At 43.2% G+C, this 288358-nt stretch overlaps 4 protein-coding genes and 1 long non-coding RNA gene across 13 annotated transcripts in view; 1 reads left to right on the top strand and 4 right to left on the bottom strand.

The window, feature by feature from the left end:
* Positions 1 to 21563, bottom strand: part of ext1b (exostosin glycosyltransferase 1b) — a 110274-nt gene extending 88711 nt beyond the window's left edge. The window contains exon 1 of the mRNA XM_031793768.1: positions 19728 to 21563. Within this exon, the coding sequence (XP_031649628.1) occupies positions 19728 to 20671 (944 nt within the window). The 5' untranslated portion in view covers positions 20672 to 21563. The remainder of the gene's footprint in view (positions 1 to 19727) is intronic.
* Positions 21564 to 48677: 27114 nt separating this feature from the next.
* On the bottom strand, positions 48678 to 166634 carry samd12 (sterile alpha motif domain containing 12). Of its 6 annotated transcripts, none has more exons than XM_031793767.1 (5): positions 166405 to 166634; positions 134053 to 134249; positions 125810 to 125939; positions 115410 to 115550; positions 48678 to 53430 (listed from the first exon to the last, which is right to left on the bottom strand). In XM_031793767.1, the coding sequence occupies exons 2-5, from the start codon at positions 134218 to 134220 to the stop codon at positions 53408 to 53410; spliced, it is 462 nt and encodes a 153-aa protein (XP_031649627.1). In that variant the 5' UTR covers positions 134221 to 134249; positions 166405 to 166634; the 3' UTR covers positions 48678 to 53407. The 6 variants fall into 6 exon arrangements, with proteins under 6 accessions (XP_031649627.1, XP_020362724.1, XP_020362725.1 ...); XM_020507135.2 differs by lacking the exon at positions 166405 to 166634 and adding an exon at positions 157473 to 158232; XM_020507136.2 differs by lacking the exon at positions 48678 to 53430 and adding an exon at positions 85365 to 87565 and having other exon boundaries at positions 166405 to 166624.
* A 3154-nt stretch (positions 166635 to 169788) lies between these two features.
* LOC109906935 (actin-binding Rho-activating protein) lies at positions 169789 to 171206 on the bottom strand. The gene is given in 4 exon segments (XM_074933763.1): positions 169789 to 169867; positions 169869 to 170071; positions 170073 to 170250; positions 171064 to 171206. Coding segments are annotated over 4 exon segments (603 nt in total).
* A 33049-nt stretch (positions 171207 to 204255) lies between these two features.
* Positions 204256 to 263439, bottom strand: angpt1 (angiopoietin 1). 2 transcript variants are annotated; one of them, XM_020505674.2, is made up of 9 exons: positions 262304 to 263439; positions 238739 to 238894; positions 237438 to 237559; positions 235973 to 236205; positions 231193 to 231320; positions 230141 to 230242; positions 227707 to 227873; positions 210392 to 210522; positions 204256 to 206742 (listed from the first exon to the last, which is right to left on the bottom strand). In XM_020505674.2, the coding sequence occupies exons 1-9, from the start codon at positions 262721 to 262723 to the stop codon at positions 206579 to 206581; spliced, it is 1623 nt and encodes a 540-aa protein (XP_020361263.1). In that variant the 5' UTR covers positions 262724 to 263439; the 3' UTR covers positions 204256 to 206578. The 2 variants fall into 2 exon arrangements, with proteins under 2 accessions (XP_020361263.1, XP_020361264.1); XM_020505675.2 differs by having other exon boundaries at positions 231193 to 231317; positions 262304 to 263341.
* LOC109907607 (uncharacterized) lies at positions 213516 to 248167 on the top strand. Of its 3 annotated transcripts, none has more exons than XR_004203614.1 (3): positions 213516 to 213840; positions 235904 to 236235; positions 247120 to 248167. It is a non-coding gene; the product is annotated as an uncharacterized LOC109907607 (long non-coding RNA). The 3 variants fall into 3 exon arrangements; XR_004203615.1 differs by having other exon boundaries at positions 213519 to 213840; positions 247836 to 248167; XR_004203616.1 differs by lacking the exon at positions 213516 to 213840 and adding an exon at positions 221529 to 222838.
* Positions 263440 to 288358: the final 24919 nt, after the last annotated feature.

The following is a 288358-nucleotide window of genomic DNA, read 5'->3' as shown; positions in this document are numbered from 1 at the left end:
GTGTGAATCACTATCTGAGAGGAGAGAATTCCGCCTGCCAATGGGGAGACAATAGCCCCAATATATTTCCATCTGCTTATTTCAAAACCGGTACAACGCTAGAACACCACGATCCAGCAATAGACATACAGCACCTATTCATTTGCAATGGTGACTAGTCACTTCATAATAGTGTCGGAGCTGTGTGTAGTCGGCCTCGACAAGGCGCTGGAGTGACAGCGGAACAAGGACAGCTATGATAAGGAAATGTAGAGCCCTGTCAATCATTAACCAGCAGGGTGACGGTGGCAATCTGCCCCAGGGCAGAACTCATTCACTCCAAACGCCTATTCTCCCCCCACACACGCTATTCACCACCACTACACATCCAGACGGCACGTCATAACTATATTTTACAACAGGGGTGGGCAACTGGCGGGCCCGTAGCTACAGGAGCAACACTTGCATGTCGGCTAGGCCTACATTCACGACTATATCGCCTCTATGAATTAACGTAATCCAACAATATGTTAGGTTGGACGACGTTGCCCCAGCCAGTGGGGACATTTAGGCAATCCAGTGAGAGAGATAAAGTGCTCCCTTAATCCAGAGAGGACAGGAGAGCTGGGCAACATTGAAGTGATTAGTTAGCAAGAGGCAGTGCTGCTCCTAACCCTCCTCTTACGCCGGGATTAGGAGGGAAGGTGTAGCGCTGCTGATGCTGAACGGACAAGGGCCCTTTATAACTGGCTTTAGAATCGCAGAATGAGTGACCATAAGCATAAGCTTCCTCAAGAGACCTTAACCAGCCTCCTTACAGAACAAGGGGAGTTCACCGGGGCCACATTCAGTAGCCGAATGTTGCAGATAGAAACGCCATGAAAAGAGCAGACGTGATTCCCTATTCTACATGTGAGAGACGCATATTTTGTTCTACATTACGATCTAAACGTTCAAAAACATTGCGACTTGCTGAACTCACCCCTGCTCCCACAAAAAGGTTCATGCGACCTCAACAACTCTTACATAGGATAGGTTGGCCTCACCTGGGCGATAATTCGGGGAATATGGCAAGGCATTAGATATGTAGCAGGATTTTAAGAAAGTAAAGTAAGAAAGTGGTTTAAATTAGTCAAATGATCTTTATGCAAATCAAGCCAACATGCCTTTGTAAAGAATGCACCACCACCAACCCAATAGACAGGCTGTGAGAAATACAGAACACATCTTTTTTTAGATTTATTCTGTAGTCTGAAACTTTGTGGCTTTTAAAACATTTTTTTTTTAAGGTTATCGGCGTCCCAAGATGCCAGTGGCTTAGAGACCATGCAGCCTCAGTCCATATTCAGCTTTAAAACGCAATCGAATAATGTATTCCTGAATTTTTAGACCATTAAAACTCAGCAAATGTACTCTCCACAAAATAGGGCTTTAAGGTTAGTTTCTTATCCAAGATGAAATTCTAATGAAAAGGTCTTAAGTCTGAGATAATACAAGGACCCACAGCTTTCATGGCGCTGAATAAAAATGAAAATCCCGAGGCTACCTGCAAAAAGGGATGAACAGTAGCGCTTGTATGTGTAGACACACTACAAAAATGACCGAGTAAATATACATGAATAAAAATCCTGCTGATAAATTATTCATACGTGTAGCTTCCGGGGTTCCGCATGAGTGGTCACAGTTAAAGGGGCTCCAGCACTCGTCCAAACAAGATGCACCGGGGAAGCAAAGTGCCAAAGGACTAAAGAATAACCCACAGGGGGAAGAGGAGTCTGGAACGCACTACTAATTCAGTACAACTTAGACTAGAGGATACACACTGTACTGTACACATACTGCCCAGACTACAGGGCAAACCTAGTACATGCTTGCTTAGGCTGCTAAAACAGCATACTCTCTCCTCTAACTACGCAATGGACAGACTCGGCCAGAGAGAGTGCAAACCCAACCATCTGAAATGAAACAAACACTAACAGCACATGCTTTCTGACTACACCACACACCCATCAGCACACGGTCTCAGACTACGGCTCATATAGGCTAGCCGAATGACAGTGCACTCTCAGGCTCTGTTTAAGTCTACTCCTCTCAGGCCTTCCGGGTGGCGCAGTGGTAGAAGGCTGTGCCACCAGAGATTCTGGGTTCGAGCCCAGGCTCTGTCGCAGCCGTCCGGGTTAGAGAGGGTTTGGCAGGGATGTTCTGGTCACTAGCGACTCCTGTGGCGGGCCGGGCGCAGTGCACGCTGACCAGGTCGCCAGGTGTACGGTGTTTCCTCCGACACATTGGTGCGGCTGGCTTTCGGGTTGGATGTGTGTTGTGTCAAGAAGCAGTGCAGCTAGGTTGGGTTGTGTTTCGGAGGACGCATGGCTCTCGACCTTCGCCTCTCCCGAGTCTGTAAGGGAGTTGCAGCGATGAGACAAGACTGTAACTACTACCAATTGGATACCACGAAATTGGAGGAAAAAAGGGGGTTCGTTTTTAAAAAATAAATTAAAAAGTCTACTCCTCTCAGTGTGTGTTTACTGGTGCAAATATGTGGCCTGGTCACAAGATACCCCAAGAACCACAGACCTGCCCATTTGGGGGGGGGGGATAAAATATGCTTCCTTCTCTGCACACATACAGTGCCTACATTACAACCTTATTCTAAAATTGATTTTTTTTAAATGCAAACTACACAAAATACCCCATGATAAAGTGAAAACGGGTGTTTAGACATTTTTGCCAATGTTTTAAAAATTAAAAAACAAACACCTTATTAAAAAAGTATTCAGACCCTTTGCTATGAGATTCGAAATTGAGCTCAGGTGCATCCTGTTTCCATTGATCATGTGTGAGAGTCCCCCTGTGGTAAATTCAATTGATTGGACATGATTTGAAAAGGCACACCTGTCTATATAAAAGGTCCCACAGTTGACAGTGCATGCCAGAACAAAAACCAAGCCACAAGGTCAAGGGAATGTTCCATAGCACTCCGAGGCAGGATTGAGTCGAGGCACAGATCTGGGGATGGATATCAAAGAAATCTGCAGCATTGAAGGTACCCAAGAACACTGTGACCTCCATCATTCATAAAATGGAAGAAGTTTGGAAACACCGAGCTGGCCGTCGGCCAAACTGAGCAATCAGGGGAGAAGGGCCTTGGTGAGCGAAGTGACCAAGAACCCGGTTGTCACTGAAGGAGCTCTAGAGTTCCTCTGTGGAGATGGGAGATCCTTCCAGGACAACCATCTCTGCAGCACTCCACCAATTAGGCCTTTATGGCAGTGGCCAGACAGAAGCCACTCCTCAGTAAAAGGCACATGACAGCCCACTTGGAGTTCACCAAAAGGCACCCAAAGACTTTCAGACCATGAGAAACAAGATCCCCTGATCTGATGAGACCAAGATTTAACTCCTTGGCCTGAATGCCAAGCATTCTGTCTGGACTGGAGGACATCTGGCACCATCCCTACGCTGAAGCATGGTAGTGGCAGCATCATGCTGTGGGGATGTTTTTCAGCGGCAGGGACTGGGAGACTAGTCAGGATTGAGACGAAGATGAACAGAGAAAAGTACAGAGAGATCCTTGATGAAAACCTGCTCCAGAGCACTCAGGACCTCAGACTGGGGGCGAAGGTTCTCCTTCCAACAGGACAACGACCCTAAGCACACAGCCAAGACAACACAGGGGTGGCTTTGGGACAAGTCTCAATGTCCTTGAGTGGCCCAGCCAGAGCACGGAATTGAACCTGATCGAACATCTCTGGAGAGACCTGAAAATAGCTGTGTAGCGACGCTCCCAATGAACCCAGACATACCTTGAGAGGATCTGCAGAGAATAAATGGGAGAAACTCCCCAAATACAGGTGTGCCAAGCTTGTAGCGTCATACCAAAGACCAGAGGCTATAATCACTGCTTCAAAGTACTGAGTCTGAATACTTATGTAAATGTTACATTTCAGTTTTTTATTTCTATAAAATGTGAAAAATACTAAAAACATGTTTTTGCTTTGTCATTATGTGATATCGTTTGTAGATGGATGAGGGGGGATAAACGATGTCATACATTTTAGAATAAAAACAGAAAGGGGGATACCTAGTCAGTTATCCAACTGAGTGCATTCAACTGAAATTTGTGTTCCACATTTAACCCACCCCCTCAGAATAAAAGTTGTAAAGTAACAAAATGTGGAAAAAGTCAAGGGACCTGAATACTTTTTGAATGCACTGTACCTAATCCGAGACAGGATAATTTACTCTCACCTCAGTAACACATTGACATTAAATATACCTTGATAAATATATATTAAACGCAACCATAGGTCAAGAGCCAAAACAGGATACATCAAACACGCCTATAAAACGCCAGTGAAAACTCGAGATACACAAACACTCCACACTCTCCTACGCGTGATTGTGTGTCAAATACTAACACACACCCATGAACATAAAAAGCAAGTGGAGGGGTGACAAACATGCATGAAAAACGTTGGGATTGGATTCAAATGGCATCAAAAGAAGTGAGACACCGACTCAGGGAATGAACGCTGTTTGAAAGGTGGGAGGTTAGTCACAGTTTTGCTACGAGTCTAAATGGCATTAAAAAAAAAAAGGTGCACTGTTGCATTAAAAGGCTTCTCTAATCCCCAGCCCTGGCAACCCCCAGATAAACCGGGCAGCTTCTTCAGAAGATAGCTCGTCACATTCCGGTGTCACTGTGCCAATGGCCCTACCACATTGCTCCCCCCCCCCCCCCTCTCACCTTGAGGGAACATTATGTCTAAGCAAGCGAACTGCGCGACAAGAAAGCAGACGCTTTGAAAACAAAGAGCTGTCCTGTAAAAACATAAACATTTCAACCTTAGAATAAACACCCCTGTCAAGCAGCTAACGGGAGTAAGACCCGCAAACTCCAATTTCCCAGCACGGGGCTCTCCTCGGCGCTTTTAAGTCGCTTTGATGCCGAGGATGCGGTTGGCTAGACACCGCAAACCAGGATGCAGGTTCAAAACACCGTACAGCGACTGCAGAAAAAGAATCATGGCCTTCCGCCTCCTGACAGATGACGAACCACAACAACCAAAAACTGAGCTTAGCTTGTAGGAAACTGTCCTCTCAGGCTGTGGACCACCATTGACTCACAGGTCAGAAATGCAACCTTGAAATGACTTTCACAAAGAATCCTAAACGGAAGAAATGGCTTCATTCCGTACCTATGTAGGCTTATAGCCTACTACTGCGTTTGCACTAACTGGCAAATGGCCAAGCCAGACTCATTCAACTTGGCAGGCAAAGGTTTCATCGAATTTTCACCCATTCCATTTGTATAGCACATTTAGCTTGCGGAGCTATAGCATAATTTAAAATGCCCTTTTCTTATTTATTCCCATTTTAGTTCCGGGGGGGGGGGGGGGCATTTGCTGAGTACAACAGTACCACCAGCTGCACCTTGTCCTACCTTCTCCACAACCAAACATGCACCCCTTTCCCTTATCTGAAAGGGAGGCCCTTTAGGAAATCATGAATAAATAGACGAGAGACAGCAGAAAAAAACTAACTGCAAATGAAAAACTGCCCTGATAAACAAATGAATGAAATGTTCTCCCCATCCATGCTTTGGCATACAGTCTCCTCGCTAGGACCAGATTCCTACCCCTACCTCCACCCCAGCCCTTCACCCCCTCAGTGTTGGCTTGGCCGGTGATCCGTGAAGTGCAATGGAATCCGCCAAATTAGGGGTCTCTGAACTGCCTCAGCAGCCATTGTTGCCAGCATCTAGGGTTCAAAAGCAACAACAAAACAAAAGAGACGAGACAGCAGCCTTGGGTAATGATTGGCTAAGAGGAGAGATTGGGGGGGGGGGGTTCACACTTCAGAGCCTTGGGGGAAGAGGTTGTTTGGGGGCTGTGGTGTCAAGGCACCAGGCAGCGGCTAAAGAGCCAGGGAAAACATTAACACAAAAGGGCCCCTCTGAGTGCCTAGGGCAGCCGAGCCTTTACACCCACAGAGGGGAAGTCCAACTAACGCATACAGCATGAACGAGGTGTGCAAGCCATCCAATCCTCTGCCGCCACTTCAATAAAACACTGATGGCCAGGCCCCTACTGTCTCCCAAGCACGTTGACACGCTTGAAAAAGGCGTCGTCAGTCGCTGAAGTAACACCCCTTTCGCCCTGTTGCAAATTACTATTTGAATATCAATACAGTGGACAGAAGTGTTTGTTTTTGCTCTCGTGGTGGTGAGACGTAAATGAGGTCAGTGTATTGAGGACAGCATGTGACGTAAACAACCTGCCGTTCCATTGAAGTACAGGCCTGAGGAGTTGTTCAATTGTTCCTGGGGCCATAAAATCTGCCATTTGGGTTTGGCCGGGGTAGGCCACCATTGTAAATAAGAATTTGTTCTTAACTGACTTGCCTAGTTAAATAAAAGGTTAAAAAAAAAATTTAAAAAGTCCTCCATGACCCACTCCAGGACAGTCTTGTCAAGGTGCTAGCTAGATTAGCATAACTTTATAAACCTCGACTACCATAAAGAAAAACACTCAAGCTAAGAGCAGTGAAGTGAGTGACACAGCCGTATGGCATGCTAACTTCTAGACAGCCAAATGAATCAGCTTCCCAGTCATACCTCGTAGCTCCCCCAAGCACTTTCTCCTAGCATACCATCCCCCTGTCACGTGTAAGCCTGAATATTTTAGAAATGCCCAGATAACAAGGGTCCCTCCTGCCAAGATACGTATTCACTGTGATAGCTTTATCCAATGCAATCTTTTCAATTTGTCCTCCACCATTTCTTTCTCGCGGTTTTCCACAGCAAGCAGATGGAGGCAATTTTTGTGTTACATTTAGGGTTCTGCACAGAACTCGGTAGAGCCATTGAGTCCATGTACAGTGCCTTCAGAAAGCATTCATACCCTTCGACTTATAACACAATTGTTGTGTTACAACCCGATTTCTAAATGGATTAAATAGATCTCTCACCAATCTACACACAATACCTCATAATACGTATTCACACCCCTGAGTCAAGATATGATAGAATCACCTTTAGAATCACCGTTTTAAAATTCTTCAAGCTCTGTCGAGTTGGTTGTTGATCATTTTTAGACAGCCATTTAAGACTCACCATAGATTTTCAAGCTGATTTAAGTCAAAACTGTAACTAGGCCACTCAGGAACATGTTGTCTTGGTAAGCAACTCCAGTGTATATTTGGCCTTGTGTTTTAGGTTAGTGTCCTGCTGAAAGGTGAATTTGTCTCCCAGTGTCTGTTGGAAAGCAGTCTGAACCAGGTTTTACTCTAGGATTTTCCCTGTGCTTAGCTCTTTTCATAAACTCCCTAGTCCTTGCCGATGACAACCATACCCATAACATGATGCAGCCACCACCATGCCTGATAATATGAAGAGTGGTACTCAGCGATGTGTGTTGGAGTTGTTGCCCATCCTCAGTTCGCTCCCATCACATGCATTAAACTCTGTTTTAAAGTCACCGTTGGCCTCATGGTGAAATCCCTGAGTGATTTTCTTCCTCTCCGGCAAACAAGTTAGGAAGGGCGCCTGTATTGATACACCACCCAAAGTGTAATGAATAACTTCACCATTCTCAAAGAGATATTCAATGTCTGCTTAAGTTTTTACCCATCTACCAATTGGTGCCCTTCTATGTGAGGCATTGGAAAACCTCCTTGGTCTTTGCGGTTGAATCTGTATTTGAAATGCATTGCTCGACTGAGGGACCTTACAGAGGAACTCTGTAGTATTTGTTTTTCCTCAATCTACACACAATTCCCCATAACCGACAAAGCAAACAGTTGAGACATTTTTGTAAAGTTATTAAAAATAAAAACAGGAATATCTTACTTAAGTATTCAGACCCTTTGCTATGAGACTCGAAATTGAGCTCAGGTGCATCCTGTTTCCATTGATCATCCTTGAGATGTTTCTAAAACTTGGAGTCCACCTGTGGTAAATTAAATTGATTGAACTTGATTTGGAAAGGCACACACACCTGTCTACATAAGGTCCAACAGTTGACAGTGCATGTCAGAGCAAAAACCAAGCCATGAGGTTGAAGGAACTGTCCGTAGAGCTCCGAGACATGATTGTGTTGAGGCACAGATCTGAGGAATTGAAGGTCCCCAAGAACACAGTGGACTCCATCCTTCTTAAATGGAAGAAGTTTGGAACCACCAAGACTCTTCCTAGAGCTGGCCGCCCGACCAAACTGAGCATTCGGGGAGAAGGGGCTTGATCAGGGAGGTGACCAAGAACCCGATGGTCCCTCTGACAGAGCTCTAGTGGAGATGGGAGAAACTTCCAGAAGGACAACCATCTCTGCATCACTCCACCAATCAGGCCTTTATGGTAGTGGCCAGTTGGAAGCCACGCCTTAGTAAAAGGCACATGACAGCCCGCTTGGAGTTTGCCAAAAGGCATCTAAAAGATGCTCAGACCATGAGAAACAACATTCTCTGGTCTGATGAAACCAGGATTGAACTTTGTCATTTGCGTTGTCATTTTGGGGTATTGTAAAAAATTGCAAAAAACATAATTCCACTTTGACATTATGGGGTAGTATGTGTAGGCCAGTGACACAAAATCTCCATTTAATCCGTTTTAAAATTCAGGCTGTAACAACAAAATATTGTCTGGAGGCGGGAACAGGATAACAAGCATGCAACCACAGCATATTCACAGTGACCGTAAAGCCTGTGCCAACTGGGCTACTTTGAGCAGCCTAACAGTGGGAGCTCCCCAGAAGACAATAAAACAACAGATTACAGGAAGTGCCTTATGGGAGAGAAAAAATGACACCGATGACCCACAGGCTTCATCAGTTGTGAATGGATTCGTAAAGTAAGCTAAATCTAATTCCAAGCAATTACAGTCAACAGACACCCAGAGAAACAAACAAAAAAGTGGGCTGTGTTTTAGAATGTTGGCTATGTAGGCTACAAACCGAGATTAACAGCCCGAGGTGGTGAAAGATTTGAGGAAAATATGACCCCAGAAGAATGAGAATTAAAAGTAAATAGTCCGTGCCACATAGTAGAGAATACCAAGACGTAAGGCTTTCATCCACTAAACGAGACAGATGTCAGAACAAACCAAAAAAATGATTCTGCTTCCATAATGTAGATGCAATGTCTTCCTACCGCCTCCGAGCAAAATTGTAATGGGCAACCAATCACACGCCTGTCTCATTCATTTTTTACATGGAACCAGTCAGCTACCCGTCTCACTCAATTGACTTCAAAGAGCCAACCAGCTGTCTCACTTGCTTCCGTAGTACCTTCTAAACTGAGCATGTGAACTTACCTGCCTAACTCATCACTTTAAGAGCGAGAGAGACAGAGAGAGAGAGAGAGAGGCTTTTACCAACTGTACCCTTCCCACTTACTCATTCATGCCTCAAGCATTCCATGACAGTCCAGGATGAAAATACTTTCGTTTTTTCACCTTGCAGCGATCAATTTTTCATTCTGGGTGAAACACTCCCAACTGATCAATCCCTCTCCACCAATAGCCAAGCGGAGATTGCTGTACTGGGACTGAGCTAGTAAAGCCTCAGGTCGGTCAGTCTCGTCCAGCTTGGTCTCTCAGCTACCACAGACCAGCCAGCAGCCACGTCATCATGGCAATCCCTCTGGTGACTGTGGGTCACTAAGAGCAGCCTCACCTTCATCACTCAGCCAGGCACACACACAGAGAGGTCATGACCCATCCTCTCGCCGGTGCACACACCCCACCCAACCCCCAAAAGGAGATAGCTAAAAACACAGACCTATCAGCATGATCAGGAGCAAGCGCCACACTGAAACTGGAGCAAGCGCCACACTGAAACTGAAGCAAGCACCAAGCATTATGACCACGACCTCGACATCTGCGACTGCTAGGAAGGAAGAGAAGGCCATGTTGCTCTCACAATCAGAAAGTGCACCAATGCTACACCATGTCTCCTCGTCTCAGAAGGTCACAGCTGTCTCACTAGCATCCGACAAGACAAGCACTCTGCATGAGGTGCGAATAACTAGAACACAATTCCACGGACTTAAAAAGGTACATAAACGCAGCGAGAAAGAGGCGAGATTGACAGAAGATAAAAACAACCATGCCAGTGTAGGCTAGACTACTACATCTTCCCCAGAAACAATCAAACCGTGCTAATTGAGGCAAACTAGCATTCCACGATAATTTCCTACAGATCATTCGCATATTTTGGCGCGATCATGGCCCAGCGCTTTATTTAAGTGAGAGGACGACGAAATATTCATGACGTATTAATATGACAAGAGAAAACAAAAACGGCGACCCAGGAAGCATGACCCCCCCCCCCCCCCCCCTCCGGAGTATGGATGGGAGCCGCATCACACAACAAATTACACGTCTGTTTAACCTCCAGTGCCGCATCCACTCTAATATCAAGCCACTATCTGCCCAGGGAATAAATCGCCATTGACATTTCCGAAAATGGAACTCATAATGCTATTTTAACACAAGACAGGGATGTGGTCTTTGCTTTGCCAGGTTTCTAGTCAATCTTTGGCACTGTGTCAACAAAATGCCGAGCTCCACATCATAAAGGAGGAAAGGAAAATATGGCATTTCTGTGTTTCCATATCATTCATGCTGATGTCAGTTATGAAAATGCACCATTTCTCCTATCCAGCGGCCCGGTATTGCAGCCTCGGGCTTTGCAAAGTCATAGACAGCAGCTACTTATCCTGGTGTTCGGCAAAATTAAGGCAGTTATACCATTTTTTAAAACATTACATTCAAAAAGTGTACCCTCAGGCCCCTAGTCCACTACCACATATCTACAACACAAAATCCATGTGTACGTGTGTGTATAGTGCGTATGTTATGTCTGTGTTTGCATTTGCCTGTTCCTGTTTGTGTTGCATCACTGTCCCCGCTGTTCCATAAAATGTATTTCATATATATATATTTTTTATTCTACTGCTTGCATCAGTAACCTGATGTGGAATAGAGTTCCATGTAGTCATGGCTCTATGTAGTACTGTGCGCCTCCCATAGTCTGTTCTGGACTTGGGGACTGTGAACAGACCTCTGGTGGCACGTCTTGTGGGGTATGCATGGGTGTCTGAGCTGTGTGCTAGTCGTTTAAAAACAGACAGCTCGGTGCTGTCGACATGTCAATACCTCTCACAAACGCAAGTAGTGACGAAGTCAATCTCTCCTCCACTTTGACCCAGGAGAGATTGACATGCATATTAACATTTACTCTCTCTGTGGATATCCAAGGGTCAGCCGTGCTGCCCTGTTCTGAGCCAATCGCAAGTCCCTCTTTGTGGCACCTGACCACACGACTGAACAGTAGTCAAGGTGCAACAAAACTAGAGCCTGTAGGACCTGCTTTGTTGATAGTGGTGTCAGGAAGGCAGAGTAGCGCTTTATTATGGACAGACTTCTCACCATCTTAGCTACTGTTGTACCAATATGTTTTGACCATGGCAGTTCACAATCCAGCGTCACTCCAAGCAATTTAGTCACCTCAACTTTCTCAATTTCCACATTATTTATTACAAGATTTAGGGTTTAGTGAATGATTTGTCCCAAATACAATGCCTTTAGTTTGAAATATTTAGGACTAACTTATTCCTTGCCACCCATTCTGAAACAAACTACAGCTCTTCGTTAAGTGTTGCAGTCATTTCAGTCACTGTAGTAGCTGAGGTGTATAGTGTTGAGTCATCCGCATACATAGACACACTGGCTTTACAGACTGATTTACTGGCTCAAATAGCCAACCAAGGGGGCTTTACTATTCTTAGGTAGCGGAATGACTTTTGCTTCCCTCCAGGCCCGAGGGCACACACTTTCTAGTAGGCTGAAATTAAAGATATGACAAATAGGAGTGGGCAATATCATCCGCTATTATCCTCAGTAAATTTTCCATCCAAGCTGTCAGACCCCGGTAGCTTGTCATTGTTGATAGACAATGTGTAATGTCAGCTTTTGTTTCTAATCTTGCCAATGAAAGTTTGCTAATCTTGCCAATGAAAAAAAAAATCATTAAAAGTAGTTGGCAATATCAGTTGCTTGTGATGAAAGAGCCATCTGATTCAATGAATGATAGAGCGGAGTTTGCCTTCTCCCAAAATTTCATTAAAAAGGTGCTCCAGAGCTTTTTACTATCAATCCTTATGTAATTTATCTTTGTTTCATAGTGTAGTTTTTTCTTTTTATTCAGTTTAGTCACATGATTTCTCAATTTGCAGTACTTTTGCCAGGTTGTTCAGCTAGACTTATTTGCCATTCCTTTTGCCTCATCCCTCTCAACCATACAATTCTTAAATTCCTCATCAATCCACGAGGATTTAGTAGTTTTTACAGTCATTTTCTTAATGGGTGCATGCTTGTTAGTAGCTGGGATAAGCAATTTCATAAGTGTCAAGTGCAGTGTCTGGTTGCTCCACATTACACACCACGGACCAACAAATATTCTTTACATCAACATAGGAGTCACTACAAAACGTATTGTATGACCTCTTATGTACTATATTAGGCCCAGCCTTTGGAACTTAGGTTTTCCTAGATATGGCTACTATATTGCAATCGCTACATCCAATGGATACTGCTTTCAAGCACATTTCTGCAGCATTAGTAATCATTAGTGATCAATACATGTTCATGATTTCATTCCTATGCTGTTGATTTTGCACTACAGGAAATGGAGGACCGAGCACGCCCTCATTCTCATCGACGGGGCTGTAGTGGAGCAGGTTGAGAGCTTCAAGTTCCTTGGTGTCTACATCACCAACAAGTTGTGAAGAGGGCACGACAAAGCCTATTCCCCCTCAGGAGACTGAAAAGATTTAGCATGGGTCCTCAGATCCTCAAAAGGTTCTACAGCTGCACCATCGAGAGCATGGTTGCATCACTGCCTGGTACGGCAACGGCCCGGCCTCCGACCGCAAGGCACTACAGAGGGTAGTGCGTACGACCCAGTCCATCACCGGGGCCAAGCTTCCTGCCATCTAGGACCTCTATACTAGGCGGTGTTAGAGGAAGGCCCTAAAAATTGGCAAAGATACCAGCCACCCTAGTCATAGACTGTTCTCTCTGCTACCGCACGGCAAGTGGTACCGGAGCACCAATTATAGGTCCAAGAGGCTTCAAAGGAGCTTCTACGCCCAAGCCATAAGGCTACTGAACAGCTAATCAAATGGCTAGCCAGACTATTTGCATTGTCCCCCCAACCTCTTTTACACTGCTGCTACTCTATTATTAGCTATGCATAACTCTACCCCACATGCATATATTAACTCGACTCAATTACGCTGCTACTCTCTGTTCATCATATATGCATAGTCACTTTAACCATATCTACATGTACATACTACCTCAATCAGCCCGACTAACCGGTGTCTGTATGTAGCCTCGCTACTTTCAAAGCCTCGCTACTGTATATAGCCTGTCTTTTTACTGTTGTTTTATTTCTTTACTTACCTATTGTTCACCTCACACCTTTTTTTGCACGGTTGGTTAGAGCCTGTAAGTAAGCATTTCACTGTATTCGGCGCACGTGACAAATAAACTTTTGATGTGATTTAACCGGTGCCCCAGCACCAGTACGTACACCTTGTATATAGCCTCGATATTGTTATTTTACTGCTGCTCTTTAATTATTTGATACTTTTATTTCTTTTCTGCAGGGTATTTTTCTTAAAACCGCATTGTTGGTTAAGGGCTCGTAAGTAAGCATTTCACTGTAAGGTTGTATTCGGCTGTACCGGTTGTATGCAGCGCATGTGATATCTGTTGCGATCGCATAAATTATCAAGCATTTCACATGTTATCCAGATACTGACTGTTAGCACTTAGTAGTCTATAGCAGCTTCCCACAAGAATGGGCTTTAGGTGAGGCAGATGAACCGTAGTCATTTTACTTCAACAGTATTTAACATGAGATACTCTCTAAGCTTTACAGGAATGTGGTTCTGAATATAAACAGCAACACCTCCACCACTGGCATTTCTGTAAATGTTAAAACCTTGTATTGCTACCACTACATCAAAAAGGTATTGTCTTAAGTGAGTTTCAGCAAGTCAGAATATGAATGCCATCTATTACTAGAAAGTTATTTCATGAACCTTGTTTCTTAAGCTCTTATGTTAACGTGGGCTATTTTGAGCACTTTTCTGGGATTGGTTGTTTTCATTGCTTTACTGGAAAGCTTAGAAGAAGTAGATATTCTCATATTATTTATGTTAGTGCAGGGTGAGCTGAACCTAGGACTTCCTATTAGGTCACACCGCTTCAGTGCTAACAGCATAAATCTGGTTCATAGGGACATGATTGCTGCATACAATAACTGTAGGCTCAGCAGAGGTATTCAGGGCAGTTAGTGGGACATAAATTAGGTTACTTACATTGTGTCTACCAATGCCACTGGTATAATGTACATTTGCTAAAGCATGATGATGACTCAATGGCAGAAATGGTAGGGATTAACTGAGCTGGGCTTGGGTCATTGATAAGTCATTGTCTCAACGCAGCCTTATAATCCAGTGAAAGGATCCAGAAACACAAACGATTTGGGTGGATCACATCCTCTTTATAAAACATGTCGTTTCCAAAAGGTATCAAAATTGTCAACAAAACGTTATACCCATTGAGCTGCAATAATCATGTAGCCAGTTGTGAAGACAAAGAATCATGATAAAGTGTTCAATGCCACGATTAAGAGGACACTGGGCCAGATATGGTATTTTATTAGTGTCTAGCAAAGTCAATCAGCTCTTTGAAATCCAGTTAACTGTTCAGAGCTGCCCGTAACGTCATTAAAGCCCACATTGACTACGATAGAATCGATGTCCATGTCCTGGCATAGAACATTCGGGTGCAGCTAAGTAAGGTCATTTACTCAAGCTCCAGGATGGGCCATTGTTTTAGCACCAGGAACAGTCACATTTCTAACCATGGGACTGCCCAAAATCACAGCTGGCGAGAAGGACGAGGAAATCCGCCTACTCCCACGCTTCACAGGATGGTGCATGCCTCCGACAGATGGAGAAGCCCCGCTCGATCCAGAGCAGGGACGGAAGGTTTCCGGCGTCGACTTCGAAAACGAAGAGGAAGGAGTAGGCACAGCAGCTGCAGACACAGTTACCCCCGTAGAAGGTGCAGGAAGATCAGGCTCCAGGGCGGCAAAACTATTTGTTGTTTGTATCCTCTCTCTGCCTCTCACGGCTCATGACATGCGACAATCGTTGATTGCCATGCTACTGTTGCTGTGCTCCTTCGACTCAGCTATCAGAGGAGGGGCCGGAGAAGGCTCCCCTGGCGAACAAACTCCGGACAGTCGAATAATGGCAAACGACAAGACGGAGATGCATCCAATATGCACGAACGCCGGCTAGCCATTGGCGTAGAAAAAGTAAACATTCCACTCTGCGTTTTCCCCCATTAATTACGTAGGCTGGCAACCTGCGTGATCAAGGAAGCCACCTCAAGCCTACAGTGCCTTGCAAAAGTATTCATCCCCCTTTGCATTTTTCCTATTTTGTTGCATTAAAACCTGTAATTTAAATGGATTTTTATTTGGATTTCATGTAATGGACATACAAAATGTGCCAAATTGGTGAAGTGCAACAAAATGACTTGTTTCAAAAAATTCTAAACGGAAAAGTGGTGCGTGCATATGTATTCACCCCTTTGCTGTGAAGCCCCGAAATCAAATCTGGTGCAAACAATTACCTTCAGAAGTCACTGAATTAGTTAAATAAAGTATGCCTGTGTGCAATCTAAGTGTCACATGATCTCAGTATATATATATATATATATATATATGCATGCGTGCACTTGTTTTGTCGGCCCTGCATCAAAGACCAAAAATCAGATTTTGTTCAAAAAATGTGCACAGATTCGTTTACATCCATGTTAGTAAGCAATTCTTCTTTGCCAAGATAATCCATCCACCTGACAGGTGTGGCATATCAAGAAGCTAATTAAACCGTATGATCATTACAATCATTATTGTTGGGGACAATAAAAAGGCCACTCTAAAATGTGCAATTTTGTCAGAACACAATCCCACAGATGTCTGAAGTTGAGGGAGCATGCAATTTGCACGCTGACCGCAGGAATGTCCACCAGAGCGGTTGCCAGATAATAAGCCGCCTTCAGCATCATTTTTGTGAATTTGGCAGCATGTCCAAATCGGCCTCATACCACAGACCACGTGTATGGCGTCGTGTGGGCGAGCGGTTTGCTGATGTCAACGTTGTGAACAGAGTGCCTCATGGTGGCGTTGGGGTTATGGTATGGGTAGGCATAAGCTAGACACAATTGCATTTTATCAATGGCAACTTGAATGCACACAGATACTGTGACGGGATTCATTTATTTCATTTGATCGATTTCCTCATATGAACTGTAACTTAGTCAAATCTTTGAAATTGTTGCGTTTATTTTTGTTCAGTATGACAATAGAAAGGTTCATAATTTGTGCGAAACCTCACAGCAGAGTGGAAAAATAAGGCAAATAGGAATCAAAACTGGATGGTCTTCAAAGATGGGATGTACTGTGTCTGTAAAATGTATATTCTATGTATACTGGGCATTTACTCCAATTGGTGGAAGCTTTAGGGGGAAATAAGGAAAATATATAAGAATAAAAACAATATACATATTCACCCAAAAATATATGGGGGATTGGAATTGATGGAAGCTACAATCTACCCCCCCCCCCCCCCCCCCCCAAAAAAGTTAATACACACACACTGGCCAACTCTTACAACGTACAGTGCAATCCCACATACACACAGACTCCCCATTCAACTGAGTGGAGGAGTCCCTGGAGTGACCTTGAGAAGTGGCGGCCTGTAGTGAAGAGGCTAAAGTACAAAGTCAATACTGGCTGACAGAGCTGGTTAACTATTAAATGGGGTGGGGTGGGGGGTCCCTGATCCAGCCGTCTGCTGGGTAACTCATGGAGGAGGAGCAAACAAGCAATACACAGACGTCGCCAAAACACACAGAGAGGAGACGGTTTGGAAAGTTGGGACAGATGAACTAGTTTAATGATAGAGTCCTCGGATATAGCCCATGGCATGCTATAACTAACAGCACATAAACACATGGGCAGCAGATAGGATTGTGATGAACCAAAGTATTGAATCCCTTGTAATTTGTCATTGAATAGTCCCCCCCCCCCCCACCCACCGACTGTCCCAGACTCTATAGTCAGCAGCTCATAAAGCTCATTGGATAATGGATCAATGAATGGCATCTATTATTGATGCTTGCCCATGGATGGAAGTGGAACCAGTGATTCAGAATGGAAGTGATTGCAAATCTCAGAAAATTAATTGTGCGCGTGTGTCTGTGTGTCGAAGCTTTAGTGTCCAGGGCTACCAGGCACTGCCTGTGTTTAACAGCCTTCCAATATCCGCTGCTCCTGCCACATTCCTCTTAGAGGCGGAAAGGTCATGATGGGAAAGGGGAGTGGGGGGGGGGGCACCATGTGGAAACAGTTCCATGGACAGAATTGAGAATATAAATAAAACATGCCATTTACCAGGCGCTTTTATCCAGAGTGACTTAAATTATAATGAGTGCATAGGCTACATTTTAGTATGCGTGACCCCATAGGGGAATCGAACCCACAACCCCGGCGTTGCTAGCACCACGCTCTTAGAAACTGAGCCCCACAGGACCAAGGAGAGGGTCGCAGTTGATACTGTTGCCATCCCGAAGCCAAAGTGCAGTGAAATGCATCCAGGTATGCTGCAGTGTTTTCACCTTGGCACCGTTCCCTCATTACCCCAAACAGCTGTTCCAACACGTGTGTGCATTCCAGCATTCTCACCATCGTTTCTGACTGTGAGAGACTCCCTGGCTGTGAACGCAGCGCATAGAGTACGCACTGGCCCAGGCCAAGCCATGTCGGTGCTAACCTGGGCCAAGCCATGTCGGTGCTAACCTGGGCCAAGCAATGTCGGTGCTAACCTGGGCCAAGCCATGTCGGTGCTAACCTGGGCCAAGCCATGTCGGTGCTAACCTGGGCCAAGCCATGTCGGTGCTAACCGGGCCAAGCCATGTCGGTGCTAACCTGGGCCAAGCCATGTCGGTGCTAACCTGGGCCAAGCCATGTCGGTGGAAACCTGGGCCAAGCCATGTCGGTGGAAACCTGGGCCAAGCCATGTCGGTGCTAACCTGGGCCAAGCCATGTCGGTGCTAACCTGGGCCAAGCCATGTCGGTGCTAACCTGGGCCAAGCCATGTCGGTGCTAACCGGGCCAAGCCATGTCGGTGCTAACCGGGCCAAGCCATGTCGGTGCTAACCGGGCCAAGCCATGTCGGTGCTAACCGGGCCAAGCCATGTCGGTGCTAACTGGGCCAAAGGAAAGGTGAGCAGTCAAGGGAGGGATGCCTGGAATCCAGATAACGGATGACACATTTCTCCAGGTGACACGAGCCAAAGACATCTCTCTGGGAGAAGAGCAGATCGCACTGGGAGATAGAGAGGAGAGGGATGACAAATGGACAAGCACTTACTTGTGGGGATGGTGTTGCAGCATATTTGGAAATGGCGCTGTGTCATAGGGCAGTGTGTTCTGGTCTCAAGTGAGTTTCAGTCAGTCAATGAAAAGTTATGTTCAAGTTAGACTTCCCTTTGACCAAACTAAGCCCATAGAGCTAGTGTCCCCCAAATGGCACCCCATTCCCCATTTTGAGCATTACTTTTGGTCCGGGTCAAAACAAAGTAGTGCACTATATAGGGAATAGGGTGCCATTTGGGATGTAGTACTAGCCTGCTTTTACAAGTAACTGGAAATATTTAGTCTTCAACGTAGTACTGTGGGAGCCAATATGTCCCTTCACTAAACATTTTAACTAACATCGGGCCAGAAGTATAAGTTGAGTTCACATATCCCAAGTTTACCGAGGATTTAGAGAGATATTCAATCAGGAGGCAACTCGGCCTAAAATAAACCAGTCTCACTCTCGGAGAAGTAGACTCGGCAATGCTCGGTGCAAACTTCAATGAAAGTTTCCTACCATGGTTACAATGTGACTTGACTTACTCTGGCATCATTGGAACCAAAGGCAGTTGTGGTATCCACAATCAGTGATAACAAACTTAGCCTACTATCAAACCTAATATGGACACTCTGAGGAAAATGATTGTGGATGTAGCACTACTTGATATAGGCTGGGCCTTATTGAATTAACAGCATTACACAAAATTATTCCAACTAAACATGATTTGGCGGTTAAGTAAGTGTTGTACTTATTCATTATAATGTGGAGTTTATAGCAGTGTGATAGCAAGGTCACACTCCCACATAACACTTTTACAGTGCACATTGCTTTATTCCCTTAAAGTATAGAGCAAATAAAACGTGTCAGTGCATATCCTCGTTTGGCTGCAATATCAGTGAAGTTGGTGGAGGGTGATTTATTCAAACCGGAAAGGTAATTGACTGGCTGGCGAGCTTTCCGTTCACGCTAGAACAGTAAGAGAACCATATAAGCCATTTCAGTCCCCGAGAACGGCAGTCAATGGCATTGTATGCCAATAAAATATGAGTTCACAATCTGCTCGCAAAACACACCAGGCCGAGCGCAACCGAGAACCTCGCGATGCGCGCGATGGTGCCTGTTTTGGAATGGTACAGAAGGACAAAGGTGACCACTTTTCTTTTACAGTGGTAATATGACCCACATAAGACATTTATAACAGCTTTCATGTACAGTCCTTTTTAATCTGTCAACACGTCATAACTTACTTGTCATATTCTGCATTGTCCTTGTCGCAGCGTGCGTCCTTGTGTTTCTGCCAATCCTTGCCGTGTTTGCAGGTGGTGAGGAGCACCACGTCCTCCTGATTATGGACATGATATAAGGCATTCCTCGTGTCTGACCCTATACCTGTAAGGTATCGTTTCCCCTTAAACACAAGCATGTATTTCCTGAAAGGTGGAATGGAGTTGTACTTTAGGTACCCCCTGTCCCCTCCGGTCCTAGGGTGCTCCTTGGAGAACAGCGGGATGGACACGTCAAAGTTGGGCCTGAAATTCTCGGTACTGATGCTGGCCTTGGCCAACATGGCCTGGCCTATGTCGAAACCTAGGTCTTCCGTGTAGTCCGGCCATGTCCCAGAGTACAAGTTAAATATGAGATGGTTCCTGCCGTTGTTCCAGAGATGAAGGTTCTGGACCTTGGTTTTGAGATTGTGCACGTACTGTGGCGAGAGCGAGTCCCGGTCCAGGGTGTCCAAGCTCAGGATGAATAGACAAGCTTGTCCCGGGTCAGTGGTGTAGAACCTGGATCCCTCAATGGTCGATAAAATATTCTGGTAACTTTCTGAGATTTTCTCCCCCTTCTGCTGGGGGTAGACATACACTTTGAAATCGTTCTTTTTACATGCAGAGAAATCAAAGCACGAATCCATGCGACATCTTTTGCCTTTGTACACGCTTGTATTAACGTCCCTCTTCTGCCTCGGTGATATGTGAATGTTGTACTCCTCAGTGTCCAGTTGATCCCAAGGTAGGAACTGTTGTAAAGGGTCAGAGAAGTGTGGCCACGGCTGGTCGGGGCGATATCCATTGTGGCTACGGTCATGCCGGTTTCTGCCCGACGCTGGAAGTTGTACCCCTCCAAAGTAGAACAGTAGAACTAGACATGCACCGGCGGAGAGCAGGAATAAATATCGTTTTTTGGCCTGCATGTGTCCTACGAATAGGGGCAAGTTTTTTTACAAATAAAATTGAAGTGTCCCGAAGTTAGGCTCTCACCACCTCCAACTACACCGCTCCGCCATCTTCCAGCCTGCAAAGATTTCAAACTCGCGTCTTCCCCCTTCTTCGTATTCCGTTCCCCAATCCAGCGATTGATCCAGCGCATGTGGGCGATTTTAAATGCGTTCTCTCTCTTTATCTAGTTTGTCCATTTCACAATATAGTGTCTCTGGGCAACAAAAATCCCCCTCGACCAAGTAAAAGCATTCATATACTCCCTTTGCCCCTCTCTCCCTCTCTCTCCTTCATTCAGCCAGTCTGTATTCAAATGTAAAACTGCGCCCGGTTAGAGATGCCCGAAGCGTTTTACCAACTCTTTCCCCTGTAGAGTAGCGGCAGGGGTTCATGTGGTTTCCTGCCTTGGCCAACACAGAAAATGTATCCCACGGTTAAGATTTGTTAACACGCTGTCTGTGGTTTAAAGCCTTCGGTGAGGTCGGCTTTTAGATCCAGATGCCTCGGGAGTATAATTCGGCGATATTTCACTCCATGGTTCAATGACCGAACGAGGAAACCGTCGTAGAACAAGAGCAGTTCATCAGTGCAACTGTAGCCTCACGAATCCCTGCATTTCTCTTATGTTTTAATCTCCCGACAGACCTCATATACACGCAAAAATAATCTCATCGGAGATAGGCGTATGCCTAAACGAATAAATTGACGCAACGACCTCAAACAGTATTTCCAGTTACCATGTGACTTTGCAAATACATTGAAATTGTTATAAAAACGGGATTCCTTGATTCTAGTGTCCAATTACCAAATGCTCAAATGTTTCGATTGTTACTCTGTAACATTCCAATCCCGACACGATGGCAGCTGACGTAACGTCCCATCACTGTGCATACGCGTTTCTCATTGGTCTATTATTGGTCACCGGAAAAGGCGGTGCTTCAAATGCACCCATTCACAACCGGAGCCCTCTCAGCGAATAATTTAAAGCACGAGTAAAATACCGAAAAATGTAGAATACCTATGTGTAAGTATTTATACAGATTGTATTGCACGTAATGATTATACACTGTCACCACTGTCTTGAAATAACTCGTTTAATGTAATTTCCTTTATTAGTAGAGGTGACACTGTGGCCAAAAACCAGAGTTGCTCTCTAGTGTGCAAACAAAATCACAGCAACCAAAGTTGAATGCCCTACGGTAACATTTACACCGCACGAATTGATGTTGATGGTTCATCAGGAGTGAGTGGAAGTTTAGGCCTATAGGCTGTGTGTTACTGCATATATTCAATTAAGATTTTCACAAATATAAAAATAATTTATTTTAAACTATAAAGGTGGAGATCTGAAAAAGTTTAGTCTTTCACACAAACCAAAGTGAAGTGCCCTGTATGACTAATGACAGAGAATAATAGCACCCACCATGCGAGAAGAAGTCCCACCATGCCTCATATAATCCACACAGCTGCCATTTTCTGCACAATGCTCAGGCTGGGTGAAGGGGCCATCCTTGTTTTTTTATCGACCAATTAGTATAGGGAGGTGGGAGGGTAATTATAGATGTCCCCACTGAGAGGGACCGACTGGGAGCTGAGACAGAATGATGGGGGTTAGCCAGCCTCGCTATTACCATTGTCACACTATCGTACCCGAGTCTGACCTGAACCGTACCATGCTGGCTCTGATATGTTATTTGCCTGAGTCACACTATCGGGCCAACCTGAACCATACTGTGCTGGCTTGGATATTTCCTCATCTTCATTCCAGCTTGGAAGTGTGGATCTGTACCTAGGCCAGGTGCGCTTGGTTCGACTCAGCTCAAATAAAATAAAAGGGTATTTGTCACATGCGCCGAATACAGGCGTAGTAGACCTTACATTGAAATGCTTACTTACAAGCCCTTAACCAACAATGCACTTTTAAGAAAATGTAGTTTAAAAAAATATTTACTAAATAAACTAAAGTGTAAAAAAAATATTATAAAAAAGTAACAATAATGAGGCTATATACAGGGGGTACCGGTACTGAGTCAATATGTGTGGGGGTACAGGTTAGTAGAGGTCATTTGTACATGTAGGTAGGCGTAAAGTGAATATGCAAAGATAATAAACAGCGAGTAGCAGCAGTGTAAAAACAAGTGGGGAGGGGTGTCAATGCAAATAGTCCAGGTGGCCATTTCATTAATTGTCCAACAGGCTTATGGCTTGTGGGTAGAAGCTGTTAAGGAGCCTTTTGGACCTAGACTTGGCGCTCCGGTACCGCTGGCCATGCAGCAGCAGAGAGAACAGTTCATGACTTGGGGGACAGGAGTCTTTGGCAATTTTTTGGCCACTTCGTCTGACACCACACAGTATATAGGTCCTGGATGGCAGGAAGTTTGGCACCAGTGATGTACTGGACCGTACGTACTACCCTCTGTAGCACCTTACGGTCGTATGCTGAGCAGTTGCCCTACCAGGCAGTGATGAAATTGGTCAGGATGCTCTTGATGGTGCAGCTTTAGAACTTTTTGAGGACGTGGGGACCCATGACAAATATAGTGTGAATAGGGTATTAGTGTGCTGTTGAGACAAAGCCTCCTTTAGGCCCCCAACACCAGCCACCTTTAGGTCCACAGGGACCCCGTCATTCACTTTTGAAACCAATTGTGCCCCTCATTCAGATATGTGCATAGGAGATACCTACACTGCTGTTCATGGCAATTGTTCGCTGGCAATGGCAGAGATATCCCATTTAATTTAATCACCAATTAATTGCGGTTATATTTTATACCTAATTAGACCCACTTTTCTTGCACAGTGTTACATGAGTTAAACGAACCAACTCAAAAACAGGGCACCTCTGGTTGGTTGAGAATAGCTGGATTATCTGAAGGATTGCTATTGTTGCCCTGGTATACAGATACACTGTGTGTGAAGCAGAACTTCCTCCCCATGTCAGCAGGCAACCATGATAAAGGCCACGGTAAATTCGGGCTGTGGTAAACAAATAGCCACGGCTGGGAAGGTAATCCCAGGGTTTAGAGGGTTCCTGGCAGACGGAAGACAAAACAGGCTTTGAGAGTCCTCTAGCCGCTGCAGATCGGGCACAGATAACTCCCCTTAGGATGATGTAATGATCTTGAGCGCTCCTGGAGGCTGGAGAAGCAGCTAGGCCTGGCTAAAAGATGTGTGTGTGTGGTGGGAGCACAGAGTGTGTGTGTGGGAGCACGGAGTGTGTGGGAGCACGGAGAGTGTGTGTGGGAGCACGGAGAGTGTGTGTGGGAGTATGGAGTGTGTGTGTGTGTGGGAGTACGGAGTGTGTGTGTGTGTGAGTACGGAGTGTGTGTGTGTGTGTGTGTGTGAGAGCACGGAGTATGTGTGTGTGAGCACGGAGTGTGTGTGTGTGTGTGTATGTGTAGGAGAAGCTCAGAGGAGAAGCCACACACACACACACACATAACAGGGTCGTGTAACCCAACCACAAAGCCCCAAGACACCCTCATGGGAAACCAAAACACAGCAGGCCAGGATTTGTTATGGGGTGACAATAAAGGGTTTGCAAACCTAATAGAGGTCACTTTGTACTCACAGGGAGACGGAGAGGCTCATAAAAACATGGAATTGAGTTAAATTGATGTAATCTCCTGTTCATGGTCTCCTTGGGAGTGTGTTCTACTGTACACAATTTTTATCTGTGACATTGTGATGGATTTAGGACACATTACACCTGTTAAAATATTCACTCCATATCCATTGTCTTGTCACCGACGTGTTCTTATTCATTCTCAAGGATGATATCTGCAAACTCTGAGAGGTGAAATGTTTTTGGAGGATAAGTATAAAATGTATCTAATAGAATTCAAATCCTTGAGGGCTCAACATCCCAATGCAATAAACATTTGTGGTAGACTTTCCCAAAGACAAAATAAATCTGACAATGACTAAAAAGGCCATAGGTATTTACACAAGTACAATAGTAATGTATAGGCACAAGTACAGCAGTATTGTACAGTACAGGCACAATGTGACTAATGTAGATATGGCTACTGAGTGGGAGTTAGTGTGGTCTTGGAAGTTCTGTTCTTCTACTCGCACACTCACGGAATACCCCCAGGCGAATGAATGTTAAGTTGGGGTTTCTAGCCTTTTCAAATGCTGCTCAGAGCTTGGTGTGTGGGATGCTATTGCAATCTTCCTTCCTTTATTTATTTACTTCAAATGACCTTTACACTGCAGGAGCAGGGATTGCTTTAGGCAAAGTGAGGGTTTAAATGTTCTGGGATGTGGGAGGAGGACGGCCATCGTTTGCAGGGCTCAAAGCGAGCTAGAGCCAAAACTCCGGATTTTCAACGAGAATTCTATTGGGACGCCAAGGCAGCAAATGAACTGGAGGTTAGATATGGTGATAGGTTTTTGTCCTCATTAAAAATCCCTGCCGCTGACTCCGGAACCACTCATTTGTATTCCACTGCAATTCATCTAAGGTGGATTTTGATTTGGTATTTGGATGATGTTGAAGCCGGGAGAATAAATAAAAAATCCAATTCTCGCAGAGTTTCTCGTCAAAAAGCCTGCAGGAGGTACTTTACATATGGCATTGTTTTAAACTTCATGATTAAAGAAAGAATCTCTTCTGTTTGGTTGAGTGTTGTTTGGCAAAGAAGAAACAACCAACACTCAAAGAGTTTGGAGATCCTTAGATGAAGAGTGTCAAATAACAACCTAAATTAGACTTAACCACATTAAATATGACTGTCACACAAGTAACTGCAGAACTGAAACATAACAAGTGTCGGTATCATTAAAACTCTCTCTACTATTTATTAACGTGAACAACAGCACGGATTTCAACACTTTAAAATAGGCTGATGTTGCAGAAGTGGATGGGTACTACAGTGCATGATTATTTGATTTATGTGCATTCAAAGCAAAGTAGCTAATTCCCATTAGGGATTCCCACTGCATGCTAATCCACTTAATGTACAATTATCCACGCAAACCACACTCATATAGAATAATAAATGGACCGTAGGAATCCTATTGATACTGGAAGGAAATCATATCGATCACAGATTATGTCTGCACACTATTCATAGTGAACGCAATGACACGCACACACACAAGCCCTTGCGTTTACACACACACACACACACACACACACACACACACACACACACACACACACACACACACACACACACACACACACACACACACACACACACACACACTGTATTTACCATCTACATACACACACACACACACACACACACACACACACACACACACACACACACACACACACATTACACACACTGTATTTACCATCTACACACACACACACACACACACACACACACACACACACACACACACACACACACACACACACACACACACACACACACACACATTACACACACTGTATTTACCATCTACATACACACAATCTCTACCTCTCTTTTTCTTTGAAGAGATGATGGGGAAAAGCCCTCCATTGCAGGGTGAATATTAATGCATTAACTCCACTGCCAAAGATCCGAGTGGCTTTCCTCACCCCTTTGAACTCCCTCTTGCCCGATCCTCCATTACCCTCTTCCAATCTGCTTGGATGGGAGCAGAGAGCTGGATGCAGTCCTTACCATGATTCTTTGCTGGAGAGATGCTCCGAACATTGTGAGGGAAAAAGTCCCTCTTTCTCTGTCTCTCACCCTTTTCCTTGTTTACCCATTTTAATTACTTCTCGTTCTAATTTTAGACTTAGCTTCAGAGAGAACAAGGTATAGTGTCAAAGAGAAGTGAGAAAGGTGGAGTCAATGAGTAAGAGAGAATTTATATTATGTGCTTTGATGCCATCAGCATATAGCAGATACCTCAATCAACCCACAATCAAACAGACATGGCTCAATTTCTCACCACGGTTGTAAAATGATTCAATTAATCAGAAATCCCCTTTAACAAAGCATATACAGTACATAAATACATTTCCAAAACGGAGTAAGAGAACCATTTTCTCCCCAAGTCTTTGAGACTTTGTGAAACACTGCGAGGATAGATCAATGACCCACCCGTCATAGGGGAACGAGGGATGCAAGGCAGCTGGCTTGATGGAGGAGAAAATGACACACGCAAAAGGTCAAAATGACAAGTGAGGACATGTCAGACCATTCACATGACTTGACAGCAGTGGGCTTAATTATGAACGTCCTATTGTGTTAGTCTTTTCGCTACACAAAGTAACACGGACTACTGAGGACTGGGAGACGGTTATAGCACTGTGCAATATAGAGCAGTAATGCATTCTTATCCAGTGTTACTACCAGGCATTTTCCCGGACAGCGGGAGTTCTACCGTGTAGGGATTTACAGTTATATGATGGTGTTGAAGTAGAAAACAGTTAAAAACAGTGTTCAAAATGAATTGTACTTTGTTCCACCAATCGCAACAAACCAATCTAACCACGGATAAGTTTTATATCGTGACTGAACTATAATGAATTGGTCAACAATATATCATCGAGCTACCTTGTATGGTAAAAACACAAATTGCTCTCCATATTCCATGTAGTAGAAAACACTTAAAAGGACACTAGACACTCAATCCACTTTGACTGCTGTTCCCCCAAATATAATAGATTAGTCAACAAAATTACTTGTCTATCTACCTTGCATGGTAAAAACATAATATTTTCTCAATATTCCATGTTTACCATTCATTTTGACTATTGATTGAAAGTCCCCGAGCAAACATTTACTATCTGCTGACAGCTTGTATTGTATTGACCTCTCATTCTTCAAACTGTCTTTCTTTGCTGTCCTGGATTTACCACAGAACATTCTGTGCCTTTGCTGCTCTCGCATGTTGTTGCTGCTGCTGATTCATGTACATTTTTATTGTCTGGATGCTGCAATTAACTTGGTCAGGCAAACAATGCTGGAGGATGTCTTTGGAGGAACACTGTTTAGAGGTACGGATTGGAATGTAGACTGAAGACTGATGAAACAAAGCAGAAATCTCCCATCGATACAGTCGTGACATGTCGATCTATGAAGACCCGTCAATATGAATGTACATTGTTTGCCTGGTTATTTGGAACATCATGACATATGATTATGGCCAAGAGTATTTTCTGGTCATGTGGTCAGGGAAAAACTCCTGGCTTTACCTACAGTAGGACGAAAAAAGGCCAACACATTCCGGTTCCATTTTCAGCCCTTGTTTTCTGAGACACATTTCTTGACCATTCATAGGCCTAATCTCTCTCCTACTCTTCTGCTTGTCATCTGTTGGCTCTCCCTCTCCCTTCCTCTCCTCTTCCTCCCCTTCCCTCTGTTATGCCTCATCACCCATCTCTCCTCCCTCCTCATTTGCCTCCTAATTTGTTTAGTCCGGAGGAAAAAATATGGATGAAAATGAAAGTCAGCTATGCGTGGGTGCCGAGAAGGAAGTGTAGGTGGGGATGAGGAGGCAGGCCGGGTATTTATTCTTGAAAATCAGGTTTGTTTTAAATAAGTTTGTCGGTTATGGGGAGTTCCTTTATTTGTTTTAATGTTGAAGCGGGTGTGGTGACTGAGGCAGGGACAGAATGCCGGAGGCGAACATGAAGATTATAGAACAACATTTGCTATTCTGTATTATTAGGCAAAGTCCCTTCAAAGGATTTTCCAGAATGGCAAATTACTGAGTTCCCACAAGAGTTTCAGTAATTTCATACAGCTTGTTTGTTTCAGTTTGTTTTAGGATCAATACAAACCCAGTCTAAAGCAATATCTAAGTCATAAGGATATAGTGAGCTTGGATGACAGACTGAATGGACTTCAGTGTATCTGCTCTTTACATTATGACTGGTGATATGTACACCAAACGAAATATGTGTAAGCCATTAGGTTTATATGACTCTAGTGATTCTGTCAAGGGGACCACATTAAATCTGTTTGTTATTGTACCCCTCTAACATATATTTCTCCCCAAATGTACAGATGTACACACACACACACACACACACACACACACACACACACACACACACACACACACACACACACACACACACACACACACACACACATACACTGCGTGTACGAAACAAGAACACATTTCTAATATTGCGCTGCACCCACTTTTGCCCTCAGAACAGCCTCAACTTGTCGGGGCATGGACTCTACAAGGTCTCGATAGTGTTCCACGGGGATGCTGGCCCATGTTGACTCCAGTGCTTCCCACAGTTGTGTCAAGTTACCTGGATGTTCTTTGGGTGGTGGACCATTCTTGATACACACGGGAAACTGTTGGGCCTCAAAGGCACTTCGATATTTATTCTTGTCCATTCACCCTCTGAATGGCACACATAAACAAGCCATGTCTCAAGGCTTAAAAATCCTTCTTTAACCTGTCTCCTCCCCTTCATCTACACCGATTGAAGTGGATTTAACAAGGGACATCAATAAGGGATCATAGCTTTCACCTGGATTCACCTGGTCAGTCTGTCATGGAAAGAGCAAGTGTTCCTAATGTTTTGTACACTCAGTGTACATGTGCATGCATAACCAAGCACACATATGCACGCACGCACGCACGCACACACAAACACAAACCCTTTCATTGACAAAGACCAGTCAGGCTGGCCATCATTAGTAACACAACTTCAGATGTGTGTCATTACAGTAACACAGTATTTACACACAAAAAAGACCACAGGAGAGACCAGAACTCTCTCTCTCTCATGTCATTATGCTCTCATGAAAAGGCCCTAAAATCAGCAGTGTTGAAACGAGCATCGCCACCTCCAACTGCTTCTTCCACACCTCTACAAGAGGGGGGTCTTTGTCATAAATAACCTCTCCTAGATATAAATCATCTCTCCTGTATCCACCCTAAACCCTGTGAAATTGGGGAATTTCTAAACCTGAACTTTTGGCTTCGCCTTGTGTCAACAACCCAGACGCTGGGAGGGAAATAGAGCAGAGGGAGAGCATCGCTCCAATGGCGCACACGGCACACCGAAGACGAAGATTCATATCCTGTAAGTCAGGCCTCAACCGGCACCGGACATGATGGGCTTGGCTGTAAACAAAGGAGGCTACCCAGGCAGAGAATGGAGAGACATGAGAGAACCAAGAGGGCCTTGGACGTTGCGATAATATAGGGCCACAGTGAGTTCAGACAGGAGTTGATAGGTTTGTACAGCCGCCGTTACACACTGAGTACACACTGAGTACACACTGACAGCTGGTTCGGAGCTTGAGAAGACACAGTTCAACGCTCTGCCATTTCTGAGAAATACAGTCCAAGTGTCAAGACTGTGTCAGGGCCGGCTCTTGGAAAGGTGCTCTCTGTTTCTCTCTCTCTCTCCCTGTTTCTCTCTCTCCCTGTTTCTCTCTCTCTCTCTCTCTCTCTCTCTCTCTCTCTCTGTTTCTCTCTCTCTCTCTCTCTCTCTGTTTCTCTCTCTCTCTCTGTTTCTCTCACTCTCTCTCTGTTTCTCTCTCTGTTTCTCTCTCTCTCTCTCTCTCTCTCTCTCTCTCTGTTTCTCTCTCTCTCTCTCTCTGTTTCTCTCTCTCTCTCTCTCTCTCTCTCTCTCTCTGTTTCTCTCTCTCTCTCTCTCTCTGTTTCTCTCTCTCTCTCTCTCTGTTTCTCTCTCTCTCTCTCTCTCTCTCTGTTTCTCTCTCTCTCTCTCTCTGTTTCTCTCTCTCACTCTCTCTCTGTTTCTCTCTCTCTATGTTTCTCTCTCTCTCTCTCTCCCTCTCTGTTTCTCTGGCGCTGCAACCTGTTTTTCTCTCCGTGTGTCTCTCTCTGCCTCTCATCTTTCTGTAAGATTATTTAATGGTTGTCTGCTGTATTTAAATGTGCCAATTCAGGCCAGATAAAATGTATCTTTCTGTCTATTTCTCTCTCTCGTCTGGGATTGGGATTGCCTGTACAGCTTGGAGTGTCACTATCAGACATTCCATTCACTGTACTATAGCTAAAAACCTAGAGGACTCATATAAGTATAAAATGTGGAACAAATTCTTTATCTCTGCAGAGAGAAACATCATACTGTAAAACTGCATAAGGTAAAATAGAGCCTCCAGGTGAACTGAGAGAAATGAGGGTTAGTGTGTCCCAAGACAGTCTGGGCTGTATCTGTATCTGCTAGTAAATAGACTATGCATAAAATTCTACTATTTCACTAGGGGATGGATGGGGGAAGGTGGGTTTATCATGTGAATTGGAGGTGGTTCAGTGAACTGGACTTGCGTAATGACCCACTAGGCACACATTTCAATGAAATTACGTTGAACCAACGTTGAATATATTGACGTCTGTGCCCAGTGGGGAGCAACCATGGCTGAGACTTGAAGGCTTGCTTTGGCTTTAGCTTAGAGGGATAATGTGGGCTTGAGATGCATAGACAACCTTCACAGAATACTCCCTTCACAGAACAGCGCAAACTGGCTCTAACCAGAATAGAAAGAGGAATGGGAGGCCCCGGTGCACAACGTCAGCAGTGAAGAGGCGACTCCGGGATGCTGGCCTTCTAGGCAAAGTTGCAAAGAAAAAGCCATATCTCAGACTGGCCAATAAAAAGCTAAGATTAGGATGGGCAAAAGAACAGACACTGGACAGAGGAACTCTGCCTAGAAGGCCAGAATCCCGTAGTTGCCTCTTCACTGTTGACGTTGTCACAAATGCTGACGCTCCAGATACTCAACTAGTCTAAAGAAGGCCAGTTTTATTGCTTCTTTAATCAGGGCAACAGTTTTCAGCTGTGCTAACATAATTGCAAATGGCTTTTCTAATGATCAATTAGCCTTTTAAAATGATCAACTTGGATTAGCGAACACAACGTGCCATTGGAACACAGGAGTGATGGTTGCTGATAATGGGCCTCTGTACGCCTATGTAGATATTCCATTAAAAAATCATCCATTTCCAGCTACAATAGTCATTTACAACATTAACAATGTCTACACTGTATTTCTGACCAGTTTGATGTTATTTTAATGGACAAAAAAATGTGCTTTTCTTTCAAAAACAAGGACATTTCTAAGTGACCCCAAACTTTTGAATGATAGTGTCTTTGCTTTAATTTTTGGCATATCAGAGTTCATTGTCAACACACAGTACAACCTGACCCACATGCAAGAAATAGACCACTCCAGCAACGTTACTCATGCAATTAATCACGATGAGGCCTTACAAAGTGCTGCCATCCCACGTAGTTAGTGGGGGAAGGCATGGGCACAATTATGACAGGAGGCGGGGGGGGGGGGGGGGGGGGGGGGTTGGCTGCATCCCGTTCCCTTTTCAATGCATCAGCACACAGTGGGAAGATAAAGAGGCTTTGAGTGTCTGGGCCCCTCCTGTGGGCCAGATCATAAACGCCGGGTCCGTCGGATTGAAAAGGCTTATTATGAGAGACCAGTAATTCATTCACAGACAGAGGTGTTTGTGTGTGTAGTGAATTCACAGACAGACGTGTGTGTTTGTGAATATTATTATGTGATTGCATGTGTGTGTGTGTGTGTTGTGTGTGTGTGTATATTTGAGCGTATGGGTGTTTCTCAATATGCATAATACCGTGCTCCTCACTCTCATGCCCCGAGTGCATTCTCCAACGGCATTCTCTTGAGTACGAGTGTGGAGAATGCATAAAACAATACATTTGAGAAGCACTCACGCTCCCCGTACTGCATTAACTCACCTCCCTATTCACTGAACAGTCTTCCAGCCAGGACAATGGCAATAGAGACCAAACAAGATATACACAAAGCAACCGTTTTACCTCATTTTATGTAGCTAACCAGATAGTTTAACAGGCAAAATTACCTAAAACTAATATTATGCAAGATAGATGTCCATTCCTTGTGGGTAGCTAGCCAGTTAGCCCTATTGGCTTATTATGGTCTTGTGATCTATGGTACGTAGGCAGGTAAACATGACAAAATGAACACAGCATGTATTTATTAACATATCAAGATAACATATTCAGGCAACATATGAGATGCGAATAGGCAACATTTCATTCCAAGGGACTCCCAAGTGGGGCAGTGGTCTAAGGCACTGCATTGCAGTGCTATCTGTGCCACTAGAGATTCTGGGTTGGAGTCCAGACACTGTCGCAGCCAGCCACGACCGGGAGATCCTTGGGGCAGCGCACAATTGGCCCAGTGCCGTCTGGGTTAGGGGAGGGTTTGGCTGACAGGGATGTCCTTGTCCCGTCTCGCACTAGCGACTCCTGTGGCAGGCCGGGCGTAGTGCACGCTGACACGGTCGCCAGGTGCACAGTGTTTCCTCCGACACATTGGTGCAGCTGGTTTCCGGGTTAAGTGGGCATTGTTTCAAGAAGCAGTGAGGCTTGGTTGGGTTGTGTTTCGAAGGACGCACAGCTCTCGACCTTCGCCTCTCCCGAGTCCGTACGGGAGTTGCAGCGATAAGACAAGACTGTAACTACCAATTGGATACCATGAAATTGGGGAGAAAAAGGTGTAAAAGTAAAAAATTAACAAATAAAATGTTTTAACTAAAATGTCATTCCAAATTAGGAGTGTATTTTCTCTCGCTTCAGCTCAAATAATGGCCCCCACTGAATTCAAAAAAGTTGCATTGTTTTTCACGTGGTTGCGTCATATTTCTTGCATACTTTCCGTTGAAGCTTGCATTGACGCGTGCTTTAAAAACTTTACAAACGGAGTACGCATTCAAGAATTGCCCACCTTGCTCCGTTTTGCATACTTTGATTTGGATATACTCCGACCCTTCCGTGCTCGGAGCACGGTAGTATGCATTCTGAGAAACACCCTATGTGTGCATGTATGTCTGCATGTATGTCTGTGGCAGAGCAATCACTAAAGCCATGTGATTGTGTATTTTATCTCTGCGTATGTGGGAATGGGGATTTTATGCAAGTGGGAGTGAATGCCATGCCATATGCATGAATACAATTGCAGGTCTGTCTTTTCACCACACACTTGGAGCACATACTTGGAGCTGACTGCGATCTGACCTAGCGTTTCATTCCATACTCAAAGGCGTTTAATATTGAGGCAGTTGGAATTGTCAAAGCACATCAGAGTGATAATGCACATTTCAGTGAGCTTGGCTAGCTGGGTGGGATATTCAACCCACTTTATGAGACACATATCTCAGTGACAGTGAAGATATCCACTTTCATGCATAGATTTGCCCATATCCGGGTATGGTCTATAAAATAAAGTGCATAATGAAACTGATCTCAGTGCGGTATGGGGCAAATCCTAACTCGACTTAAGTTGAATTTTCTCTTAGTCATTCATTGATGTCAATGGGAAACTAAGTGAAATGTTGACTTTAGTGAAAATTAGGATTCACCCCTAACTTGTGACATTTTTCTAGGTGCACAGTTCAGTGAATAGCATGCAACACATTCAGTTGATCTTTATCTTTAGTCAATTCTATTTTTTGAAACCCTTTCTGCCGTAGTCTTTTGAGCTGAACAGGCAAACAGAGGGAAACCACAGTTTCTACTGTACCTGTACTTCTGCTCTTCTGCTATTGGCCCCCAATTAACCCTTCCTTCCCCCTTCCCGTGCTCCTATTGGATCTCATTGACCCCCAAATTCCCTTATGCCGCCATACTATTGGCTCTCGTCAACTTTCACTGCCTCTCTTCCCCACTGACTCTTTGAGTTGGCACAGGGGAGACCTGTGCCGCTGTCTTGGTTGGCACCATGGTCTCAGATGTCGCAATGCGTGGCTGTACCAAGCCGGATGCCCACGGAGCCCAGCCGAGCCAGAGGCTGCCCTCGTGCCAGCTGGCCTGCTAGGCTGAGTCCCCCACCCCCAACTAACCCCCACCCTCCCCTCTCCTCCCACCACACAGATACACAGTCGATGGGCACGCGCCCCAGCCCTCACATGTTGGAGTGTCAACATCATCACACGGCCACGACATAATCCTTATCCCTCGGGTCTAGTTTGATCAATAAATCAATCCTCTTATTCAATGTAATGTCTTAAGCTGGTGAGGGGTCACGATTAATTGCACAGGGGGGAGGTGAAATAATCCTTAATTCGTGACAATTTAAATGCAGAGACAATTTAAGAACCAGGACAATTGGCTGATTTGATAGAGATACACAATCGTCCCAAACTATCCATCCCAAGAGTGCAACAACAGATCATTGACATAACAAACATTGACAAACAAGTCATTTTTGAGATGACTTGTTTGTCTGGGATATACAGTGAGGGAAAAAAGTATTTGATCCCCTGCTGATTTTGTACGTTTGCCGCCCACTGACAAAGAAATGATCAGTCTATCATTTTAATGGTAGGTTTATTTGAACAGTGAGAGACAGAATAACAACAAAAATCCAGAAAAATGCACGTCAAAAATGTTATAAATTGCAAAACATGACTTAGTACTTGGTGGCAAAACCCTTGTTGGCAATCACAGAGGTCAGACGTTTCTCGTAGTCGGCCACCAGGTTTGCACACATCTCAGGAGGGATTTTGTCCCACTCCCCTTTGCAGATCTTCTCCAAGTCATTAAGGTTTCGAGGCTGACGTTTGGCAACTCAAACCTTCAGCTCCCTCCACAGATTTTCCATGGGATTAAGGTCTGGAGACTGGCTAGGCCACTCCAGGACCTTAATGTGATTCTTCTTGAGCCACTCCTTTGTTGCCTTGGCCGTGTGTTTTGGGTCATTGTCATGCTGGAATACCCATCCACGACCCATTTTCAATGCCCTGGCTGAGGGAAGGAGGTTCTCACCCAAGATTTGACGGTACATGGCCCCGTCCATTGTCCCTTTGATGCGGTGAAGTTGTCCTGTCCCCTTAGCAGAAAAACACCACCAAAGCATAATGTTTCCACCTCCATGTTTGATGGTGGGGATGGTGTTCTTGGGGTCATAGGCAGCATTCCTCCTCCTCCAAACACGGCGAGTTGAGTTGATGCCAAAGAGCTCCATTTTGTTCTCATCTGACCACAACACTTTCACCCAGTTGTCCTCTGAATCATTCAGATGTTCATAGGCAAACTTCAGATGGGCATGTATATGTGCTTTCTTGAGCAGGGGGACCTTGTGGGCGCTGCAGGATTTCAGTCCTTCAAGGCGCAGTGTGTTACCAATTGTTTTCTTGGTGACTATGGTCCCAGCTGCCTTGAGATCATTGACAAGATCCTCCCATGTAGTTCTGGGCTGATTCCTCACCGTTCTCATGATCATTGCAACTCCACAAGGTGAGATCTTGCATGGAGCCCCAGGCCGAGGGAGATTGACAGTTCTTTTGTGTTTCTTCCATTTGCAAATAATCGTGCCAACTGTTGTCACCTTCTCACCAAGCTGCTTGGCGATGGTCTTGTAGCCCATTCCAGCCTTGTGTAGGTCTACAATCTTGTCCCTTACATCCTTGGAGAGCTCTTTGGTCTTGGCCATGGTGGAGAGTTTGGAATCTGATTGATTGATTGCTTCTGTGGACAGGTGTCTTTTATACAGGTAACAAGCTGAGATTAGGAGAACTCCCAATAAGTGTGCTCCTAATCTCAGCTCGTTACCTGTATAAAAGACACCTGGGGGCCAGAAATCTTTCTGATTGAGAGGGGGTCAAATACTTATTTCCCTCATTAAAATGCAAATCAATTTATAACATTTCTGACATGCGTTTTTCTGGATTTTGTTTTTTGTTATTCTGTCTCTCACTGTTCAAATAAACCATTAAAATTATAGACTGATCATTTCTTTGTCAGTGGGCAAACATACAAAATCAGCAGGGGATCAAATACTTTTTTCCCTCACTGTTCCTAGGCCGTCATTGAAAATAAGAATTTGTTCTTAACTGACTTGCCTAGTAAAATAAAGGTAAAATAAAAAATAAAATATCCTCTGAGTTTTCTGAGGTGTAGAGAGAGGAGACCGTGAACTGTGCCCTCTCCATTGTTCAGAGGCTGTGAGAAAGGGGTACGTGTCATTTACACACACACACACACACACACACACACACACACACACACACACACACACACACACACACACACACACACACACAAACACAAACACACACGAACAAAAGATGTTAGTAACTCACCTGATCCTTGTGGTAGTACACACCTACACACCTACACTCCACACCCTTTCAAGTAAACTACAGCATAAGAAGAAGCCATGATTCACACCACTTCCTGTAAATGACATCACAGACCACTAATATGACTGTTGGTACAGGGGAAAAACCTGACTGCACAATGATCAATGGTACACTGGAAAGGTTACACAGCAGTTAATGGAAAAGCAAGTTTGGAAAATTAAAGGCATAGAAACCGTAAATGACTTGGTAACAGGAAATACATTCATTTCCATGACAGAATTAAATAGCCATTTTGGACTGACCAATGTAGATAGTTTCAAATATATGCAACTTAAATGTTACATATCATGAAATGTTGAATTGAAATCTTTCAGACATCAGAGCAACCTTGAGGGAACCTTATTTTTATTGATGTATTTTATTTTATTTAACCTTTATTTAACTAGGCAAGTCAATTAAGAACAAATTCTTATTTACAATGACAGCCTACCCCGGCCAAACCCGGACGGCGCTGGGTCAATTGTGCGCCGCCCTATGGGACTCCCAATCATGGCCGGATGTGATACAGCCTGGATTTGAGTCAGAAAAGGATGTTTATGTGATAGGTAAGACAAACAAAACCTTTCAGAGAGCATATCCAACTAACAATCTCTTAGAAAAATGTTTAACTATTGGAACCAAGATTGAAAAAGAACGGATGTTGGCACAAGATGCAGGGAAAGTTGGAGCATAAGTAACAAAATTACAGTTAACGAAAATGTACTCTTAATCAAATCAAATTGTATTGGTCACACACGTATTTAATAGATGTTATTGCGGATGTAGCGAAATGCTTGTAAGAACTAGAAGCGAGGCAGCCATCTCTGTTGGCACCATCTCGCCAATCCAGTATAAACTAATGTATAGAATTTATTATACAAGAGACAAAATAAATTCTAAATTCATAAATTCTACAGCACATTGGCAGTCATGTCTTAAGTGTAAAACTAATAATGATTCAATAATCCATGTTTTCTAGGAATGCTATAAAGTCCAAAGGTTTATGGACGGAGCTAGAAAGTTGGCTGTCAGTATTCCAATGTAAACTTAACTTTAATCCGTCTGTCTGGATATTTCAAGACATGGCCTATGGGGATGTAGTGAGATACTCAATGGGCTGGACGATTCTCTTCTCATATCAACTCCTGTAGAAATGCCACTCGTTATTGTGAGTAACCTAATTTATGTACCTTTAACTCTGCCTTCTAGCGGGTTTATACAAACTGTAATCTCCTACCATTCTGATAGATTGGAGACTGTCAGAAAATGCAGTTGTAACATTAATAATTTGGTTGTTATTCCATTGGTGGAGATGTGGCCAGTGGCCTCGAGGCTGTGGCAGTGGCCCACACTCATTGAATATGACACTTTTAAATGTTAGAGCAATCACAAGTAAAGCCTTTCTCGTGAATGACCTCATTACTGAGCAGAAAGTTGATTGCATGTTTCTCACTGAAACATGGCTGTCAGAGTGTAGTGCAGCTATTATTGATGCCTCCCCCCGGACTACAGCTTTCCATGCTCTATCAGAAAAGGGAAAAGTGCGGGCCATATCCCTGTATAGGCCACCAAAGCACTGTTCCACTTTCTTTACAGATTTATCTGAACTATTGTCTATTGTCCTTGAGAACTATGATAAAATCATTGTGTTGGGTGATTTTAATATTCATGTTGACAAAGAGACTGACTCCAAGGTCATTGAATTTATTCATCTTAATCCAACATGTTACTGGGCCCACCAATAACCGCGGCCATACTCTGGACCTGGTTATTGCCAAGGGGCTTTCTATTGGCATACCCTCTATTGTTGATATTGCTTTATCTGATCACCACTGTGTATTGTTTACTACCTTGCTGTCCTTAGCATAGGGTAATACATAACACATTATTAAGAAATGCTATTCTGCCTTCCTAGGCCGTCATTGAAAATAAGAATTTGTTCTTAACTGACTTGCCTAGTTAAATAAAGGTAAAATTTAAAATTTTAAAAAATTATGATTTAGTTGATAACTTTAATAGCAAATGAAGGGCGACCATTGATACCATAGCTCCAGTAAAATTGAAAAAGGCCACATTCAAATGGAGGGCCCCTTGGATTAGTGAGGAGACTAATCAACTAAAGAGCAATTGCAGAAAGGCAGAGCGGAAGTGGAGAAAGTCAAAGTTGCAAATCCATTATGATATTCTGAGGGAGCAACTTGGCATATATAACAAGGAAATTAGAAATGCCAGATGGGCTCAGTTTTCTAACGTGATTACTATTAATCAGAATAATTTGAGAGTGCTCTTCTCGACCATTGACGGCCTGATAAATCCTACCCCGCAAACCTAAACCTATGTGAACTTAATGTGATGAGTTTGAGGCATATTTCAGAGGTGAGATAAGCAACATTAGGCTGGGTATCAGTCAAGCAAGACCTGATGAGAAGTATGATGATATGTGCCCTAGCCTACCACGCAAAGGCCCTATGGATTTATTTTCCCTGGTTGACACAGATATGATCAGGAAAGTGATTTCACAACTTCTGCCTTCTACCTGCCTTCTCGATCCTATCCCCACTACCTTCTTCAAAACAGTTTTTAATTGCATATCTGAAGAAGTGCAAGTTACTGTTAATCACTCCCTGCTCACAGGCACTTTCCCCACTGCACTAAAAACTGCTATGGTGAAACCCCTTCTGAAGAAAAGTAATCTAGATTCTTCTTTAGCAATTTTTGGCCAATCTCAAACTTTCCATTCTTAAGCAACATTCTGGAGAAATTGGTTTTCAAACAGCTAAATCAATTTTTAAGTTCCAACTAAATTTAAAAAAAATTCCAATGTGGTTTTCGTGCCCGGCACAGCCCAGACACGGCCTTAGTTAAAATGTTAAATGATCTTAGAGCCAAAACAGATGCCAAACAGCTCTCTGTACTCTCTGTCTTAGACTTAAGTGCCTCATTTGACACTGGTGACCATGATGTCCTTCTGGACAGACTGGAGAAGTGGTTGGCCTCTCCGGTCCAGTTCTAAATTGGGTAAGGATCTATTGAACTGGTCAAAAGTTTGTCACCCTTGGTGAACATAACTCAGAGAAAATACATATCACCTGTGGCGTTCCACAAGGTTCGATTTTGGGTCAGGTACTGTTCATTTTACAGTGCATTCGGAAAGTATTCAGACCCCTTGACCTTTGTAACATAATAAAATGTGGAAACTTTATTATAAAATGGCTTAAAATGTTTTGTTATTATTAAACATAAACTGAAATATCACACTTGTTACTCGTTTGTCACGGGTCACTACTTCACAGGAGAGCCATTTGAACGTAAACATAAAACAATAATGCGTTTTCTGGCAGAATTGCCTTCTGGAACATGTGAACTTGTATGTGCCTTAACAACAGACTTGTATACCATCTGTAAATAGAAATACAAATGTTAAATTACGAGCCTAGATGGTTCAGATTCAGAAAAAGTCAGCAACCTTCCTGCTATCCATGATTGGCTGATATATTGAGTGGGCTGGACATGCAGAGATGAGTTCAGATTGGTCTGCCATATAGCACGGTCATTAATTGAGCTGGTCAGTATCTACGGGTAATCCTGTCTAACACTGCTTTAATTTTTTTATTGCGTAGTAGAACTGGATGTGTTGCTCTCCACTTTCTCGAGGATAGCGTTTTGAAATAATTGCAATTAGAGTTTGATTGCTAAGGAGATGGAGAAAACATGCCATGGTTTTCCTTAGTTAGAATGACATCTTCAAACTAAGGTAAACCAAGGTAAACCATGGCATCCGTAACAGCGGGAGGCGACCATCCATGATGTATTTGGGTAAGATAGTCTAACTAGCTACATTTTCAGATATTATACATTTTATTTGACATTTTCACAGAAAGTGGTTAAAGTTCAAGTGGTACTGTTAGCTAGCTAATGTTAGCTGGCTGGATCGCTAGCTAACGTTACGTGTATGATCTTATTATTCGTATCTCAGAGCCATTTGCTTTGCTAGTTATAGCCTAATGTCAGCTAGAAAACATTGAACGTGGTTAGTCATTTATCTGCAGTGTGCCAGAACGAACACTCAACACCCGTTGAATATGGCCGGTGTCAGTAAACATTGGCAACTAAGCGTAAATTGTTGCCAGCAGCACAGTTGCAGTCACCAACGCTCTGGATAACATAAAAACAGCCTAACCAGCTCTGCCATAGTGAGTAAAATGGTCAGTGAACGGTTCTCTCATGTTAGCTTGAGTGCTTGATTGTTGTTTTTAGGACAGAATGCTTGGATCAGCCCTTGAAAAGTTGGGTGGGCTTAAGAGGGTGCTGAATGGGTGTAGACAAAGAAGAGCTCTCCAGTATGTACCAAAACATTCAAAGGCCATTTTCTCAAAAGTGAAGTTACAAGTTTTTCAACTTTCAAAGCATAATTACTTTCTCATTGTCCTTCAAATGCAGTGTATTATATACAATTTGTAGCTCTGTATCTCTGCTTTTATCCAATGTAAAAAACACAATTTCCAATTTTGCTACATCCAAATCAGGGCGGTCTGTCACATTTACATAGGTATGGAGACCCTTTACTCAGTACTTTGTTGAAGCACCTTCGGCAGCGATTACAGCCTCGAGTCTTCTTGGGTATGACGCTACAAGCTTGGCACACTGGTATTTGGGGAGTTTCTCCCATTCTTCTGTGCAGATCCTCTCAAGCTCAGTCAGGTTGGATGGGGAGTTTGTTCATCAATCGGGTTCAAGTCCGGGCTCTGGCTGGACCAATCAATGACATTTAGAGATTTGTCCCGAAGCCACTGCTGCGTTGTTTTGGCTGTGTGATTAGGGTCATTGTCCTGTTGGAAAGTAAACCTTCGCCCCAGTCTGAGGTCCTGAGCACTCTGGAGCAGGTTTTCATCAAGGATCTCTCTGTACTTTGCTCTGTTCATCTTTGCCTCGATCCTGACTAGTCTCCCTGGGACAGCCCCTGAAAAACATCCCCACAGCATGATGTTGCCACCAACATGCTCCACCGTAGGGATAGTGCCAGGTTTCCTCCAGAAGTGATTCTTGGCATTCAGGCCAAAGAGTTCAATCTTGGTTTTATCAGACCAGAGAATCTTGTTTCTCATGTTCTGAGAGTCGTTTCGGTGCCTTTTGGCAAACTTAAAGCGTGCTATCATGTGCCTTTTACTGTAGAGGCTTCCGTCTGGCCACTTTACCATAAAGGCCTGATTGGTGGAAAGGGAAAGGGAAAGGGGGATACCTAGTTATTTAACCCAACCCCTCTGAATCAGAGCGGTGCGAGGGGCTGCCTTAATCGACATCCACATCTTCGGGGCCTGGGGAACAATGGGTTAACTGCCTTGAGTGCTGCAGATCAATCAATCAAATGTATTTATAAAGCCCTCCTTACATCAGCTGATGTCACAAAGTGCTGTACAGAAACCCAGCCTAAAACCGTCTGGTGAACAGGTCAGGGTTTCATAGCCAAACAGTTGAAACTGGAGCAGCAGCACGACCAGGTGGACTGGGGACAGCAAGGAGTCATCAGGCCAGGTAGTCCTGAGGCATGGTCCTAAGGCTCAGGTCCCCCCGAGAGAGAGAAAGAAAGAAATAAAGAGAGAAAAAGAAAGAGAGATAATTAAAGAGAGCATACTTAAATTCACACAGGACACCGGATAAGACAGAAGAAATACTCCAGATATAACCGACTGACCCTAGCCCCCCGACACATAAACTATTGCAGCATAAATATTGGAGGCTGAGACAGGAGCGGTAGGGAGACACTGTGTCCCCGTCCGATGATACCCCTGGACAGGGCCAAAAAGGCAGGATATAACCCCACCCACTTTGCCAAAGCACAGCCCCCACAACACTAGAGGGATATCTTCAACCACCAACCATCCTGAGACAAGGCCGAGTATAGCCCACGAAGATCTCCGCCACAGCACAACCCAGGGGGGGGCGCCAACCCGGACAGGAAGATCACATAAGTGACTCAACACACTCAAGTGACGCACCCCTCCCAATGATGGCATGGAAGAGCACCAGTAAGCCAGTGACTCAGCCCCTGTAATAGGGTTAGAGGGGTTAGAGGCAGAGAGTCCCAGTGCAGAGAGGGGAACTGGCCAGGCAGAGACAGTAAGTGCGGTTCGTTGCTCCATTGCCTTTCCGTTCACCTTCACACTCCTGGGCCAGACTACACTCAATCATATGACCTACTGAAGAGATTAGTCTTCAATAACGACTTAAAGGTTGACACAGAGTCTGCGTCTCTCACATGGATAGGCAGACCATTCCATGAAAATTGAGTTCTATAGGAGAAAACCCTGCCTCCAGCTGTTTGCTTAGAAATTCTAGGGACAGTAAGGAGGCCTGCGTCTTGTGACCGTAGTGTACGTGTAGGTATGTATGGCAGGACCACATCGGAAAGATAGGTAGGAGCAAGCCCCTGTAATATTTTGTAGGTTAGCAGTAAAACCTTGAAATCAGCCCTTGCCTTAACAGGAAGCCAGTGTAGAGAGACTAGCACTGGAGTAATATGATCACATTTTTTGGTTCTAGTCAAGATTCTAGCAGCCGTGTTTAGCACTAACTGAAGTTAATTTAATGCTTTATCCGGGTAGCTGGAAAGTAGAGCATTGCAGTAGTCTAACCTAGAAGTGACAAATGCATGGATTCATATTTCTGCATCATTTTTGGACAGAAAGTTTCTGATTTTTGAAAAGTTACATAGATGGAAAAAAGCTGTCCTTGAAACAGTCTTGATATGTTCGTCAAAAGAGACATCGGGGTCCAGGGTAATGCCGAGGTCTTTCACAGTTTTATTTGAGATGACTGTACAACCATTAAGATTAATTGTCAGATTCAACAGAAGATCTCTTTGTTTCTTGGGACCTAAAACTAGCATCTCTGTTTTGTCCAAGTTTAAAAGTAGAAACATTTCCACCATCCACTTCCTTATGTCTGAAACACAGGCTTCCAGGGAGGGCAATTTTGGGGCTTCACCATGTTTCATCGAAATGTACAGCTGTGTGAAAGTTAACCTTATGCTTCCGGCTGACATCACCAAGAGGTAAAATATATAGTGAAAACAATAGAGGTCCTAAAACGGAGCCTTGAGGAACACCGACGTTTAAGAATGATGGATGCCACTGTGATCTTGGGGACCTTCAATGCTGCAGAAATGTTTTGGTATCCTTCCCCAGGTCTGTGCGGCAACACAATCCTGTCTCGGAGCTCTACGGACAATCCCTTCGACCTCATTGCTTGGTTTTTGCTCTGACATGCACTGTCAACTGTGGGACCTTATATAGACAGGTGTGCCCCTTTCCAAATCATGTCCAATCAATTGACTTTAGCATAGGGGACTCCAATGAAGTTGTCGAAACACCTCAAGTATGATCAATGGAATTCAGGATGCACTTGAGCTCAATTTAAAGTCTTAAAGCAAAGGGTCTGACTACTTATGTAAATAAGGTATTTGTTTTTTATTCGTAATACGTTTCTAAAAATCTGTTTTCGCTTTGTCATTATGGGGTATTGTGTGTAGATTGATGAGGAACATTTTTCATTTAATCCATTTTAGAATAAGATTGTAATGTAACATTAGGGGTCTGAATACTTTCCGAATGCACTGTATATATGTTACCCCTTGGCAGAGTTATCAGAAAGCACAGTATTGACTTTCACTGCTACGCAAACGATACACAACTTTGAATTCCTGTGTCACCAGAGGATTTTAGCTCCACGGATAAATGATTAAACTGTAATAGTGATTTCAATACTTGGATGGCTCACAACTTCCTCCAGCTAAATCAAAACAAGATAGAGTTACTTATTGTTGGAGCCAAAACACAGAGAGAGAATCTAGCTGCACATTTTAATTAACAGGCAATGAAGACTACACCTATTTTTTTTACCTGGTGTTTTATTTTAGATTCTGAACTCAATTTCGAATCACACATTAGGAATGTAACCAAAATAGCTTTTTTACCACCTGAGGAACATTGCCAATTGTGGCCGTTTTTCTTTCAGTCTGATACAGAGAGACTCCTCCATGTAATGCTCATCCTGTAATGCTCTCCTGTTTGGTCTACCCAAGAAAGCCATTGGTCAACTGCAAAACATACAGAATGCTGCAGCATGGGTATTGACCAAGGCCAGATGGAGAGCACACATTACACCGGATTTAAAGCACTGTCTGCTTGTGAGTTTTAGAATACATTTTAAGATTCTTCTATTGGTTTTGAAACCAATCCATGATTGTGCACCCCAATACATGTCGGACATTCTTTTAAGTTATGTACCCAGTAGGTCCCTCAGGTTCTCTGGCACGGGCCTTTTAACTATCCCAAAGCCCAGGACCAAGAGTCATGGAGAAGCAGCCTTTAGTTATTATGCTCCCAGCCTCTGGAATAGCCTGCCAGAGAACCTGAAGGGTCCCGGGAACTGTGGACATATTTAAAAGAGATCTTTTTAGTTTTGATTTTCCTTGGGGTGCTTGTTAGTCATTCAGTAAAGAAGTCATTCTTTAGTTTAAAAAAATATTTTGTCTGTTGTGTGGTAAATATTTCAGCTTTTATTTTCACAGTTTAAATTTTTTTTTTTTTTTTACCCCCATGTCTGAAATGTGCTGTATCAATAAAGCTTTATTTGTTTTGATCACTTATCTTGAAAAAACTCATACTAAAAACGTGGAAATCAATGAATCCACCGTCATCAACACAATGGAAAAATCAAATGATTTATTGTTTATATATTGAAATAGCATGGGCGGCCGAGATAAATTGTGCCAATTTGTTTAGGGCCAAGTGGCAACCAATAATGCAGTCACTAGGGATGGGGGTGTGGTTATGTGGGTCTGGGCATATGAGATATAGTCATTGTTTGTGTGTCTGTAAGTTGTTTTTCGTATATGTATTTGGAGTAAAAAAATAAAAAAATAAAAACAAACAAAAAATAAGGAAAAGCAAGCTTGCCCATTTGTACAAAATTACCAGGACCCAACATATTACACAACAAGACGATTATGGTTTCATATTCCCCAGTTGCTTAGTGCCCAAGGGGAAGTTTTGTTGGTGTCCTCTATTGGCCTTGGACCTGGAAGAACAAATAATGAACATGATTTTCCTGAACCAATGAAAATTTGGGGGAATTTTATCACTGGAAGAGGACTGTGAAGGTAAACGATTAATGTGGAAAAACACTGACATAAAATAACACTCATCCAGGTGGGAAATGGGACTCAAATGCAGTTTAAATTAATATTGACTCATACATAGTAGATGAAAGGGGTCATCAAAGCTCAATGTTTTGCCCCCTCAGGGTCCTGTACTTTCCAAGGGAAATGAAATGCGAGAAGATTGAGGATTACCCACCAAAGGCTACATGTTACATCATCTCACAACTCCGCCTTTAAACATCATCAGGGAGTAAGTATTGCCAGTCCCCTAGTTCCCTGAACTCGACCCAGTAGTGGGAAGTGTGAGGGAAATTGAGAGCCCATTTTGTGCCAAGCTCTGTGCCTCATTAGGAGGTAGTGACAGAGACTCCAGGGTCCAGGACTCTTCACCGAGGGACGGGGACGGGGACGGGGACGGGGGGGGGGGGGGGAGAAAGTGCCGGCGGATATCATTAGGGCTGAGCATGCTCACGGCACCTCTTCATCCTCAGTGGCACCTGCAGGCTGGATGCCCCCAGGTTCCCGTTCCCCACTGTGCTGGATTTGGCCTGTTCCACTAGCTATTGAAGGTGGGGGGAGGAGAGAGGTGTTGTTGGTAGGGGGAATGATTGTTTCTGGCATACTCCAGCACATTAACAGTGGCGTGGGACACATTCACACACACACACACACATACGCACACATACGCGCTCTCAGAATCACATGAACATACAAACACAGCCTCTAGGAAGAAAGAAAGCTTTTACCGTGCTGCTCTCTTTTTTTTCTTCTCCCTCCTTGTCATTGACATAATTGACTCTCCCTGACACTCAAACGCAGCGGTAGGCTAATAACACTGACTCTCCCCTTGATGTCGAAAGGTGGCAGGCAGGACGCAGCTGCGAGAGACAATGGGAAAGTCGCCTGGGCTTTACCGTTACACCCGTCAATCGTTCGGCTTTCAGAACGCCCCCTGAAACGGGAAGCTGACCAGAAAAACCTTTCCCGCTGCCGCGGACGTTGAAAAAGGGCCACGCTCTGTCGGAATCCATCAGTGTGGAATCCATCAAGTCAGTCTAGGGTTTCCTATCAGAAAAGTTACTTGTAATTCCCCAGGCACAGGGAAGCCTGTCAGTGATAAAGAGAGAGCGAGAAGAGAGAGAGGCTCGACACAGTCAGTACTGATTCATTAGGAGCAATGTTGTGGTTCCTCTGAAGTGCTCACACAGGCCCTGAGCAGAGGAGATAAACACGAGAAGTGGTTTAAAGTGAGCTCAACCAGGTGAAGGGTGTGTGTGTGTGTGTGTGAGTGGATTGGTGCAAATTTGATCAAGATCCTGCTGTAATAACTGATGGTGGAAAGAGGCTTAACCCTTGGCTGCTGAAGTGGGTCATTTGACACACACCACCTGGAGTGATGATTGGACTGAAACTGAGACTAGCAGCCATGGATGGATAGGATAGATATTTCTCTACCTACATGTACATATTACCTCAATTACCTCGACTAACCTCTGTACCGGTCCCCCCTGTATATAGGCAAGCTACTGTTATTTTATTGTTGCTCTTTAATTGTTATTTTCTTTGACAGCTCTTTGGTCTTGGCCATAGTGGAGTTTGGAGTGTGACTGTTTGAGGTTGTGGACAGGTGTCTTTTATACTGATAACAAGTTCAAACAGGTGCCATTAATACAGGTAACGAGTGGAGGACAGAGGAGCCTCTTAAAGAAGAAGTTACAGGTCTGTGAGAGCCAGAAATCTTGCTTGTTTATAGGTGACCAAATACTTATTTTCCACCATAATTTGCAAATAAATTCATAAAAAATCCTACAATGTGATTTTCTGGATTTTTTTTCTCATTTTGTCTGTCATAGTTGAAGTGTACCTATGATGAAAATTACAGGCCTCTCTCATCTTTTTAAGTAGGAGAACTTGCACAATTGGTGGCTGACTAAATACTTTTTTGCCCCACTGTATATCTTTCACTCTCCGCTGTGGCCAGAGCACCCCTGTGTTCTAATGTTTCGTTTGACACGCCAAAGGGGATGAGCAGCTTAGTGTCCAACATGTTTAAATCATAGAACAGCCTCTGTGTTCAACACGCCTGAAAGAGGGGATGCAGAGAGGAGAGAGAGAGAGAGAGAGAGAGAGAGAGAGAGAGAGAGAGAGAGAGCAGAGATACAAAAGAGGTTGGAGGGGGAAAAGAGGTACGGTAACGAGAGAACAAGTGTTCAATAGAGCAAAGGGAAGAAATGAGAGGAGAGGGAGACAGATTAAAAAGATTGTGTCCATCTTTCTATCTCGGCCCTGACTCAGAGATGTGTAGAGGGACAGCAGAAGCGATGGATATAATTGGATTGCTTGGAGAGAGAGAGAGAGACAGGAAAAGAGACAGAGAGAGATAGTGAGAGAGAGAAAACCGGGCAGATTTAATCTAAACAGCCTAACACGCTGAGTGTCTCCTGCATGTCTTGTGGGCCCTAGTGATTTACTGTCATCTCTCACTCCTCCCCCTTTCCGCTGCATGGCCCAGGGTAAGTGAGTTTTAGTATTGACACCAGCGCGCTGCTCCACGGCGCTGCTTTCACCACCGGCATTTTTGTGTGAAGCTGCTCTCGTGTGTGTGTGTGTGTGTGTGTGAGCAGATTTGTTCTCAGTCATTTCCATTCATCCAGGACCCAGAGGAAGTACGGAGGCTGGAGCGTGATAACCAGGAGAGATTGTCTACATGCTATAGTATTGTTTAACCACAGTACCACTGATACATCATCTATCTTCAGGATCTGTGTATTCACTCTTTATTCAGCACTGAAGAAAGGTATTCAGTCCCTGTCTGCTGTATTAGTCTACACATAACACAATACAGTGTGTAAAGAAAATGTGGTATATGTAAAAAAAACAATATGCAGTGAGGTATGCTCAGTAATGTACACTACATTATACAGGTTAATAGATTTATTAAGATATTTATAATATTTCATTGATATCCATGATTAGGCACCCTATATGTAGATTGTGTGTGTGTGTGGGGGGGGGGGGGGGGGGGGGCTGAAGACCTGGTCTGCATGCCTGTTTGATACAAAAAAAACACCAGAAAGTAAAAAAAAAACATGCTGTCAAACTGGCCAAAAATCATACATTCGTTTTTCTCAATCGATTTCAAGCATTTTTTGGAACAATGTTCAAAACAGTGTTCACCAGACACAGAACTCCGTGCACTTTTGGAAAAGAGTCAAATGCCTTTTCAAAAATGTAGTTGCCTTCTCAAAACATAAAATACATTCATCAAAATGATATTACAGCCTACCATCAACATTGCTAATAGATTCATCAAAAGAACACCACTACCTACAGAAAGATGAACGCAACCAAACTTCTCTTTTGAGTCCGAGCAGACAAAACAGGAAGTTAGTCTGGCTTTTACAAATCCCAGTAGATCAATACATTTTATTTACAGTCACAAAATCATGATGATCAAAAGTAGAAGTACAACTATCCAAAGGTGCAGAGTTATGGGCAATTCCTGTCCTTTTATGCATATTTTACCAAACAATTTCATACTCATCAAATAGTCCTGATAAAAAAAAGCACTGTGTGCACACGATTCATTCATCAGTATCATCACAATCCAATTCCATGTACTCAATTACAAAGGCTGGTTTGTTCATTGTTCTGTAGACTTTCCATTGGTTCACAGAAAAACCATACGCAATAGAAATATGGTAAGGTGGAGGAACACAACTGATATGAATAGGCCGCATGATTACTTAATTATGTGCATCTCTGAATGTCTGCAATATTGTCAAAAATAATGTCATAACAACTAGACAGTCCCAACAGTCATCTAGACCTTTCCATATATTTTAGGGCTACATAATATGACACTGATGGGGTGATTTAGAATTGTGTGCAGTATACGGATTGCCGTTAACAGTGAACACAATCGCACAAAGTTCTCTCCTGGTAAAAACAAATAACACTACAGCTCCATTTTAAGCTTTTCGTTGCTATGCCACCAGCGTTGCGTCACATAGCGCGTTGTTTTGAGAGCGTCTTCATTCTATTTTCCACAAATGTACAGTTCCGTATTCATCAATTATGCCTAAGTACAATATCTTTTGTCCAGTTTTTCAGAAGTACTGATTAAGCTGTTCCTATTAGTTGTATTAAATGATTCTCTGTTCTCTAATTACGGAAGTTTCTTTTGTTTACATTGTGAACGTAAAATAACCCGTGGTGTAGTCAAAGCCATATGCAACCAAAAGCAACTTTATTTCTCATTATTTCAATTCACAAGATAGTATGAACTCGCGCATCAGCCATCAACAATTTCACCATGGCGATTCTTGAGCTTGGACGCTGCTGCCATTGGACGTGATGCAACACTGACAGTGAAGCAGCTTTCTTCGATTTCAAAGGAAGCCTTTTCTCAACAGCTGATGGCAACGCCAGACGCCCGATGGCTATAGTGTAGCAGGGCCGTAATTGTGTTATATTATGTGAACAGAACACGCAACAGTACATTTTGTAGTCACTGATGACATTTTAATTAAGCGTTTTGCAAATGGTGATCTAAGATATGACCAGAAGTTCTGTAAATGTATTTGAGCATTTCATCATTGCGGTTTTCTGCTATAGATGTTCCAACACAGACACAAAAACTGCTTATACGCGATTGAGAAAAACTAAAGGGATAGGTTCTAGTCTTTGCCCTAAGCTAGGTAGTTTCACGAGCCAATGCTAACTTCTTTTATAGTGGACTCGGAAACATAATCCCAAACTATCCCTTTAACAGTTGTATTAGTTTAAGTGTGTTAATGTGTATGTGTGTTTGCATAATATAGGCATATGTATTTATATTTACCTGTGAATGTAATGTCTGACTGTGTAGTCACATAATTCCTTGTAAGTCTTCTTCCATTTGCATGTATGTGTGGGTGATGTACTAAGGTTTGTCTTGTGCAATAAGAAAGTAAGGTTTCTCTTGAGTAACAGTGCACTAGTAAAGTGCCAATGAATAAATTCCAAAAGCGTAAAAAATGTATCAGGGGATTGTGGAAATAGCCAGTTCAGGCAAGTCCTCGGGCACCTTGGCAGAGCTGGCATGGTCATGTGCATTAGGCACCAAACGGGAGAAAATGGGTTCAAACATGGGACTACCTGGACTTGTCCAATAAGAAACGCTCGGTCTGGTTTTCCGTCGCAAAACTTTTGGTTCCGGTGTGCCCTAATGAACAGGACCCAGGTTTGAAATGCCCTGAAAGTCACATGGTGAGTTACCATACACAAAGTCATAATACTTCCTTTACTAAATATCTCATTTACAGCCCAGTTATAGTTGGCAGGAAGGAGCAGCCCATGTTACAGTTCCATTTTTTTTTTTCTTTATCCAAACACCGCCTTGGGTTAATACTGTAGACTACTTCTCCCAGTTCGGCTATCGACATCCAGATGATGTGAAAAGAAGGTGCCAGGTCCCCCAACTGGCAGCAGGCAGGGCAGGCAGCCCCCACTAGCCAAGAGAGATACTGACACCAGATCTCCACCGAAGCATGAAATAGCCACTTGTGTTTAGCTAAGAACGACTTCATCCCATGTGACTAAGTATCAGCATTCCTTACCTCTCCAATGTCAGGGATGGGCTATTCCAGGCCTGTAGGTCTACACAGTCCTGAAGGTTTAATCAATACTATTAAATGTGCTACTAATGGGCCAACCACCAACTACACAGCATAAGCCAAGCTTCAATCCAAACAATGGACACTCGTAACACAAGACCCATTGTTGCAATTAAATTCAGCTAAACCAATGGCTTTCTCCAGGGTTGGAATTCCCCTACTTCCATTTCTTGACAACCATTTATTTTGGGGGGGATCCCCATTTATTCCTATTCACAGAGAGAAAGTTGTTGTGATGGTGACAATAGGTCATGCTACAGTGGTAGTGATACATGGGTAATAGGAATCACTCCAGCATACTGGCTACAGGGTTTGAAAACACACATATAGTGGACGATGGCCCAAGCAATTGACGGGATTGTTGGCATGACAGTTCCATGTGCTTCTAAGTACAGTAAAAGGCCTTTATATTAACAGTGAATGGCCATTTCACATTAACAGTTACAGCAAAGAGTTAGTTTGTCATAAAACAATGAGGGAGATAAATGGCATGTCTCTGATAGACTTGGCAGACATTGGATGGTTAGTTTTTTTGCACATGGTACATGTTGTTTGCACAAGGTACATGTTTTTTTGCACACGGTACACGGTTTTTTTTTGCACATGGTACATGTTTTTTTGCACACGGTACATGTTTTTTTTCACACAGTACATGTTTTTTGCACATGGTACACGTTTTTTGCACACGGTACATGTTTTTGCACATGGTACATGTGTTTTGCACATGGTACATGTTTTTTTGCACATTTTCCTTTCTACTCTATTTTCAATACAGCTCATATTTAAAATGGAGAGGGGGGGGGGGGGGGGGGAGTCTTCAGTGTGATCTTTTTCTTCTTTATGTTCTCTTCATCAGTAGAGAAGCACTTGCCTGGTTCTCTCTCAACCACATCTCTCAACCCACCAATTGTCCCATGTAGGTTATCAGTCATTTACTTTTCACCTGGTTGTCTCTCTTCATGCCACACCTGGATGTATTCGCAGTGAAGTTCGCTGAGGGAGCGACCCACAAAGTGAGGGAGGGAGAGAGTGGAGCAGGGCAGAGGACACAGATAGGACAACCGAGACAATATTTTCGCCAGGCAAGCCCAGATACTGACAATGCACAGAATCAATGCAGACAATAGTCGGAAAAAAGAGGGAGAGAGAGTGAAGGAGAAAGGGAACATATAGAAGTGCAAAATGTGTCACCCTCTCGCTGCGCCGACATAGTCAGTGAGGACAGAGCGCGAGAGAGACCGAGAGAAAGAAGACGGAGGGTAAGAGCGAAAGGCTGGTGTACCCAATATGTCTATAAAGTCACCATTAGAAGTCAACAGAATGTTACACACCGGCTCAGTGGTGTATCCTGGGGGTTGTATTCACATAGGACGGCCATGGAGGAATTAACATAGAAGTTTTTTTCAAGTTGATGCCATATTTGACATGTGTGTTTTATTGTTGTTCTCCGCAGTCTTTGTGGTTGGATCGTCGGTTTGAGGGTTGATAAGTTGTCCAGCTCTTGATGCTTGTTCTCAGAATGTCCTGGGCTAGTGGTGCTTCAGAAAGGGGTAGGAGAGTTGGGGTGGCATAGGGACAAATGTAGTGGGAATGCTTTATTAAAGGCAAGAAAGTGATAGAATGTCTATGATAAGTCACTGGACAAGCCAATGAATTTACTTGTGTGAAGGTTTGAGGTTTTGGGACTAAGCATGGGGTTAAGCTTGGCGTTAGGATTAAGGTTGGGGTCAGGCCGGCTCTGATTGGTGGTGGGAGGGGGTCAGATGTAGGAGGTCCGAGGGAGACTGGGTCCTTTTGGCAGCTGGTGTCCTGGAACGCCCGGGCTACGGAGAACACTCCAGAGAGGCTGCAGACAAGGAGAGAGAGAGAGGGGGGGGGGGGAGCGAGAGGAAGGAGAACAAAGGTGGAAGTGAGAAATGGATAAACAGAAAGAATGATGATTAGGAATTAAACAAAAAAAATGAAATAGGGAGCAAAAAAGAAGGGGGGAGCCAAATGAACAGAGTTAAATGATGTACATGAGGAGGAAAGTGGAGATGAAACAGAAAAAGGAGTGTGATAAGCACGGGGCACAGGGAGGCATAAACATGGATCAGGGGAAAGGGAATTAACAAAAGAGGAGAGAGAAGGAGACGAGCGACAGAGAGGATAAAGGAGAAAGGGAAGAGTAAAAAGAGTGGAGACATAATTATAAAAAGGGCAGAAGCAGCAGGTGATCAATACTGTGGCGCAGCATTGCACTCCAAGGAACACAAATAGGTGGAGAGCTGGTCTGTGTCTATGTATGTGTGTGTGTGTGTGTGTGTGTGTGTGTGTGTGTGTGTGTGTGTGGGAGAGAAAAAGCACACGCACAAGAACGAGTCAGGCGGATCAGGGGAGACAATTGACATTTAAAGCTCGGCGACGACAGTGACACAGCACGGGTGACACATGCCAATGCCTCTTTGATGAGCCTGAAGTCGTCTCTGAAAGAGTGTCACACTGTGAATACACCATTTTCAGATTGAAATGAAAAGCAAGAGCCGACGCTGTATTTACCATATAGGCTATGTGGCTGTGTATCAAACAACATACCTCAACATAAAGTTGGGGGGCGTTAACGTAAATAGTCATTTGATTAGTTTAGCTGTTCAGCGGCCTTATGGCTTGGGGGGGTAGAAGCTGTTAAGGAGCCTTTTGGTCCTGGACTTGGCGCTCCGGTAATGCATCCATCCATATGAAAATCATCATTGACAAACACATCAGTCCATGTCTTCAGTAACTGTCTGTATACAAGCACGTGTCAGACCACACACACATAGATACAAAAGGGAGGTAGAGGGCTGTGAGTGTGTGAGGAAGAGAGAGAGAGTGATAGTGGTAGTGATAGTCTGAAATTCATTACTGTCATGGATACCCTTGACGAGCAGACAGCCTGCCATAGTCTCTCTCCTAATACACACCGCACTTTATAGTGCAGAAAATAGTCAAGGTTTCCCCCCCTCTTTCTCCGTCATGCATATACCACACACACACACACACACACACACACACACACACACACACACACACACACACACACACACACACACACACACACACACGTCAAGGTGTTTTTCATACATGCACAACCACATATATACACGCACAAACACAGAGATTAAAAAACGGCTTCTATCTCAAGACCATCAGACTGTTAAATAGCCATCACTAGCATATAAGAGGCTGCTGCCTATATACATAGACTGGACACTTTAATAAATGGAACACTAGTCACTTTAATAATGTTACGTATCTTGCACTACTCATCTCATATGTATATACTGTATTCTATTATTCTACTGTATCTTAGTCTATGCCGCTCTGACTTTGCTCGTCCAAATATTTATATATTCTTAATTCCATTCCTTTACTTAGAAGTGTTTGTATTGGATAAATGTTGTGAAATTGATAAGATATGACTGCACTGTCGGAGCTAGAAACACAAGCACTTCGCTACACCCGCAATAACGCGTGTATGTGACCAATAAATGTGATTTTATTTGACACAGCCCCCACCCCAACCCAATCCCTCCACACACACATTCTTCTCTATAATACATGTACCCACGTTATAAAGGTGGCAGCAGAGAATCGAGAACAGGCCTCAAGGTTCAAGTCAATGACAAATATTGTATTTTCAATTGATGTCAATGTCAAGAATTCCCTTTTTCTTTGCCTGGTACAGAAATCAACAGAACAAATGCATACTGCACACACAAACTGCATGCTACGACTGGTTGCCCTGTTCCCGTTGTTATATACACCTTTCGTATTATAAATCTATCAGCTATTATCTTGTTCTCAACTCTTGCTTTCTTGGCCAGGACTCACTTGAAAAAGAGCCGTCAATCTCAAAGTGATTTCCCCGGTAAAATTAATTAAGGATGATAATCAAAAAAATTAAATAAAAACTGATTCACAGGCAATATAAGACAGTTATTTAAAAAAGAATTTTGGGCCCCGCACATCATTGAAAAAATAACCTTCAAACTGCCTTAGTTAGGAGCTATAATATGAAATGGTGAATAAAAGCGAGTACAATTCTACCGTGCCCTTTTAAGAGCCCTCAGAACACCCAGTGAACTCAGATTGACTCAATTCTATTCTTTTCTCCGATTACTACACTCTACCAACCAAAATTAAACATGACAGGGCATGAACACAGCCATGTGAGTGTCTGTGTAGCCTAGTTTGTGTGCGCGAGTGATTTGTATTTGTGTACGAGTGTGTCAGTGTGCCAGTGCAGTGTGTGTGCGTATGGGTGAGTGTGTCGCCTATGTTTTGTGAGTGAATGTGTGTATGCGGCTATGCCTGTGTGCGATTAGTGTGTGTGTGTGTGTGTGTGAGACAAAAAAAGAGCAATGCACCACGCCCAGTTATTAAACTAACCAATTACATGACCCACTCCTGCCGTTCACCGCCCAAACAAAGGTTGAAGGTGTTGATTATTAATGTAATTTACACATACAGTAGAACCCAACGACAGAGTGTATATTGGCCTTCTCTCCCTCTAGTCGCTTCAGTCACTCTTCTCTCAGTCCCTCTCTAGCCGGTGGTGGCTCCCTTGCCACTGGGCTAAATTATTAATGTGATTCACCCAGTATTAAGATATGAGCAGCAGCCTCTGAAACAGGTACTCACAGGTCGGAATTCTCGAAAGCTCTGAATGAAGAGAGGAGGTGGGGGGGGGGGCTTAATCTGTTTTCTCCAGCTCTCCATTTATCTATCTCTATGCATTAATAAATCAGGCCTCATCTCTCATTATTTAATCAGAGCACGCACACCTCTGAGTGTCTGCATCTACCTTTGTATCTCTCTCTCTCGCGCTCCCTCTTTGTGTCTGTCGCTCTCTCTCTCCTCACCTCTGTTCTGCCTCTGTGGTACTCGGTGTGAGAAAGTGTACGCCTGGAGAGTAACACAGTACCCAGCTAATCGTCAAGCCAGCTTTGAAGTGCCTGATCTGGGCTATAGTCAAGCCTTTCTTGAGGGGTACCTAAACGGGACGGGGGTTTGTGATTGGAGCGTTTCGAGTTTTTGGGGGTGTGGTAGTCACAAAATGTTGGTCAGCTGGTGATTGTCAAGCAATACGGTAATTGACTGTAAACACATTTAGCATCTCCGGGCATCCACACAGTCTAAAAGCCACTGACGCAGACCTTTGGAACATCTACATTTGAAAAAGTCTCAAATCCATGTAATATAGCCTACACCTTTACAAGAAATCCATTATTTTAGACAGGTCTAAAGAAACATTATATGAAGAAAATGTAGTCCATTTCATTTCAGAATCACATACTCTGAGTTGTCCTTATCAGGGGTGTAACATACTTAAGTAAAAATACTTTAAAGTACTACTTAAGTTGTTTTTGGGGGTATCTGTACTTTACTATTTCTATTTTGGGCAACTTTTACTTCCCTACATTCCGAAAGAAAAATTATGTACTTTTTACTCCCAACATTTTCCATGACATCCAAACGTACATTTTAAATGCTTAACAGGACAGGAAAATTGTCCAATTCACACACTTATCAAGAGAACATCCCTGGTCATCCATACTGCCTCTGATCTGGCGGACTAACTAGACACAAATCTTTTGTAAATTATGTCTGAGTGTCGGGGTGTGCCCCTGGCTATCCGTACATTTTAAAAACAAGAAAATGGTGCCGTCTGTTTTGCTTAATATAATTAATTTGAAATGTTTATACTTTTACTTTGATACTTAAGTATATTTAGAACCAAATACTTTTAGACTTTTACTCAAGTAGTATTTTACTGGGTGACTTCCACTGTTACTTGAGTAACTTTCTATTAAAAGGTATCTATACTTTTACTCAAGTATGACATTTGGATACTTTTCCCACCACCAGTCCTGGTCATGCCAAATAGCTGTGGGCTACACTAGTTCATTCAGCAGAGAAGATTTTCTTGGAATTCTGTGGCATTTTATATTTTATAGTATAAGAATTGAACAAGCGGAATAAAATAGAAAGGATATTTTCTACAAACGATTTGAGGGAGTGCGCACATGCACTATTCTGCGTTGAGCGGTTAACTAAGAAAATAGGTACTCCTGTATGCTTAATTTAGAGTTATTTATGTAACTTTAGTTTTTCTACAAATGTTGGGCTATGTTTTGATTTTTAATACATTGTAAGGCTGCATGATGTGACTAATGACTTGAAGAAAAAAAAATACAATATGCAATGATTACATTTCTCTAAAACAGGTTATAGGCTACATGTGCACCACCAAGTCAGAACAGTAGGCAAAATCAAGAGGGGAAAATGTTGGATGACCTTTCAAAACATTTCCCCCAGAGTTCCCAGTTGTCTTGAACTCACTGAAGTCAGATTTCCCTGTTACGAGTTAAGTTGAGTACAAATCATGCTTCATTGACAGCATGGCCAATGTTGAATGTTTATCCTTTTAAACTTGGAAAAGAGACCATTAAACCCAGACTTGAGACCACACAGTCACTCCACTGAATAACAGGCTAGTGATTGCTTTGCAATGATTGCAGTTAGCCACTGTCACTGATTCCTTCCAAACCACTCATTGAATTTGCAATTTCAAACTTGTGTAATGTTTATGTCCATGAGCTATGAGATATGAGATATGTTTATCTATAATTTCTCAACATTATTTCTCTTCATATGACAAGGATTAAAAAACGATTTGCCAGTATATTGTCGACTTGATTCATGATTGATGAATGCTAGCTAAGATTTTGAAAGGATGATGTTGACATGATCAGTCCAATCAAAGCTACTGTATATATAATGTGATTTGACATTTTATCTGTGGCCAATTACCTTGAGCCTTCTTGGACGGGCATTTCTAATGTAACTCTATGGCAGCACCCAGGGGGCTTGAATTTTCGAGCTCTACCCTTAGACTTGGAGGTGTCCCCATGAGTGACAGAACACTGAGCCAGTCACGGCGCAACTAGAGAACATTACCAACCCTTACTCTCCATATTTTCCGCTTGCTGCCCCACCACCACAGAAAGCACTGAGCTAGGCTGAAACACCTGCATTTTGGAGCTGCCTTACTCAAAGGAAGCAAAAATGAGACCATGTTTGTTTGCGGCTTTATTAACTCAATGTTTTTTTTTGTGTGTGTGTTTTTTTGTACATTTGGTGAAGGATCGGTGATGATCTAGGGGTGCTTCAGCAAGGCTGGAATCAGGTAGATTTGTCTCTATGAATTTATTTTCTTTGCATTAGAGGTCTGACATGTTGCCCAACATGAGCTCATGGGCTCTCATGAAGTGTTCGATTAGATTTTCAATTACATTTGCATTGATGTCAGAGTGATTAGAGGGACAATAGAGTGCTGAGTACCAGGCAGTTAGCAAGTTTGGTAGGCTACTAATGAACATCAGCAGTATCAGAGCTTGGAGAAGCCTAATTAACGTCACATATAATTTGACTCTTGACCGCTGGTGTGGCAATAATATGCTCACCGCAACAGCCCTAGGTGTGGTCTCATTTGTGATTGGATGGTATCCATTTTTGTGTGTGTGTGAGATCTGGTGTTTGACTGGCTCTTTTCCCTCTGTTTCGGGTTTTATGCCATCTCAGAAAGGCTGTTGTTTTGGTGACGGACATTACGTTGACTTGGTCTATGAGACCTTCACACTTGGAAGATAGTCTAACCAGGCCTGAAACGGAATGCCAGTGCAGTGTGATGCCTTCGTCTGATGTGCTTTAAGCAAGCAAATGATCAGTGAATGTATTTCTACTATCTGGTTGGTCTACATACTCATTACTGCAGCAGCATTTGCTCACACACACACAAAGGAGGATATTGTTTAGATACTTATAGCTCACAGATAGGGTTTTAGCAAAGCCTTGTTCCACAGTGTGCCTTCAAAATAGGTCATCCTGTTCTCGGGCTGTTCGTGAGTTCCCTTTTCCCCTGCCCTGATATCACAACATAAACAAAGACTGATGTTTTTTCCCTCTACGAAACAGAAAAACTCTTGCTCATCAGCATAACCAAGTGAGGTTAAGTAAATAAGTCTTATTTGGGTCTTTGTTATGATATGTCACACAGGTTTTTGTTTGTCGCATTTCTTCCTGCAACTGCAAACCCCCACTAGTACTCAAACTGTCAATGTTTTATGCGGAGGGAGTCGTTCGGTCTTTGTTATGACATGTCACACAGGTTTTTGTTTGTCACAGTTCTTCCTGCAACTGCAAACCCCCACTAGTACTCAAACTGTCAATGTTTGTAATTAGGATTAGGAGAAAGATTTTGTTTTGGGGAATCTGGGACTGACTGGGCGTTTGGGGCGAGGGGAGGGTGTGTGCATGGCAGCAAAGTGGGATATAAACATACAGGTAACCAACCAAAATAATGGAAACACTTGTGGCAAACAAGGTATATTTTTTTTATTGAATATTACCTACATATTAAACACATTTTGGCCAAGGGATCCGTGGACTAAGTTGATAGCCTGGGGTCTGCCAAAAATTATTGAATTGTGCACTGATCAAGCATCTCACAGGCAAAGCCCACACGCCTGTCTTGTATTGTGCTTGTGATTGGTTTATTCAAATAACTCATTTGACAAAGTCATGTCAATCAAATCAACGGATGCATTTCATTCATGCAAGGTCAATGTTATCTCGCTCCTTTTAATTTCTCCGGGCCTGGCTAGCAATCATGAAATCAAGGCCACCGTAGTCACGTCTGTTGGCACATCATTGGAAAGAAATGGACGTGGAACGTGACACTGGTTTCACTCCGAGCTGCGGTGGCTCTCCCGCAGACAAGTGTTACAGCAGGTGTTTGACCTACGCACACAGATGTGCAAGTTTCTGAAAGAGGACAAACTTGCATTTTTTTTCTCCAATTTAGAATGGATTGCTAAACATGCCTACCTCGCTGATTTGAACAGATTTAACTTATCCCATGCAAGGGGATTATGCCTCTATTCTGGAGGTGCAAGGCAAGATCAATGCTTTCAGGACGGAAATTGAAATTTGGCTAACAAGGCTACAGAACGGGATTACTGACATGTTTTTGGACACAAACATTCCATCAGTGAACATAGTGGGAGACAATCATCACGCTTCATGGAGTGAGTATATAAATTCATACTTCACAGAGAAACACAAATGATTGGGACTGGGTCCGTGATCTGTTTGCCCTCGCCATGACATCTAAGAGCGGACATTATGGAATGGCTGAAGAGGAGTTGGAGTTATCCTGTAATAGGACACTGAAGATCAAAATCCAGCAAATGTCTCGTGGATTTCTGGCCTACTGTGAAGAAGAGTATCCTGAACTAACCACTGAGGCCATGACGATTTTGCTGCCCTTTCCTGCATCTTTCTCTACATTGACAGCAATGAAGAAAGTGCAGGGCTTGGTTGCAGGTGGAAAATGAAATTTGTCTGTCATCCATCCCACCAAGAATAAACAAGCCCTCAACTAGAGGCTGCCACACCCATCACATTTACGTAGGACACTAATATTTACTGAAGAATAAGATGCCAATACTGATATGCGGTTTGCATCTTTCCCTTTCAAGATGATTTGATACTCATCTAGATACATGTGCTCGGACACAATACAGGAACGATGCGTTTTGGATGGAAACGATTCGGTGCGATTAGAGAATGAATCGATGAGATTCGGTTCGATACACTTAGAGTTGTTGCATAAACACATTCATTTTCCATTCTAAATTCAAATCTGCAGCCGATGGAGCTCATGAGCTGGGTCTCTCTGAGATGGATTTGTCTGAGCTGACGCTTGTGTTTGTGTGTGTAAAAGATGTGCACTACATGACCAAAAGTATGTGGACACCTGCTTGTCGAACATCTCATTCCAAATTCATGGGCATTAATATAGACTTGGCCCCCCTTTGCTGCTATAACAGCCTCCACTCTTCTGGGAAGGCTTTCCACTAGATGTTGGAACATTGCTGCGGGGATTTGCTTCCATTCAGCCATAAGAACATTAGTGAGGCCGGGCATGGATGCTGGTCGATTACATCTGGTTCGCAGTCAGCATTCCAATTCATCCCAAAGGTGTTCAATGGGGTTGAGAACGGCACTCTGTGCAGGCCAGTCAAGTTCTTCCACACCATTTCAGTATGGGGATCACTTTGTGTATGAGGGCATTGTCATGGTGAAACAGGAAAGGGCCTTCCCCAAACTGTTGCCACAAAGTTGGAAGCACAGAGTTGTAGCATTAAGATGTACCCTCACTGGAACTAAGGGGCCTAGCCCGAACCATGAAAAATAGCCCCAGACCATTATTTCTCATCCACCAAACTTTACAGTTGGCAATATGCATCGGGGCAGGTAGCGTTCTTCTGGCATCTGCCAAACCAACATTTGTCCGTCTGTTGTTGCTTGACCACGAGATACTTGCGTCCAGTCTGCATGGTCAATGCAGCACATGCAACAATGTTGACAATGATGTTTCCGGTTTGCTTCTTAATATAAATCCACAAGCGTTCTATATTTACACTATTAGCTTGTTTTTCTTAAATCTGCAAACTAGTTTGCCGCTAAATCGTGTTAGCTTCTAATGCTAATCGCTAGTTAGCTGGCTAGCTAGCTAATAAGTGTACTAAGAGCAAATGTAGCTAGCTATACATTGATGGTGTAGGTCTAAATCAGCATGTTTGTGCAACAGTATCTTGCAAATCAAAGAGGAATAGGCAAAGCTTGAATATGTTGGATACACAAATAAACTTTTAATGTAGCCAAAGATGATAGGGTCCCCTAGGAAACACTGACCAACACTTTGGTTCCTACCCCTGTCACAATAACTCCTCCCTGGCATTTTCATTCGTTATCATGTCAAACAACACTGTATTCAAAGTGCCCACTATTATTTATATTCTGACTATTGAATTATAATTATTATTTTATTCCAACAGTTCACCTCAGTTCCCTGTAAATCATCATAGTACGATGCCATGATGCCTCCATTCTCAAATGTCTTTACTACATGTTATGGTACTAAGCAGGGGACCTTACTTAACTCACTACCAGCACTATGTTCTCTTTAGTATGCAGAAAGATTACTCTTTGCCACATAACTTCTCTAGGGCTTTCACTTAGTGATGCAACACCAAAAAAACAAAGAACGTGTGAGTGCAGAAATGTTGAAAGTACTGTAAATGTGCCATGAGCATTACTGTAGGCGGTCCAGAAATGTTTAATGATGGTGGTGATGGCGTCACGATCCTCCACTTTCAGGGAGGTTACAGTGTTATTGCATTAATCTCAAGACCGTTATCACATGGTTATTGTAGGTCCAGCATGGGTGAATGCAAAGATATGTTGTAGCTCCAAAATTGCTTCCAGGTAAGGTAGTCTATTGGTTGTAGCTAGTAGTGTATTCACCATATCTCTAGCATTGGTTCCAGCTATAATACCAGTTGTAGCTCAAGCATTAGCTGTATTAGCATTAGCTGACTGCTAAACAAGGCTGCTAAATAGTTACCCGGACTACCTAAATAGTGTTGTAATCGAGTAGTTTGTAGAGGTTTTGGGTTACTGAGATTAGGTGTACACTAGCTCTGGTAAACCTTGTTGCTACATCATCGCAGACATTAGAGTTTGCTGAATAATTGATTTACTTTGGGGCTCAGGTATTCTACTGCAGTTTTGGCACCACTCTTGGTTCCTTCTGCTAGTTAGGGGAGGAGAGAGTCGGGGGCTGCAGCCTTGCCCAGTCCCAGCACAGCTTTCACCTGACACTGATAAATACCTGAGGAATGGGACACACTCGAGAGCTCCGCTACGGCGTCATTAACCTTGTAAAACCGAACCCCGGGCCCATGATTAACGGCAGCCCATTATGTGCTATTAAACACCATCACGGGAGCGTCCCGTAGCCCATACCAAAACACACAACTACAGCTGACGTAGGGGCTTACTTCGTGTAGCTAACTTTTCTAAGTGTGGCTATGTAACGAATGCCATAGGAGGAAAGCTGTTACATAAAGCCATAGGGCCTCTAGTTCCTGCAGGAGGGCCAATATGCTTATGATATAATTGTATGGTAGTATATGGACCAAAATGCTCTATACTCCTGCTCTGTGCCACCTTTGCAGTGTCTCTTGCATGTTTCTCCTCCCAGTTTATTTAAAAGGCTGTTATTGTTTATTCAAATTGAATAGAACACTGCGGAGTCCCCATAGAGTCTGGGCGATAAGCAAAATACTCCAACACAGGAACAAAGTGTTAAAATAAATAAATAATGTTACATATGAAAAGAAGGGTAAAGAAGAAAGAGGCGGAGAGAATGAAACAGAAAGAGAGCGACGGTGCAGGATGGGAGTCTAGAGAAAAGGGAAGGCAGAGAGAGCGAGATAGACGGGGGGGGGGGGGGGGAGAAAAGGAAGGCAGAGAGTGCGAGAGACGGGGGGGAGAGAAAAGGGAGGCAGAGAGTGCGAGAGACGGTGGGGAGAGAAAAGGGAGGCAGAGAGTGCAAGAGACGGGGAGAGCGGGAAGGAACGAGAGAGAAGGGAGAAAGATGAAGAGTGCTATTCCCTGATGTGACTCTCGGTAGGCTATTCGCAGCTACTGCTTGGAGGATTAGTGCATTTACACTTCGGCTTAAAAATAGTCCCCGTGATAATTTATTGAGCTGGAGGGCGCCGTCCCGCATTGTGCTCCTAGAGCTCTTGCCCTGACTATGCACTGTTCCAGGCATGAGACCTTTTGCTCACTCCCTACAGAACCTCAATGTCATTTACAGTGGCAAGAAAAAAGTATGTGGACCCTTTGGAATTACCTGAACTTCTGCATAAATTGGTCATAACATTTGATCTGATCTTCATCTAAGTCACAACAATAGACATACAGTCTGCTTAACTGAATAACAATTATACATTTTCATGTCTTCATTGAACACCGTGTAAACATTCGCAGTGCAGCGTGGGGAAAGTATGTGAACCTTTGGATCTAATAACTGGTTGACAGCAATAACCTCAACCAAATGTTTTTTCAGGAGGAATTTTGGACCATTCCTCTTTACAAAAACTGTTTCAGTTCAGCAATATTCTTGGGCTGTCTGGTGTGAACCGCTCTATTGAGGTCATGCTACAGCCTCTCAATATGGTTGAGGTCTCTGACTGGGCCACTCCAGAAGGCGTATTTTCTTCTGTTGAAGCCATTCTGTTGTTGATTTACTTGTGTGTTTTGGGTCGTTGTCTTGTTGCACCACCCAACTTCTATTGACTGACAGATAGGCTTACATACTACTGCAAAATATGTCATGATAAACTTGAGAATTCATTTTTCCGTTGATAGCAAGCTGTCCAGGCCCTGAGGCAGCAAAGCAGCTCCAAACCATGATGCTCCCTTCACCATACTTTATAGTTGGGATGAGGTTTTGATGTTAGTGTGCTGTGCCTTTTTTTTCTCCACACATAGTGTTGCGTGTTCCTTCCTTCCAAACAACTCAACTTTAGTTTAATCTGTCCACAGAATATTTTGGAACATCCAGATGCTATTTTGCGAACTTCAGATGTGCAGCAATGTTTTTTTTGTCTTACTGTGGACTGATGAACATCAAGGCTTTTAGATATACTTTTGTAACCCTTTCCAGCTAAATTCAAGTCAACAATTCTTAATCTTAGGTCTTCTGAGATCTCTTTTGTTCGAGGCATGGTTCACATCAGGCAATGCTTCTTGTGAATAGCAAACTCAAATGTTGTGAGTGTTTTTTATACGGCAGGGCAGCTCTAACCAACATCTCCAATCTCAACTCAATGATTGTACTCCAGGTTAGCTGACTCCTGACTCCAATTAGCTTTTGGAGAAGTCACATTAGCCTAGGGGTTCACATACTTTTTCCAAGCTACACTGTGAATGTTTAAATGATGTATTCAATATAGGCAAGAAAGATGCAATAATTTGTGTTTTTAGTTTAAAAAATCGATGTCCCTTCCATGGGACAGTTGAGCTAACGAAGGCTAATGCAATTAGCATGAGGTTGTAAGTAACAAGAACAGGACATAGACATATCTGATATTGGCAGAAAGCTTAAATTCTTGTTAATCTAACTGCACTGTCCAATTTACAGTAGCTATTACAGTGAAAGAATGCCATGCTATTGTTTGAGGACAGTGCACAGTTTTGGGCATGAAAAGTTCTTAATAAACAAATTAGGCATATTTGGGCAGTCTTGATACATAATTTTGAACAGAAATGCAATGGTTAATTTGATCAGTCTAAAACTTGCTGCCATCTGGTGGCCAAAATCCAAACTGCAGTTGGGCTGGAATAATACATGATGGACTTTCTCTTGCATTTCAAAGATGGTACAAAAAAATAAATACCAAAAAATGTTTTTTTCTTTCTTTGTATTATCTTTTACCAGATCTATTGTGTTATATTCTCCTACATTCCTTTCACATTTCCACAAAGTGTTTCCTTTCAAATGGTATCAATAATATGCATATCCTTGCTTCAGGGCCTGAGCTACAGGCAGTTAGATTTGCGTATGTCATTTTAGACGAAAATTGAAAAAAAGGGGTGGATCCTTAAGAGGTTTTTAAGCAGACTGTGTTTGTCTGTTGTTGTGGTTTAGATTTAATTTTATGACCAATTTATGCAGAAATCCAGATGATTCCAAAGGTTTTTTTCTTCTTGCCATTGTACTTTAGTTCGATCCAAGGAATGACAGAACAATGCAACGCGGTGAAATCAATCATGGCATCTTGTGCTACATCAATTAGGTTTACCATGCACTGTAGCTTCAAATGCTACATTCATTGTCTTTTAAATCCAGAATATAGCTTTCACATGAAAAACTAGTGCTTTCTTTCCATTCAATGTCCTTTAAATGTCCATCAGACCGCCACGTATTCTTGGAGAATAGTCTTGAAAAGACTCCTTGAATCCTTTAGCATCCTCACCCAAACAAGGGCTTCGATGTCAACACAGAAGTCATTGGCAATTCAATTCAAAGTCAATATGATATGAGAGTCCTTCAAAACTCTACAGTATAAGACATGATCTTATATCGTCCAATTTTAGAAAGGGGGAAGTGTATCAATAACTAAGGTTAAGGGGATCATCAGTCAGTGAGTCAGTCTTTCACAGCTGAAGCGAATTTCATTTTCTATAGAAATATGATGACTCGACAGAATGGACAGAAGTGATGGAGATCATTGAGAAAGACAAGGAAGTGAGTCCAGTAAGGAATCACAATGTTTGGGCCTCAGCAATTTCATGTCCAAAACAACCTTGAGCTGCGTGGTGTTTGTTTGAATAATGATGACCTCACACACTGCGGGGTTGAAAACTCCTCATATCCACATGTTACTGTGGTAACGGGACCTTATTTCTCTCCTATTCTGCCAACTCAATGGCAGAATGTACTGAATGTTGTCTCTCGCTCGAGTGCAAAATTGGTTTCAACAAGGTCAAATGTCGAAGGAGAGAGAGAGTGAGGAAGGCAGCTGTGCAAGACAAGGCGGCAGTCTTGGCTCATGGGTTGTGTGAGGTATTGTGGAATGTTATTTTCTCTTTACACAGGTTATAACCTTTGTTTATGTAGTTATATATATAAAAATAAAAATAAATGTTATTCTAGCTATATATATATATATATATATATATATATACACATACACACACAGTAGGGCAAAAAAGTATTTAGTCAGCCACCAATTGTGCAAGTTCTCCCACTTAAAAAGATGAGAGAGGCCTGTAATTTTAATCATAGGTACACCATAGGAACTATGACAGACAAAATGAGAAAAAAAATCCAGAAAATCACATTGTAGGATTTTTTATGAATTTATGGTGGAAAATAAGTATTTGGTCACCTACAAACAAGCAAGATTTCTGGCTCTTACAGACCTGTAACATCTTCTTTAAGAGGCTCCTCTGTCCTCCACTCGTTACCTGTATTAATGGCACCTGTTTGAACTTGTTATCAGTATAAAATACACCTGTCCACAACCTCAAACAGTCACACTCCAAACTCCACTATGGCCAAGACCAAAGAGCTGTCAAACAGAATTGTAGACCTGCACCAGGCTGGGAAGACTGAATCTGCAATAGGTAAGCAGCTTGGTTTGAAGAAATCAACTGTGGGAGCAATTATTAGGAAATGGAAGACATACAAGACCACTGATAATCTCCTTCGATCTGGGGCTCCACGCAAGATCTCACCCCGTGGGGTCAAAATGTTCACAAGAACGGTGAGCAAAAATCCCAGAACCACACAGGGGGACCTAGTGAATGACCTGCAGAGAGCTGGGACCAAAGTAACAAAGCCTACCATCAGTAACACACTACGCCGCCAGGGATTCAAATCCTGCAGTGCCAGATGTGTCCTCCTGCTGAAGCCAGTACATGTCCAGGCCCCTCTGAAGTTTGCTAGAGAGCATTTGGATGATCCAGAAGAAGATTGGGAGAATGTCATATGGTCAGATGAAAACAAAATATAACTTTTTGGTAAAAACTCAACTCGTCGTGTTTGGAGGACAAAGAATGCTGAGTTGCATCCAAAGAACACCATACCTACTGTGAAGCATGGGGGTGGAAACATCATGCTTTTGGGCTGTTTTTCTGCAAAGGTGCCAGGAAGACTGATCCGTGTAAAGGAAAGAAAGAATGAATGGGGCCATGTATCGTGAGATTTTGAGTGAAAACCTCCTTCCATCAGTAAGGGCATTGAAGATGAAACGTGGCTGGGTCTTTCAGCATGACAATGATCCCAAACACACCGCCCGGGCAACGAAGGAGTGGCTTCGTAAGAAGCATTTCCAGGTCCTGGAGTGGCCTAGCCAGTCTCCAGATCTCAACCCCATAGAAAATCTTTGGAGGGAGTTGAAAGTCCGTGTTGCCGAGCAACAGCCCCAAAACATCACTGCTCTAGAGGAGATCTGCATGGAGAAATGGGCCAAAATACCAGCAACAGTGTGTGAAAACCTTGTGAAGACTTACAGAAAACATTTGACCTCTGTCATTGCCATCAAAGGGTATATAACAAAGTATTGAGAAACTTTTGTTATTGACCAAATACTTATTTTCCACCATAATTTGCAAATAAATTCATGAAAAATCCTACAATGTGATTTTCTGGATTTTCTTTCAAATTTTGTCTGTCATAGTTGAAGTGTACCTATGATGGAAATTACAGGCATCTCTCATCTTTTTAAGTGGGAGAACTTGCACAATTGGTGGCTGACTAAATATGTTTTTGCCCCACTGTGTATATATATATATATATATATATATATATACACACACAGACACGCACGTGCACACACAGTGAAAATAAAAGTGTGGCTTTAAGCCAGTGTAACAGCATTGAAAGGGTTGAAATAATGTACAGTCACACTCTAATATATATATAAATAAATAAATAAATAAATATATATATATATATATAAAGTTTCACTCTCCGCTGTGGCCAGAGCACCCCTGTGTTCTAATGTTTAGTTTGACACGCCAAAGGGGATGAGCAGCTTAGTGTCCAACATGTTTAAATCATAGAACAGCCTCTGTGTTCAACACGCCTGAAAGAGGGGATGCAGAGAGAAGAGAGAGAGAGAGAGAGAGAGAGAGAGAGAGATACAAAAGAGGTTGGAGGGGGAAAAGAGGTACGGTAACGAGAGAACAAGTGTTCAATAGACCAAAGGGAAGAAATGAGAGGAGAGTTGAAGTGTACCTATGATGAAAATTACAGGCCTCTCTCATCTTTTAAGTGGGAGAACTTGCACAATTGGTGGCTGACTAAATACTTTTTTGCCCCACTGTGTATATATATATATATATATATATATATATATATATATATATATATATATATATATATAATATATACATACACAGCCATATCGCTTAGCGACAGCAGTAGTTCATTTACTTTAAAACTAAACAGGATAATGCATTCATTATCCACCATGATTTCACTATCATTTATAATATCATTAACTACTTTCTTTAAATTGCATATCTGTAGAAGTGTCAAAATCCAGTGGAATACTTGCGTCGCCAGGCAAATCCCCCAAAATATAGATTTTTCTATACATTTACTCTATGTGGAACAAGTAAACTAAACAAGTGACTTAACCCTCCCAAGTCTGGGCGGTAATTCGAGTGGTCAGGGAAGAACAGCCAGTCCTCCCATGCAATCATATCACCAATCAACAAAAATCTCACTTGGAGGCCTTCAGTCCTGAAAAATGTTGTGAAGCGATTTTATTTCGCATGAGTGGAGCAGCATTTCACGTGTAAACTAATTCTGCTGTCTCGTAAATAAATAAGAAATCACTTCAAACAATTAGTTCTGCCGGTGTGTGTGTGTTGGATTGACTCATTTCAGGTTGATTACTTAGAGTTATTGTTTCTTGCTTGTGTTAGGGATACGGGAAGACAGAAGAAAAAAGGGAGAAGTGGGCAAGCCTGGACCTCATTACCAGATTCTTGGGCAACATTTTGTCTTATGTTCCCTAAATGAAAACAATGCACGGACTGCAGACTGACCGGTCTCTAATTTCCTTACTGAAAGTAGAGACATAGTGCGGCAAACCATAAAGCTGAACATTGCATAAAAATGGTTTTAGATGTAGCAAAGCGTAACATGTGTGGTAGGTCATCATACTCACTAGGGCCAGGAGTTACTCGGGACCATGTGACCTGACCAGGAAAAAGTCAGTTTATGATGAGTGACTTGACACAGGGAACACACTGCACTGTTGGTTAGCAATGTTGGTTAGCAACATAGCTAATGATTAGCTTACAAACTGCTGCAAGCAGTCTGCTGCAATCACATCAGTGGTATATAATTTGGCACATACAGACATAGTAAGCTATTACAGTTGTCTATGACATGCTAATTACAGTGTTAAAGACAGGCCCCAATGATGGAAGGTTAAAAGGCAACATTACGGGGCTGCGCAGCTCTGTCACAACACACAGGTGAAATATGGAAACAGCTGTGGGAGCCAAACGCGGAACCGCCGAAGACTTATGCGAAGGGGGGGGGGGGGGGGGCAACGCTGCCACTGCTCTCTCTGTACCCTTGAGCGAGATGGCACTTGACCTTAACTGCCTTAAAATCGTGGCCAGTTTGATGTGCACTACCCTGTTCACGAAAATGGTTAGCTCCTACAGACAGTGAGTAACTTTGCCGTGGCTTGCTATATAAAAGCAGGCAGACAGGCATCGAGACATTCAGTTACTGTTGAATGTTAGGATTGGGAAAAAAAGTGACCTAAGCGACTGAGCGTGGTATGATAGTCAGTGCCAGATGCGCTGGCTTTTCACGCAAACAAAAAACATCCAGTCAGAGGTCAGCCCTGTGGGCAAAAACAGCTCATTGATGAGAAGTTGGAGGATGGCAAGAATCGTGTAAGCTAACAGGCGGGCCATAAACTGGCAAATAATAGCACAGTACAACAGTGGTGCTCAGAACGGCCTCCCGGTTCCTGTTGCGTCATGGTGATGACAGAGTTAGGATTTGGTCTAAGCAGCATGAGTCCATGGCCCCATCCTGTCTGGTGTCAACAGTACAGGATGTTGGCAGTGGTGTGGGGAATGTTTTCCTGGCACACGTTAGGTCCCTTGATACCAACTGAGCAAAGTTTCCATACTTGAAGAATTCAGGCCGTTCTGGTACCAGATGGGTACCTAATAAATGGGCCACTGAATGTATATCGACCTGTGGTAAAACGGGATATTATGTAAGTGTCAGCTATGTGTAGGTCCCGGTGGATATCGGCGGGGGCATCTGTCGGCTAACGTGGGATAAATATTCATATGTGGCGGGGAGGGGAGAGACCCCGGGGAGTAAGTGTCACCTATCAAGGCCGTCATTGGCCATTCACCACTGCAGCATGTCCCAGCGTGCTCTCAAGTCAATGTGGCCTCGCTGCTGTAGAACTCTACAGTGATGGTTCAGTGATGTGTGGTGCTACACTGTTACAGGACAGTAGCTCTGGTATAAAATATGATATACCTGTGGGTACATAATGTTGGTGGGTACATAATGGTGTTGGGTCAAGCCAAGTGACACTAAGGACACAGAGGGAGGCGGATGTCAGTATGGTATCTGCAAGCAAGTGGTATAACATGCACAGCTGGTAAATGAGACTACTGGAGGGGCAAATGGAACATGTTGACTGATACTACTACAGTACTCCTAAAAGATACTGCTATAAGTACTAAGGGATTGGATTTATATACAGTAGCACTCCAACTACACAAATACCTGTGGACAGTATGGGGTGGAACTCATCTCATCAACTGTTGGTCTATTGGATATGACAGGGAATCACTCGACAAATATCAACAATCATATCGGTTGTTGATCGAACAGCATATTAGTGAGTAAAACAGATTGAGTACTTCAACTGTATAAGCCTGAGCAGTGTAATCAGGAATGGTCTGATGGAGAAGTGAAAGAGAAAAAGGGAACAATTTGTGCTCAAATGATGACTAATCAGCGTGGTGCTGTTCGTTCTCACGCGTTCCAGTCCAATGTGTCACCTGTTCTCACCGCCCACACGCCACTGACTAATCACAGCCCAAGACATCTGCCCTGCTCCTCCCCCTACACCCCCCGCCCAATCAGGGCCCGGCATGAATGAGCAAAGCCTTTGTTTGACTACAGAGGGAGAGGATAGGCCGCACCCATCTAACCACCCGAGCAGCACGCATGCACACACGCACACACACACACACCTTTGCTCCCCCTGCTAGGTGATGTTGAAATGTAAAAATTAGGCTGCATCAGCTATGGATGAGAGCATAAGATATGGGTAGACATAAAGGACTGTAAGAGTGTGTGGACTGGTAAGTGTGTGTAGGGAGACAGAGAGAGAAGACAGATGGACTACAGCAAGAAAGTAAAAGTGAGGGAGGGGAACAAACAGAGGTGGGTGAAAAAGCGGGAGAGAGAGAAGCAGGAGAGGGAGTAAAAGTGAGCGAGAGATGAAAAAACTAGAGTGAGGGAAGAGGGTATGAGAACAGAGGACACAAGCGTGATCTGTGATCCTTGTGATCTGCAATTACACATTTTTCTCTTTATATCGCCCCCTCTGACTGTATGTTGAGAGCCTTGAATGAAGGCAGTGTAGCAGGGAGACAATTGTAAATCAATTTTCTACCTAAGCACCTATGATAATCACTCCTTCTACAGGAAATTGCTTCCCACACAATTCTATTAAGGGCAGAAAACAAGAGAGAATTACTGTAAGTCGCTGAATTTTAATTGTTCACAAAATGTTTAATCTAATCCAAAACCCCAAAACAAAGAAATAAACAAACCGACTCTGTATTTTGGAGAGTTCCCCCGATGAAACAGAGGTTTACCTACTAGTGCAGAATAAAGATGCAGTACCTAGCATCTAGCCTCTTTGTAAATACAGTACAATACAATGGGTTGACAATTAGTGTGTATCTAATGATTATGCATTTATAGCTGCAAATATGATCATTAAGCCTATGCTTATTTCATGTACCCATATATTAGAAGAATGTATAGAACCGTAGGCTTTGTAGACATTTTAAGGAAGTCCCCGGAAAAACAACAACACCCTTGCCTTTGTTGCATGAACACTTGCACTTGTCTCTTGTTACTAGCGCTGACTTTTCTGATAGCTGCTTTATTTAGGATATTTCTGCTTACTTTGACTGGTATGTGTGGTTGTCGCTCTGGATAAAAGTGTCCACTAAATTACTAATGTACATTTTTATTTGTCTTATTTAAATGAGAACAGGTTCTCATTTACAACTGCGACCTGGCCAAGATAAAGCAAAGCAGTGCGACACAAAAAAACAACACAGAGTTACACATGGAATGAACAAGCATACAGTCAATAACATAATATAAAAATCTATATACAGTGTGTGCAAAAAAGGTAAGATAAGGGAGGTAAGGCAATAAATAGGCCATAGTGGTGAAATAATTACAATTTAGCAATTAAACACTGGAGTGATAGATGTGCAGAAGATGAATGTGCAAGTAGAGATACTGCGGTGCAAAGGAGCAAAAAAATGTATAACAGTATGGGGATGAGGTAGCTGGATGGGCTGTTTACAGATGGGCTATGTACAGGTGCAGGGACCTGTGAGCTGCTCTGACAGCTGGTGCTTAAAGTTAGTGAGGGAGATATGAGTCTCCAGCTTCAGTGATTTTTGCAATTCGTCCCAGTCATTGGCAGCAGAGAACTGCAAGGAATGGAGGCCAAAGTAGGAGTTGGCTTTGGGGGTGACCAGTGAAATATACCTGCTGGAGCACATGCTATGGTGACCAGTGAGCTGAGATAAGGTGGGGCTTTACCTAGCAAAGACTTATAGATGACCTGGAGCCAGTGGGTTTGGCGAAGAATATGAAGCGAGGGTCAGCCAACGAGAGCATACAGGTCGCAGTGGTGGGTAGTAAATGGGGCTTTGGTGACAAAACGGATGGCACTGTTTGGAGGCTATTTTGTAAATGACATCGCCGAAGTGAAGGATCGGTAGGATAGTTTGTTTTTACAAGGGCATGTATGGCAGCATGAGTGAAGGATGTTTTGTTGCGAAATAGAAAGCAGATTCTAGATTTAATTTTGGATTGGAGATGCTTAATGTGAGTCTGGAAGGAGAGTTTACAATCTAACCAGACACCTAGGTATTTGTAGTTGTCCACATATTCTAGGTCAGAACCGTCCAAGGTAGTGAAGCTGGACGGGCGGACAGGTGCGGGCAGTGATCAGTTGAAAAGCATGCATTTAGTTTTACTTGCATTTAAGAGCAGTTGGAGGCCATGGAGGAGAGTTGTATGGCATTGAAGCTTGTCTGGAGGTTAGTTAACAGTGTCCAAAGAAGGGACTGAAGTACACAGAATGGTGTCGTCCGCGTAGAGGTGGATCAGAGAATCACCAACAACAAGAGCGACATCATTGATGTATACAGAGAAAAGAGTCGGCCTGAGAATTGAGCCCTGTGGCACCCCCATTGAGACTGCCAGAGGTCCATACAACAGGCCCTCCGATTTGACACACTGAACTCTGTCTGAGAAGTAGTTGGTGAACCAGGCGAGACAGTCATTTGAGAAACCAAGGCTGTTGAGTATGCCGATAAGAATGTGGTGACTGACAGAGACGAAATCCTTGGCCAGGTCGATGAATACAGCTGCACAGTATTGTCTCTAATCGATGGTGGTTATAATATCGTTTAGGACCTTGAGCGTGGCTGAGGTGCACCCATGACCAGCTCGAAAACCAGATTGCATAGCGGAGAAGGTACGATGGGATTTGAAATGTTAGGTGATCTGTTTGTTAACTTGGCTTTCGAAGACCTTAGAAAGCCAGGGTAGGATAGATATAGGTCTATAACGGTTTGGGTCTAGAGTGTCTCTCCCTTTGAAGAGCGGGATGACCGCGGCAGCTTTACAATCTTTGGGGATCTCAGACAATACGAAAGAGAGGTTGAACAGGCTAGTAATAGGGGTTGCAACATTTGCGGCAGATCATTTTAGAAAGAGAGGGTCCAGATTGTCTAGCCCGGCTGATTTGTAGGGGTCCGGATTTTGCAGCTCTTTCAGAACATCTGCTATCTGGATTTAGGTGAAGGAGAAATGGGGAGGCTTGGGCAAGTTGCTGAGGGGGGTGCAGGGCTGTTGACCGGGGTAGGGGTAGCCAGGTGGAAAGTATGGATAGCCGTAGAAAAATACTTATTGAAATTCTCAATTATCTGTTTGAAAAAGCTAGCCTTTTGCTTTCGTAACTACCTGTGTATATTGGTTCCTAACTTCCCTGAAAAGTTGCATATCGCGGGGGCTATTCGATGCTAATGCAGTACGGCACAGGATGTGTTTTGTGCTGGTCAAGGGCAGTCAGGTCTGGAGTGAACCAAGGGCTATATCTGTTCCCGGTTCTACATTTTTTTGAATGGGGCATGCTTATTTAAGATGGTGAGGAAAGCACTTTTCAAAAATAACCAGGCATCTTCTACTGATGGAATTAGATCAATATCCTTCCACGATACCCGGGCCAGTTCGATTAGAAAGGCCTGCTTGCTGAGGTGTTTTAGGGAGCGTTTGACAGTGATGAGGGGTGGTCGTTTGACCGCAGACCCATTACGGACACAGGCAATGAGGCAGTGATCGCTGAGATCCTGGTTGAAGACAGCAGAGGTGTATTTGGAGGGCAGGTTAGTTAGGATGATATCTATGAGGGTGCCCGTGTTTACGGATTTGGGGTTGTACCTGGTAGGTTCATTGATAATTTGTGTGAGATTGAGGGCATCTAGTTTAGATTGTAGGACAGTCGGGGTGTTAAGCATATCCCAGTTTAGGTCACCTAACAGTACGAGCTCTGACGATAGATGGGGGGGGCAATCTGGTGTCCAGGGCACAACTGGGGGCAGAAGGTGGTCTATAGCAAGCGGCAAAGGTGAGAGACTTGTTTCTGGAAAGTTGAATTTTTAAAAGTAGAAGTTCAAATTATTTGGGCACAGACCTGGATAGTATGACAGAACTCTGCAGGCTATCTCTGCAGTAGATTGCAACTCCGCCCCCTTTGACAGTTCTATCTTGTCGGAAAATGTTATAGTTAGAGATGGAAATTTCAGGGTTTTTGGTGGCCTTCCTAAACCAGGTTTCAGACACGGCTAGGATATCTGAGTTGGCAGAGGGTGCTAAAGCAGTGTATAAAACAAACTTAGGGAGGAGGCCACTAATGTTAACATGCATGAAACCAAGGCTTTTACAGTTACAGAAGTCAACAAATGAGAGCGCCTGGGAATGGGAGTGGAGCTAGGCACTGCAGGGCATGGATTAACCTCTACATCACCAGAGGAACAGAGGAGGAGTAGGATAAGGGTACGGCTAAAGGCTATAAGAACTGGTCGTCTAGTGCGTTCGGAAAAGAGAGTAAAAGGAGCAGGTCTCTGGGCACGGAAGAATAGATTCAAGGCATACAGTGGAGGTAAATCTTGGCATTGAGTGACGATGAGAGAGGTTTTGTCTCTAGAGACACCATTTAAACCAGGTGAGGTCACCGAATATGTGGGAGGTGGAACAAAAGGGTTAGCTATGGCATATTGAGCAGGGCTGGAGGCTCTACAGTGAAATAAGACAATAATCACTAATCAAAACAGCAATTGACAAGGCATATTGACATTAGGGAGAGGCATGCGTAACCAAGTGATCATGGGGTCTAGTGGGTAGCTAGGCAGGCTGGAGACACGGCGATTCAGACAGCTAGCTGGTCGGGAGTAGCAGAAGGGCCTTAGGGGGACGTCGCGACAGAAGAGTCAGTTGTTGCCCCCTTGGGCGGTTACGTCGGCAGACCAGTCGTGATGGATCGGCAGGGCTCCGTGTAGGAAAAGGATCCAGGCCAATTGGCAAAATAGGTATTGTAGCCCAAGAAAATAGGCTTTTGGGCCTTTTCAGCTAACAGTCCGATATGCTCTAGACAGCTAGCGGGCCGCGGATAGCAGATGGGAATTCAGGGGACGTTGCGACAGAGGAGCCTGTTGAAAACCCCCTTGGGCGTATTACGTCGGTAGACCAGTCGTGAAGGATCGGCGAGGCTCTGTATCGGCAGTAAAAGGGGTTCAGGTCAATTGGCAAAATAGGTATTGTAGCCAAGGAGTGGCTGATGGACCTCTTCAGCTAGCCGTGAGATGGGCCTAGCATAGGCTAGCTCCAGGCTAATTGGTGCTTGCTTCGGGAAAGAGACGTTAGCTAGGAGTAGCCACTCGGATAGCAGCTAGCTAGCTGCGATGATCCAGGTGAAAAGGTTCAGAGCTTGCTGTAGGAATCCGGAGATGTGGACTGGGTTGAGTTATCCGGGCTAAAGATTAGCTGATGACCGCTAGCTGACTACTAGCTAGTAGCTTCTGTTGGAGGTTCCGGTTGTAGGAGTTGAGGTTTAAAAAATATTTTTTTAAACATACGAAATATGTTAAAATGGTTAATTGAGAGAGAAATAGAGAAATGCTTGAAGTAAAACAGCACTTTTTTGACAGTACCTTCAGTAGAGTAGATCATGTCCTGAAATCTGGCATTTAGTAAAAAATTCAGAAGTGTTAATTATTTATTTAAGTGTTAATTACTATGTATTTTTCCCCAAGAGTGCCTTGGTGCTAATTTGAAAAAATGCACCTAGATTTCTCAGGAACAACAATTAGTCATTAACTCAATATGAATCAGATTTTAAAGCTCCTGGGTGGAACTGACTGTACAGGATACCAACTAGGACTGGAAGACTAAAGCCATGCCCATCTCACATTGGCTCATTATCACCCTTCCTGACCAATTAGCAAGTCCATGTTTAACATTCAGTCTTGCACTAATGTCACTGACACCTAAAACCTATGCGGGAGAATATGGCTTGAAAACTTCTTAGATCCCGTTTGCGAGATTAAATTCGACAACATCCGGTGAAATGGCAGAGCGCTACATAAATAGTAATATTAAACATTCATGAAAATACAAGTGTCTCACATGGTTCAAAAACCTAGAATCTTGGTAATCCACCTGCGTGAAACCTACGAAAACCTACGATGCGATTATCTGAGGACAGAGCCCCGTACCAAAATACTATTTCAACCAGCACAGGCGTAACAAAATCACAAATTGCAATAAAATAAATAATTTACCGTTGAAGATCTTCCTCTGTTTGCAATCCCAAGACTCACTGTTACACAATGAATGGTCTTTTGTTTGATCAAATCCATTTTTATAGCCTAACACGAAACATTTTGTGAACCGCTTGTGTCGTGAATTCCGTCTCGTTCAACTTTCGACGAAACATTCGATGTAAATACACACACTAAATGTGCGCTTATCCTGTCATGTTTGGTTTCATTGCAATCAACTGGTTGTGTGTAACATAACCAAACATGATGGTTCGTTTCGCGGGACGTATTGACCGAAAGAAACCAATTTAAAGATAACAAGTAATGACCTCATTGTGCACCAATTATATGACCGCTGTTTCGTGGATTGACTGTATTTTAACCCAATGACCACCGATCGTCTTGAAATCTAGCTGGGCAGATAGCCAATGAGCTGAGGTAAACGGCAATATGTCATGTTTATGTGTTGGAAGACCAGCCCATGTAGTAAACTCGGGCGTAAAGAGGGTCATTCGTCATTGAAGATTCATACTGGAAGGAACCACGTGTGTTACGCACAGCAGTATTTCGGTAAAGCGCATCTACAGCTATTTTTATATCAAACATTGTGGGGACTAAGTCAGGGAAAGCAAAATCCAAGTCTAGATATACAGATGTACACAAAATGATATAAGAAATTGATAAGGAATGTGAGACAGAGTTGCTCCTGGACGAAGATTCAGTTAGCGAGCATAGCTATGACTCCCAGATGGAAGACTCATTTTTGCACGGAGAGGACACTGTTTTGGACTGGTAAGTTCTTCTCATGCTAATGCCGTTGTTGGAAATTAATAATATCAAATATTATTTGTGATTTTTTTACATTTTATTTGCAATTGTGGGTGGGGGTATGTTTGTATGTACAGTGGGGGAAAATTATATTTAGTCAGCCACCAATATTGCAAGTTCTCCCACTTAAAAAGATGACTTGTTTGTAGATTACTTGTTTGTAGGTGACCAAATACTTATTTTCCACCATAATTTGCAAATAAATTCATTAAAAATCCTACAATGTGATTTTCTGGATTTTTTTTCTCATTTTGTCTGTCATAGTTGAAGTGTACCTATGATGAAAATTACAGGCCTCTCTCATCTTTTTAAGTGGGAGATTATTATTTGTGAAATAAATAGCCTATTTGAGGCTGTTGAGGGGAGGGCAGGCCCACAACAATGGCCAAAGTGAAATGGAGACAGTAGATACAGCTGGTCTGTTGTAATATAATAAAGACAGAAGATGTAGCTGGTCTGTCATAATATAATAGAGACAGTAGATCTAGCTGAAATATCATAATATAAACGAGACAGTAGATCCAGCAGGTCTATAATAATATATTCAACCTGTACTCCCCGTACTCTATATATCTGTTTATTATACCTGTTGATACAGGGCTCATATGTGAAACTATTCTAACTGAACATTTTCTTTCACAGTGACACTGACTCCGAATGGGAGCCCCCAGTGCCAATGTGTCCATCCCCCACTGAAGCTGGTTCATCCAGCTCATGCCACAAGTGGTGTTCATCTGCCCAAATTTATTTCTGCAGGCATGGATGTGCCTCAGGGCCAAAAGGGCACAGCATGGAGGTGTTGCTGTGTTCTTTGCTAAATTAAGTCCCCCATCACCAGCGCCACATGCTTGGTGACCCTCTGCTTTACAGCAGAAAGAGACTGCTATGGCACCTCGCATCAGCAGCACAATATTGGTCACTTGGGTACATTTGGGCTACTTGTGTGGGACACCTGGGTGACTTCATGATAAATGTCATGTAGCACACTCATTTTGGAAGTTATCATTCTGAAACTTTGCACAAGTACTGTTGCCCTCTTATGTTTTTCACTGAAATTGTTCCCATCATCCTATCTGAATGTTTGTTTTATCTTGTTCATTTTAACGATGATGATACAACAATTTAAAAAATACATGCTTTTTTCATTGTATTATCTAAACCAGATCTATTGTGTTATATTCTCCTACATTCACATTTACACAAACTTCAGAGTGTTTTCTTTCAAATGGTACCAAGAATATGCATATCCTTGGTTCTGTGCCTGAGCTACAGGCAGTTAGATTTGGGTATGTCTTCAGGCGGAAATTGAAAAAGTAGGGGCGCTAAGAGGTTAAGGACAACAAAGTCAAGGTATTGGAGTGGCCATCACAAAGCCCTGACCTCAATCACATAGAACATTTGTGGGCAGAACTGAAAAAGCGTGTGCGAGCAAGGAGGCCTACAAACCTGACTCTGTCGCATGAAGAAATGGTCCAAATTCACCCAACTTATTGTGGGAAGCTTGTGGAAGGCTCCCCGTAATGTTGGACCCAAAGTTCAACAATTTAAAGGCAATGCTACCAAATACTAATTGAGTGTATGTAAACTTCTGACCCACTGGGAATGTGATGAAAGAAATAAAAGCTGAAATAAAATATTCTCTCTACTATTATTCGGACATTTCACATTCGTAAAATAAAGTAGTGATCCTAACTGACCTAAGACATGGAATTTTTACTAAAATTAAATGTCAGGAATTGTGAAAAACTGAGTTTAAATGTATTTGGCTAAGGTGCATGTAAACTTCTGACTTCAACTGTATCTGGCCAAGTGCATCCAGGTATATGTCCTCACAAGAGCATGGGTATGTCAAACCAAGCACGCTAACTAACATTATTTGTTTCACTACATCTTTCAATGAATCATCACTCATTTGGAAAAAGGCACTCTAAATACCTTACAAGTTTTATTGCTTTGTCCTTGTCGCCTCTATTCTTTTGTGTATCCTCTTTAGTACTTTTCATTTCTCGCCTAATGCTTTTATTAAAGCTTTTCTTTTAAATGGCTGCTCTCATTGTAAAGAGCTTTGTGATTAGCATCTGTAAATGAAAAGCGCTCTGCAAATGCATTGCATTATTAAAATGTACTCCGTCTACCCTTGATCGTAGGGAAACGAAGATAGACTGGACGAAAAACGAGGATAAATACCGCCAGCGCAAAACAACAGGATTTCACTCTTCATTAAGACTTGAGGGAGAAAATACGTTTGCCGTCATGGATCAGTGGAGAGCAGGCTGGTAGTGCACCAACTGGTTCCGGAAATCACCCAAAATAACACAGACTCAGTCAGTCAGTGAGGTGTGTGTGTGTATGAGAGTAGGACGGAACCTTAATGAGAATGACGGTGTATACCGCGCTCTCTCTCCCTCTATCTGCTACCTAACTCCATTCTTCAGTCTACTGATTGATGGGTAAATGCAGGCGCTAATTTGTAGGAAGTGGGGGAGGTAAGGCGGGTGACAATGGCAACAAAGCAAGAGGAGGGTAGAAAGGAGAGACAAGAGAGGAAGAGAGGATACACATGAAGATCCTTTGTCTGGGTTGTCTTTATCAGCGATGGCTGCCGGGTTGACGGCAATGTGACGGCGGCACAATTCCTGGTTCTGACAGATACTCCCCCCCGTTTTCTTTCTCTCTCCATCTCCTTGTCTTGCTTTGTTTCGCTCTCCAGCTTTCCATCTCTCCCCTCTCTCCACCCCCTCACGCTCCCTCCCCTGCAAGACACACCAACCTGGCTGTTGGGTAATTGCTGCCTGGCTCCTGGAGATCTTACTCGAGGTGTGGGTGTGATGGAGGCGTCGGCCTAGACAAGTCACTTATGGAGAGTTTAAGACAGGAGAGTCTTTTTTGGCCCCCCGAGGAGGAGCGACTTGACTCCATACGACTCTTTCCCTTTTTTGCCCCAACCTGCAATTACACCACGAGCCACTTCAGGGCAATTTGGGAGCTGCCATGTTAACACAGAGCAGTTTACATCATCATCGTAACGCCACCACACACACACACACACACACACGCACACACGCTGCTCCGAGGAAGCGAGAGAGAGAGACAGAGAGGGAAAGAGAGAGGGAGCGCGAGAAAGAGATGGGGAGAGAGAAAGTGCACGAAAATCAGGGCTGTATGTCATCAAATCAAATCAAATTTATTTGTCACATACACATGGTTAGCATGGTTAGCAATACAGTAATAACCAACGAGTAATCTAACCTAACAATTCCAAAACTACTACCTTATACACACAAGTGTAAAGGGATAAAGAATGTGTACATAAAGATATATGAATGAGTGATGGTACAGAACGGCATAGGCAAGATGCAGTAGATGGTATCGAGTACAGTATATACATATGAGATGAGTAGTGTAGGGTATGTAAACAAAGTGGCATAGTTTAAAGTGGCTAGTGAAACACGTATTACATAAAGATGCAGTAGATGATAGAGTACAGTATATACATATACATATGAGATGGATAATGTAGGGTATGTAAACATTATATTAAGTAGCATTGTTTAAAGTGGCTAGTGATATATTTTACATCAATTTCCATCACTTCCCATTATTAAAGTGGCTGGAGTTCTGTCAGTGTGTTGGCAGCAACCACTCAATGTTAGTGGTGGCTGTTTAACAGTCTGATGGCCTTGAGATAGAAGCTGTTTTTCAGTCTCTCGGTCCCAGCTTTGATGCACCTGTACTGACCTCGCTTCCGGATGATAGCGGGGTGAACAGGCAGTGGCTCGGGTGGTTGTTGTCCTTGATGATCTTTATGGCCTTCCTGTGACATCGGGTGGTGTAGGTGTCCTGGAGGGCAGGTAAGTTTGCCCCGGTGATGCGTTGTGCAGACCTCACTACCCTCTGGAGAGCCTTACGGCAGTTGCCATACCAGGCGGTGATACAGCCCGACAGGATGCTCTCGATTGTGCATCTGTAGAAGTTTGTGAGTGTTTTTGGTGACAAGCCAAATTTCTTCAGCCTCCTGAGGTTGAAGAGGCGCTGCTGCGCCTTCTTCACGATGCTGTCTGTGTGGGTGGACCAATTCAGTTTGTCTGTGATGTGTACGCCGAGGAACTTAAAACTTACTACCCTCTCCACTACTGTCCCATCGATGTGGATAGGGGGGTGCTCCCTCTGCTGTTTCCTGAAGTCCACAATCATCTCCTTAGTTTTGTTGACGTTGAGTGTGAGGTTATTTTCCTGACACCACACTCCGAGGGCCTTCACCTCCTCCCTGTAGGCCGTCTCGTCGTTGTTGGTAATCAAGCCTACCACTGTAGTGTCGTCCGCAAACTTGATGATTGAGTTGGAGGCGTGCATGGCCACGCAGTCGTGGGTGAACAGGGAGTACAGGAGAGGGCTCAGAACGCACCCTTGTGGGGACCCAGTGTTGAGGATCAGCGGGGTGGAGATGTTACCTACCCTCACCACCTGGGGACGGCCCGTCAGGAAGTCCAGTACCCAGTTGCACAGGGCGGGGTCGAGACCCAGGGTTTCGAGCTTGATGACGAGTTTGAAGGGTACTATGGTGTTAAATGCTGAGCTGTAGTCGATGAACAGCATTCTCAGATAGGTATTCCTCTTGTCCAGATGGGTTAGGGCAGTGTGCAGTGTGGTTGAGATTGCATCGTTTGTGGACCTATTTGGGCGGTAAGCAAATTGGAGTGGGTCTAGGGTGTCAGGTAGGGTGGAGGTGATATGGTCCTTGACTAGTCTCTCAAAGCACTTCATGATGACGGAAGTGAGTGCTATGGGGCGGTAGTCGTTTAGCTCAGTTACCTTAGCTTTCTTGGGAACAAGAACAATGGTGGCCCTCTTGAAGCAATGGGGAACAGCAGACTGGGATAAGGATCGATTGAATATGAGACAGGGTGTCGCTAAATTAAATCGAACCCGGTGCTAACTGTGGGTTTGGATTTACATGGCACGCCAGCAGTCGCCGGATGCAGAAAAGAAACAAACTATGATCTTCCTACGTTATACCTATACTATGGAAACAAGAGAACAACTCTAGTTTACTGTACATCACCTGTAAGCTATTACACACCCACACCCACACTAAATTATGTTTTTTACTTCACAGGCCACAGATGCCAGGATGTGTGTCGTAGTTCCAACAGTTCCAGCACAGATTGGCTGTTACTTTCCCTGTACACAGATCCTAACCCGTTCAACATTCAAACCTCTGAGACTGACTTGAATCCAGTCTGCGGTTTTTCTTCTTGTTTCGCTGTCAACAGATTTAGATTATGGTTCCCCTCTGGAGAGCTATACATGGTGCTGTGTGTGTGTGTGTGTGTGTGTGTGTGTGTGTGTGTGTGTGTGTGTGTGTGTGTGTGCGTGCGTGCGTATAGGGTTGCCACATATGAGTCATTGGGCTCTCACGGTAAAGTGCATTAATTTCTCCAGTGACACGCCTCTCCCTCCAGACCCATGACATAGTATGTGGAATAAGTCAGTAAAAATGGCCAAGGTACCAGAGTGATTAGAATGACTGCATACGTACACAGTACTGCATACCTACACACAGAGTACATTGGGAAGTTGCCAACAATAGGGGCGATGAAGAGCAAACGTCAAGTAAAGTTTAGCAATTTATGCTGCCAGTGATATGCAGTCAGGAGTAACGTAGGCTAGCAAGCTTAAATAACTCTCCATTTGAACAGGGTATACAGTTCCCTATAGATTATTCAAAGAGGCCCCTGGGAATCTTAAAGCAGTTTTCTAACATAAACTAGTTAACTGCAGTCACTCTGGATCCAGAGAAGTCTGTGTGTGTGTGTGTTTCTTTGCCAATAACTACATCAGCTCTGTGCTATAGCATGATATCAGATGATGGTAGGCTACTGGTTTCTTGTATGACTCTGTTCACATTCATTGCAGTTCCACAGATAGAAACAAGTCCGGCCACCCTGGAACATCTCTCTGTCTGAAATATAATCCTGCTGACATCTAGCTAGCAGTACTGCAGAGCAGAGCCCAGACAGAGTGGGTGTCTTCCTCCACCAGCCCAGGGATGTGCTATCAGTCGGTCAGACACTGTTGCTGTGTAGGAGAGAGACACTGATAGAGAGGAGAGAGACGATGGGAGGAGAGAGCGAGTGATTGAGAAGAAAAGAAGAGAGCAGAGATGACAGCAGGAGAGAGAGAGACTGATGGAGAAGAGGATAAAGGGAACAGAGCTAATGAGACTGGAGGAGAGATGCTAGACGACATCACATATGCTGCATTTGAAATGTAACGAGTACTTTTTGGGTGTCAGGGAAAAGTGATGAAGAAGTACATTTAGGAATGTAGTCAAACATAGTAAAGTACAGATACCCCCAAAACTGCTTTAACGTATTTTTTTACACCACTGCTGTGTTTACAAAGTATGTCTGAGTGTTAGTGTGCCCACAAGTCTGTGTCCTCGGTGTTAACCTCCCTCTATGGCCTAACACAACCTAGCAACAGCAAACTCTCACTCCCTACCTGTGGCTCTTCTATTGAAATGAAGGCCGAGGCTTTCTGACTCACAATACCAACCACCAGTACTGCTTTCACACGTTAATGACAGTGTAGAATTGGTGGTACTTGAACTAGAACTTGCCCATCTATAATGCATTAAAGTACATGTTGCCAGGCTTGACCATTGATATAAGTCATGTCCCATTATAAATACATGGCATGGCACGTCAAACAGATCAAATATGTAGGAGTCCAAGACCTTCTTTCTTCAAGGTCAAACACTCCCAACAGCCACCTCTCTTTCAGCCACCACACACCACAAAAATGCTCTCTAATAAACCTGCCAAATACCTTTCATGTATTCCTATCATTAATAGTTTGCATATAATATATTAAAGCAGAGGTGCTTAGCATTCTGTCAACACCTGCTCCCCCCCCCAAATCATATTTCTCTGCAGGTCATTCGTCAGCAGTTCTGTGGAGAGGAGAAGGCTATTCAATAGAGACCTGAGAAAATGCCATTTGTATTCTGCTAATCTCTCTCTACTGGAGGAGGCTAATGAAGGTTAACAGGACTTCTACACACACTGTGCTGGGCGGCAGCTCCACACTCCTTCTGCAGAGTTTCTCTCTCTGAGGCCCAGCCCACACCCCCTTACACACGCATGCATAAACATATGCACGCACACTAGGGCTGCACGACAGGGAATAAAAAAAAAGAGGCTTTTACATTTTTTTTTATACTAAATATTGTGATTGCGATTTGACTTGCGATATAGATCAAAACACTTGGGTGAAGTGTTGGAATTTTAGAAATAGAATGATATACAGTGCCTTCATACCCCTTGATTTAATTCCACATTTTGATGTTCCAGCCTGAATTTAAAATGGATTAAATAGATATTTTTCCTCACCCATCTACACACAATACTCCATAATGACAAAGTGAAAACGTTTAGACATTTTTGCACATTTATTGAAAATAAAATACAGAAATATACCATATGCATAAGCATTCTCACCGCGGCTTCAATACATGTCAGAATCTCTTTTGCCAGCGATTACAGCTGTGTGTCTTTCTGGGTCTAAGAGCTTTGCACATGATTCTTATTGCAAACAGGAATAAATGCTTTGCAATATTTTTTACATTTGTACAGGCTTCCTTCTCACTCTGTCATTTAGGTTAGTATTGGGGAGGAACTACAATGTTGTTGATCCATCCTCAGTTTTCTCCCATCACAGCCATTAAATTCTATTTTAAAGTCATAATTGGCCTCACGGTGAAATCCCTGAGCGGTTTCCTTCCTCTCCGTCAACTAAGTTAGGAAGGACGCCTGTATCGTTGTAGTGACTGGGTGATACCCCATCCAAAGTGTAATCAATAACTTCACCATGCTCAAAAGGATATTCAATGACTGCTTTTTTTTCTCCTACCAATCGGTGCCCTTTGCGAGGAATTGGAAAACCTCCCTGGTCTTTGTGGTTGAATCTTGAAATTCACTGCAAATCCACTGCTCGACTGAGGGACCTTACAGATAATTGTATGTGTGGGGTACAGAGATGAGGTAGTCATTCAAAAACAATGTTAAACATTATTATTGCACACAGAGGGCTGTATGTCATGTCGTCGGTCAGAGAAAGTCCATGAAACTTAAGCACTTATTTAGGCTTGCCACAACAAAGGGGTTGAATACTTACTGACTTAAGACATTTCAGTTTTCCATTTTTTATTTTGTAAACATTTCGAAAAACATTATTCCATTTTGACATAATGGGGTATTGTGTGTAGGCCAGTGACAAAACATCTCAGTTTAAACCATTTTAAAATCCAGTCTAACGCAACAAGATTTGGAAAAAAGTCGAGGGGTGTGAATACTTTCTGAAGGCACTGCAAAAGGAGTCTTCGGGGGGGGGTAGTGTCTTTCCTTGGAGTCTATAGTGAATAGAATGCATTTACTCTGGAGTAAGAGGCTGAACTGAGAGGCCTCATTATCTGAGCTCTCTGCTCAGCAGGCTCCTGTCCTCTGTGGAGTCACTAGCCCCGAAAACTCCTCCGTCTCCCCCTCTTTCTCTCTCTCCCAAGGCTGTAACACAACAAAATGAGGAAAAAGTCAAGGGGTGTGAACACTTTCTGAAGGCACTAAGAAGCAAAGTGGAAAGCAGCATCGTTCTTGTTTGGAACAATGTGTTGACTTGCATGACCTAACAGAACAGCATGCAAACGTATAATAAATCTAACAGCGGGGAGGGGGAACTGCGCTGCTTGAGTGACGGAGCGAGGCTTTTTGTGCGTGAGAAAGCCTTAAGAGGAGAGCGGGAGAGACGACAAAAACAGAGTAAACTATAAAAAAACGGATGTTACACGCGGCTGAGTGGCGTTTTAAAATATTGCAAGATGGATATCAATTGCCATGTGGATATTGCACGTAACTGTTAAGATGTCTATGTGAATTAGATTAATTGTGTATTCCTAATGCACACACACACACACACATCTGAGGTAGGGGGGCGCAGGGGGTACGTCCCCATCTACCCCCTCAGAGCAAAACATATTCATCATTTAAGCGATGTCAGAATGGTGTTAATAACGTGATGTTCCTTCACACACACAATTTTAATTGTGTTTTTGTAGGGCAAAGGGAGCACTGTGGATCAAAGGGCTCCCTAATGTAGGCCTTATACAAAATCAGCAACACCCTCACACCACGTCCCATGATAATTCCCCTCCGTATCCAGCTGCTCTCTTTGTGTGTGTGTGTGTGTGTGTGAGAGAGATGGAAGGACCTATCAATTAATTCAGTACACTGTTACTATACGCATATAATCTAAAATACGCATATAATCTAAAATACACACCGGATCTACTCCGATGAAATATGTACTCTATTTGTCTCTCTCGCATCGATTCCATTTAACCTAATTGGACTTAAACCAATCATTTTGAACAGCGTAAATATATCGCTCTCTTAAACATTGTGAATAAATACTATGTCTACACCCATCTATAATTCATTCTGCCTGTATAATATGTCTATACCTAGATCGTATATTAGTAATGCGTGGTGTGCTAAAGAATTTACAGATGTAGGATCTTATTTGATCACCATGTTGTTGTAGGGATTTTCCTGCACAGCAAGAAATGCTAACTTCTAGTATATTCAAGGGTTAAAAAGGCTTCTAAAGTTTGTCATTTCCACTTTAAAATTGCAGACTTGATTTGCTCTAACTAAAAATGTATCATCAATCCCTACAAAAATGTCAAATAATTATAATCCAATAATTCACATTTCCTGTTGCTGCATGATTATTTTCCTGCTGTGGGAAACTGGTCAAATTAAGATCCTACATCTCTATCATGTATTAGTTTGAGTTCTCGAAGGTGGTAACTGTGCAAATAGCGTTATAAGGCTCCGTTATACATGGAGGCTACATACTAGTTTCTAAAATCTAGGTATATGTAGTCATCTGCACTGGTGGCAGTGGAGTCAGCGCTTTAGTCTCGCTCTCTCGTTCCTAAATTAAACATGGGAAACACTTAAAGATTCCATGTGATTTATGGACCCATTTCATTTTCATTTCCAGACTTCATAAAATAGTCGGACATCCTGCATTTTTTATTGTTATGACAGGTTTTGTCAAGCGCGGGAAGGGAGATCTGAGAAGGTTGAGGGCTGTGTGTGTGTGTGAGAGAGAGATTGATCTCTCCCCTGGACTTGGTGATCCCCTTAACCCCAATACAAATAAGATTTAGATGTGGATATCCATCCCCCTGGGGTCACCAATTGTAGTAGTAGTAGTAGTATACCATAGCAGTATTCTACATATACAGTATAGTCTCTAGGAGTAGTGTACAACCTAACTTAAAAAAACAATCTGCAATTGGACAGATAATGACAGTAGCCCATGGTAAATGGATTAAATCCAGAGCAATGTCACGAGATAAAGGTCATTTATGGATCAGAGTAAGGTTTGTTTTCAAAGCGTTGCATGGACTTGAAAGCAACAGTATTTTTTAAAAATTGTTTAAAAGGGCTAATGACACAGGGTGAAGGTGTGAATGGACTGACACAGGGTGAAGGTGAGAATGGACAGACACAGGGTGAAGGTGAGAATGGACAGACACAGGGTGAAGGTGAGAATGGACAGACACAGGGTGAAGGTGAGAATGGACAGACACAGGGTGAAGGTGAGAATGGACAGACAGGGTGAAAGTGAGAATGGACAGACAGGGTGAAAGTGAGAATGGACAGACACAGGGTAAAGGTGAGAATGGCCTGACAGGGTGAAGGGGAGAATGGACTGACACAGGGTGAAGGTGAGAATGGACTGACACAGGGTGAAGGTGAGAATGGACTGACACAGGGTGAAGGTGAGAATGGACTGACACAGGGTGAAGGTGAGAATGGACTGACACAGGGTGTAGGTGAGAATGGACAGACACGGGGTGAAGGTGAGAATGGACAGACACGGGGTGAAGGTGAGAATGGACAGACACGGGGTGAAGGTGAGAATGGACAGACACGGGGTGAAGGTGAGAATGGACAGACACGGGGTGAAGGTGAGAATGGACAGACACAGGGTGAAAATGAGAATGGACAGACACAGGGTGAAAATGAGAATGGACAGACACAGGGTGAAGGTGAGAATGGACAGACACAGGGTGAAGGTGAGAATGGACTGACACGGGGTGAAGGTGAGAATGGACTGACACGGGGTGAAGGTGAGAATGGACTGACACAGGGTGAAGGTGAGAATGGACAGACACAGGGTGAAGATGAGAATGGACAGACACAGGGTGAAGGTGAGAATGGACAGACAGGGTGAAGGTGAGAATGGACAGACACAGGGTGAAGGTGAGAATGGACAGACACAGGGTGAAGGTGAGAATGGAAAGACACAGGGTAAAGGTGAGAATGGACTGACACAGGGTAAAGGTGAGAATGGCCTGACAGGGTGAAGGGGAGAATGGACTGACACAGGGTGAAGGTGAGAATGGACAGACACAGGGTGAAGGTGAGAATGGACAGACACAGGGTGAAGGTGAGAATGGACTGACACAGGGTGAAGGTGAGAATGGACTGACACAGGGTGAAGGTGAGAATGGACAGACACAGGGTGAAGGTGAAAATGGACTGACACAGGGTGAAGGTGGGAATGGACTGACACAGGGTGAAGGTGAGAATGGACAGACACAGGGTGAAGGTGAGAATGGACTGACACAGGGTGAAGGTGAGAATGGACTGATACAGGGTGAAGGTGAGAATGGACTGACACAGGGTGAAAGGTGAGAATGGACTGACACAGGGTGAAGGTGAGAATGGACAGACACAGGGTGAAGGTGAGAATGGACTGACACAGGGTGAAGGTGAGAATGGACTGACACAGGGTGAAGGTGAGAATGGACAGACACAGGGTGAAGGTGAGAATGGACAGACACAAGGTGAAGATGAGAATGGACAGACAGGGTGAAGGTGAGAATGGACAGACACAGGGTGAAGGTGAGAATGGACAGACACAGGGTGAAGGTGAGAATGGACAGACACAGGGTGAAAGTGAGAATGGACTGACACGGGGTGAAGGTGAGAATGGACTGACACAGGGTGTAGGTGAGAATGGACAGACACAGGGTGAAAGTGAGAATGGACTGACACGGGGTGAAGGTGAGAATGGACTGACACAGGGTGAAGGTGAGAATGGACAGACACAGGGTGAAGATGAGAATGGACAGACACAGGGTGAAGGTGAGAATGGACTGACACGGGGTAAAGGTGAGAATGGACAGACAAATTCTTTGAAAATGGATAAATACAACATGTAATATACATCATTAAACAGGTTTGGTACAATCCTGCATTCACCGATTCCATGTAGGGCTATATGGATAAGCCGACGCACACCTTGCCGCAATATCCTATGCAAAAAGGTAGAACATCACAAAATATACCTTTTTGGGACCAAGACCTATGCTATAATGTCAAAAATGTATCGGCGGAGTTAGAAAGTTGGCTGTCAGAAGTTTTGTAATGTAAGTTTACTTCAAGAGGGTGCAATGAGATACCCAATGGGTTGGAACATTATTTTCTCAATCAGTTTGAAAATGTTTATTTAAACTGGAAATCATATGGTCCTAGATCGTTAAGTGGATTAATCAAATGAATTATTATTGAAAATAAAAAAAATAAAAAATGTGGGCTACAGATATAAATAGCGCAATTTGAAGCGATAATGGGATAAAGTATTACAAACCCTTGAAATATCCATAGGATGAAACATTTTTAATACAAATCTTATGAGAACAAACAAGATTGGTATCGATACTGTGGGAACATGTAGGTTTGGGAAAGTTTGAGGTCATTACTGTTTGTTGAAATGTATGAATGTCTGAGCTACTGTTTGTCTTTTTTCTTTATGTTTAAGGTTGGGCATCAAGTCCCAGCCAACGTCATGTCTAGTTTAGTGGATCCATGTCTGAAATGTTAAGTTGTCTTTTGTCTTTTGTCTAGGTCTAGTCTAAAAAAAACAATCATACAAAATTTTTATAAAAATAGACCTTTCAAAAAAAGATAGTGCAGAAACCTCTTAAAATTGATACATCCCTTGACCAGTCCCCTGCACCTCCCAAATTCTGACAGACAGAATTTCACTGTCTTCAGTAAAAAAACGAAGGGGAAGATGCTGTCCCTCAGACAGAGCTGTACAGTAGTTGACTGCCTGGCCATAGTCTCCTGACTGTGCCTGACAGGTTGTTTGCCTTTGTCTCCTGCCCTAAGCTTGTCTCTTCTAAAAATGGACAGCTCTACATTAGGTCTCAAAGTTCACCGAAGTGCTCGTCTAAGGTGGCGTGATGGTGGAAAATGGTCTTCCAAAACAGCACAGCCTGAGAGGATAAGAAGTGACTACTGCTCCAGTCAACCCCATGCTTTTCTTGCAGTATCCACAGATTTATTCTCTATTTATTCTATTCTACCTAATATCAAGGTAGCAGCCCCGAAGCAATCTCCATTTCTATTCTCGCACAATGAGTAATGAACCTAACTGAACAACATGGTCCGGCCAAACCTCCACCTGCTATCTGAAGAAGAGAGGACTCTGGAGACAGAAACTCGCATTGTTATTTTCCCCGGCTGGCCCGGGCCTCCTCTTTTCAATAAGACCGTATTAATTCCATTTTTTTTGTAATTTTATATAAAAATCTTGCCTCTTGACGGCCGGTGCATCAACAGAAATGGCAAGGGATCCGCGCTCAATATCTCTGTCAGATATATTGTAATTGTGTGGGGCAGGGTGGCAGAGGCTGGTTGGTTGGGATATTGCTCGGGTATTTCCCCCGAGTCTCTGCCGCTTAAGCAGTCTGTCTCCTGCCCTCATCCTCTTTTCTCGTTCTCTGCCTCCTCTCTTTTGTCTCCCTCTCCACCTCTGTGTCTATTTCTCCATCTTACCGTCCCTCTCCTTTCTCCTCCACTGCTCCCCCTCGTCTATCTGTCCGCCACCAGGAAAACAATAGTCATGCATTTCACTCTCAATGTCTGTGCACTAAGCTCAAGATATGATCTAGAATAGCACAACATATAAGGCGAATCTCTGCAATTCTGGGATAGCAAAAATGAGGGATACATTAATGCCAACTATAAAATGGCATTAAGCATGTTCAGAGAGAGGCTGGAGAGAGTGCTGGTACAGGCTGAAATCTTTTTCCTCCTCACTCTCTCCATTCCTCTTCCTCTCGCTCTGTTCATTTCCACTTGGCTGGAGAGCAGTACTCTAATTCCCTCTTCCGCAGACACCAGAGTTTCTCCTGGACCGGCTGGGCTTCAGACGGCGCAGGCATATTTTTAGGCAATGGGATTAAGAGTAAAAAAGTTCAAAAGTACTGGAGTAGCCGAGAGAGAGACAGAGAGAGAACGAGAGAGAGGGAAAAAAACACAGTTTCGCTGTGGAATGCGGAAGCGGGAGGAAAAAAAACAACCAAAAAAAACAGACATCTCATGTTCTTTTCAGGAGGATGAAAAATGTTCTTGGGAGATGAGGAGGGAGTTGAAATACTTTCTTTCATGGCTCCCCTGCAAATCTGGAGGTGATGAATAAGTGAGGGTGCACACGTCCACTGCTACTCTGAGTAAAAGTATGCAGCTGGTGTGGATGAGCTGAAGGAATCCCCCCTCTCTTCAGGTCCAGAACATTTCAAAAAGGTCATTTGTCGACCTGCAAGTTAATACATCTCTGTCGGGGCCAGAATGTAATGCAGCTCAACTCAGGCATAAAATGTAGTCTATTACATAGATAGATTACACAGAGAGATAAGCTACCCAGTATAGACTTTCTGTCTCGAATGGAGACAGTTAAAGTATGTGTTCTCAAAAAAAAAAAAAAAACAGTTCACAATGAACTTAGAAGTAAATATCTGACGTTTCCATGAGTCTATTAACATCGTTGTGATTGCGAAAGATGCCAATTTACTCGCTCTACTGCAGGTCTTAGATCAGGGTTGTATTCATTACTCGGGCATACTGTAGCAAAACGTTTTCCACGGGAAAGCTAGCATTTCCTATTGGACAGGTTCAGGTAGTCCCTAACTGTTTCAGTCCATTTGATGCTTTAATGACACCGATTTAGAAAGTTTGAATTACAATACACCGACTGTACCTGGTACCTTAAAATAACCTTTTAATGATCAAATAACTCCCCTACCCTCTCCCTGACTCGCATTCATTAATTACAGAAACATAGATCTATTGCAACAGGGAAACATGATCCCTGGGGACATAGTCCCTTTGCGAGAGCCCGTACAGTACATAACAAAGAAGACCAACTCTCTGATCTGAGCAGAACAGGGGCACGACTCACACCTAGGAGTTAGATACCTTTTGGTACGAATCTAGCTATAGTAGCCGTGACTGAAGTTGGCTCTCTGAGCTTGGTAACAGTCTGGTTAGCTAACCTCAGCGCTAACATGTGGGCCTCAACACAGAAGTGAGATGTCCATCTAGATGGGACAGACTGGCCTGGCACTACTACCGACCTTGTAAACAGATTGACAGAGTAGGACAGATATAAGACTAGCGGAGGAAAACTGAGCGAAAACTGAACGGGGTACAACTTGTTAACAGACAAACATGACTTGGGAAAAGAAACAGCAGGTTTTTGAGAATAGTTATAGTTGACTAATGGCAAATAATAAGGCCCAGGACTGAAGCACACCGATGAGAAACATGAGCCCTCCTTACATTTCTCGATTACGATTTAATGTGTGCGCAATGAGAAATAATATCTCTCCCATTAACATCAGTGGGTAAGTTTGTGTCATATATGCCCCGAGTGTGCTCTGTTACCGGCTGTCGAGCCAAAGAAAACGGCTGGCACGACGGCCAACCTGACTCATTCCACCCCATTATTGGTTTCTCCGCGCCAGTTTTATAGTAGGGACACTAAAAAGTGTGTCGTGTAATCATTCCTCATTTTCTACGAGCCAAACGCTACGGAGCCAATAGGATGGATGGATTGGGGTAGAGGACGAGAAGGGAGGAATAGGGAAAGAGAGATGAAGAGGGGCTCATTGCCAGGAGCGGAACAAATGACAATAAATTGAACTATTATAAAGAACAGAGGGCTAAAGAGGAATTCTAATTAAAGTGTAGCAACATACTTTAGTTCCCCCCCCTCTCTGCATAGGGCTCCCGTGTGGTGCAGCGGTCTAAGGCACTGCATCTCAGTGCTTGAGGAATCACTACAGAATACTTTTCCGAATGCCCTGTATAAACTGAAAAGCACCAGACCCAAAATCGAACCTTGTGGAACGCCACGTGGCATGTATTTTCTCTGCATTATGTTCACCAAGGGTGACACACTGTTGACCGGTTAAATAGGTCCTAAACCAAATACAGCACTTAAATCCAAGATTACAAGGACAGAGAGCTGTTTGGCGTCTGTGTTGGCTCTTAAAAAAATAATTCTGCTGTTTGAAAACCAATTTCTCAAGAATGTTGTTTAAGAGTGGAAGGTCGGAGATTGGCCGAAAATTGCTAAGAGCTGAAGAAACTAGATTACTTTTCTTCAGAAAGGGGTTTCACCATAGCAGTTTTTAGTGCAGTGGGGAAAGTGCCTGTGAACAGGGAGTGATTAACAATAGCTTGCACTTCTTCAGATATGTAATTCAAAAACTGTTTTGAAGGAAGGTGGTGGGGATAGGATCGAGAAGGCCGGTTGAAGGCTTAAGTTGTGATATCACTTTCCTGATCATGTCTGTCAACCAGGGAAAATAGATCCATAGTGCGTTTGCGTGTTAGGCTAGGGCACATATCAAACTTCTCATCAGGTCTTGCTTGACTGACACCCGGCCTATTGTTGGTTATTTTTTGTGGAAGTTCACATAGTTTTGCGGGGGTAGGATTCATCAGGCCGTCAACGGTCGAGAAGAGCACTCTCAAATGATTCTGATTAATAGTGATCAAGTTAGAAAAATGAGCCCATCTGGCATTTCTAATTGCCTTGTGACCAGTTGCTCCCTCAGAATATCATAATGGACCTGCAACTTTGACTTTCTCCACTTCCGCTCTGCCTTTCTGCAATTGCTCTTTAATTGATTATGTATGATTAGATGGAGACACATTAAAAGAGGGACCGTGTGTTCTGTTAGACTTGGGCCCCGACAGTGAATTTCAGTAACTAGGTTCCTATTCCATTGGCGACAGATTTTCATGTGAATATTCTCAAATCGGCATAAAGAAAATACGGATTTTCCCTCCAGTGGTGCGTTTCCACCAAATGGACTTGTTGTGGAGGAAAATCAGTGCGTGATGACATATTGCATTTTGTGGGCCCTGTTTTGCTTTAGTGTTCATGTACTGAATAAAAATCTAAAAGGTCAATGTGTTCCCATCGCATTTTTCAATTATACAGATAGTTGTGTCACAAAAACAGTTGTTTTGAATAGCAAATGTGCTTACTCTGGTCTTGGCATCAGCACTCTAGCCAACAACTCACCGATAAAGTGCGGGAAGGCTGTACAGGCAGGCTACACTGTACATTTACATTTTAGTCAGTCATTCAGCAGATGCTCTTATTCAGAGTGACTTACAGTATTATAGTGAGTGCATACATTTTCATACTGGCCCCCCATGGGAATTGAACCCACAACCCTGCAAGCGTCATGCTCTACCAACTGAGGCACACGGGACTGAGTCTACCTGAGATTATTATGAGCTAGAATATTTGTATTTGTCAAACAGCAGTCAAGCATCGATCATCATGTCACCGGAATAAGACCTTCAATATTTATTGGAAAGGAGGAGAATCATGCTCATAACATGCACTTTCAAAACCCTGTGAAGTTCATCATCTGTAGCCTAATAAACTGCATGGTTTCCCAAGTCGTAGTGGGAGGACCACACACACCATATAATCGGGTGACTCCAAGTTTGTATTTGATCTGCGCACATGTGCCAGCACCAGTAGAGCATTCCTCTCTCTATGCTTATGCATGAATGTAGTGAGTTCGGAAAAAAAACAGAATGTTTGAATCTTAGAAATTGTATGTAAAAACTATCTGTATATGTCCGAACTCCGAATCAAATAGGCTTCCCAAAATTGACATGGTCACTGTGTTGGAAACGTTTATTTTGATTGGCAATTCTGTGCATTTATCAAAATCCTATCAGGTAGCCTGATTTCAGATGTGTAATGTAGACTAAACCAGATTAGGGAAATTGTTCTTCTTGCAACGCAATAATCGTGTTCCTATTGGTCAAAACATTTGACACTGCCAGAACTTTGTCGGAGCCTACGGCATGTAGTGGTGCTTAAAAATCAGACCTAGAACCTGTCACACTGAACAAGCCAAGATGTCCGACAATCGTTTACGGCCTAAGAATATGCCCACGATGTTAACATGTTGTCTGGGGAAGTCAAAATCGTGGCATAAAACAGTTCAAATCGTACAGTCTGTGCGGGCTTTAAGAGTGACCCCATTACATGTGATTAAGACATTGGACAACGTGGATTTCAAAATGGATGCCATCCCATGGCAACAAATCACATCCACCATGACAGGCACTGCTGGTCAAATTAAATGTCATGACTATGAATCTACAGCATGTTAACATCTGTGTACTGGTACCACTACAGCCAGGTGCTAGCTTAGGCTAGGCTAACCCCTCTCAGCTAACTCTGCAGCCCATCTTCAACCATCCCCCCCCAATAAGACACTCGAAGACAAACATTTCTTCTTGTAAAATCCCATGCGTATTGAGAGAATATCTCAGTGGGGACACATCTCAGCGTTGGCTGGACACACATCTCTTCTATACGGCGGTGCTGCTTGGCAGAGGCACCCCAGGTCTGTATCATCAGCTCTCTCTCTCTCTCTCTCAAGTTGAGGAGTTCAGTTTGGAAGATAATCAAAGGATATAATTAAAATCAGGAGTGTCCCTCAAACATGGCGCCTGGCACGAGTAGGGCCAAAGGGGCGAGAGAAAGAGGGCCGACAGAAAGAGGGCCGACAGAGCGAGAGGTTCGAGCGAGCGAGAGCGAGTGAGAAGACTGGCATTCTTAGCTTGCATATCAAAGGGGCCAGAGTGAGATCAATCAACCGGAATGGCTAAAAGACCTTTCAATGAACCTCCTTTAAACTCAGTACAATGCTACAAACAGAGCGTCACAAAGTGGGGCCCTGGGGTTTAATAACTCCCTCTTTGAAGACCGTACATCTTTAATAGAGGGCAAGTTAAGCCTGCGGCGGCTCCGACAACGTGCACGGCGGTGCGCTTGTGCTGATCCGGATGCTTGACGACGCACAGACGACGACATCTGACCCACACAAACTGAAATATGAAGTAGCAATACAGGGGGTACAGTCAGGGATGTCGTATCAAACGTGCAAGCAAACTAACGAACACAGGTGTGCGTGCACTCACGTACGTACACACACACACACACACACACACACACACACACACACACACGATAGACGCAGAGAGGAAAAATTCATCGAGATATATATAACTTACAAATAAAAGCCTCATTTATATTTCACCCTCCTGGAAAACCTTGCCTGTATATGTTTATAAAATCATTCAAATGAAAGTTAGAAGTTCTCTGAAGCTCCAAGCCTTGTGAATTAATTTAGTCTCAGTTATAAAGATACAAGGCACTTCTCTACACTTTTCATTCAGTAAACCACGAGAGGCCAAATCTTATCAAACGGCGACACATGCTAGGGCGGCGATTCTCAACCCACATTTTTAAATATCGTTTTCCATATTGTACTTTGGCGATACTTGTTCGCAATGCGAATATTGGGTTGTGACTGAGACAACCTGGTCCAATTTGGGTCCAGAGGCAAAACCAGTTGAGAACCATAGGAGGCTGGTATGTTGGTAGGCTGTTGAAACTAACTACATTTCTGACTGATACCCAGTACCTGGATATCTCTCGGAGGTAGCTGTAAAACTAAAAGATCTTTGGCCACCACAAGATGCAAGTATCTTCCAAAATAAATGAAACACTTGAGTAAATGAGGAATAGAAAAGTATATTGAAAGCAGGTGCTTCCACACAGGGGTGGTTCCTGAGTTAATTAAGCAATTAACATCCCATCATACATAGGGTCATGTATACAAATGCTGGGCTGGACATTATTTTTGCTACAATGGCTATGCCACGATAGGATGACAATGCCCCCATCCACAGGTAACGTTATGGTTTGATGAACTTGATTACGATGTAAACTATATGCCATCTCGGTCACCAGATGAGGAAATTCTGTGACAGCGGTTTCCACCACCAACAAAACACCAAAATGTTATTTATTGTGGAAGAACGGGAGCTGTTTTGATGCCACCGTGCCTCCATCTTGGCTCTCCACCACCATTGTAAAATATATTTTGGAAGCTATAAAAAAAAAGCATTTATTCATGTCTACATTTGTTTTTTCCATGTTTATTCTATTACAGACACCCTAATTAACATTTCTAAATTATAGTATGTGAGCTAAAAAAAAAAGTTTCATTATACTTTAAGGTTCTAACGTTACTGTCCCCACTACAACAACAACAAAAAACACATGTAATTCTGTCCTTAACATTTAATAAAAACACTGCAGAATACCCTTCATTCCTATGGTAGGACTGCTTCTTCTGGGGAATGCCAATATGGCCGACCAGTGGCTTCAAAGCCTCTCATTGGAAATGACATACTGTAGCATCAGTAATCCAGGGTTTATATACGCAACATGCAACAATTTCAAAGATTTTACAGTTCATAAGGAAATCAGTCAATTGAAATCAATTCATTAGGCTCTAATCTATGGATTTCACATGACTGGGAATACACACCCCTAAAAAAGTAGGGGTGTGGACCAGAAAGCCAGTCAGTATCTGGTGTAACAATAATTTGCCTCATGCAGCTTGACACATCCTTCACATAGAGTTGATCAGGCTGTTGATTGTGGCCTGTGGAATGTTGTCTCGCTCCTCTTCAATGGCGGTGCGAAGCTGCTGGATATTGGTAGGAACTGGAACACGCTGCTGTACACGTTGATCCAGAGCATCCAAACTGCTCAATGGGTGACATATCTGGTGTGTATATGCAGGCCATGGAAAACTTGGGACATACAGTTGAAGTCGGAAGTTTACATACACCTTAGCCAAATACATTTAAACTACATTTTTCACAATTCCTGACATTTAATCTTAGTAAAAATGATCTGTCTTATGTCAGTTAGGATCACCACTTTATTTTAAGAATGTTAAATGTCAGAATAATAGTAGAGATAATTATTTATTTAAGCTTTGATTTCTTTCATCACATTCTCAGTGGGTCGAAGTTTACATACACTCAAATTAGTATTTGGTAGCATTGCATTTAAATTGTTGAACTTGGGTCAAACGTTGCGGGTAGCCTTCCACAAGCTTCCCACAATAAGTTGGTTGAATTTTGGCCCGTTCCTCCTGACAGTGCTGGTGTAATTCAGTCAGGTTTGTAGGCCTCCTTGCCCGCACAGGCTTTTTCAGTTCTGCCCACACATTTTCTATAGGATTGAGTTTGTCCTTAAGCCATTTTGCCACACCTTTGGAAGTATGCTTGGGATCATTGTCCATTTGCGACCAAGCTTTAACTTGAGATGAGATGTTGCTTCAATATATCCACATAATTTTACTTCCTCATGATGCCATCTATTTTGTGAAGTACACCAGTCCCTCCTGCAGCAAAGCACCCACACAATATGATGCTGCCACCCCCATGCTTCACGGTTGGGATGGTGTTCTTTGACTTGCAAGCCTCCCCCTTTTTCCTCCAAACATAACAATGGTAATTATGGCCAAACAGCTCTATTTTTGTTTCAACAGACCAGAGGATATTTCTCCAAAAAGTACGATCTTTGTCCGCATGTGCAGTTGCAAACTGTAGTCTGGCTTTTTTTATGGCGGTTTTGGAGCAGTTGCTTCTTCCTTGCTGAGTGGCTTTCAGGTTATGTTGATATAGGACTCGTTTTACTGTGGCTATAGATACTTTTGTACCTGTTTTCTCCAGCACCTTCACAAGGTCCTTTGCTGTTGTTCTGGGATTGATTTGCACTTTTCACACCAAAGTACATTCATCTCTAGGAGACAGAACATGTCTCCTTCCTCAGCGGTATGATGGCTGCATGGTCCCATGGTGTACATACTTGCGTACTATTGTTTGTACAGATGAACTTGGGACCTTCAGGCGTTTGGAAATTGCTCCCAAGGATGAACCAGACTTTTGGAGGTCTGCAATTTTCTTTCTGAGGTCTTGGCTGATTTATTTTGATTTTCCCATGATGTCAAGGAAAGAGTCACAGAGTTTGATGGTAGGCCTTGAAATACATCCACAGGTACACCTCCAATTGACTCAAATGATATCAGAAGCTTCTAAAGCCATGAAATTATTTTCTGGAATTTTCCAAACTGTTTAAAGGCACAGTCAACTTAGAGTATGTAGACTTCTGACCCACTGGAATTGTGATACAGTGAAATAATTTGTCTGTAAACAATTATTGGAAAAATTACTTGCGACATGCACAAAGTAGATGTCCTAACGGACTTGCCAAAACTATAGTTTGTTAACAAGAAATTTGTGGAGTGGTTGAAAAACAAGTTCTAATGACTCCAACCTAATGTAATGTAAACTTCCAACTTCAACTGTATTTAGCTTCCAGGAACTGTGTACAGATCCTCGCGACATGGGGCCGCGCATTATCATGCTGAAACATGAGGTGATGGAGGCAGATGAATAGCACGACAATGGGCCTCAGGATCTCATCACCTTATATGTGCATTCAAATTTCCATCAATAAAATTTAAATTGTGTTTGTTGTCCATAACTTATGCCTGCCCATATCATAACGCCACCATGGGGAACTCTGTTCACAACGTGGCATACCACTCGCACATACAACACTATACACGCTTTCGCTCATCTGCCCGGTACAGTTGAAACCGGGATTCATCCGTGAAGAGCACACTTCTCCAGCATGCCAGTGGCCATCGAAAGTGAGAATTTGCCCACTAAAGTCAGTTACGACGCCAAACTGCAGTCAGGTCAAGACCCTGGTGAGGATGATGAGCACGCAGATGAGCTTCGGTGAGACTGTTTGACAGTTCTTGCAGAAATTATTTGGTTGTTTAAACCCACAGTTTCATCAGCTGTCCGGGTGGCTGGTCTCTCAGATGATCCCACAGGGATACAGTAAAGGTATATACAGTAAAATACCAGCAACAGCGTGTGAAAACCTTGTGAAGACTTACAGAAAACGTTTGACTTCTGTCATTGCCAACAAAGGGTATATAACAAAGTATTGAGATCAACTTTTGTTATTGACCAAATACTTATTTTCCACCATAATTTGCAAATAAATTCATTAAAAATCCTACAATGTGATTTTCTGGATTTTTTTTCTCATTTTGTCTGTCATAGTTGAAGTGTACCTATGATGAAAATTACAGGCCTCTCATCTTTTTAAGTGGGAGAACTTGCACAATTGGTGGCTGACTAAATACTTTTTTGCCCCACTGTATATGTCCCGCAGGTGTGATGTTCGGATGTACTGATCCTGTGCAGGTGTTGTTACAGGTGGTCTGCCACTGCGAGGATGATCAGCTGTCCATTCTGTCTCCTTGTAGCGCCGTCTTAGGCGTCTCACAGTACGGACATTGCAATTTATTGCCCTGGCCACATCTGCAGTCCTCAAGCCTCCTTGCAGCATGCCTAAGGCACGTTCACGCAGATGAGCAGGGACTCTGGCCATCTTTCTTTTGGTGTTTTTCAGAGTCAGTAGAAAGGCCTCTTTAGTGTCCTTGGTTTTCATAACTGTGACCTTAATTGCCTACCGTCTGTAAGCTGTTAGGGTCTTAACGACCGTTCCACAGGTGCATGTTCATTAATTGTTTATGGTTCATAACAAGCATGGGAAACAGTGTTTAAACCCTTTACAATGAAGATCTGTGAAGTTATTTGGATTTGACTAATTATCTTTGAAAGACAATCCTGAAAAAGGGACGTTTTTTTGTTGTTGTTGCTGAGTTTAGTAAGTGTGTGTGTGTATTCTGTGTTATTATTTAGTTAGATAGTAAATAATGATGATCCAGGACTTGCATTATAGACATAAAAGTAAATTATGTACCCCCTTGATACACATAATTTCCCTCAAAATGCCCTTGCTCTCTCGCTCCGTCTTCCTCCTTTTTACAGCCATCCATATGCATCTATGGCAACATGGGCTAACACGTCCCATCTGTTCCACGCCTATAAATGAACCTCTATCGATCTTAACTGAAACACCAAATACAGACAAACACCTTGAGATTAAGATTGACCAGCTACTAAAAAAGGTGCTGAGATAAAAGAGAGAGCCACTCACTCTAGCAAGAGAACTAGACACGGAGTCACAAAAACAAAATAAGCAAGACCAGTACAAGAAAAACAGGCTATGCTCCAAACTACATTAAATGATCACATGACACACAATCTACTACATTAAGGTCACCATGGCAACACATAAACCCACCAAAACCTCTAAAAATTTATAGTTGTGAGGAGGAGTGTACTGCGTCCAGAAGCTAATTCACCTTTCATTTTCTGTATTCAGGCTTCACTCAAACATTGTTTTAAAGGTTTGTTTTACTATTGACAATTACAGCTGATTTCGGGATTGTATATCGATTTGCTTTCCTTAAATATAAGTAATCTGATTTATTCGTTTCAGTCTGAGGTGTTTAATCAAACTTGTCGCACTCCGCTCCGGATAGAGAATAAATTCTACAATCGGTCTCCTGAATTAGCTTTCTATGCACACGTGCACTAGGCCTGAGCTAGTTTCACCCGGCTAAGCTAGCGGAACTATGCTAGTTTTCGTCCTCGTTGCCAAACCCTCAAATACTGCACCTTCAACTTCAAAACCCATTTGCTAGTTATATAATCACGTAACTAAGACATTTGCTGGAAATGAACTTGAATAGTCATGACAGGTTCGAGATGACGGTGACAGCGGCGAAGAATATCATTGCTACTTAACGCGGATCCAAGTGCAGTTTTGAGATCCGCCGGCGTCATTGGTGTAGGGTTAAGGTGGAAGTTTCTGAATGGTCTTGGAACTGTGACAATGGGCAGCCTCTCCCTGCTTGGCTCATTGGGATATGTTGTGATTTTGCCAACAAAGCCAGATACTGTATGTAGACAGTCTTGTACCCTTAGTCAGTTGAAAAAAAAAGGTTATCATATGTTGTTTCAAATCTGACTTTATTAATATAATGAGTAATCCAGGAATTTCACAAGGTAATTGACAAGAACACTCTACAGATCGCAATGGCTACAACGAATGGCTAAATGGAGCTCCTACTCTTCCTCGCCACTCTATAAGAGTCCTATAGCAACCCTCCATATAGGGTTGGAGCCAGCAGCCAAGGCCCAGGGATATATAATGGCTGGCCTCGGCTGGTGGAGCAACAGTAAGGCGTCCCTCTTAGGTATTGATCCAGGTTGGCCAGATCATGAGTGAATGCTGGGAAGCTGACTTCATGTGCCCGACTGCCTGGGCGGGCAGGCGTCTGGACTCCTGAGTGGCCTGTGTTGGTCGGCACGGCTGTCTACAGACTGAGTGGAACCAGCTAGGGCAGGGCGATTACTTTTTAACGCTCTTCGTTTAGCCGTAAACTGATGAATGTGGCTCAATGGGGTGAAACTTAAAACCGCCATGACCAGATGATAAAAAAAAAACCAAAAAAACAATCAAGCTTTTTTGCGGCTTTAAAATTGACCTTCCGGGTCATTAATTTTGCAAAGTTCAGTGCAAAGATTTGCAGAGTAACAGTTTGAAAAGTTAATCTGTAATAATTATAGTCTACTATGTTCACAACACTTGCCATTCCTGATGAACTCATTTTCGTATATAGTCAATGTCCATGCTCTCTGCAAAGGTCCATTGTAGGATATGAAACTAATAAAGCCTTTGCCTCTAGAGTCTATAGCATCAGCTAACAGATCAGAATCGTAGCACTGCCTTGACAGGGAGTCGGTTTGAAATATCTCTGTGCTTCTACCAAGTTCAAAGGTCGAAGGTGATGCTGCAGAGAGCCTCACGTATGACTACAGTACCATCAGTGCCTCTGGTTATTCTACCTGCATGCCCTCTCGCTGCCCTGGGTATTCCATCTTTGAATTCCACAGCGGTGCCCTCTCTCCTTCAGCTTCATTAACAGATCTGCACGTGTTGTTCATGCTTCACTGCCCTACTGCTCTGACATCCTTGAGAGAGATAGCGCAGGTTAGAAGGTTTTGTTGTATTCTTGTATTCCCTGCTTCTCCCTGGATAAAACCAAATGAAATGTGCTTTGGCAGCTAACCTTGACGTTCTTCAACTCCCTCTATGCGAGTAGGCAGAGAAACCAAAGGAGAAAGAAAATGGCCGCTGCACACTCACAGTTCGGTCTGAGGCATTTGTGAGGGAGAACAGTGGCTCTAATTGGTGACCTAAGCAGGGAGCCTTTACTCCATATTGAGGGGAATTGTTGCAGGAGGTTATCAAAAGGTAGAACTATTCTTTTCAAATGCCACAGTGTTTTGTTCCAGGCTTGTTTCAAAACACCTGGGGTACATTTCCCACTCATTCCCAACTGTGGGGAGGCTGATATAGCTTCATTGCTGAGGCCCCTCTCAACACAGTGCAAATAAATGGAGTTAATGGAGTCTGGGCCTTCACAAAAGAGAGAAATAATTATTTCCTGTATTTCATAACATTTATTAGCATGTGGGCTGTGTAGCTACATTGTCTCTCACCGTGGGTAGCCGAGCTTTCAGACATTAGCGACTAATGAGCGAGGGCTCCGAGGCAATTTCACGAACAATGCGGCCACATTACTTTGCTACATAATGACACCTAACCTTTCAAATATGAGCCACGATTGGTACCTAATATGTAGTGCCACCTAATGCAAACTTGTGTTTCAAGTTTAAAATGAGTAACCAAACTGAGGACTTCATCAAATAGTGATATTATGCCACTCAGCTTCTGACTTATAGGTAAGAAAGGCATTTTCCTTTTTCTTCACGTTAATCATATCTTGCCAACATTCCGGTGCAGATCGGGTCTCTTTGGGGGGGGGGGGGGGGGTCTCGCTGACAGGAATTTAAAAAAAAAACACCTTCCAGGGAGAGCGAGTGAAAGAGGGGGAGAAAAGGATCTCTAAGGTTTGGCACCTCTGATTTAGAGTCTGAGGCATTGTCATGGCTAGTGACTCCACAGAAGACAGCAGCCTGCCAAGCAGAGCTCAGATAATGAGTCCTCTCAGTTCAGCCTCTTACTCCAGAGTAAAGACATTCTATTCACTAAAGACTCCAAGGAACAACACTACCCACCGAAGACTCATTCGGAGTAAAGACAACTGTATATTTCGCTAAAGACTCCAGAGTCAAGACTCTAAATCAGAGGTGCCAAACCTTAGAGATCCTATTCAATTACTATTATTAGTATTTGAATTTCTAATTCTGTGTCAAACATATATACCCATTCAATCCGGCCTGGAAGGTGGTTTGAGTAATATCTATATTTTATTTATCACTAAATATCACCAAGTGATGACATTCCTATGAGGCCATAGAGCAGGGAGAGATCATTCATTAAGGAGCCGGGAGCAAGAAAACTCTGCACTTTAGACTCTATGGTGCAAAGACTCTTCATTAGAGAAAACTCTCTTGCTTAAGAATGCAGTGAGAGCAGAGACTGTTTGAACCAATGACCTACAGCAAAGACAATAGGTGAAGTGGACTGAAGAATGGAGTTATTGTTCTTCTAACATAGTAACTAAAGTGTTTCCTTGCTATACCCATCTGCACCGATTAGTCCAATACACTTGACGGATAACTTTCTATCATACTCTTTGTGCTGTGTCATTCAAGTTCCTAAGAGTAATGCAGTCACTTGTATCCAATGTCATGTTCATGAGGTTTGCCTCTAATAAAGAGTTACTATTGGAGTTATGCAGCATTTATGGCCATGAAATTCAATACAGAGGGGACAATATTTTTGAACAACTAACCGCTAACTTTCCAGTCTATGGGGATTCAATACAGCCTAAGGTGAACTACCCACAACTGTCAGAAAAAAATATTCAGTACAAGTCAAAAGTATGAACAGACCGACTCACTCAAGGGTTTTTCTTTATTCGTACTACTTTCTACATTGCAGAATAATAGTGAAGAAATCAAAACATTAAAATAACACATGTAGTAACCAACAACAACAAGTGTTAAACAAATCAAAAAATGTTTTATATTTGAAATGGTTCAAAGTAGCCACCTTTTGCCTTGACAGCTTTGCACAGTCTTGGCATTTTCCCAACCAGCTTCATGATGTAGTCACCTGGATAGCAATTAAATTAACAGGTGTGCCTTGTTAAAAGTTAATTTGTGGAATTTCTTTCATTGAGGCAATCCGTTGAGTTGTGACAAGGTAGGGGTGGTTTACAGAAGATAGCCCTATTTGGTAAAAGACCAAGTTCATATTATGGCAAGAACAGCTAAACAAGCAAAGAGTAATGACAGTCCATCTTTACTTTAAGACATGAAGGTCAGTCAATACGGAAAACTTCAAAAGCTTTGAAAGTTTCTTCAAGTGCAGTCGCAAAAACAATCAATCGCTATGATGAAACTGGCTCTCATGAAGACCGCCACAGGAAAGGAAGAACCAGAGTTATCTCTGCTGCAGAAGATAAGGTCAGAGTTACCTGCCTCAGAAATTGCAGCACAAATAAATGATTCAGAGTTCAAGTAACAAATATCAACATCAACTGTTCAGAGTAGACTGCGTGAATCAGGCCTTCATGGTCAAATTGCTGCAAAGAAACCGCTACTAAAGGACACCAATAATAAGAAGACTTGCTTGGGCCAAGAAACATGAGCAATGTCCATTTGATCAGTGTAAATCTGTCCTTTGGTCTGAGTCCAAATTTGAGATCTTTGGTTCCAACCACCGTGTTTTTGTGAGATGCAGAGTAGGTGAACGGATGATCTCCGCATATGTGGTTCCCACCGTGAAGTATGGAGGAGGAGGTGGGATGGTGCTTTGCTGGTGACACGGTCAGTGATTTATTTAGAATTCAAGGCACACACCACAGCATTCTGCAGCGATATGCCATCCCATGTTGTTTGCACTTGGTGGGACTATCATTTGTTTTTCAACAGGACAGTGACTCAACACACCTCCAGACAGTTTAAAGGCTATTTGACCAACAAAGGGAGTAATGGAGTGCTGCATCAGATGACCTGGCCTCCACAATCACCCAACCTCAACCTAATTGAGATGGTTTGGGATGAGTTGAACCACAGAGTGAAGGAAAAGCAGCCCAAAAGTGCTCAGTATATGTGGGAACTCTTTCAAGACTGTTGGAAAAGCATTCCAGGTGAAGCTGGTTGAGAGAATGTCAAGAGTGTGCAAAGCTGTCATCAAGGCAAAGGGTGGCTACTTTGAAGAATTTCAAATATATTTTGATGTGTTTACCAGTTGTTTGGTTAATACATGATTCCAAGTGTTTTCATAGTTCATGTCTTCACTATTATTCTACAATGTAGAAAATATTAAAATAAACAAAAATCCAAACTTTTGACTGGTACTGTATGTATGCATATACATCTCGAATAAAAACATGAACATTGTATACTTTAGTACTATACTAAACAAAAATAAAAATGCAACACGTACAGGTATTGGTCCCAAGTGTTGGTCCCATGTTTCATGAGCTGAAATAAAAGATTACAGAAATGTTCCATTTGCACAAAGCAAATCTTTCAAATTTTGTGCAATTTTGTGTAATTTGTTTTACTTCCCTGTTAGTGGGCATTTCTCTTTTGCCAAGATAATCCATCCACCTGACAGGTATGGCATATCAAGAAGCTGATTAAACAGCATGATCATTACACAGGTGCACCTTGTGCTGGGGACAAAATGCCACTAAAATGTGCAGTTGTCATCACGCAACACAATGCCACAGATGTCAAGATGAGGGAGCGTGCAATTGGTCTGAGACTAGCCACCCAGACAGCTGATGAAACTGTGGGTTTGCACAACTGAAGAATTTCTGCAAAAACTGTCAGAAACCGTCTCAGGGAAGCTCATGTGCGTGCTCGGCCTTGTCTCAGGATGGTAATATACTTCCTGTTTGGCCCTGTCCGGGGGTATCATCGGATGGGGCCACAGTGTCTCCTGACCCCTCCTGTCTCAGCCTCCAGTATTTATGCTGCAGTAGTTTATGTGTTGGGGGGCTAGGGTCAGTTTGTTATATCTGGAGTACTTCTCCTGTCTTATCCGGTGTCTGTGTGAATTTAAGTATGCTCTCTCTAATTCTCTCTTTCTTTCTTTCTTTCTCCCTCCCTCCCTCTCGGAGGACCTGAGCCCTAGGTCCATGCCTCAGGACTACCTGGTATGATGACTCCTTGCTGTCCCCAGTCCACCTGGCCGTGCTGCTGCTCCAGTTTCAACCTACTGCCTGTGATTATTATTTGACCATGCTGGTCATTTATGAACATTTGAACATCTTGGCCATGTTCTGTTATAATCTCCACCCGGCACAGCGAAGAGGACTGGCCACCCCTCATTGCCTGGTTCCTCTCTAGGTTTCTTCCTAGGTTTTGGCCTTTCTACAGAGTTTTTCACAGCCACCGTGCTTCTACACCTGCATTGCTTGCTGTTTGGGGTTTTAGGCTGGGTTTCTGTACATCACTTTGACATATCAGCTGATGTACGAAGGGCTATATAAATAACTTTGATTTGATTTGCATGCTGACTGCAGGAATGTCCACCAGAGCTGTTGCCAGAGAACAGAATGTCGATTTCTCTATCATAAGCCGCCTTCAATGTCATTTTAGAGAATTTGGCACTATGTCCAACCGGCCTCACAACCGCTGACCACGTGTAACCACGCCAGCCCAGGACCTCCACATCCGGCTTCTTCACCTGCGGGATTGTCTGAGACCAGCCACCCAGACAGCTGATGAAACTGTGGGTTTGTACAACTGAATAATTTCTGCAAAAACTGTCAGAAACCGTCTCAGGGAAGCTCATCTGCGTGCTCGTCCTCACCAGGGTCTTGACCGGACTCCAGTTTGGCGTTGTAACCGACTTCAGTGGGAAAATGCTCACCTTCGATGGCCACAGGCACGCTGGAGAAGTGTGCTCTTCACGGATTAATTCCAGTTTCAACTGTACCGGGCAGATGGCGTGTATGGCGTTGTGTGGACAAGCGGTTTGCTGATGTCAACATTGTGAACAGAGTGCCCCATGGTGACAGTGGGGTCATGGTATGGGTAGGCATAAATTACACTGCTCAAAAAAAGGAAGGGAACACTAAAATAACACATCCTAGATCTGAATGAATGAAATATTCTTATGAAATACTTTTTTTTTTTTTACATAGTTGAATGTGCTGACAACAAAATCACACAAAAATTATCAATGGAAATCAAATTTATCAACCCATGGAGGTCTGGATTTGGAGTCACACTCAAAATTAAAGTGGAAAACCACACTACAGGCTGATCCAACGTTGATGTAATGTCTTTAAAACAAGTCAAAATTAGGCTCAGTAGTGTGTGTGGCCTCCACGTGCCTGTATGACCTCCCTACAACGCCTGGGCATGCTTCTGATGAGGTGGCGGATGGTCTCCTGAGGGATCTCCTCCCAGACCTGGACTAAAGCATCTGCCAACTCCTGGACAGTCTGTGGTGCAACGTGGCGTTGGTGGATGGAGCGAGACATGATGTCCCAGATGTGCTCAATTGGATTCAGGTCTGGGGAACGGGCGGGCCAGTCCATAGCATCAATGCCTTCCTCTTGCAGGAACTGCTGACACACTCCAGCCATATGAGGTCTAGCATTGTCTTGCATTAGGAGGAACCCAGGGCCAACCGCACCAGCATATAGTCTCACAAGGGGTCTGAGGATCTCATCTCGGTACCTAATGGTAGTCAGGCTACCTCTGGCGAGCACATGGAGGGCTGTGCGGCACCCCAAAGAAATGCCACCCCACACCATGACTGACCCACCGCCAAACCGGTCATGCTGGAGGATGTTGCAGGCAGCAGAACGTTCTCCACGGCGTCTCCAGGCTATCACATGTGCTCAGTGTGAACCTGCTTTCATCTGTGAAGAGCACAGGGCACCAGTGGCGAATTTGCCAATCTTGGTGTTCTCTGGCAAATGCCAAACGTCCTGCATGGTGTTGGGCTGTAAGCACAACCCCCACCTATGGACGTCGGGCCCTCATACCACCCTCATGGAGTCTGTTTCTGACCGTTTGAGCAGACACATGCACATTTGTGGCCTGCTTGAGGTCATTTTGCAGGGCTTTGGCAGTGCTCCTCCTGCTTCTCCTTGCACAAAGGCGGAGGTAGCGGTCCTGCTGCTGGGTTGTTGCCCTCCTACGGCCTCCTCCACGTCTCCTGATGTACTGGCCTGTCTCCTGGTAGCGCCTCCATGCTCTGGACACTACGCTGACAGACACAGCAAATCTTCTTGCCACAGCTCGCATTGATGTCCGATCCTGGATGAGCTGCACTACCTGAGCCACTTGTGTGGGTTGTAGACTCCGTCTCATGCTACCACTAGAGTGAAAGCACCGCCAGCATTCAAAAGTGACCAAAACATCAGCCAGGAAGCATAGGAACTGAGAAGTGGTCTGTGGTCCCCACCTGCAGAACCACTCCTTTATTGGGGGTGTCTTGCTAATTGCCTATAATTTCCACCTGTTGTCTATTCCATTTGCACAACAGCATGTGAAATGTATTGTTAATCAGTGTTGCTTCCTAAGTGGACAGTTTTATTTCACAGAAGTGTGATTGACTTGGAGTTACATTGTGTTGTTTAAGTGTTCCCTTTATTTTTTTGAGCAGAGTAGTTAATCCGCCACCATCTACTCATGTTTCAGCATGATAATGCACAGCCCCATCGCACAAGGATCTGTACACAATTCTTGGAAGCTGAAAATGTCATAGTTCTTCCATGGTCTGCATACTCACCAGACACCTCACCCATTGAGCATGTTTGGGATGCTCTGGTTTCATTTGACTTATTTAATTAAAAAGGAAATGTAAGTCTGTAAAATCTTTGAAATTGTTGCATGTTGTGTTTATATTTGTGTTCAGTTTAAATGTATTTTTCTTTATTGTTTGCTTGTCAAGAAGGTTAACAAGCTATAATTCATTACCAAGCAACTGTCTAAGTATTTGACTTGTATCCATGGATACAGACAGACCTAGAAGGAAAGTAGAAAGTCAGTGGCATACACTGTCTTTCAGGCTAACGAATACACTCTAGCAATGCCAAAACAACAGAGTATCCAGTCACATAAGTGGAGCTGCGGTTGAAGCAACCCACCTTCCTCTTACAGTACAGTATCACTAATATGATTTGGCATTAACTGATGTAGTTGGAATTTGTGCACAACTTCCTTCATGAGATAGTAAAGAGTTCAGGCTTGGATCCATTTTGAACATCCATGTGCCTGAAGGTGAACAAACTATGTTATGAAAGTATATGCAAATGGGACTGCCCGTTTAGGCAAACAATGACACTACCACGCTTTCTTAACGTGCTCCGCAGTCTAAAAGCCGTCTTTCCCTAACTTGACTATTAGTGTTTAGCAAAAGGACAACTCTCCCTTTTTGTTAATAAAAAAGTAGAGAATCCTTCACAATCATCCCTCTGGTATGGAAACGATGAAGGGAGTGAGAGATGGGAATCCATTTTCCCACTGTGCCTTAAAGGTTAATCACTACACCAGCAATCTCCTCTCCTCATCTCTCCTTCAGTGTCTACTTTTCTCACACAAAAAAAAAAACATGTCACTTATCTCAACTTCCCTCACCATTAGGTCCTTTCCAGCTGTTAGCCTTCCCACACATGTATTCCAAAGGTGTCTGAAGTACACTAGCTCTCCTCTGTTTCAGGCTCTCTCCCTCTATCATCTTGTCATCCTCCTTCAGTGTTTGCTTCCCCCACAATTGACCCACCGAGCACTTTCCGCAGTATATGCACTAAAACTAGTTCTCCTCTGTCCATCTCCTTCCCTCAATCTCTTCTTTTCGCACTTCCTCCTTTCTTCACACCAATCACCATTTTTCTCTCACCTCCTCTCTTCCCTCACTGTTCTAATTCTCACTACTCCTCTCACAGCAGTATTTCTAGTAGCACAAGCTTCAGCGTTCTAGAGACAGAGGAGGCCCCTCTCTACCCCTCTTGTTCTCCCTTATTTCAACTCTTTCCCAGCAGTAGCACCTACAGTGGATTTGCCCGGGGGCCCTAGTCTGTTCCAGCCTATCCACTGGTCTCTCTCTCCCCTCCCGCTCTCTGCTCGTCAGCACTGCAAGGGCAAAACAAGTGGCAAGAGAGAGAAGAGTGGCAATAAGAAAGGGCCATCAAAGCGAAAACACAACTCCAACTGTTTTCCTGGAATTCATGACGAGAACAGTTTCCCAGTATTTGGGTTTCGCCCCCGAGGCAAAAGCGGTCTGTGTTGACAGCAAGAGACAAGTTGATGGGGATGAGGCTGATTCCAGTTGCCAGTGGTGATGTGGGCGTGTCAGTGCGAGTGATTTTGAGGAGAGACGAATCACTAAGAATGACTGGATGTGAGGGGGTCAGTTACTCAGTGTTGGGCTTGGACGATGATCTGATATGGGGAGACAGACTGTAGAGAGTAGGTCCCAGAAATACACACATAAATTGGCTGTAGTGCTGATTGGGGCAGGTGGCTGTCTGCCTAGAGAACAATTTAAACTGACTGAGTGTAAAGACACATGACCATGCAATCGGGTGAGTGAAATGGCCTATCATTTCACAGGCTATCATTTTTAAAGCTAGTAACTGGTCAAACAGGCTTTATCATGACCAATGACAGGGGTTTTATGAGGTGCATCCCAGATGGCACCCTTTTCATTATATTCCTACTGTTGGTCAAACGTAGTGCGCTATATAGGGAATAGGGGGCCATTTGAGACACTACCACACAAAATTGATTAAAAAATAAATAAATAATCCTCAGCAATCTATACACACAACTACTCCAAAATGACAAAGCGGAAACAGGAATACCGTATTTACCTAAATATTCAGGCCCTTTGCTATGACTCGAAATTGAGCTCAAATGCATCCTGATCCAATAATCATCCATGAGATGTTTCTAAAACTTGGAGCCCACCTGTGGTAAATTCAATTGATTGGACATGATTTGGAAAGGCATACACCTGTCTATATTAGGTTCTACAGTTGACAGTGCATGTCAGAACAAAAACCAAGCCATGAGGTCGAAGGAATTGTTCATAGAGCTCCAAGCCATGATTGTGTCGAGGCACAGATCTGGGGAAGGGTACCAAAAAACGTCTGCAGCATTGAAGGTCCCCAAGAACACAATGGCCTCCATCATTCTTAAATGCAAGAAGTTTGGAACCACCGAGTCCCTTACTAGAGCTGCCCGCCCGGCCAAACTGTGCAATCAGGGGAGAAGGGCCTTGGTCAGGGAGGTGACCAAGAACCCGATGGTCACTCTGACCCGAGCTCCTCTGTGAAGATTGGAGAACCTCCCAGACGGACAACCATTTCTGCAGGACTCTACCAATCAGGCCTTTTGGTAGAGTGGCCAGACGGAAGCCACTCCTCAGTAAAAGGCACATGACAGCCTACTTGGAGTTTGCCAAAAGGAACCTAAAGTCTCTCAGACCATGAGAAACCAAGATTGAATTCTATAGACAATGCAAAGTGTCACGTCTGGAGGAAACCTGGCACCATCCCTACGGTGAAACATGGTGGTGGCAGCATCACGTTGTGGAGATGTTTTTCAGAGGCATGGACTGGGAGACTAGTCAGGATCGAGGCAAAGATGTTTGGAGAAAAGTACAGAGATATCCTTGATACCTGCTCCAGAGCGCTCAGGACCTCAGACTGGGGCAAAGGTTTATCTTCCAACAGGACAACGACCCTAAGCAGTCTTTGAATGTCCTTGAGTGTCCCAGCCAGAGCCCGGATTTGAACCCGATCGAACATCTCTGGAGATACCTGAAAATAGCTGTGCAGCAATGCTCCCCATCCAACCTGACAGAGCTTGAGAGGATCTGCAGAGAGGAATGGGAGAAACACCCCAAATACAGGTGTGCCGAGCTTGTAGCGTCATACACAAGAAGACTCTAGGCTGTAATCGATGCCAAAAGGTGTTTCAACAAAGTACTGAGTAATAGATCTGAATACTTATGTTAAATGTGATTTTGTATTTTTTTTACAACTTCGCAAAATAAATAAATAAAATGTTTTTGCTTTGTCATTATGGGGTATTGTGTGTATTTTTTAAATCTATTTTAGAATAAAGGCTGTAACGTAACAAAATGTGGGGAAAAACCTACGGGTCTGAATACTTTCCCGAATGCGCTGTATACCTTGCGTGAGTAGTTGCAGGGTTCGGACTTCCTCTCTGACGCGGAGCTGCAGGACCTGCTGGAGGATGTACTGCCGTTGGCCCTCCTGCATGATGCCCATTCGCTCCAGCTTCCTGTCCGTCAATCTCATCAGAGCCCGTCCTGGATGGAAAGAGGGAGAGAGAGAGAGAGCGAAAGAAAGGTTAAAACCAACCCCTCATGAGATAAGACTGATGCGTCTCTCCCACCCAGAATAAACACCATAAGTAACAATGTATATTTAATGAAATTGATCAATTGTTTGGAATTGGATCACACTTCAGATCTCCGAAGCACCTCAAGGTGAACTAAAGCATAACTGACCAAAAAGGACCGTCTCTCTGAATGCTGCCTACAACTGCATTCAACTTTGCTACATACAATAAGCAGCACAATATATACATCCATGAAATATCCCATTTACATTATGTGTAGATCTCACCAAGGGGACTATTCTCAAACCATGAATAGATCATTCTCTAGTCCAGGGTTCCCCAACTGGCAGCCAGTGGGCCAAATTTGTTTTCTGAGCAAAAAAATATATTTTTTCAAAAAACATATATGAATTGTTTCATGTTCAGTGCTTGACATGTAAAAACACTAGGAAATCAGCTGCAAGTGATTGGAAATTTAAAATCAAAATAGAGACGTGATCATATACAAATGCAAGCAAGGTTTGAAATGATTGTGTTTTAGTCAAATATATCAGTTTGGGCTTCCTGCGGTCAATCTGCAGCCTACAAATTATTTGTAATTACGTTCCGGCCCCCGACCATCCGCTCAAGAAAAAAAAATGCATCTAGTTGATGATCCCTGCTCTAGTCTATCCATTCAATACATGTTATTACATTTCTGCGCGGATATGCTAGCAGGTAGCGTCGAGCAGCCAACGATGACCCACTGAAGAAATATCTTCATCTTGCGACATAACACACTTAACATAATTATTACTCTTCTTTCACCCATAGGCACCTCCTTCTGGGAGCTCTTGATTTTCATAATCCCTAATTTAATGTTCTTTAATATAATTTGTTTAAAAAGTGCCGGATTTGGTCCGGTAATTAAAACGCAGTGGAGAAAGTACAGTCTAATTAATTACGCTCGTTATGGAAGGCCTTTGTGGCAGTGTGCGGGATTGGGGAGCTAGATAGTAGATAATTCCCGGTGATTACCATGCATAAACCCGACCCCTGTAGAGCCACCCATCGCTCGTTTACCCTAATGACTCTGGGCTCCGGATCGCTCCTCCTGATTGGCTACCAGCCGTGAACTTTCCCTGGTTTACGGTCTCACAGCGGGACTACGGTGGTGTGACTGTCACATGCTCGCTCTTTCACCCCTGAGCTCCTTCCTCCCATCCACTCCTCCAACAGCACTGTACTTACTGACTCTTTACGCACTGTAGATTTTCATAACGATTTGTTACTTAACGACTTTGTGCATATTTACTTTCTTTGACACGGCTCATTATTTGAGGTAACAAAAATAACAAAAAAGGGGGTTTTGTGAAAGCATTGTAGGCTAGGTCATCTTCTGAAAGTCACTTTTGGTGATTTAATACAGTTTTAGGCTTTATGCAACCATGAATTACCACACAAAGCTGTGTGTTGGTGGTATAAAGCTGACAGCATTGTAGAGCTGGGACGATAAACCGAGAATTAGGTTAAGGTTATAAACTTATCGTTATCGCATCAGTTCAAGAAATGTATCACGATATTGGTTGCTGCCTAAATCGCCCAGCTCTACAGCATTGGAAAATCTACTCTGCCAAAACACTTTATTTGCGGATAACTATGGCAAGTGTGGCAAAAACGCTAAATGTGTCCAAAAAAATAAAAATAAATTGTAATGCCAGCTCCTGTATGGTTTAATGATGACTACTACACACATACAGAGTAGCTAACTATAAACATTTTACTGGTCTACGAGGGACAGCAAAAATCGGACGTGAGTGAGGGGGTGAGAACGACAATATGAACGTTAAAGGATCACTTGAGGAGTCTATAAATAACGACCAACCATCACTTGGCACCTCATCCAAAATCCGACACAAATCTGCCTTTCAACAGGGACACCTCTTTAGCTTTACCTCGTGGCTATCTGTTCTATAAACAAACAACCATACAGGATGATGAGAGATAAAGCTTTCAGATCAATGACTAAACAACTGCTATAATAACGCATCTTTAGTCATCAACAGCTCAGAGTTAAAAGGCGATAGAACTGCACGATTGTGGACAGCTTAAGATGCGTCGAGATAAGAGCAATTCGGAGCCAAACTGCCAGTTTTTTGGCGGCAGTGCCAACATAGCGCCTCTCCTCTCCTTCCAGTAGCAGCCGGGCGAAACGCCTCTGTGGAGGTCCAGACTTCTCTCTCTCTCTCTCTACTGCGGTTCTGAGTCATTGACTCAACAATCCCACAACAGGGAATGTATCAAACCACAATTAATACACAGAGCAGTGTAGCATGTCCGGCCGAAGAAATAAGAGAGGAGTAGAGGATGAGGGGAGAACGCCTGAAGAGAGAGAAGAGGAGAGCTGGAGAGAGAAGGTTGAGAGTAGAGGTCGACATATTAATCGGAATGGCCGATTAATTAGGGCCGATTTCAAGTTTTCATAACCATTTTTACACCTTTATTTAATCTTTATTTAACTAGGCAAGTCCATTAAGAACACATTCTTATTTTCAATGACGGCCTAGGAACAGTGGGTTAACTGCCTTGTTCAGGGGCAGAATGTCAGATTTTCACCTTGTCAGCTCGGGGGATCCAAACTTGCAACCTTACAGTTAACTAGTCCAACACAATAACGACCTGCCTCTCTCTCGTTGCACTCCACAAGGAGACTGCCTGTTACACGAATGCAGTAAGCCAAGGTAAGTTGCTAGCTAGCACTCATCTTGTAAAAAACAATCAATCATAATCACTAGTTAACTACACATGGTTGATGATATTACTAGATATTATCTAGCGAGTCCTGCGTTGCATATAATCTGACTGAGCATACAAGCATACAAGTATCTAAGTATCTGACTGAGCGGTGGTAGGCAGAAGCAGGCACGTAAACTTTCATTCAAACAGCACTTTTGTGCGTTTTGCCAGCAGCTCTTCGTTGTGCGTCAAGCATTGCACTGTTTATGACTTCAACCCTATCAGCTCCCAAGATGAGGCTGGTGTAACCGAAGTGAAATGGCTAGCTAGTTAGCATGTGCTAATAGGGTTTCAAACGTCACTCGCTCTGAGCCTTCTAGTAGTTGTTCCCCTTGCTCTGCATGGGTAACGCTGCTTCGATGGTGGCTGTTGTCGTTGTGTCGCTGGTTCGAGCCCAGGGAGGAGCGAGGAGAGGGACGGAAGCTATACTGTTACACTGGCAATACTAAATTGCCTATAAGAACATCCAATAGTCAAAGGTTAATGAAATACAAATGGTATAGGTGGGTCCTATAATTAGTCCTATAATTCCTATACTAACTACAACCTAAACCTTCTTACCCTGAAGACTCTTGTTAAAAGGAGCCACCAGCTTTCATATGTTCATGTTCTGAGCAAGGAACTGAAACGTTAGCTTCCTTACATAGCACATATTGCACTTTTACTTTCTTCTCCAACACTTTGTTTTTGCATTATTTAAACCAAATTGAACATGTTTCATTATTTACGATTAACGATTAATCGGTAGTGGCTTTTTTGGTCCTCCAATAATCGGTATCGGTGTTGAAAAATCATAATCGGTCGACCTCTAGTTGAGAGGGACTGGGCGTGGATTTGAAAAAAAGAGAAGACAAAAAGTAAGAAAAGAGGAAGAGTGTAGAGAAAGAAGAGACTTGTACAGGACTGACTAGACAACTTGGGGATGAGTGGAGTGCTAAGACAAAGCACAGTGACCCCAAAATGCGGGACCACTGGGACAGTGGTAGAGTTAGAGTAGCTATTTCCTAATGGGTCACATCATGGCAGGTAACATTGTTTTATTTAGAGATTGGTTATGTTAGTATAATAATATCATGTCAGTTTTTCGGATAGTAAAAATGTCTTATAGTAACTAATTTGCTCGACCAATCAGAATGACGCAAAGGTAAACAGGAGACAGGGTGCTTTTCTCAGGTAATTTGTCAGCAACAGCGACAGAGATTTTTGCCATAACAGAAGAATTGCTATTTGAAGTGGGGGAAACAGCATACCGATGTCAGGGCAGCCTGGACAGCGAAATGCCCAGCAGTAGCTCAACTCACCGTTTTATAAAAACGTCGCAAGGATTATTTCATTTAGAAAAATATTTTTCATTGTTAAAATAGGTCTACTCCAAAAATGAACACTCACTTAAGTAATCAAATACTAACGTCCGTTCGGATATCTGGATATTCGAATAACCGTGCCCATCCCTAATGCACACGCACACACACTCCGACTCAACCCCAGCTAAGGTAAGAGGGCTTCTGTTTCCATCTGAATAAGTGTACTACTTTCCTCTCCTCTAGCTCTGTCTGATGGGAACATTGCCAGACAACAAAGCTCCCTTTTTACTTCATCTCCTGTATCCACTTATCTTTGGCCAATTGACAGAGAAAATGATTTAAGCCACTTCTGCCTCTTCAGTTGCACAATATTGATTGGATTTAAATTTCACTCCCACTCTTCCCACTCTCCAGTAGCCTGTCCGCCCTTCTATATCATTACCCCTGTAGCCTGTTGGTTGGCGGTGTTAGCTCTGCTCTCTCTCACTGTCCGCCCCTCTATATCATTACCCCAAACCTGCCTGGGAATGAGGCACTGCCTCCTCCTCATCCAAATATGAGTTACTATTAAAAATGACTACTCCCCCCTATAAAAGGTACAGATACTGTAATATACATTATTCAAGTCAGCATATTCATAAATCTACATATACAAACCTACAGTGCACACACACACACACACACACACACACACACACACAGAGCCCACAGACCAGGCGTTAGATTAATGGGCAGGGGGAGTGCAGACCTCCCTCAGTGTGGGGCTGCTGGCAGATTAATCTATGGCCTGGCACAGTCGACCACCACGTTTGATGAATAGGGCTTAGAGTACACACACACACACACACACACCCCTGCGGGATCTGTCCCTTTTCGAGTTTGAACCAAAAGCCATGCTAATTACTGCTCTGTGGAGCAGCAGAGGGTGAGGACAGGGGCATAAAAGCAGCAAATTAGCCTCACTTTCCCAACTCTCTCCAAATGGCTCCAGTCAGCAAACATACATGTGTTCATGTGTTTGACAGTACGAGCTGGGCTGGCTGGAGCTGGAGATAGAGGGGGAGAATGTAGATCTAGATAAAACCGTCAGACACAGCTGCATGTGTGGGTCTTCTGTGTAAGTGGGCATAGACTACTGAATGTCTCAGGAGTCTCTGGTTACCTTCCACATATGCAATAATTCCTTTCATGCAATGAGCAATACATCCTTGTCAACGTAATATTCTATAATGGTCTAAAACTGGTGGTCTGTGAGCCAGATCCGGCCCACTAGCCGATTTAATGTGGCCCACTGTTGTCTAAGTAAATATGAGAGTTAACATTCCCACACGCTGTGTATACCATCCTTTACTAGTACTTGGCTTACTGGCACACATTACAAATACATGGTGACCATGATGCGACTCTTAGTAACCTAGGCACGATATTGTTAAAAAAAACTTGGCTCCCAAATGTCCATGAGATCGACTATGCTCTGAGATCGGTTCCAAATTAGATGCTAATGTTATTTCTGACTGGAGAAAAGAGGGGCATCATTCTCAATGGGCTGTAGCTCTCTTCCTGAATGAAGCCAAGCACAGCAGCAGAGGGATAATCAGATGCACAGACTGCAACCTCAGCAGGATGCTAATGCAGAGTCACTGCCCATCTACAGTATCTGGTCACTAATCGTTGTTTATTAACTAGCACAGAGGAACAATATAATACATTGTATTTGATTTGTGAGAGGAACCAAATGATCATACAATTAGGTGGCTCTCCAGATCACTCAGATCCAATCTGATCACTTACTATGCGTTCATTCCATTGTATCACTCAATGTTTTTCTCACAATCATTGAGGATCAATTGCATCCTTCAGAATTCTCCACTTAAGATCACTTGGGATCAATCTAACCTCATAATCAAGCAATCCACCCGCTTGGATCCAGACATCGTCAAGACATAATCAAGGCCCACTTTAAAATATAAAAAAATCACCTCATCAGTGGGATGACTAACTGACAATCCCCTCTGTCTCTCTACCCGACAGCTGTCCAGATGGGTCATTTGCTAGGAGAAACCAGAGACCCGATCCAGGACCCGAGCAGGTCCAGAATTCTAAATAATGTCACAGCTTTGGGTCAGATCTGATTTAATAGTCACGGGTATGTGGGTATGTGTAATTCTAACAGACTTGTCCGAAAGGGCCCATACAGATCAGAAGGAGACTGCTGCAGTAGAGAGAGCGAGATAAATAGTATCATTAATAAATGTGGCTCTTGCTTTTCATGAGATTGGAACGTGGCGCGTGTAGCTTGCGGTTGGCCAATCATAAGTCATCAAAGCAGCAATAGGCTACAGCCATAGAGCCTCACACCGTGAGGCAAAAGTTAGAAGATATGGAATCAATGGAAGATGGATAGCCTACAAACGACCAACAGCCAACAGACAGTCAGGTTGCTACTTAATATTCTGAACGGAGTTGTAGGATGAGAAAGCGCATGCACTGCAGCCTCAGTTAGCCTAGCTTAATTAGAGTCTCCCAGTTTGATGCAATCCAACACCGGTCCTACGTAATCATATTTGATGATAAATAACCTAGCTATGGCAGCTATAGTGCGAGATGGCTTGGTTGGTTTCTGTCGCTTGTCTCTCCCCTCCCATCCTCCCTGCTCCCCATGTCACTCGCTCACAGTACGACCCCTCCCCCCACATGCTAGAGTGGCACCCCTCTCCCTCTAGTGCTTTATCAGCTCCGGTTAATAAAGTAGCTTTAAAAATTAAAAATAAACATTTTCTGCTGCTTCCCTCACTCGGATCGTACCGGGTATGGATTCGACCAGGTCTCTATACGGAGGGGGTCTAGTTGTCCTTTGGTCCATTTGAAACGGGCCTCTATATTCATTTTTATTTATGCATATCAGTTCCGGGTGAAAGTTTTTGGACCTGTGAAGACCTCTAAGGAGAATATTCAGGTAGTTTCATGTTTATTTTTTAACTTACTAAAATGGTGAACAGTGGAGCTGTTTGCAGGCTGAGCGTCAGTAATAAGCATGTAGCCTTTAGCCTGAATGCCTAGTCCTCAGAGAGACATTGGTGTAGTTTAGGATGGGCTAGTCCTCATTCCTCAAGTGCTGTTTAGGCCTATTGCCCAGTAGATGGGTATACATTTTCTACCCTGTGCGACACCTACCCAGGCACGTTCAAATCAGTCGGTGTAGATTATGATTTGAACGTGCTTGGGTAGGTGTCGCACAGGAAATGTAAATGCAAATGTATATTTGATGAGCTGTGAGAAAGGTGAAAAACACCATTTAAATGACCCCTCTACTGGGTAACGGTCAAAGACTCCAGTCACCAAAGTCATAGACTGTTGTCTCTGCTAACACACGGCAAGCGGTACCGGAGCGCCAAGTATAGGTCCAAAAGGCTCCTTAATAGCTTCTATTAAGCCATAAGACTGCTGAACAATTAATCAAAATGGCCACCCGGACCATTTGCATTGCATTGATTGGGTCCTAAACAGTACTCGAGGAATGAGCACCAGCCCGTCATAACCTACACCGGCTGTGATTTGAACATGTCTGGGGAGGTGTCTCACAGGTTGCCACTGTGTAATACAGTGCCACTGTGATTTGTAAAGGGAGAGATGGACCGAGGAAAAACGAGGGGATGTTTACAGGATGGAACTTGGCTGTGTGACAAGCTTATACCTTTTACAACATTTATAAGCAGTGTGCAACATGTTCAACTGGGTTAAGCAGCAGTCAGGGTTTTTCCAATAGCACTTGGAGATACATCAAAACCCTCGATATTACAATAAAACACTCCTATCCTCCTATGCTCTTACGGAGGTGAACCACTGAATAGAACCAATGCTGTTAAAAACATCACCATTTCTCTACAGTCACTTTAGATTGTTTGATTCTTACATTTGACTGCAAGTGTGTGTCCCAAATTGCACTCTATTCCCTACATTATTTTTTATTTTTTACCTATTTAACTAGGCAAGTCAGTTAAGAACAAATTCTTATTTACAATGACGGCCTAGGAACACTGGCTTAAACTGCCCTGTTCAGGGGCAGAACGACAGATTTTTACCTTGTCAGCTTGGGGATTCGATCTAGCAACCTTTCGGTTACTGGCCAAACGCACTAACCACTAGGCTACCTGCCACATAGTGCACTACTTCTGTCCAGAGCCATCTGGGCCCCTATAGGTCAAAAGTAGCGCACTACATACGGAATAGGGTGCCATTTGGGATACACTGCCCAACTGTCTCATATCTAATCCAATTCCTTTCTTTATCTGTCTGGAGTGGGAGGCCATTGGATCACCATGTTCTAATTCATTCAATGCACCGCTCCGTGACAGGGGAGTGCGATTCAATCGACGCCAACCCCTTCACTTCCCTCTTCTGATTACATATGTTTGTGCACCTCTCCGCTGATTACACTTACGGGTATCAGTAAATGTGTACTAAACTCATTTACCACACTACGCTGTTTGCTCGCTGCCACGACTCAGTCTCTGTAATTACACAAGATTAGGGGACTAATATCTAATTACACCTTAATATGCTTTAATGCATTTTAAAATGACAGCTCGGTGTTAATGTCAAACTCGGAGGTGGTCTTTCGGGAGCGTCGAGAGGGGGGGGGGTGAATCTTGGCAATGGAGGTGCTCGGATGGGAAACATTGATTTTGACTTTGGCTGCCGCTCCACGTTGCTGGCAGGGGACGGCAACCGACAGCTGCATATTGAAGTCGTTTAAAGAAGTGAAAACGTAGTGCTGCTGCAAAGCCTTGAGATGGAAAATATCTTACACTGTCAGAGCTGGGACATAAATAAGGGACGTGTAAGAGTTATGATTTGGATACGGTGCCCTGTATTGATTTGCTACTTCTGAAAGGATGACCAGTGGGCCAAGACCAATGAAATTGGTTGTATTGACTTCCTACAAGAGCGTTGGGTTCTCTCTGACTGTTGAAATATTATCTTACTACTCTATTACCATAGATACCATAGCAAAAGTAAGTCCTATCAAACAAAGGGCTTTTTCCTAATCAGACCAGAAATGAACCACACACAGCATTATCATTTTCCAACTCAATTTCCTTGCCCTGGCCAGTGGGACTCAATAGGTCTTTCTAGTTGTGTTTTGTGTACACAGTACTTGTTCCTATTCTACTAGTTTGTTTACACAGTGTGGTACTCAAGCACAATAGTACATTCCTCATGATTTGCTTGCTCTAGTTAAATCTAATCTAGTGAAAAAATTATGCATGATATTTCTGCATGTTTGGGATGCAAATTGCATTGTGAGCCCGACTGGTATGGCCTGGCCTGTTTTAATTGCAGTCTGTTAATTCATGCGGGTTGGGATGACGAGGGGAATTACTAGCGTGTTTTGTGCATATCGTTATCGCTAATTGGGCCGGTGGTTAACCCCTTATCCACTCCTCTGATCCTGAGACAAAAACATCTCACAACCGCAGGTCATTACACTAATTGTGAGACAACATCTTAGGTCATGTGCTTGTTTCATTATCGGTGGGCTAAATGAGGAAATGCATATTCAGAGACAACGTGCTAAGATGATCTACTATTTTAAACCTAAGTTTATTGCCAAGCTTGAATTTAGCCAAACTCGTGGTGATGGTTCTCATGAGCAAAATGAGATGGATGAAACGGGCCCTTTTCTATATTTATTACATAGTGCCTCATTTGCTATTTTATTTGTTTATGTACATGTTATTGACATGGGCTAAGTGGGATTCTTACTGTATGGTCGCCAGCTCCTACTAATCTTAATGGAAAGTAGCATTTTTCAGCTAGCATTTTCTACCCCTTAATGGGAACGCCGCTGCCGTGTGCTCCGGTTGAGCCCTTAACCCCAGCGACCTCGGTTTCCTCATGGCCTAAGTGCATTATGGGTGAAGTGCTCCATTTCGCCAGTCACGGCGAGCTGCAAATAAACATTCTTAATGTAATCAGTCGTGCTCCGAGAGGTTGAGTGCGTGGCAATTAGCCTTCGTCATTATGCGGCAGGCGGGTCGTTGGCGGGTGTGACCTTGGAGGGGCTCGTTAGGGGGATGATTGACATGGCGACGGTGGCAACAGTAACCGCGACGAGACAGACAGACTCAGGCTGTGGCGGGCGCACCTGTGATGTCATGCTGCTTGAAGGAGTCACTGTAGATCTGGTGCTGCTTGGGGCAGTGCTTCTTCAGCCACTTGCACACGTCCTGCTGGGTCCACAGGGCCACCGGCTTGGACAGCTTTACATTCCCCGACTGCGTGGAGGGGAAAGAGAACAGATGACTTATAGGTGCAAAATAGATGGCACATACAGTACTAACACAGACTGTACATATACAGTGCACACACAAACAATACAATATCAACCAATGCAGATAAAAGGGCCATCTGTATAATCCGGATGGCACAGTTCCTAAGACTAGATCTGCAGGTCAGTAAAATCGACAGCAATACACAAGAGTAGCTAGCTTATACACCATGCAGGCCTTAGGGTTTGAAATTACACAGTACATGCCAGTCTTCAGAGGATTAGAAATTACACAGTACATGCCAGTATTCGGATGGGGTTGTGTTAAATGCGGAAGACACATTTCAGTTGAATGCATTCAGTTGGACAACTGACTAGGTATCCCCCTTTCCCTTACCAATGATATAGCATTGTCTACAGATATGGCAATAAGCGGATTTGCATGTTACACAAGAAGCACTAATGGAATCATTGTGCAGCACTATTTACCAGACCAAATGGGACATACTATAAATCCTTTGACAGACAACACCATGCAGCCAGGTTGATAGTTCATATGTTGCCTAATCCCTCAGGCATTCAGTGTGTGTCCCGCTGAACAAACCGCCACTGTAGCGAAAGTGCTGGCATCGCTTCGTTTTGATTGAGGGGCGACTCAAATTACCCACCGAGAGAGGTGGTTAAAATTTCACATCCACCCCCTTCCTCCCATTTCCCTCCCACTCCAGTCAGCAGCGGCTCGCTGTGTGGTGCAGCATAGCAATAGAACATGCCTCCATCTCGGCTAGGCCAGCATAACAGTACCCACCACATTCCCCTTTATGTCCCTGACTGACTGACTGACTGACTGACTGACTGACTGACAGAGAGAGAGAGAGAGAGAGAGAGAGAGAGAGAGAGAGAGAGACTGTCCTTCTCCCAGTGCCAAGTATAGTTAGAGTACAGACGACCGACGTGCCTGCTTTGGCAGGCCACAGAGACACCAAATCCGCAGAGACGGAAGAGACAGGAGACCTCCGCTGAGAAGATGGCGTTGCAACAACAACCCACGTTAACCATTAAATACAGCTCAGCTCGCCACCAATTAACCCTGACCAGCAGCCTGGGGCATATGGTACAGTACAGTACGGCGAATGAGCTAGTGTAGCTCTGGATGGCTTAGCCAGAAACACTACGATGAGCTAGTAGGGAGGAAAGGGGAGAGAAAGAAGAGAAGGTGTGTGTGTGTGTGTGTGCAACTGATCAACAACTACAGGAAGCAGTGCGGTGAAAAAGGTATTTGCCCTCATTCTAAATTCTCTACTTTCGCATATATATTTTTTTATACTGAATGTCAGATCTTCAACGCAAACCTAAAATTAGATAGAAGGGAACCGGAGTGAACAAATATCACATACGAATTTCATTTCATTTATTTCATAAACAAAAGTTATGCAACACCAACAGTAATGCCCCAGTGTGAAAGTAATTTCCACTTTACACTCAATAACTGGTTGTGCCACCTTCAGGAAGCGTTTGGTTGGAGTCACTGCAACTGAAGGTGGCACAACCAGTTAGAGTGTAAAGTGGAAATGACTTTCACACGGGGGCATTACTGTTGGTGTTGCATAACTTTTGTTTATGAAATTAAATGAGTGTAATTGTTATTTGTTCACTCAGATTCCCTTTTATCAAAATTTGCATTTGCAAAATTTTGCATTGAAGATCTGACATTCAGTATAAAAATATATAATATATATATATATATGCAAAAGTAGAGAATTTAGAATGAGGGCAAATACTTTAAGGCAACTGACTCCAACCAAACGCTTCCTGTAATTGTTGATCAGTCTCTCAAGTCGCTGTGGAGGAATTTTGACCCACTCTTTCCGTGCAGAACTGCTTTAAACGCAGTGACATTTGTGAGTTTTTATCAGGCATGAACTGCTCGTTTCATGTCCTGCCACAACATCTCTATTGGGATTCGGTCTGGACTTTGACTAGGCCATTCCAAAACATCAAATGTAGACTTGATTGTCTGTTTTGGATCATTGTTTTGCTGCATGACCCCAGCTGCACTTCAGCTTCAGCTCACAGACGATTGGCCTGACATTCTCCTGTAGAATTCTCAGATAATAGAAGGAAGTCATCTCTAAGGCAAGTCATCCAGGTCCTGAGGCAGCAAAGCATCCCCAAACCATCACACTACCACACCATGCTTGACCATTGGTATAAGGTTCTTACTGTGGAACGCAGTTTTTGGTTTTCGCAAAGCATAAATGGGACCTACAGTACCAGTGGAAACATTGGACACTCATTCCAGGGTTTTTCTTTATTTGGACTATTTTCTACATTGTAGAATAATAGTGAAGACATCAAAACTATGAAATAACAGCTCTGGAATCATGTATTAAGCTAAACATTTTTTTTTAAATGACAGTTTAGCACACTCTTGGCATTCTCTCAACCAGCTTCATGAGGTAGTCCTGGAATGCATTTCAATTAACAGGACTGCCTTGTTAAAAGTTAATTTGTGGAATTTCTTTCCTTCTTAATGCATTTGAGCCAATAAGTTGTGTTGTGACAAGGTAGAGGTGGTATACAGATGATAGCCCTATTTGGTAAAAGGCCAAGTCCATATAATGGCAAGAACAGCTCAAATAAGTAAAGAGAAATGACAGTCCGACATTACTTTAAGACATAAAGGTCAGTCAATACGTAACATTTCAAGAACTTCAAAAACTTCTTTAAGTGCTGTCGCAAAAACCATCAAGCGCTATGATGAAACTGGCTCTCATGAGGACCGCCACAGGAAAGGAAGACCCAGAGTTACCTCTGCTGCAGAGGATAAGTTCATTAGAGTTACCAGCCTCAGAAATTGCAGTTTAAATAAATGCTACAGAGTTCAAGTAACAGACACATCTCAACATCAACTGTTCAGAGGAGACTCCGTGAATCAGGCCTTCATGGTTGAATTGCTGCAAAGAAACCACTACTAAAGGACACCAACAAGATGAAGAGACTTGCTTGGGCCAAGAAACATGAGAAATGGACATTAGAACGGTAGAAATATGTCCAAATTTGAGATTTCTGGTTCCAACCACCGTGCCTTTGTGAGACACAGAGTAGGTGACCACAGCATTCTGCAGCGATACGCCATCCCATCTGGTTTGCGCTTAGTGGGACTAGCTTTTGTCTTTCAACAGGACAATGACTCAAAATACACATCCAGGCAGTGTTAGGGCTATTTGACCAAGGAGAGAGATGGAGCGCTGCATCAGATGACCTCTCCTCCACAATCACCCAACCTCAACCCAATTGAGATGGTTTGGGATGAGTTGGACTACAGAGTGAAGGGAAACAGCATATACCAAGTGCTCAGCATATGTGGGAACTCCTTCAAGACTGTTGGAAAAGCATTCCAGGTGAAGATGGTTGAGAGGATGCCAAGAGTGTGCAAAGCTGTCATCAAGGCAAAGGGTGGCTACTTTGAAGAATCTAAAACATATTTTGATTTAAAAAACTTATTGGGTTACTCTATGATTCCATGTGTTATTTCATACTTCTGATGTCTTCACTTTTATTCTACAATGTAGTAAAATAAAGAAAAACCCTTGAATGAGTAGGTGTCCAAACTTTGGACTGGTACTGTATGTCATCCAAGAGAGAGGATTTGGCTTTGCTCACTCTACTGCTCAGCAGTGGCCATCCATGTATTTCATAATACTGTAATGCAACACAGAGCAGTGTTTCTGGGTGAGGCTGAGTGAGTGAGTGAGGCTGAGTGAGTGAGTGAGTGAGAGACGGAGAAACAAAGGGAAATCATGCACAGAACTTCATGAGACTCTGGGCCAATTAGAGATTTGAGTGACAAGCACCGGTGTGCAGAGCGAGAAAAAGCCAGCTTTATTTCTAAGTGAGAAATTGAGAATATGTCTGCATGCACAAGCTCGTAAACACACACACAGACAAAAACAGTCAATCTGTCCTTGGCATAATTTAACACACTACGCAGTTCATGTATTTTACATGTTACCTTAGCAACAGAGCAAGGACAACTTCAAAACACACACTTTAAGGATGTCAGTTGCCAAAGCCATGAAAATGAACCCCACAGCAACACAGACTACTACCAGGTGTAATTAATAGGATACTTAATATAATTAATTACTTACATTAATTCAAAGTAAAACCATTATTACAAGAATCTAAAGGCATTCAAGGAGCTCTCGTACTGTAGTGTTAGCATAGCTCCACCACTGTGTAGCCTAGTTAGTACACTACACAGCTCTGGCATTCACAAACATACAGCGCCATCTAGCGAATACATGGCCACACTGCACCAATCCAATACCACACTGCATCATTCCATCATTCCGATACATTTCCTCACTGTTGAGAGGGAATAGCCATTAGTGTCACACTGACTGAGTGGTCATTTGAGACGTCGAGCCCCAGTGTTGTTCTCGCCCCATCTCCTTTCGTAGCTCACTTAATTAACTAGTCCAGCGTTGCGTCAGGCGTTGCCTGGGCCTGCGGTTTCTCTCCCTTTATTATTTCGCTCCCAAAGCTCGAACGGAAAAGAAAATGAACTAATTATTCCATTACGTTGCGGGGATAAGGCAGGCTAGGCTGTCGCTATGTGGACAGCAGGCCGGGCTGGGAGGGAGAAATGACACGCTATTCTGAGTGAATTAATAACCGCTTTCTTTAAAAGACGCGCTCCAGGTTGAGAAATTGGATTTACAAGCAGCGTGAAGACCGACTTCATTGGGCCACATCAAAAGAAAGTGCACAACATAACACTGGCTTTTAATTCCCTGACCTCGGAAGTCAATATGGGTCCATAACACAGCAGGGCAATAGGAGTTCATGTGTGTGTAAGACAAAGTAAGATATTGCTTTGGGCATGATATCTGTAGGGTCTCTTGATTTTCCATGATCATATATGCCGTTTAGAAGACGCTGTTATCCAATTTGACTTAGTCATGCGTGCATATATTTTATGGGTGGATGGTCCCAGGAATCAAACCCATTATCCTGGAGTTGAAGGCACCATGCTCTACAAAGGTCATGCTTTCAGTCGATGCCATTGCTTAGCCAGAGTTCCTCTATAGGCAGAACTGCGCCGTACTGTGATGGCTCCGACATTTTCTTTTCTTATTGTCCTTTCAAACATTTTCCAGCATCTAGGGGAATGTGTAGCCTGGCCAGAGCAGTACAGCTTGGCTCGAGTTGGTTTGGCTCAGTAGTGTGAAAAGGGTATCAAAGTCATGAACTCAAATGGCAGATACTGTACAATGCACATGCTTGAAAATACAGTTTGTGATTAAGACGTGTTGTACTTCATGCTACATGTGAAGAGTTGACTGATTCCCACCGATAAATCCATGATAATCGAAAAGTTCAACAAGCATTTCTCAACGGCTGGCCATGCCTTCCTCCTGGCTACTCCAATCTCTGCCAACAGCTCCTCCCTTATCTCAGTTCACTGGTCACGATGGCAACACCCACCCGTAGCACGCGCTCCAGCAGGTGTATCTCACTGATCATCCCTAAAGCCAACACCTAATTTGGCCGCCTTTCCTTCCAGTTCTCTGCTGCCTGTGACTGGAACGAACTGCAAAAATCGCTGATGTTGGAGACTTTTATCTCCCTCACCAACTTTAAACATCTGCTATCTGAGCAGCTAACCGATCGCTGCAGCTGTACATAGTCCATCGGTAAATAGCCCACCCAATTTACCTACCTCATCCCCATACTGTTTTTATTTATTTACTTTTCTGCTCTTTTGCACACCAGTATCTCTACCTGCACATGACCATCTGATCATTTATCACTCCAGTGTTAATCTGCTAAATTGTAATTATTCGCCATCTCCTCATGCCTTTTGCACACAATGTATATAGACACCCTTTTTTTCCTACTGTGTTATTGACTTGTTAATTGTTTACCCCATGTGTAACTCTGTGTTGTTGTCTGTTCACACTGCTATGCTTTATCTTGGCCAGGTCGCAGTTGTAAATGAGAACTTGTTCTCAACTAGCCTACCTGGTTAAATAAAGGTGTTCTCAACTAGCCTACCTGGTTAAATAAAGGTGTTCTCAACTAGCCTACCTGGTTAAATAAAGGTGTTCTCAACTAGCCTACCTGGTTAAATAAAGGTGAAAAAAAACGACAAAAAAAACCAAATGAAGTAAGGTAACATAACGTCCACAGATTTTGTGTCTTTAAATTATTTATTTTTAAGTCTCAGGAGATGAAAGTTGAGTCATGCTTATCCCAGAAGCCAGCCGCATGTGTGGAAACTCCGTTCATGTGACGACTGACGTCAGCCTGCAGGCGCACGGCCCACCACAAGGAGTTGCTAGAGCGTGATGAGCCAAGTAAAGCCCCCCCCTCGATGCTGGGCCAATTGTGCGCCGCCCTATGGGACTCCTGGTCACGGCCAGTTGTGATTGGACCCAGGTCTGTAGTGACGTCTCTAGCACTATGGAGCAGTACCTTAGACCGCTGCGCCACTCGGGGGGCCCCCCATCCACAGATTTCTGAATATGATTCCATGCCGTTATTACATTATTTTTCAAATGAACCTACATGGTGGTTTATCACACTCTTATACTGTAGGAACACAGAAGGCCTGTACCATGCAGTGAGACCATAAAAAAAAAACATTCTAGTTGTTCGTAGGCTTATGCGTTATACCGTTTACCAGGGTATTGGAAAAAGCCACAGGACGGTTTTTCAATATTTGAACATTTTCAATAAAAAGTGAATATTTGTAACTACTTTAAGTTAATACCTGCAGTCAACTTGTGCAATACATTAGGAGATAAAGCAGAGTGGGTTCGTCATGTCACCTGTCACATTATGAAGCTTACCATAGTTCCCCAGAACGGTTGAGCCAGTCAAGCGCTTGTTAGTAAATCGCACAACGGGAGTGTATAGTTTTCTATATCTATAGTGAGTCTCTGTTGTGCGGCGCACATGAGGTGATGAAGTTACACATGTATGCAATTCACTACTAAAATATTTGCCGTCAGATATCTTATAATGGCTTTCTGCCAGAAGTCAGAGAGTTCTGGATGAGTTCTGCACAGATTACATTTTTTCCCCTATGCTTCCTACTAGAGTTCTCTCCTCCGTGTGCACATGCTACTCTTCCATCAGAAAAGCATGCATCACAACTTTGTTCATTTGCACAATTTCTCTCGTTCACGCTTGCTCGTAAAAGTCCACACTCATCGGAAATGACATTCGGTAGCTACTAGCTATGCTTGTATACCTTTATGAGCTGGATTTGCCTGTCTTTGCCATTTAGTTCATGTTCTTTTTCACTAAATCCCGGGATAAGAGAAGGATGACAATATTAAAATCTGCCCAAGCCTAGTTGTTCCTCTACATTTCAAAGGCGTACCTACATAGGGCTTCTTGGAGGACATATTGTCTGGGTGAAAGCAGTTCCAGGCAGTCAGCTTGACAGATAATTATCTCTGTCGTTTTCTTTCTCATCTCCCTTCAGAGACAGAGGCAGAAAAAGGAGGAAATGTCAGATCTGTTGTCTCGACAGGATGCCATTTTTAGAGAGGAAATCAAATCAAATTCTCCACTTATGACAACCTTTAATCTAAACAAGTCATTCTCAGGAAACATTGAATAAGGGCTGTCAAGGGAGTTCATTTGAAAAGTTGTGTATTTACTTGATTGATCAAGCAATGGTTAGGTGCCAGAAAGTGTAGTAAGTAATTGCTGAATTCAAGATTGTCTGTTAGAATTACAGATCTGAAATTCCTTGAAAATTAGCAAGGGACAGCGAAAGATGGGACATGTTACTAATATCCCAAAATGCACCTACAAATCTATTACATACCAATGATTATGGTGAGTGGTCACCCCAGCCTGGTACCCATCCTGACATTTGTTAGAGCAGCCTTTCTCAACCCAGTCCTCGGGTCACACCAGCCGTACCACACATTTAATGTGCTCCAACACCATGCACACCTGAAAACTAGTCAACTAATCAGCAAGCGTTTTTTTTATGAACCAGATGTGCTGGATTTAGGATACGTCAAATATTTGTAACGACTAGTGGGTCACGGGGACTGGGTTGATGAAGACGGCACTGAAGTCCCCGTTCTTACACGTGAGAGTTCTGACTCGGAGACGGAGCGCTGGGGCGGTGAGCGGCGCTGGTACCCGGGGCTCACGTCCTGATAGGTGGGGCTGTCGTCGTCCAGCATGGCACCCTGGTCCAGAGGCTCCTCCTCCAGGTGAGAGGTCACATCGTCCGGGCACATCTGGTGGTCCATCCCATTCTGGGTCAGGTTGCAGTGGACAGCTGCAGGGAGAGATAAGAGGGAGGGAGGGGACAAACACAAGGTTAAATAAACTATAGGACACCAATGTGTACAGTATAGATGTGTGTCTGTGAACCAACCATCATCTTGCTACTTAGTAAGTGTACAGTCGTGGCCAAAAGTTTGGAGAATGACACAATTATTCATTTCCACAAAGTTTGCTGCTTCAGTGTCTTTAGATATTTTTGTCAGAAGTTACTATGGAATACTGAAGTATAATTACAAGCATTTCATACGTGTCAAAGGCTTTTATTGACAATTACATGAAGTTGATGTATATTTCCAGTGTTGACCCTTCTTTTTCAAGACCTCTGCAATCTGTCCTGGCATGCTGTCAATTAACTTCTGGGCCACATCCTGACTGATGGCAGCCCATTCTTGCATAATCAATGCTTGGAGTTTGTCAGAATTTGCGTGTTTCTGTTTGTCCACCCGCCTCTTTAGGATTGACCACAAGTTCTCAATGGGATTAAGGTCTGGGGAGTATCCTGGCCATGGACCCAAAATATCGATGTTTTGTTCCCCGGGCCACTTAGTTATCACTTTTGCCTTACGGCAAGGTGCTCCATCATGCTGGAAAAGGCATTGTTCGTCACCAAACTGTTCCTGGGCGGTTGGGAGAAGTTGCCCTATGAGGATGTGTTGGTACCATTCTTTATTCATGGCTGTGTTCTTAGGCAAAATTGTGAGTGAGCCTACTCCCTTGGCTGAGAAGCACAACAGTAATTATCATGCAGTCACATTGAGCGATTATCTAAGGCATAAAATAATTCCACGAGGATTATGGATACAGAAAGCACCTTCTCTTGGTTTGAACAACCCCTTCTTTTGTGACCGATGGTGCGAGATTCTTAATAAATACTCCTTTGATTTAATAGCTCTGACCATACAAGAAGTCAGAACAATTGAGCATGATTAGAGATCAAATGAAACAGCTAAATGTTGATCTAGAAAGCAAGATCACAAATAAAGGACAAAAAAAAAAAGAGAACATTGATCAACGTGGGAAAAAATGACAAACTTGGAGACAAAGCCAAGCAAGCTAAAAATTTTTTTAAACTGCACGGAGCAGAAGGTGCATTTCTGGAGGGATGGCAGAGACACTCTCCCACGAGCAAGCTGGAAGGGTAAACGCCAGCCCAGCCATAATCCTAGTGGCGATCAACCTCCCTTCACATCTGACTCCAGTGACCAATTAAGAGCCGGAGCGTCCTCTTTTTTGGAGAATCCCGATGGACGACATCATCGAATAGGCCGTCATCACAACCACCACCCACCCCGCTTTCCAAGCAAGAAATGCTGGAGAGGATAACGCAGGAAGACGGCAACACCCAAAGTCCCTCCACCCCCCCCCCCCCCACACACGGAGCAAGACACGGTAATTAAATTGTCCAACAGGTCTATATCTGATACATGTTCATCTGCCCTAGCTAAGGGACTATCATTTGTCCCAACATCACAGGCCAATGACTGATACAGTTATCGACTTTTGAGTGACTGAGCTTTTGAGTGACGCAGTTTGAGTGACTGAGTTTTGGGGTAATGGGGTTGCCCCCTATACACCTGCCAATGTAAATCCATTGAATGAGACTAGTAACCAGACAGGAGAGTGCTAATGCTCTTCCAATTGATAACCTGAATGACAATGAACTTGATTCTCGCTTTGAAGACATAAGGGAAAACGCATTTAGCAAATATTTACCACCCAAAATAAGTCCCTCTTGAAACCTATTGCTGCCTCGTTGAGAAAGATACATGGCTATCTCCTGGCTAAGAAACAAGAATACAAGTTATTCCATAATATGTCCAAAGCAGGAAAAGAATCCCTTAAGGAACTCAAGAATGACTCCTGTATGATGATAAAAACATGCCGACAGAGGTGCAATAGTGATGTAAAAAGCTGCAAACTATGACAAGGACATTCTGAGAATGCAGTGCTGAAAATTACAAAGACAGAATATGAGTATATGAAAGTTGACAACCCCCTGGTCATGTACACTCTCTCCCCAAATTCACAAGAGCATGATGCCACCTAGTAACGGATCGCTGAAAGATAATATCTCTACCTTTGTAGACTATTTAGTGAAACCCCGGGTGATCGCTCTCCCCACGTATACCAGAGACTATTGATTTGATTAATCTCCTGAAATATGTGGGCCATACACCAGAACATTCTATTCTGTGTACTTTTGATGTTACCAGTCTATATACTAAACATCCCCCACCAGGGTGGCCCTAGAGGCCCTCAAGTTCTTCCTCAATGAATGTGCCAATTGTATTGTGGACTTGGTGGAACTGACTTTTTCTTCCAGACCAAAGGGACAGCGACGGGGGGCACTACGGCTCCTAATTATTTTAACCAATGTTTGGAGAAAAAAAAGTGGTGCTGAATCCAGACCTTAACCCCTTTATCCCAGCCCAGGCTCTGTCGCAGCCGGCTGCGACCGGGAGGTCCATGAGGCGACGCACAATTGGCTTAGCGTCGTCAGGGTTAGGGGGGGGGTTTGGCCGGTAGGGATATCCTTGTCTCATCGCGCACTAGCGACTCCTGTGGCGGGCCGGGCGCAGTGCAAGCTAACCAGGTCGCCAGGTACACAGTGTTTCCTCCGACACATTGGTGCGGCTGGTTTCCGGGTTGGATGCGCGCTGTGTTAAGAAGCAGTGCGGCTTGGTTGGGTTGTGTTTCGGAGGACGCATGGCTTTCGACCTTCGTCTCTCCCGAGCCCGTAGCTACTATAGTAGCTACTAAAAATCAATTGGATACCACGAAATTGGGGAGAAAAGGGGGCAAATATTTTTTTTAAATATTTAAATATAAATACATTTAACTATGAATGAGCACCATCGTTTCACCATTAACTACGCCCTATCACAAAATCAGTTTTATGAAGGACAAAACCCTCCCTCTACAGATCTCTATAGGAAACCCCCCTCAAGAGGTGACAGCTTCCAGCCACGTCCACAAAAGGAAGAGGGCTACAAACGACAAATTGGATAAAACATGCAAATTATTGTTTTGAAGGGCTAACACACTTGGAAAGCCTTCAACCAAAAGTTAAAGAAAAAGCAGAATACTCACCAGTGGGAAAGGCATTTAAAAAGGACATTATCAGGCAGCACTGGGACATTATGGATACTGACCCACAACTGAAACCCATCTTCAAAAGGGAATCTTTCTGGATCCACAGGCTCAACACACGGTCTCCTTTGGCCTTAACTTAAAACCGTTTTTATAGTTCCAAAATCTCCAAATGCTTTTTTTGCCCAAATTGAATAGTGTGAGAGATCACACACACACACACACACACACTCGCGCATACACACAACCAAAAGTATGTGGACACCTGCTCGTCGAACATCTCATTCCAGAATCATGGGCATTAATATGGAGTTGGTCTCCCATTTGCTGCTATAACAGCCTCTACTCTTCTGGGAAGGCTTTCCACTAGATGTTGAAACATTGCTGCAGGGACTTGCTTCCATTCAGCCACAAGAGCATTAGTGAGGTTGGGCACTGATGTTGGGTGATTAGGCCTGGCTCGCAGTCGGCGAGATCAGGACTCTATGCAGGCCAGTCAAGTTCTTCCACACTGATCGACAGACAATTTCTGTATGGACCTCGCTTTGTGCACGTGGGCATTGTCATGCTGAAACAGGAAAGGGTCTCCTCCAAAGTTGGAAGCACAGAATTGTCTAGAATGTCATTGTATGCTGTACCATTGATATCCCTTCACTGGAACTAAGGGGCCTAGCCCGAACCATGAAAAACAGCCCCAGACCATTATTCCTCCTCCCCCAAACTTTACAATTGGCACTAGCATTGGGGCAGTTAGCGTTCTCCTGGCATCCACCAAACCCAGATTCATCCGTCGGACTGCCAGATGGCGAAGCGTGTTTCATCACTCTAGAGGATGCGTTTCCATCTTTTGCACCACTCCAGCCAACGCTTGGCATTGTGCATGGTGAGCTTAGGCTTTTGTGTGGCTGCTCGCCCATGGAAACCAATTTCATGAAGATCCCAACAAACAGTTATTGTGCTTAAGTTGCTTCCAGAGGCAGTCTGAAACTCGGTACTGATTGCTGCAACTGAGGATAGATGATTTTTACACGCTACAGCCCTCATTGGTCCCGTTCTGTGAGCTAGTGTGGCCTACCACAATGGTTGAGCCATTGTTGCTCCTAAACGCTTCTACTTTACAAAAAAGCACTTACAGATGACCGGGGCAGCTCTAGCTGGGCAGAAAGTTGACGAACTGACTTGTTGGAAATGTGGAATCCTATGGCCCTGGCCCACAGTGTTCTATTGGTCAGAGCCTACAGCGTGGCAGTGGAATGCTCCACACAAAACAGACAATGTTTTGGATGTCAATGAGTTCCCACCAATTTACTCCCCCTCAGTGTTTGTGTAAGTAACAGAACTCTACTGGATCACTGGGCACCTGACTAAAATCAGCCTTATATTCCTTATGTATATTTTTTATAGATTACATTAGGTCATGTCTATGGCCAGGAGTTTTCCATGAACACGTTACGCGACCATGACTATCTCCTAGAACTGGGGTCCAGACTGCAGTTTTGTTCCAAGATGGTGTAGCAGACAGACGTCTTTGTCCTCATCTTGTCCGGTGTATATATCTTTTATATCTTTTTTCTTTGCATATTTTTTATATTTTCCCTAAACCTCAACTTCAAAATACTCTCCTGCAACTTGCCTCATGCAATGTGGTATTGATCTGCTATTTTCTAAAGTATTTTTCTTTACTTTCGAACCAGAATCCCCCAACAGAAGCTAGCCCGCTAACTAGATACTAGATAGTGGTCAGCTAACCACTGGTAGCGGTCATCAGCTAACCTCTAGCTCGGAAATCCCTCACTAGTTTGCACAACGCGATTCAAACCAGAGCATACCGGAATTATTTTCTCTCCATATCTCCGGATTCCTACCGCAAGCTCTGAACCTTTTCACCTGGATCATTGCAGCTAGCTAGCTGCAATCCGAGTTGCTACTCCTGGCTAATGTCTCTGTCCCAAAGCAAGCACCAATTAGCCTGGAGCTAGCCCATGCTAGGCCAATCTCCCAGCTAGCTGAAGAGGTCCATCAGCCACTCCTTGGGCTACAATACCTATTTTGCCAATTAGCCTGGACCCCTTTTACTACACGACGCCCTGCTAATCCATCACGACTGGACTACTGACGTAATCTGCCCGAGGGTTGTTTTTGCAACGAGGAGGCTACAACAGACTTCTTTCGTTGCGACGTACCTATAAGGCTCTTCTGCTAGCTTGCTAGCCCCGGCCCGCTACCTGTCTGAATCGCCGTGTCTCCAGCCAGCTTAACTACACACTGGACCCCTATGATCACCGGGTTACGCATGCCTCTCCCTAATGTCAATATGCCTTGTCCATTGCTGTTCTGGTTAGTGATTGTCTTATTTCACTTAAGCAGAGCCTCCAGCCCTGCTAAATATGCCTTAGCTAACCCTTCAGTTACACCTCCCACACATGCAGTGACATCACCTGGTTAAAATGTTTCTAGAGACAATATATCTCTCATCGTCACTCTATGCCTAGGTTTACCTCCACTGTATTCACATCCTACCATACCTTTGTCTGTACATTATGCCTTGAATCGCGCCCAGAAACCTGCTCCTTTTACTCTCTGTTCCGAACGTACTAGACGACCAGTTCTTATAGCCTTTAGACGTACCCTTATCCTACTCCTCCTCTGTTCCTCTAGTGATGTAGAGCTTAATCCAGGCCCAGCAGTGCCTAGCTCCACTCCCATTCCCCAGGAGCTCTCATTTGTTGACTTCTGTAACCGTAAAAGCCTTGGTTTCATGCATGCTAACATTAGAAGCCTCCCCAAGTTTGTTTTATTCACTGCCTTAGCACACTCTGCCACCCCAGATGTCCTAGCTGTGTCTGAATCCTGGCTTAGGAAGACCACCAAAAAGCCTGAAATTTCCATCCCTAACAATAACATTTTACGACAAGATAGAACTGCCGAAGGGGGCGGAGTGGCAGAGATAGCCTGCAGAGTTCTGTCATACTAGCCAGGTCTGTGCCCAAACAATTCGAGCTTCTACTTTTAAAAATCCACCTTTCCAGAAACAAGTCTCTCACCGTTGCCACTTGCTATAGACCACCTTCTGCCCCCAGCTGTGCCCTGGATACCATATGTGAATTGATTTCCCCCCATCGATCTTCAGCGCTTGTGCTGCTAGGTGACCTAAACTGGGACATGCTTAACACCCCGGCCATCCTACAATCTAAGCTTGATGCCCTCAATCTCACACAAATGATCAAATGAACCTATCAGGTACAACCCCAAATTCATAAACACGGGCACCCTCATAGATATCATCCTAACCAACTTGCCCTCCAAATACACCTCTGCTGTCTTCAACCAGGATCTCAGCGATCACTGCCTCATTGCCTGCATCCATAATGGGACTGCGGTTAAACGACCACGCCTCATCACTGTCAAACGCTCCCTAAAACACTTCAGCAAGCAGGCCTTTCTAACCGACCTGGCCCGGGTATCCTGGAAGGATATTGACCTCATCCCGTCAGTAGAGGATTCCTGGTTACGCTTTAAAAAGGTCATTCCTCACCATCTTAAATAAGCATGCTCCATTCAAAAAAATGTAGAACCGGGAACAGATATAGCCCTTGGTTCACTCCAGACCTAACTGCCCTCGACCAGCACAAAAACATTGTGGCGTACTGCATTAGCATCAAATAGCCCCCGTGATATGCAACTTTTCAGAGAAGTTAGGAACCAATATACACAAATCACCACATTCTTATTGGCAGACTCAACAGCCTTGGTTTCTCAAATGACTGCCTCGCCTGGTTCATCAACTACTTCTCTGATAGAGTTCAGTGTGTCAAATCGGAGGGCCTGTTGTCCGGACCTCTGGCACTCTCTATGGGGGTGCCGCAGGGTTCAATTCTTGGGCCGACTCTCTTCTCTGTATACATCAATGATGTCGCTCTTGCTGCTGGTGATTCTCTGATCCACCTCTACGCAGATGACACCATTCTGTATACTTCTGGCCCTTCTTTGTACACTGTTAACTAAACTCCAGATGAGCTTCAATGCCATTACAACTCTCCTTCTGTGGCCTCCAACTGCTCTTAAATGCAAGTAAAACTAAATGCATGCTCATCAACCGATCGTTGCCTGCACCCTCCAGCCCAGCATCACTACTCTGGACGGTTCTGACCTAGAATATGTGGACAACTACAAATACCTAGGTGTCTGGTTAGACTGTAAACTCTCCTTCCAGACCCACATTAAGCATCTCCAATCAAAAATTAAATCTAGAATCGGCTATTTCAAAGCATCCTTCACAAACAAAGCATCCTTCACTCGTAAAACTGTTTCACCTCGTAAAACTGACTATCCTACTGATCCTCGACAATGTAATTTACAAAATAGCCTCCGACACTCTACTCAACAAATTGGATGCAGTCTATCACAGTGCCATCCATTTTGTCACCAAAGCACCATATACTACCCACCACTGTGATCTGTACACTCTCGTTGGCTGGCCCTCGCTTCATACTCGTTGCCAAACCCACTGGCTTCAGGTCATCTACAAGTCTTTGCTAAGTAAAGCCCACATTATCTCAGCTCACTGGTCACCACAGTAGAACCCAGCCGCAGCACGCACTCCAGCAGGTATATTTCACTGTTCCACCCCCAAAGCCAATTCCTCCTTTGGCCGCCTTTCCTTCCAGTTCTCTGCTGCCAAATGACTGGAACGAACTGCAAAAATCGCTGACGCAGGAGACTCATATCTCCCACACTAACTTCAAGCACCAGCTGTCAGAGCAGCGCACAGATCATTGCACATGTACAGAGCCAATCTAACAACCTCATCCCCATACTGTATTTATTTAGCACCTTTGCACCGCAGTACATCTATCACTCCAGTGTTTAATTGCTATATCGTAATTACTTCGCCACTATGGCCTATTTTTTTATTGCCTTACCTCCCTTATATTACCTCATTTGCACACACTGTATATATACACTTTTTTTCTCTACTGTATTATTGACTATGTGTCGAACTGCTTTGCTTTATCTTGGCCAGGTCGCAGTTGTAAATGAAAACTTGTTCTCAACTAGCCTAGCTGGTTAAATAAAGGTGAAATAAAAATAAAAATGACGGTGCCACATTGAATGTCACCAAGCTCTTCAGTAAGGCCATTCTACTGCCAATGTTTGTCTATGGGATTGCATGGCTGTGTGCCCAAATTTACACACTGGTCAGCAATGGGTGTGGCTGAAATAGCCAAATCCACCTACTTTTGTGTGATATATCTATAAAAGAAACTGTAAATATTGATCACATTCCTTGTGTATGGTCATATACTTTTATACTGTGAACCTGTTATACATTTGTACCTCCTGTTTCAGGAAGTGATTTCACGGAGTACTGCCCATACATGCATACGACCTTCCACCCACACCTGGGAAAATGGATGCCTGATAAAGACCTGGGAGCATGAGCAGCAGTGTGCAGCGTTTTCCTCCTTCAACTCCAGCACCTGCAAAAAGGTACCTGGATGTGCGCATGTTCTTCAGCTTTTGGAAAGCAGACCACCAGGTTTTGCCTGTGCTTAGCTCTATTTAGTTCATTTTTATCCCCACCCAAAAATACAACTCTAGTCCATGCCGATGACAAGCATAACCATACTTGAAAATATGAAGAGTGGTACTCAGTGATGTGTTGGATTTGCCCCAAACATAGCGTTTTGTGTTAAGGACAAAGTTTTACTTTAGTGCCTTACTGCAAACAGGATGCATGTTTCGGAATATTTTTATTCTGTAGAGGCCTCCTTCTTCTCACTCTATCATTTAGATTAGCATTGTGGAGTAACTACAATGTTTTTGAGTCTTCCTCAGAGTTTAAAATAGGGAGAAAACTGTTTTAAAGTCACCAATGGCCGTATGGTGAAATCCCTGCGGGGTTTCCTTCCTCTCCGGCAACTGAGTTAGGAAGGACACCTGTATCTTTGTAGTGACTGTGTGTATTGATACACCATCCACATTGTTATTAATAACTTCAGATAGTCAATGTCAACCTCCCTGGTCTTTGTGGTTGAATCTGTGTTTGAAACTCACTGCTCGACTGAGGGACTTAAAGATAATTGTGTGTGTGTGTGGTACAGAGATGAGGTACAGTTGTCATTCAAAAATCATGCTAAACACTTAGTGTAGTCCATGCAACTTATTACTTAACTTGCCTAGTGCCTTGTGTGCACTTATGTGATGAAATATTCAATTAACATTTTTAAGCTAAATGATCTGATCAGTTGCATCAGACTCATTGCTTTTTAACGTGTTTTTTTTAGCCTAGGCCTACTGGTTGTATGAATTTGGGATCTATCGTCCCAGAGTTTGTTTGGGAAAAGCCATTTCTTTCTAGACAGGCTGACCAATAGAATATGTAAACTCTTCTACTATGGGGCGGCAGTGGGGCGGCAGTGTAGCCTAGTGTAGCCTAGTGTAGCCTAGTGTAGCCTAGTGTAGCCTAGTGTAGCCTAGTGTAGCCTAGTGTAGCCTAGTGTAGCCTAGTGTAGCCTAGTGTAGCCTAGTGTAGCCTAGTGTAGCCTAGTGTAGCCTAGTGTAGCCTAGTGTAGCCTAGTGTAGCCTAGTGTAGCCTAGTGTAGCCTAGTGTAGCCTAGTGTAGCCTAGTGTAGCCTAGTGTAGCCTAGTGTAGCCTAGTGGTTAGAGCATTGGACTAGTAACCGAAAGGTTGCAAGTTCAAATCCCCGAGCTGAAAAGGTACAAAATCTTTCGTTCTGCCCTTGAACAGGCAGTTAACCCACTGTTCCTAGGCCGTCATTGAAAATAAGAATTTGTTCTTAACTGACTTGCCTAGTAAAATAAAGGTTAAAAAGAAGAAGAAAAAAAAAGAAGAAAAAAATGGGGGTAATAGATTGACATGGGCCAGTGTTTTTGCTTATCTTTACTCATCTTGTTGGCTGAGGCAAAGTAAACGTGTACAGTTATTCTAACACCTTCAAAGTGCGCATCAGAATCCGGTAAGGACAGCAGATCATTGCATCCGCGACTTGCATGTTCTGTTAATATGAATCGCCATAATCTAAATGTGATTTCTTGGTGCATGTTGTTCTACTAGAATATCACTAGAGGGCAGCAGATAACATCCTTTGGTAGAGTGGCCAACATGATCTTACTTTGAGGACATTCATTACATAAATCACACATATTGATCAAATGTAGATTGCGGGCCACATTTGAAGTCTAATCAGAAAACAGACAGTACTCTTTCTGTCAGGCCTTACCATTGGAATAGTTTTGAAAATCCAAACTTTCCATCACCTCAAAAGGCTTGCAAAATGATCCAAAATAAAAAATGGAACACATAAATAAAATGCACGCACTCTTATGCTCAAGGTCATAGATGAAAACCGTTTCCTTGACTGTAATCTCGAAAAACACATTCGCTCTAATCCAGTCTAAACCCACACTATTTTTGGAGGGTACACAAACTACACGAGCTGCATAATAATTTGATTATTTTCATAAATTTCCACGACAGGCAAATTTGTGTCGTGAGGAGATATAAAATAAAAAAAGACACGTCCATAAATCTGATGTAAGTCATGTTGGAGCGATGCCAGGTGGGGGAGAGCTGCCAAATCCTGTTCTGGGCCACTGTCATCGAGAGATTACAGGAAACCCAACAAGGAAAACCATATTTTTTTTAAAATAAGTGTTTCCTTATAATAGAGTAAGGAGGCAAGACGCCCATCTGAACCTGATGCAGTAGCTCTACCACTCCAGTCCACGACAATGTAAAGCAGAGGACACCACAATGGGTTACTGGACAAAGTCCTGCCGGATTTTATTGTGACAATTATAGGCTACAAGACTATACTAAACAAATATATAAACAACACAACATACAACAATGAAAGATTGTACTGTGTTACAGTTCATAAGAAAATCAGTCAATTTAAAATACATTCAGTAGGCCATTATCTATGGTTTTCACATGACTGGGAACACAGATATGCATAGGTTTGTCGTCACAGATACAATTTTTATTTTAAAAAATTAAATAAGAAGGGACGTGGATCAGAAAACCAGTCAGTATCTGGTGTGACCATTTGCCTCATGTAGCTTGACACATCTCCTTCACATTGTCTTCAATGGCTGTGTGAAGTTACTGGATATTGGCGGGAACTGGAACACCCTATCGTACAAGTCGATCTAGAGCATTCCAAACGTGGTTAATGTGTGACATTGTCAAGTGAGTGTGCATGCCATGAAAAAAACTGGGGCATTTTCAGCTTCCAGGAATGGTGTACAGATCCCTGCGACATGGGGCTGTGCATCATCATGCTGAAACATGAGGTGATGGTGGCGGATGAATGGCACGACAATGGGCCTCAAGATCTCGTCACAGTATCTCTGCATTCAAATTGCAATTGTGTTCGTTGTCCGTAGCCTGCACATACCATAACCCCCACCGCAACCAATGGGGCACTCTGTTCACAACGTTGGCGTCAGCAAACCGCTTGCCCACACGACGCCATACAAGTGGTATGTGGCCGGTTGGACTTACTGCCAAATTCTCTGGCGGATATTCTTACAGTCAGCATGCCAATTGCATGCTCCCTCCAAACATCTGTTGCATTGTGTTGTGTGACAAAACTGCACATTTGCCTTTTATTATCCCCAGCACAAGGTGCACCTGTGTAATGATCATGCCGTTTAATCAGCTTCTTGATATGCCACACCTGTCAGCTGGATGTATTATCTTGGCAAAGGAGAAATGCTCATCAACAGGGACGTAAACAAATGTATGCACAGAATTTGAGTGAAATAAGCTTTTTGGGTGTATGGAAAATGTCAGTGATCTTTTATTCCAGCTCATGAAACATGGGACCAACTCTTAACATGTTGCGTTTATGTTGTTTAGTGTATTATCAACAAATAAATAATTAAATGTGAGAGAAGTGTTTCAAATCTGAGCTGATAGAAACAAAATGTAAATTAGACAACTAGACATAAACCCCTGAGAGTTTCAAATCCAAGCAATAGTAAACACGCAATGGCAGCAAAACATGAACTCCACTGAACCCTTACAATGCCACCTCATTATCACAATTTTTAATCAGCATAATGACTTGCTGACAAGGCTAGGTGATTACCAGATACATCTGGTGCCGTTTCAGTTTCACGCTCTGAGTCGTCTCCCTAGGCAGACGAGCTGCATCCCACAATGTAAAACAATATTCCGGTATTCACCCTAGCTCTGGGACTTCCAAGATTGAGAGGAACTAGGCAGAAACCATGATGCATTCTCCTTCAAACAGAAAGGGCAATATACATGAGAGGGCCATGTTTTAAACAAAGGCAACTTAGGATGCAGGGCACGGAGCTATCCTCCTGCTCTCTCCCTCTCCATATCGTTACTCATTGCATGACTGGTGTTCAACCATTCTGGAGCAGCAATTCATTATGCTTTCTCTGTTAAGTGTGTCTGTACAACTACAGCAATGCTGAGATAGAAAGAGAGAGATTCAAAAAGGGATAGAGGGTGAGGGATGGAAGGAGAGGTGAGGGACGGAGATGTGAAGAAAGGATGGAGGGAGAGTTGCCTGGTCTGTGTCCTGTTGGAGGGGGGCTTAGTGGGGTAGGTGGGGGTTGAGGAAAAAGGATGCTTTTTTTCCCTGCAACAGTTACTATATATAGCCCAGAACATTCACCCCCCTTCCCTTTCCTCTCTGACATGCGCTGTGCGTACATCGTGAGGCAGAGTCAATGAGGGGGAAAGAGAGAGAAAGAGCTGAATGGAAATACATAGAACCACCATCTTGGCAGTTGGCAGTACTGTATCAATGGTCTTTGGAAGGACAAAGGTTGGTCATGAACCTAAAGGTCGTACGAGTGTTACAACATACCAGCCCTGGAATAGCTCATCCCAACGTCCTTGTGTTTTATCACCTGTATAAAAGGACTCATATCACGCTGTCGTAATCGTATAGTTTCAAACAACAATCTTGTCAAATCAAATTTTATTTGTCACATGCGCCGAATACAACAAGTATTCAATAGACCTTAGTGAAATGCTTACTTACAAGCCCTTAACCAACAATGCAGCTGAACAAATAAATACAAATGATTTTTTTTTTACAAATAATTAAAGAGCAACAATAAATAACAGTAACGAGTTCATATTTCTAAACTTTGAATATTATTAATCATTAGTTATGCTAGAGACATGAGGGGTGCCATAGTCTAGGGTCTACACCAGCAGTTAATGTGTATCTGTAGGAGGAATGTATATGATCAGTGCAATTAAGCTTGGAATGTGCCAAGTGTAGGGAAGATGATCACGTGGCAGGCACTGATAAGGGGAGAGAGCTGTGGATTAGTGACGAAGGGGGTCGAGGTCAGGTCACGTCACATTCAGGGAGAAGGAACAGTTTATTGCCCGTATCACTTAACTTCCTGCCTAGCAATAAAGATGCAATGTTTAGCGAGAAGGAGGAGACTCCACCCCAAATTGGGGTGGGTATATATACACACACACACACACACACCACCACTGGTAGCACCATGTCATCGTCTGTTCAGCTGTTCGATCCTTTGGGATGAATAAACTTGGTTTAAGCTGTCATAGTGTCCGTCAAGTTCTTACTCTGATATTTAGAACCTAACAGAGGCTATATACAAGGGGTACTGGTACAGAGTAAATGTGCAGGGAGTCCAGGGTGGCTGGAGGGTGGCTGGAGTCTGATAATTTTTTGGGCCTTCCTCTGACACCGCCTGGTACAGAGGTCCTGGATGGTAGGAAGCTTGGCCCCAGTCATGTACTCCGCCGTACACACTACCCTCTGTAGTGCCTTGTTGTCTGAGGCCGAGCAGTTGCCATACCAGGCGGTTGCTCTCGATGGTGCAGCTGTGGGAATAGGCATTGTTGTGCCCTCTTCACAACTGTCTCGGTGTGTTTGGACCTTGTCAGTTTGTTGGTGATGTGGACACCAAGTGACTTAAAGCTCTCAACCTGCTCCACTACAGCCCCATCGATGAGAATGGGGGCGTGCTCGGCCCTCCTTTTCCTGTAGTCCACGATCATCTCCTTTGTCTTGATCACGTTGAGGGAGAGGTTGTTATCATGGCACCACACTGCCAGGTCTCTGACCTCCCTCATTGTTGTCAGTGATCATGCCTACCACCGTTCGTCATGCCTACCACTGTTTTCTGACCACTGTGTCATCAGCAAACTTAATGATGGTTGAGTGATGATGTTGAGTCGTGCTTGGCCATGCAGTCATGGGTGAACAGAGAGTAAAGGAGGGGACTGAGCACGTACCCCTGAGGGGCCCCGGTGTTGAGGATCAGCGTGGCAGATGTGATTGAATCGTGTATAGTACTAGAAGCGAGCTAAGGATAAGTATGAGATGAGCATAGACCCCGATTTTAAGTCATATACTTCGATCTCAAATTTGACTTAAGGCTATACAATGATGAGCAGTACAGACTTTCCCCCCAGATATTTGTTAAGTCAGGCTGCATAAAGCCCCCATATCAGCATCAACAACATTGACGTTTGGATTGAAGATAGCAATATAGAAGGGTGAAACAAGGTTGTGGAAACACAAGTAGGCTATTTAAAGTCAATCTGTACTACAAATACAGGTTTTATGTTCCCTACAGGTATCCAGAGTCATATTTGAACCCACAGATCTAAAGAGAAGCCAATATAATCAGAAGTGAAGTTTGCTCAGTGTGAGCTGGTCCCCGGGCGCTCTGGCTTCGCTGTCAAAGTAGAGCAGAGTGAATTGTTTGTGCACACACTGCATGACCCAGAAACCAGGCCTGGAGAAAGAGGCCAACTGACTGTAGCCCTGTACAGCACAGATGGGGCCTCAGCAGCCAACTCCCGGGACATTTTCCAAAGGTGAATTAGTGATCCGCTAGAGGGCGTACAGGGGAAACAGGGGTGAGCGCTCTCTCTCTCCCCCCATTTGTAACAGGGGACACCCTGACGGGGGCTTGAAGAGGAGTCAGGGATTGACTGGGCTCCAGTGAAATGACAATTCATAGGCTCTGCTGCCAGCCCTGCAGCTGCTCTTTTAAATACTAACAGTAGCGTCAGGCACTAACTACAAATAAGCCTTTTCAGAAGCTGCAGAAAAATCATCTTTACTTCTCTATAGATGCTCTGAACGCAAACAACTTTTGTGATTTATGGACAGAGGAAGTCTGAATAATGTTTTTTTTTCATGGAGTCTAACTTCTTCCATCTGCGGTTCACTCTGTCATCTCTCTTCATAGCCCATCCAAATACTAATACAGTCCTAGGCCCACTGCCCAAATTTCATCGACAAAAATGACACAGGGCAACACCGATTCTCCCTTTCTACTGTAAGCAAAAGTCTCAGCAAGGACAGTCAGAGAAGCCTGCTAAATCTCTCCAAAAGGGTAAGTGTGTGTGTGTGTGTGTCTCCAACTGACTACCCTAAGGACTTTCAAGAGCACATTTTCTATCAGCAGGGGGAAGGCACAGTCAGATCCTTGTTACACGCTTGCTTAAAGTACTAATTGGAACTTTTTTGAAGAGGGAAAGAGGAGCTCATTGTCCCATATGGGGATCTTCACCTCGTGTGCCTCTTACTAAGCCAGTGAGTGGATGGGGTTGAGAGGAACTTTGTCATCTATCTATAATGTCATGGCTAGCTCAGCTTTGAACATTGATAGGTCATCTCAGCCAATGGGGCATTGACATGCATGGGTCAACTTAGTCACAAGAGCATTGGGATGAGTAGGTGATCTCAGTTGATCGGAGATACTAAAAACATAACCCCACTAAACAGATGAGTCAATATTGTTACTACAATATACAATATGTTACTATTGTCACATATTTGGTCACATATTTTCCTAACACATAAAGGGCCCGTACACAAAGCCTGTGGCAAAAAGTAGATACTACTATATACAACTATGCATGGTTAAATCCATTTGAATTCAATCACTTTCTGACAGCTTTCCCTTTTGATTTACACAAAACTTCCCACGCATGTTTGCCCATGGAAGAATTGGACACAAAGTGACTTTTTGGACATGAAAGCCAAAACATTCGAGATCGAAAAAGGAGCTCAAAGTTGACCCATTTTCCACACCCCACCATACCATGTTATCCAGGTCTTCATCGCTGAAAAAGATAAACAGTTGAGTTCGATATAATTTAAAATCTTATAAAACAGGGGTTTCAAACTGTTCGATAATTTGTGGGTGTCATTTCAATCATAGAACGGACCCATCCCTTCTGACCACTGCAATTTAGCGGTTACACCATTGACAGTTTAACTTCAGCTTACTACCACAAAGATGGCCGCCTGTCCACCCACCTTCGAACTTAAAGTGCTCGTGTATATTCTATTATCGCAATAGATTTCCTATGGAATATTGCCAGTATAATTTAAAACATATTCCCATTCAAGACAACATTCTCTGACCTCTGACCTCCAACCATTTTGTGGTACCATTTGAAAGTTGTGATTTAGTACATACTCATAAGCCAAAACATGTCACCAACCCTGTACTCAAGAGAATGTTGTGTCTCAAACGATGGCAGGCACAACACAACACCTCAGATGATGTAAAAATACGCGATGCGAATATGAAGGAAGAAAAACAAAACAAGAGTTTACGCATTTTTAGGTAATGGACATTTAAGGTCAAAATAATGATTTTTTTTTAATTATCAAATAGTTTGACAAACCTGTTTGTAAGCTTTGAAATTATTTCAATCGCAACTGTTCATCTTCTCCAGTGATGAAGACACAGATGGCGGGGTCTGCAAAATAGCTCAAATTTGAGCACCTTGATTTTGGCATTCAGGGGTCCAAATTGTATTTTTATTTATTTATTTTACTTTCTGAATTCTACAACGGGCAAAAATGGATGGAAGGTTTCGTTCAAATCACAAGCGGTGCTGTCAAAATGTGATTGAATTCAAATGGATTTACCCTCGTACCGATACCAGCTACTCTACTTTGGTCACCCCAGGATGCTCTGGCATAGTTCGTTTGCCATAGGCTGTTTTGTACAGGGCCTCAAAATGTATAGGTCAACTGTGCTACTTTACATCGCAGCTAACAGGGCCTTGGCATGCATGGGTCAGCTTTGTCACTACAGGTTTGACAGGTCAACTCGGTTGCTGCAAAGTTCAGGTATGAGTCAATACTGTTACTGCATGGGTTATTAGCACATTAAGACTCACAGGTCAACTCGGTCTACATGGTTCATCTACAACCTTGGGATGCATGAGTAAACTCCAACATTACAATATACAGTATTAGAGTACGCACAAACCTTTGATGCCACTAACCATGTGCCTGACAGTACCGCCAAAGACCTGATCTAGGCCTACAGGAAGTGTTTGGGCACGGCAGGCTTGATAAGTTCATTTCCTGGCTACACATGGGAACTTTCAGACTGACTGAAGTTTGCGACATATCACAATTCTCTCCCTAATTCACCCTGAAATCATATAAAAATGTAAGTGTTCAAACTTTGCCCGGCTCCACCATGGCCCCCAGGCTGGCCTCTGATAGGCTGTCCGATGTGAGCCAGAAACTGATGCATTCTCCGAATACAACATTTAACTCACACCGTTGGGTGTGTAGCTGAGGCAGTAAGCTACAGTATTTGCGCTGGGCATCAAACAGAGTAAAAAAAAAATATATGCTCGATTTGGAGCATAAGGACAGTGTTTAATATTTCAGCAGAAGGCACAACGGCAAAGAACAAAAAAAACTAAGTGCCTAGAATAATCATGACTGAAAAATAAGCTTTGAGGGTTTCTGTACTTTTTCGACTTCAGCAGCTGCGGATTTTAAAGCTTGGTCCAACCCATGGGTATGAGGAGGTATGTTGAGCCTCATGGGTATTTTATGCAACCCCTAAAACATTCATCCTTCTATATGGTGAGTACAGTAGGCAAGGCAAGTGCCCTCCTGTCACGATCGTTGAAATGAGCGGACCAAGGAGCAGTGTGCATAGAGTTCCACATGTTTATTAAAATGAAACTCACCAACAAAAACAATAAACAGAGACAACGATAGACAGCTGCCTCTGATTGGGAACCATACCCGGCCAACAAAGAAATAGAAAAACTAGAATCCTCCTGGGCTCACTGCTTGGTCCCGTGGGTGGTGGGATCTTCTGTCACGATCGTTGAAATGAGCAGACCAAGGCGCAGTGTGCATAGAGTTCCACATGTTTATTAAAATGAAACTCACCAACAAAAACAATAAACAGCAAACGAGACGTAACGACTGGAGTGCTCACAGGCACTACACAAAAACAAGATCCCACAAACTAAAGGTGGAAAAAAGGCTGCCTAAGTATGATCCCCAATCAGAGACAACGATCGACAGCTGCCTCTGATTGGGAACCACCAGCCAACAAAGAAATAGAATAACTAGAATGCCCACCGAAATCAGACTCCGACCTAACCAAATAGAGAAATAAAAAGGCTCTCCGAGGTCAGGGCGTAACACCGTGTTAGGTGAATCTCAAGAAGCCACATTTGCCAGAAACCAAAACAGGTTCCAACGGCATCCTTATGACGTCAGACTACATGGTCAGATTATCTAATCGCTAAAAAGACCTACAAAGACTGCTGGTTATGTGCCCAGATGCCAACCAGAGTATGGTTGGTATCTTCCCTGACGTCTTAAAAAAACAAACATATTTACCTGGTTGTAATAGGATTGTAATGTCTGAACAACCCCAATGGGATATAGATATCTATCTATCTCTATAACCCAGTAAACAGAGTGTATTCTAACTCAGGTATTCCATCATGCATAAAACTCTGACATCGAGTCCCTCATCTGTGCCCACATTTATATCAATGACTCTGAAATTGTCTCACTTCAGCCATTTCAAACCACACATCAGAATGGGGCTCGGCAAAATTCATGGTCATCCGAAGTTACAAAGCAGAGTACACAGCAGGGTGCACCATGACTCAATGCTGCGTCCCAAATGGCACCCTGTTCCTATTATAGTGTACTACCTTTGACCAGGGCGCAGATCAAAACTAGTGCACTGTAAAGGGAATAGGGTGCCATTTTGGCCGCATCCTTTATTCAAAACGAGATGGGAATCATATTTCTAACTTAGAGAGGAGTTTCTAAAAAGGTAATTGGCATGTCCAAGACATTCCTACTTTAAGTTGTTTTTCCTCCCTAGTATTTTCTTAGGGCGTTTTCACACCCTTTTGAGCTCTAGTTCAAATCAGAGTTCGACTATATGTTACATTGTATTGATTTATTTTCTTTCATTTGGTCCGAGTGGTTTCACATTGACAAAATGTCAAACATACAAACACTCCTGAACAAAACCATGTGTCCATGCAATCCATTTCAGATTATCATTTAGCATCACTTTTGTCCCCAATCTTCATATTACCTTTCAACAACATGCATGAGGAAACAGCACGATAGCCCCTCTAACTGCTGTGTGAATAGGCTATATTCAGTAGTCTATATCCCAGCATAGCCTCCCCATCTCCCCTAATCTGCATCGGATGCGCTCATAAATGCCCTGCTACTCACAGAATGTTTCAGCGATATCAAGATATGATACTGTATTTGTTTCATCAAATGTTCGCAGTCAAGCAACCAATAATATTGCGCGACTCTGGTGCTTTTCCTGTGTTTGGTCCGGACTGGATTTTTCACCTGCAGCAACCCGCACCATGATACGAAATATACCGGACCGAGACCACCCTTTTACAGCGCCCCCCAAAGTGCAAACAAACCAAACTAAGGGGTTAAAATGTAGTGTTCGGAAAAAATGCACCAAACCAATTTGGCGTGAAAGCCCCTTTTTAAAAAGGTAATTCATGCCGTTGACTGAGTGAATTGATTCTTTTGACAGACAGTTAAACTACAGGAGGTGATGTTACAGTACACAGCGGGGAGACATCGGCAGGTACGTGCTCGCAGTGCCTTGCGTCAATTGCATATTCATCAGGTCTAAAATTAGGCTGTGTTACCTCATCCCTGTAGCTCTGTGTGTGACTCTGCCTCAGTATATAAATTCAGTGTGAGTCTGTAAAAAAAGTTAAAAAAGGACGCCTTCCAATTGACATCTAATCCACTTCAGTAAATTGGCAGTTACACCACCTCAGTGGGAGGAATAGGAGGCCATCTAATCAGTGACTGACAAAATATAGGCTGCTCTGTGAATATGAAGACAATTTGTGGGTATTTTGAAACCATAACGACTCTGGCACAATATATTTTCCATCCTAACCGCTTTTATTGACTAGAATATGGCCAAAGATACTACTGAGGTTGTAATGTACTACATACGGCTACTGAATGACTAGAACACGGAAGAAATAGCTAGAAAACATTCATATTCTTGTGTATCACTGACAACCACAGCTTTGAGGTTAATAAGTATGATATATCACGTAGGTGCTGTTAAAAGTGTTTTCTTCCTATACTGTGGGTGCTTCCACAAAGCCCTGAGTAAACGAAGTGAAAGAGGCTAGTGTTGAGGTGCAACAAAGAGCCTGTCAGGTTCCTTGGGAAGTGTAGCCAGCATCTTCCCCTGGGCTGAGAGGCCTCGCTGACGGCCAGGGCTCTGGGCCGGCGGAACTGAGGGATTTGATTTAGGCTTCTGAATGGACGCACAGGGAGGAGGGTCGGGGTAGGATACATTAGAGAGGCTGAGCAGAGAGTTGCCAGACTGAAGGGAATGGACAGGCTCGGACAAAAGGGGTAAACATTGTTTTTAAATCAAGGGTTAAGCAACTGCAAGCATGCTAGGGAAATTGCCATAAATGTTAAATGCTTTTCGACCTGTCCTCAAATTAATATAATTGGTTCAGAGTTTGTTTTGATATTTCAACATGCGTGTCGCAATCGCGTTTGGTGTGGGGGGGACAAAATCAATTTACGCACGATGGCGGACGTCCGGTTTGGGCATGGTGTTAAGCAATGTCCTGTAACAGTTCCCTGGAACCCTCAGCCACAAAGCCGCGTACAGTGTCCCAAGTAAATATGCAACAGATGACATAAGCAGTCATAACAACTTATGTCAGTATGTGCAAGATAAGCTTTCACTGTCATACAGCAGATCATGCAGCGGGACATTATGTCACGACTGTTCGTATCACTTGTCATGAAGCAACACCAGTTATGACAGACAGCTTTATGAGAATGACGTCCTCTACATGTTTTCACAGCAGTATTAAGTTAGGCTTCATCACATAGAGTCACCGTCAAGTAGAACAGCACATTTGTAACAGCACTGGTCGTTAATCAAGGTTGTGTATGTGAAGATATGAGGGAGGCACGGTGTCTGCCCATAGGCTGTCTCACAATTTTGACATAATGGAAAAATATAAAACGCAACAATTTCAAAGATTTTACTTAGTTACAGTTCATAAGGAAATCAGTCAATTAAAAATAAATAAATTAGGCAATAACCTATGTATTTCACATGACTGGGCAGGGGGGCAGCAATGGGGTAGACCCACCCACTTGGGAGCCAGGCCCACCCACTGGGGAGCCAGGCCCAGCCAATCAGAACGAGATTTTCCCCCACAAAGGGCATTATTACAGACAGAAACACACTGCCAAATTCTCTAAAACAACTTTGGAGGCAGCTTATGGTAGAGAAATTAACATTCAATTCTCTGGCAACAGCTCTTGTAAAGATTCCTGCAGTCAGCATGTCAACTGCAGGCTCCCGCAAAACTTGAGACAACTGTGGCGTTGTGTTGTGTGACAGAACTGCACATTTTAAAGTGGCATTTTATTGTCCCCAGCACACGGTACACCTGTGTAATGACCATGCTGGTTAATATGACACACCTGTCAGGTGGATGGATAATCTTGGCAAATGAGAAATAATAACAGGGTTGTAAACAAATTTGTGCACAACATTTTAGAGAAATAAGCTTTTTGTGCATATGTAAATTTCAGCTCATTAAACCAACACTTTACATGTTGCGTTCATACTTTTGTTCAGTATATTTTCTGTGAAGGAAAACTATAGATGCACGTCCCCGATCACTCTATTGAAGCAACAAAACAAAAATCACTTGACTTTTAATATAAAACACAACCTGTCAATATGCCGCCTCATATTCCGATATAAGACTACAACGGTATGAATATCATGATACCGCCCAACCATAATGGACATACACAAATAAATACATACCATATCATACTAAATGGAGTGTCCCGGATCTATGTTTACTATGTTGTCTAACCCTGAATCCAGGTTGTTGAAACTCAGCATAGAAAGGACTCAATCACAGAACAGCCAACACAGATTTCTATTCATTACAGGACTTTCTTGCAGGTTAGAGAGTAGGACCAAGGTACATTTTGTCTCTCTGTGCGTAGGCCCTATGTGGTATTGGTAATAGTAAGAGTTAAATGTCTAGATATGGGGGCATCCTTATTAAAAGTGTGGAAAAGCTGCATATTCTGCATAAGACAAAAAAAATATCCAAATACAATCTCCAGTGCATTACAAGGATGTTTGGAGAGCTTCAGCAGAATAAAACCTGACCTTGGGCGAGATTAGAAATTCCTCTGACGTGCAGTTCACATATCTACACACAATCTCTGCAAAGCAAGAGATTATTGCGGCGTCAAAATAATTTCTGCATATAAAGGCATACTTTATCTGCAAATATAGCTAAGTGTACCACAGTGAAGTTGGTCGTTGAGAAAATGTTAAATGGTATAACAAGATTTAGAGCAAGGACATGTTGAATAGACCTGAGTCTGCAGTCTGGTCATATGGGCTACAGACTTCTTTCCTCACCAGTCCTACATAATAATTTTAAAAATCCCAGGAGATGCAGGGGTGACCCAGGACAACACATGAATGATGCACACTTAACATTACACATGATGATCACAAGGTTCAGCTTGAACAAATGTTGCATTTAAAATTAGTGGTGGTAGGTGTTGATTACACCAAAACACGTTACATTTTTACTGGAGACCGTTTGGGATCGAAAAGTGATAGCATCAGTACATGGCAACACTTAAAGATCATAAGATAGGCAACCTGTCCACAATAATTCTCGTCACACCTGACACAGAGAAGGGTTTCATTATAAGTATACTCCCATAGGTTATGAACCCACCAAACATACCTCTCATTGGATTCTGGATCCACAAGATACCTCCAATAAGGTGAGGTGACTGGCCGAGCATCGCGGAACTGCACACTATGGCGATCTATTCGTCTTGCCTTCTTCACAGATGGCCCACAACGTCGCCTTATGAAACTAAAGGCTATTATCACTGGTCTGAACAAAGCCGTTCGCTTGCCTACATGGCATAATTGCTAAACTAGACCTTACTGTAAATACTCTGCAGAAATAACGCGCTCTCTAGTTAATGCAAATAAAAGGCTTTAAAATGTCAAAAAGTGATGTTTCCTACGCAGATGGAGCACTCACCACGGGCTTCAGCATGTTAGTGAACAGGTGCAGACCTCAAGCACCGCACGGTAACAGCGCACGTCACAAATTTAGACTAATTATTCAAACGGTTGCTCTAAATTTACCCACACCGGCATAGACTGTAAATCATTATTGAAGACAAAGACCTATTCTCTAGTATTTTCATCACACCTCTTTCGAAGCAACGCTACACAGGGTTTCAAATACCGACTGACGCCTGCGTATTAATACTGATCTGTATATCATGTGAATGGCCTGCTTTCCCTCTTTGCAAACACCATTGTGGTATACATATCAACTGCACTGTAGGAATAGATGACCGATGACCAGACCAAAAATTATATAGAGCACGGCAACTGCAATATCGTCCAATCACAGGCTTTCACATTTGAGCGCAGGTAACCAAGGATAGTCTATTATAGTGACAAGATATTCGAGTGACCGCTCCAACAATAGAAATGCATGTCCTCAAAGATGGAAGGCAGGAGGGAGGGACCATTCTAGCTAATGAGAGGGCAAGATGTGAACAACATGCCATAGAGATAGATAGAGGGCTAATCTTGGTATCAGAGCTATTATAACGTCTGTGACTGCATGGGCAGCGCTACTGATCTCCAGCGCTGCCCATCTCCATTTTAAAGAAGTACATTTTCTTCTTCATTGGCTGATTACTCCCAACTCATAAGAATCCCCACCCAGTTGGCTACTTTAAAATGGTGATGAGTCCTCTATCTAGCTCTTTGATCACAGGAACCGCTCCAATATAAAGTCGTTTTGGGGTAAATTGCCAAAATGTGTGTCCACTTATATCAGTGCATTTGTAACAACCGAACCATTACTTCTATTTAATCAAATATACCTCATGTAGCAAATTAGTAATTGCAATTGTTGTTGACTAAATTCGACACTCATTGACCTCCATGCAGAAATGACTCACCTCATGGGCTTATTTTTGTGGACAGATATTGGGCAGAGTAAAACTTCTCCGGTTTTCAGCAAAAAAAGGAAGCTTGGTTGAATGAGCTGTATCCCGTAAAACCGGATGCATCTGGTTGTTGGCAACTCCATTAAGCCTACCGTTCACGAAACAAATGTGCAAGAAACCCATCACTGAGGGAGTTCTATTAACCTTAGCCAAGGTGCACCGGTCAATGGCCTGTGACATGAACGCAGTGAGGGAGGAGTGCCCTTCTCAAATGAAACAGTAATCTGTGGCTCGGCCATGTTGTCAACAAGGCAGCATGGTGCATCGTCCAGAAACAGACATCTCTTTTCCATAAAATCTGTTTTGAAGGCATATCATTTAAAAAAAATCAAAAGCAATCATTTTTGCATGTGAAAAGTAAACACAGAATCGTACTTAGCTGAGGATAATTCACGTTTGTTTTGAGCTGACCCTGGCTTTGAATGGGGCACATGGATCACGCCCAGGAGTCAGCCCAATTCCAAAAACGAATGAAATCACTGAGGGTTCGATTAATCTCGCACAGGCGTCCGTGTAGGTGTGTTTTGCCCCGGCTGAAAGTTGATCGCATTCGAGCGAAGTCGGTTTAAAACAAAAGTGACGTATTTAAACGCATGTATTTATTAGTAAGATTTCGATAAAAAATGCTTTATAAAAATGCTTTATCTGCCTTCGCAATGAAAACTAGTTAGAAAAGGTGAACTTTTATTTGACGGAAAAGAGATGTATGTTTCTGGATGATTCACCATGCTGACAAAATGACAGAGCGGTGTAGATTACTGTTCCATTTGAGAAGGGCGCTCGTCCCTTCCAGCTTTCGCCCACTGAGGCGATGGGCCTTTGCCCGGTTCAACCCGAACCTGCTTCAAATAACTTCCTCACTTTTCACCCAGTACAAAATCCTCCCAACGAGGTAACCCGGGCCAGATCATTGAATCCCCTCACTGCCTATATCGGGTTGATTCATCCATAGACAGTGATATCATGCCTCGTCCCACTGCTGAAACAAAATAAACAACCAATTTTAATAAACAACATTGAGTTATCTTACCTTCGACAGCCATTGTGCTACTCTATACATTCGGGAATCATTCATACAGTAGTAGAATGTAGAACTCAATATGCTTTGATTGTACATCGGCGTTTTGGTTATCACTTGCTGCTGGAAAACTGGGGTGCACAGCAACTGCCCCTCAAAGAATTGTGGGGAGTGTAGGCAATTTCCCGATTTTAGGAAGTGTTTAATTTGGAACACCAATTAGCAAGTTATATTTAATTTCCTTTTCTGAAACTGTAAGTGCCAGGGGATTGAAGAAAAAAAATGGATAAACCTAACAAAAATGACTTGAACTGAAAGTGTCTTTCTTATTCTTTCTTCCAGTATCACAACATTTTATGTCTGTGTGTGTGTGTTCCCATAGGCTCACAAGCATGATGCTCACAGCGCTACTGCATAGTGCGTAGGCTTGCAAACTATCACAGATTAAAGGGAAACCCAGCCGAGAGCTGCCCAGTGATGTGAGCCTACCAGAGAATGTGTTGTCTTCACTAACATGTTCAACCACTCTCTGACCCAGTCTGTAATACCTACATGTTTCAAGCAAACCACCATAGTCCCTGTGCCTAAGAATGCCAAGGTAACCTGTCTAAATGACTACTTCCCTGCCCCACACACATCTGTAGCCATGAAATGCTTTGGAAGGCTGGTCATGGCTCACATCAATACCATCATCCCAGAAACCCTGGACCCACATCAATTCACATACTGCCCCAACAGATCTACAGATGACACAATCTCTATTGCACTCCACACTGCTTCTTCCCACCTGGACAAAAGAAACCCCTACTGTGAATCTAAGTGTGCATTCTCTAATTCTCTCCTTCTCTCTCTCGGAGGACCTGAGCCCTAGGATCATGCCCCAGGATTACCTGACATGATGACTCCTTGCTGTCCCCAGTCCACCTGGCCGTGCTGCTGCTCCAGTTTCAACTGTTCTGCCTTCTTATTATTCGAACATGCTGATCATTTATGAACATTTGAACATCTTGGCCATGTTCTGTTATAATCTCCACCCGGCACAGCCAGAAGAGGACTGGCCACCCCACATAGCCTGGTTCCTCTCTAGGTTTCTTCCTAGGTTTTGGCCTTTCTAGGGAGTTTTTCCTAGCCACCGTGCTTCTACACCTGCATTGCTTGCTGTTTGGGGTTTTAGGCTGGGTTTCTGTACAGCACTTTGAGATATCAGCTGATGTACGAAGGGCTATATAAATAAATTTGATTTGATTTGATTACTGTACATGAGAAGGCTGTTCATTGACTACAACTCAGCATTCAAGCTCATCACTGAGGTAAGGACCCTGGGACTGAACACTTCCCTCTGCAACTGAATCCTGGACTTCTTGACGGCCCGCCCCCAGATGGTGAGGGCAGGCAACAACACATCCACCACACTGACCCTCAATACATGGGCCTCTCAGAGGTGCTTGCTCAGTCCCCTCCAGTACTCCCTGTTCACCCACTAGGGGCTACCATGTTCACCCACTACTGCGTGGCCGCACACGACTCCAACACCATCATTAACAGTGGTAGCCCTGATCGCCGACGATGAAGAGACAGCCTAAAGGGAGGAGATCAATGACCTGGCAGTGTGGTGCCAGGACAACAACCTCTCTTTCAACGTGGACAAGACAAAGAAGCTTATCGTGTACCACAGGAAACGGAGGGTCGAACACGCCCACATTCACATCGACTGGGCTGTAGAGGAGCAGGTCGAGAGGTTCAAGTTCCTCTGTGTCCACATCACTAAGGACCTATCATGGTCCAAACACACCAACACAGTCGTGAAGAGGGCACGACAACGCCTCTTCCACCCTCAGGAGGCTGAAACGATTTGGGATGGACCCTCAAATCCTCAAAAACTTCTACAACTGCACCATTGAGAGCATCTTGACTGGCTGCATCACTGCTTGGAATGGCAACTGCTCTGCATCTGACCGCAAGGTGCTACAGGGGGTAGTGCATACGGCCCAGTACATCGCTGGGAACGAACTCCCTGCCACCCAGGACCTCTATACCAGGCGGTGTCAGAGGAAGGCCCTAAAAGTTGGCAAAGACTCCAGCCACCCAAGTCATAAACTGTTCTCTCTGCTACTGCTTGGCAAGAGGTGCTGGAGCGCCAAGTCTGGGACCAAAAGGCACCTGAACAGCTTCTACCCACAAGCCATAAGACTGCTGAACAATTAATAAAATGGCCACCTGGACTATTTACATTGACCCCTTTATTATTTATTTATTGTTTTACACGGACTCCCTTGCACTGTCTCTATGCACACTCACTAGACTCTACCCACACACTCACAGATACTACACGGACATTCCAACACACACACACACACACGCATATAGTTGCCACACACACACAGAGAGACACTTTCACACTTCACATACGCTGCTGCTACTCTGTTTATTATACTGTATATCCTGATTGCTTAGTTACTTTTACCCCTACCCACATGTACATACAATATTACCTCAATTACCACAACTACCTCGTACCCCTGCACATTGACTCGTACTGGAGCACCTTCCTAATATTGAGTTGCACCCCTACTGTCACGCCCTGACCGTAGAGAGCTTTTTATGTCTCTATTTTGGGGTTGGTCAGGTTGTGATTTGGGTGGGCATTCTATGTTCTTTTTCTATGTGTTTCTATTTCTGTGTGTTTGGCCGGTGTGGTTCTCAATCAGAGGCAGCTGTCTATCGTTGTCTCTGATTAAGAACCATACTTAGGTAGCTCTTGCCCACATGGGTTTTGTAGGTAGTTGTTTTCTGTTTTGTGTCTTTCTGCACCAGACAGAACTGTTTTGGTTTTTGTTCGTTCTCTTCGTTGTTTTTTTGTTAATCCGTGTTCAGTTCAAATAAGAAAGATGAACACGTACCACACTGCACCTTGGTCCTCCACTCCTTCCAACAGCTGTTACACCCCCCCCCCCCCCTTTTGCCCTCAGAACAGCCTCAATTCATCAGGGAATGGACTCTACAAGGTGTGGAAAGTGTTCCAAAGGGATGATGGACTCCAATACTTCCCACAGTTGTCAAGTTGGCTGGATATCCTTTGGTTGGTGGACCATTCTTGATACACGCGGGAAATTGTTGAGCGTGTAAAACCCAGCAGCGTTGCAGTTCTTGACACAAATCAGTGCGCCTGGCACCTACTACCATACCCCGTTCAAAGGCACCTAAATGTTTTGTCTTGTCATTCACCCTCTGAATGGCACACATACATAATCCATGTCTCAATAGTCTCAAGCCTTAAAAATCCTTCTTCAACCTGTCTCCTCCCCTTCATCTACACTGATTGAAGTGTATTTAAGTGATATCAAAAAGGGATCATGGCTTTCACCTGGTCAGTCTACGTCATGGAAAGAGCAGGTGTTCCTAATGTTTAGTATACTCAGTGAATAGCTTCGTTATTGTTTTTATTTACAGTCGAGAGGAGTGAAGAGCTTCAAGTTCCTCGCTATCCACATCACTTAAGTATGGCAACTGCACTTCCCTCGACCGGAGGGCCCTACAGATGGCGGTGCTGACAGCCCAGAGCATCACTGGAGGTGAGATCCCAGCCATCCAGGACGTCATGTCAGGCGGTGTCAGAGAAAGGCCTGAAAAATTGCCAAAGGCTCCAGTCACCCGAGACACGGACTATTCTCCATGATCCTCTCTGGCAGGCGGTACTGGTGCATCAAGGCTAAGACCATTAGACTTCTAAACAGCTTTTATTCCTTGGCCATAATCATGTTAAATGGCTAACAACTACAGCCACCCACACGTCTACGCTGCTGCTAAAAAGTATTATTGCTTAAATGTATTACTACCACTACGCTGCTGTTCATTGATTATTGATTGCCAATAACATTTAGTATCTATCTATTTATCCTGCTACTGGTCACTATTACACCTATTTACATGTATATATTACCATTAGTATATTATCATAAGTATTTATGTATTCCTGCTACCAGTCACTTTTCAGCCCTGTTTACATGTATGTCCACCTATCACGCCTACACTGACACTCTTACACACACACACACACACACACCACTTATTCTGCTGCCATACTGTTTACTATTATTATTATTATTATTTACCCTGCTACCAGTCACTTTCTCCTAATCCCTGTACATACAGGGATTTTAAAAAAGGGGCTCCCAAGTGGCGCCGTGGTGTAATACTCTACATCTCTGTGCTATAGGCGTCACTACAGACAACCTGGTTCGAATCCAGACTGTATCCCAACCGGCTGTGATTGGGAGTCCCATAGAGCGGTGCACAATTGGCCCAGCGTCGTCCGAGTTTTGCCGGTGTAGGCCGTCATTGTAAATAATAATTTGTTCTTAAAACTTCTTATGGCTGGAGGCAGTATTGAGTAGCATGAATGAATAAGGTGCCCAGAGTAAACTGCCTGCTATATAATCCCAGTTGCTAATATATGCATATTATTAGTATATATGGATAGAAAACACTCTGATGTTTCTAAAACAGTTTGAATGATGTCTGTGAGTATAACAGAACTCATATGGCAGGCAAAAACCTGAGAGAAAATCCAACCAGGAAGTCGGAAATCTGAGGTTGGTCGATTTTCAACTCATTCCCTATTGAAGATACATTGGTCATGTGGAAGCCTTTGGAAGTGCAACTAGATGTCAACCGTCTTTAGAAACTTGTTTGAGGCTTCTACTGTAAAGGAGGGGCTCATAAGGGCTCTTTGAGTCAGTGGTCTGGCGGAGTGCCACAAAATCGTGACGCTCGTTCACGTGAGAGGTAGCTCCCGTTCCATTGCTTTTCTACAGACAAAGGAATTCTCCGGTTGGAACATTATTGAAGATTTATGTTAAAAACATCGTAAAGATTGATTGTATACATCGTTTGACATGTTTCTACGGACTGTAATGGAACTTACAGCTATTTGGACATAAATGACGGACATTATCGAACAAAACAAACATTTATTGTGGAACTGGGATTCCTGGGAGTGCATTCTGATGAAGATCATCAAAGGTAAGTGAATATTTATAATGTTATTTCTGACTTCTGTAGACTGCCCAATATGGCGGATATATTTTTGGCTTGTTGGGTCTCTGAGCGCCGTACTCAGATTATTGCATGGTTTGCTTTTTCCGTAAAGCTTTTTTGAAATCTGACACAGCGGTTGCATTAAGGAGAAGTTTATCTAAAGTTCCATGTATAACCCTTGTATTTTCATCAACATTTATAATGAGTATTTCTGTAAATTGATGTGGCTCTCTGCAAAATCACAGGATGTTTTTGGAACTACTGAACATTACTGCGATTTTTTTATATAAATATGAACTTTATCGAACAAAACATACATGTATTGTATAACATGAAGTCCTATGAGTGTCATCTGATGAAGATCATCAAAGGTTAGTCATTCATTCTATCTCTATTTCTGATTTTTGTGACTCCACTCTTTGGCTGGAAAAAGGGCTGTGTTTTTCTGTGACTTGGCTCTGACCTAACATAATCGTTTGATGTGCTTTCGCCGTAAAGGCTATTTGAAATCGGAAACTGTGGTGGGATTAACAACAAGATTACCTTTAAAATGGTATAAAATACTTGTATGTTTGAGGAATTCTAATTGAGATTTCTGTTGTTTGAATTTGGCACCCTGCACTTTCACTGGCTGTTGTCATTTCGATCCGGTTAACGAGATCTCAGCCCTAAGAAGTTTTTAACTGACCGTGCCTAGTTAAATAATAATAATACAAATCTAGTTAGAGGATTCTGGATTTCCTGCTTATTCCCCCTTGATTTTGATTATCTTCCAACCAGGAGTTCTAGAAAACCTGAGAAGTTTGGGAAAGTTACAGGAAAAAGTTACCACAATTTAGCAACCTTTTACCATTTTTCCATTACTTAAAGGATAAAAACTTTGGGAGTTGTTGGAAATGGAGCATTATTGTTGTGTTTCCACCATTTGTCCTTTGTTAGCGATTATGGATAGAGTGCCTTGACTTTTTCCACATTTTGTGACATTTACAGCCTTATTGTAAAATGTATTAAATTGTTATTTGTCCAATACTGCAAGACTAATACGTTTTGTCCCTCAAAGTACTACTCCTATTCATTGTATTATCTTACCAGCCCTCTCTTATCACATCTCTGTGAAGCAAGTGGTGCTGTTATCTTCATATCCAGTAGGTCTGCAATCTGATTGAAAGTTAACTCAACAGTAATGCTATTGGTTTTCAACACCGATTTAAAATTCAAACAGCCAGATGCTATAAAATGGTCTCGATTCAGTTTCACCGCTATGGATTCCAACTATAACCAATGCATTCTTACATTGTTCTTACAGTACAAAACATGATTTACTACTATTCCCATTATGAATTACTATTATTAACTATATTCTTGCTATGTAACTAACATGTCAAAAAATTAAGTGCCATGTATTTAAAATGTGTGTAGAATTTACATGTAACAAAAAATAAAAAGCTGTAAAAAGTTATTTTTATCCTCCGAAGAGGGGTGGTAGTGGATGGGCCAATAAAAAATTCAATAATAATAAATACTATTCCCGCTTAATGATAAGAGCAATATTCAAATAATAAATACAACTCTATACTCACAGAGAAAGTGTGCATATAAAACCCGTTTAGAGGTAGGAGTCAGTGAAGGAGCCAGCAGCGGGTGTTAAAGAAGGCTGTCAGTGCATCAGTGTCTGATGTGAGAAGCACCGCGCTGTTCTGGAGTCTCTCCCAATGCTGTAGTCAAAGCCAAGGTGCTCCTATAATTATACCCACTGCAGCTGACATCTTTTAATGTCTATCCCTACCAGCATCAGCTTTGGCTTCCAGTCAAAGATGTGCCTGAGGAACAAGGAAGCCATAGGCTACTGTAGCTGTGGGCGGTGTTATGCTCCTTGTCACTGACGTTTATATTAAACTGGGTGGGTTACATTTAGTGGTATTACCAGTCTGGCATGGTGAGGTAGGAAAAATCAGTTCCTCATAGATGGGTTTAATCATCAGAACATACCTCAGAGCACAAAGGACATTTGTTTGTGTGTGCAACCTGTGTCTATCACATTTCAACTTTAAACTTCAGATCGAAAAAAAAGGCAGATAAATAAAGACAAGTCAACCAAAGACTGTGGATGGCGTCAGACTGGCAGGAAAAAAGAGAATTCATTGTTTGCCACAATGTACTGAATACAGTGGAACAAGGAACCCTGAGAAAAATTATGTTCCTGTTTTACGAATTAGCCAAGTCAGGTGTATTCCGCATTCATAAAGGGCAAATCTCTACGTTTAAATATTTTGTATTCCTTCATTAAATATACATTTTTAAACACAATACAACCACACGAGGATACAGTATAATGCAATTCAAATCATAAAGGATGACATGAAAAAGTTACTATTATTTCCATTGTGGTCCTCTTGAAAATATATGAAAACAAAATATACACACTCGGGCTCCCGAGTAAGCACAGCGGTCTAAGCCACTGCATCTCAGTGTAAGAGGCATCACTACAGTCCCTGGTTCAAATCCAGGCTGTATCACATATGGCTGTGATTGGGAGTGTCATTGTGAATAAGAATGTCTTCTTAACTGACATGCCTAGTTAAATAAAGTTAAATGGTCAAATAAATGTCACCAAAAGGGAGAAACATTCAGTACATAGTGTAACTAATGTTACAGGTAGGCCATGCATTTTCAGTCAGCAGAACATTAGTTCCAGTTAAAGACATGATCATGATTCCTTATCAACTCAATAGATATTAGATAATTTAACTAATTGTTCTTTCTCCCAAGAACACCAAAAGTTTAGCAAATTGCTTGATGTCTCGATTAGGTATGTTGTCCAACACAATACAACCATGTCACGGCCGTCGAAAGAACTAGACCAAAGCGCGCGTGGTGAGTGTACATATTCCTTTTATTTAGGATGACGCCGACAAAAACAATAAACAATACAAAGCAACCGTGACGCTTAAGGGCTATGTGCCACAAACAAAGTTAACTTCCCACACTGAAAGGAGGGAAAAGGGCTACCTAAGTATGGTTCCCAATCAGAGACAACGATAGACAGCTGTGTCTGATTGAGAACCCTACCCGGCCAAAACATAGAAATACAAAATCATAGAAAAACAAAACAGAATGCCCACCCCACATCACACCCTGACCTAACCAAATAGAGAAATAAAACGGTTCTCTAAGGTCAGGGCGTGACAGACCAGTTCACATAGATAATGTCCTGTATTATTTGAGAGGAAAGCATGCAATGTTAGGTGAACTTTACTTGTCTAACACTGTTGTTAGGTTTGGGCTATGGTTATTAAGAGTTCACTAGTCAACAAAGTCCCAGTAACTCCATAACAATGACATTCAATTTAGTAGAGTGACAAAGAGAAAGTATGGTTATTCAAATAAAAGTGGACAATACATAGAGACTAAACTGAGACCAAGTTTAGCCAATAAATAAATGGTTGATTAATACAGTATCAAGGTTATTTTAAATGTAGGATGTCAAACATGGTCACAAGGGCTGCGTTCACACAGGCATCAAAATTTTGATATTTTTTCCATTAAGTGGTCTTTTGACCAATCACATCAGATCTTTTTCAGATCTGATTAGAGGTAAAAAATAAAAAAAGATCAGACTTGGGCTGCACGTCTAAACGCAGCCAATGTGCCCACATCTGAGTTCAGTTGGGTTCATGTCCCCAATTCAAGCTTAATGGACAGATTTCCAGTTGATACAGACATACCTGAAAATGCTCCGGTCATCATGCTGTGTCTGGCACACAAGACATGGAACTGTAGCCTTTGTGTATCTCCTGAACCCGTTAATCGTGAAACTCAATCCCTGTTTAAATTACACATTGTTCCTCAAGTCAAAGATATTTATGTAAACCAATAACAATCATTCAGGTTGAAGCATTACCTCTGGTGACCATAACAAACAAATGCACTGCAGTGGGAAGCAACAAAATAACATACAATATTGAGTTAGTTAGTGATGTTAAGTTTTCTTTACACCATAGCAGCAAATTGTCTAAATTCCTATCCAGCAGTGCATAGTCATTCAATGTTGAAAAGGACTTACAGTGCATTCAGAAAGTATTCAGACCCCTTGACTTTTTCCACATTTTGTTACGTTACAGCCTTATCCTAAAATGGATTAAATCGTTTTTTCCCCTCATCAATCTATAAACAATAGCCCATAATGGCAAAGTATAAACAGGTTTTTAGATTTGTTTGCAAATGTATAAAACAAAAATATCACATTTACATAAGTATTCAGACCCTTTACTCAGTACTTTGTTGAAGCACCTTTGGCAGTGATTACAGCCTCGAGTCTTCTTGGGTATGACGCTACAAGCTTGGCACACCTGTATTTGGGGAATTTCTCTCATTCTTCTCTGCAGATCCTCTCGAGCGGGCTGCTATGTGCTTTTAGCTGAGGAGTGGCTTCCGTCTGGCCACTACCATAAAGGCCTGATTGGTGGAGTGCTGCAGAGATGGTTGTCCTTCTGGAAGATTCTCCCATCTCCACAGAGGAACTCTAGAGCTCTGTCAACTCCCCGATTGCTCAGTTTGGCAGGGCGGCCAGCTCTAGGAAGAGTCTTGGTGGTTCCAAACTTCTTCCATTTTTTGGGTACCCTTCCCGAGAATTGTGTCTTGACACAATCCTGTCTGGGAGATCTATGGGCAATTCCTTCGACCTCAAGGCTTGGTTTTTTCTCTGACATGCACTACCATCTGTGGAACCTTTAAAAGACAGGTGTGTGCCTTTTCAAATTATGTCCAATCGATTCAATTTACCACAGGTAAATTTGCAAAAATTTCTTAAAACCTTTTTTTGCTTTGTGATTATGGGATATTGTGTATAGATTGATGAGGAAAAAATTATTTAATCAATTTTAGAATAAGGTAATAGCTGTAATGTAACAAAATGTGGAAATCTGAAAACTTTCCGAATACACTTGGTTCCACAAGAGAGGAAGTCACACCAACAGGGTGATAACACCATCATCCTGCCCTTGCCACAGCATCTCCCCCTCGAACGCCACCTTCCCATGCCTTCACTCTCAGAAGAATCCCCACCACCTTGTCAGAGACGCGTACGTATCTATCAAACAGTTCTCTGAAAGTGACGTGGGTCTTCCCGTCCGGATCTGGGTCGTTCATGGTCCTGATCACATAGCACATGTCGGCTATCTCACCGTGGCCCGTTCAGCTGTTTGTTTTGGTGTCCTCCTTGGGGTGTCCGTAACCCTCCTCGCCCTTTGTGGAGGCGTAGGGACATGGAGTATTCATAGTCAAAGTCCTCACTGAAGGGGTTGAGCTTCTGGTTGACGGTGTTCGTCGAGGACCAGTTCTGCCAGCGGCTTTTCAGATTGCCCACGGCACTGTACTTCTTTGAGAGAGCGTTGATCCTGTTGGCGTCATCCAACTCCTTTTTGCTCCTGTGAAGAACAATCACCCAAATATTTAACAAAAAAATGAGACAATCATCAATCATTGCAACGTTCATTTCCATTGTAAAGCTCTGAACAAGTTTAGCATTAAACTGTTTTATTTGAGCGACAAATGTGCTATATCAAGTTATTTAGGTGTATTTACAGTATCCCTTACATACTTAGGGGAACGTTTAATGAGGGACCGTCATGCACCATCGCTTGTACATGAATGTTAATACAGTCACCATACTGATGCAAAGAACATTGAACTCACACTGAGCTGGAGGGTCTTTTGACCCTGACTCAACTTCCCCTTTAGGTGAGATGTCACTATCCCTCTGCATGGCCTCCCCGGATGACCCAGTGCTGTCTGTCTGTCCAGGTTTAGAGATGTCTGTCCAGGTTTAGAGTTGTCTGTCTGTCCAGGTTTAGAGTTGTCTGTCTGTCCAGGTTTAGAGATGTCTGTCCAGGTTTAGAGATGTCTGTCGGTCCAGGTTTAGAGATGTCTGTCGGTCCAGGTTCAGTGCTGTCCATCTGTCCAGGTTTAGAGTTGTCTGTCTGTCCAGGTTTAGAGATGTCTGTCGGTCCAGGTTTAGAGATGTCTGTCGGTCCAGGTTCAGTGCTGTCCATCTGTCCAGGTTTAGAGTTGTCTGTCTGTCCAGGTTTATCTTGGCCGCCCTCCGCCTCAGAGTACCCGCTTTCCTCTGTGTCCATCTCCAAATTCTCGTTACATTCCGCTCCTTCTCCTGCTTCCAGCTGCGGGTCAGTTTTTCGATACTTTGGAGCACTTTCTGTGGAGTGTGAGCGACCCCCTCTTACTCAGTGTCCTGTCTATCTCCTCCCCTGGCGGTGGAGCCTCCATACAAATGAGCTCGGTCAGAAATGTAGTTCCCACACTCCTCTCCTGAACTCCGCTGGTCACAGTCTTCACCACCTACTTGGTCTTGATCTGGGACTCCCATATAGAGGCACTAGAGGGGTCTTAATTTTACCCTCCAATTGGGAAGGAGGAGAATTGCCTTGAGACTACTGCTTGGTAGCTGAAGTGTTGTTCTGAGCAGCAGGTATGTGGAGGCCAGCAGTGGGATCCTGACAGGGACAAACCTTCTTTTTATATATTTTTTTACCTTTATTTAACCAGGCATGTCAGTTAAGAACACATTCTTATTTTCAATGACGGCCTGGGAACAGTGGGTTAACTGCCTGTTCAGGGGCAGAACAACAGAATTGTACCTTGTCAGCTCGGGGGTTTGAACTCGCAACCTTCCGGTTACTAGTCCAATGCTCTAGCCACTAGGCTACGCTGCCGCCCCAGGCTACGCTTCTGCCAGGTTCCTAATTTAGTGGTGCTTGGTGTCTTTGGTGGTTTGCCCCAAAGCTCTCTTAGGGGGTCAGGAGCCCAGCTGATAGGCTCCTTGGCCAGCTTGTCTTTGATCTCGGACACCCACTTCTGCCAGCTCCGGGTAAGGTTGGACACCATACAGATGGGCCTCCATACAGTCGTGGCCAAAGGTTTTGAGAATGACACAAATATACATTTTCACAAAGTTTGCTGCTTCAGTGTCTTTAGATATTTTTTTCAGATGTCACTATGGAATAGTGAAGTATAATTACAAGCATTTCATAAGTGTCAAAGGCTTTTATTGACAATTACATGAAGTTGATGCAAAGAGTCAATATTTGCAGTGTTGACCCTTCTTTTTCAAGACCTTTGCAATCCGCCCTGGCATGCTGTCAATTAACTTCTGGGCCACATCCTGACTGATGGCAGCCCATTCTTGCATAATCAATGCATGGAGTTTGTCAGAATTTGCATGTTTCTGTTTGTCCATCCGCCTCTTGAGGATTGACCACAAGTTCTCAATGGGATTAAGGTCTGGGGAGTTTCCTGGACATGGACCCAAAATATCGATGTTTTGTTCCCCGAGCCACTTAGTTATCACTTTTGCCTTATGGCAAGGTGCTCCATCATGCTGGAAAAGGCATTGCTCGTCACCAAACTGTTCCTGGACGGTTGGGAGAAGTTGCTCTCGGAGGATGTGTTGGTACCATTCTTTATTCATGGCTGTGTTCTTAGGTAAAATTGTGAGTGAGCCCACTCCCTTGGCTGAGAAGCAACCCCACACATGAATGGTCTCGGGATGCTTTACTGTTGGCATGAAACAGGACTGATGGTAGCTCACCTTGTCTTCTCCAGACAGATGCCCCAAACAATCGCAAAGGGGATTCATCAGAGAAAATGACTTTATCCCAGTCCTCAGCAGTCCAATCCCTGTACCTTTTGCAGAATATCAGTCTGTCCCTGATGTTTTTCCTGGAGAGAAGTGGCTTCTTTGCTGCCCTTCTTGACACCAGGCCATCCTCCAAAAGTCTTTGCCTCACTGTGCGTGCAGATGCACTCACACCTGCCTGCTACCATTCCTGAGCAAGCTCTGTACTGGTGGTGCCCTGATCCCGCAGCTGAATCAACGTTTGGAGACAGTCCTGGCGCTTGCTGGACTTTCTTGGGCACCCTGAAGCCTTCTTTACAACAATTGAACCGCTCTCCTTGAAGTTCTTGATGATCCGATAAATGGTTGATTTAGGTGCAATCTTACTGCAATATCCTTACCTGTGAAGCCATTTTTGTGCAAAGCAATGATGACGGCACGTGTTTCCTTGCAGGTAACCATGATTGACAGAGGAAGAACAATGATTCCAAACACCACCCTACTTTTGAAGCTTCCAGTCTGTTATCCGAACTCAATCAGCATGACAGAGTGATCTCCAGCCTTGTCCTCGTCAACACTCACACCTGTGTTAACGAGAGAATCACTGACATGATGTCAGCTGGTCCTTTTGTGGCAGGGCTGAAATGCAGTGGAAATGCTTTTTTGGGATTTGCATGGCAAATAGGGACTTTGCAATTCATTGCAATTCATCTGATCACTCTTCATAACATTCTGGAGTATTTGCAAATTGCCATCAAACAAACTGAGGCAGCAGACTTGGTGAAAATTCATATTTGTGTCATTCTCAAAACTTTTGGCCACGACTGTACAAACAGGTTGAATCAACGTGGTTTCCACGTCATAAAAAAAACTGATTGGATTGACAAAAAGTCCTCAATGTAAAGAAATTTGGTCATTTTTTCACCCAACTTTTAAGCTAAATCCAATGACGTGACATTTTTTGTTGATTTCACGTTGAATTCATGTTACTTGATAACTCAATCAAATGTAAATCAAAACGTGATGTTGAAATTATGTCTGTGCCCAGTGGGCAATCAATCAAGTCAAGCTCAGCCTCAAAACAGGAGGACAGTGACAAACAGAAAGACAGTGAGGGTTGGTGCAATACAGTAGGGCGTAATTTGATTCAAAAGCATCTGTTAAAGAGATCACCTGGTCAACCGGTCTCTGCCTGGCCGGTTCCCCTCTCTCCACTGGGATTCTCTGCCGCTAACCATATTACAGAGTCTCTGGCTTACTGCTGCTCTTCCATGCCGTCCCTAGGAGGGATGCGTCACTTGAGTGGGTTGAGTCACTGATGTGATCTTCCTGTCTGGGTTGGCGCCCCTCCTTGGGTTGTGCCGTGGGGGAGATCTTTGTGGGCTATACTCGGCCTTGTCTCAGGATGGTAAGTTGGTGGTTGAAGAAATCCCTCTAGTAGTGTGGGGGCTGTGCTTTGGCAAAGTGGATGGGGTCATATCCTGCCTGTTTGGCCCTGTCCGGGGGTATCATCGGATGGGGCCACAGTGTCTCCTGACTCCTCCTGTCTCAGCCTCCAGTATTTATGCTGCAGTAGTTTGTGTCGGGGGCTAGGGTCAGTCTGTTATATCTGGAGTACTTCTCCTGTCTTATCCGGTGTCCTGTGTGAATTTAAGTATACTCTCTCTAATTCTCTCTTTCTTTCTTTCTCTCTCTCTCTCGGAGGACCTGAGCCCTAGGACCATGCCTCAGGACTACCTGGCATGATGACTCCTTGCTGTCCCCAGTCTACCTGGCCGTGCTGCTGCTCCAGTTTCAACTGTTCTGCCAGCGGCTATGGAACCCTGACCTGTTCACCGGACGTGCTACCTGTCCCAGACCTGCTGTTTTCAACTCTCTATAGACAGCAGGAGCGGTAGAGATACTCTTAATGATCGGCTATGAAAAGCCAACTGACATTTACTCCTGAGGTGCTGACTTGTTGCACCCTCGAGAACTACTGTGATTATTATTATTTGACCATGCTGGTCATTTATAAACATTTGAACATCTTGGCCATGTTCTGTTATAATCTCCACCCGGCACAGCCAGAAGAGGACTGGCCACCCCTCATAACCTGGTTCCTCTCTAGGTTTCTTCCTAGGTTTTGGCCTTTCTAGGGAGTTTTTTTTCTTCCACCATGCTTCTACACCTGCATTGCTTGCTGCACTTTGAGATATCAGCTGATGTAAAAAGGGCTATATAAATGCATTTAATTTGATTTGATGATCACCTAGCACAAACACACACAAGAAAAATATTAGCTTACAGCACATGTCAAATTCTGCTCTAACTTGCATGTTTGCTGCAAGGTTCTATTTTCATAAACACAAAGACTTACTGCATTGCCACTTGTACAGATACATGATATCCACACTGTGCATGCAAATATACTGTGTGCTGAGGCAAGAAGCTTGGAGCAGCTACAGCTGCACAGGAGTTATTTTGTGGTTCACAGGAACCAGAGGGCTTGTCAAAGACAGAAGGAGACATTTGATCCGGAGACCGAAGGCACACGGACTCTAACCAGGAAATAATGTGATACCTGGGGAAAACAAGGAGCTCCTGCTTACACATGTAGGGTTTAGTCTTGCAATGCACCTGGTAGAGAGATCAGAGTTTACAAACAGGAAGCACTGGCTCTTTTATTGCACCCAGTGCTACAAGACTTTTTATGAGTTTTAGATGCATACATGTGAATGTGTTCAGCTCTCTAGGCATAGCCTAATATGATAGTGTACGTGTGTGTGGATGTTTATGTGAATCTCTCGCTCTCTCTGTGTGTGTGTGTGTGTGTGTGTGTGTGTGTGTTAGTCTTGTTGTTTGTATGGGTTCAATTAGAGGAGAGGGATATTTTAATAGAATCTGGCCCAAGCATACACAGGCCAGCAGACTGGTGAAAGACAGCTGTTGGCAGTCAGTCACACGGTGTGGATGTGTAAAAGTGAACATGAACAGAGGACTCCTGTATAACTCTCAGCTCATTCCGGATACCAGATAACCTCATAGGCAGGTTAGAGCTCTACCTTATGGACAAATATGTTAATTACCTCTGACTCACATTTATGGGGTATAGTCGATTTATGGGTACGACAGGCCTAAAATAATTGACATAATTCATTTTTGTATTATTTTGGACTTCTAAATAGGTGTCATATTTCAATCACATGGGGGGAAAATCCTTATGTCATTTTATTTTGTAAATAAAAAATATTCTACTCAATTGGATAGAAAGTTTTACACTTTTTTGGGGAGGTTTCTGGCACTTTAGGGCTGGGACTTGTTTTAGGGAAAACTTCTATAGAATATATACTGTATATTGGTAGTCAGATTAGGTTGTAGATGAACTTCCACAGTCATCTAACAAATGTCTATGTAAAGTTGACACCTTCAAGAAGCCTTATCAAGACAGTTTAGAGTTTTGAATTAAATTACATTTTTGTGAAAATTGATTGTCTAAAAACATACATTTCAATAAATGAGAACACACCACCAACAGTATTACTACTGACATCTAGTGACAAAAGTAGGAATGTTTTTTTGCAAATACTTGACAAAATCCCCAACTATCACCAACTATATAAAATGCAACACGCAACTATTTCAAAGATTTTACTGAGCTACAGTTGATATAAGGAAATCAGTCAATTTAAATAAATGTTTTAGGCCATACATTATGGATTTCACATGATGGGAATACAGATATGCATCTGTTGGTCATAGATATATATTTTTTTAAGTAGGGGTGAGAATCAGAAAACCTGTCAGTAATCTCAAATAATCTCAAATAAAATTATATTGGTCGCATACACATATTTAGCAGATATATCGAGGATGTAGAAAAATGCTTGTTGTCCTAGCTCAAACAATGCAGTAATAAACAGAAAATCTAAAACGCAAAAGAATATATAAGAAATATATGAAGAAATATCAAAATATTAGTATGAGCAATGTCGGAGTCCAGAGTATAAATATATACACTACCGTTCAGGGGTTTGGGGTCACTTAGAAATGTCCTTGTTTTTGAAAGAAAAGCAATTTTTTTTGTCTATTAAAACAACATCAAATTGATCAGTGTAGACATTGTTAATGTTATAAATGACTATTGTAGCGGCTGGAATATCTACATAGATGTATGGAGGGCTATTATCAGCAACCATCGCTCCTGTGTTCCAATGGCATGTTGTGTTAGCTAAACCAAGTTTATCATTTTATCAGCTAATTGATCGTTAGAAACCCCTTTTGCAATTATGTTAGCACAGCTGAAAACTATTGTTCTGATTAAAGAAGCAATAAAATTGGCCTTCTTAAGACTAGTTGAGGCACTGGAGCATCATCATTTGTGCATTCGATTACAGGCTCAAAATGGCCAGAAACAAAGCACTTCCTTCTGAAACTCAGCAGTCTATTCTTGTTCTGAGAAATGAAAAGTATCCCATGCGAGAAATTGCCAAGAAACTGAAGGCCAGTTTTAACAGTTTTCAGCTGTGCTAACATAATTGCAAAAGGGGTTTCTAACGATCAATTAGCCTTTTAAAATTATAAACTTGGTTTAGCTAACACAACATGCCATTGGAACACAGGAGCGATGGTTGCTGATAATGGGCCTCCGTACGTCTATGTAGATATTCCATAAAGAATAATCAGTTTCCAGCTACAATAGTCATTTACAACATTAGCAATGTCTACACTGTATTTCTGATCAATTTGATGTTATTTTAATGGACAAAAAGTGATTTTCTTTCAAAAACAAGGACATTTCTAATTGACCTCAAACTTTTGAAAAGTAGTGTATATCTATATCTATATATATCTATCATGAAGCTGGTTGAGATAATACCAAGAGTGTGCAAAGCTGTCAATGCAAAGTGTGACTATTTTGAAGAATCTCAAATATAACATATTTTGATTTGTTTAACACTTTTATGGTTACTACAAGATTCCATATGTGTTATTTCATAGTTTTGATGTCTTCACAATTATTCTACAATGTAGAAAATAGTAAAAATAAAGGAAAACCCTTGAATGAGTAGGTGTGTCTAAACTTTTGACTGGTACTGTATGTATGTATGTATGTATGTATGTATGTATGTATGTATGTATGTATGTATGAATGATGGGATGTATACTACATATTCTATCCATATCGTCTATATCTGAAGAATGTTATATGTACAGCAATAGTTAAATAGGATAGGCTTTGACCAGAATACAGTAAATACATATGATGTGTGTAAAATAATATGTAAACATTATTAAAGTGACCAGTGTTCCATTATTAAAGTAACCAGTGTTCCATGACTATGTACATAGGGCATCAGCCTCTGTTGTGCATGGTAGAGTAACCGGGAGGTAGCCGGCTAGTGACAATGACTAAAGTTCAGGGCATGGTACTAGGCGGGGCCCGGTTAGTGGTGAGTATTTAACAGTACAATGACCTTGAAATGTAAGCTGTTTTTCAGTATCTCAGTCCCAGCTTTGATGCACCTGTACTGACCTCACCTTCTAGATGGTAGCGGGGTGAACAGGCCGTGGCTTGGGTGGCTGAGGTCCTTGATTATCTTCTTGGCCTTCCTGTTACACCGGGTGCTGTAGATGTCCTGGAGGGCAGGCAGTGTGCCCCCGGTGATGCGATGAGCAGACCACACCACCCTCGGGTGAGCCCTGCGGTTGCGGACGGTACTGTTGCCATACCAGGCGGTGACAGCCCGACAGGATGTTGCCAATGGTGCATCAGTAAAAGTTTGTGAGGGTGGAGCCTTCTGCAGGTAGCCGAGTGGTTAGAATGTTGGGCCAGTAACCGAAAGGTTGCTGGAGAATCCCCGAGCTGACAAGGTAAAATTCTGCCCCTGAGCAAGGCTGAAGACATGGATGTCGATTATGGCAGCACCCTGCATCGCTCTGATTCAGAGGGGTTTGGTTAAATGCGGAAGACACATTTCAGTTGAAGGCATTCAGTTGTACAACTGACTATTCCCCTTTTCACCACACTGTCTTTGTGGTTGGTCCATTTCAGATTGTCAGTGATGTGTACGCGGAGGAACTTGAAGCTTTTCACCTTCTCCAATGCGGCCTGTCGCTGTGGATGGGGGCATGCTCCCTCTGCTGTCTCCTGAAGCTGGGGGCATGCTCCTTTATTTTGTTGACGTTGAGAGAGATGTTGTTTTCCTGGCACCACTCCACCAGGGCCCTCATATCCTTCCTGTAGTCTGTCTCGTCATCCACACAGTCATGGGTGAACTGGGAGTACGGGAGGGGGCTGAGCATGCACCCTTGTGGGGCCCCCGTGTTGAGGATAAGTGTAATGGAGGTGTTGTTGCCTACAGTACCTTCAGAACCTGGGGGCGGCCCATCAGGAAGTCCAGGACCCAGTTGCACAGGGCGGGGTTCAGACCCAGGGCCCGAAGCTTAATGATGAGCTTGGAGGGTACTATGGTGTTGAAGGCTGAGCTGTAGTCAATGAACAGCATTATTACATAGGTATTCCTCTTGTCCAGGGGATAGGGCAGTGTGGAGTGCGACAGCGATTGCGTTATCTGTGGATCTATTGGGGCGGTGGAGGTGATATGATCCTTAACTAGCCTCTCAAAGCACTTTGTGATGACAGAAGTGAGTGCTACAGGTCGATAGTCATTTATTTAACTTACTTTCGCTTTCTGGGGTACAGGAACAATCGTGAACATCTTAAAGCAAGTGGGTACAACTGACTAGGATAGAGAGAGATTGAATATGTCTGTTAACACTCCAGCCAGCTGGTCTGCGCATGCTCTGAGTACGCGGCTATGGATGCCATCTGTGCCGGCAGCCTTGCGAGGGTTAACACGCTTAAATGTCTTGCTCACGTAGGCCAAGGTGGCTGCTTCGGCGGCACTGTATTTCCCTCGAAGTGTGGTGTGACCACCACTTGCCTCATGTAGCTCCACACATCTCCTTCACATAGAGTTGATCAGGCTGTTGATTGTGGAATCTTGTCCCACTCCTCTTCATTGGCGTTGCAAAGTTGCTAGATATTGGCTGGAACTAGGGCTGGGCGATATGGCGAACATATCAAGGTATTTTTCTAATTTTGACAGTATGACAGTATTTTAATATATTTAATATTTTTGAGTAATACAAATTCAAAATGTTCTAGCCTAGGGGGCAACACATTCATTCCAAGTGATTTAAATGGGTCTTTCTCCATTCGGATTGTTTATTCTATTCAATTAAACTTCAACCCAAAATAATTTGCTGCATTTTCATCCATTTCTGCATTTCCTGCACTTATTTGAGATCATTACCATACTGCCATGTAGAGCTGCACAATATTTGCGAAAAATCGTGAAAAAAAATGTTTACCCCCTTTTCTCCCCAATTTCATGGTATCCAATTGTTAGTAGTTACTATCTTGTCTCATCGCTGCAACTCCCGTACGGGCTCAGGAGAGACAAAGATCCAAAGCCATGCGTCCTCCGAAACACAACCCAACCAAGCTGCACTGCTTCTTAACCTTGCGCGCATCCAACCCGGAAGCCAGCCGTACCAATGTGTCGGAGGAAACACCGTGCACCTGGCGACCTGGTTAGCGTGCACTGCACCCAGCCCACCACAGGGGTCACTCGTGCGCGATGAGACAAGGATATCCCTACCGGCCAAGCCCTCCCTAACCTGGACGACGCTAGGCCAATTGTGCGTCGCCCCATGGGCCTCCCGGTCGCGGTCGGCTGCGACAGAGCCTGGGCTCGAACCCAGAGTTTCTGGTGGCACAGCTAGCACTGAATAGAATGATTATTATAATTCTGTATTTAGAATATAATAGTGGGCACTTTGATTACAGTATTGTTTGACATGACAATGAATGAAATTGCCAGGAAGGAGTTATTGTGACAGTTAACATATTCATGATTTGGTTTAGAAGTTACTGTTGCAGATACAACATGCTGATTTAGGCCTACACCATCACTGGTATCAGGCTGTATAGCTAGCTACATTTGTTCTGACTCATTACATTTATTAGCTAGCTAGACAGCTAACTAGCATTAGCAGCTAACTCGATTTAGTGACTTGCTAAGAAAAGACAAATTAACTTTTTTCAGATATAAGAAACACAAACTAATAGTGGAATTATAGAGTGCTTGTGGACTCCTTTAGTGACAGAGGGATCTGTTTAACAAACCAAACATTCAAATACCGTTATAGAAGGTAAAGTAAAAACCCAAACCAGTCCATGCATCATTACCAATATATAGTAAAACGAGGTATACCGCCCAGTCCTAGTGGGAACTCTGAACACGCTGTTGTACATGTCGATCTAGAGGATCCCAAACATGCTCAATGGGTGACATGTCTGGTGAGTAGGCAGGCCATGGAAGAATTGGGACATTTTCAGCTTCCCGGAATTGTTTACAGATCCTTGCGGCATGGGACTGTGCTTTATCATGCTGAAACATGGGAACGACAATGGGCATCAGGATCTCGTCACGGTATGTATGTGCATTCAAATTGCCATCCATAAAATGCCATTTTATTTGTTGTCCGTATGCCTGCCCATACCATAACCCCACCGTTCTGTTCACAACGGTGACATCAGCAAACCGCCTGCCCATATTACGCCATACACACTGTCTGCCATCTGTCTGGTACAGCTGAAACCGGGATTTATCTGTGAAGAGCACACTTCTCCAGCATGCCAGTGGTCCTCAAATATGAGCATTTGCCCACTGAAGTCGGGTACGACCCACAATTCCAGTAATGGCAAGACCCTGGTGAGGACGACCAGCATGCAGATGAGCTTCCGTTAGTTTCTGACAGTTTGTGCAGAAATTCTTCAGTTGTGCAAACACACAGTTTTGTCAGCTCTCCGGGGAGTTGGTCTCAGACGACCCACCCAGGTGAAGAAGCCAGATGTTGAGGTCCTGGGCTGGCGTGGTTGCACGTGGTCTGCTATTGTGAGGCCGGTTGGACGTAGTGCCAAAAACAACATTGGAGGCGGCATGCGGTAGAGAAATTCTCTGGCAACATTCCTGCAGTCAACTTGCCAATTGCATGCTCTGTGGCATTGTGTTCTGTGACAAACTGCACATTTTAGAGTGGCATTTTATTGTCCCCATCACAAGGTGCACCTGTGTAATGATCATGCTGTTTAATCAGGTTCTTGATATGCCACACCTGGATTATCTTGGTAAAGGAGAAATGCTCACTAACAGGGATGTAAACACATTTGTACCAACATTTTAGAGAAATACGCTTCTTGTGCTTACAGAACATTTCTGGGATTTTTTATTTTAGCTCATGAAACATAGGATCAACACTTTACAATTTGTGTTTATATTTTTGTTCAGTATATATTCATCACACCAAGCAGCAGCTGTTAAGTACTGTAAGTTCAGTAAAACACCTCCAGAGGTCCCCACAAGGTCAGTGTTGAGTCTATACAGCTCTGTGGCGCTAGAGAAAAATGCTCTGTGGCGCCAGTGGTCAAATAGCCTACAGGAGATTGAATGGGTGAGTGAGGCATGTTGAACTAGAGCTGTAGTTACCTAGCCTGGTCCACCATCGTCATCTCGCAAGCTTACATTGTTTCAGAAAGGTGGATCAGGTTAGTGGTTGCCATGTATGTACTCAGACCGGACGCAACCCATCATGCTGCTTGTGCTGTATTATCGCAGACTAATACATTTCACCTCACCACTAGTGCCCCAGCTTCCCATCCATCAGAGTGTGGTAGCCCATAACCAGTGTGGACGAGAGAAATGAGATGGTTTTCAGTCTGGCTTCACTCCATAAACTGGAGTTCCAGGTGTAAGTACTATACATTTCTTATTGAAAGTCCATTCCGGTCTGGTCTTTTAGGCCACCTGGACTGGTGGTCCAGACACTGCATCCAGGAAAGGGGCAGAACAGAGTGAGTGCACCTGCATTTCCTGGTGCGTATCAAAACTAGAGCTGTTAGTCCTCTGTCTTATTTGCCTTTTATTCCTTAGTGTAGGCAGCTATTCGGCGGGGTTGTTTTGGTTGGCAATCGAGATTAATTGTGCGGTATGAGGATCAAAGTTGGTGGTGAAGCGACCTCTCAGGCACTCTGTGACCCCTGCCGGTGATGCAGATTTTTTTGGGGTGCTTCTAGTGGGCTGCGTATGAATAATACAATGTTCTGTTGTTCTAATCTGCCTCTGATTAACATGACCGTTAACTCAGAGCACTGATAAAACATAACATGGCTAAAAGCATCTATCTTGACTGCCTTGGAATCTTGTGTGCTGTCCTAGATCAAAGTGAGGTGGGCTGTTTTGGGGAATGCAGTATAACTAGATGAGCATACAGGATCTGCCTAAGCCAGAATCAGAGGATATTATCAGTCTTTCTTCTTTTGGATGGTACTTTTTTTCTACTCAGAATTTATTTGATGAATGAGGTGTCATTTCCAATGCAGACTGCAACACTAACAACATTCAAACATTTTCTGTTGACAAAGTGTCTTTGTAAGTAAACTTGAGAAGTAAACTTGGCATTCATTTCTCCTCATGTTTTTTTGATACAACCACACAATCCTCTCCTATCTCAACAGTGACCCATAAGACACAGCCAGAAAGCTCCACAAATCTGCCTTGGCCCAGGGACGTAAATGATGTCGGCAAGTCGCTTAAAAAAACCACTCTGTAATCCACTAATACTTCCCAAAGACAGAGGCGAAGTGCATTATTCATTGTGTTTGGCCGTCTCGAACGGCCCTCATAAATAAACAGACAGGACATTAAGTTAGCTGTAGTACAGGCCTGGGGTCAGCGTGGGCCGTCCAGGAAGAGGAGGATATCACATCTTCCCCTGCATGGAGACTCACAGGATGAATGAGTGCGCTCGTGTAGCCAGATCGCATTAAGGGGCTGGAGCAGAGCTACGGATCCCTAATTTGAATTTATTGGACATGTCCGTGATAGATTCCCAATTTTAGGGAGGGTGAATAAAGAAAAGGGGGAAGAAGAAAGACATAGAGTTTAAAGAAACATGAGGGTTCAGTGTTTTTAAGAGGCAAAATGATGTTAGGAGGGCCTTCTCAGTAAGGAGTAGCTATAAAAACAAGATAACATTTTGTAATAATTTTTCTTCACACCACGGGGAGGTTTCCAGGACAGAGTTTCATTTAAATCAGGACTAGTCTAATTCTGCTTAAATTAATCCAGATTTAAAAAATAGCTTTCTGAGACGTTGCTTAATTTCAGATTAATTAGTTCTAGACTAGGGTTTCCCAGACTAAGGTAAATAAGGACTAACCAGTTAATATTTGTGATGCCTAATTAGATTAAAGATGTGCACTTGGTGCTGACCTGAGGATACTTCCAAAATCCAGGGATGGGACACATTTGGAGCGAGTCACCTAAACCAAATAATGGATGGAGGTAAAATACAATTTTCAAAGAATTTCAGTAGCTAGGTTTTCATCTAATTGCTGACAGATTTTCAGATTTTCATGCAAATATATTCTGCTACCGTCTGGCAAACGGTACAAAGCATCGGTTCTTGGACCAACAGGCTCAGAGAAAGCTTCTACCCCAAACCATAAGACTGCTAAAATAACATTTGTACATTTTAGTCATTTAATCAGCCTGGTCTCATAGACTAAACATAACATAGTAAACGTAAATCTTGGCCACTCAAATTATCTCCATTCTTGTGTATTTTATTTGAATCCTTGTGTTAGTATTTCATTTATATTTTTTAAACTCTGCATTGTTGGGAAGGGCTCGTAAGCAAGCATTTCACGGTAAAGTCTACACCTGTTGTATTGGGCGCATGTGACAAATACTGTACGATTAGATTTATATTATGGGCTACCTGCTGCAGCAATGTTCGACTGTCTCTCTCTCCTTGAGCAATGGCCCCCCTTGTCTTGTACACATTCAGGTGATGCGCGCAAACACAGACGTGCTAAAGTGTCATTTTGATCCTGGCTGATATGTTGATTTCTATTTGATTGATAAAATATTTAAACTCACCAAAGGCAGCTTGAAAGTAGATGAATTTGTCTCTAGCCTCTTTTACCAATAACATTTGTCGGAGGGGTCTGAAAACTCGCAAAATATAGCGACAAAGTTGGCAGCAGATTTTCATCTTGCATCGAAAAAATGTGCAAATTCTACCACCCAAAGTAACTCAAAGCCTGGCAGATGGTGATATCGAGTCGTTTAATCTTGCCATCCAAAGGGAATGTATGCAGCAGACTATACACATGTATCCTCCATGGACGATTCATACAGAAAACATTCTCGAGAAAGTGGGAAAGAAATGGGGAAAATAGGCTTACTTTCTTTATGAAACACAGTTTTTCACCATAATGCTACAGTGTCTAATAGTACTGAGCGATTAGTGCTTTTTGAGGTCTCATGATGGGAGTGCCCATTACTGTTTATCCGTTATTCACATTACTTTATTTTAATAAAACATTTCAGTTGCAAGGTATATTACATTTGTTTTATTTGATGACTTTATTATTTCATTCCAAGTCATCATCTAATCTAGACAGCTGCCTATGCTGTCAGACAAAATCACAAATTGAGTAGTTCTTCAAAGTAAATAAGACATACTTTTATGACTGCTGAATACCAAATGTCAATCACTGAGATCATGTATTTTTCGGTAAAGATACCTCGCAAAGTAACTGCTCTCTATCCCTGCTCTCTTCTCTCCCTCTCATTGTCTGCCCCACACCAGACAAGTAGGTGTGCAATGGATTATGGTCAGTGTAGTTATTTACCTGCATGAAACTATGTAGTATATTGGCCTGTTGGAAACTATAAATCCCTACTACATTGCACAGTTCGGGATTGATCTGATTTCTCGCTAGAGAAACTGCACATTGAGCTCACAGATAACAAACCGAACTAAATGGAATTCAAAGAATGAAACCAATGTTGGTCAATTAGTTGTAATCGCTCAACACTAGTGACTAATGCTAATCCCAGATGCTGCATATAGAGTTCAGCATTGTGGTGGAAAATATTTTCCCTGTAGCAGGCATAGAAATAAAGATGTCTGAGCGGAGTTCGTACTTCCGTTTTTTTAATGGAAACGGAAGTTAAGTTGACAATAGAAACACGTCATCGGTTCTAACAGTCATCTCGCACCGAACTAGGCCTGTGCAGGCTGTCAAAGGCACTCCATTTGATATAAAAACAAAATGAAACTACTTAAGACATTGGCTTGAATTATTTTTTTTCTTGTTGAATTTTACCCATTTTTCGCGGTATCCAATTGTTAGTAGCTACTATCTTGTCTCATCGCTACAACTCCCGTATGGGCTTGGGAGAGACGAAGGTTGAAAGTCATGCGTCCTCCGATACACAACCCAACCAAGCTGTACTCCTTCTTAACACAGTGCGCATCCAACCCGGAAGCCAGCCGCACCAATGTGTTGGAGGAAACACCGTGCACCTGGCAACCTTGGTTAGCGCGCACTGCGCCCGGCCCGCCACAGGAGTCGCTGGTGCGCGATGAGACAAGGATATCCCTACCTGCCAAACCCTCCCTAACCCGGACGACGCTAGGCCAATTGTGCATCGCCCCACAGACCTCCCGGTCACCGCCGGTTATGACAGAGCCTGGGCGCAAACCCAGAGTCTCTGATGGCACAGCTGGCGCTGCAGTACAGCACCCTTAACCACTGCGCCACCCGGGAGGCCCTGGCTTGAATTATTGTTAGGTTCTTATGCATTTAGATAAGTAAGGAACTAAGGAATAATTGTTTACTTCTCTCATTGACTTCTTAAACCTCTGCCTGATCTGTTTGGTCTGTTTTGCAAGCGTTCCCGGAAATCTCGCGATGTTGTGCCTCTAGGTTTAGAAACTTTGTGCTAGGGAGGTACTCAGATCTAGACTCATTGCGGAGAAGAAACTAACATCCGTGGTCCATGGGTAGCCAAGCAACACGTTACCAGCATCATTTAAATGATAGCCCACCCTCAATATTTATTTGAAATTTGCATGAAGCTCATCACTGTGCACATAACCACAATAAGTTATTAAATAAGTTATGAAGTTCATCCTAACTCATTGTGGTTGTGGATGTATTGGTTGTATTAGGCTACAACATTATTGTCTGACTCCAACTTTACTGCGACATGATGGTTTATCTATGAATATTTGGCAATAAAAGCATGTCTATTGCAATTGTCACAATCAATTTATATAAAAATATATCCCACCTTATCTAGCATATTTTGTTTTGTCGACAAAAGCTAGATTTCCAACCAAATAGATGACAGATTTACATATTCTAAAATCCGCATAACAACAATATATGCACATTTTACAGATTGTTTGCGTATTGTTGCAGATAAAAGTCCCTGCGTAATGACAGTGCACATAAAAGAAATACTTCTGCAGTTCAATTCACATTGAATAACAAATGCAAGTTAAAGATGCACATCAATTTCCTGGTTGCAAAAATTTCAGTTTATGTGACAAAACAAGCAAGCAAGAAAGTAATTGTACCATCTTAACCGTGAAATATCTTTTCCATAACCACAAATATTGTATTTTCAGCTGTTTGAATATGGTGTACAAAACCAAAAGTAAAAGAAGCAAAAAATGACGCAGGTTGTCACGCCCTGGCCTTAGTATTCTGTGTTTTCTTTATTATGTTGGTTAGGCCAAGGTGTGACATGGGTGATTTATGTGTCTTGTTTTGTCTATGGGTTTTGTAGTCTATGGGGTTGTGTTCAGTTGAGTGTTCTATGTAAATCTATGGTTGCCTGGAGTGGTTCTCAATCAGAGGCAGGTGTTTATCATTGTCTCTGATTGGGAACCATATTTAGGCAGCCATATTCTTTAGGTATTTTGTGGGTGATTGTTCCTGTCTCTGTGTTTTGCACCAGTTAGGACTGTTTCGGTTTTTCCACGTTTTCTTATTTTGTATAGTGTTCACGTTTTCATCTTTCATTAAAGATGTTTATAAATAACCACGCTGCATTTTGGTCCTCCTCTCTTTCCCAGGAAGAAAACCGTTACAAAATCACCCACCACAACAGGACCAAGTGGCGTGGTGAAAAGCAGCAACAGCAGGAAAGGCAGCAGCAGCAGCGTCAACAGCAAGAGAGGCAGAACTATTTGGAGAAATGGACTTGGGAGGAGATTCTAGACGGGAAAGGACCCTGGGCACAGCCAGAAGATTATCGCCGCCCCAAAGAAGAGCTGGGGGCAGCGAGGGCGGAGAGGCGCTGGTATGAGGAGGCAGCACGGCGGCGTGGATGGAAGCCCAAGAGTCAGCCCTAAAAATGTATTGGGGGGGCACACAGGGAGTGTGGCGAAGCCAAGTAGGAGACCTGCGCCAACTTCCTGTGCTTACCGGGGGGTGAGAGAGACCGGGCAGGCACCGTGTTTATGCTGTGGAGCGCACGGCGCATAGCACGGTGCGGTAAATACCAGAGTGGGCATCGAGCCAACTGCCATGAAGCCGGCTCTACGCATCTGGTCTCCAGTGCGTCTCTTTGGGCCGGCGTACATGGCACCAGCCTTGCGCATGGTGTCCCCGGTTCGCCTGCATAGCCCAGTGCGGGCTATTCCACCTCGCCGCACTGGTAGGGTGACCGGGAGCATTCAACCAGGTAAGGTTGGGCAGGCCCCGGTGCTCAAGAGCTCCAGTGCGCCTGCACGGTCCGGTCTATCCAGTACCACCTCCATGCATCAGTCCTCCGGTGGCAGCTCCCCGCACTCGCCCTGAGGTGCGTGTCCTCGGCCCAGTACCACCAGTGCCGGCACCAGGCCTACAGTGCACCTTGTCTGTCCAGCGCTGGCAGAATATCCCGCCTGTCCAGAGCCGCTAAAGTCTCCCGCCTGTCCAGAGCCGCTAGAGTCTCCCGCCTGTCTAGAGCCGCTAGAGTCTCCCGCCTGTCCAGAGCCGCTAGAGTCTCCCGCCTGTCCAGAGCCGCCAGAGTCTCCCGCCTGTCCAGAGCCGCCAGAGTCTCCCTCCTGTCCAGAGCAGCTAGAGTCTCCCGCCTGTCTAGAGCCGCCAGAGTCTCCCGCCTGTCCAGAGCCGCTAGAGTCTCCCGCCCGTCCAGACCCGCCAGAGTCTCCCGCCTGTCCAGAGCCGCTAAAGTCTCCCGCCTGTCCAGAGCCGCCAGAGTCTCCCGCCTGTCCAGAGCCGGCAGAGTCTCCCGCCTGTCCAGAGCCGCCAGAGTCTCCCGCCTGTCCAGAGCCGCCAGAGTCTCCCGCCTGTCCAGAGCCGCCAGAGTCTCCCGCCTGTCCAGAGCCGCCAGAGTCTCCCGCCTGTCCAGAGCCGCCAGAGTCTCCCGCCTGTCCAGAGCCGCCAGAGTCTCCCGCCTGTCCAGAGCCGCCAGAGTCTCCCGCCTGTCCAGAGCCGCCAGAGTCTCCCGCCTGTCCAGAGCCAACAGAGTCTCCCGCCTGTCACGAGCCGCCAGAGCCGCCAGTCAGCATGGAGCCGCCAGAGCCGCCAGTCAGCCAGGATCTTCCAGAGCCACCAGTCAGCTAGGATCTTCCAGAGCCGCCATTCAGCCAGGATCTGCCAGAGCCGTCAACCTGCCTAAGCTATCTCTTAGTCTTGGGCTACCACTCAGTCCTGAGCCACCTATCAGTCCTGAGCTACCTCTCAGTTTTCAGCTACCCCTCAGTCTTGAGCTACCCCTCAGTCTTGAGCTACCCCTCAGTCTTGAGCTACCCCTCAGTCTTGAGCTACCCCTCAGTCCCGAGCTACCCCTCAGTCCCGAGCTACCTCAGTTCCGAGCTGTCCCTCAGTCCGGAGCTGCCCCTCAGTCCAGTGGGACCCTTTGTTAAGGTTACTAGGCCAAGGTCGGCGGCGAGGGTCGCCACTCAAGGGACGCTAGGTAAGCGGACTAAGACTGTGTTGGAGTGGGGTTTCCCAAACTGTTGTCACAAAGTTGGACAACAGTTTGCCATTGTATGCTGTAGCGTTAAGATTTCCGTTCATTGGAACCAAGGGGCCTAACTTGAACCATGAAAAACGGTCCCAGACAATTATTCCTCCTCCACCAAAGGTTACAGTTGGCACTATTTATTCGGGCAAGAAGAGTTCTGGCATTCGCCAAAACCAGATTCATCTGTCGGACTGCCAGATGGTGAAGCATGATTCATTACTGCAGAGAGCTCTACACCATTCCAGCCGATGCTTGGCATTGCGCATGGTGATCTTAGGCTGCTTGGCCATTTCATGAAGCTCCCGACTAACAGTTCTTGTGCTGATGTTCCTTCCATAGGCAGTTTGGAACTCGGTAGTGAGTTCAGCAACTGAGGACAGATGATTTTTACGCGCTACGTACTACAGCTCTCGGCTGTCCCTTTCTGTGAGCTTCACGGCCACTTCACGGCTAACTGTTGTTGCTCCTGGAAGTTTCTACTTCACAATAACAGCACTTACATTTTACCGGGGCAGCTCTAGCAGGGCATACATTTGACAAACTGACTTGTTGGAAAGGTGGCATCCTATGACGATGCCACGTTGAAAGTCACTGAGCTCTTCAGTAAGGCCATTCTACTGATAATGTTCCCTATGGAGATTGCATGGTTGTGAGCTCAATTTTATACACCTGTCAGCAACGGGTGTGGCTGAAATAACCAATTCCATTAATTTGAAGGGGTGTCCACATACATTTGTGTATCTAGTATATAAGAAAGTTCAGGAAGTATTGGTTAATTATACACTGCTCAAAAAAATTAAGGGAACAATTAAACAACACAATGTAACTCCAAGTCAATCACACTTCTGTGAAATCAAACTGTCCACTTAGGAAGCAACACTGATTGACAATAAATTGTACATGCTGTTGTGCAAATGGAATAGACAACAGGTGGAAATTATAGGCAATTAGCAAGACACCCCCAATAAAGGAGTGGTTCTGCAGGTGGGACCACAGACCACTTCTCAGTTCCTATGCTTCCTGGCTGATGTTTTGGTCACTTTTGAATGCTGGCGGTGCTTTCACTCTAGTGGTAGTCTACAACCCACACAAGTGGCTCAGGTAGTGCAGCTCATCCAGGATGGCACATCAATGCGAGATGTGGCAAGAAGGTTTGCTGTGTCTGTCAGCGTAGTGTCCAGAGCATGGAGGCGCTACCAGGAGACAGGCCAGTACATCAGGAGACGTGGAGGAGGCCGTAGGAGGGCAACAACCCAGCAGCAGGACCGCTACCTCCGCCTTTGTGCAAGGAGGAGCACTGCCAGAGCCCTGCAAAATGACCTCCAGCGGGCCACAAATGTGCATGTGTCTGCTCAAATGGTCAGAAACAGACTCCATGAGGGTGGTATGAGGGTCCGACGTCCACAGGTGGGGGTTGTGCTTACAGCCCAACACTGTGCAGGATGTTTGGCATTTGCCAGAGAACACCAAGATTGGCAAATCCGCCACTGGCGCCCTGTGCTCTTCACAGATGAAAGCAGGTTCACACTGAGCACATGTGACAGACGTGACAGCCTGGAGACGCTGTGGAGAACGTTCTGCTGCCTGCAACATCCTCCAGCATGACCGGTTTGGCGGTGGGTCAGTCATGGTGTGGGGTGGCATTTCTTTGGGGGACCGCAGAGGTCGCCAGAGTTAGCCTGACTGCCATTAGGTACCGAGATGAGATCCTCAGACCCCTTGTGAGACCATATGCTGGTGTGGTTGGCCCTGGGTTCCTCCTAATGCAAGACAATGCTAGACCTCATGTGGCTGGAGTGTCAGCAGTTCCTGCAAGAGGAAGGCATTGATGCTATGGACTGGCCCGCCCGTTCCCCAGACCTGAATCCAATTGAGCACATCTGGGACATCATGTCTCGCTCCATCTACCAATGCCACGTTGCACCACAGACTGTCCAGGAGTTGGCGGATGCTTTAGTCCAGGTCTGGGAGGAGATCCCTCAGGAGACCATCCGCCACCTCATCAGGAGCATGCCCAGGCCTTGTAGGGAGGTCATACAGGCACGTGGAGGCCACGTGTTTTTTGCACTCAACTGTTTCTATATACACAGTACCAGTCCAAAGTTTGGACACACCTACTCATTCAAGGGTTTTTCTTTATTTTTACTATTTTCTACATTGTAGAATAAAAGTGAATACATCAAAACTATTAAATAACACATATGGAATCCTGTAGTAACCAAAAAAGAGTTAAACAAATCAAAATATATTTTATAGTTGAGATTCTTCAAAGTAGTCACCCTTTGCCATGACAGCTTTGCACACTCTTGGCATTCTCTCAGCCAGTTTCACCTGGAAGGCTTTTCCACCAGTCTTGAAAGAGTTCCTACATATGCTGAGCATTCTGCGGTTCAACTCATCCCAAACCATCTCATTTGGGTTGAGGTCGGGTGCTTGTGGAGGCTAGGTCATCTGATGCAGCATTCCATCACTCTTCTTCTTGGTCAAATAGCCCTTACACAGCCTGGGGGTGTGTTCGGTCATTGTGCTGTTGAAAAACAAAACAAATGAGTCCCACTAAGCGCAAACCAGATGGAATGGCGTATAGCTGAAGAATGCTGTGGTAGCTATGCTGGTTAAGTGTGCTTTGAATTCTAAATAAATCACTGACAGTGTCACCAGCAAAGCACCCCCACACCATCACACCTCCTCCTCCATGCTTCACGGTGGCAACCACACATGCAGAGATCATCCGTTCCCCTCTCACAAAGACACAGCGGTTGGAACCAAAATTCTCAAATTTGTACATCAGACCAAAGTACAGATTTGAAACCAGTCAAATGTCCATTACTTGTGTTTCTTGGCCCAAGCAAGTCTCTTCTTATTATTGGTGTCCTTTAGTAGTGGTTTCTTTGCAGCAATTTGACCATGAATTCCTGATTCACATAGTCTCCTCTGAACAGTTGATGTTGAGATGTGTCTGTTACTTGAACTCTGTGAAGCATTTATTTGGGCTGCAATCTTAGGCTGGTAACTCTAATGAGCTCATCCTCTGCAGCAGTGGTAACTCTGGGTCTTCCTTTCCTGTGGTGGTCCTCATGATAGCCAGTTTCATCATAGTGCTTGATGGTTTTTGCGACTGCACTTGAAGAAACTGTGTAAATATTTGTATGGACATAACAAGATTCAACAATTGAGACATAAACTGAACAAGTTTCACAGACATGTGACTAACATATATTGAATAATGTGTCCCTGAACAAAGGGGGGTCAAAATCAAAAGTAACAGTCAGTATCTGGTGTGGCCACCAGCTGCATTAAGTACTGCAGTGTATCTCCTCCTCAGGGACTGCACCAGATTGGCCAGTTCTTGCTGTGAGATGTTACCCCACTCTTCCACCACGGCACCTGCAAGTTCCCGTTTCTGGGGGGAATGACCCTAGCCCTCATTGTCCGATCCAACAGGTCCCAGACATGCTCAATGAGATTGAGATCCGGGCTCTTCGCTGACCATGGCAGAACACTGACATTCCTGTCTTGTAGGAAATCATGCACGAACGAGCAGTATGGCTGGTGGCATTGTCATGCTGGAGGGTCATGTCAGGATGAGCCTGCAGGAAGCGTACCACTTGAGGGAGGAGGATGTCATCCCTGTAACGCACAGCGTTGAGACAACAAGCTCACTCCACCTCCAAATCGATCAGGCCTCGGTGTAATGCTCATTCCTTCGAAAATAAATGCGAATCCGACCATCACCACTGGTGAGACAAAACTGCGACTTGTCAGTGAAGAGCACTTTTTTCCAGTCCTGTCTGGTCCAGCGACGGTGGGTTTGTGCCCATACTCAACATTGTTGCCGGTGATGTCTGGTGAGGACCTGCCTTACAACAGGACTATAAGCCCTCAGTCCAGCCTCTCTCAGCCTATTGCGGACAGTCTGAGCACTGATGGAGGGATTGTGCGTTCCTGGTGTAACTCGGGCAGTTGTTGTTGCCATCCTGTACCTGTCCCGCAGGTGTGAAGTTTGAATGTACAGATCCTGTGCAGGTGTTGTTACATGTGGTCTGCCACTGTGAGGACGATCAGCTGTCCGTCCTGTCTCCCTGTAGCGTTGTCTTAGGCGTCTCACAGTACGGACATAGAAATGTATTGCCCTGGCCACATCTGCAGTCCTCATGCCTCCTTGCAGCATGCCTAAGGCACGTTCACGCAGATGAGCAGGGACCCTGGGCATCGTTTTTTGTGTGTTTTTCAGTCAGTAGAACTGCCTTTTTAGTGTCCTAAATTTTCATAACTGTGACATTATTTGCCTACTTAACGACCGTTCCACAGGTGCATGTTCATTAATTGTTCATTGAGCAAGGATGGGAAACAGTGTTTAAACCCTTTACAATTAAGTTCTGTGAAGTTATTTGGATTTTTACGAATTATCTTTGAAAGACAGGGTCTGAAAAAGGAAAAAACAATTCTGAGTTTCCGTCCTGGATGGCAGGAAGCTTGGCCCCAGTGAAGTACTGGGCCATACGCACTACTCTCTGTAGTGCCTTATGTTCAGATGGTCAGATGCCAAGCAGTTGCCATACCAGTCGGTGATGCAACCGGTCAGGATACTCTCGATGGTGCAGCTGTAGAACTTTTTGAGGATCTGGTGACCCATGCCAAATCATTGTTCCTTGGCTGAGATGGGAGAACAGTCTCTACAGCACTTCACCAATCTGGGCTTTATGGGAGAGTGGCTAGACAGAAGCCACTCCTGAAATAAAGGCAAATGAAAGCATGCCTGGAATTAGCAAAAAGTCACGGGAAATACTCTGAGATCATAAGGCAAAAGATTGTCTGATGAGACAAAAACTGAATTTGTGTCCTGAATGCAAAGTGCTATGTCTGGAGAAAACCAGGAAAAGCTCATCGCCCGTTTAACACCATCTCTACTGTGAAGCGTGGTGGTGGCAGCATCACGCAATGGGTATGCTTTTCAGAGGGACTGGGAGACTGTTAAGGATAGAGAGAACAATGAATGGAGCCAAATACAGGCAAATCCTTGATGAGAACCTGACTTCAAAGTGCCAACAACCTTAGACTGGGGCAAAGATTTACGTTCCAACAGGACAATGATCCCAGGCAAATAGCTAAAGCAACGCTGGAATGGCTTCATTTCAAGAATGTGAAAGTCCTGGAGTGACCCAGCAAAGGCCCAGACTTGAATTCCATTTCTATGTTTGTCTATGGCTACTTCCCGGGGCCGACAGAGGTGGCCGCCTCGCTTCGCGTTCCTAGGAAACTATGCAGTATTTTGTTTTTTTACGTGTTATTCCTTACATTGGTAGCCCAGGTAATCTTAGGTTTCATTACATACAGTCGGGAGGAACTACTGAATATAAGAGCAACGTCAACTCACCATCATTAAGACCAGGAATATGACTTTCGCGAAGCGGATCCTGTGTTCTGCCTTCCACCCAGGACAACGGATCGGATCCCATTCAGCGACCCAAAACAACGATGTCGTAAAAGAGGCAAATGAAGCGGTCTTCTGGTCAGGCTCCGGAGACGAGCACATCGCGCACCACTACCTAGCATACTACTCGCCAATGTCCAGTCTCTTGACAACAAGGTTGATGAAATCCGAGCAAGGGTAGCATTCCAGAGAGACATCAGAGACTGTAACGTTCTTTGCTTCATGGAAACATGGCTCACTCGAGAGATGCTAATGGAGTCGGTGCAGCCAGCTGGTTTCTTCACGCATCGCGCAGACAGAAACAGCCATCTTTCTGGTAAGAAGAGGGGCGGGGGGGTATGCCTTATGATTAACGAGACATGGTGTGATCATAACAACATACAGGAACTCAAGTCCTTCTGTTCACCTGACTTAGAATTCCTCACAATCAAATGTCGAGGGAAGGGAATTCTCTTCAATTATAATCACAGCCGTATATATTCCCCCCCAAGCAAACACATCGATGGCCCTGAACAAACTTTATTTGACTCTATGCAAACTGGAAACCACATATCCCGAGGCTGCATTCATTGTAGCTGGTGATTTTTATGAGGCTAATCTGAAAACAAGACTCCCTAAATTGTATCAGCATATCGATTGCGCAATCAGGGCTGGTAAAACCCTGGATCATTGTTATTCTAACTTCCGCGACACATATAAGGCCCTCCCCCACCCTCCTTTTGGAAAAGCTGACCACGACTCCATTTTGTTGCTCCCTGTCTACAGACAGAAACTAAAACAAGAAGCTCCTGCGCTCAGGTCTGTTCAACGCTGGTCCAACCAATCTGATTCCACGCTTCAAGACTGCTTCGATCACGTGGATTGGGATATGTTCCACATTGCTTCCAACAACAACATTGACGAATACGCTGATTCGGTGAGCGAGTTCATTAGAAAGTGCATTGACGATTGATGGGAGCATTCGCATGAAACTGAAAGCGCGAACCACTGCTTTTAACCAGGGCAAGGTGACCGGAAACATGACCTAATACAAACAGTGTAGCTATTCCCTCCGCAAGGCAATCAAACAAGCTAAGCGTCAGTATAGAGACAAAGTAGAGTCACAATTCAACGGCTCAGACACAAGAGGTATGTGGCAGAGTCTACAGTCAATCACAGATTACAAAAAGAAAACCAGCCCCATCGGGGACCAGGATGTCTTCCTCCCAGACAGACTAAATAACTTTTTTTGCCCGCTTTGAGGACAATACAGTGCCACTGACACGGCCTGCAACCAAAACCTGCAGACTTTCCTTCACTGCAGCCAACGTGAGTAAAACATTTAAACGTGTTAACCCTCGCAAGGCTGCAGGCCCAGACGGCATCCCGAGCCGCGTCCTCAGAGCATGCGCAGACCAGCTGGCTGGTGTGTTTACGGACATATCCAATCAATCCTTATCCCAGTCTGCTGTTCCCACATGCTTCAAGAGGGCCACCATTGTTCCTGTTCCCAAGAAAGCTAAGGTAACTGAGCTAAACAACTACCGCCCGTAGTTCCGTCATCATGAAGTGCTTTGAGAGACTAGTCAAGGACCATATCACCTCCACCCTACCTGACACCCTAGACCCACTCCAATTTGCTTACCGCCCTAATAGGTTCACAGACGACGCAATTACAACCACACTGCACACTGCCCTAACCCATCTGGACAAGAGGAATACCTATGTGAGAATGCTGTTCATCGACTACAGCTCAGCATTTAACACCATATTACCCTCCAAACTCGTCATCAAGCTCGAGACCCTAGGTCTCGACCCCGCCCTGTGCAACTGGGTACTGGACTTCCTGACGGGCTGGCCCCAGGTGGTGAGGGTAGGTAACACCATCTCCACCCCGCTGATCCTCTACACTGGGGCCCCACAAGGGTGCGTTCTGAGCCCTCTCCTGTACTCCCTGTTCACCCACGACTGTGTGGCCATGCACGCCTCCAACTCAATCATCAAGTTTGAGTTGGAGACGGCCTACAGGGAGGAGCTGAGGGCCCTCGGAGTGTGGTGTCAGGAAAATAACCTCACACTCAAAACAAAGAAGATGATTGTGGACTTCAGGAAACAGCAGAGGGAGCACCCCCCTATCCATATCGATGGGACATGTTACTGACCGAACCCTGGCTCTACGTACCAATCTCTCGTGACCCCATTTTCAAATCAGGCAACCCCACATGGTTTCATGATCCCAAGTTTGGGAAACCGTGTCCTAAAGTATCTAAAATGTATTGTGAAACTCAATAAAGTCACAGATGATTTGGACATGATACGCGTAAAATGCTAATATAGGTACCATGACTTGAATGGGATTTGTGCCACAAATGCCTAGGAAAACAAAACCAAAGCATGGATTGCTGTCATCCATTTTCCATAGACTGCGTACAGGGTAAGAACACCAATATGTCAGTTTGTAATTTGGGTGAACTATCCCTTTTAAGCCTTGGTTTTGATCAATCAGCATTGGTTTTGACCTCAAAATACTTTAATACTTTACTTTATGTTCTGAAGAGTAAATTGTACATCGAGAGACCCTTGCACTTGCAATCCACCATTTGCAAAGCATTGCATCTCTGCCAAAAGCAACCAGCCAGAGCCACAAAGCAGAGATAATGGTGGAATTTTCTATACCGTAACATTTCCTATTGCTTTCTATACAATCTCTGACATGGTGTCTTTAATTTTGGTGACACTCACAATAAAGTAGGGATGCTTTTCTCAATTTCTCAACTCAATTTACACCTACTACACTACTATTGTCTTTATCCTCTTTACTGTACACAGTAGACTGTCATTTACTGGGTGAATTGTGGATTGTGCAATTTTTGTTCTATCCTAATGTCACATCTGAGATTTTTTTAAATAAAAATCTATGAGAAAATGTGGGCTTTTATGAAAACTACAAATCTCTAGATAACTGATTTAAAATATGGCCAATATAATCAGAAATCATTGTTTGATTTATATGCTGAAAAATATTTTTTCTATGTATAATTTGCTCAAGTGAACTTGAACTTTTCCAATGTAATACTTCAATCAATAAAATGTATTTATTAAGCCCTTTTGTATTTATTAATCCCTAGAAAGGCAGGAACCTAGGAAGAAACCTAGAGAGGAACCAGGTCTGAGGGGTGGCCAGTCCTCTTCTGGCTGTGCCGGGTGGAGATTAGAACATGGCCAAGATGTTCAAACGTTCATAGATGAGCAGCAGGGTCAGATAATAATAATCACAGTGGTTGTAGAGGGTGCAACAGGTCAGCACCCCAGGACTAAATGTCAGTTGACTTTTCATAGTTGATCAGTTAGATTTAGAGAGAGAGAGCTTAGATTCACACAGGACACCAGTGTATGGGTACTGTATGACACCTGATAAAGGGCCCTGGGCCCCTGTCTGCTACTTTATTAAGCCTTATGTGCCTCAAGGTACGAAGAGGATTAAGTAATTAAGCCTTGCTGTACTGGTTCTCATCACTACGGATACACTCAAGCAGTTGTCGTCCCCCAAGTTCTAAGGATAGATATAATTGGAAAGTAATGGTCAACTGAAAAAGGCTCTGTTTCAGTCATTTGTTTGTCCGGAGGTGGGAAAGGAATGGTTTGCATGTGGTTGTAAGGCTTTGGCAGCCTCGCTCCTTTAGTGTGTCAGTCCCGGGTCTTGTTGGTTGTCCTCTGTGAGTTTATTCCCGTGGTAGTGTTCTGTGCTCGACAGCCTAATCCGTTTTTAATTGGGGCATGAGGTTGTCTTTGGATGAGGGGCTTCTCCTTTGTAATATGGGGTCTTGTAAAGAGGTGTTGCTCTGGGCATGTGATTCTTTGTCAACCATCACACCTCGTTATCTGCGGCCACGCCAGGGTCTCTGTCAGGTCCAGAGCATTTCGTAATCAGCCGCTTGCTTTTCATCCTTCATGTCCACACGTGCAGCACATATATTATTTTTTATTGAGTTGGAGAGAGCCATATGATTCAAAACACAATCCAATAGTTTTATATCTACATCGATGTGTAATAGATTTTGAAATGTACAGAGTCACTTGAAAGTTTCACCTAGCAACACTTACATTTTCATTTTTTCACGTTTCACACATCACATTCAGTGAAAACCCCCCCAAAAAACAGTCATAACACCCACCCCCATACCAGTTTGGTGTTTGGTATTTTATTAGGATCCCCATTAGCTGTTGCAAAAGCAGCAGCTACTCTTCCTGGGGTCCACACAAAACATGGAACGTGACATAATCATTAATAGACAAGAACAGCTCAAAGACAGAACTACACCCAAAAAATGTTTTAAAAGGCACACGTAGCCTACATATCAATACACACACACAAACGACCTAGGTCAAATAGGGGAGAGGCATTGTGAGGTGTTGCTTTGTCTTCAGGTTTCAAACCAGTTCATTTATGCGTTGCAATGTAAATAATGTCTTGGACATTTAAAACAAAAAACAAAGTTGAAATATTATCATGTAATTAAGCAAATAAAGAAAAGCCATTCCCAAATAAAACCCAGCGGAGCCCTAAAATATGACTCGGGGTCAGTATAGAGGGGCTACCCAGGGTCTGATTTAGCCTTCTCTAACATTGGAAAGAGCAGCCCTCGCCTTGCCTCACCTCGCTCTAGCGCCATTCTAAACCAACTGTCGTTTCCACTACCACAAACCATCTGTCATGATGAACACCTATTGAGTTCTTCAAGACGGAGAGGGGCTTCCGTAACCTCACCTCGTGTTTATACTCTTGTTCCTTTCTATTTATTTTGCTTAAACCAAACAGGAGTTTTTACTCAAAGCCGACGCAACCCAACGTTGCTCTAGCACAACATTCTTGTGGGTTTTCTCCCCATAGCCAGACAGGAATATCTATTACTCTAAAAACCAATAGGGTGTGCCAATAGCGACCACTTTATTAGCAAAATTCAAGAATGTTAGATTGAGGATCGGTGGTGACCTTTTGATGTTATCAGAGCAGTTTACAGGCAGACATTGGAGTCGCAATAGGATCTTGGATTTTTTTTAAAGGACATTGTTTATTTCATGAGAGGTGCAGATTTATCTTACACATGGTACAGGTCCAGCACAAGTGTAACAAATCTCTGAAGTACATCAACTTGATATGGTTCGTGTTTCTGATCAAATGAAAAAAGAAAAATGTCTTTGCACATTTCGAGGAAAACAATGATTCTTTCATTTTCTAAGAGCCATTAACCAAAAATGCATGACCTAACACCTAATCTTTACAATTCTACAGAGACCACTGAGAAGGTTTTGGATTTCAGAGTCTGCTGCAATGAACAAGGGAATGACTTGGAATTTGTGTGTGTTGATGTCAATACTTGATGTAACGGTTTTCAGTAGACTTGCATGTTATGAATTTTATGAGACAGACTTTGTTTCAAGTGCTCGGTTAACCCTTGTCAAACCTGCAACTGATTCATTCTGGGATATCTGTTTTGATAGTTCCGTCGAAGAACCTCGGAGAAGGAGATGAAGGACTGTGGCTTGCCATGGAAAGCTGTCCTCAAAAAGAGTGAAGATCGGAAGCAGTGGCGCTCTCTTGTCTAAGCCTTGTGTCCCACATAGGGACGAAGAGGATTAAATAGGTTTTGATAGTCGGTTAAACTATATCGGCTGTATAGTTTGCATCCAACCATCTTACACTGTATCTGTGCTCGAGGACGATCAGAAGCTTCTTCATTGACTCTGTTGTGTCTTGTATTGTAATATGTTACTGTACCTCAGTGCAGCTACAGACATCAAGTCAGTCATTCAGGAGTTAGAGTGTAGGATCAGCATCATGCGCATCTTGTTGCACAGACTCCAAGCATTGGAATGCCTTACAGACAGATGCCACAATCTCAAACAAATCTAGTAATGCTATTTGTTAAAAGTTTCCCTTATTTAAAGACCCCAGGGGAGGGTCCTAGACATTGTTATGCAGTAGTTGTTATTGAATCTGAATTTCTGGACAGACGTTGGACGCACACAGCGCTGAACAAGCTGCTTTTCATTGTCTACAAATAAGGTGGACTAATATTTGACAGATGACCATTTCCATCTGTGGTAAACAGCTGCCATTGGTTAAGTAAATGTAATCTATTGATGTAACTAAATTAGCCTCCTTCGGTAAATCAGATAACGCTGCAGCGATGCAACTGCCTCTGCGCGTAAGCATGGATAGACGAGGCCCCCATTCATTGTTTAAAGCAAAATTACACTGAACAAAAAATTTAAACGCAACATGTAAAGTGTTGGTCCCATGTTTCATGAGCTGAAATAAAAGATTGCAGAAATGTTCCATATGCACAAAAGGCTTATTTCTCTCAAATCTGGTGCACAAATTTGTTTACATCCCTGTTAGTGAGCATTTTATTGTGTCAAGATTATACATCTACCTGACAGACATTTCATTACACAGGTGCACCTTGTGCTGGGGACAATAAAATGCCTCTCTAAAATGCGCAGTTTTGTCACACAACACAATGCCACAGATGTCTCAAGATTTGATGGCTTTGAGAAGTCAATGTTCATTTCTCTACCAAAAGCCACCTCCAATGCCATTTTAAAGAATTTGGCAGTATATCCAACCGGCCACACAACCATGCCAGCCCAGGACCTCCACATCCATCTTCTTCCCCCCCTTTTGTGGGGAAAAACTCACTCTGATTGGCTGAGCCTGGCTCCTCAGCAGGTGGGCCTATGCCCTTCAAGGCCTGCCCATGTCTGAGCCCCGGCCAAGCCATTCGAAATCCATAGATTAGGACCTAATACATCTATTTCAATTGACTGATTTCCTTATATGAACTGTAACTCAGCAAAAAAAAAAAAAATGTTAAGTGTTGCGTTTATTGTTTTGTTCAGTATAGATTTCCTCCAAGAAAGTAAATACAGCATTTTAATTCACACCTTTCAAACACGAAGGCACGCAACTGTTGTATCCAACTGGCTAGTCCCTATTTGGAACCCTTCAAGTACCTGAAACCAAAAAGGGTTTTCACCTTGAACCAAAAAGGTTATTCTCCAGGTAAAACCGTATAAAGAAACTAGCGAACACATCATATAGGCTATTCATAAGCGTGTAACAGCAAGCAGCTCCATTTGTTTTGTCACTTACTACAGCAAAGTCCTCCAAACGTCTGTAGCTATAAAAAAAAAAATCAAAATCCATTCTAATAATGTTTGAAATCTAAGTCGGAAGTTAGCAGGAATTTTGACTTCTAAAAAGTTCATGAGGGGGCCAACGGACACATTTTGTTTTCATCAGGGGCGAAAGTAGATTTCATTTATTCCCGGTATTGGACCTCCTGTATTTTCTTATGGGCCTAATCATTAGAATTCCATATAGAACCTCTATTAATTCAATGGGATTTCTGTGGGCTCTAGTCCTAAAGATTTGTCCTTTAACTTAAAAAATGTATTATCTTTTTGTGGCGTAAACACAAACAGTCATGATGTTTTTATCTGATTGTCAAACAGTCACTTCAAAGGGCTCCTTCGCGCACGTTCATCCACTCGCAAATGATTTCCAGCCTCCAAACAGTGGTCAATGGGAAAGAGACATTCTTTTACACAGAACAGGGTAATGACATTTGGCGATCGTCATTAGGCCAGAATTTATGCGTCCACTGCTGTCCACGTGTGTCTCGGTGTCGGCCACTCATCTCTGCCTTGGCAAAATGTCAGTTTTCTCATCTAACCACATCACATTGTGGAGCGTAGGCTATACAATCCGTTTTCAAGTCCATTTGCACATTTTTTCATTCGTCTGACATGCGGTTATAGCCTACAGTTTTCTTGACATTTCGTTTTAATTATTGGGATAGGCTCATACCCACACTATTTATTTTGTTGGGACGCCATACCAGACCTTACTTTCACCCCTGGTTTTCATACAGATGTCTCAATTTCCGTTTTCCCTTAATTTTTCATATTCTTCATGTGAGTAGGTGGTCTCAGGGGGTTGAGATGCCTCTCTGTGTTCACACTGCAGGTACTGTCTTTCCTCTTATCTAATCTGGTCTGGGCCCAGCACTGTCTGCAGCCCAGGCACAGCAACCTCCCCATCGGCGCCAAACTCCCTCGGCCGCCCTTAGAAAACAGGAAATGATCCGTCTTCAGCACAGCTAACAGCCTGTGGAGCCAGGAGGTGGGGAGCGTTAAGAGGGGGGCCAAGGGTCAGACTACACTTCACCTAACATCCTGAATATGTGAGCCCCTAGTTGGAATTCTTTCTACTTCTGTCTACTTCTGAAGACATCAAAATCCTCTTTTTGAAGAAAACGTCCATGCCTCCTGCACAGTGGAATGATTCCCCATCCTTCATCGTCCATCCTGTATCCTGCACTTCTATAGTGGAGGGAGCCGACCTCATTGCTCCTGTTCATTGTGTGTCTGGACCCTTCCTCACCCCCACCCTAGCCCCTGTATAGATTCCAGTAAGGGTGTCAGGTCAGCCCAGGAGCTAAGGGATAAGCAGCTGTTTGCAGGCAGATGTAATTTGTTCAACCTCTGATTAGGCCCCAGAAATGTCAACTATGAAGACACACCAACGGTCTCGGCAGCATCATTTGACACCTCTGCAATCTGTCACGGCAGAGAGCAGCAGTGTATTAAGGGGCCGGGTTGAGGTGGAGACAAAGGCAGCTGACCCGTGCGCACACACACGGGTCCTCAAAATCTCAGCACCATTTGCCTAATAGGAGGACTCGCTCGTGTGTCATTCCTCTGTGTTTCTCCTCTATTTGACTTGGTGTGAAAGACAAGGTATTATCATAAGAGAGAGTGGCGAATTGCCTCTGTTTGGTAGAAATGTAGAACCCCACTGGGCACACACTGGTTGAATCAACGTTGTTTCAAAGTAACTTGTCAGTGTATTGTGACGTGGAATTAACATGGAAAATACATTGGATAAAAAAAAAAAAAAGTTGTCATGTTTTCATCTCATTTCAACCAGCGTTGTGAACATTGAAATTAGGGCAAAACTTTAATTTAAATACATTGACTTAACCTGACTAACAGGTTGTTACATCAATCGAATTTCCACATAATCATAAGAATTATGTATACATTGAATTTGTGTGGAAAATTCCACGTAAAAACATCAATATTTTAAATTGTGTTGAATTTCATGTTTAATTAGACATATTTTATTTGACCATGTTTCAATGTTGATTATAAAATTGGTATACTTGAATCAATGTCATTGTTTCAACGTAATGCTATCAACCTAAATAAAGAGGTATATTGAGATAGAATTCCATGTCACAATACGCTGACAAATTATGTTGAAACAACGTTGATTCAACCAGGGTGTGCCCATTTGGGACCTGAGTGTGTATGTGTCAAAGGATGTTGTGGTGAGAGAGACTTGTGAGTGAATACATTGTAATGTGACCCCAAAATCGGTCTGTTTCAAAAATCTGCACATCTTACACAAAAAAATAACGCCCAATGTATACCCAGATTGAAAACATTAGTGCATCACATGCTTTTTATTTAGTTTAACAACTTGACATTTCGACCACTTGTTACAAAAAAAAAAATGTAGTTGAATTAAAAATATCAAATCTACAGTTTAACGAGGTAAAAGCAGAGTCATTTAAGGCACGTTTCTCAACTCTTGTTAATATTACTTCTATGGTTTAAGCTCAACTTCAGAACACCACTGTGGTTCTGGAGGAATAAAAACAAAATGGAGTGGCTTTCCTCAGGAAAGTTATTTTACATATACACTTAAATTATACACTTTTAGTATGTTAATAAACATGTCATTTCATAGTTTTACAAGTTCCATGTGTCTTTCCTCAACATGTAGCCCACCTTCAGTAACATTGTATATTAAACCGTGCATTGGTTCTTGTTGTTTCATGCTGGTAGTAATGCAATACAAGTACACACAGTACACTTAAAGGAATCCTCCATTTTATGCCTCAGCCATAACAACAGTTTCTAAGCTGCAATGATGAAAGAGAAAAACCTGTCTGGATCTGGGGTTCAGTGCGGTTGTATGTCTAAGCAAAGACACATTCGAGGGACGTTGTGGGGTGTTTCCAATAAAATGGGACTTATCTTTTGGTCAGTGGTTAGAGTTTCAAAATATGGACAGACCACATTTCTGTCAAGACCCTGTAGCCACCTCCGGTCATAAAAAAGGTGATTATTCATAACATAACCTCTTCCCCCTTTTTTGTAAAACACCATTGCAAAAGCAAAGCAAACTGAGGAGTACCATTTGAAAGGAACATTTATGAAGCTATGATCCAAGCGCACACAATGGCTAGGTAGTTTTTTTTTTTTATGTGGTTCGGAAGTTCAAATCATCATCTTTGCTGTACCCAAATACTATATATTGTACAGTGTTTTCAAATGACAAATCACCATCTGATGTTCAAAGGGTTCCAAAACTCTCAGAAAATGTATAATAACACCATCCATTTCTTTAACGCTTTCGGGGGGTAGATGTATAGCAATACTTGAGATGGAAAACTTACCATATTCATACAACATCTAGAGATAAATAGTGCATAATGTGCACTACCTTCAATTGGTTTGGTGTCACAAATAATGGTGTCCTTCTTATGCACAGTTTTACTAGTTACGGTATGGCAATGCTTTAATATTATATATATATCTGTATTCGTTACAGTATATTATTTTTTATATTTAAATGAGGAAAGAAGATCACCACATTTTTAGCCTTGGCAGCCATTGGTTGTCAGCCAATACCAACTGCAGATAAATCTCTGTCAGTTGCCAAATCCAATAATAACGTGGCATTTTGAACTTTGAAAATAATCAGCGCACTCTGGCAGGACAACAACTATATAAGTGGCAGCAAAACCATTGACTGACCCAGGCTTGTTCTCAGAACTGCCTTTGGAGTCTGCAGTACATATAAGACCAACATTTTATACTGATGGTGACCGTGTGACTTTTCCTCTCCAGAAACGATCCAGAGTGACTTATGTAAAAACAACATAATGTCATGCCAAATGTATTAGGCTATATAGGAATAAAAAGCATGAAATATAAAACATTGTTCAATGTCCCAATGTCTTGGTGCAACACCTCTATAAAAATGCCTTGTTCTCCCCATATGGTTGTGAGAACATTCCAGAACATTCCAGATGCGTATAGGGAGTCGTGTAGTCTGAAGGCAGCCTGTCATGTAGTCTATGGGTAGTCGTGTGGTCTGTCATATAGTCTTCATATGCAGACGAAGTTGCAATGTTGCAGTCAGTTCCCAAAAAGGAGAGAAGTTTACCCCAATAGTCCACAGGCCTGGGGTGAGAGTCCACAAGCCTGGGGTGAGAGTCCACAGGCCTGGGGTGAGAGTCCACAGGCCTGGGGTGAGAGCTGAACTCTACTTGAGTTCATGCGTCAAACATTTAAAAAAGAGCGAAGCAGTTTGACCTCCGACTTCGCAAGGAGTTCATCACTCACAGTGTAGCTCTATGATAAGACGAGACCCCTCCCTCGTTCCACAAGCCCTCTTCCCTCCGACCACACTTCCAGGCTGACTCTGAAGTAACATTAACCAAGCAACAGCCAGGTGGTGTAGAGTTCCCATCCTTAACAAACTCCAAAGTCGTTCTGGTGAGACGATAGTAACAGGGTGAAGCAGGAAGCATTCCTCCTAATATAGTTGTCCCATTGGCCTCACAGAGAGTGTAGGGGAGAAACTCTAACGTCGCGTCTGAAATGGCATTCTATTCCCTATGTAGTGCACTCATTTAAAGTATTGCACAATATGGGGAATAGGGTGCCATTCTGGACGCACTCGGTGTCTATGAGAAGTCCAGCGGACGAATCATCATGGTTGTTGCTCGTAGCGAGTAGCTGGGACCCTTAAAGTAGTGCCACTTGATGCCATTTAGCTTCCCGACGTGTTGCCCTTTGGTGAAGTACATTCCGTTGAGGTTGGACGGGCCGCAGGCGTCGAACCACCAACCTGGGCAGAGCAAAGAACAGATGGAGAGAATTAGATCATTTTATAAGCCCCTATGACAAAAAGTTGATAACAACCAAAGACAGACCTTAGTGTGTATGAAACGCCATTGCCTAAAGAAAGCAGAAACTTCACACCAGAAGGTCCTACACTGTAAACTTAGAGTTTCTCTATTCTGGTTCTGCAATGTTGAACCTTGACAGAATGCCATAGTGAACTCCCAACAGCAGCAATGGAGCAGTTGTTTAGACATAATTGCAAAGGTATTTAAGCATGTTAACTCTCGCAAGACTGACGGCATCCACCGTTGTCCTCAGAGCATGCGCAGACCAGCTGGCTGGAGTGTTTAGAAACATATTCAATCTCTCCCTATCCCAGTCTGCTGTCCCCACTTGCTTCAAGATGTCCACCATTGTTCCTGTACCCCAGAAAGGAAAGGTAACTGAACTAAATGACTATCGCCCTGTAGTACTCACTTCTGTCATCATGAATTGCTTTGAGAGGTTAGTTTTAAGGACCTGTTAACTCTCAGTGGTATTTAGAGAAAGAGTAGATGTGCATGGGCTCAAATAAGCTCTGTTGGGATTGGCATTCAGAAGACATAAATTCCCTGCATATAATGCTGTTGTATGCACTTTTTTATCCTCTTGCTAATTTCTCCCTCAAAGGTAATGTATTGCTTTACTCCTAGCACCAAAGAACACATGAAAATGAGCAAGACAAATATTTATATTTTCAGGTTGGCACAGTGTGAATGGTGTGGCATGTGTCAATCGATGGGTGATATATGGTGGGGCACAGCCTTTCCTCTCAGGTCTAAATACCAGTGTGCCAGTGTGAGCTGTGACATTTCACAGAAGATCTAACACTGAGTCCCACAGTTCGTACTGTTGTTCTTGTCTTGGCATGGGGTCAGCGTGGCAAAGATTTTCCCATTGGTTCTTTGTGACTAAATCCATGAGGATTTATTTAGGATTTGATCAGTATCCTCTGTGTTTTCCAGTGCTGGGCTTTTACTCTCTTGTAAAAACAGTTGACCCTGCTAGAAACACTTGGTGATCTGTTTCCAGACCGGATAGTCTTTTGTCATTGTCACCTCAGTACACTAGTGAACATAGAGTAGGACTGGGTTAGGTCTGTTCAGTATGACTGAGCTTGTGTGTACAGCGGCCTTCAGAAAGTATTCACACCTCCTGACTTTTCCCACATTTTGTTGTTTTAGATGAATTTAAAAACATTACTTTTGGATCAACTTTCAATTTTGTGCCACTGATTTATACACAATACCCCATGTGTCAAAGTGGAATTATTTGTAAATTCATTTAAAAAATCGGAGCTGAAATGTCTTCGAGTCGATAACTATTCAACTCTTTTTGTCAGGAGTAGAAATGTGCTTAACAATGTCACATAATAAGTGGCATGGACTAACTCTGTGTACAATAATGGTGTTAAACGTGATTTCTAAATGACTACCCCATCTCTGTACCCCACACACAATTATCTCTAAGGTCATTTGTAATTGCAGTGAATTTCAAGCACAGATTAAACCACAGACCAGGGAAGTTTTCCAATGGTTCGCAAAGGGCACCTATAATATATATATATATATATATATATATATATTAAAATACATGAAATATCCCTTTGAGCGTGGTGCAGTTATTAATTACACTAAGTCACTACTATGATACAGGCACCCTTCCTAACTCTGTTGCAGGAAGTGTCACTCCTGCTCTCCCTCTCTGGCTAAACACACTGCTGGATTGTGAGACTGGCTTGTTGAATTAGGGGAAATACGCAGTCCTTAGATTTGGTTGGACAGAATTCCCCGATCCCCGATATTGTCTTCTCTTGCCATTGACCATAAACGGTTTACAAGCCCAGTCCTCCACTGGGGAACTGTCATACAGTGAGTAGGGTCACCTTGCTCCACTTACACAGCCAGAGAATTAGAGTCATGTTGAATCTCCCTGACACTTGGTACCCGGCCCATGGACATTTATGGTGCTAATTTGAAACCCCAAATGTGATGTAGTGGGAGTGCAGAAGTTAGGAGATGCAGTAAGCTCCACACACGCCTCATTACTCTGTACTGTGGTACAATGCCACATGCACAGGTCCGTGTTAAAATGACACAACCCAGTCTCAAGGTTTGAGCTAGGAGGAGTCAAGCTAGTCTTGTAGTGGAACCAAGTTCTCTCGACAATTGACCAGGATGCATTACAAAGATAAATCTTCCTTTCCGCCATGATGTAGTGGTTTGTGGGGACTCTTCTCTTTGTGGGGACTCTTCTCCCCTACCACATCACTAAATAGTACATTAATGGGTTCTCTTTGTACCATGTCACAGTGTGGCAGTGTTGGGGAGTAGGGAACTTTATGTATACTGAACAAAAATACAAACACAACATGTAAAGTGTCCCATGTTTCATGAGCTGAAATAAAAGATCCTAGAGCTTGTTTCTCTCAAGTGTTGTGCGCAAATGTGTTTACTTCCCTTTTAGTGAGCAATTCTCCTTTTGCCAAGATAATCCAAACACCTGACAGGTGTGGCATATCAAGAAGTTGATTAAACACCATGATCATTACACATGGTGTAATACACTCTTCAAATGTACAGTTTTGTCACACAACACAATGCCACAGATGTCTCAAGTTTTGAGGGAGTGCACAACTGGCATGCTGACTGCAGGAATGTCCACCAGAGCTGTTACCAGAGAATAGAGTGTTTATTTCTCTACCATAAGCTGCCTCCAACATCGTTTAAGAGAATTTGGCAGTACATCCAACTGGCCTCACAACCGCAGACCATGTGTAACCACATCAGCCCAGGACCTCCACATCTGGCCTCTTCACCTGTGGGATTAACTGAGACCAGCCACCTGGACAGCTGATGAAACTGAGGAGTATTTCTGTCTGTTTTAAAGCCCTTTTGTGGAGAAAAACGAATTCTGATTGGCTGGGCCTGGCTCCCCAGTGGGTGGGCCTGGCTCCCAAGTAGATGGGCCTATGTCCTCCTAGGCCCACCCATGGCTGCGCACCTGCCCTGTCATGTGAAATACATAGATTAATTAATTTCCTTATATGAACTCTATTTCAGTAAAATAGTTCAAATAGTTGCATGTTGCATTTAGATCTTTGTTCAGTATAGTTCAACTAGTAATTTAACTACATTTAACTACATGCAGTAGCTTGGTGGTAGTTGAACTCAATTCAAATCTTGGTAGTGTTTTCAGTAGTTAATTAAAAATGTTTTGCCATGTAGCAGTGTAGCTAACTACTGGAACTATACACACTTATCATTTTGCCAAAAATAAAATAAAATATGGGTAAAGTAGGCAAGAATGTTTTTTTATTTCAGCATCAGACCTGCCTAATTCTCACTTCAAACATAGTTGTTGTGTTTAATAGGCTAAATTACACATTCTGTTAACATACGACCCCCGAGTGATATGGTCTTGCAATTTGAGGTCTGACATTCAGATATAGATATGATAATATATCACAAAGTATTTTGTAGTTTTCAATGTAACTTTACGGTTTAGCTTAACCTTTGCTTTAACTTCATCCATTGTGAAGTCATTGGTAGCTTGGTAAACTATATATTTCAACAATGCAGTTTGGTGCATTATGGGGACACCCTGGTACTTACCCCCTGTGAGCATGAGGGCACACTTGCAGATGCAGTTGTCGTTGTCCATGTCTTTGGTGCTGAAGTCTGCCCCGTGGATCACCAGACTGCTCTGCCTGCCTGCTGTCCCACTGTGACTCTTCAGGAACAGTCTGAGAGGAGGTGGTAGAGGACGACAAGAAAAAGGGGACAAAATAGAAGAGGGCGATTATAGAGGGAGAGAAGAAGACATAACACACTGTAAGAGACCTCCCGGGAAAGTTACATTTTCAGCAGTGATTGCCTGTGCAAATCTGTTCTGCAAACAGTCTCTCCACCTGGGTCAACATGAATGAAATAAAGAGAGAGAAGTGTAGACAAAGTTGTCTGGGAAGCACCTGCAAGCCTCAGAGCAGCGATTTACAGTATAACAGGAGCAGAGAGACCCACCACCAGGTCGTTAAGGGCTGACCCAGGTACAGCCCAATGTGGCACCGTCATGTAGGCTACATAACTCCCCTCCCACTGGTCCTAGTCCTCAGATACACAGTGTCCCTCCTTGTGTGTATGCAATGCACTATGCCCACTGTCTTCCCTCCTGTGGTCATACAGTACGGTGTGATACACTCTTCTCTGTCGGAATGATCAGAGGCCTGCTGCGCTTACTATGGCAGGCCTTTTGGTGGAGATAAAGCATATTAACCCAAAGACGTTGTATGTTACAGTATTGCAAGCCTGCTGCCTGCAGGGCTGCTCAGTCTAACCTACACATGTGGTACCTGTAAATCAACCAAGGCCCAAGCTGTACTGCTGTGGTGAAAGACATAGTGAACCAGTGGGCACATACAGGAAGGGCAGGGTGGACCAGTATCATGGAACCCCTGTCTAGGGGCACCGTGGCTGGGGTGGGTTGAGATGGATGTCTCTGGAAGGTTGGTTGGGTGGAGGGGTAACGTAATGCTGTTTTCTCACGCCGTGTCGCTAGAATAGTGTGTTTTGTGGATTTCTATTTTTAGGTTGAGTGACTGGTATTGCAAGGTCACAAGACATTGTCTATTGACGAGGTGATTTGGCAAGTGTAATCTCACATCTCAATGTCATTAGGATGCTTGAAGTCAACTAATGTTGGAAGCTGGTTGAATAATTATTCCATGATCAAAAAGAGTCAATGACTCCAAACCATACGCCTTGGTGTCTTCCTCATCGATCCGCCCACTCCATGACTACCTTTCTCAGATCCAATCATCACTATCTTTCTCACCACTCAACCCCTAACAATTCTCCCCAACTGGGAATTGAATAGGGTCTAAGAGAGTCAAAGGGTGGGTACTTTGAAGAACCTCAAATATAACATATATTTGGATTTGTTTAACACTTTTTTGTTTACTACATGATTCCGTATGTGGTATTTCATAGTTTTGATGTCTTCACTATTATTCTACAATGTAGAAAATAGTTTTAAAAATGAGTAGGTGTGCCTAAACACACTTGAGTGTGTGTCATTGTGAATTGTGAAATCACTCTTGGTAAGAGAGCAGAAATGCTGTAGTGTCAATCCTCTCTTTCCTGCTGTGACCTGCATCATTAGGAGCTCATTCTGTGGCCTGCCTTTCTCTAACCCACATTATCACACGCCAAAGGGTTTTCTCTCACCAAAGATGGACTCTCAGAGCCAAGAAACTCGGTCAGAGGACCATGCCAATGTGTCTGCTCTGCGCTCTGAAACATGTTCTGTTAAGCAAAATCATTTCCTGAAACACATTGCCGTCAATCAGAATGGACAGGGGAGTAGGCGGGTAACAAGTCTTAGTCAAGTTGTGTTTTTTCCTATGAGAAAGGTTGGAAAGGCTTTTAAAAATAGATATTTATATAAAGTACCAGTCAAAAGTTTGGACACACCTACTCATTTACTGTTTTTTCTTTATTTGGACTATTTTCTACATTGTAGAATAATAGTGAAGACATCAAAACTATGAAATAACACATATGGAATCATGTAGTAACCAAAAAAGTGTTAAACAAATCAAAATATATTTTATATTTGATTTTATATTTGCATTGAGGACAGCGTTGCAAACCCTTGGCATTCTCTCAACCAGCTTCATGAGGTAGCCACCTGGAATGAATTTCCCATTGCCCATTGAATGTGAGGGGGGTGAAGTGTAGCCTACAAAATGTGTACAATTAATTAATGCAAAGATATTACATTCTGATGTCCCTCAAACTGTAATTGACTGACACATCTGCTTGTAGCTGTGTGGTTTCAGGTTAGATTCATGAAGTGGAGACACTGGTCAGTGGTGTGTATCCTTGGAGCAAGTCTTTTAACATGAACATGACTCCTGTATTTAGACAGCTGTGTAAATGGATGATTTGTACGGAGCGAAAGAGGAAAGAAGTGACTATATCACTGTTGGGAATTCAACTAAGCCACTAAACCAATACTGTATTATGTAGTGGAGAGTCATAGCTCTAATCATAATGGTTTTATCTGAATCAAAGGTGGGTTGGATGAATAGAACATGCTGAAATTAGACATGGTAGTGGGGTGATGAAATACTGTAGGGAGTTGTGTGTGTGTGTGTGTGTGTGTGTGTGTGTGTGTGTGTGTGTGTGTGTGTGTGTGTGTGTGTGTGTGTGTGTGTGTGTGTGTGTGTGTGTGCGTATGCACTTGTTTTCCTACATTATCTGGACCCCAATATCGTAACATTTCACCTTCATGTCCTGAAAAGTGATGGGAAAACAATAACTTTTTAAACGTTTTTTTTCAGGTCCTGAATTTGTTCAAATGTATTTTAAGCTTAAGGGTTAGGGTTTTGGGGTTAAGGTTTAGGGTTAGGGTTTTGGGGTTAAGGTTTAGGGTTAGGTTTAGGGTTTTTGGGGTTAGGGAAAATATGATTTAAAAAATGTACACTCCAAAAAGTCCTGAAATTTCACGAAAACACAGCTGTGTGTGTGTGTGTGTGTGTGGGTGGGTGTGTGGGTAGTGGAAGGGTGGGGGTAGTGAGTCTTCATCTGTGACATGTGCTGAAGAACGACTCTGACCTTTTAAGACTACAGAAGTTCTTGCAGATACTCTAATGTAAGGCCCACACCTCTCATATCACAAAACACAGCTTGAGTTCCTGGCAGTTTAACTTCTGTTAATTCCTGACCCACACAGTCCAGGATGTAGCCTGCTACTGCTCCGATAAAGAACAGACACAAGCTGTGTATTTAGAAGACATTTACACAGCCTTTCGACCGCACAGAGAAACATCGCCAAGACACGTCATAAAGAGGGATTCTCCGCATGACACTCGTCCGACCTTAAAATAGTTTTTGCCTGTATTTACTGGGTGTGTTGTGTATTTACCAGACAATTTACCTCAGATAATCCACCTCAATTGACATCTGCATCCTGTCATGTCAAGTCCATTATGTGCTTAACTGATAAGTAGGGTGATCCGAGGCAGCAGTCTTCAAGAGGAAAAGACGTTTTTTCCCCCTGCGTGAGTACAGTTGTTCTGCTGTCTCTGTTTCTCGGCAGAAACGTTTAGCGTGTCATGTAACGGGCTGTATTTCATCTCCAGGGTCAAACATCTGCGCAACCGATGCGGGCCCTTACAGACTTTGAAGGCCAACTGTGCCGATCTGATTGGCTCTTGTTGGAATAACTCAAGCAAATTAGATTGGCCAAGGCTCATTAATAAACACAATGTTGGATTGTGGGGGATTGTTTTGAGCTTTCTCAATGACAGCCTGAAGGAAGAAGTGTTGGTGTCCTGCCATGTCATTCTGCTAATATCCAAAGGGGATGCTGGTTTGTTAGTGCTCTTTCTTTGCCGGATGATTTATATATAAAACATTTATACAAATGCTAATAGTATTAATACTATGCATCATTATTACTGCTTTGTTGTAGATTTCAATCTCAATAAGGACAGGACTCTGGAGTATTGCAGAGTACAAGAGGGAAATGACCAAAATTGGGATCAGTCGAGTATCATTGTTTAATGATAATACATGATCATTTGACACTTGAACAATTGTCAAGCTTTCCCAAAATATATCCTTGGCAAACGAATGAAATGACATCTATTTTCAAATAGAGGATTCTATTGGGCTGAACTACACAGTATGCGTCGACTAGTCCACTGCAGTCTTTAACAGCCCACTCCAATATGCATGATGGAATGCATGAGGGCATCACTATCATTAGCGCAAAGCCTGCAAACTTACAACACCACTTACAACACAGTGACGGTCGGCGCTGTTTAAGATTAGGGAAGACATCTTTTTTTGGGGGGGGCGCTTGGCCTTATTTATATTAATCAATCCAATGTATTTATAAAGCCCTTTTTACATTGGCCGATGTCACAAAGTGCTTATTCAGAAACCCAGCCAAAAACCCCAAACAGCCAACAATGCAGATGTAGAAGCACAGATGCTATGACAACTCTGTAGAAAGAAAGGAACCTAGGAAGATACCTATAGAGGAACCAGGCTCTGATGAGTGGGCAGTCCTCTTCTGGCTGTGCCAGGTGGGGATTATATGGGTACATGGCCATTAAGGTCAGATTGTTCCTCAAGAGGTTCAAACGTTCATAGATGATCAGCAGGGTCAAATAATGGTCACAGTGGTTGTAGAGGGTGCAACAGGTCAGTACCTCAGGAGTAAATGTCAGTTGGCACATAGCCAAGCATTCTGAGGTCGAGACTGCAGATGTGTGTGTGTGTGTGGGGGGGGGGCTACTACACATGGGCTACTAACAGCATATTACACAACATACACTTAGTATTATATTTAATATTACACAACATACACTTAGTATTACTTTCTTAGCTACAGTATAATACCTCCTTGGCATATTACATAATTTATGCAGCAGCATACAAGACATTTTTGGACTCACCTTGTTGTGCTGTGCTCACTTGAACAGGAAGGTGGCGCGGCAGGCCTTCGTGGGCAAATTTTGTCATCAAAATCTGGCATTCTCTGGATTTATGGTGCTTTCAAAACAACTGGGAACTCGAAAAAAAAAATAAGGTCAAATCCTGACGACGTCATTGATCTTCAGGTCGGAGCTCTAGAAAGAGGCCGGATTTACAATTCCGAGTTGGATGACGGTTCAAAACGTGTTTTCCCAGTCGGAGCTTGTTTATTCCCAACTTCCCAGTTGTCTTGAACTCACTGAAGTCAAGTTCTCTCATTTCTGAGTTAACAGTTGTTTTGAGCGTGGCCCAAATCATGATTCATTGACAGCATGGCCAATGTTGAATGTTTATCATTTTAAACTTGGAAAAGAGCTTAATCCCATATTTGGGACCACACAGCCACTCCACTGACTAGCAGGCTAGTGATTGCTTTGCAATGCTTGCAGTTAGTCACTGATTCCAAACCCCTTATTGTTGAATTTGTGATTTCCAACTTGTTGTGTAATGTTTATGTCCAATGGCCGATGAGCACCAATTCGTTTTCTCTATAATTTCTCTTCATTATTTCTCTTCATATGACAAGGATTAAAAAGGATTTGCCAGTAGATTGTCGACTTTATTTATTAAACCTTTATTTAACTAGGCAAGTCAGTTAAGAACAAATTCTTATTTGCAATGACGGCCTACCAAAAGGCAAAAGGTCTCCTGCGGGGACGGGGGCCTGGGATTAAAAATTAAAAATGAAAAACTAAAATATAGGACAACACACACATCACAACAAGAGAGACAACACAACACTACATAAAGAGAGACCTAAGACAACAACATGGCAAGGCGGCAATTCATGACACACCATGGTAGCTACACAACATACAGTGGTTTGCTGCTTTACAACCTGGAACTAATGTGGGGGTTTGTATCATTTGATTTACACAACATGCCTACCACTTTGAAGATGCAAAATATTTTTTTATTGTGAAACAAACAAGAAATAAGACAAAAAAACTGAAAACTTGAGCTTGCATAACTATTCACCCCCCCAAAAAACAATAATTTTTAGAGCCACCTTTCTCAGCAATTACAGCTGCATGTTTCTTGGGGTATGCCTCAATAAGCTTGGCACATGTAGCCACTGGGATTGTTGCCCATTCTTCCAGACAAAACTGCTCCAGCTCCTTCGGGTTGGATAGGTTCTGCTGGTATACAGCAATCTTTAAGTTATATCACAGATTCTCAATTGGATTGAGGTCTGGGCTCTGACTAGGCCATTCCAAGACATTTAAATGTTTAGCCTTAAACCACTCGACTGTTGCTTTAGCAGTATGCTTAGGGTCATTGTCCTGCTGGAAGGTGAACCTCTGTCCCAGTCTCAAATCTCTGGAAGAAGGTTTCCCTCAAGGATTTCCCTGTATTTAGCGCCATCCATATTTTAATCAATTCTGACCAGTTTCACAGTCTCTGCCGATGAAAAACATCCCCACAGCATGATGTTGCCACCACCATGGGATGGTATTCTTGGGGTGATGAGAGGTGTTGGCCTTGATGGCCAAAAAGCTCAATTTTACTCTCATCTGACCAGAGTACCTTCTTCCATATGTTTGGGGAGTCTCCCACATGTCTTTTGGCAAACACCAAACAGTTTTGCTTATTTTTTTCTTTAACAATTACTTTTTTTCTGGCCACTCTTCCGCAAAGCCCAGCTCTGTGGAGTGTACAGCTTAAAGTGGTCCTATGGACAGATATTCCAATCTCTGTTGTGGAGCTTTGCAGCTCCTTAAGGGTTATCTTTGGCCTCTTTGTTGCCTCGCTGATTAATGCCCTCCTTGCCTGGTTCATGAGTTTTGGTGGGTGGCCCTCTCATGGCAGGTTTGTTGTGGTGCCATATTTTTTCAATTTTTTTAATGATGTATTTAATGGTGCTCCGTGGGATGTTCAAAGTTTCGGATATTTTTTTATAACCCAAACATGATCTGTACTTCTCCACAACTTTGTCCCTGACCTGTTTGGAGAGCTCCTTGGTCTTCATGGTGCCACTTGCTTAAGGGTGTTGCAGACTCTTGGGGCCTTTCAGAACAGGTATATATATACTGAGATCATGTGACACTTAGATTGCACAGAGGTGGACTTTATTTAAGTAATTATGTGACTTCTGAAGGTAATTGGTTGCACCAGATCTTATTTAAGGGCTTCATAGCAAAGGGGGCGAATACATATGCACGCACCACTTTTCCGTTTATTTATTATTATTTTTTTTTTAAACAAGTAATTGTTTTCATTTCACTTCACCAATTTGAACTATTTTGTGTATGTCCATTACATGACATCCAAATCAAAATCAATTTAAATTACAGGTTGTAATGCAACAAAATAGGAAACATGCGAAGGGGGATGAATACCTTTGCAAGGCACTGTAACAACCTCATGGTAGCAACACAACATGGTAGCAGCACAAAACATGATACAAACGTTATTGGACACAGACAACAGCACAAAGGACAAGAAGGTTAGAGACAACAATACATCACACAAAGCAGCCACAATTGTCAGCAAGAGTGTCCATGATTGAGTCTTTGAATGAAGAGATTGAGATAAAACTGTCCCGTTTGAGTGTTTGTTGCAGCTCATTCCAGTCGCTAGCAGCAGCGAACTGAAAAAAGGAGCGACCCAAGGATGTGTGCGCTTTGGGGACCTTTAACAGAATGTGACTGGAAGAAGGGGTTGTTGTATGTGGAGGATGAGGGCTGCAGTAGATATCTCAAATAGGGGGGAGTGAGGCCTAAGAGGGTTTTATAAATAAGCATCAACCAGTGGGTCTTGCGATGGGTATACAGAGATGACCCGTTTACAGAGGAGTATAGAGTGCACTGATGTCTCCTATAAGGAGCATTGGTGGCAAATCTGATGGTCGAATGGTAAAAACATCTAGCCGCTCGAGAGCACCCTTACCTGCCGCTCTAGAAATTATGTATCCATAATCTAACATGGGTAGGATGGTCATCTAAATCAGTGTTAGTTTGGCAGCTGGAGTGAAAGAGGACCGATTACGATAGAAGAAACCAAGTCTAGATTGAACTTTAGCCTGCAGCTTTGATATGTGCTGAGAGAAGAACAGTGCACCATCTAGCCATACTCCCAAGTACTTGTATGAGGTGACTACCTCAAGCTCAAAACCCTCAGAGGTAGAAATAACACATGTGGGAGGAGGGGCATTCTTCTTACCAAACCACATGACCTTTGTTTTGGAGCTGTTCAGAACAAGGTTAAGGGTAGGGAAAGCTTGTTGGACACTAAGAATGCTTTGTTGTAGAGCATTTAACACAAAATCTGGGGAGGGGCCAGCTGAGTATAAGACTGTATCAACTGCATATAAATGGATGAGAGAGCTTCCTACTGCCTGAGCTATGTTGTTGATGTAAATTGAGAGGAGCGTGGGGCCTATGTTCGAGCCTTGGGGTACTCCCTTGGTGACAGGCAGTGGCTGAGACAGCAGAGTTTCTGACTTTATGCACTGCACTCTTTGAGAGAGGTAGTTAGCAAACCAGCCCAAAGTCCCCTTAGAGACACCAATACTCCTTAGCCGGTCCACAAGAAGGAATGGTCTACCGTATCAAAAGCTTTGACCAAGTCAATAAAAATATCAGCACAATATTGCTTAGAATCAAGGGCAATGGTGACATAATGAGGACCTTGGTGACACATCCATAACCTGAGCGGAAACCAGATTGCATACCCGAGAGAATACTATAGACATCAATAAAGCCAGTCAGTTGATTATTGACAAGTTTTTCCAACACTTTTGATAAACAGGGTAAAATAGAAATAGGCCTTTAAAAGTTATGATCAGCTTGTTCTCCTCCTATAAATAAAGGATGAACCATGGCTACTTTCCAAGCAATGGGAACCTCCCCATAAGGGAGAGGCAGGTTAAAACGGTTGGATATTGGCTTGGCAATTATAGGGGCAGCAACCTTAATGAAGAAAGGGTCTAAACCATCTGACCAATATGTTTTTTTTTGGTCAAGTTTAATAAGGAGCTCCTTTAGCCCCTCGGACTCAGTGACTGTCTGCAGGGAGAAACTTTGCAGCGGGGCAGGGGAAAAGAGGGAGAGGCATCGGGGATAGTCGCATTAGAAGGGGTGGGAGATGAGGAAATGTTGGACGGACAAGGAGGCATGGCTGAGTCAAGTAGGAATCCTGACTTAAATGAAGTGGTGATTAAAGAGCTCAGCCATGTGCTTCTTGTCAGTAAAAACCACATCATCAACATTAAGGGAAATTAGCAGCTGTGAGGAGGAGGGTTTATTCTCCAGGTCTTTAACCATTAAATGTCATGATGATGACTGCTAGCTAAGATTTTGAAAGTATGATATTGACATGAGTACAATCAGTCCAATCAAAGTTACTATACATGTAACGTGATTTGATGTCATTTTATCTGTGGCCAATGACCTTGAGCCTTCTTGGACGGGCACTTCTAATGTAACTCTATGGCAGCACCCAAGGGGCTAGAATTTTCTAGCTCTACCCTTAGACTTGGTGGTGACGTAGTGTCCCCATGAGTGACAGAACACTGAGCCAGTCACGGCGTAACACTCTGTATTCTCTGCTGGCTTGCCCCACCACAGAAAGCACTGAGCTAGGCTGAAACACCTGCATTTTGGAGCTGCCTTACTCAACGAAACAAAAAAGAGACCATGTTTGTATGCGGCTTTATTAACTCAATGATATATATTTTGTTTTACATTGTTTGCGAACTGATATGTGACACGTATTAACTTCTTGGTGACAGGGGGCAGTATTTTCACGTCCGGATGAAATGCATGCCCAAATTCAACTGCCTGCCACTCATCCCCAAAACATAAGATATGCATATAATTAGTAGATGTGGATAGGAAACACTCTGATGTTTCTAAAACTGTTTGAATCATGTCTGTGAGTATAACAGAACTTATGTAGCAGGCGAAACCCCGAGGAAAAACCTTTCAGATCTTTTTTTTTTGAGGTCACTCGCTTTTCAATGGGTTTTCATTGGGAAAAGGGACCTTCTTGCAGTTCCTACCGCTTCCACTGGATGTCACCAGTTTTTAGAAATTGGTTGAGGTTATTCCTTTGTGTAATGAAGAAGTAGCCCTATTAAAAAAGAGGGTCACTTCAAGTGTACTGTTAGAGGCGCGTGACCAGAAAGGTAGCGTCAGTTTGTTTTCTTCCTGTATTGAACACAGATCATCCCGTCTTCAATTTCATCGATTATTTGCTTAAAACATACATAAAGTTGTATTACAAAAGTATTTTGAAGTTTACAGGTAACTTTTGAGATATTTTATAGTCACATTGAGCAAGTTGGAACCAGTGTTTTCTGGATCAAATGAGCCAAATAAATTGACATTTTGGATATATATCGACGGAATTAATCGAACAAAAGGACCATTTGTGATGTTTATGGGACATATTGGAGTGCCAACAGAAGAAGCTCGTCAAAGGTAAGGCATGATTTATATTTGTATGTCTGCATTTTGTGTTGCGCCTGCAGGGTTGAAATATGTTTTCTCTCTTTTGTTTACGGAGGTGCTATCCTCAGATAATAGCATTGTTTGCTTTCACCGAAAAGCCTTTTTGAAATCTGACACGTTGGCTGTATTCACAACACGTGTAGCTTTAATTTGGTATCTTACATGTGTGATTTCATGAAAGTAAAATTTTTATAGTAATTTATTTGAATTTGGCACTCTGCAAAGCGTCCCACTTATCCCAGATTAATGCCAAAATAACATGCAAAACAGGCAAGCCCCCAAAAAATGTTGGGCTCAAAATATGAGCCTTTTGCCCTCATAGTCAACATAGCTACTAGAAGTAACACATTAGTAAATCCGCTACAATCACGTAGTACAGTGTACAGCAAGTAATTTAGCAGTTACAACGGCAGGCCCCGGTGACAATAAATTAATTTTAAAAAAAGCTTACCTTGACTTGGAAGAGTTACAGTGCTGGATAGCCTCTGTTTGAGCCAGGTGTTTGATTAGGCTATATTAGCTAGCCGCATTAGCTAGTTAAGTAAGTCAAAGTAAAAGTGATTTAAAAAAAAAAAAAATTTAGCTAGCTCTTTCTCTTTCTTTCTGCTAATTCTCCTACATGTTTTAATAAATAAATTTGATCAGAACTAATATCTTTCTCTCTCTTGGAGTCAATTACTCACCACATTTTATGCACTGCAGTGCTAGCTATCTTTAGCTTATGCTTTTAGTACTAGATTAATTCTCTGATCCTTTGATTGGGTGGACAAGATGTCAGTTCATGCTGCAAAAGCTCTGATAGGTTGGACGACGTCCTCCGGAAGTAGTAATAATTACAATGTATGTCTATGGAAGGGGGTGAGAACCATGAGCCTGTTGTAGTTAAGTCAATGTACCCGGAGGATGATGGAAATGTAGACCTTCATTGCAAAACAGTGTGTTTTAATCAGCTATATGGTGACGTGAATATATTTACTATAATTTTCTAAAAAGGACAACTTTTTTCATATAAAATCAAATTCATCGAGTAGGATGAGGAGGCTCCTCCTCTGAGGAGCCTCCACTGTCAATAACACTTTACAGCTAGGCTGCGAGGCTATATTGGTCAGACAAACTATGTAGAGGTTGCTCATTCTAGGCTGAATTACATCATGATGTATCAAGATAGAATTGTTTCCATCAATCTCACTTCTCTTTTGTTTCAACCACTTGAGTTAGGCCTACCTAATACCTGCATGTATGCAACATAAAACAACATAGTAATTGAGTTCCTGTATCTGTAAGGCTGTATCAAACCACCCAGGCTCAGCCAGCGACAGTTAAAGTTAACAGAGACCTCCACTCCCCAAAGTACTATAAGTCCTGTGTGCCATAGGGGTCCATACATCAGGGGTTCTCAGTGAAGGTGGCATTCATCCCTAAACACTGCAAAATAAAGAAAATCATAAATATGTCTTTCTCCTCCGCACCAGTGAGATGTATCAGACTGTGGCTAAACACACTGTGGAATGGCCCCCACTGACACTTCCACAGCCCGTCTGTTATCTGCTTGCCATGTCCCATTTCAAAAGGCCCCGTGTTATCCCAAATGGGGGATATTGATGTTTTACTTTATTGTATGTACTGACATTCTGAAGGGATTCCCCCAGAGATGTTTTAAGCACATTATAACATGTAACCTACAGGTGTACATTTGTTATATACAGTATGTCTGCCTGTACAAACGTTTATTTTGTATGTGTGTAGCATAGAAAGAATTGTGTCAGTCTTTCAAATGGACTTCTTTCCTCTCTTGACTGACACTGTTCAACCTAGCATGCTGGCTTCATTCCTTTTATCCCAGTCTGAGACGACCAAACCTGCTGAGGTCCAGGCAGCACATGCTGTCGCACACCTGGCAGTCATTAGCCTGCTGAACTGCAGCCTAATTGGCTCAAAGCAGGGGTTAATCACCATGCCCAATGGACCACGTCCTACCCAGAGGTGTCTGGCTGTAGCCCATTCGCTCGCCTGCCGCTGGGTGTCATCACAGAGACAGACGAACATATGGACACACACACACGTATGTGCACACACACTCACCATTTTTTACTTTACAAGTTGCCAATGATTATCATAACTGAGGTAGATCATACTGTATGCATCTCCCTGTTAATTTCTTTAAGCTAAAACCTTAAACCGCAACCCAACAAAAGGTTAATAAAATATCAGAATAATACTACCGCCTCTCACCTAAATCATCTTTAGATTTTAGATTCACAACATAACGTTGTATTCAGATACCTTAGCATTTGATTTACAGACAGACAGTATTCAGCGTTGCTGCCTCCCCACTGTACTGTGGTTATCAGTCAGAATGCAGTGCAGATAAGTGTTGGATGAGTAAACCGAGCTTCAGGAGTTAGGGGTATCAGGGATCCCATCTCAGTGTAAGTCTAGGACAGAGGGGTTACAGCCGAGCTAGAGAATCCCTGCTTTGCCAAGTCCTTCTCCAAATCCCCACGTCAAATACATCTGAGGGTACTGTCTGATTCCACCAGGGAGATTTCCATTACCATATGGAGAAATCCCAGGATTTAGGGAACTTGGCTTGAAGAGGAAGGATATTTAATAAAGATTTAACAGTCAGTTGAAGAGTAAACATAATAGGGCCTTTCTCCAACGGAGAGGATTTCGGCATACATGCGGAGGAGAGCGTTGAGCTGTAAACCTCACTTGTGTCCGTGCACATGTTCAGTAACTCCCACACTGCTTTTTAACATAGTTCGATTTCAAAATGTTCCCGGAGATGATGGTTTTATTCAATACTTAAATCCTCACATGCAACGTTAAAGCACAACTGCAATAAAATACACACATTTACAGACCCAAAAACAGCATGGTGCATGCAAGCAGAAACTAACATGGAATTTGAATCCTTGCAAAGATTCTATTCATAATGTAGTAAAGTAAATAATCATAACTTATATTCTAGTTAGTACACCTAAGGGCATTTGAAAGTTAAGGAAACTCTAAATAGCTTATAAAGGATTAGCAAGTAGACTAAACAGTTCAACACTTCAATATGAATTGTTAATATGTCAAATGATCCCCCTGGACCACTGTGGTACAGGGCCACTACTCAGATCCATGTTGAAAAGGTTGTACGCCATTGGTCAAAGCCCTTCTGTAGTCTGTGTCATATAATCAACTCTGACCCCTGACTGATGGCTCTGACCCCTGAGACATAACATGTATCTGGCACTATCTCATGCCTGGCCGACCCCCGGAAACACTCTCCCTGACCACCCAGGCCACCACGCGCATACGCACGCACGCGCACGCACACACACACACACACACACACACACACACACACACACACACACACACACACACACACACACACACACACACACACACACACACACACACACACACCAGTTCTGGAAACAAAAGTCCCCATCCATTTGTTAGTTAAACTTTGCAACAACACTGATGTTTTGCTTCACAGCAAACCTCCTAAGCAACTTACAACCATAACTATCGTTTTCCTCGCCCTCTTCGTCGATCCTTCAAAATGATCTTCTTAAATAAGATTAGACACAAATCTATTATGAATAAGATCTTTCCACAGATTGGCAGTGTGAATGGTTGTTCCATTCCCCTCCCTGCCCCTCTGCAGTAGGAATGTATTTATTCCCAACTTTCTGATCACTCTCCCTCTTTTGCTCTTTCTTTCAGTCTGTCTTTTTTTCCCTGCTCTTTCCTCCCGCCATCTTTCTCTAATAAGACTCCTAACAGGGTCTAAGGCCTCATTTTGAGGCCCATACTGTAAATGTTGATCAATTAGTGTTATCGATCGAATGTGTTGATGGACATCATTACAATGCCATTCGCAGGTCATGACTAAATCACTGTACAGTCCATTATTTCAGTTGCAACCCACTATTTCACCAAGCTAACAATTTCAGTCCATTTTATAGACTGTTCCTTTGTATTTGTTTACAGAGAGACATAGGTTATAGCAATTGCAGAAACGTGATTCACAATGGAGCGAAAAGAAAAGAAAACCAAAATAATTTTACAAGCTTGTTCAAGCATGGTTCAGTGGGAGCTGTGTAGTTATGAGTTGCAAGGTCAGCCCGTAAATACTCTTTCAGCAATTTCAACGGTATTTGTAAAGTATAAGTTGAGTAGCATTGTTGATGCCAGTTTAAAGTATATTGTAATATGGGCATGGTGGGCATTGTCCTTTTGGGGTAAAACAAGACATTACATAATGGGAAAATACAAGGGGAGAAAAAGCTTAGGGAACAAGAAAGTTAGCTGCACACACAGACTCATATTTAAAAGACAGAACAAGTGAAGATATTTTCACAAACACTGTATTCCCTTGCTGTAAAATTGATACTAAGATGCTTTTTTCATGTTTATATGGATGCAGGCTATTGCCAGTACAAACATCCTTAAGCACGGCTTCAACACACAAAAAAAGGGAAGAGTAGCACAGACTCTCCAAGACTTCTGCGTCAATCCCATAATACTGTGTCATCTGGAAATGACTATTGCCGCATTCAGATGCTAGTCGGAACTAGGAAACTCTGAATTTCTGACTTGCTGATTCATGGAAAGCTGCACGCGTATAACTATAACCAGTTTGCAGTTCGGAAATTTCAGAGTTTCCTAGTTCTGACTAGCACTTGAACGCGGCATTAGTCACACCATGAGAGGAGAACCAGGCCAATTTACTTTCTTCTCCAACTACTTACTCACAAATATGTTTTGAATAACCAAGATCTACATTGCGATGGATTGATTTAATAGCTTTATTATATTGTATTTATTATGCTGTCTGGATACTAAATAAAATAGTGTTGTTGAGTATTACTCAGCCTCTGTGCTTTGGAAATCATAAAAAATAGGGGGGGACAGTAATAAATGTGACAATTAGTCCTTGCTGTATATGATTTAGATCAAGGATTAGAATCCTATATTTCTCTGGGCAATAATTGCACTTCTTTCAAACCAAGTCATTTCCGTCTGGCTTTATATTTAGACGCAACCAAGGAGCTGGCAGTAAAGCAAACATTTCCTAGCAAAGCTCAACATTGTTTATAATAAATGGGCACACTTGTGCATCGGTGGACTACAGCTTTAAATTACCATCTGCGGTATCCAAAGGGTGCGTGTAGGTCTGTGGACCTGTGTGTGTGTGCGCATGCGCGTGTGTGTGTGTGTGTGTTTGTGTGTAAGTGAGTTGCATGACCGTGCTACTTTCGTTTACGTGTCATAACAAATGTGTCTGTCTGCGTCAGTGGAGATTGTACTATTCCAGTAAGGCCCCCACCACCGATGCCCAAAATAATCCAAAACCAAACCAAAACGTCATGCTATCTTTTGCTACAATCTGTTGCTTCTCAGTACAATAAATACAAGTTGAAGAACATGTCGCAGATTGTTTGGGATTCTGAAGTGGAGGTGCCAGAGCAGAGGAGAACAGAACATAGATGGCAGCTTTGTTTGTGGCCTGGTTGGTTTTGGCCAATGTTCTTGAGAAGCAATCACACAACTATTTGAGAGAACAAATATATTTATAGTGAACAGCAGGCCGATTAGATTTCTCCACTCCGAGCGCCAACGAGCCTTCCTTCCCTTAACTAAAGCCCACTGTAGGCTCAAAGACGCCTCTTCCTGCCCTGAAGAAACAAACAACCACTGTTTCCCCCATCGAAATAGCAAGAGGTTACAGTATGTGTGCGTGAGGGAGAGAGAGAGAGAGGAAGAGAGGGAAACAGTGAAAGAGAGAGAGGGAGGGAGAATCCTTTGAGTGCAAATAAATCACTATCCCTGTTCAAGTGTCCTTTTACATACAGTGTAGATAAACATACCTGCATTATCCCCCCTTGAACCGTATCCTACATGGTCCTTCTCTGCACTTAACAAATCTTTCCTTGTCAAATACTGACTATAGGGAGAAGGAAGTCAGTGCCTGTGCGGTCAGTATTAAACTCTGAGAGGTAAAAAGGGATGGTGTTATCCAATCTTCACAATGGGACATATAAACCCGGATTTAGTCTCAGCGCATAACAAAAGAAATCGGTTGACCTCTCCCTATAGCTTTACCGTAAAATCAATTTCTGTAGCCTACAGAGAAAACCTGGAGAGTGTGCACCTAACACTTTAAGAGGCAGACTTCTTAAAGTAAATCCTGTCGTCACATAATCCAAGATGTTTCCACAAATTAGATATGACAATCGCCTCACTCTCAACCCGACCACACCAGTTTGTCCAAACATCTGAACGCTGCGAAACACCCTTCCCGGCAGCATAAATGGCTGCAACGTCTTCGGAAAACAAACAGAAATCCATCTGAAGTTGAAAAAATAACATTTAGAAACTGAAGTAGCTTCTTATCAGAAGGGGCTACAAATCTGACGAATCACCTCAATTGGAATTGTCAGACCATCTCCTCTCAGAGACCTTTGATTGCACGAAACTTTCTGGAATGTTCCAGTAGTTTTCCAAATCTAACGAATCCAAACGTCTGCATATTTAGTGCATCTTGAAGAAGCAAAACGTTTAACCCCTTATTCAAGGACCATGTATCAGTTGCGGGAACACTTTACTGTATGTAAATATCTGTTATGACATGATACAGTTAAATGAGAATGAATTTCCAAATCTAACGAATCCAAGCATCTGCCACAGTTTGAAACATATTTAGCGCTCTGGAAGAAGCAAAAAGTTAAACTCCTTATTCAAGGACCAAGTATCAGTTGTGGGAACATTTTACTGTATGTAAAATATCTGTTATGACATGATACCATTAAAAGAGATGGAATTTGGACTGCAGAATGTCAGCAATGTCTCCATTTGAGATATCAGTCAGTAGTGGCAACATGAATTTGAGGCTTATCAAGACACATACATACAGCTCTTTAATAGTACCTGTAGTTGCGTTTCTCACTATCGATGTGAAAGCGGTCGTACAGGGAGAAGGCCTGGTGTCCGTCCCAGTCGGTCAGCTCCACACGGAGGGCATACTGCCTCTGGCTGGTCAGCAGGTAAACAAACTCATTCCCCAGCCAGTGCTCTGCAGAAACCGTCCCAAAGCCCTGCAACAGAAGAAGAAGAGCAAGAGGAGGCCAGAGTCATCACTGAGGCCCATAGGGAATCTTACTGTAAATTCCGGGATACAGGATAGAAGTCATTCCCGATCCCTTCCAAGGTCTTCCTGGAAAAGATGCAATCTCTCCACCACGGAAATTTTTTTAATAACATTTTTGTGATGTCATCATCAATGACTGCTTCAGGATTGACGCCTAAACAAATGCAACACAAAGCATGAAACTGCACAAGAATAGCCCTCCCTGTTTATGAGAGCATAAATTGGGACCAGCTGAAAAAAGGCACACAAAGCACCTTTTCCACCCTTCCTCTTCCCACCCAAACCAAACTCGTAATAAACCCTCTTTACTACACAGTCCATGAGAATGACAACAGATACACACAGCGCCACGTACGCCTTCTCAACAATTACAACGTTTAGATAGGACCACAATGACTCCCATTGTAGATAAAGTGCTTTTGACGGCAGCAGTATTAACAAACCTGCAATGGGGAGAATTAGAAACTAGGATGACATGATGGCTCATAGAGACTGGTCTGGAGCTCTGGACTGTTCCATTAATGATTTGCGGAAGGGGTGGGTTGAAGGGGGAGATGTGCCGAGAGCCTGCGATGATTAGGAGAATGGAAGGAGGAAAGTAAACACGGGGCATTCCTCCAGCCTGAGACATGTCCTGCTGTGTGGGTGGAAGGAGAAAGTGGCTGGGCCACGTCCCTGACTCAATCTGACTTCCGACTGATCTGCCTTTTAGCGCTGTCCAAGGCCTCCCCTTGTGATTCCGTTTCACCTCTGCAAACCTGGCTTGTGGTTGGGATGGTTGGACTCAAACAGTAGTGGTTCCCCCTTAATGTTCCACACCAGAGGGTTCATTCACACGCAAACTTGGCTGAATGCGTCTACCAGGAATTTCAGAGAGGAGGTTTGAAGTATTGCTGGGTAGAGAAGTAAACCTTTTCTTAAAACGATAAAGATTGATAGAAAGTGTTCTTTCATAAAGTTTGCCATACATTCTGACAAATACTAACTTAGACAAATATTTACTTAATAAGGTATTGCAAATTGTCAAATTGATTTGTGTCTCATACCGGTTAAAGAACACGTTTGTTATCCTGCTACATATACTCTATCTAGTACTGCTAATGTATTTATAAACATTACGGTGATAAGATCACATACTTGACGACTAATTGTAGGGGTCACTGCCAGAGTGCTCTCCATCCTCCCACAAAATAGGAATAGCCCAATAAAGTTCGCCCAAAAGATTTATGAATCTTTCAAGTGTTTTGAATTTATGTGCAAAAGCCCACAGAGACCAACAGCAGTGAATTGAATCACACAATAAAACAATATCAATCACTTAACAGACTCTTCAAGGAAGGGCCTCTGAGGGAGGCAAAGGACCACACCGATGGTGTGCCAGTATTCGGTGGCGGTGCTAGGGTCCGTGCTGATTCCATTGCCACTTGTATTCCACGCTCTCCATGCTTGGCTCCCTCACTGCTTCTAACCAGCTGGACTTTCTGTCCGTACCTCTTTAACCTTTCCCTTTTCACCCTTGTCAAATCTATATTTACCCTCTGCAGATCACCCGTTACCATGTGCTCAGATTGGTAATTAAAACACCTTCCATATTTAATCTGGTCTCCAGCTGCTGTGATGCCTACGTTATGTTAGTATACGCTACAGCTAATTGGAATGGCAATGGGGTAGCTCATCGCTCCTTAAAAGCAAAACAGAGCTTAGCCTCTTAGTGCACCAGTCGATATCTATTCCCGTATCGAATGGACGATAATGACCACAACACCTTGCGCTGTTACGTAAGACTAAACAAATGTATCGTTTTCCGACTACTGCTGTCCTGTTTTGAAATGAATAACAACAGTGTGTCAAGGCCCAGGGTTGGGTTGGATTTCGTGCCAGCCTCCGACACCCAAGCTAGAGTCTCTAATACGAGGGCTGAGGAATCCCTCCCTGTGTACAGATGTACCAGAGATACAGCTGGTGATGCTGGGTAGGACACATTTTGTAGGTGTGTTCCACACGGGCCTGGTCACTCTTGAGAATACAAGGGAATCCTACCTCACTCTTTATCAACATGTTGAATCCAAGAGAGAGAGGCGAGAGTACGCCCATTTGTTATAAATTACTGTAGCAGAGGATGTGTGTTGGAAACAGACCCCTCATTCATGCATGGCTTTATCTTGTGCGTGTGGTGCGTTCGAGTTGGGCTGTTTGTTATTCTTCTTGTCTCACCGTCTTGTACTCCTTCCACGTTTTCTGGAAGTCCAGGCCACCGTCCTCTCTTCGCTGGATGATTGTCCATCCGCCGCCAGCGGTCTCCATGTTACAATGCACCTGTAAACACACATTCCCCGTTGGTCATTAAGTTCTCAGGCTGCCTACAGACACAATCCACATGCTCTTATCTTACAATTTAGAGCACAAATATAGACATGATAGGTTAAATTGGCCTAACTAGTGATTCCTTTCTATGAATCATCGGTTCCAGGACACAGTCCTTCTCATGTATCATCAGGGCGAAGTATTGTGAGTCCTACTCAAATGTAATCAATGTGTCCTGATCCTCCCAACAACTCCCAGGAGGTGACCCCAATCCCAGGCCTGGTGCAGACATAAGCGGACGAGGCCAGTGGAGCAGGACACATACCACTGGACACCTGGATGGAACATGACCCTTAACCCTTGGCCGCTGTGTAAGCTGATAACAGGGGTATCTATCTGCTGTGGTGCTATTTGTTTGAGTAGTGGAGAAGGTCTGGAGGAGGTCTATCACCTCGGACAAGACCCCAGCTGAACACACAGTGCCCGGTCTGGGTATAATTAAGTAGCTATAGCCCCTGACAGAATTATTCTCCGAAACCAGACACGAGGCTTTCTCCTTTCTCCTTTCTCTTCCCCTCATCCCTCACTCCTCCGCCAACCTCCCCCCTCATACCTCCCTGCCATCCGTCTGAGGCCTGGCAGCACCCTGTGGAGGTGGTGAACACCTGTTTCACCCCCTCCCCCGCCACCCTCTTGTAAACCCTGGCCCTCATCAGGCTGCCAAGGGTATATTTTGAGCCTTCGATTATTCCTGAAGCACTGAAGCAGCCAATAACTATCATAGCCCCACTTCACTTGCTGCTCTCAAATGGGTCAATGTCTTTGGCTTTCTTGGACAGAGTTGAAGCTCACTCTAGTAACAAAAAACACCCTAAACACTTATCAAAGAGCTGCTTAAAGTGATGCAATGGTAGATATTTTCACATGGCGTTCTCTATATGAAGTTCTGACTGGCTGCCCACCTTTTTGGTCTCCTGGGCATTAATATGTATGGTGTAGACCCCATTCTTGTAGAAACCAGCCTGGTACAGATCGGCACAGTCCCGAAACTTCTTCTCTTCGTCCACCCGCTTTGTGCTGTTTGGGACTACTGAGGAAACACGAGGTACATATTTGGCATCACAACTTCATGCTGTGGAAATTCAGGTTCTAGAAAGACTTCAGAAAATAGTACTTTTAAGCTAAAAAAAAACAGTCGCACAGAGGTGGTGTTTGAATGTTAAACTGCCACAGTTGTATTACCTTCAGACTGTCAAACAATCTATCAACAAGTGTCAACAAGCAACTTCCATATGTCTTTATTTTCAAATTATATATTTGACTGACAGGTGTCAATGAGGTTATTAAAAGCCCTGTGCTCAGCACTTGGGCGCTATCCATTACCAAAATGAACTGAGTATTCCAAACATTAGGAACACCTTTCTAATATTGAGTTTCACCCCCCCCCCCCCCTGGCCTCAGAACAGCCTCAATTCGTCAGGTGTCGAAACCGTTCCACAGGGATGCTGGCCCACTCCAATGCTTCTTATCGTTGTGTCAAGTTGGCTGCATTTACAGTACATCCCTGTTAGTGAGAATTTCTCCTTTACCAAGACAATGCATCCACCTGACAGGTGTGGCATATCAAGAAGCAGATTAAACAGCATGATCATTACACAGGTGTACCTTGTGCTGGGGACAAACAAAAAGGCCACTCTAAAATGTGCAGTTTTGTCACACAACAAAATACGACAGATGTCTTTTACTTCAGCTCATGAAACATGGCACAGCACTTTACAGTTTACATATTTGTTGTTCAGTGTATATACAAATATGTCAATTTTGATCCCGCTATTTAAATAAATAATTGACTACCTTAGGTTTCATGTCACATATGAGCCATCAAGCAGTGGGGTTTTTGTAATATCAAAACCGGTAGTGTACATTTATCATGATTACCATCTTTACATTCCAGAAAATGAATATGTAAGTAAAGTGACACAGAAGCCGAACTACAAGTTCTCTGTGTGGATATCCATATAGCTCATGATAAAATCAGAGGGTGACTGGATGGCTTATTAGCAAGATAAAAGCAGTTTGTCAAGTGGATGATCTCCCGCCCAGAGAGAGGGCATCTGACTTTGACAGGCCTGTTCGAACAGGCAGCTGGGTCTATTTCCATCTGTATTTAATTATGGCGGCAATATTTTTGAAATCAAGCAAGGGGCCTAGGACAAAATACTACAAGCTATACATTTCAAGTTCCTGTTATAACAAGTGGTTTATATTTACCCTCCAAGTCCTTGTTATATCGATGGAAATTACAATTCCAAAACGAGGGGGCGAATCTCAGTTTTCACACCATTGTTTTTACTATTGGGATTGTTTACGCAAAGGGGATGTCACTGGAAAGCGAAACGTGTCAGTGATCCTTAGACTCCACTTTGATCCCCCTTCCTCAGCTGAACAGTCAGTCGAGACACAGGCTGTAGGTTAGGCATATTATTTAGGCCATTTTGATGAAGTATTGGGTGTCAGCGACAAGAATATCCCACCGTGACAGGTTGATAGAGTAGGACCTTACTCTGCGGAGTCTAACACAACTAAAGGCCGGCCCTGTCGTGACGCAATTTACTTCATACGGGGAGATGGCAGGACGCATTTGAGAGGTGGGAGAGATCGGTGTCAAAGGGGAACCTTCTGACTCACAGTCTGTCACAGTGAGGACAAATTTCACAATAAACGGTGCAGTCAAAGTCTACCAGAGACTGGTGACTCCCTGCTATAGGAGAGGCACCCTTGAAGAGCTTGCAGCCTGGCTCTGAAAATATGAGGTATTTCCCAATATTTATTTACAGACAAATATTTTGTGATTCAGTGGGGACTTGTATTCAGCAGGGGGTTCATGTGAAAAGGATAGCAGGGCTGGGTGTTTGCATAAATCAGTACCCTTGCCAAATGAGCCCAAATGGACCCAGAGAGGCTGTGACGCAGATCTAAAAAGACTCTCATGAACCTACATGGACCCAAGCAGCCCCGAGAGGCCCCTCAAAGACCCCTGGGGATTGAAAAGGTCCCTTTATACATCTCACTGTGGACCCAGAAGGCACCTCATGGAGTCAAATGGACACACCAAAATGGACTGCGACAGATCTAGCAGACTCAATTAAATATGAAAGGACGCTAAAAACCAAATAAAATGTACTCAAAACCACAAACAAATATCTGAGGGAAAGACAAGCAAACCAAAATAGGGTCAATAGAAGTCTGGAATAAGTCCATGATAGATGATGCCAATACACACCTCATGGATAATCTCTCTACTTGCTCCAGAGTATCTTTGCAGCGTCAGGTGTCACTTCAAGACAAATTAGTATGCTTAAACATGAGCATAGTTAAATCATAAAAGGCCTTAGTAGAAAACATCTGATGATTTACTGTACACTATGTACAATCAACGCGGTAAATGCCATTTTGAAGCATTTCATAGAACTCTGAGCTAAATGCGGATAATTAAAATAAGATCATATTCCCTCCAGACATGGCTTTCCCGGCTGTAAAAATGATTGATGGCATTCATTAGGTGGGATGATAGAATACTGTGAAAGAAAATCATATTTAGCGCCCAGAGATTCTGAAGAGCGTTCCAACACTGAGGTCAATTACCACTACTAACGGTATTTGGCTCAATGCTCTCTCGAAAGATTTAGGTAATAATGACGACCCAAACGTGAGCTCAGTGGCATCTGGCTGCACCAGAGATGGTTGGATTAGAGTTCAGAGCATAGTACAGTGGAAAAGGTACTGAAGAGTATTTCTGTCTGTAATAAAACATTCTCATTCTGATCGACTGGGACTGGCTCCCCAGTGGGTGGGTCTATGGCCTTTCTAGGCCCACCCATGGCTGCATCCCTGCCCAGTCATGTGAGATCCATAGATTAGGGCCTAATGAATTTATTTCAATTGACTGAACTGAAACTCAGTCAAATCTTTGAAATTGTTGCGTATTGCATTTATATTATTGTTCAGTATAAATAAGCCTAAATATTGAGAAGTATGTTTCTTGACAAACTTCAGTAACAATGTTCATGGGCATATGTTTAGCATCTAAACTCCCTTTTTAAAATGTTCCCCATAGTAACTGTCAGTGATGATTTGAATCTGAGCATTAAAGGAAATGCTAGGGGTCAGTTTTCAAAACAGAGCCTAACTCGAATAGACGCCATCCAATGGTACGAAAAGCTAACCCTCCCCGAACAAAAACACAAATCTGTTTGGTAAACAAACAAATCCTCCCCCTGAAAATCCTCCCCTGTAACGGAGCATCATCACATCTAGATTTAGACACTGTGGGGAACGGAAGTGTTGCAACCTCCCCTAGGAGCCATTATAGGTTGAATTATTCGGCAGGGGTGAAGAGGTGACCCCAGCGCCCGGTTAGCCCTCAGTGCCACCATGGAGGAGGATGGGACCAACCACAGAGCCAGGGTGTCCATTGTTTAATTTCACTCTCCTCGTGTTAAAGCAGCCACCAATCAAGTTAGGAGGCTGGATGCCCCAGTGACCCAAAGAAACACCCCGGGCTGACAGGGAGATTACATGGCTGACTAGGTGACAAAGTTGCAGAGGTGTTTACTAAATGGATTACTGGCAACTAATGGAACATGGCAAACGTGGACGTCTTTCCATGTCAGTTAATTACTTGTTTTTCATTTGGCAAACAGTTTTAGAGACTTAAGAAACCCTAATAACATATTTGGGTCACAATATGGCATGGCACAGGGATTAGTTAATACACAGGGATTAGTTAATATGACCCATTCAGTAGACAGCTTAAACGACACTCAAAGGACCATCTGCCATAAAGCCTTCCTACTGTCAGAGCTATGAAATTAAGCCGCTAGGGAGTCTTTTTGCACAGAACAATAAAGCTATGAAGTAGCACGAGATAATCATGTCATGCACATATCCACTCTCCGTGTCTTAGATATCTATTCATGCCTGCTCATTTCCTGTTATACGGCTGAACAGCCACAGGAAGCAGTGTGGGGTCTTGGGCCGTCACAGCAGGAAGTAGGGAACATGAACATAGTGCAAGGTTTCTCGCTAGACACTCCACCAATCCCGGCACACACATTTACTTGAAATCTCCTGTGACTGAATGCGATCGAGGGAAGCTTTGGGATCAAGTGGGTTTGGGATTGTGCTGTTGTGTTGAGTTGGAGGGGGTGTAATGAGTTCACTGCATTGACTAAACATGAGGCTCATGTTGCTGTCAGGGTCAAGAGGTGGACCGAGGGGTCCCTTATTATCGCCACGGGGAGACACGAACGAAGAAAAAGAGTTGATTACTCAAAATGGTGGCTGTTTGACATTTCACTCAAGCGGTAACCACAACCTAGGCTGTCACGGTGAAACGTGATAAACCATTACCGTAACGAGAGCACCACACCGAGCAACTAGAGTGATGAGTGACCACTTTGGCTTCCCCCTCGAGCAGAGGTTAAGGGCATCACTGTGCCTCTCTGTATGGAACCATGTTTATCGTATTGGCATCATGGCAGCTCCTTCCTCTCTCTCATCTTTGGGAGCCCAAACAGTTTCCAAGCACCTTCTTTTAAATAACATATCCATTTTTTTAACATCTTGCACCTGTAATAACACACATGCACATGTTTTGACTTTTCTCTTCAGGGTGTAGCTCCCAACTAGGCATCTTCTTGGAGGACAATACTGTCAACACGAGACCCTTAGCTACTATACCTCCGTCCTTGTTGCAGAGGCTGATGAGGTTGTGCACTGTGTCCATCATTTCCTGCTGCTGCCTCTGCATGGCGGTGCTGTTGCCCGTGGCCCTGGTCAGCTGGGTCTCCAGCTCACGGATCACCCCACTCTGTTTCCCCACCAGAGCCTGCAGGCTTCCCTTTTCCTCCCGCAGCGTCCCCAGCTCCTCCCGGTGACGAGACTCCATCTCCTGCATCTTCTGCTCCATGAACCTTGGGAGGCGGAAGACCGGACATAGGAAGGTTTGTTAGACCTATAGCTTTAGTTTATAGATGACTGTACACTAAAGCTATAACCCAACTTTCGGATTAGTCCTCTATTCGTGATTTGCTGCTTACATAGTTGTATGGTAGTTACATAACAGTTACCAAATAATTACTGGTGTTTCTTTGTGATTATCAAAAACAGTCGAATTCCATCACTTTCTAAGTTATTTTCTACCTGCCTTCGTTTGATAGATCAAGCAAGTGAATTATCATACCAAATCCGCTTCCGGCATATCCCCTTCTCCCGACCCTAAAACATGTTCTGGACTGTAGCCGTGGCAACATGTGTTATGGAAACCCAACTATATACATTATGCCCAGACATAATAGCAATTCTTTATGTCAGTGCATTCAGTCACCATGAGTTGCACACAGACAATGAACACATATACATATATTTCATCAGAAACTTTGCAGACTAATTTAAGCTCTAACCGTATCCTATGGTCTTTATAAATAATGTCTGAAAAATGATATAGTCTGGAAAATGATTTAATCTGAAAGACGATATAGTCTGAAAGATGATACAGGCTGACGTCGTATTGATGACCAAATTCAGAACTACTCCGCTTGCATTAATTTGATGAATAAAATAAGGGAGGTGATTTCATAATTGCGCAATCTTTGAAAATTGCTCCCAGTAAAGGAATCCTCTGTGGAGGCTACTCTTGGAGGACGGCTCATAATAATGGCTGGAACGGAGGCAATTACCAGCCATTACCACGAGCCCATCCTCCCCAATTAAGGTGCCACCAACCTCATGTGGAACCCATGTCTATAAACCTTGAGCGCAGCTCTCAAATATAGGAATCAGTATATATATATTTTAATGAATGGAAGAATTCAGTACAGCTGTGTTACTGTATTTACAGTAAGCACTGGGGATGGGAGGGAGCTTTTAAGCAGACGATGAGAGACAAACTGGACAAACTGGACTCTGAAAAGCCATCCAAAAGCCACATTCGATTACTCCCATTGCAACATCATTAAAGTGCAGCTTTCAAAGACCATCTAGGAAAATATGGACTCATGGACTTCATACTGTTATACTTCACGGGATTGCGTGTCTTGTTGCACATTGAGTTGATCTGTCTATACATGAGTTTGTGTCTGGAGTCATGAAAGGCATGATGTCTTTAAATGATGTTTCACATTGTGTTAGCGGCCTGTGAGTTTACCCGTTCTTGTCGTGGAGCTTTCTGATCTCGTTGGTCTGCACCATGAGCTGCTTCTCCAGCTTGTTGGTGGACAGGGAGTTCTCAAGCAGTTGAATCTCTAGTCTGGAGGTTTGGTTCAGAACCTGCTCCAAGGCAGAAATAGGTTAGCGGTATCCTGCCTTATAGAGGTGTTCCAGCAAAACAAAATGTAGGTAAGATGTAAATCATCAGCTCCTCTTTAGGAAGAGGTAATAAAGTATAGGTTTTGCATGAAGAGAGGTTGTTCTGACACATGGTAATACTCAGTGATTTTGCTTATCAAAACCTACCCCCACAAGTACCACTTTTGTCCCCTTCCTTCTTAAGCTCCCCAAGTATCAAGAGAAGTTGAAACCTAAACATACATAGGCACCAGTGGCGGTCAGTGCCGTTTAAGATGAGGGAGGATGATTATTTTTTTCATGAGCATGGCCTTATTTATATTACAACATGTCGGACAACTGTCATTCATATTCCATTCACCCAGTTCAATGTAACAGCGACGGGTTTAGGCTACTACATGATACTCAAATTTTCCTTATACCCATCATGAGGTTGCTACAACGGACACAGGTTGAGAGACAAATTTGAGGTGCCAGACAGTGACACAAACAAGAGTTTCTATTCTATTTTTCAACAGAAACGGGAAAACGCATAAACCCCTGATCACGCGTAAACACACAGCCACGTCGTATTTCTCTCTTGCTTCTCCTTCATTTTGGAAGAAATGCATTTGTTCAAAACTGTTCAACTATTGTCTTTCTCTCTCTTTGAGTCAACTACTCACCACATTTTATGCACTGCAGTGCTAGCTAGCTGTAGCTTATGCTTATTCAGTACTATAGTAGTGATTTGATAACTTTGGGTGGAAGTCAATGTACCCAGAGGAGGACAGAAGCTAGCTGTCCTCCGGCTACAGTACACCATGGTGCTACCCTACAAAGGGCTGTTGAGGCTACTGCAAAATAGTGTGTTTTAATCAATTATTTGACGTGATTATATTTAGTATAGTTTTATCTAAAATTGATAACTTTTTAAATGTTTTACAATTTTATTTTTATGAAATTCACCGTATTTCATTTTATGAAATACTCCTCCTCTGAGTAGCCTTCACTGATATGAACATCACATAAAGAGAGTGTAGGTATTTACATGTCATCCATATTTTCTTTGGCCAGTTCCCCCTTTTGCTTTTTTTCGGGTGGTTTAATGTGGAATAGCTGAGTCTATGGTGCGTGAGATTGTTCCCGGCAGGAGTGTGAGGAGCTTAGGGTATATAGTACCTGTGTCTCTACATCCGTTAGCTTGCGGGTCTGCTCGGCCGTCTGGGACAAGAGGTTGGTGCCCATCTCCAACATGGCGGCCGTGTGGTTGTGAACGGCACTCTGCTGCAACTGGGCCATCTCTGTCTTCATGCTCTCCTTTATGTCGTTTTCAATCTGAAGATAGATTATGAGAGGATGGATGAGACACAGAGCATGAAACAGACTAAAACAGATGGCCCATAATGCAGACTCAACAAAACTGGGGTATGTTGAAAAATGAAAGTAGCAGAGGATAAACAGACGCTGTAAATCATGCAGACACAACAAATTAGAGATACGTTTGAAAACAGTGACAGTTGAGAGACGGCATTCAATCACTTTACAGTTGAAAGAAAGAACATGCCTGACAAATGGCTCCCATCCACGTTGATCAAGCTTCAAATCTCATACATTCTGTAATCATTGTAACATTCCCACACTCACGTGGACATTTCTAAGGCCTTCTTATCAGTATCTCTATGTCATAGATCAACTGAGTTGATTCTGTCTTTCCACCACATTATTCTAACACAAAACCTCTTCTTTGGGGAACCACAAAGTGAAGAATGAGCTTCAGAATATAGGTGGATCCAGATGTAGGTCATTTAGCTAGGGAAAGATGAGACAAAGATGGCCAGATACTCACTGGTGCTTATCTTGAGAGCACGCTTTCATCCCCCAAAAGTGAACAGATGACAAGGCTGGGACAGGGTTTAAATCAACGTCAGTTCATGCACCTGCGGTGATGTTCGGCCTGTTACGTTTCACCATCTGCACTGACACTTTTGAAAACATTCATGAATGTTTGCAAGTTCAAGTCCCCGAGCTGACAAGGTACAAAATCTGTCGTTCTGCCCTTGAACAGGCAGTTAACCCACTGTTCCTAGGCCGTCATTGAAAATAAGAATTTGTTCTTAACTGACTTGCCTAGTAAAATAAAGGTAAAAAATAAATAAATAAATAATAATCTAGATGGCCTGTTTGATTTGGTCAATCTGACAGTGGCCTTTCTGAGCTCACTATCTAGTAGGGTATTTTCAGAAACGCACCAGCCAGTTACAAACATTGCAGTGTCGCATGCACTGATGTCCTTACTCAGCAACTGTTCCGGGTACACATACACTTCGTTGAACGAGAAGAACAGCACACACGGAGACGTCACCGGCCAAACTCCACTACTCACTCGAGTTTGAAGGATTTATGTTGTTGCCGACTCTTAAAGAAAGCATTTGTGACATCAAAGTCTCTCGCTTCATTTTTCCATCCCTCGGAAAATACAGATTGTTTCTATTGTCAGATTAGCCGTGATGTCCGATGATACCCTCAAAACGACATGGTTAAAGGAACCTTAAATGTGTGGCCTCCAGGGACCTGAATGACTCACGTTAAAAGGCCCTTAGTCCTATTCTAGAAAACACGGGCACTGGGATAGTCTAGACTTTCATGCTCAGACCTTATGTTGGCTTTCATGCCCATTACAGCTAGTGCATGAGGGAGAGTTTAAACTTTGAAGACTGTAGGAGTTTCATCATTAACCCTTTACCCGTGCGGGAATGAACATCTATGGATACATTTCAATGTTTCATGAAGAAGAAACATGAAATGCATATGTACACGCATGGTAGCAATTTGAAAGGGAACCATTTGGAGATTGTGGAAACAGTTCACCTCGGCACGAGACTGAATCCAAACGTTACACTGTTGATTTTATGTTCATTTTACATTTACTGTACGCTTTGCTGCGTTTGTTGATAGCGAAACCTGAAAACACTCTCGATACCGTCCGTAACATGATGAGAATATTCCTGGAACATGTGAGGTAGGTGCAACACAACACGTGAAAGGACTATCTGGTGTCTCCAAGCGGCCACATGACACACCTCTCCAAAGTGGGCACAAAGTCATTTCAATGCGCTTTTATGACTCAAAGAAGAATCTTAAACTATACGGTCTTTTTTATAGCTCTCCAAGCTGTGGCATTGAGAAACTAGAGCAAGCACACTTGTAGTAGTTTTTTCTCTCGGAACACAACCCAGTATCTCCGCCATCACACAATAACTGTTGTTTTCACGCAATCTAAAAACGGCCTATTATAAATCGTAATCTGGGTCAGGTGGGCATCATCTGAGTGATTGTTCTATTGCCAAAATGGCTAGCTAAGTTATAAAATATCATCTTACAGTATTAGGCATTCACAGGGCAATTCAGAGAAACACATCGTCATGTTTGGTACGCATAGAAAGGAGTCATGCGTGCATCCAGGTGAGTGTTCCTGCGGCACATTTTTACAATAGACAAACATGGGCTCGTTCTGTTCAGAACAACCCATGTCGTCTTGTAACTGTACATCAAAAATAGTGATCATCAACATGGACACTGTATATGACATGAGTTTTATGATATGGAAATGTGAAGTTTACATTTGGACTGACGGGGGTTTGTTTTCCTTGTATGACATCAAAGTGGTATTTATTATAATCCTCAACGTCTCATCTTTCAAAATACTCAGAGTTCTCTTAATTTATAGCATTTCCCTCACTGAGACAACACAACATGTGCAAAGGTTGTGCAATTAGAGGGAGGGATGAGGGCAAATTCTTGTCTCATGCGGTGCTCAAATTCAGAATGGCTTTCAGTCAAAGACCATAAAGCCCTGTAAAGCTCAGAGCCTGAGCGCTGACATAATTTATAGAGTATTACTGTACAGGCTCTTATCAGTGCCCAATTCTGCCATTTTCAACCCATATACAGGTACAGTATGTTTGTGAAGGGCTATAAACTGTAGAAGTTTCAACTTTAAAGACTGTAAGGTATAAAAGAGTATTATGTGTGTCTCAATTATGGTTTGTAATGTGCACAAAACGAATATATTTGAATTCCCACAGTTAAATTCCCACAGAATTCCCACAGAATTCCCACAGTTAAATTACTATAGCGGCACCAATGGCCTTGTTTTTCCAACAGTAATATCTGTGTCAATATTGCAAAATGTACTTGCTAACAATCTGTTGCTAGCAAGTACATGGGTTGTCATGGGTTGTCATGTTGTCTAGGTGCAGATATTTATAGGCTATACATTGCCTTGTTTTCCTATTATTTGACAGCTTAGCTGTCGTGTTAGGGTAGTAAAATGCCTCTTCAGTGGAGCTCATATGATGAGTTGGATATTTAAGCAATAAGGCACGAGTGGGGGGGTGTGGGGGGGGTGTTATATGGCCAATGTACGACGGCTAAGGGCTGTTCTCAGTGCCTGGACACAGCCCTTTGTCGTGGTATATTGGCCATATGCCACAAACCCCCTTGGTGCCTTATTGCTATTATAAACTGGTTACCAACGTAATTAGAGCAGTAAAAATACATGTTTTGTCATACCCGTATACGGTCTGATATATCACGGCTGTCAGCCGATCAGCATTCAGGGCTCGAACCACCCAGTTTCTAATTGTTTACATAGCCAGCTAACAAGTTGCTTGTTCTATCCTGTTTCTACCAATGCAATTCATTTGGAAGCTGTCCCAGCTTCGTAACTAATCAGCTAACATTGGCGAACTCTGTAGTTAGTCTGTCAGGCAAGAAAGCAAGAGTTGATTGGAGGAGAGAGAGAGAGAGAGAGAGAGAGAGAGAGAGTGTGTGTGTGTGTGTGTGTGTGTGTGTGTGTGTGTGTGTGTGTGTGTGTGTGTGTGTGTGTGTGTGGGGAATGGGAGGCTTGTAACTGTTTCAGACAATTTATTATGGAAACTCCTTATTAGGAAGAGAGTATGTGTATAGTTGAAAAACAGAAAGAGAGGGAGGAAGAGAGAGGCAGTGTGAGGGGAAAGAGAGAGTTTATGTTCCTGACCACAATTGTATCCTATTTGTTGCTCCTCTCCTCTCCCTCTGTTCCTCTGTTCCTCAAGGTCAGTGAAAGCGAAGGAAGTGATGTGGAGAGTCAGGGCTCTGGAGCAAAAGGCAGGGACGAATAGGAGTTAGAGAGGATAGGAGGGATAGAGATGTGGAGCAAGGAGGGGAGTGAGAGAAGAGTGGAGGGAGAGAGCGAGAGGAGGGAGAGTGGAATAGGAGAGTGAAGAGGAGGGAGAAATGAGTGGAGTGGGAGGGAGAGGAGGAGGAAAAAGAGGAGGGAGAGGACAAAGCCGAGCGAGAGGAGGAAGAAGAGGGAGGGGAAGAGGGAGAACACATCCGAGAGGGAAGCCTTCCATGGCGTGTGTCTGCCCCAAGACCCACCATTCACCATAGTACCACACAGCCTGGGCATAAAGTAAAAGTGTTAAGGGTTTTGGAGGTGTTAGGAACAGAGCTTGTAATGGATTACAGTAAGAAAATAGGTGGGGTTGACCATGTTGACCAACTGAGGAGCTATTACAATGTTGGCATTGTAGGCAGAAAATAGTGGAAGTATGTGTTTCAAGGGATGCTCAATATTGCCATCGTAAATGCATATATTGTTTGGGGGACCCTGCAAAGGCCCCTTCCCAGAAACCGTAGGCGCTGGTCCCTGAAGGCATTCAAAATGCCGTTTGTCCATTCACTTTGTGATATGGCTACAGTGGGAGGAAGATGGGAGCCAAGACTGTGGCACCAGGGCGTGTGGACTGAGTTGTAACTCATTTGAAAACAGGTGAAGTTTGAAGGGCGCCTGAGGGGGTGTGTGGTGTGCATCCGGATTGGACGCAGGGCAAAGAGTGGGAGATGTGTAGAAACCTCCTTTGGGTGCTCTACGTGTTCTGTGCCCCCTTTGCAGGATGGGGCAGTACTTCCAGAAGTTCCATGACATGTTGTAGGCTAAATGCAACCACTAAAGTGACAGTGTGAAATATGAATTTGTCCTACAGATCTCGGAACAGTTGTTGTGTTTTGTAGTGTCTCTCTTTATCTGTCTCTATCTAATACTGCATTCACTGAATTGTTGTCAAAGTAGGCCACTATTTCTACATTTTGTGTCAGGCCTGGTCTGTACTAAATCTTATTGAGAGAGGTTACATATATTTTTGAAATGGTTTCTGAATAGTTGTTTGAATTTTTACATTGTTGCAGAAGTAAGAAATGTTGTCATTCCACTAGCCTACTTTGTGTGGATTTTGAAATACTTTCTGAATATCGTCCTCTGGTCGTATTTTAGATATGTAAATAATAAAAGTATTATATATATATATAAAGTATTATATATTATACTTGGTACATTTTAAGTGAGTAATTTAGTCAAATTTACTACAATTTTAAATACTTTTTGTTGTTGTGTTCAGTGTTAATGTTTTTTTGATAGTGAGTGTCTTTGTCACCCCCTGGCCATAGAGGCTTTTATTCTCTATTTTGGTTAGGTCAGGGTGTGACTAGGGTGGGCATTCTAGTTTCTTTATTGCTATGTTTTCTATTTCTTTGTTTTTGGCCGAGTGTGGTTCCCAATAAGAGGCAGCTGTCTATCGTTGTCTCTGATTGGGAATCATACTTAGGTAACCTTTTCCCCACCTGTGTTTTGTGGGTTGTTGTTTTCTGTATAGTTTATTTGCCTTAGAGAACTGTTCGTTTTTCACTTTGTTTTTTTGTTCGAGTGTTTTGATCAATAAATATCAGGAACACTTACCACGCTGCGCTTTGGTCCGACGAGAGACGTAACAGTCTTTACACAATGGAAGACAAAATGAGTGTTATTGCTATTGACACTAATGTGGTGTCATATTAAAGAAGAGGTTGTGCTCTTTAAAAGTAAGTTAACTTGTATTGTCATTTGTACTTTGTTTTTGAGCTACTTTATGTCTGTTTATTCGAAATGTGTGAGAAAATTAGCTTTATTATGAAAATTCCCAGTAATCTACAGTAGCATTCTAGAATTATCTTGGGGTATAAAGGGCTGAAGCTGAGAGAGAGAAATCACTTTAATGTGTATAACATATTCAAAAGATTGGCACTTCCAAATAGGGAAATACTCAACTGTCATATTGCTTGCCTATATAAAGGATGGATTTCAACGTTTCGTGAACATACAGTACAATAACCCAGACAGAGCAGAGACAGTTCAATCCTAAACCTGGGACATCTTTCTACCCATCAGCCATCAGCCACGTGGAAATAGTCGTTCAGTGCAATATCCCTGTCTTGGCGTTCATATAAAAGCTAAGTGTAGCGTTGTTTCAGGCCCACTTTCAGATACAACAGAGCTCCTTTGGCTGTGAAGTACAACAGACTGATTTAAGTGTCACACTAGGGTACAGGAGTTTGGAAAGAACATGACGAGTCTGGAACCTACATGGTTCGGAAACACCGATATTATAACGTATTGAAACAGTCTGAATTGATAACCTCAGGCTCGTGGCACGACTTGGATGGCAAGTGGAGACCTGTGCCTTTAATGGTGATACACTGTAGTTCTCTTCAAACGCTTCACAAGCAGCTTGTACTCTTTATAGCAGTTTGCCAATCCGTTAAAACGAATCGGTGTAAATGCTGTCTGATATGCCTTGCTTGCAGCCTGCGTAAGTCACCTTGAGAGACCCCGGTGGAAGTGACACCGGTGGCCCTCCAGAAACTTAAGCTCGGCGCTCATCGACATATGGCCAGTCTCCCAGGGAATGTGCCTGACCCAGGACTCAATCTGGCGAGGGTCATAAAACGGAAAGTACCAAGGAGAAACAAGATTACACAAACACGGCCCATCATGTCAAAATACCACATGGGAAGAAGCAAAGTAGCCCAATGTGGGTGTTAAGTTATTTGCCTGTGCTTTTCCAGACAGTGAGCAGCAGAAGATTAGAAATCAGGAGAAAGTAAATAGTGTCCTTCAGTGGTAGAAAGTGAGTAGAGAGGCATACCCTTTTTGGGAATTGGGAAAGCGATGATGAAATACATTAAAGTGCATGCTACGCATGCTGTGCTGGTGTGCTCCACTCTCATGTGGGTTGGTTAAATGCCAAAGTCAGATTTTCATGACATCTGACCAGACACAAAAACACAAGTCATCTGAAAAAATGCACTCAAATTCAATCTGAAACAAGGCAATGTCATTTGAATGGAAACAACAACAAAAAAATCTAATATATGTTCCATCTAAATACAGAAGACAAATACAAATAGCTTTAGGCCAATGAATCACTCTGTTTCTTTGATCGAAATTCACGTTTGTTAGAGAGGAATCTGGGCTATTATCTGAGTCAGAGGAACCAGTTCAGCTTGGCTTAGCAGCAGCTGGAGGACTTGGTTAAACTCCACACGCAGCCCATTGGCTGAGGGTCACTCCAAATCCATCAAGGTTAGCCATAACTGTGGTGTCAGGTTTAACCTCTTACCTGGACTGTGGATCATTATCAGAGCCATGAGTAGAAAGGTGGTAAAGGTTGTGTGATTGATTTACGCATTGTTTGTTGCTTACTTATACCATGGCATTGTTGAATACTCATTTCTGATTGGCTCGAAGAGCATTCTAGAGTGTGCATGATTTCCCTTTATAAACTGGGTGGCTCGAGCCCTGAATGCTGATTGGCTGACAGCCGTGGTATATTTACGCAATAAGGTTTGAGGGGTTGTGGTATAAGACCAATAAACCACGTCTAAGGGTGCTGTTCTTAAGCATGACGCAACGCGGAGTGCCTGGATACAGCCCTTACCACAAACCCCTGAGGTATACCACAAACCCCCGAGGTGCCTTATTGCGACTATAAACTGCTTACCAATGTAATTAGAGCAGTAAAAACAAATGTTTTGTCATACCCGTGGTATACGGTCTGTTACACAACGGCTGTCAGCCAATCAGCATTCAGGGCTCGAACCACCCAGTTTATAACATACCGTTTGTGCTCTGTTGTAGCCTAGCTTATCTCTGGGTTGCATTTCCCACTGACGGGCCCCAACCATCTGAGAAGCCTCAAGTGGATACGGTAAAGGAGCTATTACTGTCGATTAGCACCTCACACTACAGCACAGGGCACCTTGAGAATGATGCCAGCAAATGTGCTAACGCCTTCTTATCGCCAAAGGACAGAGAAGGGGGGATTTAATACGTTCTCTGAAACCTGTGGTTATAATTCACTCAATGCCCAGGACTTTAATGGGTTGCTTAAATTGAGGTTGCATATAATTCTTTACAAACAGCATACATATAGAATATAACTCATTGTCTCATTGCCCCAGCTTCAGCCAAAATGTAGTGGGTTGTTTGTATATAAGTCACTTTGAGACAGTGAGTGAGACCATGAGAGGATACGAATTAGGAGAGCAACTCAGGCTGAAATCAAAGTTACCTTCTACAACCTTTACCCTCTCAGCTAGATACCAGGCATTTACCAAATTGTGATTCTCTCTCTCTCTCTCTCTCTCTCTCTCTCTCTCTCTCTCTCTCTCTCTCTCTCTCTCTCTCTCTCTCAACGTGGCAGAATGGGGATCGATCAATAGGCCCCTGGTCGGCTGGAATGGAGGTCCAGTGCTATGACTCATTATTGAAGCCCTGCTGGGTGCTGATTCCAGGGCTTAACTGATCCATGGACAGAGTGTGACTGCAATGTACCAAAATGAAATTGCTCCCTATTCCCTATATACTGTAGTGCACTACTTTTGACCAGAGTCCAATGGGAATCACACTCTAATCCAACCAGTCCACTGCCAGGACCCAAAGTTGTCCTCTCTGTTTCGCTCTCTTTCTGTCAGAATGCTGTTGTGTTGATTTCATTCTGTTATCCTTTTCCAAGGACATAGTTAGTCTTGTGTACACAACCTGAAACCAAACCAACCATCTCCAACCCAAATCATTGCATATAAAACCAGTGCCCAAAATCATTTGACAAGTAGAGCCAATACACCACTTTCTGTCCATCAAAAGCTCCTAGGCTCAACAAATTGACAAAAGTGAGAAGCGTGCCCACTGGTGAAAACTCTAAAGACTTGGCGTTTTCTTTTGTTTCCAAAACTCCCTAAAATCTATCTGATTTCGACTATTGTGCAGTAAGGAAAATAAGGACTTCCAAATTCCAATTGGCTCCTATTTTTATGCTTTTGGGCAAATGCAGATCTTCCAATTTAATTGACTTCTCTCTCTCTCTCTCTCTCTCATCCTCTCTCATCCTCTCTCTCGTCCTCTGCCTTAACGTGACAGAAGGAGGATCGATCAATGGGTCAGCTGGGATAGAGGTCCAGTGCTTTGACTCATCACTGAAGCCTTGTAAGGAAAGAGGTAAATATTTGAAATGGTCGGCTGAAATGGAGGTCCGGTGGTTTGACTCATCACTGAAGCCTTGTAAGGAAAGAGGTAAATATTTGAAATGGTCGGCTGAAATGGAGGTCCGGTGGTTTGACTCATCACTGAAGCCTTGTAAGGAAAGAGGTAAATTATAGTCAATGAACTAATCACTGATCATAATCTTGATGTGATTGGCCTGACTGAAACATGGCTTAAGCCTGATGAATTTACTGTGTTAAATGAGGCCTCACCTCCTGGCTACACTAGTGACCATATCCCCCGTGCATCCCGCAAAGGCGGAGGTGTTGCTGTTTACAGGCCTCCTGGGCCATATACAGCGTTCCTCATTGAGTTCCCTGAATTCCTATCGGACCTTGTAGTCATAGCAGATAATATTCTAATCTTTGGTGACTTTAATATTCACATGGAAAAGTCCACAGACCCACTCCAAAAGGCTTTTGGAGCCATCATCGACTCAGTGGGTTTTGTCCAACATGTCTCTGGACCCACTCACTGTCACAGTCATACTCTGGACCTAGTTTTGTCCCATGGAATAAGTGTTGTGGATCTTAATGTTTTTCCTCATAATCCTGGACTATCGGACCACCATTTTATTACGTTTGCAATTGCAACAAATAATCTGCTCAGACCCCAACCAAGGAACATCAAAAGTCGTGCTATAAATTCACAGACAACACAAAGATTCCTTGATGTCCTTCCAGATTCCCTCTGTCTACCCAAGGACGCCAGAGGACAAAAATCAGTTAACCACCTAACTGAGGAACTCAATTTAACAATATCCCGCAATACCCTAGATGCAGTTGCACCCCTAAAAACATTTCTCATAAGAAACTAGCTCCCTGGTACACAGAACATACCCGAGCTCTGAAGCAAGCTTCCAGAAAATTGGAACGGAAATGGCACCACACCAAACTGGAAGTCTTCTGACTAGCTTGGAAAGACAGTACCGTGCAGTACCGTAGAGCCCTTACTGCTGCTCGATCATCCTATTTTTCCAACTTAATTGAGGAAAATAAGAACAATCCGAAATTCCTTTTTGATACTGTCGCAAAGCTAACTAAAAAGCAGCATTCCCCAAGAGAGGATGGCTTTCACTTCAGCAGTGATAAATTCATGAACTTCTTTGAGGAAAAGATCATGATTATTAGAAACCTCTTTAAATTTGCGTATTCCTTTAAAGCTCAGTTGTCCTGAGTCTGCACAACTCTGCCAGGACCTAGGATCAAGAGAGACGCTCAAGTGTTTTAGTACTATATCTCTTGACACAATTATGAAAATAATCATGGCCTCTTAACCTTCAAGCTGCATACTGGACCCTATTCCAACTAAACTACTGAAAGAGCTGCTTCCTGTGCTTGGCCCTCCTATGTTGAACATAATAAATGGCTCTCTATCCACCGGATGTGTACCAAACTCACTAAAAGTGGCAGTAATAAAGCCTCTCTTGAAAAAGCCAAACCTTGACCCAGAAAGTATAAAAAACTATTGGCCTATATCGAATCATCCATTCCTCTCAAACATTTTAGAAAAGACTGTTGCGCAGCAACTCACTGCCTTCCTGAAGACAAACAATGTATACGAAATGCTTCAGTCTGGTTTTAGACCCCATCATAGCACTGAGACTGCACTTGTGAAGGTGGTAAATGACCTTTTAATGGCATCAGACCGAGGCTCTGCATCTGCATCCAAAATTGCCCTCGCTAGTAGCATGTGTTTCAGACATAAGGAAGTGGATGGCTGCAAACTTTCTACTTTTAAACTCGGACAAAACAGAGATGCTTTTTCTAGGTCCCAAGAAACAAAGAGATCTTCTGTTGAATCTGACAATTAATCTTAATGGTTGTATGTCACGCCTTGGTCTTAGTATTTTGTGTTTTCTTTAATTATTTTTCTTTAATTATTTGGTCAGGCCAGGGTGTGACATGGGTTATTGTGGTGTGTTTTTGTCTTAGGGGTTTTGTGGGGTGTCTACGTAGTCTATGGCTGCCTGAGGCGGTTCTCAATCAGAGTCAGGTGATTATCGTTGTCTGATTGGGAACCATATTTAGGCAGCCATATTCTGTGAGTGTTTTCGTGGGTGATTGTTCCTGTCTTTGTGTTTGCACCAGATAGGGCTGTTTCGGTTTTCATTATTTCATTTCGTTAGTTTTGTTGTTTCTGTATGTATAGGTTTTCCTTCATTAAAATATATCATGAATCATCATCACGCTGCATTTTGGTCCGATCCTTGTTCTACCTCTTCGTCAGAGGAGGAGATAGAAGAGATCCGTTACATTGTACAGTCGTCTCAAATAAAACTGTGAAGGACCTTGGCATTACTCTGGACCCTGATCTCTCTTTTGAAGAACATATCAAGACTGTTTCAAGGACAGATTTTTCCATCTACGTAACATTGCAAAAATCTGAAACTTTCTGTCCAAAAATGATGCAGAAAAATTAATCCATGCTTTTGTCACTTCTAGGTTAGACTACTGCAATGCTCTACTTTCCAGCTACCCGGATAAAGCACTAAATAAACTTCAGTTAGTACTAAATACGGCTGCTAGAATCCTGACTAGAACCCCAAAATATTACTCCAGTGCTAGCCTCCCCACACTGGCTTCCTGTCAAGGCAAGGGCTGATTTCAAGGTTTAACTGCTAACCTACAAAGCATTACATGAGCTTGCTCCTACCTATCTCTCTGATTTGGTCTCGCCGTACATACCTACACGTACGCTTATGGTCACAAGACGCAAGCCTCCTAATTGTCCCTAGAATTTCTAAGCAAACAGCTGGAGGCAGGGCTTTCTCCTATAGAGCTCAATTTTTTATGGAATGGTCTGCCTACCCATGTGAGAGACACAAACTCGGTCTCAACCTTTAAGTCTTTACTGAAGACTCATCTCTTCAGTGGGTCATATGATTGAGTGTAGTCTGGCCCAGGAGTGTGAAGGTGAACGGAAAGGCTCTGGAGCAACGAACCGCCCTTGCTGTCTCTGCCTGGCCGGTTCCCCTCTTTCCACTGGGATTCTCTGCCTCTAACCCTATTACAGGGGCTGAGTCACTGGCTTACTAGGGCTCTTTCATACCGTCCCTAGGAGGGGTGCGTCACTTGAGTGGGTTGAGTCACTGATGTGATCTTCCTGTCTGGGTTGGCGCCCCCCCTTGGGTTGTGCCGTGGCGGAGATCTTTGTGGGCTATACTCAGCCTTGTCTCAGGATGGTAAGTTGGTGGTTGAAGATATCCCTCTAGTGGTGTGGGGCTGTGCTTTGGCAAAGTGGGTGGGGTTATATCCTTCCTATTTGGCCCTGTCCGGGCGTGTCCTCGGGTGGGGCCACAGTGTCTCCTGACCCCTCCTGCCTCAGCCTCCAGTATTTATGCTGCAGTAGTTTATGTGTCGGGGGGCTAGGGTCAGTTTGTTATATCTGGAGTACTTCTCCTGTCCTATTCGGTGTCCTGTGTGAATTTAAGTGTGCTCTCTCTAATTCTCTCTTTCTCTCTTTCTTTCTCTCTCTCGGAGGACCTGAGCCCTAGGACCATGCCTCAGGACTACCTGACATGATGACTCCTTGCTGTCCCCAGTCCACCTGGCCGTGCTGCTGCTCCAGTTTCAACTGTTCTGCCTGTGATTATTATTATTTGACCATGCTGGTCATTTATGAACATTTGAACATCTTGGCTATGTTCTGTTATAATCTCCATCCGGCACAGCCAGAAGAGGACTGGCCACCCCACATAGCCTGGTTCCTCTCTAGGTTTCTTCCTAGGTTTTGGCCTTTCTAGGGAGTTTTTCCTAGCCACCGTGCTTCTACACCTGCATTGCTTGTTGTTTGGGGTTTTAGGCTGGGTTTCTGTACAGCACTTTGAGATATCAGCTAATGTACGAAGGGCTATAGAAATACATTTGATTTGATTTGATTTACATATTTGAAATGGTCGGCTGAAATGGAGGTCCGATGCTTGGACATTAACATTTTGCATAACTTGAAACAGATTAAAGATTCAAAAGTTTGTAAAGACAAAGGTCAAATGTTTATAAATGGGAAAAAGCCTGAGAAAAGTAAAACTATATCTGAACATGACTGCCAACAGTTTTCTGTCCTTTATGGGAAATTTGATCTTACTTCATCCATCAGATACATTCATTCTTATGTGATTGGAATCATTTATCTGATTGGAATCATATACTTTGTCTATCCATCTACTATACATGTATTATTAACCAATGTCAGAGAGATCTCACACATCAATTCAAGGGCTTCAACAATAAACTACACACAATCTTCGGCAACCAAGGTAACACGCTACTAAAAATGTACAGACAATGACAGACAGGTAAAAAGTTTAAGATAGGAGCCAATTTCACAAGAAAGCCCAAAATAATTTAACATAACCAAGAAGCAATTAATTTTTGATATCCTGTCTTATAAACATGAACTTACTCGAAATATAACAAGAGGGACGGAGAAAGTGTTTGCTTTTGAATTTCATCTCTCCTCTCTGAACGGCCGCAGGGATCTCGTCCAACAGAAATGTTTACATTTCTCTTTCAGATTCGGGTGCTGTGATGTGGAAGGCTTGCTTGTTATTACAATCAAGATTCTACAAATGATTTCTTAGAGTTGGTCTAGACAAGGATTATTTGGCTATCTTATATGACCATATTCCAGTAGCAACACCCTGATGAATCTCCAAAATCCTTTACTACTGAGTTTTCTATACTTGCCCCATGTATAGTAATACATTTGTATTGTCACCCGGTCTGAAAAACTAGATAAGGAACAGTAGTATTCAATTAATTACTCATCATATAATTCAATTATATGATATTATAGTAATAACCATATATTGCTGTTTTCCTTCCTTCTGTTGAGCTCAGGTCACTTAGCATCAGTCATGTGAATTAATCAAGAGAGAAAATAACTATTTTGCAGCCTTGATTGTGTGTGGATGTCTATTTTCACAAATCCTTGAGTTTCAAGGAGCTCTCTTATGTTAAAAGCAGGCCCTCAAATTACCCCAATTAATGATGTGTATCTGGACGTATGGGAGAGGAAACATATTCATTCATCCAAGACATGGGAATGGAGAAACAAAACAAAAACAACAAAACAAACTCAACAAATTCAACTGCCCTCGTACTGGACCCCTAGTTTTCCGAGGAATCGAGCTTGTCATTCTCTCAAACATGGGAACGTTTCCACTGGGCTTCATCCAAGTACGAACGTGGCTGCTAATGGCTGAGTAAACCCTTCGGCACTGCTGTCTCAATGTTCCTCGCCCTAGAACACACAGGAATATCAACCCACGGGACGTGGGTGATTCGATCCAAACATTTGGGGTATCTTTATCTCTGCCAGCACATTTCAGACATAGATGGAATTAGTTTGCCTCATGATAAAGTTGGTATGTGTGCAATCTCAAAGTTTGTGAATACGGTAGGCCTTTCTCATCACATAATAATAACCACTATGTTCCCTCACTGCCAGTGTCAGCTAAACGTCTATCAGAGCTGATGCCTCTTCTATTCAAATTGAACTGCCATTTAATGCAAGGTATTGTTACATTCAGCGGCATGTCCATGTTTATCTTTCCCCCTAGCATCCCGCTAAGTGAAGAAGCGATCACTTACAGACTCTCAAGTCATCCGGGGTTACCCTCGCAAACAGAAAAACCTCCTATATAAACTCCCAAGTCAAACCATGGCCCCCCTTCCCTCCTTTGCTATGGATACATCACACAACCAGCTACACTGTTACATCAGGTCTAAATGATGAGACACTTCTCCTTTGCCTCCTCATCCCCATCTCACAGCTAGACTGGACAATGTATCATCTGCAGCTGTACGGGTCTGGACTCTGGACAGGGGGCTTTGATGTCATGCGTCTGTGCTGACAGCGGTAGTCATCGTGCCCCGGGCAGAATGGGGTTGAGGGGCGCTGTGCGGTGCCTACTGAACAGCAGTGGAATGAAAACAAAGCAGCAGGAAGAGGTACAGTAGCCCTCACCAGATGGAGCTGCTTTGGTCTGACCTCAGGTCATACCGGTGTAACGAAGGGAAAATGGATGCTAATGGCTACTGAGGCCGTGTGTCTCTTTCATAGGTTGAAACGTCTAGAATATTCAGTATTTACACAATCAAAAAATGTCACAAGTCATAAGAAATGCCATTGTTCCTGCAATTGTACAGCTAGTTTCAAATCCTAACCAACAACCCAGAGAGATCATGTTGTGTAAAATAATAACTATAAATAATAATCATATATATTTTTTCTCCAATCTGCAATCCACATGTCAACATGAAGAGAAAGCAGATACGTTCAAGCAACCACCCCAACCCTTGGAGCTGTGGAAGCTCAGCTCATAGTCATATCATATGGAATATCCCCAGGCAGACCAGACCGGCACAGTAGAGCTCGGTTTAAACCCTGTAACATCATCATAACCCAGCGTGGTCTTCTCCAGTCACTTACAGCTCTGACTCCTCAGAGGGCCCCGAGCGGAGCAGCAGAGGACCAGAGCGTACGCAAGCACAATGTCGCCTTATCCCGAGGCTTTCATCTGGCTGGACCTCTGTTTATTTTTGCTTTCTCAGACTGAAGTGCAAAAGAAGTGTGTATACACACAGTGACAAGCAGGGGAGAGATCAAATGATCGAAACCAGCGCACCCCAAAGACAAGTACTGTAGGACCATCATCCCCCGGCTGAGCTGAAGTATAAGGGACGCTTAGGGATCCTTTCCGTTAGACTATGGTTACCATATTATAGTATGCTATAGAATACTCCAAAATCATTATGTAATATTTGAGAGCCCAATTATTTTTTTGATTCCTCTTACATTGGAAAATGTGACTACCAGTAGTCACCTACAATATAGCATTATTGAAATGTCCCAAATAGGTCAAAAAATTTAATAAGGTAAAGTAAAGTCAAAGAAAGCGCTATATTAGTATGCAGATTGACACTATGACATACAATACTACACATTAAGAAGTTTGAGAACTTAATGCATAATGTTTCAAGCTCAAGGAATGAGTTCTGGGGGTCTACAGAGGCAGATCCCACCTGACCATCTACGGACCACCATTAGTCAGACTGAATCTCATCCCCTGCTCCTCCAGTCCATCCAAACACAACCCCTCCAAACCTGCTGAGGATTAACCCCCGCAACCCCAGCCTGCAGCTCCCCCGGCAGTAAAGTCTACTCAAACAAACATCTGCACCCATTTATGAGTAAACAGGCGTAAAGCTCCATTCGTTTTCCAGCTACAGGCATGTGTTCTGGGGCTGTCTTGTTGAGTGATTCTCTGGTCGTGGTCCGCATCAGTCTGGTAGTGACTGAATTTCTGCCCTCGACAACAGTTACACCTCTTGTTGAAACGATCCCTTTATCCCTGCAATTTACTAGAAACACTTACAGTATCATAGTACAAGAGGTCGGTCTTATCCTGACCCAACAAAGCTTGCTAGGGCTCTATCATAAGGGTAATTGAGACTACATTTAGTACAGTTATTCTCTAAAAGGTCAGGGTGTAAGGTGGATTGACATTTGGGGGGTCAAGCAAGCACACTATCGACATCTTCACCAGTCATCTCTAGTTGGCTCTGCCAGCCACAGCCCTGGTATTGTGTGGAATGTGAGAAACCTGGCTTGGGTCCCAGACCAGGCAAACACAGTGCTGGACGGGGTTAAGATATTCTCCAGAACTGTTCCTATGTTGGGTCTGTGTATGTGTGTGTGTGTGTGTGTGTGAGGGGTGTGGATGAGGTGCCACGCCGATCACAGCTCTAAACCGTTAACCCGGGACTCAAACACGTCCCACACACAAGACAAAACCACCCACCGCACTGGGAGGAGTCGTGAGTTGCCGACCATGTGATCCACACCGTATGTTAATATATCATGAGATGTGGACTACAAAGAATTATTCATCAAGCAACTTTTCCCTACGCCGCACCAACACCAAAAGACAGAACAAAGAAATGAGGTTATTGCAAAGTGTGACATGAAGCCTGATGTGCGATTGGCCCAGATCACAACAAGAACAGAGTAAAGAGAAGGAAAACTCGCCTAATTCTTCATTTACTGATCCAACTCCGGCTGTGAGGGAGTGAAACTGCTTATCTGTTACCCAATATCTCCCACACTCTTTCCCTCTCTCCCCACCTTCACTTGCTTCTCTTCATTTGTTTTCCCACACGGCGGGTGCTTTTATGACCTGTTATTTATCTGCTGTTCTGTTTGTTTATTCAAAGCCTCTCACTTTGACAGAAACTATTCCATTGCTCTGTTTCATCACCAATTGTGATGTTTTGATTTGTAATCGTGGAAAAGTTGAAGAAGCTGAACTCTCAAATGAGGTGAAATGGTGTCCTTTGGAACTTTGGCAAGTGGCCCCAGTGCTGACAGACAAAAGCAACCGCTCACAATGCAACATCTGTAGGACACAACCTCGAAGGGGAGTAAGGGCTTAATGGCAGTGTTTTGGGATGCTTCAGAAATTTCCCCCGAACTCCACGCAGTCAGCCTTATCTCTCAGATGAATAATTGTCAGATGGAACAGGATTCCGATGGGGAATTTTCTAGAGGATAAATGCTACACCGAACTTGAAGATTGGCTGGACCCAAAAAAGAAAGAATTAACAGCAATACATTACTGTACGTTCCTTCTATTCCCGCCTCATGCCAGTAAACAGAAGTAGAAAGCATAGGCCCACATATCTTTCCTGTGATCGCTGTCCCTGGATGAAAACACCGCTGTAGAATTTGAAGGTACACATTTATATAAAGGCAGAGTCTTGTAGGGCCTCGTGGAATTTTACAGGGCTGAAATGAACCCAAACGGGCTCCCCGATGGACAGTTCAGAGAAATATGACAGAAACTTAACAAGCCAGAGAAATTTTGACATGAGTTATAGTCTATGTCTTGTATAAATAATAGAGAGCAGTGATATACCATTGGGTTCTTTCAAATCACAGCTGGATTTCAACGATATGTTGTAGTACACTGTGATAGCAGCATTTATTGGACCACTGACTGAACAATCCGTTTTTATAGTGTTGTATAATATTCCACAATGGCTACTATCTTATATTTGGGTCAGAATCACTCACCCATACAGGCTTCGCACTGTATGCTGTACGTTTGGCAATGCTTGCGAGCTATAACTTCTAAAGACAAGCGCGACAACTGAGACTTTAGCAGACACTCTTATCGAGAGGCACTTACAGGAGCAATGATGGTTAAATTGCCTTGCTCAAGGGCACATCGGCAAATGTTTTACCTAATCGGCTCAGGGATTTGAACCAGCGGCCTTTCAACTACTGGTCCTACGCTCTCCCGCAAGGCTACCTGCCACCCAAGGTATGTTAATTCCTTATACAGGCACACCATACTGAACCATTACTCAAAACAAGGTCAAATGTCATCGAGAACGGAAGTATCCAAATATCAGTTCCCCTGACATACAGTATAGGCCGATGGTAAAGCTCTCTATATCACCTGAGTGACATGCTGCAGCACACTCTCTCTTATGTATAATACCTGTGGTAATCCCAGGAAGAAAAATGTGTTCCATTGAAGAAGTGAATATACTCGGAAACCCAAACATAATACAGGACGTTCTCAAACGATTTCACACATATACTGGGGAGTGCAGAGCAGTAAGTAAAATGTCTTTGAGCGGTGTATAGCAAATGACTGGCACTCCGAAGCAAATACAAAAATAACATTGCAATTAAAGCTAGGTAAATCCTGTACCAAGGTTAATTCATTGAAATGAATGATGGGAGTTTAACCACATGTACACATGATGCCTCAGAGAGACTCAAGAGAAACTGGAGAGACTCTCAAGACTGTGGGCATTAAAAACCTCCCCTATTCACTTTGGTTGCGTAACCATGGCGTAAAGTTAAAAATACTTTTCTGCCCAATATCAAAAGCTAACGACCACAATGAAATACGATTTCTGGGAAAAGAGTTTGATACTAAGTGAGCTGCCATATTGACCGTGACAAACATACTAAATACCCATTTCCTGAAAATAACAATAACCATGTCGGCCTCAATGTTCACATCCATGTGGGAATACTGTGACATTGTAATGGACTTCCTTAACTATCCTCCTGACATGCTGCAAAGAAGCTCTGTTCTATTTTCCACCTTCTCTGCTAGTGCAAGTGAGGCAAAGATTCATCTATGGAAGCAGTAGCAGAGTACAACAGCCCCTTCTGCTATTTTCGTGGTCTTGCAACTTCTGCAAGGGACAGGAAGGAAGCGCTTCTCAGTCTGTTGTGCATCCATTAGCTCGCTGCATCGTCCGATTTGTTCGTTTTGGCCCGCTTAATTTGCAAAAAGGCGCTTTGATACAGAGGAAGTCACCCCTAAAATAGCTTAGTCTTTCCTTGGCTCTTTAGGCAGGCTGTGTGGCCTTCTGATAGCGTTAAGAAATATTCCCCCTTTTTGCTGTATTAACCCCAAGGGGTGAAGGGAAACTAGGAACTACCCATGTTGTGCATCCTGATTACACTAACAGGCAGAGCAATGGGAAATTCACAGGGATAGCACTGTGAACACTGATATCATCTCTCCTCTTTTAACTTCAACAGCTTATTCTGGCAATGCCTCCCTCTGAAGAAACATTGGTTTGAAACCCTTTCTACGCTCGGCACTAAAGTGAACGTGTGAAGATCTATCCCTTTCACTCCTGGGGAGCAGGATTTCTTTTTGGCTCCTTGAAATGGACCTTGGTCCAAGTTTCAATGACTTGAGTTGTCCTTGAATTATTGAGGAAGTGGAAAGGGGATCTTGAGTGTATCTCTCCCGTAGCTGATTTATATCATTCAAACGTTGAATGCATCTGGAAGTGATCGGCTGAGTGATACGAAACATCTCACCCGATGTTATTTTAACTTTGATTTCATGTTTTTTGTTTGTCGTTAAAAGGCAAACTCGATGATCTCTCTTCTACAACTGAACATGCACACTTTCACAAACCAGGCAGTGATGGAATGGAGTAGGGATGCATTAATTGGCTACTTTCCAGCAACAAATACCCAAAGATCACAGGCAATCTGGTCCAATTCCCCCTTCTTTACAGGCCTGCCGGGGAAGTAATCCTTGGACAAACAGAAGCCACCTTTGACTGCGCAGGAATGTTATCAGTGCCTGCTCTTCCCTGGGCCGACCAGACTTCCACGGAGGGGAAAGATTGGGACGGCCTAATAATTCCCGAACAGCTGCTTGCTGCATCTACCCCCCAACAAGTTAAGGCGCCCATGGATCGAGGAGTGTGTGGTATCCTTTGTGGATTCTTTCATCAGTGGTGGCTGGAGTAGCATTAGGGACAGCTCTCCTCTTGACAAGCAGTCAAGGCTTACGTGATTAAGATAGATCGACTGGCTGGGAGACTTAATCCTCTGTTTGATGAGAAATGTTAACTGCATCCTGATGTTCCCGCACCTCCGTAATTGGGCTGAATTATCACTGTGTGCTGCCTCTTAAAACGTCTCCCCTAATTCGTATTATGCTGGTGTCCACCGGTTACTGTCACTTCTATTGTCAATCAACTGTTGACAAGATTATTGCATATTGTTCTTTCAGAATATTGAAGACGTGCTGGATGCAGGATTTTTTTGTTTCTCCTTAGTTTTTTTACCCCTTTAAGATGAAAAAAAAATTCAGAGGTCTGCAGAGAATGCAAATGTGTCGGGGAAGAAACACGATGGTATTAGTGGTGATGGCAGATGCTTTCACACACTCCCATTTTTACGTTTGAGTAAAAAAAGTTATTCCAACGGTCTCATTAAAGTCTAGAATTCAGTCTACAATTGCTGCTTGTACTGTTTATATAGTACCATCATGGACTGTCGAAGTACCTATATCAATATGATTCAATGTCCATGTCCATGTGATTTCATCTCAGACTCCTTTTTACTCAGGGTGACCTTACAGTAGTCCTACACTGTTAAAAAAAAGCCAACTTTATTGCCTTATTCCGAGAGTTGATTGGACTTCAAAAGGACAAGAATTTGCTCTGCTCAAAGTTGGTTCAGCTATAAGGCCAAATGTGCCCAAATGTTGAGCAAACTTACAATCCTAATGCAGCTGGTTGACTTATAATTGCACATTGAATTAACTTCAATGTTATTTTGTTGAGAAAACTCACAATCCTATTGCAACTGCTTATGTTACAATTGTACATTGAATCAAATTATTTTTTTCACAATGTATAGTCATGGTCCTCATTATGTGATATAATTTTTCTCCACGGAACAATGTTTTGCATGCCAATAGTTTTTCTTAATTTATATAGGTCATCATTCCCACAACCATTTACAGCCCACAGCTTATCTCAAGTTTTCGAGCAGTTTTTACCACTGAAATTCCTCTTCCCAGATACGAGATAAACCGAGTGATGTATAGTGACGTGTGTAGTTTCTGAGCAAAAGCCAACCAATTTATTTGGGAATTGATATGTGCATACCTCTATGTTTGTGATTTACTAGTGTGATATACAACATACAGTAAGAAGCAATAACATCTCTCCTACTTTCCTAACTACAAACTCAACCAACAGTTCATTGGAATGAAATGTCGGGTCATTTATAAAGAACGACCATTTCTCACAACCAGAGGACTGGAAAGAATACATTTCGGAGGTAGATGAAAAGCAGTAATACCGTTGAGAAACTTGCCCCAATAGCTTTTAAGATGGTGCTCCAATTACTAGTGAGCAGAGACCCCAGCACGCTAACGGGTATTGATGATGCTCAGTTAAATTAATCCCACAATTCCAGAGAAAACTATCAAATCTATTGTGCATTACGTGCAATTATTTGTTCACTTTGTGCCAACATTTTACAGACAAAAATAAACGATTGTGTGTTTAAGCAATTCATCATAGATTGGCCCTCCTAATCTCCTTGCAAAGTCACATTATTGTGAAAAAGTACAGCAGAGCTGCTTTTCCGAAATGTAGAGTTTGTTTATTTGACTCATGTATTCATTTCAGAGAGATAGTTTATCTTTTCAACGATAAGGAGTCTAAGATTAACAATTCAGTTGCCAAGTGGTATCAGTGATGACTTCACAATTCATCAACGTCACAGTGAAACCATATTCCTGGTCATAAACACCTGACTGGCTTTACAAGTTGGAGGAAAAGGATGTGAGGAGTCGTACGCACCACAGGCATCTGTCTCTTAAACCCCTGATAGAGAGTACATTTGCTTAGTTCCCTTGCCTACAATTCTTGGCAAGCCTATCGACAAGTACATTTATTGGTTGATTGCATTCCCAGTTGAATTCAATGAGCACTGCATTGCAAAATCATTATTTCTGTTTCCCGCAATAGTGTAGCTTACCCAATTGTAAATCTGCCCTTGCCTGTTGAAAATCCAATTCGAAGGTTACCCATGAAAAATGTACAGAGCTTTGAAATAAAGATATATACACAATTTTGCAAGGCAAAAGATACAGATCAGAAAATGGAAGATCTATTCCCTTTAACTAATCTATTCCCAATAATCAGTACGTTTTCACATTTATTTTTATTTTTATGTCTTTCATGTTAGTAAATCCTTTACTTATAGAAAATATCTGATGATTCCATTAACTCGCTTTCTTTATATTCTAAAGGTAGAGTGTGGACTAATGGAAAGTCCTGGGTGGCGGTACATAGAGGGAGCATTCTTCCATCGTACTCTAGCAGTGGTCCTTACAGGCTTCCTGTCATTAAAGAGACAGCACACTGGAGAACTCTGGAGGACTGACATATTACGACCACGCATCGTGACGGATGCAGCGTGGAACGTAACTTGACATCTGTGGAATTTTGCTCAGGGAGCAGAGTTTTTCGGAGAAGTACCAAACACGGATCTTACACAAATAGATCAATGGTTAATATATACAGTTACGTAACAAAACAGCTTTGTGGATGTAAATTGTTTATGGGATGTTGGTTATTTTGTCGGTATGGGACAGCCGTACAAAGGCTTTTAACTAGATTCCTCATGAGATTTGTTCACAGTTTTACATTTGTCATAATAATCATTCATCAATTCAAGACCCTCTCCAAGATCTTAAACCATGAATACCAGAGTCGTGGCACACAGCTCCAGCCATAAAGCGCACAGATGTATCCCTGACAATACTGTAAGAACTTTCATTAAGACAACCACGAGGAAACTCCAATTGAAAGCCGGAGAACATCACTCTCAAACGCACATACATTTAAAGGGGTTCACAAAAAAACTAAACATCAGAGCCAGACACAACAACACAGCCCTTGCGTAAACACAGACCGCTTCAATGCATACTCAGAAAGTAAACATAAAAGGACACCTGCACAAGCTTTCGACTATGACCACTTCTCCCTTACCTTCTGCAGCCACTGAGTGTAGTTCTCCATGACGTGCTCCAGGTGTTGGATCTTCTGGGAAGCGAAGTCCTGTTCCAGGGGTGGAGCGTCTCTCTGCAGCGCATTGGCGCTGTTAAACTGTGTCGCTGCTTTCCCTTGTCGGCACGAATTCCCTCCGCTGCTGTCGCCCTCAGGTAGGATAAAGGTGTAGGTGCACTGCCCATGCTGGACTCTGTGGTACCTCCGATTACTGCTGCTACTACTTTCACTACTACTACCGCTGCTGCTGCTGCTACCCGTGCTGCCACCTGTGCTGCCCTGTCCTGCGCCGCTGGCACTGCCATCTGTCCCTTTTCTATGCTCCCCCCCGCTGCAGCCCACTGCCACCAGTAGGGCTGCCAAAGAAAGCAAGTGGCAGGCAAACTTGTTCCACAACATCATTCCAGCCTGGAGGAAAGGTTGAAAAAGTAAAGTCCTTTTATCGTTGGCTTCTGGATGACTTTTTGTCTGTTCAGCGGTCGGTCTTGGGCCAGTATTTCTTTTAGTGGATCAGAAGGCTGTACGGATCCCAGTCGATGTAGAACACGTGTCATCCATCGCCGTGCTGGACCTCCTACTGTGAGAAGGTCTGGAGGGCATCTCCGGTGTGCTCACACACACGTACCCACACACTTACACACACACACTCTTGTAATGGGCTGCTGGAGCGCTACGTGTCCGGTCAGAAGTCAGCCAGAAGTCCAGTCGTCCAGGGCTCGCCGCATACACGTGTTGCACCGTGACAGCTTGTGTGTTTATATAGATGGTCCTTTTTACACTGTATCAATGCAGCATGCACGTGTGCATGTATGTCTACATGTGTTAAATACAAGGGTCAGTGCATACGGATAGTGTCGTCAGACCTCCTCTTGTGTGACTGCTTTGCTCTTCCTCCTCCGTCTCTGCTCTGGTTTCCCTGTGTGACTAAACGACTGGAGCGAGGCTCACTAAAGAACAGCACCAGGCTTCCAGCACACTCTGAGCCTGCCCCTCACAGAGACTGCAGAGGAATGTGTGTTTATGGACGAGTCGCTCTCTCTCTCTCTCTCTCTCTCTCTCTCCCTCGTGTGTGTGTGTGTGTGTGTGTGTGTGTGTGTGTGTGTGTGTGTGTGTGTGTGTGTAAGGCAGAGAGGGACCCCAAGCACAGAGGATGTGCTCAGACTGCGAGGATTGGTTTACACGCTCTCTGACCTGAGGCTTGTGTGGTAGCCCTGCCCCTGTACACACTCAGTCTTTTCCCGTCTCCCCTGCACTACAGTACACAGCAGATGCCACAGGATTCTCACTGTCGACCACTCAACGATATAACACTCAACGATATAACACTCAACGATATAACACTCAACGATATAACACTCAACTATATAACACTCAACGATATAACACTCAACGATATAACACTCAGCGATATAACACTCAACTATATAACACTCAACGATATAACACTCAACGATATAACACTCAACGATATAACACTCAACGATATAACACTCAACGATATAACACTCAACGATATAACACTCAACGATATAACACTCAACGATATAACACTCAACGATATAACACTCAACTATATAACACTCAACTATATAACACTCAACGATATAACACTCAACGATATAACACTCAACGATATAACACTCAACGATATAACACTCACTATATAACACTCAACGATATAACACTCAACGATATAACACTCAACTATATAACACTCAACGATATAACACTCAACGATATAACACTCAACGATATAACACTCAACTATATAACACTCAACGATATAACACTCAACTATATAACACTCAACTATATAACACTCAACGATATAACACTCAACGATATAACACTCAACTATATAACACTCAACTATATAACACTCAACGATATAACACTCAACGATATAACACTCAACGATATAACACTCAACTATATAACACTCAACGATATAACACTCAACTATATAACACTCAACTATATAACACTCAACGATATAACACTCAACGATATAACACTCAACTATATAACACTCAACTATATAACACTCAACGATATAACACTCAACGATATAACACTCAACGATATAACACTCAACGATATAACACTCAACGATATAACACTCAACGATATAACACTCAACGATATAACACTCAACGATATAACACTCAACGATATAACACTCAACTATATAACACTCAACGATATAACACTCAACGATATAACACTCAACGATATAACACTCAACGATATAACACTCAACGATATAACACTCAACGATATAACACTCAACGATATAACACTCAACAATATAACACTCAACTATATAACACTCAACTATATAACACTCAACGATATAACACTCAACGATATAACACTCAACGATATAACACTCAACGATATAACACTCAAATATATAACACTCAACGATATAACACTCAACGATATAACACTCAACTATATAACACTCAACGATATAACACTCAACGATATAACACTCAACGATATAACACTCAACTATATAACACTCAACGATATAACACTCAACTATATAACACTCAACTATATAACACTCAACGATATAACACTCAACGATATAACACTCAACTATATAACACTCAACTATATAACACTCAACGATATAACACTCAACGATATAACACTCAACGATATAACACTCAACTATATAACACTCAACGATATAACACTCAACTATATAACACTCAACTATATAACACTCAACGATATAACACTCAACGATATAACACTCAACTATATAACACTCAACTATATAACACTCAACGATATAACACTCAACGATATAACACTCAACGATATAACACTCAACTATATAACACTCAACGATATAACACTCAACGATATAACACTCAACGATATAACACTCAACGATATAACACTCAACGATATAACACTCAACGATATAACACTCAACTATATAACACTCAACGATATAACACTCAACGATATAACACTCAACGATATAACACTCAACGATATAACACTCAACTATATAACACTCAACTATATAACACTCAACTATATAACACTCAACTATATAACACTCAACTATATAACACAGGGGTTCACAATGCTGTGTTGTATTTCCATGGTTTTTAGTAAATCGAGTTTTATCCCATTTAGGTGGTAAGAGAATTCAATGTTTACATACTTTATCATATTGAGTGAAGTGATATATCATATCTAATGTAATTCTTCTCCTCTCACCAAAAATAGCCACAACATGGTGCGAAACTCTGCGAAAGCTGTCAAAATACCAATCCGGGAGAGCTCTCCGTGTTTTAAGGAAAACAAAACCGAAATCCAAAAGTAGACAGAGGAATGTCTTCATCGGCAGCCAGCAAGGGAAGCCGAGGGAATAGTGTGGTGAAAGGCCCAGGGTCAAAGGTCAAGTCCCTATTATGGACAGTGTCCTGACATCCTTATGATTCAGGGAAGGCTATCAACAGATAGAGATGACCAGGCCCTCATCACTTCACTGTGGTCCAAACCACCCTGATGTGTGTGTGATAAAGTGTGTGTATTCTGTGATAGTGGATACAACCTAATGTTGGGCTCACAGTGTGGGAGAAGGAGGGGTGTGTGAGTTAATGCATGGAGGAGACCCAAGATAACAAACCCTGGCTACTCAAGACACGAAGCATGTGCAAACATTTCTGGGAAAACTGGGTACAGTTGATGAACTTCGCTGGTGTCCTAAAACATGGGTGTCCTGTTACAAAGTCCAAATGAACCAGGGAGTTCTTGAGTGTATTAAATCAAAACTACTAGCATTGCCATAAACATGAGCTTAAATGCCATGCTGTCAAATAAGATATACTATCAAACAGTCCACAGCCCAGGGTTGGGCTCAATTCGAATGGAAGGAAGTCAATTAAAGGAAGTAGACTTCCAATTCAATTATTGAAAAAAGGTTCATCTATTTTCAATGACTTCTCAATAAACTGAAAAGGAGAAACTATATATCTCAAAAGTTACAAAATGTAGGAATTTTCACAATTTTCACTCTCAAATCAAATGTATTTGTCACATCTCATAAACAACAGGTGTAGACTAACAGTGAAAGGCTTTCTTCTAACAGTTCATAAACAACAGGTGTCGACTAACAGTGAAATGCTTACTTGTCAAAGTTCATAAACAACAGGTGTAGACTAACAGTGAAAGGCTTTCTTCTAACAGTTCATAAACAACAGGTGTAGACTAACAGTGAAAGGCTTTCTTCTAACAGTTCATAAACAACAGGTGTAGACTAACAGTGAAAGGCTTTCTTCTAACAGTTCATAAACAACAGGTGTAGACTAACAGTGAAAGGCTTTCTTCTAACAGTTCATAAACAACAAGTGTCGACTAACAGTGAAATGCTTACTTAATGGCCCTTCCCAACAATGCAGAAAGAAAAAAAAGAGAAATAATAGAAAAATAATAACATGAGTTATAAATACACAATGAGTAACGATAACTTAGCTATATACACAGGGTACCAGCACCGAGTCAATGTGCAGGGGTACGAGGTGATTGAGGTAGATATGTACATATGCAATAGGTAGGGATAAAGTGACCAGGCAACAGGATAGATAATAAACAGTAGCAGCAGCGTACGTGATGACTCAAAAGACAGTCCCGGTAGCTATTTGATTGAACTATTTAACTAACTATTTAGCAGTCTTGTGGCTTGGGAGTAGGTCCTGTTGGTTCCAGACTGGTGGATGAGTACCACTTGCTATGCGGTAGCAGAGAGAACAGTCTATGACTTGGGTGACAATTGTTAGGGCCTTCCTCTGACACCGCCTGTCATATAGGTTCAGCATGGCAGGGAGCCCGGCCCCAGTGATGTACTGGGCAGTATGCAATACTCTCTATAGCGCCTTGGGGTCAGATGCTAAGCAATTGCCATACCAAGCAGTGATGTAGCACGTTAAGATGAGGATCTGAGGGCCCATGCTGAATCTTTTCAGCCTCCTGAGGGGGAAGAGGTATTGCCGTGCCTTCTTCGCGACTGTGATGGTGTGTGGGGACCATGATAATTCCTTAGTGATGTGGACCCCGAGGAACTTAAAGATCTCAAACCTCTCCACTACAGCTCTGTCAATGTGGATGGAGGCGTGCTCAGCCCTCCGTATCCTGTAGTCCACGGTCAGCTCCTTTGTCTTGCTGACATTGAGGGAGAGGTTGTTGTCCTGGTGCCACACTGCCAGGTCACTGACCTCTTCCCTATAGGCTGTCTTGTCGTCGTTGGTGATCTGGCCAACCACCTTCGTGTCATCAGCAAACTTAAAGATGCTGTTGTCAGAAAGTGTACATAATATATCTGCCGCTAATAGTGGAATGATAATGTTTCATAGTATTACTTACCCAGCAGTGTTGGGATTGGGTGTGATATTCGCCTAATGGTTTCTCCCACCGGATAGTCATCTGTTGTCAAAATGGGAAACTGTTCTGACTTTGTTTTGGTCCACCAACCTTAAGACAATGGTTTTGGTCCAACGTTTTGTTATTGAAAATATATTTACAACGATTTAGATGGTACAATGATTCCCTACAATATTCAGTGCTTCTTTTCTCACAATAACTGAAACCGTGTCGAATTTTTGCAACCAGGAAATTACACAGCAATTTCCACTAAATAACACGGCCACATTTTGACAACAGATTCCACCCCGGCAGGAGAAATCAGTGGTTGAATAAGTAGCAATACAGTAATACTGTGAAACAATATCATTCCACTATAACAGCAGATTTATTAAAGACATTTTCTGAAATTACAATGCGCAAAAATATTAATAAATCCTGTGGAGCAACTTTAATGATGGTATTGGAGTTGTGCGCAGCCATGGAGTCATTGGCCCAAGTGCCAATACATGTCTACTCTATAAAATTACGAAGTAGAAATGGTCATATCAGAAACAACTTCCTTTTATTCCAGCTTGTATTGGCATTGTCTGCCTTTCCATAACTCACAAGCTGTTTGGATTTACACCATCTTAATTGAGTTGTGTAATCTCAGATCTTAATTCTCATAGGAATGTAAACATGAAACATTACTGAGAAAACAAACGCTGTTTCAAAGCTACTACTGTCATTTTTCTAACTGTTGAGGTCCCAAGTTGGTCTTTCGCCATAACACTTTCTATGACAAAATGGCTAACTTATGGCAACGAAGCACAGAATGGATTGTGTCAGTTTCTCAAGGCCCGAATACAGCTGTTCTAAATCAGTATCTGGCTCATGTTGTGCTTTTGGAAAAGAAATGAGCAACATTTATTTGGTTGTCTGTTGATTTTATCAATGTATGTGTACACATACAAGACAAATATACAGTTGAAATCGGAAGTTTACATACACTAAGGTTGGCGTCATTAAAACTTGTTTTTCAACCACTCCACAAATTTCAGAAGTTTACATACACTTAGTTGACTGTGCCTTTAAACAGCTTGGAAAATTCCAGAAAATTATGTCATGGCTTTAGAAGCTTCTGTTAGGCTAATTGACATCATTTGAGTCAATTGGAGGTGTACCTGTGGATGTATTTCAAGGCCTACCTACAAACTCATTGCCTCTTTGCTTGACATCATGAGAAAATCAAAAGAAATCAGCCAAGACCTCAGAAAGAAAATTGTAGACCTCCACAAGTCTGGTTCATTCTTGGGAGCAATTTCCAAACGCTTGAAGGTACCACGTTCATCTGTACAAACAATAGTACGCAAGTATAAACACCATGGGACCACGCAGCCGTCATACCGCTCGGGAAGGAGACGCGTTCTGTCTCCTAGAGATGAACGTACTTTGGTGCGAAAAGTGCAAATAATTCTCAGAACAACAGCAAAGGGACCCTGTGAAGATGCTGGAGGAAACAGGTACAAAAGTATCTATATCCACAGTAAAATGAGTCCTATATTGACATAACCTGAAAGGCCGCTCAGCAAAGAAGAAGCCACTGCTCCAAAACAGCCATAAAAAAGCCAGACTACAGTTTGCAACTGCACATGGGAACAAAGATCGTACTTTTTGGAGAAATATCCTCTGGTCTGATGAAACAAAAATAGAACTGTTTGGCCATAATGACCATAGATTATGTTCAGAGGAAAAAGGGGGAGGCTTGCAAGCCGGAGAACACCATCCCAACCGTGAAGCACAGGGGTGGCAGCATCATGTTGTGGGGGTGCTTTGCTGCAGGAAGGACTGGATCACTTCACAAAATAGATGGCATCATGAGGTAGCAAAATTACGTGGCTATAATGAAGCAACATCTCAAGATATCAGTCAGGAAGTTAAAGCTTGGTCACAAATAGGTCTTCCAAATGGACAATGACCCCAAGCATACTTCCAAAATGGCAAAATGGCTTAAGGACAACAAAATCAAGGTATTGGAGTGGCCATCACAAAGCTCTGACCTCAATCCCATAGAATATTTGTGGGCAGAACTGAAAAAGCGTGTGGGAGCAAGGAGGCCAACAAACCTGACTCAATTACACCAGCACTGTCAGGAGGAATGGGCCAAAATTCGCCCAACTTGTGGGAAGCTTGTGGAAGATTACCCGAAACGTTTGACCCAAGTTAAACAATTTAAAGGCAATGCTCCCAAATACTAATTGGGTGTATGTTAACTTCTGACCCACCGGGAATGTGATGAAAGAAATAAAAGCTGAAATAAATCATTCTCTCTATTATTCTGACATTTCACATTCTTAAAATAAAGAGGTGATCCTAACAGACCAAAAACAGAGAATTTCTACTAGGATTAAATGTCAGGAATTGTGAAAAACTGAGTTTAAATGTAGTTGGATAAGGTGTATGTAAACTTCCGACTTCAACTGTAAATGCAAGACAATTCAAATCGAGACAACTGAATTGTCTATAAATATTAAGATTTAAAAAGATAAAAATGTCATTAAAAAAGTATTGTTATACCTGAAAGACAAGTTTCAATTGCCATGAAGGTATTACATTGTCTTTACATTTGCCTCCTACATCAATAGCACATTGTTTTCTTTTTACATTATGGAAGAAAGAAAACTGTGACAAAATGCACAAAGTGAATTGAACTTAACTCAGGGTTATCTCCCAATAGAGGCTTAAGCAACTAATTCGTACCCACTTCAATAGCTTAAGACCCTTCCTACTTACCTGCTCCTTTAACGAGGCACATTTGAATGAATTACATAGTTTTGCAATCCAGTCAGAGTTCCACCGTGGTGCTGACACTATGAGGACAGAGAAGAGGCTTTAGCCCCTAATCCTCAGGTTTGTCATGGCAACGCTGAACCTGCGCCAGCGCCCATACCATTCATTGCAAGTGCTAATGCGGGCCATAACAGTGTATTATTCTCCTGTTTGGAGTTCTGAGTCCAGGGCAGACCTGTGAGCTCTACATATTCTCCTACTGAAATACCCACAGTCGAGTCCCTCCGTGGTCTCAGGAGGCCGTAAAAGCAAATCACACAATGGCTAGCTGTGTTGACAGGACTCAGTGTGCAGACTTCACTTTTCACACTTGACGGTTGTGAGGTGAGAATTAGGGATTGAGGATGTGTGTGTGTTTGTCTTCGTGTGAATGTGAGTAGCTATGTGTTTGAGTAAATAATAACAATAATAATAATATTTAGGTGTCCATGACGGAAATAGGTACAGGTTGAGAATTTTAGCCAGGACAATGGGGTTAATAGCCCTATACTCCTGCGATAAGTGCCATGAGATTTTGAATGACAGAGAGTCAGGACACCCGTTTAACATCCCATCTTGAAGACGGCACCCTGCGCAGGGCAATTTACACTTCACTGCCCTGGGGCATTGGGGTTCAATTTTAAGACCAGAGGGAAGAGGGACCCCTATTGGACCTCCAACACCACTTCCAGCAGCGTCTGGTCTCCCATTCAGGGACCAACCCTTCTTAGCTTTAGAGGCAAGCAAGCAGTGGTATGCAGGGTGGTATGCTGAGAGAGGAGAGCTGTTCAACTACAACTAAATCCATAAGGGTACTTCAACAAGGCCTACAGTACAATGAGCTCACAATGTAAGCTCAAAATCCTTGAGGCAACAAATGAAGCGCCTCAATCTCTCATGGATTTACTTGCAAGGGAATGCATATGAACGACTTAAGGATAGAAGTTGTTTACTCAACACACGAGAAAGAAAAGAACAGCCGAGAGACAAAGCGGGCATCTTGTCACAGGTTGGGCCTGGACCATGGATAACATGTATCCGGATGAGAGTGACAAACAGACAGACAGGCATGTTTAGTCTGCCTCATAGAACCTTGGACTAATGACTTGATTGATTCTTTAAACAGCCCAACGTGGCACTTGCCTGGAGGGATGATGTCATCAGGGTGAGACGACCCGACGAGTGACTCCCCCAAGCCATTAACTCGAACGTGCTGCCATTCCTAGTTATCCCCTCCACTCTTGAGCCCGAACTCAACACCGGCACTGGGCTCTGTCCCCTGTCAAAGCAGCCGGATCTCCCCTATCCTCCTCGGATGGCAAAGTTCAGGTCAAGTTTACGGAAAGGTAAAAAGTCCCCGCCTGTCAATTTTCACGAAGCGCTCTTTTATTGTAATTCTTGATTGAGACCTGAGTTCCTCTCGTTGTCATTGGTGGTGCCCAGATGTGGCAGTGTCACAGGAGGAATGTAAGGTATGAGAGAATAACCACCCATAGCTCCATTAGCTGCGGCTTAGCCCCATGGTAGCATTTCAAAATAGAAAACAAAACATTCATAAACCAGGAAACTGACAAAATGAAAGAGCAAGAGAGTGATCAGACAGCAAAAAATACAAATGTGTTTGACACATACAGTACCAGTCAAAAGTTTAGACACACCTACTCATCCAAGGGTTTTTGTTAATTTTTACCATTTCTACATTGTAGACTAATACTAATGACATAAAAACTATGAAATAACACATATAGAATCATGTAGTAACCAAAAAAGTGTTAAACAAATGAAAATATATTTTAGATTTTAGATTCTTCAAAGTAGCCACCCTTTGCCTTGATGACAGCTTTGCACATACTTAGCATTCTCTCAACCAGCTTCACCTGGAATGTGTTTCCAGCAGTCTTGAAGGAATTCCCACATAGCAGCGGTTGTTGGCAGCGGTTGTTGGCTGCTTTTCCTTCACTCTGTGGTCCGACTCATCCCAAACCATCTCAATTGGGTTGAGTTTTGGTGATTGTGGAGGCCAGGTCATCTGATGCAGCACTCCATCACTCTCCTTAGTCAAATAGCCCTTACACAGCCTGGAGGTATGTTGGGTCATTGTCCTGTTGAAAAACAAATGATAGTCCCACTAAGCGCAAACCAGATGGGATGGCGTATCGCTGCAGAATGCTGTGGTAGCCATGCTGGTTAAGTGTGCCTTGAATTCTATATAAATCACTGACAGTGTCACCAGCAAAGCACCCCCACACCTCCTCCTCCATGCTTCACGGTGGGAACTACACATCCGTTCACCTACTCTGCGTCTCACATAGACACAGCAGTTGGAACCAAATTTGGACTCAAAGGACGGATTTCCACCGGTCTAATGCCCATTACTCGTGTTTCTTGGTCCAAGCAAGTCTCTTCTTCTTATTGGTGTCCTTTAGTAGTGGTTTCTTTGCAGCAATTTGACCATGAAGGCCTGATTCACTCTGAACAGTTGATGTTGAGATGTGTCTGTTACTTGAACTCTGTGAAGCATTAATTTGGGCTATAGTTACTCCAATGAACTTACCCTCTGCAGCAGTGGTAACTCTGGCTCTTCCTTTCCTGTGGCGGTCCTCATGAAAGCCAGTTTCATCATAGTGCTTGATGGTTTTTGCGACTGCACTTGAAGAAACTTTAAACGTTTTTTACATTTTCAGAATTCTCTTTGCTTATTTGTTCTGTTCTTGCCATAATATGGATTTGGTCTTTTACCAAATAGGGCTATCTTCTGTATAACACCCCTACCTTGTCACAACATAACTGATTGGCTCAAACACATTTTTTGTAAATATTTTCTTAACTCTTTCTTGAACTGCGTTGTTGGTTAAGGGCTTTTAAGTAAGGATTTCATGGCAAGGTCTACTACACCTGCTGTATTTGGCACATGTGACAAATAAAGTTAGATTTGATTTTGATTAGAAATTAACCTTTAACAAGGCACACCTTCTAATTGAAATCCAATCCAGGTGACTACCTCATGAAGCTGGTTTAGAGAATGCCAAGAGTGTGAAACGCAAAGTAGCCACTATTCAAGGCAAATGGTGGCTACATTGAGGAATCTGAAATATAAAATACATCCTTTTTTTGGTTACTACATGATTCCACATGTGTTATTTAATGGTTATGATGTATTCACTATTATTCTAAAATGTAGAACATAGTAAAAATGAAGAAAAACCATGGAATGAGTAGGTGTGTCCAAACGTTTGACTGGTACTGTGTATAATTGTGCAGCCTCTAAAAGCTTATGTGATTTAGACCTCATGAGTACTTTCCCCTACAGCTCACCAGTTTAGCATTGTAGCTAAAGCAAACTGAAAGTTCAAGTAGTCATTCATCTTCAGGACTAAGAAGTTACAAAAGTCTACAGTATTTTGCTTGCTAACGCTGACATGTCAATTCAAATATAATTCTGCAAATGCCCTGTTACAGCACCTGTACACATAACACAAACATGTGCTCTGTAGCCTCACAATACAAAGCAGGTACATACTGTAGCGCTAAAGCCTAACTGTGAATACTTAGACTTCTGCAGCATGCATGGGACTCTTTACGAATCAGTTTGATCAGGATTGTCACATAGCAGTTTACATTATGTAACATGAGCCTGGCTTTTCATTTGCAATCAACAGGTTGACTGACCCTGTGCGCAAACAAACGCGTAAACAAAGAATATGATCTCCGCTGCTTGTTTGCGAGGCAAGCGGAATTTGGCGCTACTTCGAGATATTTGCCATGTCATGCAGCTACTCTTTCCTACATAATTTGAAAAGCAGAGTCAACACTTAACAATGTTTGTCTGCAGGTTAGCCTGGCCGGAGAAGGTTCCAGGTGGTTCACTGAAGTGTGGACAATCACTGCATTTCCAGGGTGATTGGGTTTCCAGAGCAAACTTGTTTAGATCCCCCAATAGCTGTTAGCTTCCGTAATCTGCTTGATCTGGCTTGTATATTTTAACAAGTGGACGGTGCTGCAAAGCTGTTATCTCGGCAAAGGGTGGAGGGACCCTTCAGAAGTGTTTACAGAAGATCATACTCCTCCATTCTCCCTAACAAGGCAACCAATGTCCCCCTAGATTTCACTTCCAGTTCCACCCACTGGGCAAAAACTGGTTGAATCAACATTGTTTCCACGTCATTTTAACAAAAAATGTAATGTGATGACGTTGAATCACTGATTGGATTTGCAAAAAGTCATCAATTTAAGGGAATGTCGTCTGTTTTTCACCCAACTTTCTGACAGGGGGAATTTTGGGGGAGATTTCGTGTTGAATTCATGTTAACTGACAACTCAACCAAATGTAAATCAAAACTAGATGTTGAACTGACGTCTGTGCCCAGTGGGCAGGGCCTAAACAAATGCCGACCTACCTACATAAAGACGATCTCTAGAGATTACACTTCAATAGTCTAGGTCTGCTTCAAGAGGACCCCACCTCATACCTCTGCATTGAGTTAATGTCCCATTTAAGTGACATTTTGGGAAAAACATCTCCAAGATTATAGCAATGGACTGCATGCATGAAGTGCAACTGGCACCTGATGAAAGCTGATACCTGTTGATATCAGACTTCCTTTACCTGTAAAACAAATTATTCTAACAAAGAAATATTAATTGTAGCCCCTTCATTTTAGTATTTTATTCAGTGCCCCTTCAACATCAATGATTTTCTCTGAATAAATACCTCATCCACTTCATCAATACACTGAGATTATTCTCTGTGATTGTCTATATAGCCTACGACTCTTTGTCCTTAGTGTTTGTCAGCCTTCCACAACATTATCAACCCTGCAACCTGATCCACCATGGGAAATAGATAGCAATGCAGCCGTAATTAGCCCTAACTCATTTAGCTGGCTTCTTGGACCACTGTTTGACACAAGTCATAATGTGTGTGCCCCAAAGTCATTGTCATGATGTGTGTGGCCCAAAGTCACTGTCATGATGTGTGTGCCCCAAAGCTTTTAGTCATTGTCAGCCTCTGATGCAATGGCCAACGTGTTCATCAGACGGACGTAACAAGCCCAGGTATCTTTCTCCTTACTCTCCTAATTTCCCCATTGGCAAGCTGTGTTTGCACGCTTAATTTTGAATGCAGCCAACACGCTGCCATTTGTCATGTTGTATTTCCTTCTGCAGTCATGGGACTGGTCGTTCTAACATGGGAAAAGAGCATGAGATCATCAAATGGTTATTTTCTGGACTCACACTACCTATGGAACAACAACAACACATATCAACTCAAAGAGTGTGTGTGAGGGTGGATGAGATCACCTACGCGAGCGCAATAAATGTGTCCACCTATAGCACTTTGCCTTTCGTCTATTCAATCTGTATCCAACTGTTCCTGACTCAAATGGAGTTCCCTCTCAGGTTCACTTACTGGGATATAAAAGCACTGAAGTGGTGCTGAAACACGGAAGTCGCACACAGTTAGCCACAGATAGAGTTCATGTGCGTGTTCATCCTCTTCTAGTTCTCCCAAGCCTCCGTTTTCTTGGCAGAGCATGCCTGTGTTTTCGTAACACACTCAGAAAAGCAGGATGATTGATACATGGTGGTCTATCAACCCCCTGAGATCAATAGGAATAGGGATGGGTAAATCTCAGGTTTACTTACAGTGCACTCCCCTTCTCTGGCTTCCAACACAGGAATGATGGCGGTAGAAAATCTGATAAGGCCTTGAGGAAGGCAGAGCCTGTCTGTTTCTCAGTCTGCTCCAGCCATCACCTATTATGGGTTGTTTGCAGATATCATGAGATATGATGCAGACAACACCAGACAGAGCATGTTTTTTTTTCTCAATTCTGTCACCATGGTAATCCTTTAATGGAGGGATTGGGAGTCCAAAAATGTTCACAATGTAATTAGCTTGTCGGGAAACGTACAATATGAGGACTCATGTACAACAGACGCATCTTACTTACTGTGGTTGATGTAACAACTATAAAAGTTATGTTGCTGTAGATCTGTTTGGATCTGATGAAAACATATCTGCTACTTAGATGATGTCCTTCTTGTAGCAAGGCCAAAAGTTATCAAGTTAATATGCAAGATGTTCCAGCCTTGTTCTTCTCATGTGATTAAATGTTTCTAAAGGGCTATGATAATCATCCTATCCATCTTCTGGGGTTATGTTGTTCATCAATAAACGTTTATTTGAAAAGTCGTGAGTTAAGGCTTCCTAAAACATCCTTCATTTACAAAGCCCCTCATTTATGAAAACATACAGTGGCTAGAAAAAGTATGTGAACCTTTTGGAATTACCTGAATTTCTGCATAAATTTGTCATAACATTTTATCTGATCTTCAACTAAGTCCCAACAATAGACAAACATAATTTACTTAATCTGATAACACACAAACAATTCTACATTTTCATGTCTTTCTTGAACACACCGTGTAAACATTCACAGTGCAGGGTGGGAAAAGTATGTAAAACCCGTGGATTTAATAACTGGTTGACCCTCCTTTGGCAGCAATACCCTGAACCAAATGTTTTCTGTAGTTGTAGATCTCAATCGGGTTGAGGTCAGGACTCTGACTGGGCCACTCCAGAAGGCGTATTTTCTCCTGTTGAAAGCCATTCTGTTGTTGATTTACGTCTGTGTTTAGGGTCGTTGTCCTGTTGCATCACCCAACTTCTGTTGAGCTTCAGATGGTGGACACAAAAGGGAAAATGGCTACCTAAATATAATCCCCAATCAGAGACAACGATAAACAGCTGCCAGCTGCCTCCCCTCCTCATCACACCCTGACCTAACCAAAATATAAAGAAAACAGAGATATCTAAGGTCAGAGCGTGACAGTACCCCCCCCCCCCCCCTCCCAAAGGTGCGGACTCCCGGCCGCAAACCTGAACCTATAGGGGAGGGTCTGGGTGGGCATCTACCCTCGGTGGCGGCTCCGGTTCTGGACGCAGCCCCCTCCTTACGCTGATCCCTCTGCCTTTGTAGGAGCGGACCGTGGACCATCGCCGGAGGCTCTGGACTGCGGATCATCGCCGGAGGCCCCTGACTGGGGACCGTCTCTGGAGACCCCAGACTGGGGACCGTCGCTGGAGACCCCGGGCTGGGAACCGTCGCTGGAGACCCCGGCCTGGGGACCGTCTGTGGAGGTTCCAGACTGTGGACCGTCGGTGGAGGTTCTGGACTGTGGCCCGTCGTTGGAGGTTCCGGACTGTGGCCCGTCGTTGGAGGTTCCGGACTGTGGCCCATCATTGGAGGTTCCGGACTGTGGCCCGTCCTTGGAGGTTCCGGACTGTGAAACGTCGCCGGAAGCTCTGGATTGGGTACTGGAAGCTCTGGACTGGGAACTGTCACCGGAAGCTCTGGATAGGGAACTGTAGCCAGAAACTCTGGACTGTGGAAGCGCACTGGAAGCCTGATGCGTGGTGCCAGACCTGCTGGTACCGGGCTGAGGATACGCACCTCAGGGCGAGTATGCGGAAGAGGCACAGGCCGTACTGGACTGTGGAAGCGCACTGGAGGCCTGATGCGTGGTGCCGGAACTGGTGGCACCGGGCTGAGGACACGCACATCAGGGCGAGTGCGGGGAAGAGGCACAGGCCGTACTGGATTGTGGAAGCGCACTGGAGGCCTGATGCATGGTGCCGGAACTGGTGGTACCGGGCTGAGGACACGCACCTCAGGGCGAGTGCGGGGAAGAGGCACAGGCCGTACTGGACTGTGGAAGCGCACTGGAGGCCTGATGCGTGGTGCCGGAACTGGTGGCACCGGGCTGATGACACGCATCTCAGGGCGAGTGCGGAGAGGAGGCACAGGAAGTACTGGACTGTGGAGGCGCACTGGGAACCTGATGAGTGGGACCAGTATAGGTGGCACCGGGCTGATGACACGCACCTCAGGGCGAGTGCAGGGAAAAAGCACAGGACGTACTGGACTGTGGAGGCGCACTGGAGGCCTGGAGTGTCGTACCGGTACAGGTGGCACCGGGCTGATGACACGCACCTCAGGGCGAGTGTGGGAAACTGACTCAGGTGGCATCGGACGGCTAACACGCTCCTCCGCAGCGTGGTAAGAGTACATTCTTCTTTATTATAAGAACGAACACTGAGCAAACGAACAAAATAACAAAACGAACCGTGAAGCTAATATGAGTAGTGCAGACAGGCAACTAAACATAGAACAAGAACCCACGAACACAAAAGGCAAAATGGCTACCTGAATATGATCCCCAATCAGAGACAACAATAAACAGCTGCCTCTGATTGGGAACCATATCAGGCCACCATAGACATACAAATACTGTAACGGTTCTCTTTTAGTTGAAGGAGAGTCGGACCAAAATGCGGCGTGTAGATTGCAATCCATGTTTATTAAACTGAAGCAACACGAATCTAAATATAAACACTACAAAAACAATAAACATAACGAAAACCGAAATGGCTTCTGGAACATGTGAACTTTCATGTGCCTTAATAACAAACTTGTATTCCATCCATAAATATGAATAAAATTGTCGAATTACTAGCCTAGTTGGTTTATCCATGGAAAGACGGGATCCGTCTCCCCTTAGCCACGATTGAAAGAGATAATCCAGGTATCAGGTAAAAAGAGAAATTAGACTCTAATTACATTGTACCTGCCTCTGTAATTACCTTGTACCTGCCTCTGTAATTACCTTGTACCTGCCTCTGTAATTACCTTGTACCTACCTCTGTAATTACCTTGTACCTGCCTCTGTAATTGCCTTGAATAAGGAACACTTATTCAGTGGTGTAAAGTACTTAATAAGTAAAAATACTTTAAAGTACTTCTGAAGTAGTTTTTTGGATATCTTTATTTTACTTTACAATTTATATTTTTGACAACTTTTACTTCACCACATTCCTAAAGAAAATAATGTACTCTTTACTCCATATGTTTTACCTGACACACAAAAGTACTTGTTACATTTTGAATACTTAGCAGGACAAAATGGTCCAATTCACACACTTATCAAGACAACACATGGTCATCCCTTCTGCCTCTGATCTGGCGGACTCACTAAACACAAATGCATCTTTTGTAAATTATCTCTTAGTGTTGGAGCGTGCCCCTGGCTATCCATACATTTTAAAAACAAGAAAATGGTGCCGCCTGCTTTGCTTAATAGGAATTTGAAATGATTCATACTTTTACTTTTGATACTTAAGTATATTTAGAACCAAATACTTTTAGACTTTTACTCAAGTAGTATTTTACTGGGTGACTTTTACTTTTACTTGAGTAACTTTTTTTTAAGGTATCTATACTTTTACACAAGTATGACAAACTTTTTCCGCCACTGCACTTATTTTAAGGTGGAACCCATTGTTATACTATCAAAAGTAGTTGCTATAACTTACACATTAGCTATTTAAAATTGGCCTCACTAAAGGAAGGAAACATATTGGGCTTGGGCTCACATCCGCTCACACTCACACCGCCACAATAAAGAAGCCCCTGGCTCTATTACTATACTTTTGGTTATGAGATGCACCAATGACTTATTCATAAGTTTTCATGAAAAATGGACGAGTTGAGAACATGTGCAAGAAATGACATCATAACATGTCCATGTAACTACCAAGACGTAATCACCACAATAGTCTATTTTGGTGTGTCTCTTCCTGTATCTCCATGTAAATCCATAGAAGCAAAACGCAGATGTTGTGGCCGTGCACTCTCCTGTTCTCCCTGGCCTGACCTTAGCCATGCACTGTCACCAGACCTGCGAATTCCTATGTGATAGTAGAGATAGCTACTGGTATAAAAATAATACCCAGTTAGATAGCCATGGACAGGGGGACAGGTGGAGTAGGTACTAAAAGTGCTGACTGGCTGACACGTCAGATAGTTTCAATGACAGGCCTTTCTTGGTGCCTGTAGCAGGCAATGATTAGTGTCACACTCAACCTACACCTGTGTGTGTGTGTGTGTGTGTGTGTGTGTGTGTGTGTGTGTGTGTGTGTGTGTGTGTGTGTGTGTGTGTGTGTGTGTGTGTGTGTGTGTGTGTGTGTGTGTGTGTGTGTGTGTGTGTGTGTGTGTGTGTGTGTGTGCGCGTGCGTGTGTGTGTGTGTATGCGTGCGTGCGTGTGTGTGTGTGCGTGCGAGTGTGTGTGTATGCGTGCGTGTGTGTGTGTGTGTGTGTGTGTGTATGCGTACATGTGTGTCTGTGTGCAAGAACTACTGTTATCATCCCAGGTTCATTAAGGGCCTGGCTGAGTTTACCACTTACAGGTACTGAATTACAATGGTTTTATTTATGGGTGTAGAATTTTGATCTGCATTGGCTGTGTTTGTGGTCGATGTAACATTGAATCAATCTCCAAGTGTAACCCGACAAACATGAACCGGTCAATGTGAGCTATCATTGACACTCCCTCACTCTGTTTTGACATCTCCTCCACATCTCTTCAATGCTATTGTGCATTCTTGCAGTAACTCGGAGTGATTCAATTGTTTTGCTTGTGTTTTCGCTCTCCCTTCACCAGATCGATGACCCTTTCTGTAACAGACCTGCCCATGTTTCGCGAAAGGAAATCATTTTAGCTCTAGTGTTTTTGCCAAATAAGCAATTTATTTGTCTCTCTCTGTGTTGGGCCCTTGGATAGATGTTTGGGAAGCTCAGGTACAGCCAATGTATTTCTATGCCTAACCTTTTGACCATGTTGAGTAGTTAAGGGATAGCTCCGAACTACAATGTCTTGAGGGCCACAGGTTTTGTATTGAACCTAGAACACAGCCATATCAAAGAGGAACTGCAGAAAGATTGTTCTGAAATCTGAAGCTGCGGAATAACTGGATATGTACGGGCAAAAGCTGATATGTACGGGCAAAAGGATATTTACTTCTTAGAAAAACACACAAAGCATCTAAAAGCAACCCAAGACAGGAATATTAAATTGCTCAGATGAGTTGCATACAGCAAAATCCAAATGACGCTCTCTTGCACCGAATTATCTTCTTGTAAGGCATGTGAAGTGGTGACCACCCATTGAAGCTCTGATAGTACAACACCGATGAGAAGCTCTGCCACGCTTGGGACTATGCCAAACTGTAAGGTTTTCAAATGCATTTAGGAGAACTACAGCATGAGCTTATTCTTATGATAAGACCTCCGTGAAAAAAAGCCTAGACACAGGATGACCACATCCCTACGTGTACTCGTAAAGCTCTTTGACAAGAAGCCAAAGTAATCATTTGTGTCTCTTGTTGCGAGGACACCTTTCGGCTTCTTTAAGATTGTGTGTGTGGTGTGTAGAGTCAAAGCGATGTAAATGAATACTGTAACACACTGAAGACAGCAGCAGGTTGACAAGACTTTTGGATTATGGGAGGCATTTATGGAACCAAACTAAAATAATGAGAACAAGATGGCGGACATTGAGCCCAGGCCGACCATAAGTAGAGTATTTCCACATAGGGAAGTCAGAGCTGATTTCTCTTATTCCCTGACTGTGGAAAGGGTCTGTAAAGGCTCATTGCGTCATGGTTGGCGGCACTTGCTTTACTGATCTGCAACCTGGTGAGGTAAGGGGTGTGAGTGACAGAGTTTAAAGAGGACCTTAAACACCTTGCAGAAGAAGGGCCATTAGCTGCATATTAAAAAGGCAACTAATAAAACAGTCAGCTTGTTTTCAGTTTTCAGCGTGTCTTCAGCCAACAGCAAGTTATCCTCTGTGTGATTTGTGGGGATAAGTAACAGCCATCACCTCTCAGGAACACTCACAGTGGTACAAACCAGACCTCGCTATACTACTCCACGCTTTCCTTTACGATGTGAAGTAACTGTAGTAAATGGGAAAAGGCCATTTTGTGGGGTTAGAATCTTCACATACGGACTAAAGGTTTATACACCAATTTCACCATCAAAGTCAATTTATGGTTGCCTTTAATCTACGTAATTTCTGTTTACATGGCTGCTAATTTGCCCTAATCAATTTCATGTCAAGTCATTAGGGTGGAAGGTGAAGGAAAAGAATAAGCTTGGCCACGCTATGTATATGTTTACTGTGAGACTGTCACATCAAATTTGGCCAGAAGTGCTCCAATGGTTTACATCACGTCACTTTGTTGTATGGCTCAGGAGGCCAACAATAAACACAATCAATGGAGCTCCCTCTCTCTCTGTGCCTCGGGATAGGCGAGTAAGGCCTTCAGCAGTTCTTTGAGTGTATGTCTATGTACTTGTCACGCACTGAAGTCACTATTAGCTCGTACAAATAAATGAGAACTCATTTCCATGAAGGGGAGTGAAAGCACCAGCACATGGTGTGCGACCTTTCTGACCCAGGGTTTGACCAGCTTGCCGACTGCGGTGGTTCTGTTTGTTGATCCTAATTTTCTAACAGTTTACAGAACTGGCGACTGGTTATGCAGTGTCGTTTCCCCGTTTTCACAGATGGGCAGACAGCGGGCACGGCTAGCGCACATACTCTGCTTGTTCAACCGTGCCTCAGTGACAGCCACCCGACGCTCTGTACTGAGTGAAGCCCATGTGTAGTTAGCAAGGAAAACAGCTGACAAAGCTTGAAATGTGGATTCCAACTCGAATATGTTCTTTAGGAGTAATCACCCTGGGTTATTGTAATAAGTCTGTTATAATGATCTTATCCCTACTTTGTGGAAAATGAAGACAGCTATCCGCTAATCATATATTCAACGACACGTTACAACTGCCATTCTATTCCCATGTGAAGTCAATTTCAAGATTTTAAGTAATATAGCAGTAGGCAACATATGGTTGTGTGGATTTGTGAATATTGATGATGCAATACAAGCAAATGCAGGTGAGTTGTAGTAATAAGTAACATTATTAAAACATTTCCAAACAGATCCTTTCCATTCACCATATACTTTCTCTTGACTTTGGTCGGACTTCCTTTTCAAGGATATGGTTAGAAGCCAGAAAACTTGATGTAAAACGTGTAAATCGGGTTTCAGGGGGAAATAAGATGTTTGAGAAGGAAATACTGAATTAGAAATGCAGCCAGAGACTGAGTGTGGTTTTGTGGACAATGTTTTGTCTTTTTTTTTCTGCTGAAGGCTTTTGGCATGCCAAACCTCAGGTTGTGGGAAGGCAGAAAAATATAGCATTAGCAGTATTATGATAAATAAAAACTAATAGAGGATTTCATAAAGTCGGCCAAAAACAGAATTTGGCTGTGTCTGTTACCATTACAAACATATGTCTCCATGTAGGAAACGGTCTTCTCCTATGTGTAAAGGTGGTGTTGTTGTGCCCTTAAAGGAAATGTAAATGGTGAACTGAAACAACTTTTACTTGAAGACATTGTTGTCATGGAATATGACTCACCATGATGGAACATGGCAGCCATTTTGTTTTCACTAACAACAGACTGGGGTCATGTTTTGGGGAAGAAGATTGAGCCATGTCAGAGATAGTTAGATCAGGTGGATGCTGAAATGGAGGACTAAGGATGTCAACGTTATGAAAAAATGGAACAGTTGATACGTTAACTGCAACAAGAGGTCATCTCAAAACTCCAACTTCCTTTCTTTTTTTTTTACCCCCTTTTTCTCCCCAATTTTGATCTTGTCTCATTTCTGCAACTCCCCAATGGGCTCAGGTCGAGTCATACATCCACCGAAACATGACCCGCCAAACCATGCTTCTTAACACCCACCCGTCGCACCAATGTGTCATAGGAAACACTGTTCAACTGACGACCAAGGTCAGCCTGCAGGCGTCCGGCCCGCCACATGGAGTCGCTAGAGCGCGATAAGCCAAAAAAATCCCCCCTGGCCAAACCCTCCTCTAACATGGACGACGCTGGGCCAATTGTGCACCACTCTATGGGATTCCTGATCACGGCTGGTTGTGATACAGCCCAGGATCGAACACCTCTAGCACTGTGATGCAGTGCCTTAGACCGCTGCGCCACTCGGGAGGCTCTCCTTGTTTGTTTAGAAAAAATATGAGAAGTTGTTGTGCTGAAACTGAGTTATAGCCTGTCGGGCCACAGGTAATGTCTCCCAATATACAATGACCATCAAAGGGTTGAAAGGTCATCACTACTGAGTTTGTCTGTGTATCACTTCCAAGCTTGAGTTGGGTTTAAAACCACTAAGTTGTCTTTGGTGTGGAATTAACATTCCACTTCTAATGGAATGTAGAAAATGCTACTGAATGTCCGTGGTTCGTGCAGCAAGGGGACAGTATTGAGAAGGTTGAAGATAATGTCGAAGCTCACTCGGTGCCAAGTTTGTTGGTCTTGTCTGTTAAAATAACATACTTGCACACATTGTTACCAACTATATGAACCAAGACTATTTTGCAAACCCATCACAAGCTGTTGAAACGATGATATTTGAGGAAATGTGTGATTTACTGATCAAGGTCCATATCTTACTTAAAATTTATCCAACCACACAACGCAACACATATCATGCTTCTTTCTAATGATGCAATGGGTTCCAGAGATACTATTTTGTGCCAGATATACTATTTTGTGCCAGAGATATTATTTAGTGCCAGAGATATTATTGCCCAAATTGAATATGTATGCATCCGGACCCTCCAAACTGATAATGAACAGCGGATGTGCGCAAAATGAAAACTTGTATATCATCTATAGCTTGTCTATCACACCACACTATATTGAGCATGTCATATTCTGTTGGACACTCGCCAGCCTTTCAACATTACATCCAACTCCTGCTGACTCTTAACATACTAGCTCACTCTTTCTTCCTGTCCTGCCACTGTGAGGGAGAGTGGGAGAGGTCTCGTGCTAAGCACCTTCATATGCTGTGTGCCCGTTGCCAAGAAAGCTCTCAACACAAGGAGAATAGCCTGGAGCGATGAGCTCCTCTGGACCAGGGTCCGGGTTCGTCTGTCACTGCCACTTTGTCGGGTGACGCACCTTCCCCCTGTTAGCACTGAAGAAGAGGATGATGGGTGAAGGCACAGAGCCACACCTGGGAGTATGACAGAGAGGCTCGATAGAGGTCTCCGTATGACATGTACTGCGCTCAGCAGGCGGCGAGACGGGCAGGTGGATCAACAGTATCCGAGAGTAAGCTGACCCTCTCCTTGGCAATGCAACGTAGGGGACATCACAGGAGATGATAAATCTGCCGTCCTTTGACCCCCGTCCTTCCCGCCAAAGCAATATGTTTTTGATTACAGTAATAAAGTACTCTTGAGGGGATTGCAACACTAAACAGCCATAAATCCAGGTCAGAACAAACTGTCAGCGGTATCTAAAAGGGTCTTAATGGCCGACTTAATCTCTACGTCAGGGGTAGGCAACACTGGTCATGGAGTACAGCAGGCACTTCACGTTTTTGATTGAACTGACCTGGAATACCAGGTGTGTTGAATTTAGGCAATCACTGAACTGATCAATTAGCTCAGTTGGTCAGGTGGGAACCGACTCTGACACTTACATTGGATTCTACTTTGTTGGCTGATCACCAAAATGGCTTTTGACCTTTGTATTGAGAACATGGTCATGATAAGGGATTGGATAGCGCCAAAATTCTAATATGTGGCAAACAAAAAGGAGAGCCTTCCTCATCTCAGATTCCAGGACTTGCATTATGAATCCACATTCATTAGTGGGAAATTGGCATGCTTGGTTACTATTGTGCAAGTTGAACATCTATCTGTACGAATGACTTAAGAATACAAGTGGAAGGTTAAGCATACAGTTGACAGAAAGAGGTGAAAAGCTAAGAATTGTGCAAAGCCGTTTTAAATCATATCTGCATGTTATTTGTCAGCTTTCATTGAACGATTGCAGTATTTTAAAACTCTCTCCAGTGGTTATTTGGATTTCTGACAGTTAGTTATGTTTGAGCATCGGGTCCAACCATTAACTTCAGTTTAACCTTATGGATGTGTTATCACGTCTTCCATGCTGTGCTCACTGGCATTTCCTTAGAGACTTCATAGAGAATCACTCTTCATGCCACACATAACTAGTGATTGCCACATGCAGAAGAACAATGTTGAGTCATTGATGCCTGCACTCAAACATGAATATCTAAAGAGCTAAAATAAACCTTTCAGGTACATTTCAAAAAAGGTTTTGGCCGGGGGCGGGGGGTTCAATGGAACTTATGGAAGTTGGAATTGTTTTTAAGATGGTCATATTATGGGCCACTTAGTTATTTGATTTAGATTTGCAGGACTCCTTTAGGTATCAAAATATATACAGCAATTATTTGATCAAATATAGAATTTGGCCTTTACTACTATAGCCCAAGAAACATATTGAAAAACACATTAATTAATGGCAAAAAATACATAATACATAATAAGAAATAAGGTTTTGAAGTGTTTGTCCTATATCTAGGAGATACAAGAAAGCTCAGGAAAAATATACTGTATATATATATTTTTTACAGATATTTAACCCCTTTTTTTGGGTAGGCACACAACTACCTTTCTACTTTTTTTAGACCAGCGCAGGTTACCTTCAGATGAGTCCCGTGACACGTGTCTCCCCTTTCCATAAAGGGGCCATAATAGTAGGTCAAACCATTCAGACGCTACAGACGTTTTCGTAAGATTTCTGATTTTCGGGATGTCTCATGGTCTGACAAATACCGTTCAAATCAAATCAAATCAAATTTATTTATATAGCCCTTCGTACATCAGCTGATATCTCAAAGTGCTGTACAGAAACCCAGCCTAAAACCCCAAACAGCAAGCAATGCAGGTGTAGAAGCACGGTGACTAGGAAAAACTCCCTAGAAAGGCCAATACCTAGGAAGAAACCTAGAGAGGAACCAGGCTATGTGGGGTGGCCAGTCCTCTTCTGGCTGTGCCGGGTGGAGATTATAACAGAACATGGTCAAGATGTTCAATGTTCATAAATGACCAGCATGGTCGAATAATAATAAGGCAGAACAGTTGAAACTAGAGCAGCAGCACAGTCAGGTGGAAGTTGAAACTGGAGCAGCAGCATGGCCAGGTAGACTGGGGACAGCAAGGAGTCATCATGTCAGGTAGTCCTGGGGCATGGTCCTAGGGCTCAGGTCCTCCGAGAAAGAGAAAGAAAGAGAGAAGGAGAGAATTAGAGAACGCACACTTAGATTCACACAGGACACCGAATAGGACAGGAGAAGTACTCCAGATATAACAAACTGACCCCAGCCCCCCGACACATAAACTACTGCAGCATAAATACTGGAGGCTGAGACAGGAGGGGTCAGGAGACACTGTGGCCCCATCCGAGGACACCCCCGGACAGGGCCAAACAGGAAGGATATAACCCCACCCACTTTGCCAAAGCACAGCCCCCACACCACTAGAGGGATATCTTCAACCACCAACTTACCATCCTGAGACAAGGCTGAGTATAGCCCACAAAGATCTCCGCCACGGCACAACCCAAGGGGGGGGGGGGGGCGCCAACCCAGACAGGATGACCACAACAGTGAATCAACCCACTCAGGTGACGCACCCCCTCCAGGGACGGCATGAGAGAGCCCCAGCAAGCCAGTGACTCAGCCCCTGTAATAGTTCAAGCTCTGCCACCTTTCACCGCCACTGCCACTTCCACCTTTCACCGCCACTTCCACCTTTCACCTTTCAACGCCACCGTTACCTTTCACCGCCACCGTCACCTTTCACCGCCACCGCCACCGCCACTTCCACCTTTCACCGCCACCGTCACCTTTCACCGCCACCTTTCACCGCCACCGCCACCTTTCACCGGCACCGCCACTTCCACCTTTCACCGCCACCGCCACCTTTCACCGCCACCGTCACCTTTCACCGCCACCTTTCACCGCCACCGCCACCTTTCACCGCCACCGCCACCTTTCACCGCCACCGTCACCTTTCACCGCCACCT

The sequence above is a fragment of the Oncorhynchus kisutch genome, linkage group LG17 (genome assembly GCF_002021735.2).
Source record: "Oncorhynchus kisutch isolate 150728-3 linkage group LG17, Okis_V2, whole genome shotgun sequence".
Lineage (NCBI taxonomy): Eukaryota > Metazoa > Chordata > Actinopteri > Salmoniformes > Salmonidae > Oncorhynchus > Oncorhynchus kisutch.
The sequence above is the reverse complement of the archived record's forward strand: the minus strand, read 5'-3'. Positions and strand labels throughout refer to the sequence as shown.

Coding starts and splice junctions, on each gene's coding strand:
- samd12 (XM_020507133.2), bottom strand. CDS start 157,533: ATGCTCGGCCAGTCACCTCACCTTATTGGAGGTATCTTGTGGATCCAG. Junction 134,250..157,472: donor GATCCAGAATCCAATGAGAG/GTATGTTTGGTG, acceptor CTCTCCCTGCAG/CTGTCCACTGCAACCTGACC. Junction 125,940..134,052: donor CCGAGTCAGAACTCTCACGT/GTAAGAACGGGG, acceptor CCCTCCACGCAG/TCGGGGAATGTAAAGCTGTC.
- angpt1 (XM_020505674.2), bottom strand. CDS start 262,723: ATGATGTTGTGGAACAAGTTTGCCTGCCACTTGCTTTCTTTGGCAGCC. Junction 227,874..230,140: donor CGTGGAAGGAGTACAAGACG/GTGAGACAAGAA, acceptor CTTCTGTTGCAG/GGCTTTGGGACGGTTTCTGC. Junction 206,743..210,391: donor TGCCCTCATGCTCACAGGGG/GTAAGTACCAGG, acceptor TGCTCTGCCCAG/GTTGGTGGTTCGACGCCTGC.